This window comes from Phyllobates terribilis, unplaced genomic scaffold, assembly GCF_046119375.1.
Source record: "Phyllobates terribilis strain yellow unplaced genomic scaffold, ASM4611937v1 Scaffold_7__3_contigs__length_470593459, whole genome shotgun sequence".
In the NCBI taxonomy this organism is placed as follows: domain Eukaryota; kingdom Metazoa; phylum Chordata; class Amphibia; order Anura; family Dendrobatidae; genus Phyllobates; species Phyllobates terribilis.
In genome coordinates, this window is record NW_027362767.1 from 118,163,397 (window position 1) to 118,451,754 (window position 288,358).

A 288,358-nucleotide genomic window follows, 5' to 3' on the forward strand; every position below is an offset into this window, starting at 1 on the left:
GCAAGTTACGGCCTAAAGGTGAAACCCTCCAAGTGTCACCTCCTGAAGCCAAAGGTGCAGTACCTGGGACACGTGGTGAGTGCTGACGGAGTGGCTCCCGACCCTGATAAGATCACCGCAATTAAGGAATGGCCAAGCCCCTCCAGCGTAAAGGAAGTGAGGCAGTTCCTCGGGTTGGTAGGCTACTACCGAAGGTTCATTCCCGGTTTCACCAAAAAGGCAGCTCCTATGCAGGACCTCCTGATAGGCCAGTCCAGGAAGGCCAAGAACCAGAAGCCACCCTTCAGATGGGAGAAGCTGGAAGAAGAGTCCTTCCGCCAGCTGAAGATGGTCCTCACGGGGGATGAAATCCTGGCGTACCCTAATTATAGCCAGCCCTTTATCCTCTACACCGACGCCAGTAACATCGGGCTAGGAGCCGTACTGTCCCAGATCCAGCAGGGGAAGGAACGGGTAATTGCTTACGCCAGCCGAAAACTGCGACCCACCGAAAGAAACCCTGAGAATTACAGCTCATTTAAGCTAGAGTTCCTGGCAGTGGTGTAGGCAGTCACCGAACGCTTTAAGCACTACCTCGCTGCTTCCCGGTTCACCGTGTACACGGATAACAACCCGTTGACACACCTGGACACTGCAAGACTCGGTGCCCTAGAGCAGAGATGGATGGCCCGCTTGTCCAACTATGAGTTTACAATCAAATACCGGGCAGGACGCTCCAATACCAACGCGGACGCCCTGTCCAGGATGCCGAACCTACCGGATGTAGGGGAAGATTCAGAGGAACTGGAAGAAGTTGAACTCCCCGTGTTCCACCGTCATGGGACTATCCAGTATTCCCACCGTGTAAGGAGTAAACAATCTGCTACGTTCAACCCATTACCTCATTACAACTGGGCGGAGACGCAAGACAGTGACCCTGCCGTCCGACTGGTAAAGGAGATGCTGACTCGGCTAGATGCACGCCTTGACCCAGACGCTCCGGAGGAAGTCAAGCAAATGTGGGCTGAGAAGAGTCGACTGTTCCTTTACAAGGGGAAGTTGTGCCGCAGAATGGTTGACTCCCGGACGCATGAACTAATCTGGCAAGTAGTGGTGCCAAGAAGAGACGCAGCTATGGTGATGGAGGCATACCACGACGGAGCTGGGCACTTCGGATGGAAGAAGCTGGAGTTCCTGTTGCGCGGGCGGTTCCATTGGGTAGGCATGAGAGGAACCATCGAGAGTTGGTGCAGAGACTGTGGCCCATGCAACCTAAGAAGGAGGGACCGTGCCAGCCAGAAGACTCCCCTGCAGTCCATCATTACCAGACAGCCGTTGGAACTGGTAGCCTTGGATCATGTAAAACTGACCCCAAGCAGAAGTGGCTACGTCTACGCGTTAACCATCGTGGATCACTACTCCCGGTTCTTGGTTGTCGTCCCCGTCAAGGACTTAACGGCTCAAACAGAAGCTAGAGCCTTCCAGCAGCACTTCTGCCGTCCGCACGGATACCCGGAGCAGGTGCTGACGGACCAGGGGCCTGCCTTTGAAGCGGAAGTCTTCCAGGAGTTCTGCACCCTGTATGGCTGCCGGAAGATAAGAACAACACCCTATCACCCGCAAACTAATGGACTTTGTGAGAAAATGAACCAGGTGGTGATAGATCTTCTGAAAACATTGCCCCTGGAAGAACGTAGTCTGTGGCCTGAAAAGCTGCCCGACCTGGTGGACCTATACAACCACATCCCTGTAGGTTCCACCAACTGTACCCCGGCTTACCTAATGAGGGCAAGACCTGGTAAGCTTCCTGTTGATCTGGAGATGGGAGTCCTGACACCCGAGGACACTTCACCAGAAGCAGACTGGGACACAGAGAGGCAGCAGCAGTACCGGAAAGTACAGGAGAGCGTGGAGCGAAGTCTCTGTCAAGCTAGGGAAAGACAAGAGAAAACTTACAACCAGTATGCTCCCGCTGTTCCCCTGGTGCCCGGAGAGCAGGTCTTGAAGAGGAAAAGACGGCTCCACAAGTTGGACGACCAGTGGGAGAAGGACCCGTACACCGTACTGCCCTCAAGCCACGACAACCCAAAGATCTGTACAATCGGTAAAGACGGAGGGGAAACCACAGCCATTGTATCCCGGGATCACCTGAAGAAGTGTCCCGAACAGCTACGGAACCCTGAAGAGGAACAAGAAGACCCTCGACCCGTAGAGGAAAGGGAAGATATGGTTAGTACTGTGCTCGGAGACTTCCCTCGGTCTTGGACTCAAGTCAATGGTGCTGTTGTGGTACCCGTCCTCACGTTCCTCCAACCAGCATCCCAAGTGCCTACGGAGACACAGGTAGAGCTGGAAGAACAGCCGGTCCAGGAGGCAGAAGACCCCACACAAGCAGACCAGGAGAATTAACCCTCTGCTTATAGTGAGCATGCCATACCCCTAGTGAGCCAAAGAGTCCGTAGAGGCTGCCCAGTTTACCCTTGACAGCTCTTATACCCTGTAGCTCAGGACCAGTCAGCCAGCTCCGTAGGTCCACTAGGGTCACTAGAGGCCAGTTGCCCATACGGTGGAGGATCTAAATGTTCAAGCTATTTTATTAATGTTTACCTGTTTATTGTTGCTTGTGTATAATTATGTGTTTCTAGTTATTTGTAGGAGTCTTTGGTGGATTTACCGGGAATCCTTTTTGCATATAGTTGGAGCGTAACCCAGGACGGACTAAAAGACTGATAAGGACTCGGGGCAGGACAGACCCCTACCTGGTTACGTCTCCCTGTTTTGGTGAAATGGACACCTTTGTTTTCTTCAAAGACTACACTCGGTTGCGGACATGCCGTGACCATCCTAATGTGCTTTTCTTTATTGTACTGTTTCTGTTTTTACTTGTTATGTTTTACAAAAGTATGTTTAGTCCCGGAGTACTAAATTTCACTAGGGGGGAATGTGGCACCCCAGGGGTCTGGTTTCCACAGTAATAGCAATATTATGTCTGAGAGCAGGTGGGAGGTCTCTTGGTCAGGATTCCTATGCATGCCACACCTCCTGCCCAGTCCTGGGAGGGGAAGAACTTCCCCTATATAAAACTGGGGCTGAGGCAGGGTTAGTTAGTTAAGAAGAGGAGCAGCTATAGGAAAGAAAGATCAGGAGCTCAGTGGGAGCAGTGCTACAAGGAATCAGGGGCTGGCAGCTGTAGAGCTCGCCCTGATTGAAGAATTATCACCGGACCCGGAGTCCGAGGCTGTGGGGACTAATCCTTACCCAGCAGCAGAAACCGACCGGCAGGGGATTTCAGGTCCTCTGGCCAAGAAACCCGAAGGCACGGTCACACGCGTGGGACCAGCACCGCCGTCGTGGAGCGGAAGCCACTAGAAGGCCCCGAGTCACCGGCCATACGGGTGAGCACCACACGGTACACTCAGGGACGTGGGCTACTTTTACCCGCCTCTAGCAAGGTAGCCAGAAGAGTACAATTAGTTGGGGAGGCCTACAACTCCGCCTGGCCAGGGGAAATCCCATCTGCTCAAAGACTGACCAGGCCCCGATCGCTAGCCAGTACTCCGGGAGGGTCTATCTTTATCACCAGTAAAGACCCTGAACTACACCGCATCGTCTCTGAGTGGTTCCTGCTACCCCCATCATCCACGTCGGCTGCCCTGAGGCCATACCCCTCCCGTTGGGGGTTATACCATCCACGCTGCACAATCCTACCACCGGCCTCAGCGGTCTGCCCTGCAGCGGCAGCTCCATAGCTGCATTCAACGGGTGGCGTAGTCGTCCAACATCTACTGCTAATATACTGCCACTCAGTTTGACTCCCTGGGCACGGACCGGGTCACCGCCACGAGACTACTACCCCCAACAGGCCCGGCTCCGGGTAGTCCCCGCGTGCGCAACGCTACACCAAGTAGGCCCAGGGGTGCGTCATTCCCCTGCTGTGCGGACGGCAATTTCTCCTGCTCTGTCCACATCCACTGTACTACTGATTTAAAACCTCCTCCAAATACACCTCTGGCTCCTCTGTTTTCAGTATTATCCCTGAGCTCCAACACCGCCAGTTGGCGCTCGGAAGTGCCGTCTGCACAGTCAACACTTGCTGCCGTGTTATTGGGGGTTCAGTAACGTCAGCTGTTCCCCTGCTGTGCGGACGGCAATTTCTCCTGCTCTGTCCACATTCTCACTACTACAGATTTTAAAGATGCTCCAATTACACCTCTGGCTCCTCTGTTTTCAGTATTATCCCTGAGCTCCAACACCGCCAGTTGGCGCTTGGAAGTGCCGTCTGCACAGTCAACACTTGCTGCCATGTTATTGGGGTTCAGTAACGTCAGCTGTTCCCCTGCTGTGCGGACGGCAATTTCTCCTGCTCTGTCCACATCCACTGTACTACTGATTTAAAACCTCCTCCAAATACACCTCTGGCTCCTCTGTTTTTAGTATTTACCCTGGGCTCCAATACCGCTAGTTGCTGCAAAGAAGTGCCGTCTGCACAGTCAACACTTGCTGCCGTGTTATTGGGGTTCAGTAACGTCAGCTGTTCCCCTGCTGTGCGGATGGCAATTTCTCCTGCTCTGTCCACATTCTCACTACTACAGATTTTAAAGTTGCTCCAATTACACCTCTGGCTCCTCTGTTTTCAGTATTATCCCTGAGCTCCAACACCGCCAGTTGGCGCTTGGAAGTGCTGTCTGCACAGTCAACACTTGCTGCCGTGTTATTGGGGTTCAGTGTAGCGCCGGCGTCCCTGCCCTCTGCTAGGCAGGGACGCTGTTCCCCTCACCTCTCTGCTCCGTGCCCGGCGTCCTCCTCCCGCTCTGCTGGCAGCGCGCGCTCCTTCCCGGCCACTGTGCTTAGGGCGCGCGCGCTCTCCCTCCCTCTTAAAGGGGCCGCGCGCGCCGTCCTAAGGAGTCCCCGGCCAATGGCCGGAGGACTTCACCATATATAAGGCACCTCCTCCAAAATGGAGGTGCCCGAGCAATGTTGTTGCACTGTTCACTACTCTGCTTCAGCCCTCAGGTCCCGTTGCCAGTTACCTGCCAGATACCTGCCAGATTCCTGCCAGCTTGCTGTCTTATTCCTGCCTGATATTCTGCTACCTGCCTGCTAGCCTGGGGTCCGACGGTCTGCCTTACAACTCCTGTCAGTCTGTCTAAGGACCAGCTTGCCCGCTCACCTGGGAGCGCACATCAACTACCTGCCTGCTTGCCTGAGGTCCGACGGTCTGCCTTCCAACTCTTGTCAGTCTGTCTATGGACCAGCTTGCCCGCTCACCTGGGAGCGCACATCTGCTACCTGCCTGCTAGCCTACCTGGAGGCTCCGCCGTCACGTGCTGTGACCACCTGCCTGTCCAGTGACTCCTGCCCGCTCACCTGGGAGCGCTCATCTGCTGCCTGTCTGCTAGCCTACCTGGAGGCTCTGCCGTCACGTGCTGTGACCACCCGCCTGTCCAGAGACTTCTGCTCGCTCACCTGGGAGCGCTCATCTGCCGCCTGTCTGTTGGTCTTCCTGGAGGCTCCGCCGTCACATGCTGTGACCACCCGTTTATTCAGAGACTCTCGCCTGCTCACCTGGGAGCTCACGTCTACCATCAGCCGCCACAGGTCGTACCAACCCTTTACCCAGAGACTGCCCCGGTCACTTGCCGTGACCATCTGCCCGTTCACCCAGAGACTGCCCCGGTCACTTGCCGTGACCATCTGCCCGTTCATCCAGAGACTGCCCCGGTCACTTGCCGTGACCTCCTGCCCGTTCTTCTAGAGACTGTCCCGGTCACCTGCTGTGACTGCCTGCCTGGTCGCCACCCGCTCCCTTACAAGGACCGCCCCCTTGTATAGTAGCTCAGAGGTTCCGCCTCCCAGACCCGTTACAGTTTGCTCGGGCCACGGAACCCGGTGGCACCCAAGCTCCCTCTCTCTCGGACCTGTGTCATGAACTGTCCTGTCAGAGGTCCCAACAGGAGTCCATCCTGGGTCACCTGCGGAATGTCAATTCTCGCCTGGACACTCTGACTGCTCCGCCAGCAACCTCCGCCAGTGCCATGACTCGCAATCCGGCAGCTCCGCTGCCCACTAATACCATGGTATCATACCCCGGACCCCGGCTTTCTGCACCTCCTCGCTTCGGGGGCGGCTCCGCCCAGGCTCGGGGCTTCATAAATCAGTGCACCCTGCACTTTGAACTCCTGTCCCACCAGTTTAACTCTGACCGGGCCAAAATTGCCTTCATCATGTCCCATCTCACCAGGGAGGCCCTGGCCTGGCTAAATCCTCTATGGGAGAGAGGAGACCCCCTGGTGTCCGACTTGCCTGCCTTTCTCACGGCTTTCCGGAAAGTCTTCGACGAACCCGGACGGAAGACCTCATCCGCATCATCACTGCTACGCCTCCGTCAGGGAAGTCTCACCGTGGGCCAATATGCCATACGGTTCCGTACCCTTGCCTCGGAGCTGGCCTGGGATAACGACGCTCTGGTATCCGTCTTCTGGGAGGGTCTGTCCGGCCGTATTAAAGATGAACTTGCCGGTCGGGACATTCCTACCACTCTCGATGACCTAATAACTCTTGCCACCCAGATTGACCTACGGTTCCAGGAGCGTGCCAAAGAGGTCACCCGTGAGAGGAGGTTTCCACGTCTAGCTCCTACTTTTCAGAAACCCGTCACTCCCTCCGTCTCTCCCCAGGTACACTCTCCTGAGCCTATGCAGGTCGACCAGACCAAGATGGTCAAAACCCGTCAGGACTTACGCCGTGCCGAGGGGAGCTGCTTCTACTGTGGCAGTAAGGAGCACCGGATCCGTGCCTGCCCGGAGAGGTCGGGAAACGCCTGTGTCTAGGTTCGCTCAGAGAGGTCGACCTAGACAAGAATAAATCCTCTCCATCTCTGCTGCTGTCAGTCTCAATCGTCTGCGGGGAGAACCGTTATTTCGAACTAGCCCAACTTGACTCTGGAGCAGCCGGGAATCTTATTTCACAGTCCCTGGTAGAGAAATACCGCATCCCCACCAAACCTCTGGCTGTACCCTTGTCTGTTGCTGCCGTGGATGGGGGTCTCTTACCACGCCCCATCCAACTCATCACCGAATCCATTACTCTGCAGGTGGGAATGCTGCATTCTGAGAGTATCTCCTTTCATGTTCTGCCTGGACTCTCTCACGCCCTCTTGCTAGGTCTACCTTGGCTCCAGAGACATGCACCCGTGCTTGACTGGCAGACCGGAGAAGTCCTTCGCTGGGGACAGGACTGCCATAAGACCTGTCTGGTTCCCGTCCATCCCGTCCGTCCTTCTCCTACCCCAGCTAATCTACCTGGACTTCCGATTCCTTATTGGTCTTATGCTGATGTCTTTAATAAAAAGGAGGCAGAGACACTACCCCCTCATAGACCATACGACTGCCCTATCGACCTGTTACCCGGTACTACTCCTCCCCGTGGGCGTATTTATCCATTATCCGCTGCTGAGACCCGGTCGATGTCCGAATATATTGAGGAGAATCTGGCCAGGGGATTCATCCGGAAATCTACCTCCCCGGCGGGAGCAGGCTTCTTTTTCGTCAAAAAGAAGGACGGCTCTCTCCGTCCCTGTATAGACTATAGAGGCCTTAACCAGATCACGGTGAAGAATAAGTACCCCCTTCCGCTCATTTCGGAGTTATTTGATCGTCTAAGGGGGGCTAGAATCTTCACCAAACTGGACCTCCGTGGGGCGTACAACCTGGTTCGTATCAGTCAGGGGGATGAATAGAAGACGGCATTCAACACCCGGGACGGCCAGTATGAATATCTGGTAATGCCCTTTGGTCTCTGTAACGCTCCTGCCGTCTTTCAAGAGTTGATCAATGACATCTTCCGGGACCTTCTCTACTCCTGCGTAGTGGTGTACCTGGACGACATCTTGGTCTTCTCTCCGGATCTCCAGACTCACTGGAGGGACGTTCGTCAGGTCCTGCTCAGGCTCAGGCAGAATCACCTCTTCGCTAAATACGAGAAGTGCCACTTTGAGCAGACCTCGCTTCCGTTTTTGGGCTACATTATTTCTCAGACCGGCCTACGAATGGATCCAGAGAAACTGTCTGCCATCGAGAAATGGCCTCGACCGGAGGGGTTGAAGGCCATTCAGCGGTTCCTGGGCTTCGCCAACTACTACCGCCTCTTCATACCACACTTCTCTTCCCGGACTGCCCCAATTTCCGCGCTCACCCATAAGGGTACTAATCCCAAAGAGTGGCCGCCCGAAGCAGAGGAGGCCTTTCTTTCCTTAAAACAGGCCTTCTCTTCCGCCCCGGTGCTGCATCGCCCGGACGGCAACAACCAGTTCTTCCTGGAAGTTGACGCCTCCTCCTCTGGAGCCGGAGCGGTACTTACTCAAAAATCATCTTCCGGGAGGATGGTAACTTGCGGCTTCTTCTCGAAACTCTTCTCCTCCTCAGAGCGCAATTATTCCATAGGAGACCGAGAGTTATTGGCCATCAAACTGGCATTGGAGGAGTGGCGTTACCTGCTCGAGGGGGCTCTTCACCCGGTAATAATTTACACTGACCACAAGAACTTGGCTTACCTCCAGCATGCCCAGAGACTTAACCCGCGCCAAGCCCGGTGGTCCTTGTTTTTTGCTCGCTTTGATTTTGTTCTTCATTTTCGCCCGGCTGACAAAAACGTCAAGGCGGACGCCTTGTCTCGATCCTTTCTGGTGTCTGATCTCGAGGAAGATCCGAAACACATCATCGATCCCGCCAAAGTAATGCAGGTGGCTCCCGTGAGTCTAAATCGTGTCCCTCCGGGAAAGACGTTCGTATCAGTACCTGATCGGGAGAAGATCCTTCACTGGGGTCACTCGTCTAAACTGGCTGGCCACGCTGGTCAGAAAAAGACCCTCCAGCTTATTACCCGGCACTACTGGTGGCCTACCCTGCACAAGGACGTAATAGACTTTGTTTCTGCCTGTGTGTCCTGCGCCCGCAACAAGGTTCCGAGACATCTGCCAGCCGGTCGCCTCCTTCCGCTTTCTGTACCTGCTGCCCCCTGGCAGCATATAGCAATGGACTTTATAACTAACCTCCCAGTCTCTGCCGGTTGTACGGTCATTTGGGTGGTCGCTGACCGCTTCTCCAAGATGGCTCATTTCGTTCCCCTGCCAGGCCTCCCGTCTGCACCCGAGCTAGCTAAAGACTTTATTCGTCACATCTTTCGTCTTCATGGCCTGCCCCTCCACATCGTGTCGGATCGTGGGGTACAGTTCACCTCACGCTTCTGGAGAGCCACTTGTAAACTGCTAGACGTCACCCTGGACTTCTCTTCCGCTTACCACCCACAGTCCAATGGTCAAGTGGAGCGGATCAATCAGAACCTGACCAGTTACCTCCGGCACTTCGTTAATGCTCATCATTCAGACTGGGTGGATCTTCTACCATGGGCCGAGTTCTCTTATAACAATCACGAGAGCGAATCCTCCTCCAAATCCCCGTTTTTTGTAGTCTTCGGTCAGCATCCTCGGATTCCTTTTCCTGTCTCCACCTCTGTGGACAACCCGGCTGCGGAATCTCTCGTTAGCAAATTTTCCTCCATTTGGGAGAGTACCCGATCCGCACTCCTTCAGTCGTCCGAACGGATGAAAAGACACGCTGACAAAAAACGCCTGGATCCTCCACAATTTCGTCCTGGAGATAAAGTCTGGCTCTCATCTAAATATGTCCGACTCAAGATACCTTCTTACAAGTTAGGGCCTCGGTTCATCGGCCCTCTGGAGGTCATCAGTCAGATCAACCCGGTGGCCTATAAGTTAAAACTCCCGGCCAACTTACGGATCCCTAACTTCTTCCATGTATCTCTCCTCAAACCTGTGGTACTTAACTCTTTTTCCAAGTCTACAGGTACGCCTCCTGCTCCGGTTTCTGCTGAGGACGAGTTTGAGGTAGAGAACATTCTTGCCACCAAAAGGGTAAGAGGAAAGACCTTTTTTCTAGTAGATTGGAAGGGGTTTGGTCCTGAGGAGAGAACGTGGGAGCCCCGGGAGAACATCCATGCCCCTCTTATCCTTGCTAAATTTCTGTCTGGCCTAAAAAAGGGGGGGCCTAAAGGGGGGGGGTACTGTAGCGCCGGCGTCCCTGCCCTCTGCTAGGCAGGGACGCTGTTCCCCTCACCTCTCTGCTCCGTGCCCGGCGTCCTCCTCCCGCTCTGCTGGCAGCGCGCGCTCCTTCCCGGCCACTGTGCTTAGGGCGCGCGTGCGCTCTCCCTCCCTCTTAAAGGGGCCGCGCGCGCCGTCCTAAGAAGTCCCCGGCCAATGGCCGGAGGACTTCACCATATATAAGGCACCTCCTCCAAAATGGAGGTGCCCGAGCAATGTTGTTGCACTGTTCACTACTCTGCTTCAGCCCTCAGGTCCCGTTGCCAGTTACCTGCCAGATACCTGCCAGATTCCTGCCAGCTTGCTGTCTTATTCCTGCGTGATATTCTGCTACCTGCCTGCTAGCCTGAGGTCCGACGGTCTGCCTTACAACTCCTGTCAGTCTGTCTAAGGACCAGCTTGCCCGCTCACCTGGGAGCGCACATCAACTACCTGCCTGCTTGCCTGAGGTCCGACGGTCTGCCTTCCAACTCTTGTCAGTCTGTCTATGGACCAGCTTGCCCGCTCACCTGGGAGCGCACATCTGCTACCTGCCTGCTAGCCTACCTGGAGGCTCCGCCGTCACGTGCTGTGACCACCTGCCTGTCCAGTGACTCCTGCCCGCTCACCTGGGAGCGCTCATCTGCTGCCTGTCTGCTAGCCTACCTGGAGGCTCTGCCGTCACGTGCTGTGACCACCCGCCTGTCCAGAGACTTCTGCCCGCTCACCTGGGAGCGCTCATCTGCCGCCTGTCTGTTGGTCTTCCTGGAGGCTCCGCCGTCACATGCTGTGACCACCCGTTTATCCAGAGACTCTCGCCTGCTCACCTGGGAGCTCACGTCTACCATCAGCCGCCACAGGTCGTACCAACCCTTTACCCAGAGACTGCCCCGGTCACTTGCCGTGACCATCTGCCCGTTCACCCAGAGACTGCCCCGGTCACTTGCCGTGACCATCTGCCCGTTCATCCAGAGACTGCCCCGGTCACTTGCCGTGACCTCCTGCCCGTTCTTCTAGAGACTGTCCCGGTCACCTGCTGTGACTGCCTGCCTGGTCGCCACCCGCTCCCTTACAAGGACCGCCCCCTTGTATAGTAGCTCAGAGGTTCCGCCTCCCAGACCCGTTACATTCAGTAACGTCAGCTGTTCCCCAGCTGTGTGTCCAGCAAATTCTCCTGCTTTGTCCACATCCACTGTACTACTGATTTAAAACCTCCTCCAAATACACCTCTGGCTCCTCTGTTTTTAGTATTTACCCTGGGTTCCAGCACCGCCAGCTGGTTCTCGGTTGTTCCATTTGCTCTTGTACCTTCTACTACCCATCCGGGTTCCAGTACAGTCAGCTGGTTCTCGGCAGTGACTTTGGCACGGGTACTCCCTCCTGCCCAGCCTGGTTCCAGCACGCCAGCTGTTTCCGGGTAGTGTCAACGTCACTTTGCCTCCAATGCGTTGTCCTGTCGTGTTGCGGTCGGGTTAGCCGACTCTATCGTGCCTGCAGTTTAGGTGACTCCTATGTGGGCTGCGGGATCTGGCAATGAAGGCTGGTTCCATAGTGCCAATAGGACAAGCACCCCCTCTAGGACTGTGGGTTTTGGTAACTGCGGCCGGCTCGCGGCCTTGAACTTTTTTTTACATGGGTACCTTCTGCTACCCATCCGGGTTCCAGTACCGTCAGCTGGTTCTCGGCAGTGCCTTTGGATTAGGTGCCTCCTTCTCGGTATCCAAGTTCCACCAACGTCTGCTGGTCCTTGGTAGTGCTTTCTGGCACAGGTACCTCCTGCTTAGTAACCGAGTTCCAGTACCGTCAGCTGGTCTTCGGCAGTTCCATTGGCTCTTGTACCTTCTGCTACCCATCCGGGTTCTAGTACCGTCAGCTGGTCCTCGGTAGTTCCATTTGCTCTTGTACCTTCTACTACCCATCCGGGTTCCAGTACCGTCAGCTGGTTCTCGGCAGTGACTTTGGCATGGGTACTCCCTCCTGCCCAGCCTGGTTCCAGCACGCCAGCTGTTTCCGGGTAGTGTCAACGTCACTTTGCCTCCAATGCGTTGTCCTGTCGTGTTGCGGTCGGGTTAGCCGACTCTATGGTGCCTGCAGTTTAGATGACTCCTATGTGGGCTGCGGGATCTGGCAATGAAGGCTGGTTCCATAGTGCCAATAGGACAAGCACCCCCTGTAGGACTGTGGGTTTTGGTAACTGCGGCCGGCTCGCGGCCTTGAACTTTTTTTTACATGGGTACCTTCTGCTACCCATCCGGGTTCCAGTACCGTCAGCTGGTTCTCGGCAGTGCCTTTGGATTAGGTACCTCCTTCTCGGTATCCAAGTTCCACCAACGTCTGCTGGTCCTTGGTAGTGCTTTCTGGCACAGGTACCTCCTGCTTAGTAACCGAGTTCCAGTACCGTCAGCTGGTCTTCGGCAGTTCCATTGGCTCTTGTACCTTCTGCTACCCATCCGGGTTCCAGTACCGTCAGCTGGTCCTCGGTAGTTCCTCAGCTTTCTTGTACCTTCTGCTACATTTCCAAGTTCAAGCTTTTTGAAATGGTTCTTGGTAATCACTCTAGATCTCCCTGACGAGGACCCTGAAGACGAGGACCCTGAAGACCAACCCTAAGAAGACGAGGACCCCGAAGACGATGACCCTGAAGACGAGGACCCTGAAGACCACCCCGAAGAAGACGAGGACCCTGAAGACCACCCCGAAGAAGACGAGGACCCCGAAGACGAGGACCCAGAAGACCAACCCGAAGAAGACGAGGACCCCGAAGACGAGGACCCCCGAAGACGACGACCCTGAAGACCACCCCGAAGAAGACCAAGAAGATGACCCTGAAGAAGTTGACCAAGAGGACAAAGAAGAGAAGACAAGCACCAAGATACAGAAGAACAAGAGACAGAAAACCAAGAAGCAGAAATACAAGAAGCTGCAGAACAAAAAGCGGAAGAACATTAAGCATAAGACTAAAAATCAGAGCAAAAGATAATATCTAAATTATAAGCAGAAGATGACTAAGCAGTGTATGGGGGTGAGTCCGTTCCTCCTCGTGGTGCCCCTGGAAAAGACCTGCTGCTGCAGGCCAAACTGAACGCGGACAAATCCTGTTGTAAATCTTTTGTGACGGGCAGAACGAAAGGTGTAATGTCCAACCTTTTATAGATAACAACTACTGGAATGCCTGCCACAAATAAGAATATGATGAAGAAGAAGAAGATGAAGAAGATGAAGAAGTAGAATATGAAGAATGTAAAAAAAAAGAATAATACGAAGAAGGTGAAGAAGAAGAAGATGAAAAAGATGCTGTGGATGATGAAGGAGAAAGTGTGGGAGAAGTAAAAAAGAAGGTGAAGAGCATGGAAGTAGTGAAACACAAATATCTGACAAAATATAAAAATACTTAACATAGTCAATATTTCCGTAACTCAGAACGTCTTAAAAAAAAATATTAATTCCTGCTATTCCATTTGATTGGGCTAAATCCCCCAATACATTCTACATTATTCTTAGTTGTTTTCCTTCATGTAGAATTAACCTACAAGGAAAGAAAGGGTTTATTTTTATTCCGATATTTCTGTCCCATTGACTTGCATTGGTTTCCGGTATCGGAATCGGCGATATCCGATACTTTTTCGGTATCGGTCCGATACAATCCAATCCGATATTTCCCGATATCGGAAGGTATCGCTCAACACTAGTCACACTATATAAATCCATGCCTTTTGGAAAGCGCTTGTCAACCCGCATGCGGAAATGCTTCACATCCGCATGTCCCTGGCAGGAAAACGCATGTACAATCCGCATGTAAAATCCGCATGTACAATCCGCATGCATTTTTTTCTGCCAGGGAGATGCAGAAACGCTCAAAAAAAATCCGGAGCATTTCTGCATCGTGGGCACATAGCCTAACAGAAATAAACACTTGAAATAGATCACTCTGTAATTACTCTATATAATATGAGTTTCACTTTTTGCATTGAAGAACTAAAATAAATTAACTTTTTGATGATATTCTAATTTAGTGAGATGCACCTGTAGCTCATGTCATGTAACACAACCAAGTAAAATAAGAGAAGAATATAACAACGTCCTCACCCAACTGATGCTCATTCATGCAGGGGGAAGTGATATCAATCCTGGTAAGGATCCATCTGAGAGATAAGGGATACAGTCTGGCTCTGTAAATCCCTCCTGTGTCTGTCTAATACTGCAGAGTGTTGCCTGTCTTGTCAGCAATGTTAATCTCTTAGTTATGAAACATTCACAGTTAGTAAACAACAGTTTGTGAGTAATGTATCCTATATATTTAATATATTTAATGTTGAACAATGTGCATTGAATATAGTACACAACATGCGTACTGCTGCAATTGATATCCCCAGTCTTTGATGGCTATTTGTACATTATTAATTTCCCTAGCTTATTTCCATGAAGCGCACTTACTAAATTCCACATTTATAAAATCCCACCTATGTGAACCAAGTTCTATTTTTAATAGATTTTTTTTTTTCATTTTCTTGTGATAACATATTAGATAAAGTAGGAGAATTTCTTGTAATTCACAAAAAATATCCAGCATAATAACAAATATAAAACTTCACATTTTAAGATCTTATCGATGGAACTGCGTATAAAATAAATGAAAAAAAGAAATAAAATAGCAAAAAAAAAAAAATCATAGAAAAGAAAATCATAAGTAAATTAAAAAAAAAAAACACTGCTTGTGTAAATCGCTGTTTGTAGCCCGACCACCATCTAAATAATATGTCCAATATCTAAAAGTAATTTCTATGGAAAGGGTAACACAATTTAAACTGTTTCTAACATTTCTTTGTGGTTGTAGAGACAAAATATAATTGACACGTATTTCCTAAAATAAAAAAAGAATGCAAATATAGCAAAAAAATGAATATTTGAACAAGAAAAAATTATAGAGCCATTAAAAAAGCATGCGTGATAAAACTTGACATTGTCCTGGTTAGGAAGGGTAATGGCCAGGTCATGCACTAATTAAGCACCATTAGCTATTATTAATAAACATTTAGAGCAGTTTGTCACCCCAATAATATTACCGAATATTACCACTAAAGGAAATATATTGTATAGGCTAAAAAGGAAGTAAGGATAACTGGTGGGTTGTATTTTCTTTTATCTTCACGGTTACTCTTTAACTGAAGCAAGTGAAACCTGAGTGCACCTGACCTTTACTCTTCTCCAAAGACTTTACATTTCTTCTCCCTGCATGGATCTCAGGTAAGACATTAACATGCTGAATATATCAAGGATCACTTGTTTAATAGAACAGGGCGTTGCACAGATCAGTGAAATGAGCGGATCTTAAGCGGTTGAAGTCAATGGGGAAAAGCATAAGGACACAACAATGGGTCAGCGCCACATAAGGCAAGTCATTCTTAGTAATTCAAATGGTGCCAATTGTCAGAGCTCTCTGCAGCAAGAGAGTTATTAGAATTTCTCTGAAAGCTGCCACCTCAGATAAACCTCGCTTATACTTGGGGGTATTTTATATGTTCAGAAGCCCTCACAAAAAATCTAGAGCAAGCTCCTAGTTCATTTCTTTAGGTTATTTTGTAGCTTTTTTCAATTGCATATAAAGGTGTGACCAGCCTTTCATTGAGCTGGAAATTCTATTCATTTAGTTCCCCATGGCTCTGTGTTTGATAGCCGGGCTCAGTCTTTCTCAGCCCTTATCCACATGCATGTCACTAGACAAACTGTAAGGTTTTAAATATTAGAGTTAGGACTGTCCCCAATAGGGTCATCGTGACGTGGTGGGATGGCTTTTGCATTATTTTGATCAAAATTATGTTAACCAAGTACCCTATAATATTTTCATGCACTATTGCTGTTTATTCATTTTTTTTGTAGGGTATTTGCTTATTATGTTTCTGTTTTTGGTTTTTTGAGATGGTTTTTTATTGCATCTTTTACTTAAAAAAAAAATATAAAAACGTGAGCTGCATTTTTTTACTATTATGTTTTCTTACATCAAACTATCTGTAATTATATATATATATATATATATATATATATATATACACATATACAAACCAGAGAAACCTGACCAGCACCTCCAAGTGTGAACTGGTGCCAGTTGCCATAACTATAAAATATATCAAAAGAATGCAGCAGCACTCCATATGACCAAGATACGTCTTGATGGGCACATATGAATTGGCCAATTTATGCGCTAAAAACCTTCATTTTTTGTAAGTACTTGTTGCTAAGCAAAACAGTTTAGATCTAATATTTTCATTATTTTCATTGTTAAGACTTATCTTGGCTATATGGAGTGCTGCTGCATTCTTTTGATATATTTTATAGTTACGGCAGCTGGCACCAGTTCACACTAGGAGGTGCTGGTCAGGTTTCTCTGGTTTGTATTACTATAAGGGGGTGTAACTGCCTCTTGCCTGATTCTGCACTCCTCCCATTAACCAGCAGGTGTTGTATAAACAGCTCTGCTTGCCCTTTAAATGTAGATGTTTTTAGCCCAGAAGAAGACATGTTTGTCTGTTTAGTTGTAGGCTTATAGCCCAAAAGTGGCATGTTAAGCAGAGTAGTTACCCATCAGGGTGAGGTTACCTTGCCATGGTTGATGGGCACACATGAATTGGCCAATCTATGCGCTAAAAACCTTCATTGTTTGTAAGTACTTGTTGCTAAGCAAAACAGTTTAGATCTAATATTTTCATTTTTTTCCATTGTTAAGACATATCTTGGCAATATGGAGTGCTGCTGCATTCTTTTGATATATCTATCTATCTATATTATTGCGTGCATGGAGTATGAAGGCCAGTGTTAAAAGAATTCACAAGGTCTTGAGGAAATTGATAAAAGGGGCAAGGATAAATTGAGAAGAAATTAGATAGACCTGCATACAAACATATATTTTAAGGCATGCTTAAAACTGCGAATTTTGCTGATTTTTTGTAGCAGCACATTCTGGTGTGAAACCCGAGAAGTCTTGGAGACAGGAGTGGGTTGTTCAGATTATAGATGATGTTAGTCTTAGGTTATTAGTAAAATAGAGAGTATGGCTAGGATTTTAGAGATGAGAAAGAACTTTAGGGCAGTGCAGCACTATGGGGAGGACAAGTAGAGTTGGTAGTCAGAAATAAGGAGATGTTCAGTGGTGCAGCAGTGTTTAACCCCTTAATAACATCTGACGTACTAATACGCGTCTGTGCCCTGGGACTTAAGAGCCAGACCCGTATTAGTACGTCATCGCGATCGCGCGCGCACACAGGCTGTGCGGGCGCGATCGCCGGCGGGTGTCAGCTGATTGTCACAGCTGACACCAGGTACTATGTGCAGGGAGCGGTCCTGCACCGCTCCCAGCACATTAACCCCTGCGATGCTGCGATCGAAGTCGATCGCGGCATTGCGGGGGCAAGGGGAGGTGATCGGCGATACTCACCTCCTCTTCCGCCTTCCAGCGCAGTCTGCAAAGGCTTCCCGGGTGTTGCCATGACGACCCGATGTCGTCATGACAAGATCCGGGTCACCAGAGAGCAGGAAGATTGCTTGGACATGCGCAGTGCATCTCCAAGCAATCTTCACACTGTGCACTTCTGACAGCCTTCATGGCATAGGGATGGTGCTCCATTCCTGTGCCATGCAGGTGATCAGAAAAAAAAAAGTGAAAGTCCCAGAGTGGGACAAAGTAATAAAGTGTATAAACTGTGTGAAAGTGGAAAAAAAAAAAAAAAAATGTGCAAAAATATTATAAAAAAAAAAAAAAAATAATACACCAAAAATAAAAATATAATGTACCCATCAATAAATATTATTATAAAAAAAATAAAAAAAAAAACAATAAAAGTACACATATTTGGTATCTCCGCATCCGGAACAACCTGACCTATAAAACTGTCCCACTAGTTAACCCCTTCAGTGAACACGGTAAAAAAAAAAAGAAAAAAACTAAGCAAAAAAACAATGCTTTATCACCATACCGCCAAACAAAAAGTGGAATAACACGCGATCAAAAAGACGCATATAAATAAAAATGATACCGCTGAAAACGTCATCTCGTCCCGCAAAAAACAAGCCACCATACAGCTCCATCAGCCGAAAAATAAAAAAGTTATAGCTCTCAGAATAAAGCGATACTAAAAAATATTTTTTTCTATAAAATAGCTTTTATTGTGTATAAGCGCCAAAACATAGAAAAATTATACAAATGTGGTACCGCTGTAAACGTACTGACCCGAAGAATAAAGCTACCTCATCAATTTTACCACACGCGGAACAGAATAAAAAAAAAAAAAAAAACAATTCCTGAATTGTTGGTTTTTGTTTATTCTGCCTCCCAAAAATCGGAATAGAAAGCGATCAAAAAATGTCATGTGCCTGAAAATGGCACCAATAACAACGTCAAGTCATCCCGCAAAAAACGAGCCGTCACATGACTGTCTGCCAAAATCTGGAAAAATTATAGCTCTCAAAATATGGCGATGCAAAAACTAGATTTTACAAAAAATGCGTCTTTTAGTGTGTGACAGCTGTCAGTCATAAAAACCCCATATGATTCTGGCATTGCTGCAATCACACCGACCCGAAGAATAAAGTCGTCTAATCACTTATACCGCACAAGGAACGGCGTCAAAAATAAACTCTTGGGTTAGGATTGGGCTAGGGTTAGGGCTGGGTTTGGGGCTAGGGTTGTGCTGGGGCTAGGGTTGTGCTGGGGCTAGGGTTGTGCTGGGGCTAGGGTTGTGCTAGGGCTAGGGTTGTGCTATGGTTAGGGTTGTGCTAGGGTTAGGGCTGGGGTTGGGATTTTTTTCAAAAGTACGAAAAAAAGATGACGCTATGGCGACTAGTGTTGAGAGCAAGTGCTCGCTACTTGAGTTTGCATCGGGTGCTCTGGTATGCATTGAGTATCGTGGGTATTTGAGTGACATGTTCGAGTCTCTGCCCCATATGTTTCGCGGCCAAAAAACTTTACGGGGATTGCCTGCCATGCACGAGCGATCCCCGCATGTTTTTTTTTGGGTGTCTAATAACCGTGAAACATGCGGAGCAGGGACTCGAGCATGTCACTCGAGCACACGCTGTACATGGTGCATACCTGAGTAACCGATGCAAACTCAAGTAGCGAGCACTTGCGCTCAAGAATAATGACAACTTATTCAATATGATGACCTAATGTAAACAAATTCTGTGCCGTACGTCTGGGTTCAAAATGTTCACTATACACCTTAATAAAATCCTTGAGGGGTATAGTTTCCAAAATGGGGACACTTGTGGGGGAGCTCCACTGTTTAGGCACATCACGGGCTCTCCAAACGCGACATGGTGTCCGCTAACAAATTGAATGGAAAATCATCTCAAATTGTTAGCGGACGCCATGTTGCGTTTGGAGAGCCCCTGTGTGCCCAAACATTGGAGCTCCCACACAAGTGACCCCATTTTGGAAACTAGACCCCCCAAGGCACCTATCTAGATGCATAGTGAGCACTTGGAATCCCCAGGTGCTTCACAAATTGATTCATAAAAATGAAAAAGTGGTTTTTTTTTTCACTTTTTCATTATTACGAATCAATTTGTGAAGCACCTGGGGGTTCCAAGTGCTCACTATGCATCTAGAAAGGTGCCTTGAGGGGTCTAGTTTCCAAAATGGGGTCACTTGTGGGGGAGCTCCAAAGTTTGGGCACAGAGGGGCTCTCCAAACTCAATGTGGTGTCCGCTAACAATTTGAGCCGATTTTCCATTCAATTTGTTAGCGGATACCATGTTGCATTTAGAGAGTCCCTGTGTGCCCAAACATTGGAGCTCCCCCACAAGTGACCCCATTTTGGAAACTAAATCCCCCAAGGCACCTATCTAGATGCATAGTGAGCAGTTGGAACCCCCAGGTGCTTCACAAATTGATTCGTAACAATGAAAAAGTGTTTTTTTTTTCACTTTTTCATTTTTACGAATCAATTTGTGAAGCACCTGGGGGTTGCAACTGCTCACTATGCATCTAGATAGGTGACTTGGGGGGTCTAGTTTCCAAAATGGGGTCACTTGTGGGGGAGCTCCAATGTTTGGGCACACAGGGGCTCTCTAAACGCAACATGGTGTCCGCTAATTATTCAAGCAAATTTTACAATCAAAAAGTCAAATGGCGCTCCTTCCCTTCCGAGCCCTACAGTGCGCCCAAACAGTGTTTTTTCCCCAAATATTGGGTATCTGCATGCCCAGGGGAAATTGCACAACAAACTTTGTGGTCCATTTGTTCTTGTTACCCCTGTGAAAATAAAAAAAATTGGGTCTAAAGTAACATTTTTGTGAAAAAAGTTAAATGTTCATTTTTTTCTTCCACATTCAAAAAATTCCTATGAAGCACCTGAAGGGTTAATAAAGTTCTTGAATGTGGTTTTGAGCACCTTGAGGGGTGCAGTTTTTAGAATGGTGTCACTTTTGGGTATTTTCTGTCATAAAGACCTCTCAAAGTGACTTCAAATGTGATGTGGTCCCTAACAAAATGGTTTTGTAAATTTTGTTGGAAAAAATGAGAAATCGCTGGTCAACTTTTAACCCTTATAGCTCCCTAACAAAAAAAAATTTTGTTTACAAAATTGTGCTGATGTAAAGTAGACATGTGGGAAATGTTATTTATTAACTCTTTTGTGTGACATATCGCTCTGATTTCAGGGCTTAAAAATTCAAATTTTGAAAATTGCTAAATTTTCAAAATTTTCGCCAAATTTCCGTTTTTTTCACAAATAAACGCAAGTGATATCGAAGAAATTTTTCCACAATCATGAAGTACAATATGTCACGAAAAAACAATCTCAGAATCAGGGGGAACCGTTGAAGCGTTCCAGAGTAATTACCTCATAAACTGACAGTGGTCAGAATTGTAAAAATTGGCCCGGTCATTAACGTGTAAACCGCCCGCGGGGCTTAAGGGGTTAAAGCAGTGTTCCATCAACTCCAGTCCTCAAGGCCCACCAACAGATCATGTTTTCAGGATTTCCTTAGTATTACACAGGTGGTGGAATTATTGCCTGTGCAGGTACTAAAATTATCACCTGGATACTAAGGAAATCCTGAAAAATTACCTGTTGGTGGCTCTTGAAGCCTGGAGTTGGGGAACACTGGTTTAAAGCATGGCTAAGGTGGTAGACAGATGAGGAGGAGATCGAAACTGGAAAAAAATGAACTGGAGTACAAGTTGGTATGCATGCAAAATAGAAGCATGTTCTCACTAGCCATCAATCAGACAAAACCCAAGACAGAAACAAAATAAACAAATGCTGTAAGTAAATAAGTAAAAGCAATAGTGCATATAAATAACATTGGGTACTTAGTAGTGTTGAGCGAGCACTAAAATGCTCGGGTGCTCGAAGCTCGGGCCGAACTCGTCGTGATACTCGGGTGCTCGACCTGAGCAACGAGCCCAATGTTAGTCTATGGGAGACCCGAGCATTTTTGCGGCGGCACCCCCAGCAGTCTTTTAAAAGCCTAACAAGTGCCCAAAACGATAGTGACAGTGCTCAAATGACATGGGGACAGCATGGGGATGCGTTTTTGCACTTTTGTATTGCTTTCAACTGTGACAAATGCATTCACCGGAAAATGTCATTTTGACAATTTACAACCTTATCTGGCCATATGCTGTGTGACACATGCATACAGTGCTGAAAAGACATGGGGACAGCATGGGGAAGACCCCTGGATGCATCTCTGACTCCCAGGTCACTGTCTAAAAGTGTGCCCATCAGAAGTGATCCTTGCCACATCAGAAGATGCAGACTTGCAACTATCCCCGTGCAAGTCCTTGTCCCAGGGCAGTGTTCAATTGTACCTCCCCCATTCCTTGCAATGCAAGCGCAAATATGCAGCCAACCACCCACCCATCCACAGGCTGCAATACCATACTGCTAGCTTGCACTTGAAATGGGGCCTTTTAGTTTTAAGGAGGCCGAAGCTGGCAACTACCTCATGGCTGCTTCGGAAGCGAGCTATCCATATTCAGTCCCCAGCCGCCCAGCGGCCGGGTGTCCACGCTCGGTCCCCAGCCGCCTGGGGGCTGCCGGGTGTCCATAAACGGTCCCCAGCCGCCCCGATTTCTCCGCGGAACATCCCCACTGACTTTTCTTAGCCCGGCCTACTTTAGGGCAGCATTGGATGAGCCCACCAGAGAACCAGACTCCTCCGGTGGTGCTTCTCCATAAGGGCAGTTGAGAGTGCCGAAGTGAGGAGCATGATGATGATGATAGAAGTTAGCATCTGCTTTGTTTTGTTGGAATGCAAGCGTAAGTGTGCAACCTGCCACCCACCCACCCCCAGGCTGCAATACCATACTTGTAGCTTGCTTGCACTTGAAATTGGGCCTTTTAGGCATGTGGAGGCAGACGCCGGCCACCATGTCACGGCTGCGTTGGCGGCCCTTTTATCCATACCCAGTCCCCAGCCACCCGGCGGCTGGGTGTCCACGCTCGGTCCCCAGCCGCCAGGGGGCGGCCGGGTGTCCACACACGGTCCCCAACCGCCCCGATTTCTCCACGGAACATCCCCACAGACTTTTCTTAGCCCGGCCTACTTTAGGGCAGCATTGGATGAGCCCACAAGAGAACCAGACTCCTCCGGTGGTGCTTCTCCATCAGGGCAGTTGAGAGTGCCAAGGTGAGAAGCATAATGTTGATGATAGAAGTTAGCATCTGCTTTGTTTTGTTGGAATGCAAGCGTAAGTGTGCAACCTGCCACCCACCCACCCCCAGGCTGCAATACCATACTGGTAGCCTGCTTGCACTTGAAATTGGGCCTTTTAGGCATGTGGAGGCAGACGCCGGCCACCATGTCACGGCTGCGTTGGCGGCTCTTTTATCCACACTCAGTCCCCAGCCACCCGGTGGCCGGGTGTCCACGCTCGGTCCCCATCTGCCAGTGGGCAGCCGGGTGTCCACACTCTGTCCCCAGCCGCCCCGTGGCCGGGTGTCCACACATGGTCCCCATCCGCCTGGGGGCGGCGGGGTGTCCATAAACGGTCCCCAGCCGTCCCGATTTCTCCACGGAACATCCCCACAGACATTTCTTAGCCCGGCCTACTTTAGGGCAGCATTGTACAAGCCCACCAGAGAACCAGACTCCTCCGGTGGGCCCTGGCTTCTCCATCAGGTGAGTTGAGAGTGCCAAGGTGAGGAGCATGATGATGATAGAAGTTAGCATCTGCTTTGTTTTCTTGGAATGCAAGCCCATGTATGTAGTAGCGGATAGGCCTTAGGTGGTCAGCGTTTTGGCGCATATCCTACCTCTACGAGGATTGCTGGATGTTTTCCTGCTACTATCCCAGTTCTATGACTCCTGTTAAAACAAAGCTTCAGGTCATAAATGATGGATGAGGTGGTGGCAAATGAGAAAGAGCAGGAAGAACAGGGACCATTCACATCAATATCAGGCCAGTCAACCACACATGTCTAGTAGGATATGTTTCTGTAACAAAAGGAGCGGTTCGGCTACACAGTTATAGGGCATACAGTGAGTGCAATGCCTACCAAAAATTTTGAGGCACTCCAATGCCCCTTGGAAATGACATGGAGGTCAGAGGGCCTTAACTAAACCGTTTTTTCCATTTATAGCAACTGGGTCTCCTGTATACAGTTGGCCTAAGCAGTGAATGTAAGTCTTTCCAAAAATTATGAGGAACTGCAATGCCCCTTGAAACAGACGAGGATTACAGCGTACTAAAAACCTTCTACCCATTATTGGGGAGTGGGTCTCCATTAGTTTTCGCCTTTGCATTGAAAAGCAAAAGCTGACTAAAATTAGGAGGAAATGAAATGCCTGTTGGAAGAGTCGTGGTGGTTAGAGGTAATTAAAAACAACATTTCAATGCCCCTCGGAAGAGACGTGGAGGTCACAGTAGGTTAACAAGATGGTTTTAATGCTCCTTGGAAGAGACATGGAGTTTGCAGTAGCTTAGCAAGACGGTTTTAATGCCCCTCGGAAGAGACGTGGAGGTCGCAGTAGCATAACAAGATGCTTTTAATGCCCTTGGAAAAGTGGTGGAGGTCGCAGTAGCTTAACAAGACTTTTTTAATGTCCCTCAGAAGAGACGTGGAGGTCAGAGCGGTATAACAAGACGGTTTAAATGCCCCTTGGAAGAGACGTGGAGGTCCCAGTAGCTTAACAAGATGCTTTTAATGCCCCTCAGAAGAGACGTGGAGGTCGCAGTAGCTTAACAAGACGGTTTTAATGCCCCTTACAAGAGCCATACAGTACAGCATATTACAAACATTATTCCCATTATTGGGAAGTGGGTCTCCCATAGTCTTTGCTTATGCCTTCCAAGCAAAAGGTGCCAAAAATTAGGACGTAGGAACTTGCAATACCCTTACAAGAGCCATGCAGTACAGCATATTACAAACATTATTCCCATTATTGGAAATTGGGTCTCCCATAGTCTTTGCTTATGCTTTCCAAGCAAAAGCTGCCAAAAATTAGGATGGAGGAATTTGCAATGCCCCTTACAAGAGCCATGCAGTACAGCATATTACAAACATTTTTCCCATGATTGAGGAGTGGGTCTCCCATAGTATTTGCTTATGCTTTCCAAGCAAAAGCTGCCAAAAATTATGAGGAAATGCAATGCCCGTTCAAAGAGTCGTGGAGGTCCCAGTAGCTTAACAAGACCGTTTTAATGCCCCTCAGAAGAGACATTGAGGTCAGAGTGGTATAACAAGACGCATTTAATGCCCCTTGGAAAAGTGGTGGAGGTCAGAGTGGTATAACAACACGCTTTTAATGCCCCTCAGAAGAGACGTGGAGGTCAGAGTGGTATAACAACACGCTTTTAATGCCCGTTGGAAGAGACGTGGAGGTCAGAGTGGTATAACAACATGCTTTTAATGCCCCTTGGATGAGACGTGGAGGTCAGAGTGGTATAACGACACGCTTTTAATGCCCCTCAGAAGAGACGTGGAGGTCAGATTGGTATAACAACACGCTTTTAATGCCACTTGGAAGAGACGTGGAGGTCAGAGTGGTATACTAAGACACTTTAAATGCCCCTCAGAAGAGACGTCAGAGTGGTATAACAACACGCTTTTTATGCCCCTCAGAAGAGACGCGGAGGTCAAAGTGGTATAACAACATGCTTTTAATGCCCCTTGGAAGAGACGTGGAGGTCAGAGTGGTATAACAAGACGCTTTTAATGCCAGCTCAGAAGAGACGTGGAGGTCAGAGTGGTATAACAACACTCTTTTAATGACCCTCAGAAGAGACGTGGAGGTCAGAGTGGTATTACAACACGCTTTTAATGCCCCTCAGAAGAGACGTGGAGGTCAGAGTGGTATAACAACACGCTTTTAATGCCCATCGGAAGAGACGTGGAGGTCAGAGTGGTATAGCAACACGCTTTTAATGCCCCTTGGAAGAGACGTGGAGTTCCCAGTAGCTTAACAAGATGCTTTTAATGCCCCTCGGAAAAATGGTGGAGGTCCCAGTAGCTTAACAAGACCCTTTTAATGCCCCTCAGAAGAGATGTGGAGGTCAGAGTGGTATAACAAGACGCTTTTAATGCCCCTCAGAAGAGACTTGGAGGTCAGAGTGGTATAACAACACGCTTTTATTGCTCCTTACAAGAGACGTGGAGGTCAGAGTGGTATAACAACACGCTTTTAATGCCCCTTGGAAGAGACGTGGAGGTCCCAGTAGCTTAACAAGACGCTTTTAATGCCCCTCGAAAAAGTGGTGGTGGTCCCAGTAGCTTAACAAGATGCTTTTAATGCCCCTCGGAAAAGTGGTGGAGGTCACAGTAGCTTAACAAGATGCTTTTAATGCCCCTTACAAGAGCCATACAGTATAGCATCTTAAAAACATTATTCCCATTATTGGGGAGTGTGTCTCCCATAGTCTTTGCTTATGCCTTCCAAGCAAAAGCTGCCAAAAATTAGGATGGAGGAACTTGCAATGCTCCTTACAAGAGCCATACAGTACAGCATCTAAAAATATTATTCCCATTATTGGGGAGTGGGTCTCCCACAGTCTTTGCTTATGCCTTCCAAGCAAAAGATGACAAAAATAAGGACAGAGGAACTTTCAATAATGGCAACACGGACCACGGTCACCCTCGTGGTATAGTGAGGATAAGGAGAGGAACATAAAACAGCCGAAATGAGGAAGCATATACCCATGTGTGGGTGTGAAGCGGTGCATGTGAACACACCTCCCAAAAAAACACAGTGGATTTGACTTTATGTTACTCTGCTGTCATTTGGTGGTGATGAGAATTCTGGCCCAATCCAGCCCTTGTTCATTTGGATAAGGGTCAGCTTGTCAGCATTGTCAGTTGACAGGCTAGTGCGTTTATCAGTTATAATTCCCCCAGCGGCACTAAAACACGCTCCGATAGCACGCTAGCGGCAGGGCAGGCCAGGACCTTCAAGGCGTACAGAGCGAGGTCATTCCAAGTGTCTAGCTTGGATACCCAATAATTAAAAGGTACAGAGGAATCACAGAGGATGCTTGTACGGTGGGCAAGGTACTCCCTCACCATCTTTTGAAACTTTACACTCCTTGTGAGAGTACCCCGCACCTCAGGGCCTGTAAGCTGGGCGGGTCTCAGAAAACTGTCCCAGAACATTGACAGTGTTCCCCTGCCTCTCCTGGATTGGAGTTGCCTCTTTCTCGCTTGAACGCCTTGGTTGGTCAACGAACTGTGACCTCTGCCGCTAGCGTGTTCAGATGGGAGTTTTTTTAACAGTTCTGCAGCAAGCGCCTTCTAGTACTGCCACATTTTTGTAGACCTCTCCACATCAGGAATAAGAGAGTGAAAGTTCTCCTTGTAGCGGGGGTCTAAAAGTGTCACCAACCAGTAATGACTGTCACCCAACATTTTGACAAAGCGAGGGTCACGGTTAAGGCAACATAACATAAAGTCAGCCATGCATGCCAGACTGGTAACGGGCAAGACTTCCGTGTCCTCACCAAGATGACAACTGACCATGCTCTCCTCCTCCTCCTCCTCCTCCTCCCCCCTGTCCTCAGGCCACCCTCGCTGAACCGACGGTATGACAGTTGTACAGGTACTACCGTCCACAGCGCATGACACAAGCTCCTGTTCTTCTTCTTCCTCCTCCTCCTCCTCTCCCTCCTTGTCCCCCAATGCACGTTGGGATGAGATGAGGCTGGGCTGTGTGTAATCGACCGCTACGGCTTTTTGATCCATCTCATCATATTCTGGCCGCAATGCCTCCTCTTTAATTCTCTGCAGAGAGCGTTGCAAAAGACTGACAAGTGGAATGCTGACGCTAATGATGGCATCATCGCCACTCACCATCTTGGTGGACTCCTCAAAGTTTGTCAAGATGGTACAGATGTCAGACATCCAGGTCCACTCCTGAGGTCTTATGTGTGGAGTCTGACCTGAATATTGATGGCCTTGTTGCAGCTGGTACTCAACAACTGCTCTCTTCTGCTCACAAATCCTTTGCAACATGTGGAAGGTAGAGTTCCAACGTGTGGGGACATCACACACCAGTCGGTGTGACGGAAGCTGCAAACGCTGCTGCAACACAGCAAGGGCGGCGGAAGCTGTAGCCGACTTGCGAAAATGAGCTGACAGGCGGCGTACTTTCACGAGCAGATCTGGCAACTCGGGGTACGATTTAAGAAACCGCTGAACCACGAGGTTAAGCACATGAGCCAGGCATGGTACGTGTGTGATCTCGCCTCGCCTCAGAGTCGCCACCAGGTTACGGCCATTGTCACACACGACCATGCCTGGATGTAGGTTCAGCGGTCTCAGCCACAGATCTGCCTGCTCTTTCACAGCTGTCCACAACTCACAAGCAGTGTGAGGTTTCTCACCTAAGCTTATGAGTTTCAGCACAGCCTGTTGCCGCTTGGCTGAGGCAGTACTGCAGTGCTTCCAGCTTGTAACTGATGTGTTGATATCTGAGATGGAGGCTGAACATGAGGAGGAGGAGGATAATGCGCAGGAGCTGTACACTGTATTGGCAACTCTGACTGACATAGGGCCCGCAATCCTCAGTGTGGGGAGGATGTGTTCCGTACCAAGGTCCGACTGGGTCCCGGCTTCCACTATGTTTACCCAGTGTGCCGTCAGGGAGATGTACCATCCCTGGGCACGAGCACTTGTCCACGTGTCCATTGTCAGGTGGACTCTCCCAGCAACTGCGTTGTTGAGGGCACGGCAGATGTTTTGGGACACGTGCTTGTGTAGTGCGAGGATGGCACACCGGGCAAAATAGTGTCGGCTGGGGACCGAGTACCGAGGGACGGCCACCGCCATAAGGTTGCGGAAGGATCTCGTCTCCACCAGCCTAAAAGGCAGCATTTCCAACGCAAGCAGTCGTGAAATGTGCGAATTTAGGACTGTGGCCTGTGGGGCGTTAGCTGCGAATTTCCGCTTTCGTTCAAAGGTCTGGGATATGGACAATTGAACGCTGCGGTGGGACGTGAACTTGGACGTTGATGCTGTTTCTTGAGAAACTGCCATAACAAGTGAAGACTGAGAGGAGAGGGCATCTTTGCATGCAGTATGGACAGGGGATTGCCTTGCACACACAACAGGGGGTTCTATTGCACGCACAACAACGGAAGAAGGAGTGATGACACCCGGTGACACTGGTCGTGGACCCTGCGGTTCGCCCCACAAAGTCGGGTGCTTTGCTGCCATGTGCCTGATCATGCTGGTGGTGGTCAGGTTGGTAGTTTTGTCACCCCTGCTGATGCTGGCATGGTAGGTGGTACAAATGGCCTTTTTGGGGTTATCAGCAGAGTCTTTAAAAAAATTTCAGACTCTGGAAGACCTACCGCTTGTACTGGCAACGTCCCTCGAGTTGGTGTTACGGGGAACGGTTGCCCACCTTCTGTCTTCGGCCACCACACTGCTTCTTCCTGCCTGTTGGGGTAATCTGCCTCCCTCCCCCTGTGCTGCTGGCCTCACTCTGCATGGCCTCCTGCCACGTTGGGTCAGTTACTAGATCATCCACCACCTCTTCCTCTTCCACTTGTGCACCACGATCCTCCTCACTTCCTGGCAATTGTGTCTCGTCATCGTCCACCTCTTGTGACAAATTGCCAGCGTCGACTTCCTGTGGCCGTGGCTGTTCAAATATTTGGGCATCGCTAAATGGGATATCCTCTTCCACCACTTAAAGCGGAGCAGGTGAGGGGCACAAATCTGGAAATGGACCAGTGAACAGCTCTTCAGATTGTCCAAGTGTGGGATTAGTTGCTGTCTGACGACACTCGGCATGGTGGTAGGAAGGAGCATCACGGTGAGGAGGAGTATGCGGTCGAGACCAACGGCTAGAAAGAGTCGACCGACCGTGTGGAAGACAGGCCAGAGGTGGTGGTGCCCAGTTAACTGGAAGTATTATCTGCTATCCAATTAATAACCTGTTCACACTGATCAGTTCGCAATACTGGTCTTGTTTTGTGCTTCCCTAGTAATTCGGTCAAGAAGTGGGAGCGATAATATGTGGCTGTTGGTTGTGGCACATTTTCACCTTGGCCACGGCCCCGTCCTCTGCACGCACCATCACCAGAACGTCCACTTCCACGTCCCTTGCCACTCGCCTTGCCCATTGTAAAGGAAGTAAAATAGCTTACACTCGCACCATCAATGGAAAAAGGGAAATAAAAAGTAGATTAGAACCGTGGAAGAGGAAAACCACAGTTCTATTTCTCTGGCCTACACCCGACTTTTAAACAATCAGAACAATCAGGGAGAAACTATTACTATTACTTTTCTTTACGGAAAAAATACCAAAACCTGAATAATAGAGATTTTTTACCGTGGAATAGCAAAACCACAGTTATAATTTACTGGTGTATGTATACCAGACTTTTTTAAATATATATATATATATATATATATATATATATTTGCAGCTGAACAGTGAGCGACACACTCAAACTGTTTTTTTTTAGGTAAAAATGGCCCAAAAGTGGATAATACAGAGGTTTGAAACGTGGAACTGCAAAACCACACATCTGTTTCTCTGTCCTATACCACACTATTTTAAACAGATATATTTGTGTCTGAACTGTCACAGGCACACTTTTTTTTTTGGGGGGGGGGGGGGGCACCAAAAGTTTAATAAGACGGGTATTTGTACAGTGTGAAGGAGGAAAAAAAAAAAAGAGGATTTGGATGAAAAAAAAGGATTTTTCCTGGCCCCCCGGGACCTGGAGCTAAGTCCAGAAATTTCAGCAACAGGAGCACACAGGACTGTAATGCAGCATTTGCTGTTATAACCACTGCATCTCCTATACAGCCTGCCTGTCTGCCTGATATTTGGGATGGATATTAATCCTGAGAAGGACTGTTTGTTTGATCTGGCAGCCTTTACAGACCCTACACTAACTATTTTGCAGTATAAATCTCTCCCTAGCTCAGCAGCGCATTTCCTACACTAGCTGATCCGGAGCGACTGTGTCTAAGATGGCGGCGCCCAGTTTTAAATACTTGGGGTGACGCTGTGCGGCCAGCCAATCAATGTAATGCTCACAACCAACATGGCTGCGGCATTACAGTGACTGGCTGGCAATCCCTGTGACTCGCCCCCTGGGCCGTGGGGCACTCGGATCCGGGCAATAGGGGGAACGATGGGAGTAGTAGTGGCAACCCGGTTCCGTGGCTCAGGGTGGTCAGGCCAGTGGTAGTCCGTTATGTGTTATTAATTATGTCCGACTACGCCACCCGTGGATTTGCAGTTATTAGGAACCGCCGCTGCATGCAGACCGCTGGGGCTGATGAGGTGTGCAGCTATGGTAGTGTGACTCCCCACGGGAAGAGTGCGGCCCCAGGGCAGTATAGTGGATGGTGGGAGTGATGGTAGTGAGAGTTCCAGTGCTGGTAGTGCTGGAGGAGCAAGGAGCACACAGACAACAGGTTGCAGTCCAGGGTCTTTACTAAACAGGTAAACTGACCCACAAACAGTCCCGGCTAGGAGGGGACCTGGATGTCTGAGAGCAACGGGGAAATTGACCCTGGTCAGGGTGAGGGTGTAGGCCTACCGTGCTTTCTGCGCTCCTTCTGGCTATCTCCTCCTGATAGGGTAACAGCCCACGTTTCCGAGCTTTCCGTGTATTCTCGCCTGTATGGCCTGCGACGTGGGTTCCTTTCTGCTCCCAGCCTTGTACGGCTTTACTGGTCCCTTCGGTTGTGACAGGGCCTCCAGGATTCTTAGGCCAAGGAATGTACAGTCCCTTGCGGACTGGTTCTCTGCTGGGGGATGTGGAATCCTTCCAGCCTCAGACACCAAAGTCTGGTAAAGTTAAATCTTTTCTCTGCCAAGACAGGCTCTCTTCGCCTCTTGTCTCTGGCTTGTGGCTCTCCTACTGCCACACTTCCTCTTAGGTGCAATACAACTGTCCCTCTCTGCTCTGGGACCTGAATCCTCAGTTAGGTCGTCCAGTTCTCTCTAACCCTGCCCTCAGTACCAGCTTTTATAAGGGCAGCCAGCTCCCCCTACTGGCCTGAGACAGGAGGCATTGCATGCTAATGTTCCCCTGACTAGAGAACCTCCACCTTGCTCTCAGACACAGCTTTAATTACACTTGTGGCATCCAGGTCAGGGTGACACATTCCCCCCCTTGTGAAATTTAGTACTCCGGGACTAAACAATAAACAAAGACAATATGCATAACAATAAAACATTAACAGACAGACGACGCACAAATTGAGTTCTTTAGGTCACAGTGTGGTCTGTGACCGGGTGTCCATATCACCAAAACAACGGGGAGCCTTAACCAGGTGGGGGTCTGTCCTACCCCAAGTCCCTTACAGTCTTAGTTCATTCCTGGGTTAGGCTCTGAACGCAGTCCATACAAGGTCCCGGTTATAAAAAGTCCATAACCTTTGAGCCCTTACGGTAGCTGCAAGAAACTGAAACACACTATTAATAAACATGCAGGTAACTTGGCAAACATTTCAAGACTTGGTCAACAGGGTTATTTACAATCTTAGTACACTCTATATTCTCCAGCGAGCGGGTATCTGTCCCTTTGTGCTCCTGGCTGACCTACGTAGACCACTGTCTGGTGGTGGACCAACCTGGCTTTCCCCACTAGCGTTAGGGGTACAGCTACCATCTGGGTGTACAGGTAAGGCAGGCAGCTGTCTGCGGGTCCTTTGGCTTACCGCAGTCATGGCAGGCTCACTGTCAGCAGAGGGTTGACTCTCCTGGGTTGCAGGTACAGGCTCTTCTGCCTCTGGAACCGCTTGCTCCTCTTCACCTTCCGGCTCTGGTGTTGGTTGTTGCTTTGCCGGTTGCAGGAAATGCAGGACGGGTACCACTATAGCATCATTTATGCGAGTCCAGGACTGAGGGAACTCTCCAAGAACGGTGCTGATCATTTCTTCCTTGTCCTCTGCGGGTTCAAGGTCACTCTGATCCTCTTCTGCACTACGGAGTTGCTCTGGGCACCTTTTGAGGTGGTCTCTGGAGACGACACTAGTGGTTTCTCCTCCGTTCTTGGTGATTACGCACACCTTTGGGTTGTCGTGGTCAGACTGCAGTAAGGTGTAGGGTTCCCTTTCCCACTGGTCGTCCAACTTATGTAGCCTTCTTTTTCGCTTTAGGACTTGCTCACCAGGTTCTAGGGGACCAGCAGGGGCGTGTTGATTGAAGAGTCTTTCTTGCTTCTCTCTCACCTGGGCCAGGCTCTTCTCCACACTCTCCTGTACCTTCTTGTACTGCAGTTGCCTTTCCGTATCCCAGTCTGCATCCGGGGAGGTGTCCTCAGGTATTAGGACTCCCATCTCCAGGTCTACGGGCAGCTTACCTGGTCTAGCTCGCATCAGGTAAGCCGGGGTGCAGTTTGTAGCATTCACCGGGATATTGTTGTATAGGTCTATCAGGTCCGGCAGTTTTTCTGGCCACAGGCTGCGTTCCTCCAGGGGCAACGTCTTCAGGAGATCAATGACTATATTGTTCATCTTCTCACACATCCCGTTGGTTTGTGGATGGTAAGGCGTTGTCCGAATTTTCTTACAGCCATAGAGGTTGCAGAACTCTTGGAAGATTTCAGCCTCGAACGCTGCACCCTGGTCTGTCAGGACCTGTTCCGGATACCCGTGTGGACGGCAGAAGTATTGCTGGAAGGCTCTGGCCGCTGTTTGGGCTGTCAAGTCCTTTACCGGGACCACCACTAGAAAACGGGAATAGTGGTCCACGATTGTCAGGGCATAGATGTATCCTGACCGGCTGGGAGCCAATTTGACATGGTCCAGAGCTACCAGCTCAAGAGGCTGCGTGGTGACGATGGGCCTCAAGGATGTCTTCTGGCTGGCACGGTCCTTCCTCCTCAGGTGACAAGGGCCACAGCCTCTGCACCATTTTTCTACAGCTCCTCTCATGCCGACCCAAAAGAACCTTCCTCTTAGTAGGAACTCCAGTTTCTTCAAACCGAAGTGTCCCGCTCTGTCATGGTAAGCCCCCAGGACCATAGCTGCATCCCGCCTTGGGACCACGACTTGCCAGGTCAGCTCGTGCGTCCGGTGGTTGACAATCCTTCTGCACAACTTGCCTTCGTAGAGGAACAGCTTGCTCTTCTCCTTCCATAGCTGCTTGGCTTCCTCTGGGGCATCTGGATCTAAGCGGGCGTTTTCCCGGGTCAGCAGATCTTTCACCAGGAGGACTGCAGGGTCACTATCTTGGGTCTCGGCCCAGCTGTGGTGAGGTAGGGGATTCATCATCACAGTTGTTAGATCCTCCTCCTTCACGCGGTGAGAGTGTTGAGCGGCTCCATACCGGTGAAACGCGGGGAGTTCTACCTCCTCCAGCTCTTCTGGGTCTTCGTCACCTTCAGGTAAGTGAGGCATCCTTGATAGGGCGTCCGCGTTGGCGTTGGTTTTGCCTGCCCGGTACTTGATCACGAAGTCATAGTTGGAGAGACGGGCCAACCACCGCTGTTCCAGGGCACCCAGTCTTGCATTGTCCAGGTGTGTCAACGGGTTGTTGTCCGTGTACACGGTGAACTTTGCGGAGGCCAGGTAATGCTTGAAGCGTTTCGTCACGGCCCACACCACCGCCAGGAATTCTAGCTTGAAGGAGCTGTAATTCTCCGGGTTCCTCTCGGTGGGCCTCAGCTTCCGACTGGCGTATGCGATCACCCGTTCTCTGCCCTGTTGGTTTTGGGACAGTACAGCTCCCAGTCCCACATTACTGGCATCTGTGTGGAGACTGAAAGGCTGGCCGTAATCAGGGTAGGCCAGGATCTCATCCCCCGTGAGGGCCATCTTTAGCTGGCGGAAGGACTCCTCTTCCGGTTTATCCCACTTGAAGGGTGGCTTTTGACTCCTGGACTTAGACTGTCCAATCAGGAGGTCCTGCATAGGAGCTGCCATCTTAGTGAACCCGGGGATGAACCTTCGGTAGTAGCCTACCAATCCGAGAAACTGTCTCACCTCTTTGATGTTCAAGGGGCTTGGCCAGCTCTTGATTGCCGTGACCTTGTCAGGGTCGGGGGCCACTCCTTCTGCGCTTACCACGTGCCCTAGGTACTGGACCTTTGGTTTCAGCAGGTGACACTTCGATGGTTTTACCTTCAGGCCATAGCCTGCCAGGGCTTCGAACACCTCGGCCAGGTGCTTTAGGTGGTCCTCGTAGGTCTTCGAATAGACGATCACGTCATCCAGGTAAAGGAGGACCGTCTCGAAGTTTCGGTGCCCTAGACAGCATTGTATCAGCCGCTGGAAGGTCGCTGGTGCGTTGCAGAGCCCGAAAGGCATACAGTTGAACTCACTCAGTCCCATCGGGGTGGTGAAGGCGGTCTTCTCCTTGTCAGCCTCTGCCACAGGAACCTGCCAGTACCCGCTAGTAAGGTCCAAAGTAGAAAAGAAGTTAGCTGATTTTAGTGCGGCTAAAGACTCTTCTATTCTAGGCAGCGGATATGCGTCTTTGTGGGTGATACGGTTGATTTGTCTATAGTCCACGCACATTCTCATGGTGCCGTCTTTCTTTTTCACCAGAACCAAGGGGGCTGCCCAGGGGCTACAGCTATCTCTAATGACCCCAGCTTATTTCATTTCCCGCAGCATACCCTTGGCGTTCTGATAATGTGCAGGGGTACAGGTCTGTGCCTCTCTTTTATTGGTGGGTGGCTCCCTGTGGGGATGTGGTGTTCTATCCCTTTTACTCTGCCGAAGTGTAGTGGGTGCTTACTAAAGACTCTCTCGTACTCCTGTACCACCCGGTAGACTCCTTGTTTTTGGTGCAGGGGAGTGGAGTCAGCACCCACGTGGAGTTTCTGGCACCAGTCCTCCTTTTGTTTCTGGGAGCCATTACCCTCCGCCTGAGGAGATGGAGGCAAGGGTTCCACGGCCCTGATATCTTGGTGTTCGACAACAAACAGTTTGGCGAGTGTAGCGTACCTGGGTAAGTGTACTTCCCTCTCCCCAATGTTGAGGATGCTGACGGGCACCCTCCCATGACGGACATCAACCACCCCCCGGGCTGTCAAAATGGTGGGCCTGCTGTCTGAGTACACGGGTTCTACCATGGCTTGGTAGTCTCTACCTCTCAACCAGATTGCAGTTCGACACCAGATCATCATTTCACTTTTGGGAGGCATGGAAATGGGGAATGGATCACTGAGTCTTACGCTACCGATCTCACCACCAGACAGTGCTACCTGCTGCCGTCTCATCAGGGCTTTTATCTCCTTGTTGAGGACTCTCTGTTGGCTGAAACTAGCATTCACCGCCACCTGTTGTAGAATTACAATTACCTCTGAAAGACAATTTTCAATTATGTTAGTACCCACAATTATTTTAGGGTGACTTTCATGATGGTCAATGTCCACAATAATCACTCCCTGTGCCGGCAGTTCAACTTTACCAATTTTAATGGTCACCTCCTTGAACCCCATCTGCGGCACGGGTAAGCCATTACTGGCGATGATGCTCAAGTTACTGTCTGGATACCGTGTGATATCAGCATCAGTCCAATACTGCTTAAAAAGTACATAAGGGATTGTGGTTACTTGCGACCCAGTATCCAGCAAGGCGCTCATGGGGATACCGTCCAGCACCACGGGTAAAACCGGGCGCCCCCCAACGTACTTATCACGCCAATTATAAGGGCCTGGTGATCTTATGCCTGGGGGTCGGCCCTCTGCCCCAGGTTGGACCCGTTTAAATTACAGTACCTGGAAATGTGTCCGGGCTGGTTGCATCGATGGCAAATGGGCTGTCCATCCTCTGCATAGCGGTCTGTGGGCCTCCCTCGGAACGACGGGATCCTCCTCTGTCGACGCCACGGGACATTCTCCGGACTTGAAGCCAGCCCGATGGGTCTTGACGGGTCCACTTGCAACGCCTGGACGGTCCTGGTCAATGCCGCGACGCTCCTGGTTAGCTCCTGGACTTGGTAGTGCAGGCCTTTCGAGGGGGCTTGGTTCAGGGCCTGTGCATCAGCCTCCACGGAGTCCATAGAGGAGGGCGCCGCCTCCTGGTGGTAGGTGAGAGCAGGGCGCCGGGGTTTTATAGCGCCACTGGTTGCAGATTCACGGAGCACCCTTATGGCCCTGTCCTTAAATTTGGCAAAGGTCAGGTCGGGGTTCTGAAAGAACATGAGGCGCAGTTGGGCCCTGTGGGCGCTAGACAGCAGACCCTTTATGAATTGCTCTGTTAGCAGCTTATTGGTTTCCTGCACACTGCCAGGGTCAGTTTGTTGAATAGCCCTCAAGGCTTCCTGCAGATTTAGGGCATAGTCTCTGATGCTGTCCTGTGCCCGCTGCTTACATCCATAGAACCTCATTTTAATCTCAGCGGAGGTATGTGTCTCAAAGGTACCCCGCAGCCGGGCCAGAATACCCTTCACAGTCCTTTTATCCTCAGTGGGCCATGATTTTACCTCCCTTTGGGCGGCGCCAGTTAACTGCCCTGTCAATATGCTGACCTTCTGCTCCTCTGTCAGGGGGTAAACCTGGAACAAACTGTATAGCCTTTCCTTAAAGTCAGTAAGGGCATGGGGCTCCCCTGAGTACTTGGGCAGCCAGGCCGCTCCAGGGATGTAGGGCAAGGAAAAGGGCATCACCGCTGCTGCAGCTGCGTTGGTGGTAGTGGGCGCCTCTGTGTCCGACATCTTCCTCCCCCTAGTTAAGCGTGGCCTACCTTCCGACGATCCTCTTCTGTAGGCCGCGGCTCCGCTGCTGCTGCTATGGACGAGGACCTGGCGTCGCGTCCTGATGACGTCAGCGTCGCTCTCTCTCCCTTCCAGGACCTTGCGCAGCGTCGGTGCGTGGGGCGGAGCTTCGGATCTTGCGCGGTTTTGACGTCCACGCCCCTCTTCTTCCCGCACGGCATCCTGAAGATGGCGTCCGATGGCGGGAAGCAGCCGCGGATGGCGGGAAGACGGCAGAAGACGGCGGGAAACGGTCCAAGATGGCGTCCGATGGCGGGAATCGGCTCCGGATGGCGGGAAACGACTCCGGACGGCGGGAAACGGTCCAAGATGGCGTCTGATGGCGGGAATCTGCTCCGGATGGCGGGAAACTTCGCCACAGGTAAGTTTACAAAAGTCTTTTTCAGGCACGCAGTACCCGGTGGTTGCGGTCACGAAATCCTGCCGACTATGCCAAAGCTGACTCGCCCCCTGGGCCGTGGGGCACTCGGATCCGGGCAATAGGGGGAACGATGGGAGTAGTAGTGGCAACCCAGTTCGTGGCTAAGGGTGGTCAGGCCAGTGGTAATCCGTTATGTGTTATTAATTATGTCCGACTACGCCACCCGTGGATTTGCGGTTATTAGGAACCGCCGCTGCATGCAGACCGCTGGGGCTGATGAGTTGTGCAGCTATGGTAGTGTGACTCCCCACGGGAAGAGTGCGGCCCCAGGGCAGTATAGTGGATGATGGGAGTGATGGTAGTGAGAGTTCCAGTGCCGGTAGTGCTGGAGGAGCAAGGAGCACACAGACAACAGGTTGCAGTCCAGGGTCTTTACTAAACAGGTAAACTGACCCACAAACAGTCCCGGCTAGGAGGGGACCTGGATGTCTGAGAGCAACGGGGAAATTGACCCTGGTCAGGGTGAGGGTGTAGGCCTACCGTGCTTTCTGCGCTCCTTCTGGCTATCTCCTCCTGATAGGGTAACAGCCCACGTTTCCGAGCTTTCCGTGTATTCTCGCCTGTATGGCCTGCGACGTGGGTTCCTTTCTGCTCCCAGCCTTGTACGGCTTTACTGGTCCCTTCGGTTGTGGCAGGGCCTCCAGGCTTCTTAGGCCAAGGAATGTACAGTCCCTTGCGGACTGGTTCTCTGCTGGGGGATGTGGAATCCTTCCAGCCTCAGACACCAAAGTCTGGTAAAGTTAAATCTTTTCTCTGCCAAGACAGGCTCTCTTCGCCTCTTGTCTCTGGCTTGTGGCTCTCCTACTGCCACACTTCCTCTTAGGTGCAATACAACTGTCCCTCTCTGCTCTGGGACCTGAATCCTCAGATAGGTCATCCAGTTCTCTCTAACCCTGCCCTCAGTACCAGCTTTTATAGGGGCAGCCAGCTCCCCCTACTGGCCTGAGACAGGAGGCATTGCATGCTAATGTTCCCCTGACTAGAGAACCTCCCCCTTGCTCTCAGACACAGCTTTAATTACACTTGTGGCATCCAGGTCAGGGTGACGCACCTGCATGTTCATTGACTCTGTAAAGAGCGCCAAACATGTAAGGCGGAGACCCGAGTTCCCACCCGAGTAACCCGGAAATGCTCGGTGCTCGCCGAACATCCCGAGTAGCGTGATGCTCGGGCGAGTACCGAGTAGTTTCAAGCATGTTCGCTCAACACTAGTGGTAGACAAATATGAGGAGATGTGGGATGGAGCAGCACTGTGCAAAGCACGGGTAGGGTAGTAGAAAGAGATAAGGAGATATTGGTCAAGGCAGCACTGTGGAGATGATGAGTAAGATTATAGATAGGTGAAGAGGAGATGTAGAGCAGTACAGAACTATGGAGAGTACAGGTAGAGTGGTATACACAGATGATAAGGAGTGTTGGCCAGTGGAGCACTGTGGAGAGGATGAATTGGATGGTAAAAAGATGAGAGGGGACATGTCTACAGCATTGTGTTGAGCAACATTGTGGAGAGGACAGGTAGGAAGATAGACAGATGTTAGAGGGACATGTGTGATGGTGCAGCATTGTGGAGAGGTAGGATGGTAGACAGAGATGAGGAACAGATGTAGGGCAGAGCAGCAAAGTGGAGAGGACAGGTAGTGTGGTAGATGGATGAAAAGATGTAGGGTGGTGCATCACTGTATAGATAAGGGATAGGGTGATAGACAAAGGTGAGGAGAAAATTTAGGATGGGGCCGTCCTATAGACAGAACAGGTAGTGTGGTAGACAAAGATGAGTAATAGATGTAAGGCGGTGCATCACTGGAGAGCATGGATAGGGTGATTGACAGATGAGAAGATGTTGGGTTGTGGAAATGACTCGCCCCCTGAGCCGTGGGGCACTCGGATCCGGGCAATAAGGGAACGATGGGGGTAGTAGTGGCTGCCCGGTCCGTGGCTCAGGGTGGTCAGGCCAGTGGTAGCCTGCTACGTGCTGTTAACAATGTCCGACTATGCCACCCGTGGATTTGCGGTCATTAGGAACCGCCGCTGCAAGGCAGACCGCTGGGGCTGATGATGTATGCAGCTGGGATGGTGTGACTCCCCACGGGAAGAGTGCGGCCCCAGGGCAGTGTAGTGGATGGTGGGAGTGATGGTAGTGAGAGTCCCAGTGCTGATAGTGCTGGAGGAGCAAGGAGCACACAGACAACAGCTTGCAGTCCAGGGTCTTTACTAGAACAGGTAAACTGACCCACAAACAGTCCCGGCTAGGAGGGGACCTGGATGTCTGAGAGCAATGGGGAAATTGGCCCTGGTCAGGGTGAGGGTGTAGGCCTACCGTGCTTTCTGCGCTCCTTCTGGCTATCTCCTCCTTATAGGGTAACAGCGCATGCTTCCGAGCTCTCCGTGTACTCTCGCCTGTATGGCCTGCAACATGGGTTCCTTTCTGCTCCCGGCCTGGTACGGCTTTTCTGGTCCCTTCTGTTGTGGCAGGGCCTCCAGGCTTCTTAGGCCAAGGAATATACAGTCCCCTGCGGACTGGTTATCTGCTGGGGGATGTGGAATCCTCCCAGCCTCAGACACCAAAGTCTGGTAAATTAAGTCCGTTATCTGCCAAGACAGGCTCTCTTCGCCTCTTGTCTCTGGCTTGTGGCTCTCCTCCTGCCACACTTCCTCTTAGGTGCAATACAACTTTCTGTCCCTGCTCTGCTACGGGACACGTCTCAGTGCTGAGACAGGTCATCCAGTTCTCTCTAACCCTGCCCCCAGTTCCAGCTTTTATAGGGGCAGCCAGCTCCCCCTACTGGCCTGAGACAGGAGGCATTGCATGCTAATGTTCCCCTGACTAGAGAACCTCCCCCTTGCTCTCAGACACAGCTTTATTACACTTGTGGCATCCAGGCCAGGGTGACACAGAAAGGTTGGGTAGGGTGATAGAGATGATGAGATGTAGGTTGGAGAAGCACTGTGGATAAAATTAGTAATGTGATAGAGAGGGATGAAGAGGAGATATAGTGCAGTAAAGTACTATGGTGATGAGATGATCGGTAGAGTGGTAGACAGAAAACAGGAGGAGATGTAGGGTAGTGCAGCACTGTGGAGAGGATGTGCTGAATGGTATACAGAGGTAAGGAGGACATGTAGGTTGTTACAGAAATGTGGAGAGGACCGGTATGATGGTAGAGACATGAGTTTGGAGGTTTAGGGTGGTGCATCACTATGGAGAGAATGGAAAGAATGATAGACAGAGATGAGGACAAGAGGTAGAACTATAGAAATGAGGGATAGGTTGGTAGACAGACATGAGGAGGAGATGTAGAGCGGTGTAGCACTATGGAGAGGATGGTTAGGGTGGTACACAGACATATGGAGGAGATGTAGGACAGTACAGTACTGTGGAGAGGATGGTTAGGGTGGTAGACAGAGGTGAGAAGATGATGTAGGTGACGCGCCCCCTGGGCCTGTGCTGTGCAGGGGAATACCCGGAGCCGGATCGCTGAGATGCTGGGGGTTGTAGTCTCCGTGTGGCGGTGACCCGGTCCGTGCCCAGGGTGGTCAAACCAGTGGCAGTCTATTTGTATGATAATAAGTGTCCGACTACGCCACCCGTGGATTGCGGTCAGTGGGGACCGCCGCTGCGCTGCAGACCGCTGAGGCTGATGTTGTTTGCGCAGCTGAGTATGGGATGACTCCCCACGGGAGAAGTATTGCCTCAGGGCAGCTAATGTGGAAGATGATGGGAGTGATGGTGTGAGGGTCCCAGTGCTAATGGTGCTGGAGCGGCAAGGAATCACAGAGACGTGAGGTGCAGTTCAGGGTCTTTACTGATGGTACAAGGCAGACCCTCCCGGGAGTACTGGCTAGTATAAGGGGCCTGGTCAGTCTGCGAGCAAGCAGGAGTTCCCCTGGCCAGGTGGAGTTGTAGGCCTCCCCGTTAATCTGCACTCTTCCTGGCTACCTTGCTGTCAGCGGTTACAAGTAGCCCACGTCCCTGAGTATACCGTGTGGTGCTCACCCGTATGGCTGGTGACTTGGGGCCTTCTGTTAGCCTCCGCTCCTGGATGGCGGCGCTGGTCCCTTCTTTGTGACTGAGCCTCCGGGCTTCTATGGCCAGAGGACCTGGAATCCCCTGCCGGCTGGTTTCTGCTGCTGGGTGTATATCAGTCCCCACAGCCTTGGACTCCTGTGTCCGGCTTTAGTATCTTCGTCCAGGGCGAACTCTGCTCAGCTCCAGCCCCTGGACTTCAGCTACTGCTCCTCCAGAGCTCCTGATCTTGCTTTCCCTGTGTCTGGAACTGAACTCCAGGCTCTGACTGCTCTGCTTGTTCTGCAGGCTCTGTCTGCTCTAATCCCGCCCCAGACCCAGTTTAAAAGGGCAGATTCCTCCCCTCCCAGGTCTGGGCGGACCGTGTTGCATGTTTAGGGATCCTGACCAGAGAAACCTCCCACTTGCTCTCAGACATAATATCTCTATTACTGTGGCAACCAGACCCCTGGGGTGTCACATTCCCCCCTAGTAAATTTTAGTACTCCGGGACTAAACACATTTTTAAAGAAACATAAATACAAGGTATAACAGTAACAAGACAACATATTTACAAGAAGCTTTAGTCTGTAGAGGTCACGGCGTTTCCGTGACCGGGTGTCCATATCAACCAAGGTAAAGTTTATGAAACAAAGGGGGTGTCCATGTCACCCAACAAGGCGAAGTCTTGGCACAGAATAGGGGACCTGTCCAAAGTAAACCCCTTGCGTTGTCCTTGGGCGTGGCTGCAAGGGTAGACTAACTACTTTGGGCCGCAAGGAGGCCACGCCAGACAGGTTTTCTCTTCCGCGGCCGTCTTCACAAGAGGCACCAAGGTGCAACTATCTACAAAACTGTTCCGGTTATCCAGTGTCCATAACCTGTTAGTCCAAATAAATCTGCAGGGTAACTGAGAAACATAATTAGTAACAGGCAACAAACATAAACCATAAACATTTTTCAATAAACAGTCAACTTTACAGTGCACTGGTTTAGATTCTCCAGCGAGCGGGCATCTGACCTCTAGTGACTCTAGTGGACCTACGGAGCTCACTAACTGGTTCTGCACTACAGGGTGTAGGAGGTGTTATGGGCAAGCTGGGCAGCTTTCTGCGCACTCTTTGGCTCACTAGGGGCACGGCAGGCTCACTACTAGCAGAGGGTTGATCCTCCTGTACTGCTGGTGTGGACTCTTCTGCCTCTTGGGCCGGCTGCTCTTCCAGCTCTACCAGTTCCTCTGTAGGCACTTGCGGGGCTGGCTGGAGAAAGGTGAGGACGGGTACCACGACAGCACCGTTTACTTGTGTCCAAAACCGGGGGAAGTCTCCGAGTACGGTACTGATCATTTCTTCCCTTTCCTCTGCGGGTTGAGGGTTTTCTTGATCTTCTTCAGGGCTTTGCAGCTGCTCGGGACACTTCTTCAGGTGGTCTCTGGAGACAATGGCTGTGGTTTCTCCTCCATCCTTACTGATTACGCATATTTTTGGGTTCTCATGGCTTGATGGCAGTACGGTGTACGGGTCCTTCTCCCACTGGTCGTCCAACTTGTGGAGCCGCCTCTTCCTCTTCAAGACCTGCTCTCCAGGTACCAGGGGAACAGCGGGAGCATACTGGTTATAAGCCTTCTCTTGCCTTTCTCTAGCTTGAGACAGACTTCGCTCGACGCTCTCCTGTATTTTCCGATACTGCTGCTGCCGTTCTGTATCCCAGTCTGCCTCTGGCGAGGTGTCCTCAGGCGTCAGGACTCCCATATCCAGGTCAATAGGCAGCTTACCAGGTCTTGCTCTCATTAGGTAAGCCGGAGTACAGTTGGTGGAACCTACAGGGATGTGGTTATACAGGTCCACCAGATCGGGCAGTTTCTCAGGCCACAGACTGCGTTCTTCCAGGGGCAATGTTTTTAGCAGGTCTATCACCACCTTGTTCATCTTCTCGCAGAGTCCATTGGTTTGAGGGTGATAGGGCGTTGTTCTTATCTTCTTGCAGCCATACAGGTTGCAGAACTCCTGGAAGACCTCCGCTTCGAAGGCTGGTCCTTGGTCTGTCAACACTTGGTCCGGGTACCCGTGTGGACGGCAGAAGTGCTGCTGGAAGGTTCTAGCTGCTGTTTGAGCCGTTAAGTCCTTGACCGGGACCACCACCAGGAACCGGGAGTAATGATCTACGATTGTGAGGGCGTAGACATACCCAGATCTGCTTGGAGCCAGTTTCACATGGTCCAGGGCTACCAGTTCCAGTGGCTGTCTGGTGATGATGGGCTGCAAGGGAGTCTTCTGGCTGGCACGGTCCTTTCTTCTCAGGTGGCACGGGCCACAGTCTCTGCACCACCTCTCGATGGCTCCTCTCATGCCTACCCAGTAGAACCGTTCACGCAACAAGAACTCCAGCTTCTTCCATCCGAAATGCCCTGCTCCGTTGTGGTACGCCTCCAGAACCATAGCCGCGTCTCGTCTTGGGACCACTATCTGCCAGGTCAACTCATGAGTTCGAGAGTTAACCATTCTCCGGCACAGCTTCTCCCTGTAGAGGAACAGCTTACTTTTCTCCTTCCACAGTTGCTTGGTCTCCTCCGGAGCGTCTGGGTCAAGACAGGCATCGGCTTGGGTCAGCATTTCCTTCACCAAATGGACTGCGGGATCACTGTCTTGCGTCTCCGCCCAGTTGTAGTGGGGCAAGGGATTGAACGTCACGGAGCGCCTGTCCTTCACACGGTGGGAATACAGGGTAATCCCATGACGGTCGAACGCAGGGAGCTCAACTTCTTCCAGATCTTCTGGATCTTCCCCTACGTCCGGTAAGTTCGGCATTCTAGACAGGGCATCCGCGTTGGCATTTGATCGTCCTGCCCGGTATTTGATGGTGAATTCAAAGTTGGACAGGCGGGCCATCCATCTCTGTTCCAGGGCACCGAGCCTTGCAGTGTCCAGGTGTGTCAACGGGTTGTTATCCGTGTACACGGTGAATTTGGAGGAGGCAAGGTAATGCTTGAAACGTTCGGTCACTGCCCACACTACTGCCAGGAACTCCAGCTTGAATGAGCTATAATTCTCAGCGTTCCTCTCCGTGGGCCGTAGTTTTCGGCTGGCGTATGCGATTACCCGTTCTTTCCCTTGCTGGATCTGGGACAGTACGGCTCCTAGCCCGATGTTGCTTGCGTCCGTGTGGAGGATAAAGGGCTGGCTGTAGTCTGGATATGCCAGGATTTCATCCCCCGTGAGGGCCATCTTCAGCTGGCAAAAGGACTCCTCTTCCAGCTTTTCCCACCTGAAGGGCGGCTTCTGGTTTTTGGCTTTCCGAGATTGACCTATCAGGAGGTCCTGCATAGTGGGCTGCCATTTTGGTGAAACCGGGAATGAATCTTCAGTAGTAGCCTACCAACCCGAGGAACTGCCGCACTTCCTTTATGCTGGAGGGTCTTGGCCAGTCCTTAATTACGGTGATCTTATCAGGGTCGGGAGACACTCCGTCAGCACTCACCACGTGTCCCAGGTACTGCACCTTTGGTTTCAGGAGGTGACACTTGGAGGGTTTCACCTTTAGGCCGTAGTTTGCCAGAGCTTCAAACACTTCTGCCAGGTGTTTCAGGTGGTCCTCGTAGGTCTTGGAATAGACGATGACATCGTCCAGGTATAACAGGACCGTCTCGAAGTTCCGGTGTCCCAGACAGCATTCCATCAACCGTTGGAAGGTTCCTGGTGCGTTGCAGAGCCCGAACGGCATACAGTTAAATTCGCTGAGACCCATCGGGGTGGTGAATGCGGTCTTCTCCCGGTCCGCCTCTGCTACAGGAACCTGCCAGTACCCGCTAGTGAGATCCAAAGTAGAGAAGAAGTTAGCAGATTTTAATGCAGCTAAGGACTCTTCTATCCTTGGTAACGGGTACGCATCTTTGTGTGTGATACGGTTGACCTTCCTGTAGTCTACACACATTCTCATGGTGTTGTCTTTCTTTTTCACTAAGACTAGTGGAGCTGCCCAGGGGCTACAGCTGTCCCTGATTACCCCAGCCTCCTTCATGTCTCTAAGCATCCCCTTGGCATGTTGGTAGTGTGCCGGGGGTACGGGTCGGTATCTCTCCTTTATGGGAGGATGGTCTCCCGTGGGGATGTGGTGTTCTACCCCCTTTACTCACCCGAAGTCTAGCGGGTGTTTACTAAACACTCTCTCGTACTCTCGAACCACCCGATAGACTCCCTGTTTCTGGTGTGAGGGAGTGGAGTCAGTACCCAAATGCAGTTGCTGACACCAGTCCTCCATTGGTTTCTTAGAGCCATTACCTTCCTCTGGTTGAGATGGAGGCAAGGGTTCCACGGCCTGTACAGAATTCTGGTTTATGGTGAACAATTTGGCTAGCGTGGCATACCGGGGCAGGTGTACTTCTCTCTCCCCGATATTTATGATGCGAACGGGCACCCTCCCATGGCGTACATCGACCACCCCTCGTGCTGTCAAAATGGTGGGCCTACTGTCTGAGTAGACGGGTTCTACCATTGCTTGGTAGTCTCTACCTCTTAGACCAATAGCTGCCCGGCACCAAATCATCATCTCACTTTTTGGGGGCATGGCAATAGGGAACGGGTCACACATTCTCACGCTACCTATCTCACCACCAGATAGTTCCACCTGTTGCCGCTTCATCAGTGCCCGGATCTCTTTTTGGAGCACACGCTGCTGGCCGGAACTGGCGTTCTTGGCAACCTGCTGTAAAATGAGAATCACCTCTGCAAGACAATTTTCAATCACATTAGTTCCTAAGGTTATTCTAGGGTGACTCTCATGACGGTCTATGTCCACTATAATCAGTCCTTGTGCCGACAGTTCGACTTTACCGATCTTAATGGTCACCTCTTTGAATCCCACCTGCGGCACGGGCTGACCATTGCTGGCGATGATACTCAGGTCGTCATCTGGGTAGCGGGTTATGTCCAAGTCATTCCAGTACTGTTTAAAGAGCACGTACGGGATGGTGGTCACCTGTGACCCAGTGTCTAGTAGGGCACTCATAGGAATGCCATCCAGTACCACAGGCAAGATTGGACATCCCCCTACGTATTTATCACGCCAGTTTGATGGGCCTGATGGTCTTATGCCTGGGGGTTGGCCCTCTACCCCAGGTTGTGCCCGTTTAAATGATAGTACCTTGCCACATGTCCGGGTTGATTGCAGCGGCGGCAGATGGGTCGTCCGTCCTCGTTGTATCTGTCGCTGGGTCTTCCTCTGGCCGGTGGGGTCCTCCTCAGTCGGCGCCACGGGACGTCCTCCGGTCCGGAGGCCAGCTGGATCTTTCCTGGAGAAGAGACCTGTAAAGACTGCACAGTTCTGGTTAGCGCGGCAACGCTCTTAGTCAGCTCTTGGACCTGATGGTGCAGGTCTGTAGCCGGGTCACTGTTTAAAGCCTGCGCATCAGCTCCCACAGGCCCTGCAGACAAGGGCGCCGTCTCCTGGTGGTAAGTGATGGCAGGGCGCCTGTGGGTCACAGCGCCACCTGGTGCCGGTTCTCGGAGCACCCGGATGGCTCTGTCCTTGAACTGTGCAAAGTCCAGGTCTGTGTCCTGTAAGGCCATTGCCCGCAACTGGGTTCGATGGGCATTGCACAGTAGACCCTCAATAAATTGTTCAGTCAACAGCTTATCTTCATTTCCCACGCTGTCAGGGTCTGCCTGCTTAATGGCTCTCAGGGCCTCTTGTAGGTTTAGAGCATAGTCTCTTATACTCTCATGTGCCCGTTGTTTGCACCCATAAAATCTTAGTTTTATTTCGACTGAGGTGCGGGTGTCAAATGTGTCTTTCAGCCGGGTTAGTATGTCTCTGACAGTCCTCTTCCTCCCAGGTGGCCAGGACTTTACCTCCCTTTGGGCTGCCCCGATTAATTGGGCCACCAGGATGCTCACTTTTTGCTCTTCTGTGAGGGGGTACACCTGGAAGAGGCTATCCAGTCTTTCTCTAAAGTCATTTAGAGTATGTGACTCCCCTGAGTACTGGGGTAGCCAGGTTGCCCCCGGGATATAGGGCATGGTGAATGGCTTGACTGCCGCAGCGGTTGCGCTGGCGGTGGCTGTGGCAGTGGAGCTCTCCTCGGTATCCGGCATCCTCCTCCCCCCTAGTGGACCGTGGCCTACCTTGTGATGCTCTTCTTCCGTAGGCCGCGGCTCCGCAGTCGATCGTCGGGGTTGAGGACCTGGCGTCGCGCTCCGATGACGTCAGCGTCGCTCTTCCTCCTTTCCAGGACCTTGCGCAGCGTCAGAGCGTGGGGCGGAGCGTGGGGCGGAGCTTCGGATCTCGCGCGCTTTCGGCGTCCACGCCCCTCTTCTTCCCGTCCGGCGTCCCGAAGATGGCGTCCGAAGGCGGGAAGCAGCTGCGGATGGTGGGAAGAAGGCAGAAGATGGCAGGAAACGGTCCAAGATGGCGTCTGATGGCGGGAATCGGCTCCGGATGGCGGGAAACGACTCCGGACGGCGGGAAACTTCACCACAGGTAAGTATAAAAGTCTCTTTTTCAGGCACGCAGTACCCGGTGGTTGCGGGCACGAAATCCTGCCGACTACGCCAAAGTTGACGCGCCCCCTGGGCCTTTGCTGTGCAGAGGAATACCCAGAGCCGGATCGCTGAGATGCTGGGGGTTGTAGTCTCCGTGTGGCGGTGACCCGGTCCGTGCCCAGGGTGGTCAAACCAGTGGCAGTCTATTTGTATGGTAATAAGTGTCCGACTACGCCACCCGTGGATTGCGGTCAGTGGGGACCGCTGCTGCGCTGCAGACCGCTGAGGCTGATGTTGTTTGCGCAGCTGAGTATGGGATGACTCCCCACGGGAGAAGTATTGCCTCAGGGCAGCTAATGTGGAAGATGATGGGAGTGATGGTCTGAGGGTCCCAGTGCTAATGGTGCTGGAGCGGCAAGGAATCACAGAGACGTGAGGTGCAGTTCAGGGTCTTTACTGATGGTACAAGGCAGACCCTCCCGGGAGTACTGGCTAGTATAAGGGGCCTGGTCAGTCTGCGAGCAAGCAGGAGTTCCCCTGGCCAGGTGGAGTTGTAGGCCTCCCCGTTAATCTGCACTCTTCCTGGCTACCTTGCTGTCAGCGGTTACAAGTAGCCCACGTCCCTGAGTATACCGTGTGGTGCTCACCCGTATGGCTGGTGACTTGGGGCCTTCTGTTAGCCTCCGCTCCTGGATGGCGGCGCTGGTCCCTTCTTTGTGACTGAGCCTCCGGGCTTCTATGGCCAGAGGACCTGGAATCCCCTGCCGGCTGGTTTCTGCTGCTGGGTGTATATCAGTCCCCACAGCCTCGGACTCCTGTGTCCGGCTTTAGTATCTTCGTCCAGGGCGAACTCTGCCCAACTCCAGCCCCTGGACTTCAGCTACTGCTCCTCCAGAGCTCCTGATCTTGCTTTCCCTGTGTCTGGAACTGAACTCCAGGCTCTGACTGCTCTGCTTGTTCTGCAGGCTCTGTCTGCTCTAATCCCGCCCCAGACCCAATTTAAAAGGGCAGATTCCTCCCCTCCCAGGTCTGGGCGGACCGTGTTGCATGTTTAGGGATCCTGACCAGAGAAACCTCCCACTTGCTCTCAGACATAATATCTCTATTACTGTGGCAACCAGACCCCTGGGGTGTCACATAGGCAGCGCAGAACTGTGAAGAGCACAGGTAGCTGATGCTGATGTGTATGGAGGCACCAATTTCTCCCTTAACAGATGATTATTGATGTTAGAGAAGAATAAGGCAGTTAGATTTCAATGCCGATTTTTTTTTTTCACGGGAGATAAGCTACAGCTGGAGCTGTTTTGAAGCAGCTTTTTTGTCTCTAGCCATTGAAGACACATGACTGCTTGGCTGAGCTGAGTACTCATGTGTATGGGTGGATCAGGAGAGATAGTTGTCTTCGAAAGAACATTTGTACCATAGTAATCTCATGCATTTTTAGTAATGATTCTATGAGAGTTATAGGTGTTGAACAAGAATTTGTAAATGAGGAACTCTTTGGACAGATGTGATTTTCTCCATAGGGACATCTGTAGCACCTTCAAAGAAAACATGCTTGAAGCATGTGTCAAGGTTTCTGCCATCTGTGTCGTGAGGTTAATAGTGTAGAAGGTGCTACTTTGCTCATGGCACTTTAGAGAGTATCATTATAATGTCAGATTTGGACAGGAAAAGGAAGTGATTGAGGATTGTGATTGACTCCATTTGTTCCTAGAAGTTTCTCAGTGTTCTCAGATTTAGTAGTGCGTTGATATACAGTACATGCACTATGTAGGCATGTCTTGAAAAGTGCAATAATTTTGATATATGTGATTTGTGGGCAAAAATAGAGAGTTAATAAATTAAGAAATTTAGCAGACTAATTTGCATAAGATACAGAGAATTACAGTTCTTAGATATATTGCAGTTAAGATGATGGCTTTATTGATATGTAATCATAAGACATTCACATTTTCCCACCATTAATAAAGTGACAAAAGTGAATGTTTTCGTATATAAACATTTTGATGGCGTATTGTGCAGTAGTGTACCACAGCTGTTCCCATCAATCTGCACACTACTCCACCAAGACATGTATGAGAACCAGATGGACCAGAGCATTGATATTGGCCACCTTCTTGATATGTGGAATGTTTTAACCCCTTCATAAGCCTGCCCCATACCCAGCAGATCATGACTGTGTGTTACAGCCTGGACCTGCCTCTAATAATCGCGGATGGAGCGGGGCTCCAAAAAATTTTTTGCAGACTTCTGATGATTTTTAATAAAAAAAACTGGACATGTTTGGTATAGCTGTAATCACATTGATGATCAGAATCAGATTGCAAAAACATTTAGGCTATGTGCGCACGTTCAGGATTTAAATGCAGAAAATTCCTTAAGGTTTCTGCATCTCTTGGCAGGAAAAATGCTGCAGAAAAAAACGTGTGTTTTGCTGTGATTTTGACGCATTTTTGCACATCAATTAATGCTTTTTGGAGCTAAATAAAGATATTTGAAAAAAGAAATGTGGGACATCGCTTTAACCCTTGGATTACCGTCAGACTTGGGGTGAGTAGATTGGTTAATTGAAGTGATTAACGAATGTGTCTGCTGTATTTCAAATTTAAAATGTTTTACTCTGTGTGTGTGTTTAACTCTTTACTTTAATTAGGTTTAGTAATGAAAGGGTCAGATTGACACCTTGTCATCACTAAACAAAAGGGCTAGGTGTTAGCTAATCCAATAAACCCAATCTCATTAGCATTCCCATTAGCAGACATTTCTGGGGCAGCTAAGAGTTGAGGAAGGTGCCATTAGGCAAACATGTTCCCTGGCTATTAATAACAGCTCACAGATGTTTTGTTAGCTCCTATGTCCCCACGATCAGCAACCAGCAGTGCTTTGGATGCAGCGTATTTTCGCTGCATCCAATTGCTGTGTTCTAATGCCGCACTTTTGTTGTCAAAACATGCGGATCCACTGCATATAATGACATTTCAATCGGTCAAAATCTGCAGCGGAGACTAGTGTCTCCGCTACATAAATTGACATGCTGTGGGAGAGTTTGGGTATGTGCCCATGATCAGGAGCCGCTGCAAGTTTAAAGATTCGTGTTTATGCAGCGTCAAACCCGCAGCATCCAGATGTTACAGCATAGTGGATGGTATTTCTAGAAATTCCATGTCCACTCTGCATACATTTGAGGCTGCGGATTACCCGCGGACACTGACATGCAGCGTGTCTTTCAGGACCGCAGCATGTCAAATTCTCTTGCGGAGTCACTAGTCTCCGCAACAGAAATTTGACCACTAGAATGTATTGAATGCGGTAAATCCGCATGGTTCAGTGGATCCATGTGGATTTACCTGCATTCAATAGAACGTAGCATTTGGGACGGAGCAAAAATATGCTGCGTCCAAGGCACTGCTACGTCCGGATCATGGGCACACAGCCTAAAGTTAAAAAAAATGCCGTGGGCTCCAGCGTCATTTTCATAAACATTAGAGGAAAAGCTGACAGCTGGGAGCTGATATTAGTAGCCAGGGAAGGGGCCATTAGCCAAAAATGTTCTCTGGCTATTAATAACAGCCCACAGCTGTTTGCTTAGCTTTTACTGGCTACATTATACGGCGGACCCCAGAAAAAAATTGACGTAGGGTTCCCCATAAAATCTAACAAGAAAAGGCTAAAAAGACAGCTGTGGGCTGATATTAATAGCCAGGAAAGGGGCCATGGATATTAGCCCCCTCCGTGACTAATAATATCAGCCCTCAGCTGCCCCAGAAATGGCACATCCATAAGATGCACCAAATCTGGCACTTAGCCTCCGCTCTTCCCAGTGTCGTGCAGCGGTGGTGAGTGGGGTAATAAGGTTGGGGTTCATGTCAGCCTTGTATTGGCAGCTGACCTGAAGCCCAGGTTAGTAATGGAGAGGTGTCTATGAGACACCCCCATTACTAGCCTTGTAGTAATGTTTTTGACACTTTTTCAATAAAGACACGGCCAGAATAAAGTCTTTTATTGAAATAAAATTAACTAACGCAGAATCCCCGAATCCCTCGTCTCCTGTGAAACCAACCATATCTCTCACTTGCCTGCTGTCATGACGTAATCCCAGTGTCCCACGGCGATCCGGGTCACTTCTACAGCAGTCACATCAATCACTGATGTGACTGCTGTAGAAGACAACACTATACACTGACAGGAGTGTAATCACTCCTGTCAGTGTACATTGCTGTGCTGCTGGGGCTGAGTTCACCGGAGTTCATCAACTGATCAGCCCCGGTGAGCTTATTTACTGCATCAGTGTTGCATGGGAACATTCCCACGCAGCACCGGTTCCATACAGTGAGGTCCTGTAGCTCTCACCTGATGAACTCTGGTGAACTCAGTTCCAGGAGCGCAGTGATGTACACTGCCGGATGATCGGGTCACCGGGGGACATCGGGAGGACGCTGGACAAATGAGAATGAAAGGTGTTTTTTATTTTAATGTAGATTTTTACTTTTTTTTATTTTTAAACACCCAGCATAGACGCCGGCTGAGGAGACTTGTCCCCTCTGCCGCGCCTGCTCCCGCTGTTATTAGCGAGGTGGCGGTCAGATGATGGGAGGAGTAGTCTTCCCTGGCCCGGGTACCATTCTTTGTACGTTTTTGTGGCGTATTTGACTCATTGACTTAAGTCAGTCAAATATGCAGCAAACATCCGCAGCAAATCCGCAAATATATTTATGCCTGCTGGTTTGCTGTGGTTCTTTTGAAAACACAGCAAAGGGCCGAAAACACTGCAGAAACGCTAAAAAGAATGTACATGCTGCGGATTTAAACCCAATGACAATCCTGTCAGGAAAATTGCTGATAATGTGCACAGCACATCAGGATTGCCATTGCATTAGCTGGCACACGGATTACCTAGTATTTTTGGTGCATTTCAGCATGGAAAAATGCAGTGAAAACACATTAAAAAACACACAGTGTGCACAGAGCCTCACTACAACATGTGCACTGTAAAAAATAATTCACAAAAACAATGTCAGAATTGCTTTTTGTTCACAATTTCTCCCCACTAGGTATTGTTTTCTCCATTTTCCAGTACACTATGTGGTAAAATTGATGATGTCATTCCACAGTACAACTCATTTCACAAAAAACAAGCCCTCATATGTCTATGTGGACAGATAAGAGTTATGGCTCTGGGAAGAGGGGGAGAAAAAACAAAAATGCAAAAACGGAAATTGGTTCTGTCGTGAAGGGTTTAAGACTTATTAATAAAGCTGTCATCTTCTCTGCAGTATTAAGTGCTGTTATTCTCTGTAGACCATGATTCGGATCTAGATCTTACCCTGTGCACCACTAAGTGTCAAGAGTGACAAACATATTCTCACTATTGTTCATTTCATGTGAAGGATTAGTAACTTGTGAAAGGCCTAAACAGGCAGATGAGGAACTTGAGTCATAAATGAGGGATGTCAGAAATGCTAGCTGGATGTGAGGTCCACCTCTAGAACCTGCAGCCATATCTAGATTAGGAGTTGCCTCATGAGTGAATGAACTGGATGGAGAGGTATCGGAATGGAGAGGTGGAGTCGTTCACTCCACTTCTATGAAAGTTAGTGAAACAGGTGGGTTATCAAAGGCTGTCCAAAGTGTCTGGACCAAATCAGATGGGGTCCAGACATTCCCATTCTAGAGATAGCTGCATTTCTTCGAGGTGGGTTTAAAAAAGTTATAAAATCTGACAAAGTCACCACTAATATAATTGAATTAAAAATGGTTGAAAAAAATAATCAATTCCAGTAATCGTCTTTCAGATTTTAATTTATGTAATACAGGGAAAAAAGCCTATGCTGCAGGGATTGTGTATAGGTGACAGCACATTGTGCTGTATTAAAAGGGTTGTCCACTACCTGGACAACCCCGTCTTGATCAAAATGTTTTGACCCAATAAAATAAAAAAAGCCTATATTCACCTCCTGGGATGGCACCTTTCCCATGGTGTCAGAACTCGCGGTCCCAGGGCTCCCATGCGGTTGTTGTGACACGTGACCCTGGTGCCCAATCAGCGCTGGTGTCACTGTCTCCGCCTTTGGACAAATTGAACATGAAGAGTTAGGCTGTGTGCCCACGTAGCGTTTTTCAAGCTTATATGCTGCGGAATTTCCGCAGCGTAAACGCTTGAGAAACGCTAGGTAATCCGCCCCCCATGGTCCCCAAGGGGATTCCGCAAGTTCTATGCCCATGCTGCGGATTTTTCTGCAGCGTTTTTGATGCGTACAAAAATCCGCAGCATGTCATTTAATTTTGCATTTCCGCAAGCGGAATTGCCTTATTGCAATGCAATAAAAAACTCAAGGCAATTACGCATGTGGAAAACGCGCGATAAACGCACGATAAACGTGTGCGGAATTCCGCATGAGTTTTTCCGGGAGAGGGCTTGCAGAAATGAAGCAGAAATTTTTTGCTTCATTTCTGCAACGTGGGCACATAGCCTTAGTCCAGGCTGCAGCTGATCTCTGACTTCCTTTTCTTGATCAATTTGACAGGAGGCAGGGCCCGTGACGCCAGCGCTGATTGTGTGCCGGAGTCATGTGTCAGAACAACCGCACAGGAGCCCTGGGGAGAGGGAGTGCGACGCCGTGGGAATGGCGCCGGCACGGGAGGGGAATATAGGCTTTATTATTTTATGGGGGCCAAGCGAGTGGTATGACAAGAAGTTGTCCAAGTAGTGGACAACTTCTTTAACGGTTAAAACTTGTTGATATGTGTGTAGTTCCTCTGTAGACTGTACTGTATGATCTTTCTTTATTAGTAGTGTATGTTCTTTTCATTCAGTCCTCTATGTGGGTGATGTAGATAAGGTCCTAACAGTTCTTCTCCCACAATGTACTGATAATTCTGCTGAAAGCTGAAATCTGCAACAATTTTATCAGGCCAAAATGTAGAAAGAAAAAAAAACTACTAGTTTAAGTAATTAAATAAAAATATATATTTTTTCCTTCTTGATGTTAAAAAGGTTTTTTTTTCATCTTGCAGAAGGTGTTACTGTCTTACGAGGCTCAGGAATGAGTATTCTAACTCCCAGTGATGGTAAGGATTCATCCACTTCTTTCTTACAAGTGTGCTACAGTATTTGGTGAAATCCTTCAATATGCAGTACAGACCAAAAGTTTGGACACTCCTTCTCATTTTAAGATTTTTTCTGTATTTTCCTGGCTATGAAAATTGTATGTTCACACTGAAGGCATCAAAACTATGAATTAACACATGTGGAATTATATACTTCACAAAAAATTGTGAAACAACTGAAAATATGTCTTATATTCTAGGTTCTTCAAAGTAGCCACCTTTTGCTTTGATGACTGCTTTGCACACTCTTGGCATTCTCTTGATGCGCTTCAAGAGGTAGTCAACGTAAATGGTCTTCCATCAATCTTGAAGGAGATCCCAGACATGCTTAGCACTTGTTGGCCCTTTTGCCTTCACTCTGTGGTCCAGCTCATCCCACCCATCTCGATTGGGTTCAGGTCTGGTGACTGTGGAGGCCAGGTCATCTGGCGTAGCACTCCATCACTCTCCTTCTTGGTCAAATAGCCTTTACACAGCCTGGAGGTGTGTTTGGGGTCATTGTCCTGTTGAAAAATAAATGATGGTCCAACTAAACGCAAACCGGATGGAATAGCATGCCGCTGCAAGATGCTGTGGTAGCCATGCTGGTTCAGTATGCCTTCAATTCTGAATAAATCCCCAACAGTCTTACCAGCAAAGCACCCCCACACCATCACTTCTCCTCCTCCATGCTTCACAGTGGGAACCAGGCATGTAGATTCCACCTGTTCACCTTTTCTGCATCGCACAAAGACATGGTGGTTGGAACCAAAGATCTCAAATTTGGACTCATCAGACCAAAGCACAGATTTCCACTGGTCCTTCCTTGTGTTCTTTAGCCCAAACAAGTCTCTTTTGCTTGTTGCCTGTCCTTAGCAGTGGTTTCCTAGCAGCTATTTTACCATGAAGGCCTGCTGCACAAAGTCTCCTCTTAACAGTTGTTGTAGAGATGTGCCTGCTGCTAGAACTCTGTGTGGCATTGACCTGGTCTCTAATCTGAGCTGCTGTTAACCTGCGATTTCTGAGGCTGGTGACTCGGATAAACTTATCCTCAGAAGCAGAGGTGACTCTTGGTCTTCCTTTCCTGTTTTTCATGTGAGCCAGTTTCTTTGTAGCGCTTGATGGTTTTTGCAACTGCACTTGGCGACACTTTCAAAGTTTGCCCAATTTTTCACACTGACTGACCTTCATTTCTTAAAGTAATGATGGCCACTCGTTTTTCTTTACTTAGCTGCTTTTTTCTTGCCATAATACAAATTCTAACAGTCTATTCAATAGGACTATCAGCTGTGTATCCACCAGACTTCTGCACAACACAACTGATGGTCCCAACCCCATTTATAAGGCAAGAAATCCCACTTATTAAACCTGACAGGGCACACGTGTGAAGTGAAAACCATTTCCGGTGACTACCTCTTGAAGCTCATCAAGAGAATGTCAAGAGTGTGCAAAGCAGTCATCAAAGCAAAAGGTGGCTACTTTGAAGAACCTAGAATATAAGACATATTTTCAGTTGTTTCACACTTTTTTGTTAAGTATTGTAAGGCGGCAGTGTTCACACCGTGCAGTAACTGAGGCAGTGACCCAAGCAAGTCCAACATAAACAGCTTTTATTCAGCAACTCACGGGTAAACAGAAATTCCTCTGGTTCGCAGCCGGGTTAACATGAGTCCATAAACAACGGTTGCCGGGGACAACGGCGGTGCCGGGCCGCTCAGAGCCTGACAGGTGCAGAGGCTTCCCAGGCGTGGGTTCAGCCACCCTCTATTCTGCTGAGCTTTCCTGCTATGGTCCTAGCAGGTTCCAACATGCAACAACACTAATCCTTAGTGCAGGGATTTTTAAAGGACCTGTGGCAAGAGCCACTGGAAAACCCGGGTCGGAGGGAGGAGGCCGCCCCACTGCCTCCTGTGACCTCCTCCAAGAAATGAAGGCCCTGCCGGGTTTTACTTAATCTGCCTTAGCCAGGTAGTCTGACCAGGTGATTGATCGCCTTCATTCCAGCATTGCAGCCGCAGGTGTGTCTGTGACTGCAATGCACTCCAATGGATTTAATAGGTCTCTGTAAACATTCTGGGGGATATATAACGTCCCTCATATAAGATCCCGGTCACTGCCTCACAGTATATAATTCCACATGTGTTAATTCATAGTTTTGATGCCTTTAGTGTGAATGTACAATTTTCAAAGTCATGAAAATACAGAAAAATCTTTAAATGAGAAGGTGTGTCCAAACTTTTGGTCTGTACTGTATATAGAATGTACTCGGATTTCATTGTCCTGACATAAAAATAACCTGTGTCTGCCACAATTGAGTTATTCATCTCTTTTACAGCTTTAGTCATCAGGTACAGGAGGGCGGAGAGGTTTTAAGGCACAGTGTAAAAAACAGTCATAATCTGTTATGTGCAGTATGGTCCCACATTGTCCATCTAGAAGTGCACCGTTCCCCAGCCAGATGATATCCTGATTGCTGAAGGTTGTCCTCTGGGTTGTTTGACTGTTAGGATTAGGACCAGTGGCAGCATTGAGCTGCTGGCCTGAATTGTGTGCCTTCATTGATGTTATATGAGGCAGCTTTACCTATGTAGTTTTGGAAGCACAATGGCTCTGCAGCTGATCAGGATCAGGAGCTGACAGTATGCACCAGTGATCCTGGCCAGATTCAGTACAATGCTTACATTCACTATTGGAAAGAAACTATAAAAACCGTGCATGTTTTGCCAGCAACTCTACGCAGCCGTATTGGCGAGACTTTGGCAGTCAACTATAAACAATAAAAAGTTTATAGTAGTAACTTACAGAAGTGCTTCTTTTTACAAGTGTTTCCCAACGATGAAGATAGAAATAACCTTTTAATTATCCCCAGGTTGTTAACTGGGTAAGGCTTTATCTGTGAAAAATGAAGAATTCTGAGTGGTAAAAACATCATTGTGGCTTTACTGACTTCCCACACTGCCGCTATGCTTTATTCCTTTTTGCATCACTGAGCATGCCCAGTAAGTGAAAATCAGCTGTCATCAGCCTCCTGGCATCCAGCACAAGCGCAGTGCACAAATGAAGACGTCCGACCCCTTTTTGTAATCCTTTCTATAGTACTGGCTTGATGACTTTGATACTGCTTCTGATGCCTCCCATTTTAAACAAATAAGACAATATTGGTCTTGAAATAGCCCCATTGTTTTTTACTGGTACAGGTGAGTGTGCTCTCCAGCACATTTTTATCAAACGTATTAACATTATCACTCTGCGTGGGCTCACCTGGTAAGATGAACTCCCTAAGCAGTAGGTCAGGGTGAGCAGCACGGACCAGAGGCCATAATACAGCAGAGCAGAACAAATGGAAGGTAAATAAAACAGCACAGAACAGTACACCTGAAAATGCAAGACAGTAAATGGATTAGCAGAGCTGGAAGTATTAGATGCAGATCCAATAGAGCCAAAGGTGAGAGTAGAACTACAGAACCTTATTGCAGATGCGCAGATAGCATACTCAACTCTGCTTTTCCTGTCTGCTATCAGACACCTTGGTCCAGAAGTGTGGATAGCACAAAGGAACATCATAGATACGAAGGCAATTAGGCATCTGTCAGGAGTGTGGATAGCACAAAGGAACATCATAGATACAAAGGCAATTGGGCATCTGTCAGGAGTGTGGATATCACAAAGGAATATCATAGATACGAAGGCAATTAGGCATCTGTCAGGAGTGTGGATAGCACACAGGATAAGTAGAGTTGAGTAAGATTCAGCACCTGGCTATAGCAGAGCCAAATGAGAAGTATGGTTTGACTACTGGAAAGTCCATGGCAACAGCAGGCACTACTACATGAACACTCAGGTTGTGCGCAGCCATTGGAATCAACCTTAATACCTTAAAAGGTTTTTGTTAACATCAGAGGTGCATTATGGGTTACATTAGTAACCTAGCATGGACTAGTACAGAGGGAGCAGATTGTCGGGGAAGGAAGATGCACAGTACGGCATTGGAGCCAGGGCAGGTGAGTAACACAAAGCTGATTTTTACTTTCCAGGAAAAAAAACAAACAACAAAACAAACAAAAAAGACAAACTGACACTAAAGAAGACCTGCGATCGTTTAAACGTTATGACCTTCTGGACCCAGACCACCCAGGGGTCACATCAGGACGTGACACACAGCTATTGGTCCAGATCCTTCTGTCAGTACACTATTCCCATTGATGTTTTCATCGACAGATTACTTGTCACCGATGTAAATATATTTTAAGAATATTGATATTTTTAAGTATGGAGGCTTATTAAAGTGGTGTCTACATTAATTTAATGTCAAGGGTAGTCTAGTTTCACAAGGCTATGAGACATTAAAGGGTTTGTCCACTATAGTCCCATGGTTCAAATCAACATAAAATTAAAAAATAGATTCTTACTTCCCAGGTGGATGCTGTTCCTCCAATCTCAATACTATGCCATCTACTGGTCACCTGATATTATTATTATTATTATTATTTATTTTTAGAGCACCATTCATTCCATGGTGCTGTACATGAGGAGGGGTTACATACAAAATAAAGATATAAATTACAATTAACAAACTAACAATGACAGACTGGTACAGACGAGGAGAAGGCCCTGTCCTTGTGGACTTATAGTCTACAGGACATAAACAATATCTCATGACATTGATTGGCTACGTCCTTCTCAGTTCTGTCTGTGTGGAGAAATAATGTTCTGTGTATTTAGGTTGTACTTTAAGGGTCAGCATTCTTTTCACTAATTGACTCCTGTGCTCACAGCCCCCATTGTCACCACACCTAACTTTCCTTATTGCCTACATGGTTTTAAAACATTTTTGCATTGCTGTGGGCCTACCCAAGATATTTCTGAACAGTACTATGATTATCATATCTTCTTTAAGAAGGAAAATTACATATCACAAAATTTATATTTATGGTACATTTAGGACCCGGAAAAAAATGAAATATATATTCTGGTGTCATAGCCTCAATGTCAATTACTTTGGAGCACTCTTATATGGCTTTCATGAGTTTACAGACAGTGGTGTGCAGATAGTTGCATTCTTTGGGATTTACACCTTGACATATAAATGATGTTTGCAATTAGCAAATGGAGACTTGGAGAAGTTCTGAGGTAGATCATCCTCAGAGTCTTTGATATTATTACCTGATACATACGGGCCTAATAGTTGCAACACTCAACATGAATAAGTCCACATGGGACTTGCAGGTTTCAGCATCAAAATTGCATGGATATTTTCCACAGCCTTCATATTTTGCAATGCTATGCTTTATATTTCTCATTTGCAGCAAAGGTCTATTTACACTGCATTTTTTTTTACAGAAAGTGTCACTGAAATTTTTTATGGTAATGTTCTCACTGAGGTTTTTGGGAAACTGTAAAAGAAGTAGCATGTTCATTCTTCAAGACACCGTGTGCCGCATAGTTCTATGTGATAAAAGGGGAAAGGAGGGTGCACTACAAATTGAGACAATAAATAATACAGGGTGCTAAATCATGTAGAGAAGAGAAGAATGTAAGAAGGAGAAAAAGCACTACATAGAGATGTGCACACCTGATATATATAATACATGCAAAAAAGGTTATTCGACAACAAGGGACAAAGATAAAAACCCATTGAAGACCAATTAATGGTCAGTACTCAACTAATCTAATAACTGTATATATATGTTTGCTGTATCACTTAATAACCTACATTCCCTGATGAAGCCGTCTGCGTCACGGCGATACGTGTGGGGTTTCTCTCTAGGTAGCAGTTAACGACATATGTATACTCAGGGATCTCTATGTAATGCTTTTTCTCCTTACTAGTTTTATGTGGACATGATGTTTTTTTCAGGCAGATTCCACATGCAATCTGTCTAAACAGCATCCCACAAAATGAACATGTTCAATTTTTGCCTGGGAAAACTCTGAGAGTTGCGCCTTCGTCTAAATTACGCCGTGTACACATAGCCTTGCTGTTCACATGAGGTGAGGTTTGAATTTTATTTCCTGAAGAGGTTTTGAACATCACCTGGTGAAAAAAAAATGCATGTCACCTGTTACACCCCTGTCCCAGGTATTCCAGGCATTACTTTCTTCCCTTGGGTCCGCTGCCCTCTGTTTTGTTCCACATCAGGGTTTTGCAAGATGCCCAGCATGGATCAATGACATCATCCCCCTAGACCTATTTAAGGCCCATTAAAACACTCTTGTGTCTTGGGATTGAGACTTTAGATCTTTGGTTTGCTCCACCATCTGTGCTTTTTATGTTTGTGCTTGCATCGAACCCTGCTGGGTTCCACGTCATCCATCCTGCTGCTCCTGAGATTTCTGTGGTTGTCAAGTTCTCGCTTCCTACGTGCCTTCCTGCTTGCTGCATCAACGCCTGGGTTCTGTGTGCCCACCTGGACCCAAGGCTTAGAGGATCCATCTGACCTTGTGTGCCTAACATCACCTCTTCGAAGTGGATCATGAAGCAATCTACTCCAAACTAAGCACTGGGTAATTAATAGGCTGCAAAAAAAAAACACGTCAGGAAATTCAGGAAAAAAAAAAATCTTCCAAAAGTCCTTCAGGAAAAGAAAAATATTTAGATTTGAGAGTCCTCAGAGGTTGATACCTTTTAATGGCTAACTGAGAAGATGGTAACAAATTGCAAGCTTTTGAGACTACTCAGGTCTCTTCATCAGGCATAGTATACCACAAAATCTGAAGTCACATATTCATACACAATAAGACACACAAGAAAAAAAAAAATAAAAAAATGCAATAGGTAAGACAGGTGATGAAAAGCAGAGTTATTATGGAAGAGATAAACAGTTCTGGCTATAAATATTTTAGCAGTTAATAGATAAGGAGTGTGAAGGTTTTATTGTCCTGTCTAAAGGTAAATCGGTTAATTTTTTTGTGATGGATTTGTTTGCAGAAAATCATTTGTAAAATATAGTACTAACGTTGTCGGTGAAATCCTAAGGTTTTGTTCACAAAGTTTTTTTTTTTCAAATGTTCATTGATGTTTTTTTTGCAGTGGAAACTGATTCAGTAAATGCTTCTTCTCTAAGAAGTTTTTGGAGAATATTTTCTTTTCCTGATATAGGGAAAATATATATTCTTGTACCGTGTTAGCCAGTAGATAGAAAAATATTTAGATTTGAGAGTCCTTAGTGGTTGATACCTTTTAATGGCTAACTGAAAAGATGGTAACAAATTGCAAGCTTTCGAGACTACTCAGGTCTCTTCATCAGGCATAGTATACCATAAAATCCGAAGAGTCACATATTTATACACAATAAGACACACAAGAAAAAAAAAATTAATAGGTAAGACAGGTGATGAAAAGCAGAGTTATTATGGAAGAGATAAACAGTTCTGGCTATAAATATTTTAGCAGTTAATAGATAAGAAGTGTGAAAATTTTATTGTCCTATGACCAGGTCCAGTGTTGTGATGGCCTCACAATTCTGAGGGGCACATTCCTTAGTTGATGTAGAATGACATAAATCCATGCGACACATTCATTCCTGCTCTGAAAGTGTTAAAGGTCATCATCAGTTTATATTCTAAGATTCTTCTTTCTCTTTGTCTCTATCTCAGATGGATAGAGACAAACACCTTGATGGCCTCAGAAAGACCTTTTTGAAACAGGGCTACCATCCAAGAACAATTGAGAACCAGATTACAAGAACCACCAGAATATCAAGGAATCATCTCCTACATTAGAAAACCAAACAATAAAACAACCGAGTGCCTCTAGTAGTCACCTACAATCCAAATCTGGAGGTGCTATGAAGAGCTGCATGGAAACTACAACCCTTACTACAAAAAGATGCCCAATTACAATCCATATTTCCAGACCCCCCACTTCTGTGTTTCAGGCAGCCCCCAAATCTAAGAAGCATCATTGTCAGAAGCTCCCTGTCATCTCCACCAGCTACAGGTACCTTTCCTTGCAATCAGAAAAAATGTAAAACCTGTCCATTTATAATGACCACAGACAAGATAAAGATTCCCAATTCACATCAGGACTATAAGATCCCAGGTACGTTCAGCTGTATCACATCTAATGTAGTGTACTTAATTCTATGTACCAAATGTCCAGCTGGGGGTCTTTATGTAGGGGAGACAGGGCAAAAACTTAGAACAAGGATGAATCATCATTGCCACACAATAAAAGAAAATATAATAGATCTGCCTGTAGCCAAGCATTTTTGTTCCCCTGATCACAGCATAAAAGATATGAAATTACTGGTATTAAAAGGTAACTTTAAATCTCAAAGAGAAAGAAGAACCTCAGAATATAAACTGATGATGACCTTTAACACTTTCAGAGCAGGAATGAATGTGTCACATGGATTTATGTCATTCTACATCAACTAAGGAATGTGCCCCTCAGAATTGTGAGGCCATCACAACACTGGACCTGGTCACAGGACAATAAAATTTTCACACTTCTTATCTATTAACTGCTAAAATATTTATAGCCAGAACTGTTTATCTCTTCCATAATAACTCTGCTTTTCATCACCTGTCTTACCTATTAATTTTTTTTTTCTTGTGTGTCTTATTGTGTATAAATATGTGACTCTTCGGATTTTATGGTATACTATGCCTGATGAAGAGACCTGAGTAGTCTCGAAAGCTTGCAATTTGTTACCATCTTTTCAGTTAGCCATTAAAAGGTATCAACCACTAAGGACTCTCAAATCTAAATATTTTTCTATCTACTGGCTAACACGGTACAAGAATATATATTTTCCCTATATCAGGAAAAGAAAATATTCTCCAAAAACTTCTTAGAGAAGAAGCATTTACTGAATCAGTTTCCACTGCAAAAAAAACATCTATGAACATTTGAAAAAAAAAAACTTTGTGAACAAAACCTTAGGATTTCACCGACAACGTTAGTACTATATTTTACAAATGATTTTCTGCAAACAAATCCATCACAAAAAAATTAACCGATTTACCTTTAGACATACCGAAGCCTTGCAGTAAATTAAACAAGCCATCGCATGATCAAGTTCCCTAGTGAAGCGAAAGAAAGTTTTAAAAAATATATATTAAAATCTTTAAAGAGTGAGGGAGAGTTTTTTCCCTAGAAGATTGAGTCTTTCAATGGGGTTCGAGTTCTGGTGGAAGTTCGAGTATTGGTCTCGTACCCGAACTGAACTTTCTCAAAAGTTTAGGTCGACTGCCAGAACCTGAATTTCCAGCAGTCCGCACATCCCTATTAAAAAAGTGATCAACATGTGATCCATACCCCATATTAGTACCAATAAAAAACATTAATTTTATACCAATTTATATCAACTGTATCATCGGAGATACCTTCATAGTGGTCTGTTTGGATGATTCCTAACTCTCTTCTTATGATTTCCCCTTCCACCACTTTCAGATAATGGCTCTTCTCCAGTGTCTACTACACTGTGTGCAGAATTATTAGGGAAATGAGTATTTTGATCACATGATACTTTTTATTCATGTTGTCCTACTCCAAGCTGCATAGGCTTGAGAGCCAACTATCAATTAAGTAAATCTGGTGATGTACATCTCTGTAATGAGGAGGGGTGTTGACTAATGACATCAACAACCTATATAAGGTGTGCTTAATTATTAGGCAACTTCCTTTCCTTTGGCAAAATGGGTCAGAAGAGAGATTTGACGGGCTCTGAAAAGTCCAAAATTGTGAGATGTCTTGCAGAGGGATGCAGCAGTCTTGAAATTTCCAAACTTTTTAAGAGTGATCACCGAATAATCAAGTGTTTCATGGCAAATAGCCAACAGGGTCGCAAGAAGCGTGTTTGCCAAAAAAGCCGCAAAATAACTGCCCATGAATTGAGGAAAATCAAGCGTGACGCTGCCAAGATGCCATTCGCCACCAGTTTTGCCATATTTCAGAACTGCAATGTTACTGGAGTATCAAAATGGTGTATGATACTCAGGGACATGGCCAAGGTAAGGAAGGCTGAAAAACGACCACCTTTGAATAAGAAACATAAAATAAAACGTCAAGAATGGGCCAAGAAGTATCTTAAGACTGATTTTTCAAAGGTTTTATGGGCTGATGAAATGAGAGTGACTCTTGATGGGCCAGATGTATGGGCCAGAGGCTGGATCAGTAAAGGGTAGAGAGCTCCACTCCGACTCAGGCGCCAGCAAGGTGGAGGTGGGGTACTCGTATGGGCTGGTATCATCAAAGATGAACTTGTGGGACCTTTTCGGGTTGAGGATGGAGTGAAGCTCAACTCCCAGACCTACTGCCAGTTTCTGGAAGACATCTTCTTCAAGCAGTGTTACAGGAAGAAGTCGGTATTGTTCAAGAAAAACATGATTTTCATTCAGGACAATGCTCCATCACATGCATCCAACTACTCCACAGCGTGGCTGGCCAGTAAAGGTCTAAAAGAAGAAAAAACAATGACATGGCCCCCTTGTTCATCTGATCTGAACCCCAAAGAGAACTTGTGATCCATCATAAAATGTGAGATCTACAGGGAGGGAAAACAGTACACCTCTCGGAACAGTGTCTGGGAGGCTGTGGTTGCTGCAGCACGCAATATTGATCGAAAACAGATCAAGCAACTGACAGAATCTATGGATGGAATGCTGTTGAGTATCATCATAAAGAAAGGTGGCTATATTGATCACTAACTTTTTTGTTTTTTGTTTTTGCATGTCAGAAATGTTTATTTCTAAATTTTGTGCACTGATATTGGTTTACCTGGTGAAAATAAACAAGTGAGATGGGATTATATTTGTTTTTTATTAAGTTGCCTAATAATTCTGCACAGTAATAGTTACCTGCACAAAAAGATATCCTCCTAAGATAGCCAAATCTAAAAAAAACCCACTCCAACTTCCAAAAATATTAAGCTTGGATATTTATGAGTCTTTTGCATTTATTGAGAACAAAGTTGTGGATCAATAATAAAAATAATCCTCTAAAATACAACTTGCCTAATAATTCAGCACACAGTGTAGAAAACAGGTTCAATGAAATGTAGAATGATTTTTTTTTGTAAGTTACTGATGTGACCCTTTCTGGTTTACGTCATCATTTTTCTGCAAAGGGGTTAAAGGCTGTACAACGATTCCGAAGGATTTCCAAATATTGTACACAATGTATGCACAATTTTACTTTGCATTTGACAGCAATTATTGCTTTCACATGAAGAATAAGACTATTTCTGGCCATTGCTTTCTATATTTTTAGCAGTTTTCCATCTATATGCTCTACAAACTAGAAGCCTTAGCAGTTTCTCTTTCTACGTCTATCTCTCCAGCTCCATTCTTTCCTCTTTACATGGACTTCTATACCCAGCAGTTGTAATCTGGTGTATTTTTAATATAACTTAATAAATACTGTTTTAAGGTTTTATATGTTGACTTTGTCAAATACTCCCCTTTTTTTATATCTACTATGTTTGAATTTAGTAGACAGATTTTGAGGGCAAATGACCAACACTGGAGAGAAGTGAGTGCTACCTGGGGAAAGTTACATTTTTCTTGAATAGGATATAATATATGACTAGTAGTGTTAAGTGAGCATGCTCGATACTGCTTGTAACGGGTCTGGGAGGCGGAACCTCTGAGCTACTATACAAGGGGGCAGCCCTTGTAAGGGAGCGGGTGGCAGTCTCTGGATGAACGGACAGGGAGATACGGCAAGTGATCAGGGCTGTCTCTGGGTAAAGGGTAGGTACGACCTGTGATGGCAGAGCCTCCGGGTAGGCTAGCAGGCAGATGGTAGATGTGTGCTCCCAGGTGAGCAAGCGAGAGTCTCTGGAATAACAGGTGGTCACGGCACGTGACGGCGGAACCTCCGGGCTGGCAAGCAGGCAGGTAACGGAGAAGCGCTCCCAGGTGAGCGGGCAAGAGTCTCTGAAGTAGCTGATGGTCACAGCACGTGACAACGGAGCCTCCGGGCTGGCAAGCAGGCAGGTAACGGAGAAGCGCTCCCAGGTGAGCGGACAAGAGTCTGAAGTAGCTGATGGTCACAGCACGTGACAACGGAGCCTCCGGGCAGGCAAGCAGGCAGGTAACGGAGAAGCGCTCCCAGGTGAGCGGGCAAGCTGGTCCATAGACAGACTGACCGGAGTTGTAAGGCAGACCGTCGGACCTCAGGAAAGTAGGCAGGTAGCTGATGTGCGCTCCCAGGTGAGCGGGCAGGCTGGTCCTTTAGACAGACTGACAGGAGTAGTAAGGCAGACCGTCGGACCTCAGACTGGCAGACAGGTAACAAGTATTCAGGCAGGAATCAGGCAGGAATCAGGCAGGAATCAGGCAGGTAACTGGCAGGAAACTGGCAGGTAACTGGCAGGAAACTGGCAACGTGACCTGAGGGCTGAAGCACAGGTGAGACACAGGTGCAAACAACATTGCTCGGGCACCTCCATTTTGGAGGAGGTGCCTTATGTATGATGAAGTCCTCCGGCCATTGGCCGGGGACTCCTTAGGACGGCGCGCGCGGCCCCTTTAAGAGGAGGGGAGCGCGCGCGCGCGCGCCCTAAGCACAGGGGCCGGGAAGGAGCGCGCGCTGAGAGCAGAGCGGGAGGAGGACGCCGGGAAGGAGCGCGCGCTGACAGCAGAGCGGGAGAGGGACGCCGGGCACGGGGCAGAGCGGTGAGGGGAGCAGTGTCCCTGCCTAGCAGAGGGCAGGGACGCCGGCACTACAGTACCCCCCCCTTTAGGCCCCCCCTTTTTTAGGCCAGACAGAAATTTAGCTAGGATGAGAGGGGCATGGATGTTCTCCCGGGGCTCCCACGTTCTCTCCTCAGGACCAAACCCCTTCCAATCTACCAGAAAAAAGGTCTTTCCTCTTACCCTTTTGGTGGCAAGAATGTTCTCTACCTCAAACTCGTCCTCAGCAGAAACCGGAGCAGGAGGCGTACCTGTAGACTTGGAAAAAGAGTTAAGTACCACAGGTTTGAGGAGAGATACATGGAAGGAGTTAGGGATCCGTAAGTTGGCCGGGAGTTTCAATTTATAGGCCACCGGGTTGATCTGACTGATGACCTCCAGTGGGCCGATGAACCGAGGCCCTAACTTATAGGAAGGGATCTTGAGCCGGACATATTTGGACGAGAGCCAGACTTTATCCCCAGGACGGAATTGAGGAGGGTCCAGACGTTTTTTGTCAGCGTGTCTTTTCATACGCTCGGAAGACTGAAGGAGTGCGGATCGGGTACTCTCCCAAATGGAGGAAAATTTGCTAACGAGAGATTCCGCAGCCGGGTTGTCCACCGAGGTGGAGACAGGAAAAGGAATCCGAGGATGCTGACCAAAGACTACAAAAAACGGGGATTTGGAGGAGGATTCGCTCTCGTGATTATTGTAAGAGAACTCGGCCCATGGTAGGAGATCCACCCAGTCAGAATGGTGGGCATTAACGAAGTGCCGGAGGTAACTGGTCAGGTTCTGATTGATCCGCTCCACTTGACCATTGGACTGTGGGTGGTAAGCGGAAGAGAAGTCCAGGGAGACGTCTAGTAGTTTACAAGTGGCTCTCCAGAAGCGTGAGGTGAACTGTACCCCACGATCCGACACGATGTGGAGGGGCAGGCCATGAAAACGGAAGATGTGACGAATAAAGTCTCTAGCTAGCTCGGGTGCAGACGGGAGGCCTGGCAGGGGAACGAAATGAGCCATCTTGGAGAAGCGGTCAGCGACCACCCAAATGACCGTACAACCGGCAGAGAGTGGGAGGTCAGTTATGAAGTCCATTGCAATATGCTGCCAGGGGGCAGCAGGTACTGGGAGCGGAAGGAGGCGACCGGCTGGCAGATCTCTCGGAACCTTGTTGCGGGCGCAGGACACACAGGCAGAAACAAAGTCTATTACATCCTTGTGCAGGGTAGGCCACCAGTAGTGCCGGGAAATAAGCTGGAGGGTCTTCTTCTGACCAGCGTGGCCAGCCAGTTTAGACGAGTGACCCCAGTGAAGGATCTTCTCCCGATCAGGTACTGATACGAACGTCTTTCCGGGAGGAAGACGATTTAGACTCACGGGAGCCACCTGCATTACTCTGGCGGGATCGATGATGTGTTTCGGATCTTCCTCGAGATCAGATACCAGAAAGGATCGAGACAAGGCGTCCGCCTTGACGTTTTTGTCAGCCGGGCGAAAATGAAGGACAAAATCAAAACGAGCAAAAAACAAGGACCACCGGGCTTGGCGCGGGTTAAGTCTCTGGGCATGCTGGAGATAAGCCAAGTTCTTGTGGTCAGTGTAAATTATTACCGGGTGAAGAGCCCCCTCAAGCAGGTAACGCCACTCCTCCAATGCCAGTTTGATGGCCAATAACTCTCGATCTCCTATGGAATAATTGCGCTCTGAGGAGGAGAAGAGTTTAGAGAAGAAGCCGCAAGTTACCATCCTCCCGGAAGAAGATTTTTGAGTAAGTACCGCTCCAGCTCCAGAGGAGGAGGCGTCCACTTCCAGGAAGAACTGCTTGTTGCCGTCCGGGCGATGCAGCACCGGGGCGGAAGAGAAGGCCTGTTTTAAGGAAAGAAAGGCTTCTTCTGCTTCGGGCGGCCACTCTTTGGGATTAGTACCCTTACGGGTGAGCGCGGAAATTGGGGCAGTCCGGGAAGAGAAGTGTGGTATGAAGAGGCGGTAGTAGTTGGCGAAGCCCAGGAACCGCTGAATGGCCTTCAGCCCCTCCGGTCGAGGCCATTTCTCGATGGCAGACAGTTTCTCTGGATCCATTCGTAGGCCGGTCTGAGAAATAATGTAGCCCAAAAACGGAAGCGAGGTCTGCTCAAAGAGGCACTTCTCGTATTTAGCGAAGAGGTGATTCTGCCTGAGCCTGAGCAGGACCTGACGAACGTCCCTCCGGTGAGTCTGGAGATCCGGAGAGAAGACCAAGATGTCGTCCAGGTACACCACTACGCAGGAGTAGAGAAGGTCCCGGAAGATGTCATTGACCAACTCTTGAAAAACGGCAGGAGCGTTACAGAGACCAAAGGGCATTACCAGGTATTCATAGTGGCCGTCCCGGGTGTTGAATGCCGTCTTCCATTCATCCCCTTGACGGATACGAACCAGGTTGTACGCCCCACGGAGGTCTAGTTTGGTGAAGATTCTAGCCCCCCTCAGACGATCAAATAATTCTGGAATGAGCGGAAGGGGGTACTTATTCTTCACCGTGATCTGGTTTAGGCCTCTATAGTCTATACAGGGACGGAGAGAGCCGTCCTTCTTTTTAACGAAAAAGAAGCCTGCTCCCGCCGGGGAGGTAGATTTCCGGATGAATCCCCTGGCCAGATTCTCCTCAATATATTCGGACATCGACCGGGTCTCAGCAGCGGATAAAGGATAAATACGCCCACGGGGAGGAGTAGTACCGGGTAACAGGTCGATGGGACAGTCGTATGGTCTATGAGGGGGTAATGTCTCTGCCTCCTTTTTATTAAAGACATCAGCATAAGACCAATAAGGAATTGGAAGTCCAGGTAGATTAGCTGGGGTAGGAGAGGGACGGACGGGATGGACGGGAACCAGGCAGGTCTTATGACAGTCTTGTCCCCAGCGAAGGACTTCTCCGGTTTGCCAGTCAAGCACGGGTGCATGTCTCTGGAGCCAAGGCAGACCTAGCAAGAGGGCGTGAGAGAGTCCAGGCAGAACATGAAAGGAGATACTCTCAGAATGCAGCATTCCCACCTGCAGAGTAATGGATTCGGTGATGAGTTGGATGGGGCGTGGTAAGAGCCCCCCATCCACGGCAGCCACAGACAAGGGTACAGCCAGAGGTTTGGTGGGGATGCGGTATTTCTCTACCAGGGACTGTGAAATAAGATTCCCGGCTGCTCCAGAGTCCAGTTGGGCTAGTTCGAAATAACGGTTCTCCCCGTAGACGATTGAAACTGACAACAGCAGGGATGGAGAGGATTTATTCTTGTCTAGGTGGACCTCTCTGAGCGAACCTAGACACAGGCGTTTCCCGACCTTTCCGGGCAGGCACGGATCTGGTGCTCCTTACTGCCACAGTAGAAGCAGGTCCCCTCGGCACGGCGTAAGTCCTGACGGGTCTTGACCATCTTGGTCTGGTCGACCTGCATAGGCTCAGGAGGGTGTACCTGGTTAGAGACAGAAGGAGTGACGGGTTTCTGAAAAGTAGGAGCTAGACGTGGTAACCTCCTCTCACGGGTGACCTCTCTGGCACGCTCCTGGAACCGTAGGTCAATCCGGGTGGCAAGAGTTATTAAGTCATCGAGAGTGGTAGGAGTGTCCCGACCGGCAAGTTCATCTTTAATACGGCCGGACAGACCCTCCCAGAAGACGGAAACCAGAGCGTCGTTATCCTAGGTCAGCTCCGAGGCAAGGGTACGGAACCGTATGGCATATTGGCCCACGGTGAGACTCCCCTGACGGAGGCGTAGCAACGATGATGCAGATGAGGTCTTCCGTCCGGGTTCGTCGAAGACTTTCCGGAAAGCCGTGAGAAAAGCAGGCAAGTTGGACACCAGGGGGTCTCCTCTCTCCCATAGAGGATTTAGCCAGGCCAGGGCCTCCCCGGTGAGATGGGACATGATGAAGGCAATTTTGGCCCGGTCGGAGTTAAACTGGTAGGACAAAAGTTCAAAATGCAGGGTGCACTGATTTAAGAAGCCCCGAGCCTGTACGGAGTCGCCTCCGAAGCGAGGAGGTGCAGAAAGCCGGGGTCCGGGGTAGGATACCATGGTATTAGTGGGCAGCGGAGCTGCCGGATTGCAAGATATGGCACTGGCGGAGGTTGTTGGTGGATCAGACAGAGTGTTCAGGCGAGTATTAACATTCCGCAGGTGACCCAGGATGGACTCCTGTTGGGTCCTCTGACGGGACAGTTCAAGACAGAGGTCCGAGAGCGAGGGAGCTTGGGTGCCACCGGGTTCCATGGCCCGAGCAAACTGTAACGGGTCTGGGAGGCGGAACCTCTGAGCTACTATACAAGGGGGCAGCCCTTGTAAGGGAGCGGGTGGCAGTCTCTGGATGAACGGACAGGGAGATACGGCAAGTGATCAGGGCTGTCTCTGGGTAAAGGGTAGGTACGACCTGTGATGGCAGAGCCTCCGGGTAGGCTAGCAGGCAGATGGTAGATGTGTGCTCCCAGGTGAGCAAGCGAGAGTCTCTGGAATAACAGGTGGTCACGGCACGTGACGGCGGAACCTCCGGGCTGGCAAGCAGGCAGGTAACGGAGAAGCGCTCCCAGGTGAGCGGGCAAGAGTCTCTGAAGTAGCTGATGGTCACAGCACGTGACAACGGAGCCTCCGGGCTGGCAAGCAGGCAGGTAACGGAGAAGCGCTCCCAGGTGAGCGGACAAGAGTCTGAAGTAGCTGATGGTCACAGCACGTGACAACGGAGCCTCCGGGCAGGCAAGCAGGCAGGTAACGGAGAAGCGCTCCCAGGTGAGCGGGCAAGCTGGTCCATAGACAGACTGACCGGAGTTGTAAGGCAGACCGTCGGACCTCAGGAAAGTAGGCAGGTAGCTGATGTGCGCTCCCAGGTGAGCGGGCAGGCTGGTCCTTTAGACAGACTGACAGGAGTAGTAAGGCAGACCGTCGGACCTCAGACTGGCAGACAGGTAACAAGTATTCAGGCAGGAATCAGGCAGGAATCAGGCAGGAATCAGGCAGGTAACTGGCAGGAAACTGGCAGGTAACTGGCAGGAAACTGGCAACGGGACCTGAGGGCTGAAGCACAGGTGAGACACAGGTGCAAACAACATTGCTCGGGCACCTCCATTTTGGAGGAGGTGCCTTATGTATGATGAAGTCCTCCGGCCATTGGCCGGGGACTCCTTAGGACGGCGCGCGCGGCCCCTTTAAGAGGAGGGGAGCGCGCGCGCGCGCGCCCTAAGCACAGGGGCCGGGAAGGAGCGCGCGCTGAGAGCAGAGCGGGAGGAGGACGCCGGGAAGGAGCGCGCGCTGACAGCAGAGCGGGAGAGGGACGCCGGGCACGGGGCAGAGCGGTGAGGGGAGCAGCGTCCCTGCCTAGCAGAGGGCAGGGACGCCGGCACTACACTGCTCGGTACTCGCTCGAGCATCTCACTACTCGGGATGTTCGGAGAGCACCGAGCATTTCCGGGTTAGTCGGGCAGGAGCTCGGGTCTCTGTCCTCCACGTTTGGCGCTCTTTACAGAGCCAATAAACCAAAAAGGATTGCCAGCCAGTCACTGTAATGCTGCAGCCATGTTGTTTGTGGGCATTACAGTGATTGGCTGGCCGCACAGCGTCACCTCGAGTATTTAAAACCGCGCGCCGCCATCTTGGACACAGTCGACCTGGATCAGACAGTGTAGGGTCAGTGCTGCTGAGTTAGGGAGAGATATATAGTGTGAATTAGGTAGTGTAGGGTCTCTAAAGCCTGCTAAATCAAACAAACAGTCCTTCTCAGGACTAATATCCGTCCCAGATATCAGGCAGGCAGGCTGTATAGGAGTTGCAGTGGTTATACCAACAAACACTGCATTACAGTCCTGTGTGCTCCTGCTGGTCAAATTGCTAGACTTATCCCCCAGTCTCAGGGGCCAGGAAAAATCCTTTTTGTTTTTCATCTAAATCCTGTATTTGTTTTCCTCAGTCAGACTGTACAAATACTCGTCTTATTAACCTTTTGTTATTCCCCCCTCCCCCCCAAAAAAAATTGAGTGTGTCTGCGACTGTTCAGACACCAATATATCTGTTTAAAAGAGTCTGGTGTAGGCCAGATAACTAGAACTTTGGTCTTGCAGTTCCACAGTTCAAATCTCTGTATTATCCAGCTTTTTGTCATTTCTCAATAAAAAAAAAACAGTAATAGTGTCTCCCTGACTGTTCAGACACAAATATATCTGTTTAAAAGATTCTGGAGTAGTCCAGAGAAATAGAACTGTGGTTTTCCTCTTCCACGGTTCTAATCTCCTTTTTATTACCCTTTTTCCATTGATAGTGCGAGTGTAAGCTATTTTACTTCATTTACAATGGGCAAGGCGCGTGGCAAGGGGCGTGGAACTGGACGTTCTGGTGATGGTGCGTGTAGAGGATGAGGCCGTGGCCAAGGTGAAAATGTGCCACAACCAACAGCCACATCTTCTCGCTCCCACTTCTTGACCGAATTACTAAGGAAGCACATAACAACAAGACCAGCATTGCGAACTGATCAGTGTGAACAGGTTATTAATTGGATAGCAGATAATACTTCCAGTTACCTGGGCACCACCACCCAGTCTCGACCGCAAACTCCTCCTCACCCTGATGCTCCTTCCTCCCACCATGCCGAGTGTCGTCAAACAGCAACTGATCCCACAGTTGGACACTCTGAAGAGCTGTTCACTGGTCCATTTCCATATTTGTGCCCCTTGCCTGCTCCGCTTGAAGTGGTGGAAGAAGAGATCCCATGTAGTGATGCTCAAATATTTGAAAAGCCACGGCCACAGGAAGTCGACGCTGACAATTTGTCACAAGAGGTGGACGATGATGAGACACAATTGCCAGGAAGTGAGGATGAGGATCGTGGTGCGCAAGTGGAAGAGGAGGAGGTGGTGGATGATCTAGTAACTGACCCAACGTGGCAGGAGGACACGCAGAATGAGGCCAGCAGCACACAGGGGGGGGGAGGCAGAGTACCCCAACAGGCAGGAAGAAGCAGTGTGGTGGCTGCACACAGAAGGCAGGCAACAGCAACTGGTAACACAAACACGAGGGACGTTGCCAGTACAACCTGTAGGTCTTCCAGAGTCAGGAATTTTTTTAAAGACTCTTCTGATTACCCCAAAAAGGCCATTTGTACCACCTGCCATGCCAGCATCAGCAGGGGTGACAAAACTACCAGCCTGACCACCAACAGCATGATCTGGCACATGTCAGCAAAGCACCCGACTTTGTGGGGCGAACCGCAGGGTCCACGACCAGTGTCAGCGGGTGTCACCACTGCTTCTACCGCTGTTGTGCGTGTAAGAGAACCCCCTGTTGTGCGGGCAAGGCAATCCCCTGTCCATACTGCATGCAAAGATGCCCCCTCCTCTCAGTCTTCACTAATTATGGCAGTTTCTCAAGAAACAGCATCAACGTCCACGTCCACATCCCACCGCAGCGTTCAATTGTCCATATCCCAGAGCTTTGAATGAAAGCGCAAATTCGCAGCCAACGCCCTACAGGCCACAGTCCTAAATTTGCACATTTCACGAGTGCTTGCGTTGGAAATGCTGCCATTTAGGCTGGTGGAGACGGAATCCTTCCGCAACCTTATGGCGGTGGCCGTCGCTCTGTACTCGGTCCCCAGTCGACACTGTTTTGCCCAGTGTGCCATCCCCGCACTACACAAGCACGTGTCCCAAAAATCTGCCGTGCGCTCAACAACGCAGTTACTGGGAGAGTCCACCTGACAACGGACACGTGGACAAGTGCTTGTAGCCAGGGACGGTACATCTCTCTGACGGCACACTGGGCAAACATAGTGGAAGCCGGGACCCAGTCGGACCTTGGGACGGAACACATCCTCCCCACACCGAGGATTGCGGGCCCTATGTCAGTCAGAGTTGTCCCCACAGTGTACTGCTCCTGCGCATCATCCTCCTCCTCCTCCTCATGTTCAGTTTCCATCTAAGATATCACCACATCAGTTACAAGCTGGAAGCACTGCAGTACTGCCTCAGCCAAGCGGCAACAGGCTGTGCTGAAACTCATAAGCTTAGGTGATAAACCTCACACTGCTTGTGAGTTGTGGACAGCTGTGAAAGAGCAGGCAGATCTGTGGCTGAGACCGCTGAACCTACATCCAGGCATGGTCGTGTGTGACAATGGCCGTAACCTGGTGGCGGCTCTGAGGCGAGGCGAGATCACACACGTACCATGCCTGGCTCATGTGCTTTACCTCGTGGTTCAGCAGTTTCTTAAATCGTACCCCGAGTTACCAGATCTGCTCGTCAAAGTACGCCGCCTGTCAACTCATTTTCAGAAGTCGGCTATAGCTTCCGCCGCCCTTGCTCTGTTGCAGCAGTGTTTGCAGCTTCCGGTACACCGACTGGTGTGTGATGTCCCTACACGTTGGAACTCTACCCTCCACATGTTGCAAATGATTTGTGAGCAGAAGAGAGCAGTTGTGGAGTACCAGCTTCAACAAGGCCGTCGATATTCAGGTCAGACTCTACACATAAGACGTCAGGAGTGGACCTGGATGTCTGACATATGTACCATCCTGACAAACTTTGAGGAGTTCACCAAGATGGTGAGTGGCGATGACGCCATCATTAGCGTCAGCATCCCACTTGTCTGTCTTTTGCAACGCTCTCTGCAGAGAATTAAAGAGGAGGCATTGCAGCCAGAGTATGATGAGATGGATCAAGAAGCCGTAGCGGGCGATTACACACAGCCCAGCCTCATCTCATCCCAACGTGCATTGGGGGACAAGGAGCGAGAGGAGGAGGAGGAAGAATATGAGCTAGTATCATGCGCTGTAGAAGGTAGTACCTGTACAACTGTCACACCATCGGTTCAGCGTGGATGGCCTGAGGACAGAGGGGAGGAGGAGGAGGAGGAGAGCATGGTCAGTTGTCATCTTGGTGAGGACACGGAAGTCTTGCTCGTTACCAGTCTGGCACGCATGGCTGACTTTGTTATCCTGCCTTACCCGTGACCCTCGCATTGTCAAAATGTTGGGTGATAGTCATTACTGGTTGGTGACACTTTTAGACCCCCGCTACAAGGAGAACTTTCACTCTCTTATTCCTGAGGTGGAGAGGTCTACAAAAATGTGGCAGTACCAGAAGTCCCTTGCTGCAGATCTGTTAAAAAAATTCCCATCTGAACACACTAGCGGCAGAGGTCACAGTTCGTTGACCAACCAAGGCGTACAGGAGAGAGAGACGCAACTGCAATCCAGCAGAGGCAGGGGAACACTGTCAACATTCTGGGACAGTTATCTGAGACCTGCCCAGCTTACAGGCCCTGAGGCGCGGGGTACTCTCACAATGAGTGGAAAGTTTCAAAAGATGGTGAGGGAGTACCTTGCCGACCGTACCAGCGTCCTCCGTGATTCCTCTGTGCCTTTTAATTATTGGGTATCCAAGCTGGACACTTGGAATGAACTCGCTCTGTACGCCTTGGAGTTCCTGGCCTGCCCTGCCGCTAGCGTACTATCGAAGCGTGCTTTTAGTGCCGCTGGGGGAATTGTAACTGATAGCCAGTACTCCCGGGAGGGTCTACCTTATAATCATCAGTAAAGACCCTGAACTGCACTGCAAAGACTCTGAGTCGTTCCTGCTGCGCTCGTGCACCATCACCCCCATCATCCACACTCACTGCCCTGAGGCTATACTCCTCCCGAGGGGAGTTATCCCAGCAGTGACCTGGTGGTCATAAATAGTGTTGAGCGATACCTTCCGATATCGGGAAATATCGGATCGGATTGGATCGGACCGATACCGAAAAAGTATCGGATATCGCCGATTCCGATACCGGAAACCAATGCAAGTCAATGGGACATAAATATCGGAATTAAAATAAACCCTTTCTTTCCTTGTAGGTTATTTCTACATGAAGGAAAACAACTAAGAATAATGTAGAATGTATTGGGGGAGGTGGGGGAGACAATAAAGGCATAGAGGTTTAGCCCAGTCAAATGGAATAGCAGGAATTAATATTTTTTTATTATGTTCTGAGTTACGGAAATATTAACTATGTTAAGTATTTTTATATTTTGTCAGATATTTATGTTTCACTACTTCCATGCTCTTCACCTTCTTTTTTACTTCTCCCACACTTTCTCCTTCATCATCCTCAGCATCTTTTTCATCCACTTCTTCTTCACCTTCTTCTTCTTCACCTTCTTCGTATTATTCTTTTTTTTACATTCTTCATATTCTACTTCTTCATCTTCTTCATATTCTTCTTCTTCATCATATTCTTATTTGTGACAGGCATTCCTGTAGTTGTTATCTATAAAAGGTTGGACATTACACCTTTCGTTCTGCCCGTCACAAAAGATTTACAACAGGATTTGTCCGCGTTCAGTTTGGCCTGCAGCAGCAGGTCTTTTCCAGGGGCACCACGAGGAGGAACGGACTCACCCCCATACACTGCTTAGTCATCTTCTGCTTATAATTTAGATATTATCTTTTGCTCTGATTTTTAGTCTTATGCTTAATGTTCTTCCGCTTTTTGTTCTGCAGCTTCTTGTATTTCTGCTTCTTGGTTTTCTGTCTCTTGTTTTTCTGTATCTTGGTGCTTGTCTTCTCTTCTTTGTCTTCTTGGTCAACTTCTTCAGGGTCATCTTCTTGGTCTTCTTCGGGGTGGTCTTCAGGGTCGTCGTCTTCGGGGGTCCTCGTCTTCGGGGTCCTCGTCTTCTTCGGGTTGGTCTTCTGGGTCCTCGTCTTCGGGGTCCTCGTCTTCTTCGGGGTGGTCTTCAGGGTCCTCGTCTTCTTCGGGGTGGTCTTCAGGGTCCTCGTCTTCTTCGGGGTGGTCTTCAGGGTCCTCGTCTTCAGGGTCATTGTCTTCGGGGTCCTCGTCTTCTTAGGGTTGGTCTTCAGGGTCCTCGTCTTCAGGGTCCTCGTCAGGGAGATCCAGAGTGATTACCAAGAACCATTTCAAAAAGCTTGAACTTGGAAATGTAGCAGAAGGTACAAGAAAGCTGAGGAACTACCGAGGACCAGCTGACGGTACTGGAACCCGGATGGATAGCAGAAGGTACAAGAGCCAATGGAACTACCGAGGACCAGCTGATGTTACTGGAACTCGGTTACTAAGCAGGAGGTACCTGTGCCAGAAAGCACTACCAAGGACCAGCAGACGTTGGTGGAACTTGGATACCGAGAAGGAGGCACCTAATCCAAAGGCACTGCCGAGAACCAGCTGACGGTACTGGAACCCGGATGGGTAGCAGAAGGTACAAGAGCCAATGGAACTACCGAGGACCAGCTGATGTTACTGGAACCCGGATGGGTAGCAGAAGGTACAAGAGCCAATGGAACTACCGAGGACCAGCTGATGTTACTGGAACTCGGTTACTAAGCAGGAGGTACCTGTGCCAGAAAGCACTACCAAGGACCAGCAGACGTTGGTGGAACTTGGATACCGAGAAGGAGGCACCTAATCCAAAGGCACTGCCGAGAACCAGCTGACGGTACTGGAACCCGGATGGGTAGCAGAAGGTACCCATGTAAAAAAAAAGTTCAAGGCCGCGAGCCGGCCGCAGTTACCAAAACCCACAGTCCTACAGAGGGTGCTTGTCCTATTGGCACTATGGAACCAGCCTTCATTGCCAGATCCCGCAGCCCACATAGGAGTCACCTAAACTGCAGGCACCATAGAGTCGGCTAACCCGACCGCAACACGACAGGACAACGCATTGGAGGCAAAGTGACGTTGACACTACCCGGAAACAGCTGGCGTGCTGGAACCAGGCTGGGCAGGAGGGAGTACCCGTGCCAAAGACACTGCCGAGAACCAGCTGACGGTACTGGAACCCGGATGGGTAGCAGAAGATACAAGAGCAAATGGAACTACCGAGGACCAGCTGACGGTACTGGAACCCGGATGGGTAGCAGAAGGTACAAGAGCCAATGGAACTACCGAGGACCAGCTGATGTTACTGGAACTCGGTTACTAAGCAGGAGGTACCTGTGCCAGAAAGCACTACCAAGGACCAGCAGACGTTGGTGGAACTTGGATACCGAGAAGGAGGCACCTAATCCAAAGGCACTGCCGAGAACCAGCTGACGGTACTGGAACCCGGATGGGTAGCAGAAGGTACCCATGTAAAAAAAAAGTTCAAGGCCGCGAGCCGGCCGCAGTTACCAAAACCCACAGTCCTACAGAGGGTGCTTGTCCTATTGGCACTATGGAACCAGCCTTCATTGCCAGATCCCGCAGCCCACATAGGAGTCACCTAAACTGCAGGCACCATAGAGTCGGCTAACCCGACCGCAACACGACAGGACAACGCATTGGAGGCAAAGTGACGTTGACACTACCCGGAAACAGCTGGCGTGCTGGAACCAGGCTGGGCAGGAGGGAGTACCCGTGCCAAAGACACTGCCGAGAACCAGCTGACGGTACTGGAACCCGGATGGGTAGCAGAAGATACAAGAGCAAATGGAACTACCGAGGACCAGCTGACGGTACTGGAACCCGGATGGGTAGCAGAAGGTACAAGAGCCAATGGAACTACCGAGGACCAGCTGATGTTACTGGAACTCGGTTACTAAGCAGGAGGTACCTGTGCCAGAAAGCACTACCAAGGACCAGCAGACGTTGGTGGAACTTGGATACCGAGAAGGAGGCACCTAATCCAAAGGCACTGCCGAGAACCAGCTGACGGTACTGGAACCCGGATGGGTAGCAGAAGGTACCCATGTAAAAAAAAAGTTCAAGGCCGCGAGCCGGCCGCAGTTACCAAAACCCACAGTCCTACAGAGGGTGCTTGTCCTATTGGCACTATGGAACCAGCCTTCATTGCCAGATCCCGCAGCCCACATAGGAGTCACCTAAACTGCAGGCACCATAGAGTCGGCTAACCCGACCGCAACACGACAGGACAACGCATTGGAGGCAAAGTGACGTTGACACTACCCGGAAACAGCTGGCGTGCTGGAACCAGGCTGGGCAGGAGGGAGTACCCGTGCCAAAGACACTGCCGAGAACCAGCTGACGGTACTGGAACCCGGATGGGTAGCAGAAGATACAAGAGCAAATGGAACTACCGAGGACCAGCTGACGGTACTGGAACCCGGATGGGTAGCAGAAGGTACAAGAGCCAATGGAACTACCGAGGACCAGCTGATGTTACTGGAACTCGGTTACTAAGCAGGAGGTACCTGTGCCAGAAAGCACTACCAAGGACCAGCAGACGTTGGTGGAACTTGGATACCGAGAAGGAGGCACCTAATCCAAAGGCACTGCCGAGAACCAGCTGACGGTACTGGAACCCGGATGGGTAGCAGAAGGTACCCATGTAAAAAAAAAGTTCAAGGCCGCGAGCCGGCCGCAGTTACCAAAACCCACAGTCCTACAGAGGGTGCTTGTCCTATTGGCACTATGGAACCAGCCTTCATTGCCAGATCCCGCAGCCCACATAGGAGTCACCTAAACTGCAGGCACCATAGAGTCGGCTAACCCGACCGCAACACGACAGGACAACGCATTGGAGGCAAAGTGACGTTGACACTACCCGGAAACAGCTGGCGTGCTGGAACCAGGCTGGGCAGGAGGGAGTACCCGTGCCAAAGACACTGCCGAGAACCAGCTGACGGTACTGGAACCCGGATGGGTAGCAGAAGGTACAAGAGCCAATGGAACTGCCGAGAACCAGCTGGCGGTGCTGGAGCCCAGGGTAAATACTAAAAACAGAAGAGCCAGAGGTGTATTTGGAGGAGGTTTTAAATCCGTACTACAGTGGATGTGGACAAAGCAGGAGAATTTGCCGGACACACAGCTGGGGATCAGCTGACGTTACTGAATCCCAATAACACTGGAGCAAGCGTTGACTGTGCAGACGGCACTTCTGAGCAGCAACTAGCGGTATTGGAGCCCAGGGTAAATACTAAAAACGGAGGAGCCAGAGGTGTAATTGGAGCAAGTTTTAAATAAGTAGCACAGTGAATATGGACAGAGCAGGAAAAATTGCCGTGAACACAGCAGGGGAACAGCTGACGTTACTGAACCCCAATAACACCGCAGCAAGTGTTGACTGTGCAGACGGCACTTCCGAGCGCCAACTGGCGGTGCTGGAGCCCAGGGATAAGAATGAAAACAGAGGAGCCAGAGGTGTAATTCGAGCAACTTTAAAATGTGTAGTACAGTGGATGTGGACAAAGCAGGAGAAATTGCCGTCCGCACAGCAGGAGAACAGCTGACGTTACTGAACCCCAATAACACGGCAGCAAGTGTTGACTGTGCAGACGGCACTTCCGAGCGCCAACTGGCGGTGCTGGAGCCCAGGGATAAGAATGAAAACAGAGGAGCCAGAGGTGTAATTCGAGCAACTTTAAAATGTGTAGTACAGTGGATTTGGACAAAGCAGGAGAAATTGCCGTCCGCACAGCAGGAGAACAGCTGACGTTACTGAACCCCAATAACACGGCAGCAAGTGTTGACTGTGCAGACGGCACTTCCGTGCGCCAACTGGCGGTGTTGGAGCTCAGGGATAATACTGAAAACAGAGGAGCCAGAGGTGTAATTGGAGCAACTTTAAAATCTGTAGTAGTGAGAATGTGGACAGAGCAGGAGAAATTGCCGTCCGCACAGCAGGGGAACAGCTGACGTTACTGAACCCCAATAACATGGTAGCAAGTGCTGACTGTGCAGACAGCACTTCCGAGCGCCAACTGGCGGTGCTGGAGCCCAGGGATAAGAATGAAAACAGAGGAGCCAGAGGAGTAATTGGAGCAACTTTAAAATGTGTAGTACAGTGGATGTGGACAAATCAGGAGAAATTGCCGTCCGCACAGCAGGAGAACAGCTGACGTTACTGAACCCCAATAACACGGCAGCAAGTGTTGACTGTGCAGACGGCACTTCCGAGCGCCAACCGGCGGTGCTGGAGCCCAGGGATAAGAATGAAAACAGAGGAGCCAGAGGTGTAATTGGAGCAACTTTAAAATCTGTAGTAGTGAGAATGTGGACAGAGCAGGAGAAATTGCCGTCCGCACAGCAGGGGAACAGCTGACGTTACTGAACCCCAATAACATGGTAGCAAGTGTTGACTGTGCAGACAGCACTTCCGAGCGCCAACTGGCGGTGCTGGAGCCCAGGGATAAGAATGAAAACAGAGGAGCCAGAGGTGTAATTGGAGCAACTTTAAAATCTGTAGTAGTGAGAATGTGGACAGAGCAGGAGAAATTGCCGTCCGCACAGCAGGGGAACAGCTGACGTTACTGAACCCCAATAACATGGTAGCAAGTGTTGACTGTGCAGACAGCACTTCCGAGCGCCAACTGGCGGTGCTGGAGCCCAGGGATAAGAATGAAAACAGAGGAGCCAGAGGTGTAATTGGAGCAACTTTAAAATCTGTAGTAGTGAGAATGTGGACAGAGCAGGAGAAATTGCCGTCCGCACAGCAGGGGAACAGCTGACGTTACTGAACCCCAATAACACGGCAGCAAGTGTTGACTGTGCAGACGGCACTTCCGAGCGCCAACTGGCGGTGCTGGAGCCCAGGGATAAGAATGAAAACAGAGGAGCCAGAGGTGTAATTCGAGCAACTTTAAAATGTGTAGTACAGTGGATTTGGACAAAGCAGGAGAAATTGCCGTCCGCACAGCAGGAGAACAGCTGACGTTACTGAACCCCAATAACACGGCAGCAAGTGTTGACTGTGCAGACGGCACTTCCGTGCGCCAACTGGCGGTGTTGGAGCTCAGGGATAATACTGAAAACAGAGGAGCCAGAGGTGTAATTGGAGCAACTTTAAAATCTGTAGTAGTGAGAATGTGGACAGAGCAGGAGAAATTGCCGTCCGCACAGCAGGGGAACAGCTGACGTTACTGAAACCCAATAACATGGTAGCAAGTGTTGACTGTGCAGACAGCACTTCCGAGCGCCAACTGGCGGTGCTGGAGCCCAGGGATAAGAATGAAAACAGAGGAGCCAGAGGAGTAATTGGAGCAACTTTAAAATGTGTAGTACAGTGGATGTGGACAAATCAGGAGAAATTGCCGTCCGCACAGCAGGAGAACAGCTGACGTTACTGAACCCCAATAACACGGCAGCAAGTGTTGACTGTGCAGACGGCACTTCCGAGCGCCAACTGGCGGTGCTGGAGCCCAGGGATAAGAATGAAAACAGAGGAGCCAGAGGTGTAATTGGAGCAACTTTAAAATCTGTAGTAGTGAGAATGTGGACAGAGCAGGAGAAATTGCCGTCCGCACAGCAGGGGAACAGCTGACGTTACTGAACCCCAATAACATGGTAGCAAGTGTTGACTGTGCAGACAGCACTTCCGAGCGCCAACTGGCGGTGCTGGAGCCCAGTGATAAGAATGAAAACAGAGGAGCCAGAGGTGTAATTAGAGCAACTTTAAAATCTGTAGTAGTGAGAATGTGGACAGAGCAGGAGAAATTGCCGTCCGCACAGCAGGGGAACAGCTGACGTTACTGAACCCCAATAACACGGCAGCAAGTGTTGACTGTGCAGACGGCACTTCCGAGCGCCAACTGGCGGTGCTGGAGCCCAGGGATAAGAATGAAAACAGAGGAGCCAGAGGTGTAATTCGAGCAACTTTAAAATGTGTAGTACAGTGGATTTGGACAAAGCAGGAGAAATTGCCGTCCGCACAGCAGGAGAACAGCTGACGTTACTGAACCCCAATAACACGGCAGCAAGTGTTGACTGTGCAGACGGCACTTCCGTGCGCCAACTGGCGGTGTTGGAGCTCAGGGATAATACTGAAAACAGAGGAGCCAGAGGTGTAATTGGAGCAACTTTAAAATCTGTAGTAGTGAGAATGTGGACAGAGCAGGAGAAATTGCCGTCCGCACAGCAGGGGAACAGCTGACGTTACTGAACCCCAATAACATGGTAGCAAGTGTTGACTGTGCAGACAGCACTTCCGAGCGCCAACTGGCGGTGCTGGAGCCCAGGGATAAGAATGAAAACAGAGGAGCCAGAGGAGTAATTGGAGCAACTTTAAAATGTGTAGTACAGTGGATGTGGACAAATCAGGAGAAATTGCCGTCCGCACAGCAGGAGAACAGCTGACGTTACTGAACCCCAATAACACGGCAGCAAGTGTTGACTGTGCAGACGGCACTTCCGTGCGCCAACTGGCGGTGTTGGAGCTCAGGGATAATACTGAAAACAGAGGAGCCAGAGGTGTAATTGGAGCAACTTTAAAATCTGTAGTAGTGAGAATGTGGACAGAGCAGGAGAAATTGCCGTCCGCACAGCAGGGGAACAGCTGACGTTACTGAACCCCAATAACATGGTAGCAAGTGTTGACTGTGCAGACAGCACTTCCGAGCGCCAACTGGCGGTGCTGGAGCCCAGGGATAAGAATGAAAACAGAGGAGCCAGAGGAGTAATTGGAGCAACTTTAAAATGTGTAGTACAGTGGATGTGGACAAATCAGGAGAAATTGCCGTCCGCACAGCAGGAGAACAGCTGACGTTACTGAACCCCAATAACACGGCAGCAAGTGTTGACTGTGCAGACGGCACTTCCGAGCGCCAACTGGCGGTGTTGGAGCTCAGGGATTACAGTTCAGGTGGTAGAAACATGAACAGAACAGGAGACCTGGATACTGTTGCCAACCAATTATTTATTCTGGAAGAGGACTGGCAAATTCATGAGAGATCCAGGCCTTGTTCATTTTGAGAAAAGTAAGCCGGTCAACGTTATCGGAGGATAGTCGCATGCGACGGTCTGTTAGTACACCACCTGCGGCACTAAAGACGCGTTCCGATAATACACTAGCAGCAGGGCAAGCTAGCACCTCCAGTGCATACTGACTAAGCTCTGGCCATGTATCCAGCTTACAGACCCAAAACTTGAAGGGAGAAGAGCCGTCTGGGAGTACACTAAGAGGGCAAGACATGTAGTCTGTCACCATCTGACGGAAACGTTGCCTCCTGCTGACTGGAGCTGTCTGTGATGGTGTAGACATTTGTGGCGGCGGGGACACAAAACTTTGCCACATTTCGGCCATACTGGTCTTGCCTTGTGCTGAGGCGCTGCTTCTGCTCCCTCTTTGTGCAGAGCTTCCTCCACTGCCTCGACGCACTGAGCTGCTTTGTAAAGCACTAGCAGCACTGCTCTCGGTTGGAATGGAGAACATGATGGAATGCACCAGTGCGTCTTGGTACTCCCGCATTTTACGCTCCCGGTTCAATGGTGTTATGAGGCTTTGTAAGTTGTCCCGGTAGCGAGGATCTAGGAGGGTGGACACCCAATAATCAGCCGTGTTGAGAATGTGGGCGATGCGGCGGTCGTTTCTGAGGCACTGCAGCATGAAATCAACCATGTGCTGCAGACTGCCAACTGGCCAAGAAACGCTGTCCCCTGCTTGAGGCGTGATCTCTGCCTGCTCTGCATCACCCCACCCTCGCTCTAGATACTGACTACTAGAGCATTGTGTACCTCCCTCCTCTGGACAGATGTCTTCCTCATCCATTGACTCCTCCTCATCCTCCTCACAAAGTGTCCCCTGCCTAGGCCTTTGTGAGGAACCACATTGCGCAGACTGTAGAGAAGCAGATGGCATTTGTGACTCCTCATCCTCCACCTCTTCCAAAACCTCGTCCCTTAGTGCTTGCAGTGTTTTTTCAAGCAGGCAGATAAGGGGGATAGTCATGCTGACTAGTGCATCATCTGCACTCGCCATCCGCGTGGAATAATCGAAGGCACGCAAAACGTGGCAAATGTCCTTCATAGAGGCCCACTCAGTGGTGGTGAAGTGTGAACGGCGCGCACTGCGACTTGTTTGCGCCTGCTGCAGCTGGTACTCCATTACTGCTGCCTGCTGCTCACACAACCTCTCCAACATATGTAACGTTGAATTCCACCTGGTGGGTAGGTCACATATGATGCGATGTTCCGGAAGACATAATCGGCGCTGCAGAGCTGCAATGCGTGATCTTGCATTGCTGGAACGCCGCAAGTGAGCGCACTCTATGCGGACCTTGTGAAGCAGTGCATCAAGATCCGGATAGTCCCTCAAAAAACTCTGCACGACCAAGTTGAGCACATGTGCCAGACATGGGATGTGAGTGAGGTTGCCTAGGCCCAGAGCTGCCACCAGATTTCGGCCATTGTCACACACTACCATGCCTGGCTGGAGATTCGCTGGCACAAACCACACGTCACTCTGCTGTTTGATGGCATTCCAGAGCTCCTGCGCTGTGTGGCTTCGATTCCCCAAAGAAATTAATTTTAATACGGCCTGTTGACGTTTGGCCACGGCTGTGCTCATATCGGTCATCATAACAGGTAACCGTTCACGGGTCGATGTGGAGGTAGACCGTGACGGCTCCTGCAGCGCTGATTCAGAGGAACTGGAGTATGAGGAGGAGTCAATGTGTACAGACTGGATTCCTGCAATCCTTGGAGTTGGCAGAACACGTACAGCGCCACTCTCAAGATCTGTACCCGGCTCCACAACATTTACCCAATGGGCAGTGAGGGAAAGGTATCGTCCCTGTCCATGCTTACTGGTCCACGCATCAGTGGTCAGGTGGACCTTGCTACTGACGGCGTTTTGTAGCGCATGTTTAATTTTTCCCTCCACATGATGTTGCAGGGCAGGGACGGCTTGCCTGCTGAAATAAAAGCGGCTGGGCACGTTGTATTGTGGGACTGCCAATGCCATAAAGTTACGGAATGTGTCAGTCTCCACCAGCCTGAATGATAGCATTTCAAGGGCCAGTAGTTTAGCAATGCCAGCATTCAGAGCCTGTGCTCGGGGGTGGTTTGCCGAGTATGGGCGCCTTTTCTCCCATGCCTGTGCTAACGATGGCTGTAGACTGGCCTGGGAGTGTGAGGATGACTGGGAAAGTGGTGCTGTGGGTGGAATTACACTGTGTCTCTGTACAACAGTGCCAGAGATTCTTCCATGGCGATCCTGTGAGGAAGCCGAACCAGCTGTGTGTGAGCTGGAGGAAGAGGCTACAACACGAGCTGAAGAGGTGGTAGGTGGCGCTGTAGGTTGGCCTAGGTCTTCAGTGTGTTTGTGTAACTCCACCACGTGCTTGGTCCGCACATGTTTCCACATATTTGTGGTATTGAGGTTGCTGACACTTTTCCCTCTTTTCACCTTCTGATTACACAGCTTGCATTTGACAAAGCAAATGTCATCTGCAACTGTGTCAAAAAAGGACCAGGCACTGCAAGTCTTGGGAGCGCCCGCTTTGGATTTTGGAAGAGCCATGCTCCTAATGGGTGCCGAAGTGGAGGCTACAGGCAACCAAGTCTGCCCCCTCCCTCTCCCTCCTTTTTGGGCCGTTCGGGGAATCTCTTCCTCAGAGCTGCTCCCACCACCTTCCTGTCCCTCACGCCATGATGGGTCAAGGACCTCATCATCTACACCACCCTCTTCAAACAACTGCTTCTCCTGGGTAGTCTCGACAGCACAGTACGCACCAGAAAGTGGCACCTGAGTCTCATCATCAGATGCGTACTGAGGTGTGCTGCTGACCATAGGCACTGGCCCACCCGCCTCTTCAGATTCAGAGAGACAAAACGGTTGCGCATCACTGCATACTACCTCTTCTTCAAATTCTCGAATTCTGCTTGGCTGGCCCCCTCTTTCCAAGCCAAGAGATTCAGAGAACAGAAGTAGAGATGGCTCCTGTCCAGGGCTCTCTGACTGCCTGGGCAATTTGGCAGGTGGTGAAGAGACAGATGGGTGCTCTTCAGTGCTCAGGACCTGAGAGGATCTGGAACTAATTGAAGTCGATGCGTTAGCTGCCATCCATCCGACAACGGCTTCAATTTGGTCCTCGCGCAGCAGTGGGGTACGGCTAGCTCCTACAAAGCTGCGCATAAAGGACTGTTCCCTGGTAAAACTGGGGGATGCTGAGTCACTGGTGCCCGCAGCAGGCACAGAATCCCCACGTCCTCTCCCTGCAGGCACAGAATCCTCACATCCTCTCCCTGCAGAAACTCCACGCCCACGCCCACGACCACGACCACATGCCTTACTCCCTGCCTTCTTCATCTTGGTAGACTGATAAAGATAGGCAGAAAAGTACTAAGGGCTTAGTGTGCTTATTCCTGAACAGCTGCTAACAGGTATAAGAAACACTAATTTTATAAAGTGTGGACTAGACTTTAATATGAGCTAATGTGGCCTACACAACTGTAAAGTGGAGTGTTTGGTGAACTTTATTTAGGTTTTTTTTGTCACAAAAAGACACTGGATGTGCCTAAAGATGTAATAACGATAGTATCACAAACTTTTTGTAGCTATTACAATGTAGGAAGGTAACCTACAATGCAATAGATGAGGCTGCAAAAAATAGGCTAATACTAATCTGGCTGGGGCTGCAGGGCCCAATGCTGCAGAAAGGCTCCTCTATCTACTCCTATATAGTGTGTTTGGAATCAATTTAGCTGAATATGGATGGAACCACCACACTAATAGGAGATATCAGGAAAAATTATGAATTGGCAATAAAGGACAATGTATGAGGCAGTGACACACACTGAGTGCACTACAACCAGACGGGGTTGAAGCACACACTACAGGGTGAGCTGCACTCACACACCAGACCTTGCAGACAGCGGTGAACAGTACAGATGCAGAGCACTGTGCACTAGTGCTGCAAGACGGAAAAAAAATTCTCTATCTACTCCTATATAGTGTGTTTGGAACCAATTTAGCTGAATACAGATGGAACCACCACACTAATAGGAGATATCAGGAAAAATTATGAATTGGCAATAAAGGACAATGTATGAGGCAGTGACACACACTGAGTGCACTACAACCAGACGGGGTTGAAGCACACACTACAGGGTGAGCTGCACTCACACACCAGACCTTGCAGACAGCGGTGAACAGTACAGATGCAGAGCACTGTGCACTAGTGCTGCAAGACGGAAAAAAATTTCTCTATCTACTCCTATATAGTGTGTTTGGAACCAATTTAGCTGAATACAGATGGAACCACCACACTAATAGGAGATATCAGGAAAAATTATGAATTGGCAATAAAGGACAATGTATGAGGCAGTGACACACACTGAGTGCACTACAACCAGACGGGGTTGAAGCACACACTACAGGGTGAGCTGCACTCACACACCAGACCTTGCAGACAGCGGTGAACAGTACAGATGCAGAGCACTGTGCACTAGTGCTGCAAGACGGAAAAAAATTTCTCTATCTACTCCTATATAGTGTGTTTGGAACCAATTTAGCTGAATACAGATGGAACCACCACACTAATAGGAGATATCAGGAAAAATTATGAATTGGCAAAAAAGGACAATGTATGAGGCAGTGACACACACTGAGTGCACTACAACCAGACTTGGCTGAAGCACACACTACAGGGTGAGCTGCACTCACACACACAGACCTTGCAGATAGCGGTGAACAGCACAGGGAACTGTGCACTAGCACTGCAAGGCACAGTGATTTAGAAAGTAGCTTGGGTAAAGCAGTATAGAGCAAATAGGTAGCTAAAACTGTCCCTCAGAACAACAGCGTCCTATCCCTAACTGAATTCACAGCAGAGTGAGCTCAAAATGGCGGCGGTGGCTTTTATAGTGCATCATGACATCATTTCAGCAGCCAATCACAGCCATGCCATTAGTTAAGATGCCTACATGCCTAACAGGATGTGCCCACACTTCTTAGGATCCTCATTGGCTGAATAAAATGAAAATGTCTCATTGCATTATGGGAACTTCCGATTCCGGTATACGATATTGCAATAGTATCGGAATTAAGTATCGGAATTCCGATACCGCGAATATCGGCCGATACCCGATATTTCAGTATCGGAATGCTCAACACTAGTCATAAATGCTTCCTGGGGCGATCCCCATGCTGTCCCCATGTCATTTGAGCACTGTCACTATCGTTTTGGGCACTTGTTAGGCTTTTAATAGACTGCCCTGGGTGCCACCGCAAAAATGCTCGAGTCTCCCATAGACTAACATTGGGCTCGTTGCTCGGGTCGAGCACCCGAGTATCACGGCGAGCTCGGCCCGAGCATTTTAGTGCTCGTTCATCACTATTGGTGATGAGAAGTCTAGCCCAATCCAGCCCTTGTTCATTTTGATAAGGGTCAGCTTGTCAGCATTGTCAGTTGACAGGCGAGTGCGCTTATCAGTTATAATTCCCCCAGCGGCACTAAAAACACGCTCCGATAACACGCTAGCGGCAGGGCAGGCCAGGACCTCCATGGCGTACAGAGCGAGTTCATTCCAAGTGTCCAGCTTGGATACTCAATAATTAAAAGGCACAGAGGAATCACGGAGGACTCTGGTACGATCAGCAAGGTACTCCCTCACCATCTTTTGAAACTTTCCACTCCTTGTGAGAGTACCCCGCGCCTCAGGGCCTGTAAGCTGGGCGGGTGTCAGGAAACTGTCCCAGAACGTTGACAGTGTTCCCCTGCCTCTGCTGGATTGGAGTTGCATCTCTCTCGCCTGTACGCCTTGGTTGGGCAACGAATTGTGACCTCTGCTGCTAGCGTGTTCAGATGGGAATTTTTTTAAGAGTTCTGCAGCAAGGGCCTTCTGGTACTGCCCCATTTTTGTAGACCTCTCCACCTCAGGAATAAGAGAGTGAAAGTTCTCCTTGTAGCTAGTGGGGGTCTACAAGTGTCACCAACCAGTAATGACTGTCACCCAACATTTTGACAACGCGAGGGTCACGGTTAAGAAAGCGTAACATAAAGTCAGCCATGCGTGCCAGACTGGTAACGGGCAAGATTTCTGTGTCCTCACCAAGATGATGACTGACCATGCTCTCCTCCTCCTCCTCTTCCTCCTCCCCCCTGTCCACAGGCCACCCACGCTGAACCGACGGTATGACACTTGTACAGGTACTACCGTCTACAACGCATGATAGCAGCTCCTGTTCTTCCTCCTCCTCCTCCTCCTCCTCCTCTCCCTCATTGTCCCCCAATGCACGTTGGGATGAGATGAGGCTGGGCTGTGTGTAATCGCCCGCTACGGCTTCTTGATCCATCTCATCATACTCTGGCTGCAATGCATCCTCTTTAATTCTCTGCAGAGAGCGTTGCAAAAGACAGACAAGTGGGATGCTGACACTAATGATGGCGTCATCGCCATTCACCATCTTGGTGGACTCCTCAAAGTTTGTCAGGATGGTACATATGTCAGACATCCAGGTCCACTCCTGAGGTCTTATGTGTGGAGTCTGACCTGAATATCGACGGCCTTGTTGCAGCTGGTACTCCACAACTGCTCTCTTCTGCTCACAAATCCTTTGCAACATGTGGAGGGTAGAGTTCCAATGTGTGGGGACATCACATATCAGTTGGTGTGCCGGAAGCTGCAAACGCTGCTGCAACACAGCAAGGGCGGCGGAAGCTGTAGCCGACTTGCGAAAATGAGCTGACAGGCGGCGTACTTTCACGAGCAGATCTGGCAACTCGGGGTACGATTTAAGAAACCGCTGAACCACGAGGTTAAGCACATGAGCCAGGCATGGTACGTGTGTGATCTCACCTCGCCTCAGAGCCGCCACCAGGTTACGGCAATTGTCACACACGACCATGCCGGGATGTAGGTTCAGCGGTCTCAGCCACAGATCGGCCTGCTCTTTCACAGCTGTCCACAACTCACAAGCAGTGTGAGGTTTATCACCTAAGCTTATGAGTTTCAGCACAGCCTGTTGCCGCTTGGCGGAGGCAGTACTGCAATGTTTCCAGCTTGTTACTGATGTGGTGATATCTGAGATGGAGGCTGAACATGAGGAGGAGGAGGAGGAGGAGGATGCGCTGGAGCTGTACACTGTGGGGACAACTCTGACTGACATAGGGCCCGCAATCCTCGGTGTGGGGAGGATGTGCTCCGTCCCAAGGTCCGACTGGGTCCCGGCTTCCACTATGTTTACCCAGTGTGCCGTCAGAGAGATGTACCGTCCCTGGCTACAAGCACTTGTCCACGTTGTAGCGTCGGCGTCCCTGCCTTCTGCTAGGCAGGGACGCTGTTCCCCTCACCTCTCCACTCCGTGCCCGGCGTCTTCCTCCCGCTCTGCTGGCAGCGCGTGCTGCTTCCCGGCCACGGTGCTTAGGGCGCGCGCGCGCTCCCCCTCTCTTAAAGGGGCTGCGCGCGCCGTCCTAAAGAGTCCCCGGCCAATGGCCGGAGGACTTCACCATATATAAGGCGCCTCCTCCAAAATGGAGGTGCCCGAGCAATGTTGTAGCACAGTTCATCACTCTGCTTCAGCCCTCAGGTCCCGTTTCCAGTTACCTGCCAGTTACCTGCCAGTTACCTGCCAGTTTCCTGTCTGATACCTGCCTGACTCGTGTCTACCTGCTACTATTCCTGCGGTCCGACAGTCTGCCTACCAGCCCTGTCAGTCTGTCTATGGATCCGTCTGCCCGCTCACCTGGGAGTGCACATCTGCTACCTGCCTGCTAGCCTACCTGGAGGCTCCGCCGTCACGTGCTGTGACCACCTGCCTGTCCAGAGACTCTTGTCCGCTCACCTGGGAGCGCTCACCTGCTACCTGTCTGCTAGCCTACCTGGAGGCTCCGCCATCACGTGCTGTGACCACCTGCCTGTCCAGAGACTCTTGCCCGCTCACCTGGGAGCGCTCACCTGCTACCTGCCTGCTAGCGTACCTGGAGGCTCTGCCGTCACGTGCTGTGACCACCTGCCTGTCCAGAGACTCTTGCTCGCTCACCTGGGAGCGTCCACCTGCTACCAGCCTGCTAGCCTACCTGGAGGCTCTGCCTTCACTTGCCGTGACCACCCGCCTGTCAAGAGACTGTCCCGGTCACTTGCCGTGACCACCTGCCCGTTTACCCAGAGACTGTCCCGGTCACTTGGCGTGACCACCTGCCCGTTTACCCAGAGACTGTCCCGGTCACTTGCCGTGACCTCCTGCCCGTTTACCCAGAGACTGTCCCTGTCACTTGCTGTGACTACCTGCCCGTCTTCCCTGGGCGCCACCCGCTTCCTTACAAGGACCGCCCCCTTGTATAGTTGCTCAGAGGTTCCGCCTCCCAGACCCGTTACACACGTGTCCGTTGTCAGGTGGACTCTCCCAGTAACTGCGTTGTTGAGGGCATGGCAGATGCTTTGTGTAGTGCGGGGGTGGCACACCGGGCAAAATAGTGTCGGCTGGGGACCGAGTACCGAGGGACGGCCACCGCCATAAGATTGCGGAAGGATTCCGTCTCCACCAGCCTAAAAGGCAGCATTTCCAATGCAAGCAGTCGTGAAATGTGCAAATTTAGGACTGTGGCCTGTGGGGCGTTAGCTGCGAATTTCCGCTTTCGTTCAAAGGTCTGGGATATGGACAATTGAACGCTGCGGTGGGACGTGGACGTGGACGTTGATGCTGTTTCTTGAGAAACTGCCATAACAAGTGAAGACTGAGAGGAGGGGGCATCTTTACATGCAGTATGGACAGGGGATTGCCTTGCACGCACAACAGTGGAAGAAGCAGTGGTGACACCCGCTGACACTGGTCGTGGACCCTGGGTTTTGCCCCACAAAGTCGGGTGCTTTGCTGCCATGTGCCTGATCATGCTGGTGGTGGTCAGGCTGGTAGTTTTGTCACCCCTGCTGATGCTGGCATGGCAGGTGGAACATATGGCCTTTTTGGGGTTATCAGCAGAGTCTTTAAAAAAATTCCAGACTCTGGAAGACCTACCGCTTGTACTGGCAACGTCCCTCGTGTTGGTGTTACGGGGAACGGTTGCCTGCCTTCTGTCTGCGGCCACCACACTGCTTCTTCCTGCCTGTTGGGGTACTCTGCCTCCCTCCCCCTGTGTGCTGCTGGCCTCACTCTGCATGTCCTCCTTCCACGTTGGGTCAGTTACTAGATCATCCACCACCTCCTCCTCTTCCACTTACGCACCACGATCCTCCTCCTCACTTCCTGGCAATTGTGTCTCGTCATCGCCCACCTTTTGTGACAGATTGCCAACGTCGACTTCCTGTGGCCGAGGCGGTTCAAATATTTGGGCATCGCAACATGGGATCTCCTCTTCCACCACTTCAAACGTATCAGGCGAGGGGCCCAAATATGGAAATGGACCAGTGAACAGCTCTTCAGAGTGTCCAAGTGTGGGATCACTTGCTGTCTGACGACACTCGGCATGGTGGGAGGAAGGAGCATCAGGGTGAGGAGGAGTATGCGGTCGACACTCACGTCTACTAAGAGTTGACCGTGTGGAAGACAGACCAGAGGTGGTGGCGCCCAGGTAACTGGAAGTATTATCTGCTATCCAATTAATAACCTGTTCACACTGATCAGTTCTCAATACTGGTGTTGTTCTGTGCTTCCCTAGTAATTCGGTCAAGAAGTGGGAGCGAGAAGATGTGGCTGTTGGTTGTGGCACATTTTCACCTTGGCCACGGCCCCGTCCTCTGCACGAACCATCACCAGAACGTCCACTTCCACGTCCCTTGCCACGCGCCTTGCCCATTGTAAATGAAGTAAAATAGCTTACACTTGCACTATCAATGGAAAAAGGGTAATAAAGAGTAGATTAGAACCGTGGAAGAGGAAAACCACAGTTATTGTTTACTGGGGTATACCACACTTTTTTAAATAGAGATATTTGTGGCTGAACAGTGAGTGACACACTGAAACTGCTTTTTTTTTAGATACCAAAGGCCCAAAACTGGATAGTACAGTAATTAGACCCGTGGAACTGCGAAACCACACTGGGATGTCGGGCCTACACAAGACTATTTTCAACAGATATATTTTTGTGTCACAACAGTCAGGAGACACTACTGTTTTTCTTTACGGGAAAAAACTACCAAAAGCTGAATAATAGAGATTTTTTACCGTGGGATGGCAAAACCACAGTTATTGTTTACTGGGGTATACCACACTTTTTTAAATAGAGATATTTGCGGCTGAACAGTGAGCGACACACTCAAACTGGTTCAAGAGGTTTGAAACATGGAAGTGCAAAACAACATCTGTTTCTCTAGCCTACACCAGACTATTTTCAACAGTTATACTTGTGTCTGAAAAATCAGAGACACGCTTTTTTTTTGGGGGGGGGGGTGGTCACACCAAAAGGTTTATAAGACGGGTATTTTTTACAGTGTGAAGGAGGAAAAAAAAAGGAGGATTTAGATGAAAAAAAAGGATTTTTCCTGGCCCCCGACACCTGGTGCTAAGTCCAGCAATTTCAGCAACAGGAGCACACAGGACTGTAATGCAGCGTTTGATGGTATAACCACTGTGTCTCCTATACAGCCTGCCTGCCTGGTATCTGGGATGGATATTAGTCCTGAAAAGGACTGTTTGTTTGTTCTGGCAGCCTTTACAGACCCTACACTAACTATTTCGCAGTTTATATCTCTCCATAAATCAGCAGCGCTGTCCCTACACTGTCTAATCCGGAGCGACTGTGTCCAAGATGACGGCACCCCGTTTTAAATACTCGAGGTGACGCTGTGCGGCCAGCCAATCACTGTAATGCCCACAACCAACATGGCTGTAGCATTGCAGTGACTGGCTGGCAATCCCTGCATGTTCATTGGCTCTGTAAAGAGCGCCAAATGTGCAGGGTGGAGACCCGAGCTCCCGCCCGAGTAACCCGGAAATGCTCGGTGCTCGCAGAACATCCCGAGTAGCGTGATGCTCGGGCGAGTACCGAGCAGTGTCGAGCATGTTCGCTCAACACTAATCACCACCAAATGAAAGCAGAGTAACATAAAGTCAAATCCACTGTGTTATTTCGGGAGGTGTATTCCCATGCACCACTTCACACCCACACATGGGTATACGCTCCCTCATTTCGGCTGTATTTTGCTCTTCTCCTTATCCTCAGCTTCCACCACCACTATACCACCAGGGTGACCGTGGTCCGTGTTGCCAGCATTGCAAGTTCCTCCGTCCTAATTTTTGACAGCTTTTGCTTGGAAGGCAAAGGCAAAGACTATGGGAGACCCACTCCCCAATAATGGGAATAATGTTTTTAATATGCTGTACTGCATGGCTCTTTTAAGGGGCATGAAAACGGTCTTGTTAAACCACTCTGAACTCCACAGCTCTTCCAAGGGGCATTAAAACCGTCTTGTTAATCTACTGTGACGTCCACCACTCTTCCAAGGGGCATAAAAACCATCTTGTTAAACCACTCTGAACTCCACAGCTCTTCCAAGGGGCATTAAAACTGTCTTGTTAAGCTTCTGTGACCTCCACCACTCTTCCAAGGGACATTGATGTTGTCTTTTTATTCCACTGCAACCTCCACCACTCTTCCAAGGGGCATCAAAACTGTCTTGTTAAGCTACTGTGACCTCCACCACTCTTCCAAGGGGTATTAAAACCGTCTTGTTAAGCTTCTGTAACCTCCACCACTCTTCCAAGGGACATTGATGTTGTCTTTTTATTCCACTGCGACCTCCACCACTCTTCCAAGGGGCATTAAAACTGTCTTGTTAAGCTACTGTAACCTCCTCCACTCCTCCAAGGGACATTAAAACCATCTTGCTAAACCACTCTGAACTCCACAGCTCTTCCAAGGGGCATTAAAACCATCTTGTTAAGCTACTGTAACCTCCACCACTCTTCCAAGGGGCATTAAAACTGTCTTGTTAAACGACTCTGAACTCCACAGCTCTTCCAAGGGGCATTAAAATTGTCTTGTTAAGCTACTGTGACCTCCACCACTTTTCCAAGGGGCATTAAAACCATCTTGTTAAACCACTCTGAACTCCACAGCTCTTCCAAGGGGTATTAAAACCATCTTCTTAAGATAATGTGACCTCTACCACTCTTCCAAGGTGCATTCATATTGTATTTTTACTTCACTGCGACCTCCACCACTCTTCCAAGGCGTATTAAAACTATCTTGTTAAGCTACTGTGACCTCTACCACTCTTCCAAGGGGCATTAAAACCGTTTTGTTAAGCTACTGTGACCTCCTTGTTGTAGCATTGGCGTCTCTGCCCCCTGCCAGGCAGAGATGCCGTCCCTCTCACCCCCCCGCTCGGCGTCCTCCTGCACTCCTCTTCCTGCTGCTGCTGGCGTGCACAGCTTCCTGAGCACTGTGCTTAGGGCGCGCGTGCTGCCTCTCTCTTAAAGCGGCCGCGCGTGCCGTCCTTAGGAGTCCCCGGCCAATAGCCGAGGGTCCTCCCATATATAAGGCACCTCCTCCAAAATGGAGGTGCTCGAGCAATAGTTGTTGCACAGTATACTTACCTCTGCTTCAGCCCTCAGGTCCAGTCGCCAGCCTGACTACTGTTCGAGTCCGCCAGCCTGACTACTCTCCATCCCGACAGTCTGTCTTCTGTTCAACCCGCCAGTCTGTCTATGGGCAAGCACGCCTGCTTACCAGAAAGCACCTGCTAGTTACCTGCCTGCTACCTGCTGTGCCTGCTAGCCCGCTCACCTGGGAGCACTCGCCTGTTACCTGCTTGTTACCTGCTAGCCTGCCTGGAGGCTCAGCCGTCACTTGCCGTGACCACCTGATAGCCTGCCTGGAGGCCCCTGCTGTCACTTGCCGTGACCACCTGTCTGCTAACCTAGAGACTTCAGCCTGCTCTGCCGTCACGTGCCGTGACCACCTGTCAGCTAACCCAGAGACTTCTGCCTGCTTTTTGTGCCCATCCGCTATACCGGTCAGTCCCAGTCATCTGACCCGTGGGAGTCATCTGCTCTCTTACAAGGTTGTCCCCAGAGTAGCAACTGGTCCCTCTGCTTGGTCCTTCCCTGGTCACGGAGTCATTAGCCGCTGTATGATCAGGGTCGGTCTGAATTGATACTTAGTTACGCCCTCTGGGTCCCTCCTTGCACCGCGGCACAGAGGTTCCACCCCCCGGACCCGTAACACTCGTCTCTTCCAAGGGGCATTAAAACCGTTTTGTTAAGCTACTGTGACCTCCACGTCTCTGCCAGGGGGCATTAAAACCGTCTTGTTAAGCTATTGTAATCTCCACCACTCTTCCAAGGAGCATGAAAACTGTCCTGTTAAGCTACTGTGACCTCCAACATTCTTCCAAGGGGCATTAAAACTGTCTTGTTAAGCTACTATGACCTCCACCACTCTTCCAAGGGGCATTAAAATCATCTTTTTAAACCACTCTGAACTCCACCACTCTTCCCAGGGGCATTAAAACCGTCTTGTTAAACCACTCTGAACTCCACGTCTCTTCCAAGGGGCATTAAAATCATCTTGTTAAGCTACTGTGACCTCCACGTCCCTTCCAAGGGTCATTGATATTGTCTTTTTATTCCATTGGGACTTCCACCACTCTTCCAAGGGGCATTGATATTGTCTTTTTATTCCACTGCGACGTCCACCACTCTTCCAAGGGGCATTGATATTGTCTTTTTATTCCACTGCAACCTCCACCACTCTTCCAAGGAGCATTAAAACCGTCTTGTTCGGCTACTGTGACCTCCACAACTCTTCCAAGGGGCATTAAAACCATCTTGTTAAGCTACTGTGACCTCCACCACTCTTCCAATGGGCATTAAAACTGTCTTGTTAAGCTACTGTGACATCCACCACTCTTCCAAGGGGCATTAAAACTGTCTTATTAAGCTACTGTGACCTCCACGTCTCTTCCAAGGGGTAATAAACCGTTTTGTTAAGCTACTGTGACCTCCACCACTCTTCCAAGGGGCATTAAAACCATCTTATTAAGCTACTGTGACCTCCACCACTCTTCCAAGGGGCATTAAAACCATCTTGTTAAACCACTCTGAACTCCACGTCTCTTCCATGGGGCATTCAAATCGTCTTGATAAGCTACTATGACACACACATCTCTTCCAAGAGTCATTGATATTGTCTTTTTATTCCACTGGGACCTCCACCACTCTCCAATGGGCATTGATATTGTATTTTTATTCCACTGCGACCTCCACCAGTCTTCCAAGGGGCATTGATATTGTCTTTTTATTCCACTGCGACCTCCACCACTCTTCCAAGGAGCATTAAAACCATCTTGTTAAGCTACTGTGACCTCCACCACTCTTCCAAGGGGCATTAAAACTGTCTTGTTAAGCTACTGTGACCTGCACGTCTCTTCCAAGGGGCATTTAAACCATCTTGTTAAGCTACTGTGACCTACACCACTCTTCCAAGGGACATTAGTATTGTCTTTTTATTCCACTGCGACATCCACCACTCTTCCAAGGCTCATTGAAGCTGTCTTGTTAAGCTACTGTGACCTCCACCACTCTTCCAAGGGGCATTAAAACCGTCTTGTTAAACCACTATGAACTCCACAGCTCCTCCAAGGGGCATTAAAACCGTCTTGTTAAGCTACTGTGACCTCCATCACTCTTCCAAGGGGCATTGATATTGTCTTTTTATTCCACTGAGACCTCCCCCACTCTTCCAAATGGCATTAAAACTGTTTGTTAAGCTACTGTGACCTCCACCACTCTTCCAAGTGGCATTAAAACCGTCTTGTTAAGCTACTGTGACTTCCACCACTCTTCCAAGGGGCATTAAAATCGTCTTGCTAAGCTACTGTGACCTCCACCACTGTTCCAAGGGGCATTAAAACCATCTTGTTAAGCTACTGTGACCTCCTCCACTCTTCCAAGGGGCATGAAAACTGTTTGTTAAGCTACTGTGACCTCCACCACTCTTCCAAGGGGCATTAAAACCATCTTGATAAGCTACTGTGACCTCCACCACTCTTCCAAGGGGCATTAAAACCGTCTTGTAAAGGTACTGTGACTTTCACCACTCTTCCAAGGGACATTAAAACCGTCTTGTTAAGCTTCTGTGACCTCCACGTCTCCTCCAAGGGGCATTAAAACTCTCGTTAAACCACTCTGACCTCCACGTCTCTTCCAAGGGGCATTAAAAGCGTCTTGTTAAACCACTCTGAGCTCCACAGCTCTTCCAAGGGGCATTGAAATTTGTTTTTAATTAACTCTAACCTCCACGACTCTTGCATTTCCTCCTCATTTTTGTCAGCTTTTGATATTCAATGCATAGGCGAACACTAAGGGAAACCCACTCCCCAATAATGGGTAGAAGGTTTTTAGTACGCTGTAATCCACGTCTGTTTCAAGGGGCATTGCAGTTCCTCATAATTTTTGGAAAGCCTTCCATTCACTGCTTAGGCCAACAGTGCACAGGAGACCCAGTTGCTATAAATGGAAAAAACGGTTTAGTTAATGCCCTCTGACCTCCATGTCACTTCCAAGGGGCATTGGAGTGCCTCGAAATTTTTGGTAGGCATTGCACTCACTGTATGCCCTATAACTGTGTAGCCGAACCGCTAATTTTGGTATAGAAACATATCCTACAAGACATGTGTGGTTGACTGGCCTGATATTGATGTGAATGGTCCCTGTTCCTCCTGCTCTTTCTTCTTTGCCACCACCTCATCCATCATTTATCACCTGAAGCTTTGTTTTAACGGGAGTCATAGAACTGGGATAGTAGCAGGAAAACATCCAGCAATCCTCGGAGGAGGTAGGATATGCACCAAAACGCTGACCACCTCAGGCCTAGCCGCTGTTTGAGGGGCTTGTTTTTCACAGGGCGAGTTGTAGTTTCGAATTAAACCATTTACTTTTCCATGTAATGTACTGAAAAGAGGGAAAAAAATTTAAAGGGGGTGAAATGATGAAAAAAGCAACCATTCCTCCATGTTTTTTGGTGGCTTAGTTTCTACTGTATTCATTGCATTGTAAAAAGTCTCATGGGTACTATTATGATGATACCAAACGTAAAAGTTTTTCTAAATCTTTTTTTATATTTGTAAAGAAAAAATAATTGGTTTGTTTTGACAATTTATGAGTAGTGATGAGCGAGTATGTTTTGTTGACCCTTTCGCCGAGTATACTCGGGCGAGCACTGAGTAGTTACAGCTGCTCGGTGTTATGTTTGAATCATGATTTGCAACTGTTTGACAGCTTTCATACATGTGAGGAATGTCTATTTCTTACACATTCCTCACATGTAATAAAGCTGTCAAACAGTTGCAAATCATGCACACGGGAGTGATTTAAACATATCACCGAGCAGCTGTAACTACTCAGTGCTCGCCCGAGCATTCTCGTCGAAAGGGTTAACAAAACATACTCGCTCATCACTATTTATGAGACATGTTATTTTTACTTTTTATGGTTTGGGCTGAGCTCCTAAGTTTGCTTCATACATACACACCCAATTTCCACTGTACATGTATGATGGATGATAAGAACATTACAAGCATGTATGTGATAGATTAGGGTTCTACCTCTAGATCCTCAAGAGCACAGGAGAGACTATGGCGAATATTTTTAGTTTTCTTTCTAATTCGCCATTATATTATTTATATACAGAAAATGACTGTATGTTTCATAATCTTTCTTCATTCCCTAGATGATGAGACCCGACAGTTTTACCGGCAGCTTTGTGAGTATGAACATTACACCCTGCGGATGATACACGAATATTTCCTGAGTGATCTACTCCACATTGTGGAGAAATCGAACATAAATGTTCTCTTTGATCAACTATATTCCCGAAATATCTCTGATGTTGAGGTGAGAACTAATTTTAAAGTGAATCTGTAAGTGGCGTATTGTTTAAATCAGGTTTTTGCTTACATGTGGGGTTTTTTTTCTCATTTTCGGCAATATTTTTTTTTCTACCACCATCTTTATTAAAAAAAACGAAATTAGAAATCTTGCAATTTAAACATTAGTCCCGAGGCAATTTTAGTCTCTTCCTGCCCTTTCATGAAGAATTTTCAAGAGTCTCATTATCATCAGAGGCAGAATTACAGTGACAAGTACACTTCTATACACAGCCGATAAAGGATTCACCAATCACGATATCTGATGTCCCAGCTCACCTCTTTGTCCTGTACAATGACTAATAGCACCTCTGTATACAGTAGATAACATAGGATCCACCATTCATTACAGGTGATATCACAGCTCACCTCCTCCTGCTCCTGTACAATGACTGATAACACCTACATTAGATATTGCAGCATCCTCAGTTCATTACAGGTGATGTCACAGCTCACCTACTCCCCGTCCTGTACAATGGCTGATAACACTTCTATATACAGTAAATAACACAGAATCCGCCATTCACAATAGATGATGTCATAGCTCACCTCCTCCTGCTGTACAATGACTGATAACATCTCTATATACATATTGAAAAAGGAGGAAACATGAGTATACAAGCATAAAAGACATTATTTTATTCAATGAAAATTACATAACAAAGTTTACAAAATATTACATCACAAAGAGGAGGTATAAAGTGCTAGGTGTCGGGCATAGTAAGGACACATGGGCGATGGGCCAGAACATTTAGATATATAGATCTCCGTATGGATATTAAAGGTGGGTGTGGGAAGTTATATCGTGGGAATCGCCATTAATAAGCTGCTTTAGGCTGAAAAAGCCCTAGTGGGCTAAAATATACAGGCATTCCCACATCACCGCCATATTGTCACAGTGGTCTGAGGGCTCTAGAATTTGAATCTCCTGGTGAGTGTTACTTATGATCTTACCAGGAAAAAGTGATATATGATATGTCGGGTGGGAATGCCTGTTAATGCCTGTCTATGTTTATTTTTAATATAGATTGCCAAAAGAATAAAAAAATTTTTTACATATATACAGAATATATTTGACACCACAAAAACCTGATTTAACTAAGTCATTTCTAATGATAGCTTCTCTTTCATTTCTGTGTTGTCTACTAATGTGACATTGTGTAGTATATTTTATGTTAAACCAATAGTTGATATGGTTGATATATGAACATAGCAGTAACCCCACCCTTCATAAGAGAATGTTATACAGAAGCACGCTCATTCTGTGAACCTGTTCAACTTCTACACATTGTAATATAATACAGAAAGTACTAACTGCAACTAATCTGCTAGATGGGTGTTTATCAGCACGGTTATTGACTGACTTCAAATAACAACCAGTAAAATAGTGATTGTAGCTCTAGACTAAGTTAGGATCAGTACAGGATAAGTAATATAAAGTAAAGTATATACATGATGACGTCACCAGCAGGATGTAACTCAGGACCAGTACAGGATCAGTAATGTAATGTATGTACACAGTGACTGCACCAGCAGAATAGTGAGTGCAGCTCTGGAGTATAATACAGGATGTAACTCAGGGTCAGTACAGGATCAGTAATGTAATGTATGTACACAGTGACTGCACAAGCAGAAGAGTGAGTGCAGCTCTGGAGTATAATACAGGATGTAACTCAGGATCAGTACAGGATCAGTAATGTGATGTATGTACACAGGGACTACACCAGCAGAATAGTGAGTGCAGCTCTGGGGTATAATACAGAATGTAACTCAGGATCAGTAATGTAATGTATGTGCACAGCGACTGCACCAGCAGAATAGTGAGTGCAGCTCTGGGGTATAATACAGAATGTAACTCAGTCAGGATCAGTAATGTAATGTATGCACATATGCACCAGCAGAATAGTGAGTGCAGCTCTGGAGTACAATACAGGATGTAACTCAGGATTAGTGTTGAGTGAGCACTAAAATGCTCGGGTGCTCAAAGCTCGGGCCGAGCTCACCGTGATACTCGGGTGCTCGACCCGAGCAACGAGCCCAATGTTAGTCTATGGGAGACCCGAGCATTTTTGCGGCGGCACCCCCGGCAGTCTGTAGAAAGCCTAAAAAGTGCCCAAAACGATAGTGACAGTGTTCAAAAGACATGGGGACAGAATGGGGATCGCCCCAGGAAGCATTTCTGACCCCCAGGTCACTGCTGTCAACAACGTGGTCAGAGGTATTAAGACACTTTTACTGGATCACAATAAAACGTTCAAAAACGAAACTGAAATGGTTTTCCTGTGAAATATGTTAAGGAACTTCCTTTCCAGGGTAAAGACTTGTGTAAAAGGTAAAATAAATAACCCCCCAAAAAATACTCCTCCACACCTTGGGCTATGTTCACAAGTAGCATTTTTTATGCGTTTTTGCACTTTTGTATTGCTTTCAACCATGACAAATTCATTCACCGTGAAATGTAATTTTAACATCTTACAATCTTATCTGGCCATGTGCTGTGTGACACATGCATACAGTGCTGAAAAGACATGGGAACAGCATGGGGAAGACCCCTGGAAGCATCTCTGACACCCAGGTCACTGGCTAAAAGTGTGCCCATCAGAAGTGATCCTTGCCGCCTCAGAAGATGCAGACTTAAAACTATCCCCGTGCAAGTCCTTGTCCCAGGGCAGTGTTCAATTGTACCTCCCCCATTCCTTGCAATGCAAGCACAAGTATGCAGCTTGCCACCCAACCACCCACAGGCTGCAATACCATACAGCTAGCTTGCACTTGAAATGCGGCCTTTTAGTTTGGAGGAGGCCGAAGCTGGCCACTACCTCATGTCTGCTTTGGCAGCGAGGTATCCATACTCAGTCCCCAGCCGCCCGGCGGCCGGGTGTCCACGCTCGGTCCCAGCCGCCAGGGGGCGGCCGGGTGTCCAGACTTGGTCCCCAGCCGCCCCGCGGCTAGGTGTCCACACACGGTCCCCAGCCGCCCCTATTTCTCCTTGGAACTTCCCCCCACACTTTTCTTAGCCCGGCATGCTCTAGGGCAGCATTAGACGAGCCCACCAGAGAATCAGACTCCTCTGATGGGCCTTGGCTTCTCCATCCGGGGAGTTGAGAGTGCCAAGGAGAGGAGCATGATGATGATGATAGAAGTTAGCATCTGCTTTGTTTTCTTGGAATGCAAGCGTAAGTGTGCAACCTGCCACCCACCCACCCGCAGGCTGCAATACCATACTGCTAGCTTGCTTGCACTTGAAATTGCGCCTTTTAGGCATGTGGAGGCAGACGCCGGCCATCATGTCATGGTTGCGTCGGCAGCCTGGTATCCATACTCAGTCCCCAGCCGCCCGGCGGCCAGGTGTCCACGCTCAGTACCCAGCCGCCAGTGGGTGACCGGGTGTCCATACTCGGTCCTCAGCCGCCCCGAGGCAGGGTGTCCATAAACGGTGCCCAGCCACCCCTATTTCTCCTTGGAACTTCCCCCCACACTTTTCTTAGCCCGGCCTGCTTTAGGCAGAATTGGACGAGCCCACCAGAGAACCAGACTCCTCCAGTGGGCCCTGGCTTCTCCATCAGGGGAGTTGAGAGTGCCAAGGTGAGGAGCATAATGATGATGATAGAAGTTAGCATCTGCTTTGTTTTCTTGGAATGCAAGCACATGTATGTAGTAGCGGCTAGGCCTGAGGTGGTCAGCGTTATGGCGCATATCCTACCTCCTCCGAGGATTGCTGGATGTTTTCCTGCTACTATCCCAGTTCTATGACTCCCGTTAAAACAAAGCTTCAGGTGATGAATTATGGATGAGGTGGTGGCAAAGGAGAAAGAGCAGAAGGAACAGGGACCATTTACATCAATATCAGGCCAGTCAACCACACATGTCTGGTAGGATATGTTTCTGTACCTAAAGGAGAGATTCGGCTACAGAGTTATAGGGCATGCAGTGAGTGCAATGCCTACCAAAAATTTCGAGGCACTTCAATGCCCCTTGGAAGTGACATGGAGGTCAGAGGGCCTTAATTAAACCGTTTTTTCAATTTATAGCAACAGGGTATCCTTTGCACTATTGGCCTAAGCAATGAATGGAAGGCTTTCCAAAAATTATGAGGAACTGCAATGCCCCTTGAAACAGACGTGGATTACAGCATAATAAAAACCTTCTACCCATTATTGGGGAGTGGATCTCCCTTAGTGTTCGTCTATGCATTGAAAAGGAAAAGCTGACTAAAATTAAGAGGAAATGCAATGCCCGTTGGAAGAATGGTGGAGTTTGCAGTGGAATAAAAAGACAATATCAATGCCCCTTGAAAAAGTGGTGGAGGTTGCAGTAACTTAACAAGATGGTTTTGATGCCCCTGGGAAAAGTGGTGGAGGTCGCAGTAGCTTAACAAGACGGTTTTAATGCCCCTTGGAAGAGACGTGGAGGTCGCAGTGGAATAAAAAGACAATATCAATGCCCCCTGGAAAAGTGGTGGAGGTCTCAGTAGCTTAGCAAGACTGTTTTAATGCCCCTTGGAAGAGATGTGGAGGTCGTAGTAGCTTAACAAGACGGTTTTGATGCCCCTTGGCAGATAAATGGAGGTCGCAGTGGAATAAAAAGACATTATCAATTCTCCTGGGAAAAGTGGTGGAGGTCGCAGTAGCTTAACAAGATGGTTTTAATGCCCCTTGGAAGAGACGTGGAGGTTGCAGTAGCTTATCAAGACGGTTTTAATGCCCCTTGGAAGAATGGTGGAGGTTGCAGTAGCTTAACAAGATGGTTTTAATGCCCCTTGGAACAACGGTGGAGGTCGCAGTAGCTTAACAAGATGGTTTTAATGCCCCTTGGAACAATGGTGGAGGTCGCAGTAGCTTAACAAGATGGTTTTAATGCCCCTGGGAAAAGTGGTGGAAGTCGCAGTGGAATAAAAAGACAATATCAATGCCCCTGGAAAAAGTGTTGGAGGTCGCAGTAGCTTAGCAAGACGGTTTTCATGCCCCTTACAAGAGCCATACAGTACAGGATATTAAAACATTATTCCCATTATTGGGGAGTGGGTCTCCCATAGTCTTTGCCTATGCCTTCCAAGCAAAAGCTGCCAAAAATTAGGACGGAGGAACTTTCAATGCTGTCAACACGGACCACATTCACCCTGGTGGTATAGTGGTGGTGGAGGCTGAGGATAAGGAGAAGAGCAAAATACAGCCGAAATGAGGAAGCGTATAACCTAAAAACACGCTCCAATAACACGCTAGCGGCAGGGCATGCCAGGACCTCCAAGGCGTACAGAGCGAGTTCATTCCAAGTGTCCAGCTTGGATACCCAATAATTAAAAGGCACAGAAGAATCACGGAGGACGCTGGTACGGTCGGCAGAGTACTCCCTCACCATCTTTTGAAACTTTCCATTCCTTGTGAGAGTATCCCACGCCTCAGGGCCTGTAAGCTGAGCGGGTCTCAGAAAACTGTCCCAGAATGTTGACAGTGTTCCCCTGCCTCTGCTGGATTGGAGTTGCGTCTTTCTCGCCTGTACGCCTTGGTTGGTCACCGAACTGTGACCTCTGCCGCTAGCGTGTTCAGATGGGAATTTTTTTTACAGTTCTGCAGCAAGTGCCTTCTGGTACTGCCCCATTTTTGTAGACCTCTCCACCTCAGGAATAAGAGAGTGAAAATTCTACTTGTAGCAGGGGTCTAAAAGTGTCACCAACTAGTAATGACTGTCAACCAACATTTTGACAACGCGAGGGTCACGGTTAAGGCAGCGTAACATAAAGTCAGCCATGCGTGCCAGACTGGTAATGGGCAAGACTTCCGTGTCCTCACCAAGATGACGACTGACCATGCTCCCCTCCTCCTCCTCCTCCTCCCCCCTGTCCTCAGGCCACCCACGCTGAACCGACTGTATGACAGTTGCACAGGTACTACCGTCTAGAGCGCATGATACCAGTTCCTGTTTTTCCTCCTCCTCCTCTCTCTCATTGTCCCCCAATGCACGCTGGGATGAGATGAGGCTGGGCTGTGTGTAATCGCCCATTACGGGTTCTTGATCCATCTCATCATACTCTGGCTGCAATGCCTCCTCTTTAATTCTCTGCAGAGAGCGTTGCAAAAGACAGACATGTGGGATGCTGACGCTAATGATGGCGTCATCGCCACTCACCATCTTGGTGGACTCCTCAAAGTTTGTCAGGATGGTACATATGTCAGACATCCAGGTCCACTCCTGAGGTCTTATGTGTGGAGTCTGACATGAATAACGACGGCCTTGTTGCAGCTGGTACTCCACAACTGCTCTCTTCTGCTCACAAATCCTTTGCAACATGTGGAGGGTAGAGTTCCAATGTGTGGGGACATCACACATCAGTCGGTGTGCCGGAAGCTGCAAACGCTGCTGCAACACAGCAAGGGCGGCGGAAGCTGTAGCCGACTTCCAAAAATGAGCTGACAGCCGGCGAAAATTGACGAGCAGATCTGGCAACTCGGGGTAAGATTTAAGAAACCGCTGAACCACGAGGTTAAGCACATGAGCCAAGCATGGTACGTGTGTGATCTCGCCTCGCCTCAGAGCCGCCACAAGGTTACGGCCATTGTCACACACGACCATGCCTGGATGTAGGTGCAGCAGTGTCAGCCACAGATCTGCCTGCTCTTTCACAGCTGTCCACAACTCACAAGCAGCGTGAAGTTTATCACCTAAGCTTATGAGTTTCAGCACAGCCTGTTGCCGCCTGGCTGAGGCAGGACTGCAGTGCTTCCAGCTTGTAACTTATGTGATGATATCTGAGATGGAGGCTGAACATGAGAAGGAGGAGGAGGAGGATGCGCAGGAGCTGTACACTGTGGGGCGACTCTGACTGACATAGGGCCCGCAATCCTCGGTGTGGGGAGGATGTGTTCTGTCCCAAGGTCCGACTGGGTCCCAGCTTCCACTATGTTTACCCAGTGTGCCGTCAGGGAGATGTATCATCCCTGGCCACAAGCACTTGTCCACGTCTCCGTTGTCAGGTGGACTCTCCCAGTAACTGCATTGTTGAAGGCCCGGCAGATGTTTTGGGACACGTGCTTGTGTAGTGCGAGGATGGCACACCGGTCAGAATAGTGTCAGCTGGGGACCGAGTACCGAGGGACGGCTACCGCCATAAGGTTGCAGAAGGATTCTGTCTCCATCAGCCTAAAAGGCAGCATTTCCAATGCAAGCAGTCGTGAAATGTGCGAATTTAGGACTGTGGCCTGTGGGGCGTTGGCTGCGAATTTGTCAACGCGAATTTAGCACAAAAAAAACCTGTAATAGTGTCTCCCTGACTGGTTAGACACCAATATATCTGTTTAAAAGATTCTGGTGTCGTCCACAGAAATAGAACTGTGGTTTTCCTCTTCCGCGGTTCTAATCTCCTTTTCAATACCCTTTTTCCATTGATAGTGCGAGTGTAAGCTATTTTACTTAATTTACAATGGGCAAGGCGCGTGGCAAGGGACGTGGAACTGGACGTTCTGGTGATGGTGTGTGTAGAGGACCGGTCCGTGGCCAAGGTGAAAATGTGCCACAACTAACAGCCACATCTTCTCGCTCCCACTTCTTGACCGAATTACTAGGGAACCACACTACAACACCAGTGTTGCGAACTGATCAGTGTGAACAGGTTATTAATTGGATAGAAGATAATACTTCCAGTTACCTGGGCACCACCACCTCCTGGCTGTCTTCCACACGGTGAAGTTTTAGTAGCCGTGAGTCTCGACCGCATACTCCTCCTCACCCTGATGCTCCTTCCTCCCACCATGCCGAGTGTCGTCAAACAGCAACTGATTCCACAGTTGGACACTCTGAAGAGCTGTTCACTGGTCCATTTCCATATTTGTGCCCCTCGCCTGCTACGCTTGAAGTGGTGGAAGAGGAGATCCCATGTAGCGATGCCAAAATATTTGAACAGCCACGGCCACAGGAAGTCGACACTGGCACTTTGTCACAAGAGGTGGACGATGACGAGACACAATTGCTACGAAGTGAGGAGGAGGATCGTGGTGCGCAAGTGGAAGAGGAGGAGGTGGTGGATGATCTAGTAACTGACCCAACGTGGTAGGAGGTCACGCAGAGCGAGGCCAGCAGCACTAAGGGGGAGGGAGGCAGAGTACCCCAACAGGCAGGAAGAAGCAGTGTGGTGGCCGCACACAGAAGGTGGGCAACATTTCCCCGTAACACCAACACGATGGACATTGCCAGTACAACCGGTAGATATTTCAGAGTCTGGAATTTTTTTAAAGACTCTGCTGATAACCCCAAAAAGGCCATTTGTACCACCTGCCATGCCAACATCAGCAGGGGTGACAAAACTACCAGCCTGACCACCACCAGCATGATCTGGCACATGTCATCAAAGCACCCGACTTTGTGGGCGAACACCTGGGTCCACGACCAGTGTCAGCGGGTGTCACCACTGCTTCTTCCGCTGTTGTGTGTGTAGTAGGACCCCCTGTTGTGCATGCAAGGCAATCCCCTGTCCATACTGCATGCAAAGATGCCCCCTCCTCTCAGGCTTCACTTGTTATGGCAGTTTCTCAAGAAACATCATCAACATCTACGTCCCACCGGAGGTTACAATTGTCCATATCCCAGAGCTTTGAACGAAAGCACAAATTCACAGCCAACGCCCCACAGGCCACAGTCCTGAATTCGCACATTTCACGACTGCTTGCGTTGGAAATGCTGCCTTTTAGGCTGGTGAGACGGAATCCTTCTGCAATCATATGGCGGGGGCCGTCCCTCGGTACTCGGTCCCCGGTCCCCAGCCGACACTATTTTTCCCGGTGTGCCAACCCCGCACTACACAAGCTTGTGTCCCAAAACATCTGCCGTGCCCTCAACAATGCAGTTACTGGGAGAGTCCACCTGACAACGGACACGTGGACAAGTGCTTGTGGCCAGGGATGGTACATCTCCCTGACGGCACCCTGGGTAAACATAGTGGAAGCCGGGACCTGGTCGGACCTTGGGATATTATACATCCTCCTCACACCGAGGATTGCGGGCCCTATGTCAGTCAGAGTTGCCCCACAGTGTACAGCTCCTGCGCATCATCCTCCTCCTACTCCTCATGTTCATGCTCCATCTCAGATATCACCACATCAGTTACAAGCTGGAAGCACTGCAGTACTGCCTCAGCCAAGCGGCAACAGGCTGTGCTGAAACTCATAAGCTTAGGTGATAAACCTCACACTGCTTGTGAGTTGTGGACAGCTGTGAAAGAGCAGGCAGATCTGTGGCTGAGACCGCTGAACCTACATCCAAGCATGGTCGTGTGTGACAATGGCCGTAACCTGGTGGCGGCTCTGAGGCGAGGCGAGATCACACACTTACCAGGTCTTGCTCAAGTGCTTAACCTCGTGGTTCAGCGGTTTCTTAAATCGTACCCTGAGTTGCCAGATCTGCTCGTGAAAGTACGCCGTCTGACAGCTCATTTTCGGAAGTCGGCTACAGCTTCCGCCGCCCTTGCTGTGTTGCAGCAGCGTTTGCAGCTTCTGGCACACCGACTGGTGTGTGATGTCCCCACACATTGTAACTCTACCCTCCACATGTTACAAAGGATTTGTGAGCTGAAGAGAGAAGTTGTGGAGTACCAGCTGTAACAAGGCCGTCGATATTCAGGTCAGACTCCACACATAAGACCTCAGGAGTGGACCTGGATGTCTGACATATGTACCATCCTGACAAACTTTGAGGAGTCCACCAAGATGGTGAGTGGTGATGACGCCATCATTAGCATCAGCATCCCACTTGTCTGTCTTTTGCAACATTCTCTACAGAGAATTAAAGAGGAGGCATTGCAGCCAGAGTATGATGAGATGGCTCAAGAACCCGTAATGGGTGATTACACACAGCCCAGCCTCATCCCATCCCAACGTGCATTGGGGGACAATGAGGGAGAGGAGGAGGAGGAAGAACAGAAGCTGAGATCATGCGCTGTAGACAGTAGTACCTGTACACCTGTCATACAGTCTGTTTAGCGTGGGTGGCCTGAGGACAGGGTGGAGGAGGAGGAGGAGGAGAGCATGGTCAGTCGTCATCTTGGTGAGGACACGGAACTCTTGCCCATTACCAGTCTGGCACGCATGGCTGACTTTATTTTACACTGCCTTAACCGTGACCCTCGCGTTGCCAAATGTTCGGTGACAGTCATTACTGGTTGGTGACACTTTTAGACCCCTGCTACAAGGAGAACTTTCACTCTCTCATTCCGGAGGTGGAGAGGTCTACAAAAATGGGGCAGTACAAGAAGACCCTTGCTGCAGAACTGTTAAAAAAATTCCCATCTGAACACGGTAGCGGGAGAGGTCACAGTTCGTTGACCAACCAAGGCGTACAGGCGAGAGAGACGCAACTTCAATCCAGCAGAGGCAGGGGAACACTGTTAATGTTCTGGGAAATTTTTATGAGACCCGCCCAGCTTACAGGCCCTGAGTCGCGGGGTACTCTCTCAAGGAATGGAAACTTTCAAAAGATGGTGAGTGAGTACCTTGCCGACTGTACCAGCATCCTCCGTGATTCTTCTGTGCCTTTTAATTATTGGGTATCCAAGCTGGACAATTGGAATGAACTCTCTCTGTACGCCTTGGAGGTCCTGAGCTGCCCTGCCGCTAGCATGTTATCGGAGCATGTTTTTAGTGCCGCTGGGGGAATTATAACTGATAAGCGCACTCGCCTGTCAACTGACAATGCTGACAAGCTGACCCTTATCAAAATGAATAAGGGCTGGATTGGGCCAGACTTCTCATCACCACCAAATGACAGCAGAGTAACATAAAGTCACATCAACTGTGTTATTTCGGGAGGTGTATTCCCATGCACCGCTTCACACCCACACATGGGTTTACGCTTCCTCAATTCGGCTTTTTTTTGCTCCTCTCTTTATCCTCAGCCTCCACCACCACTATACCACCAGGGTGACTGTGGTCCGTGTTGCCAGCATTGCAAGATCCTCCATCCTAATTTTTGGCAGCTTTTGCTTGGAAGACATAGGCAAAGACTATGGGAGACCCTCTCCCCAATAATGGGAATAATGTTTTTATTATGCTGTACTGCATGGCTCTTGTAAGGGGCATTAAAACCATCTTGTTAAACCACTCTGACCTCCAAGTCTCTTGCACGAGGCATTTAAACTGTCTTGTTAAGCTACTGCAACCTCCACGTCTCTTCCAAGGTGTATTAAAACCGTCTTGTTAAGCTAATGCGACCTCCACCACTTTTCCAAGGGGCACTAAAACCGTCTTGTTAAGCTACTGCGACCTCCACCACTTTTCCAAGGGGCATTAAAGCTGTCTTGTTAAGCTACTGCGACCTACACCACTTTTCCAATGGGCATTAAAACCATCTTGTTAAGCTAATGCGACATCCACCACTTTTCCAAGCGGCATTAAAACAGTCTTGTTAAGCTACTGTGACCTCCACCACTTTTCCCAGGGGCATTGATATTGTCTTTTTATTCCACTGCGACCTCTACCACTTTTCCAAGGGGCATTAAAACCGTTTTGTTAAGGTACTGCAACCTCCACTTCTCTTCCAAGCGGCATTAAAACCGTCTTGTTAAGCTAATACGACCTCCACCACTTTTCCAAGGGGCATTAAAACCATCTTGTTAATCTACTGCAACCTCCACCACTTTTCCAAGGGGCATTAAAGCTGTCTTGTTAAGCTACTGCAACCTCCACCACTTTTCCAAGGTGCATTAAAGCTGTCTTGTTAAGCTACTGTGACCTCCACCACTATTCCAAGGGGCATTAAAACCATCTTGTTAAGCTACTGCGACCTCCACGTCTCTTCCAAGGAGCATTAAAACCATCATGTTAAGCTAATGCGACCTCCACCACTTTTACAGGGGGCATTAAAACTGTCTGGTTAAGTTACTGCAGCCTCCACCATTTTTCCCAGGGGCATTGATATTGTCTTTCTATTCCTCTGCGACCTCCACGTCTCTTCCAAGGGGCATTAAAACCATCTTGTTAAGCTACTGCGACCTCCACCACTTTTTCAAGATGCATTGATATTGTCTATTTATTCCACTGCGAACTCCACCATTCTTACAACGGGCATTGCATTTCCTCCTAATTTTAGTCAGCTTTTGCATTTCAATGCATAGGCGAACTCTAAGGGAGACCCACTCCCCAATAATGGGTAGAAGGTTTTTAGTATGCTGTAATCCATGTCTGTTTCAAGGGGCATTACATTTCCTCATAAGTTTTTGGAAACCCTTCCATTCACTGCTTAGGCCAACAGTGCACAGGAGACCCAGTTGCTATAAATGGAAAAAATGTTTTAGTTAAGGCACTCTGACCTTCATGTCACTTCCAATGGGCATTGGAGTGCCTCGAAATTTTTGGTAGGCATTGCACTCACTGCATGCCCTATAAATCTGTAGCCGAATCTCTACTTTTGGTACAAAAACATGTCCTACTAGACATGTTTGGTTGACTGGCCTGATATTGATGTGAATAGTCCCTGTTCCTCCTGCTCTTTCTCCTTTGCTACCACCTTATCCATCATTCATCACCAGATGCTTTGTTTTAACGGGAGTCATAGAATTGGGATAGTAGCAGGAAAACATCCAGCAATCCTCGGAGGAGGTAGGATATGCGCCAAAACCCTGACCACCTCAGGCCTAGCCGCTATTACATACATGTGCTTGCATTCCAAGAAAACAAAGCAGATGCTAATTTCTATCATCATGCTCCTCACCTTGGCACTCTTAACTCCTCTGATGGAGAAGCCAGCTCCCACTGGAGGAGTTTGGTTCTCTGGTGGGCTCATTCAAAGCTGCCCTAAAGCAGGCCGGGCTAAGAAAAGTGTGGGGGGATGTTCCTAGGAGAAATGGGGGTGGCTGGGGACCGTTTATGGACACCCGGCCGCCCCCTGGTGGCTGATGACCGAGCGTGGACACCCGGTCGCCGGGAGGCTGGGGACTGAGTATGGATACCTCGCTGCCGAAGCAGCCATGAGGCAGTGGCCAGCTTTGGCCTCCTCCAAACTAAAAGGCCCCATTTCAAGTGCAAGCAAGCTAGCAGTATGGTATTGCAGTCTTGGGGTGGGTATGTGGCAGGTTGCACACTTACGCTTGCATTCCAAGAAAACAAAGCAGATGCTAACTTCTATCATCATCATCATGATCCTCACCTTGGCACTCTCAACTCCCCTGATGGAGAAGCCAGGGCCCACCGGAGGAGTCTGGTTCTCTGGTGGGCTCGTCCAATGCTGCCTTAAAGCAGGTCGGACTAAGAAAAGTGTGGGGGGATGTTCCAAGGAGAAATAGGGGCGGCTGGGGACCGTTTATGGACACCCGGCCACCCCCAGGCGGCTGTGGATCGTGTGTGGGCACCCGGCTGCGGGGCAGCTGGGGACCGAGTATGGATACCCGGCCGCCCCCTGGTGGCTGGGGACCGAGTGTGGACACCCGGCCACTGGGAGGCTGGGGACTGAGTATGGATACCTCGCTGCCGAAGCAACCATGAGATAATGGCCAGCTTCGGCCTCCTCCAAGCTAAAAGGCCCCATTTCAAGTGCAAGCAAGCTAGCAGTATGGTATTGCAGCCTTGGATTTGGTGGGTGGCAGGCTGCATACTTGCGCTTGCATTGCAAAGAATGGAGGAGGTACAATTGAACACTGCCCTGGGACAAGAACTTGCACGGGGATAGTTGCAAGTCTGCATCTTCTGATGCGACAAGGATCACTTCTGATGGGCACACTTTTAGGCAGTGACCTGGGTGTCAGAGATGCTTCCAGGGGTCTTCCCCATGCTGTTCCCATGTCTTTTCAGCACTGTAGGCATGTGTCACACAGCACATGACAGATAAGATTGTAAAATGTTAAAATGACATTTCCCGGTGAATGCATTTGTCACGGTTGAAAGCAATACAAAAGTGCAAAAACGCATAAAAAATGCTACTTGTGAACATAGCCCAAGGTGTGGAGGAGTATTTTTTTTTTGGTTATTTATTTTACCTTATACACAAGTTTTTACCCTGGAAAGGAAGTTCCTTAACATATTTCACAGGAAAGCAGTTTCAGTTTAGTTTTTGAACGTGTTATTGTGAGCCCGTAAAAGTGTCTTAATACCTCTTATCACGTTGTTGACAGCAGTGACCTGGGGGTCAGAAATGTTTCCTGGGGCGATCCCCATGCTGTCCCCATGTCATTTGAGCACTGTCACTATCGTTTTGGGCACTTTTTAGGCTTTCTACAGACTGCCGGGGGTGCCGCCGCAAAAATGCTCGGGTCTCCCATAGACTAACATTGGGCTCGTTGCTCTGGTCGAGCACCCGAGTATCACAGCGAGCTCGGCCCGAGCTTCGAGCACCCAAGCATTTTAGTGCTCGCTCAACACTATTAAAGTGTAATTGTCGTTTTAATTTTTTTTTTATAAATTAATAGTACACATGAAAAAAAGCAACATTTTAATGATTCTTATTAGAGAATGTTGTTTCTTTCTCCTGAGTTGATCAGTAATTTTCAAAATTTAATATGCAAATTGCCTCTTCAGAGAGAAAGAGGACTTGAACTCTGTAGCGCCACCTATTGGTAGCAGCGATTCTACAAGTCACAATTGACCCTTTAACAAGTCTTGCAATATGACTTAGGATAAAAGCCAAATCAGAATCTCAATTTGCAGAAATGGTGTTTCAGGCTGCTGCCCCTCGTGAATAAAGTCTGTATTTAGTGAAGACTAGTGTTGAGCGATACCTTCCGATATCGGGAAATATCGGATCGGATTGGATCGGACCGATACCGAAAAAGTATCGGATATCGCCGATTCCGATACCGGAAACCAATGCAAGTCAATGGGACATAAATATCAGAATTAAAATAAACCCTTTCTTTCCTTGTAGGTTATTTCTACATGAAGGAAAACAACTAAGAATAATGTAGAATGTATTGGGGGAGGTGGGGGAGACAATAAAGGCATAGAGGTTTAGCCCAGTCAAATGGAATAGCAGGAATTAATATTTTTTTATTATGTTCTGAGTTACGGAAATATTAACTATGTTAAGTATTTTTATATTTTGTCAGATATTTATGTTTCACTACTTCCATGCTCTTCACCTTCTTTTTTACTTCTCCCACACTTTCTCCTTCATCATCCTCAGCATCTTTTTCATCCACTTCTTCTTCACCTTCTTCTTCTTCACCTTCTTCGTATTATTCTTTTTTTTACATTCTTCATATTCTACTTCTTCATCTTCTTCATATTCTTCTTCTTCATCATATTCTTATTTGTGACAGGCATTCCTGTAGTTGTTATCTATAAAAGGTTGGACATTACACCTTTCGTTCTGCCCATCACAAAAGATTTACAACAGGATTTGTCCGCGTTCAGTTTGGCCTGCAGCAGCAGGTCTTTTCCAGGGGCACCACGAGGAGGAACGGACTCACCCCCATACACTGCTTAGTCATCTTCTGCTTATAATTTAGATATTATCTTTTGCTCTGATTTTTAGTCTTATGCTTAATGTTCTTCCGCTTTTTGTTCTGCAGCTTCTTGTATTTCTGCTTCTTGGTTTTCTGTCTCTTGTTTTTCTGTATCTTGGTGCTTGTCTTCTCTTCTTTGTCTTCTTGGTCAACTTCTTCAGGGTCATCTTCTTGGTCTTCTTCGGGGTGGTCTTCAGGGTCGTCGTCTTCGGGGGTCCTCGTCTTCGGGGTCCTCGTCTTCTTCGGGTTGGTCTTCTGGGTCCTCGTCTTCGGGGTCCTCGTCTTCTTCGGGGTGGTCTTCAGGGTCCTCGTCTTCTTCGGGGTGGTCTTCAGGGTCCTCGTCTTCTTCGGGGTGGTCTTCAGGGTCCTCGTCTTCAGGGTCATTGTCTTCGGGGTCCTCGTCTTCTTAGGGTTGGTCTTCAGGGTCCTCGTCTTCAGGGTCCTCGTCAGGGAGATCCAGAGTGATTACCAAGAACCATTTCAAAAAGCTTGAACTTGGAAATGTAGCAGAAGGTACAAGAAAGCTGAGGAACTACCGAGGACCAGCTGACGGTACTGGAACCCGGATGGATAGCAGAAGGTACAAGAGCCAATGGAACTACCGAGGACCAGCTGATGTTACTGGAACTCGGTTACTAAGCAGGAGGTACCTGTGCCAGAAAGCACTACCAAGGACCAGCAGACGTTGGTGGAACTTGGATACCGAGAAGGAGGCACCTAATCCAAAGGCACTGCCGAGAACCAGCTGACGGTACTGGAACCCGGATGGGTAGCAGAAGATACAAGAGCAAATGGAACTACCGAGGACCAGCTGACGGTACTGGAACCCGGATGGGTAGCAGAAGATACAAGAGCAAATGGAACTACCGAGGACCAGCTGACGGTACTGGAACCCGGATGGGTAGCAGAAGGTACAAGAGCCAATGGAACTACCGAGGACCAGCTGATGTTACTGGAACTCGGTTACTAAGCAGGAGGTACCTGTGCCAGAAAGCACTACCAAGGACCAGCAGACGTTGGTGGAACTTGGATACCGAGAAGGAGGCACCTAATCCAAAGGCACTGCCGAGAACCAGCTGACGGTACTGGAACCCGGATGGGTAGCAGAAGGTACCCATGTAAAAAAAAAGTTCAAGGCCGCGAGCCGGCCGCAGTTACCAAAACCCACAGTCCTACAGAGGGTGCTTGTCCTATTGGCACTATGGAACCAGCCTTCATTGCCAGATCCCGCAGCCCACATAGGAGTCACCTAAACTGCAGGCACCATAGAGTCGGCTAACCCGACCGCAACACGACAGGACAACGCATTGGAGGCAAAGTGATGTTGACACTACCCGGAAACAGCTGGCGTGCTGGAACCAGGCTGGGCAGGAGGGAGTACCCGTGCCAAAGACACTGCCGAGAACCAGCTGACGGTACTGGAACCCGGATGGGTAGCAGAAGGTACAAGAGCCAATGGAACTGCCGAGAACCAGCTGGCGGTGCTGGAGCCCAGGGTAAATACTAAAAACAGAAGAGCCAGAGGTGTATTTGGAGGAGGTTTTAAATCCGTACTACAGTGGATGTGGACAAAGCAGGAGAATTTGCCGGACACACAGCTGGGGATCAGCTGACGTTACTGAATCCCAATAACACTGGAGCAAGCGTTGACTGTGCAGACGGCACTTCTGAGCAGCAACTAGCGGTATTGGAGCCCAGGGTAAATACTAAAAACGGAGGAGCCAGAGGTGTAATTGGAGCAAGTTTTAAATAAGTAGCACAGTGAATATGGACAGAGCAGGAGAAATTGCCGTGAACACAGCAGGGGAACAGCTGACGTTACCGAACCCCAATAACACCGCAGCAAGTGTTGACTGTGCAGACGGCACTTCCGAGCGCCAACTGGCGGTGCTGGAGCCCAGGGATAAGAATGAAAACAGAGGAGCCAGAGGTGTAATTGGAGCAACTTTAAAATCTGTAGTAGTGAGAATGTGGACAGAGCAGGAGAAATTGCCGTCCGCACAGCAGGGGAACAGCTGACGTTACTGAACCCCAATAACATGGTAGCAAGTGTTGACTGTGCAGACAGCACTTCCGAGCGCCAACTGGCGGTGCTGGAGCCCAGGGATAAGAATGAAAACAGAGGAGCCAGAGGTGTAATTCGAGCAACTTTAAAATCTGTAGTAGTGAGAATGTGGACAGAGCAGGAGAAATTGCCGTCCGCACAGCAGGGGAACAGCTGACGTTACTGAACCCCAATAACACGGCAGCAAGTGTTGACTGTGCAGACGGCACTTCCGAGCGCCAACTGGCGGTGCTGGAGCCCAGGGATAAGAATGAAAACAGAGGAGCCAGAGGTGTAATTCGAGCAACTTTAAAATGTGTAGTACAGTGGATTTGGACAAAGCAGGAGAAATTGCCGTCCGCACAGCAGGAGAACAGCTGACGTTACTGAACCCCAATAACATGGTAGCAAGTGTTGACTGTGCAGACAGCACTTCCGAGCGCCAACTGGCGGTGCTGGAGCCCAGGGATAAGAATGAAAACAGAGGAGCCAGAGGTGTAATTCGAGCAACTTTAAAATCTGTAGTAGTGAGAATGTGGACAGAGCAGGAGAAATTGCCGTCCGCACAGCAGGGGAACAGCTGACGTTACTGAACCCCAATAACACGGCAGCAAGTGTTGACTGTGCAGACAGCACTTCCGAGCGCCAACTGGCGGTGTTGGAGCCCAGGGTAAATACTAAAAACGGAGGAGCCAGAGGTGTAATTGGAGCAAGTTTTAAATAAGTAGCACAGTGAATATGGACAGAGCAGGAGAAATTGCCGTGAACACAGCAGGGGAACAGCTGACGTTACTGAACCCCAATAACATGGTAGCAAGTGTTGACTGTGCAGACGGCACTTCCGAGCGCCAACTGGCGGTGCTGGAGCCCAGGGATAAGAATGAAAACAGAGGAGCCAGAGGTGTAATTCGAGCAACTTTAAAATGTGTAGTACAGTGGATTTGGACAAAGCAGGAGAAATTGCCGTCCGCACAGCAGGAGAACAGCTGACGTTACTGAACCCCAATAACATGGTAGCAAGTGTTGACTGTGCAGACAGCACTTCCGAGCGCCAACTGGCGGTGCTGGAGCCCAGGGATAAGAATGAAAACAGAGGAGCCAGAGGTGTAATTCGAGCAACTTTAAAATCTGTAGTAGTGAGAATGTGGACAGAGCAGGAGAAATTGCCGTCCGCACAGCAGGGGAACAGCTGACGTTACTGAACCCCAATAACACGGCAGCAAGTGTTGACTGTGCAGACGGCACTTCCGAGCGCCAACTGGCGGTGCTGGAGCCCAGGGATAAGAATGAAAACAGAGGAGCCAGAGGTGTAATTCGAGCAACTTTAAAATGTGTAGTACAGTGGATTTGGACAAAGCAGGAGAAATTGCCGTCCGCACAGCAGGAGAACAGCTGACGTTACTGAACCCCAATAACACGGCAGCAAGTGTTGACTGTGCAGACGGCACTTCCGTGCGCCAACTGGCGGTGTTGGAGCTCAGGGATAATACTGAAAACAGAGGAGCCAGAGGTGTAATTGGAGCAACTTTAAAATCTGTAGTAGTGAGAATGTGGACAGAGCAGGAGAAATTGCCGTCCGCACAGCAGGGGAACAGCTGACGTTACTCAACCCCAATAACATGGTAGCAAGTGTTGACTGTGCAGACAGCACTTCCGAGCGCCAACTGGCGGTGCTGGAGCCCAGGGATAAGAATGAAAACAGAGGAGCCAGAGGAGTAATTGGAGCAACTTTAAAATGTGTAGTACAGTGGATGTGGACAAATCAGGAGAAATTGCCGTCCGCACAGCAGGAGAACAGCTGACGTTACTGAACCCCAATAACACGGCAGCAAGTGTTGACTGTGCAGACGGCACTTCCGAGCGCCAACTGGCGGTGTTGGAGCTCAGGGATTACAGTTCAGGTGGTAGAAACATGAACAGAACAGGAGACCTGGATACTGTTGCCAACCAATTATTTATTCTGGAAGAGGACTGGCAAATTCATGAGAGATCCAGGCCTTGTTCATTTTGAGAAAAGTAAGCCGGTCAACGTTATCGGAGGATAGTCGCATGCGACGGTCTGTTAGTACACCACCTGCGGCACTAAAGACGCGTTCCGATAATACACTAGCAGCAGGGCAAGCTAGCACCTCCAGTGCATACTGACTAAGCTCTGGCCATGTATCCAGCTTACAGACCCAAAACTTGAAGGGAGAAGAGCCGTCTGGGAGTACACTAAGAGGGCAAGACATGTAGTCTGTCACCATCTGACGGAAACGTTGCCTCCTGCTGACTGGAGCTGTCTGTGATGGTGTAGACATTTGTGGCGGCGGGGACACAAAACTTTGCCACATTTCGGCCATACTGGTCTTGCCTTGTGCTGAGGCGCTGCTTCTGCTCCCTCTTTGTGCAGAGCTTCCTCCACTGCCTCGACGCACTGAGCTGCTTTGTAAAGCACTAGCAGCACTGCTCTCGGTTGGAATGGAGAACATGATGGAATGCACCAGTGCGTCTTGGTACTCCCGCATTTTACGCTCCCGGTTCAATGGTGTTATGAGGCTTTGTAAGTTGTCCCGGTAGCGAGGATCTAGGAGGGTGGACACCCAATAATCAGCCGTGTTGAGAATGTGGGCGATGCGGCGGTCGTTTCTGAGGCACTGCAGCATGAAATCAACCATGTGCTGCAGACTGCCAACTGGCCAAGAAACGCTGTCCCCTGCTTGAGGCGTGATCTCTGCCTGCTCTGCATCACCCCACCCTCGCTCTAGATACTGACTACTAGAGCATTGTGTACCTCCCTCCTCTGGACAGATGTCTTCCTCATCCATTGACTCCTCCTCATCCTCCTCACAAAGTGTCCCCTGCCTAGGCCTTTGTGAGGAACCACATTGCGCAGACTATAGAGAAGCAGATGGCATTTGTGACTCCTCATCCTCCACCTCTTCCAAAACCTCGTCCCTTAGTGCTTGCAGTGTTTTTTCAAGCAGGCAGATAAGGGGGATAGTCATGCTGACTAGTGCATCATCTGCACTCGCCATCCGCGTGGAATAATCGAAGGCACGCAAAACGTGGCAAATGTCCTTCATAGAGGCCCACTCAGTGGTGGTGAAGTGTGAACGGCGCGCACTGCGACTTGTTTGCGCCTGCTGCAGCTGGTACTCCATTACTGCTGCCTGCTGCTCACACAACCTCTCCAACATATGTAACGTTGAATTCCACCTGGTGGGTAGGTCACATATGATGCGATGTTCCGGAAGACATAATCGGCGCTGCAGAGCTGCAATGCGTGATCTTGCATTGCTGGAACGCCGCAAGTGAGCGCACTCTATGCGGACCTTGTGAAGCAGTGCATCAAGATCCGGATAGTCCCTCAAAAAACTCTGCACGACCAAGTTGAGCACATGTGCCAGACATGGGATGTGAGTGAGGTTGCCTAGGCCCAGAGCTGCCACCAGATTTCGGCCATTGTCACACACTACCATGCCTGGCTGGAGATTCGCTGGCACAAACCACACGTCACTCTGCTGCTTGATGGCATTCCAGAGCTCCTGCGCTGTGTGGCTTCGATTCCCCAAAGAAATTAATTTTAATACGGCCTGTTGACGTTTGGCCACGGCTGTGCTCATATCGGTCATCATAACAGGTAACCGTTCACGGGTCGATGTGGAGGTAGACCGTGACGGCTCCTGCAGCGCTGATTCAGAGGAACTGGAGTATGAGGAGGAGTCAATGTGTACAGACTGGATTCCTGCAATCCTTGGAGTTGGCAGAACACGTACAGCGCCACTCTCAAGATCTGTACCCGGCTCCACAACATTTACCCAATGGGCAGTGAGGGAAAGGTATCGTCCCTGTCCATGCTTACTGGTCCACGCATCAGTGGTCAGGTGGACCTTGCTACTGACGGCGTTTTGTAGCGCATGTTTAATTTTTCCCTCCACATGATGTTGCAGGGCAGGGACGGCTTGCCTGCTGAAATAAAAGCGGCTGGGCACGTTGTATTGTGGGACTGCCAATGCCATAAAGTTACGGAATGTGTCAGTCTCCACCAGCCTGAATGATAGCATTTCAAGGGCCAGTAGTTTAGCAATGCCAGCATTCAGAGCCTGTGCTCGGGGGTGGTTTGCCGAGTATGGGCGCCTTTTCTCCCATGCCTGTGCTAACGATGGCTGTAGACTGGCCTGGGAGTGTGAGGATGACTGGGAAAGTGGTGCTGTGGGTGGAATTACACTGTGTCTCTGTACAACAGTGCCAGAGATTCTTCCATGGCGATCCTGTGAGGAAGCCGAACCAGCTGTGTGTGAGCTGGAGGAAGAGGCTACAACACGAGCTGAAGAGGTGGTAGGTGGCGCTGTAGGTTGGCCTAGGTCTTCAGTGTGTTTGTGTAACTCCACCACGTGCTTGGTCCGCACATGTTTCCACATATTTGTGGTATTGAGGTTGCTGACACTTTTCCCTCTTTTCACCTTCTGATTACACAGCTTGCATTTGACAAAGCAAATGTCATCTGCAACTGTGTCAAAAAAGGACCAGGCACTGCAAGTCTTGGGAGCGCCCGCTTTGGATTTTGGAAGAGCCATGCTCCTAATGGGTGCCGAAGTGGAGGCTACAGGCAACCAAGTCTGCCCCCTCCCTCTCCCTCCTTTTTGGGCCGTTCAGGGAATCTCTTCCTCAGAGCTGCTCCCACCACCTTCCTGTCCCTCACGCCATGATGGGTCAAGGACCTCATCATCTACACCACCCTCTTCAAACAACTGCTTCTCCTGGGTAGTCTCGACAGCACAGTACGCACCAGAAAGTGGCACCTGAGTCTCATCATCAGATGCGTACTGAGGTGTGCTGCTGACCATAGGCACTGGCCCACCCGCCTCTTCAGATTCAGAGAGACAAAACGGTTGCGCATCACTGCATACTACCTCTTCTTCAAATTCTCGAATTCTGCTTGGCTGGCCCCCTCTTTCCAAGCCAAGAGATTCAGAGAACAGAAGTAGAGATGGCTCCTGTCCAGGGCTCTCTGACTGCCTGGGCAATTTGGCAGGTGGTGAAGAGACAGATGGGTGCTCTTCAGTGCTCAGGACCTGAGAGGATCTGGAACTAATTGAAGTCGATGCGTTAGCTGCCATCCATCCGACAACGGCTTCAATTTGGTCCTCGCGCAGCAGTGGGGTACGGCTAGCTCCTACAAAGCTGCGCATAAAGGACTGTTCCCTGGTAAAACTGGGGGATGCTGAGTCACTGGTGCCCGCAGCAGGCACAGAATCCCCACGTCCTCTCCCTGCAGGCACAGAATCCTCACGTCCTCTCCCTGCAGAAACTCCACGCCCACGCCCACGACCACGACCACATGCCTTACTCCCTGCCTTCTTCATCTTGGTAGACTGATAAAGATAGGCAGAAAAGTACTAAGGGCTTAGTGTGCTTATTCCTGAACAGCTGCTAACAGGTATAAGAAACACTAATTTTATAAAGTGTGGACTAGACTTTAATATGAGCTAATGTGGCCTACACAACTGTAAAGTGGAGTGTTTGGTGAACTTTATTTAGGTTTTTTTTGTCACAAAAAGACACTGGATGTGCCTAAAGATGTAATAACGATAGTATCACAAACTTTTTGTAGCTATTACAATGTAGGAAGGTAACCTACAATGCAATAGATGAGGCTGCAAAAAATAGGCTAATACTAATCTGGCTGGGGCTGCAGGGCCCAATGCTGCAGAAAGGCTCCTCTATCTACTCCTATATAGTGTGTTTGGAATCAATTTAGCTGAATATGGATGGAACCACCACACTAATAGGAGATATCAGGAAAAATTATGAATTGGCAATAAAGGACAATGTATGAGGCAGTGACACACACTGAGTGCACTACAACCAGACGGGGTTGAAGCACACACTACAGGGTGAGCTGCACTCACACACCAGACCTTGCAGACAGCGGTGAACAGTACAGATGCAGAGCACTGTGCACTAGTGCTGCAAGACGGAAAAAAAATTCTCTATCTACTCCTATATAGTGTGTTTGGAACCAATTTAGCTGAATACAGATGGAACCACCACACTAATAGGAGATATCAGGAAAAATTATGAATTGGCAATAAAGGACAATGTATGAGGCAGTGACACACACTGAGTGCACTACAACCAGACGGGGTTGAAGCACACACTACAGGGTGAGCTGCACTCACACACCAGACCTTGCAGACAGCGGTGAACAGTACAGATGCAGAGCACTGTGCACTAGTGCTGCAAGACGGAAAAAAAATTCTCTATCTACTCCTATATAGTGTGTTTGGAACCAATTTAGCTGAATACAGATGGAACCACCACACTAATAGGAGATATCAGGAAAAATTATGAATTGGCAATAAAGGACAATGTATGAGGCAGTGACACACACTGAGTGCACTACAACCAGACGGGGTTGAAGCACACACTACAGGGTGAGCTGCACTCACACACCAGACCTTGCAGACAGCGGTGAACAGTACAGATGCAGAGCACTGTGCACTAGTGCTGCAAGACGGAAAAAAATTTCTCTATCTACTCCTATATAGTGTGTTTGGAACCAATTTAGCTGAATACAGATGGAACCACCACACTAATAGGAGATATCAGGAAAAATTATGAATTGGCAAAAAAGGACAATGTATGAGGCAGTGACACACACTGAGTGCACTACAACCAGACTTGGCTGAAGCACACACTACAGGGTGAGCTGCACTCACACACACAGACCTTGCAGATAGCGGTGAACAGCACAGGGAACTGTGCACTAGCACTGCAAGGCACAGTGATTTAGAAAGTAGCTTGGGTAAAGCAGTATAGAGCAAATAGGTAGCTAAAACTGTCCCTCAGAACAACAGCGTCCTATCCCTAACTGAATTCACAGCAGAGTGAGCTCAAAATGGCGGCGGTGGCTTTTATAGTGCATCATGACATCATTTCAGCAGCCAATCACAGCCATGCCATTAGTTAAGATGCCTACATGCCTAACAGGATGTGCCCACACTTCTTAGGATCCTCATTGGCTGAATAAAATGAAAATGTCTCATTGCATTATGGGAACTTCCGATTCCGGTATACGATATTGCAATAGTATCGGAATTAAGTATCGGAATTCCGATACCGCGAATATCGGCCGATACCCGATATTTCAGTATCGGAATGCTCAACACTAGTGAAGACAGATTGTTACATTACTGAGATAGGAGATGGCAGCTGCTACTGATAAGATTCCTTGTAAAGGGGAGGAGGTGAAGAGGATGGAGCCAGTGGCAGAGCCCCTCCCCCTCTTGTCTACCTAGAATCTTATCAGAAATAAACATCATCTCCTATCTCCGTAATGAGAAAATCTGTCTTCACTAAACACAGATTTTACTCATAAATTGAGAAATTAATGATCAGTCCTGGCAGAGAAAGAAGCAGATTTCTTTGAAAAGATATAATACAAAGTGTATTACTTTTACTATTGATTTATGAAATAAAAATTAAAATGATGGTTACTGTTTATATATCTCGTATTTGTGTCATTGGTGTGCATATTTCTTTATCCTCCGTAAAATGATATTCCAAAATTGAACAGCCTTCACGTTGACTAGGTTCGTAAAATTAACCGCTAGGGTCATATTGTGGGGAGTTCTCTAAAAACTGCAATGTTAGAATTGGGTTATAAATTAAATTATGGACAAATGAAATAAAAAAATTGAAAATGGGGACAAATTGAAGAAAAAATGAGTGAAATTGCAGATACTATCCTCTATGTAATAAGAGTTTTGTACTTCCTATGTTCTAGAAATACCAGAGTCTAGAAAATGATAGAAAGACCTTGGCCCGGACTTTACTACAGGATATTCATCACAGAGGAAGAGAATCGGTGATAGGATTGTGGGTCAGTCTTTTTGTTTTACGGAAACGTGATGATTCTCTTGGCCTACAGGCTGTCCTGGAGGAACTCTGTCAGACAGGTAACATTGTGCTTGAGAGGGCAAATAAATATTACTTTTCTTTTAGGTCTTCTTTTCTCAAAAAGTTTTCAGCATTTTGAAATCCTAATTTAAAAAGAAGCATTAAATTTAAATAATTTTTTAGCATTTTTAAAAATTCAGATTTATATGACAGTCCAGTCATTTGTGAAAATGCAGTTGATATTATAAAAATTATTTCTAACAAATGTATCATTTTTTTTTTAATAAGCATAGTGGCAAATAATAATTTTGGATAGAAGTATTGTTATGTGCATATCTTCTGATTTTTTGAGTCAAGACTTAAGTGAAATTATATCTGTATACTGTGAAATATATAGGGACACAAGGTCTAAAGGGGTTCATGCACGCTAACCCCTTTACCCCAGAGGGTGGCTTGCACGTTAATGACCAGGCCAATTTTTACAATTCTGACCACTGTCACTTTATGAGGTAATAACTCTGGAACACTTCAACAGATCCCACTGATTCTGAGATTGCTTTTTCGTGACATATTGTACTTCATGATAGTGGTAAAATTTCTTCGATACAAAAAATCGAAAATTTGGCGAAAATTTTGAAAATTTCGCAATTTTAAAACTTTGAATTTTCATGCCCTTAAATCAGAGAGATATGTCAAACAAGATAGTTAATAAATAACATTTCCCACATGGCTACTTTACATCAGCACAATTTTGGAACAAAATTTTTTTTTGTTAGGAAGTTATAAGGGTTAAAAGTTGACCAGCGATTTCTAATTTTTCCAACAAAATTTACAAAACCATTTTTTTAGGGATCACATCACATTTGAAGTGACTTTGAGGGGCCTTTATGACAGAAAATACCCAAAAATGAAACCATTCTAACAACTTCACCCCTCAAGGTGCTCAAAACCACATTCAAGAGGTTTATTAACCCTTCAGGTGCTTCACAGGAATTTTTGGAATGTGGAAGAAAAAAAAAGAACATTTAATTTTTTTTTACAAAAATGTTCATTTTTTTTTAGTTTTGCAAGAGTAACAGGAAAAAATGGACCAACAAAATTTGTTGTGCAATTTCTCCTGAGCACACCAATACCCCATATGTGAGGACAAACCACTGTTTGGGCGCACGGCAGGGTTCCGAAGGGAAGGAGCGCCATTTGACTTTCTGAATGTAAAATTTGCTTGAATAATTAGCGTATGCCATGTTGCGTTTGAAGAGCCCCTGATGTGCCTAACCAGTGGAAATCCCCCACAAGTCACACCATTTTGGAAACTAGGCCCCTCAGGGAACTCTAGATGTGTGGTGAGTAGTGATGAGCGAGCATATTCGCAAGTACTCGTTACTCGTCCGAGCATCTCAGTACTCGAGATGCTCGGAGCTCGCCGACTACTTGTGAGATGCTCGGGCGAATGCTCGGGTCCTGCTGTTAGACATTTCTAGACATAGGCCCAGGTCTCAGGGGCCAGGAAAAATTTTTTTTTGAATCTTAATCCTCATTATTTACTTAGAAAGCTATCCAGAAAACACCTTTTTTTCTGCACCATTTGCATGTTGGCACTGCAGAATACAGCCAGTTCCTTTCCATATTACAGTGCTAAAAATCCAGCTATTTAAAACTGTGGTTTGTCCAACACACGGATCACATATACGTTTTCTGTGAATTCTACCATTTATGGTCTCCATTAAAAAAAATTTATAGTGTGTCAGTGAGTCTTTTGACAGCGGTTTGCTGTTCAAACTAGTTACCTACAGGTCATGTATTTAAAACTGTGGTTTGTCCGTGACATGGATCACATATACATTTTCTGAAAATTCTGCCATTTCTGGCCTCCATGAAAAATTTGTTTCAGTGTGTCAGCAAAATTTTTGACACCGCTTTGCTGTTCAAAATAGTTACCTACAGGCAAGGTATTTAAAACTGTGGTTTCTCCGTCACACAGATCACATATAACTTCGCTCCAAATTCAGCCATTTGTAGTGAGCGTGCAAGATATTGTCGTCCATTAAAAATGTGCAAGGCGCGTGGCAAAGGACGGGGAGCTGGACGTTATGGTGAATGCCGAGGCCGAGGCTGTAGGCAAGCTGAAATTGTGTCACAACAAACACCCACATCTTCTCGCCCAACCTTCCTGTCCCAATTCCTAGGGGACCGCAGCACACCACTATTGAACCCATAGCAGTGTCAAAAGGTTGTTGATTGGATAGCGGATAATGCTTCCAGTCTCTTTGCCACCACCACCCTGTCTTACACAGGGTCAAGTCTCAGTAGCTGTGAGTCTGGACTGCATATTCCTCACCCTGATCCTCCTTCCTCCCACCATGCCGAGTGCCCGGAGACAACTGATCCCACACTTCGACACGCCGAAGAGCTGTTCACTTTTCCATTTATAGATTCAGGCATCTCACCTAGTCCACTTGAATTGGGGCAAGAGGAGATCGCATGTAGTGATGCCCAAATATTTGAGCAGCCATGGTCACACGAAGGTGACAGTGGGAAAGTGTCACAAGAGGTAGACGATGATGAGACACAATTGCCAGAAAGTCAGGAGGAGAACCAGGGTGCGGAAGTGGAAGACGAGGTGGTGGATGATATAGTAACTGACCTAACCTGGCAGGAGGACATGCAGAGTGAGGACAGCAGCACACAGGGGGAGGGAGGCAGTGCATCCCAACAGGCAGGAAGAATCAGTGTGGTGGCCGCAGAAAGAAGGCAGGCAACTGTTCCCCGTAACTCCAACATGAAGGAAGTTGCCCGTACAACTGTTAGGTCTTTCCCAGTCTGGTTGTTTTTTAAAGACTCTGACGATAAACCCAAAAAGGCCATTTGCCCCACCTGCCAGGCCATCATCAGCAGGGGTGGCAAAAAGACCAGCCTGATCACCACCAGCATGATCAGGCACATGGCAGCAAAACACCCGACTAAGTGAGCTGAACCCCAGGGTTCAGGAACAGTGTCTAAGGGTGACACCATTTCTTCTTCCACTGTTGTGCGTGCAAGCCAACCCCCTGTCCATAGTGCATGCGAAGATGCCTCCTGCCCTGCACCTGTCGTTGAACACTCTCAACTAGCACCATCAACAAGCACGTCCTTGTCCCAGCGCAACGTTCAGTTGTCCATACCCCAGTCCTTCGAACACAAATGCAAATATGCAGCCAATGCCCCACAGGCCACATTACTAAATCCCCACATTTCGAGACTGCTTGCGCTCAAAATTTTGCCTTTTAGGCTCATGGAGATGGAAACATTCTGCAACGTGATGGCAGCAGCTGTCCCTTGGTACTCGGTCCCCAGCCGCCACTATTTCTTCCTGTGTGCTGTCCCCGCATTACACAAGCACGCGTCTGCTGGTGGCATCACTGCTTCTTCCGGTGTTGTCCAAGCAAGCCAATCTTCTGTCCATGGTGAAAGCGAAGATGCTTTCTGCCCTGCACCTGTCATTGCACACTCAAGTAGCAGTGTCAGGAATCACGTCCACGTCCTTGTCCCAGCACAGAGTTCAGTTGTCCATACCCCATCCTTTGGAATGCAAGCGAAAATGCGCAGCCAATGCCCCACAGGTCACATGATTAAATTCCCACATTTCACGACTACTTGCGATCGAAATGTTGACTTTTAGGCTCATGGAGACGGCACACTGGGTTAACATAGTGGAAGCTGGGACCCAGTCGGACTTTGTGACAGAACACGTCCTACCGACTCCAAGGATTGCAGGCCCTAGGTCAATCAGGATTGCCCCACAGTCTACAGCTCCTTCACCTCATCCTCCTCAGCCTCCTCCTCCTCTTCAGCCTCCATCTGTGAAATGACCACATCAGTCACAAGCTGGAAGCACTGCAGCACTGGCTCAGTCAAGCGGCAACAGGCTGTGCTGAAGCGAATATGCTTACGTGACAAACTGCACAATGCTGTAGAGTTGTGGACAGCTCTGAAAGAGCAGATAGATCTGTGGCTTACACTGCTGAACCTACAGCCAGGCATGGTCGTGTGTGATAATGGCCAGAACCTGGTGGCGACTCTGAGGCGAGGCGAGCTCACACACGTACCATGCCTGGCACATATGCTTAACCTCGTGGTTCAGGGGTTTCTAAAATCCTACCCGGAGCTGCCGGATCTGCTTGTTAAAGTGCGCCACCTGTGTGCCTATTTTAGAAGGTCACCTACTGCTTCCGCCTCCCTTGCTGTGTTTCAGCAGCATTTGAGCTACCGACTCACAGACTGGTGTGTGATGTCCCCACGCGTTGGAGCTCTACACTGCAGATGTTGGGCAGAATTTGTGAGCAGAAGAGGGAAGTTGTTGAGTACCAGCATCAACAAGGCCATCGGTATTCAGTTCAGACTCCACACATAAGACGTCAGGAGTGGACATGGATGTCAGACATATGTACCATCCTCCAAAACTTTGAGGATTCCACCAAGATGTTGAGCGGCGATCACCATCCCGCTTTTCTGTTTTCTGAAATGCTCTCTGCTCACAATCAAAGATGATGCATTTCAGGCGAAGCACAATGAGATGGAGCAAGGAACCATACTGGGTGATTGCACACAGCCCAGCCTCATCTCATCCCAATGTTAATTGGGTGACAATGGGAAAGAGGAGGAGGAAGAGGAGGAAGAGATAGTTTCATGCGCTATAGACGGTACTACCTGAACAGCTGTCATACTGTCTGTTCAGCGTGGATGGCCTGAGGACAGAGAGGAGGAGGAAGAGAGCATGGTCAGTCGTCCTCTTGGTGAGGACACGGAAGTCTTGCCTATTAGCAGTCTGGCACTGGCTGAGTTTATGTTACGCTGCCTTTCTCATGACCCTCGCATTCTCAAACTTTTGGGTGACAGTCATTACTGGTTGGTGACACTTCTAGACCCAGGGTACAAGGAGAACTTTCTGTCTGTTATTCCTGAGGCGGACAGGTCTACAAAAATGGGGCAGTACCAGAAGACCCTTGATGCCGAACTATTAAAAAAATCCCATCTGAAAACACTGGTGGCAGAAGTCACAGTTCTTTGGACAACCAAGGAGTAGAGGTGAGAGAGACACAAATGTAATCCAGCAGAGGCAGGGGAACACTGTCAAAGTTCTGGGACAGTTTTCCCAGACCCGCCCATCACACAGACCCTGAGGTGTGGGGTGCTCTCACAAGGAGTGTAAAGTTTCAAAAAAATGGTGAGGGAGTACCTTGCCAACCCTACCAATGTCCTCCTTGATTCCTCTGTGCCTTATAATTATTGGATATCCAAGCTGGACACGTGGAATGAATTGGCTCTCTACGCCTTGGAGATCCTGCCCTGCCCTGCCACCAGCGTTTTATCAGAGCGGGTTTCTAGTGCCGCCGGTGGACTTATAACCGATAGGCGCATCCGACTGTCAACTGAAAATGCTGACAGACTGACTCTTATAAAAATGAACAAGGGCTGAATTGGGCCAGACTTCTCAATACCACCGAATGATAGCAGCAGTACATAAACTCCAATCCAGTGTCTTTTTTTGAGAGGTGTATTCACATGCACCTCTTCACACCGACACATGGGTATACGCTTCCAGATTTTGGCAACATATCACCAGGGTGACCGTGGTCCATGATGCAACATCCACATAATTTTTTTTAAAAGTGCGTTTATGATGCCCGTAAAAAAAAAAATTTACACAGTATGTTTATATATACCCCCCAGGGGTAAATGTTTGTCAGCCCATACACTTAGTGCATGGGCATTATGTAGCATGGGCGTCTCTGCCTCCTGCCGGGCAGAGATGCCGTTCCCCTCACCGTTCCCCTCACCGCCACGGTCCCGGTCCGGCGTCTTCCTGCTCCCCTCATGTAGCTGCTGTGGCGCGCACTGGGCGCAGCTTCCTGAGTAGGCACTTAGTTATGCCCCTCTTTTCCCTCCTAGCACTGAAGCACAGAGGTACCACCACCCGGACCCGTAACACATTACAAGTATAGGAGACCCACTTCTTTCTTATGGGAACATTTTTTATGAGGCCCTCCTCCTCGTCTTTTCCAAAAGGCATTGGAGTGCCTCCAAATTTTTGGCAGCCCTTGCATTCACTGCATAGGCCAAAACTATGGGAGACCCACTTCATAATACTGGGAACATTTTTGCATGAGGCCGTCCTCTAAGTCTCTTCAAAGGGGCATTGGGGTGCGTCCAAATTTTGGGTAGCCCTGCCACTCACTGCATACGCAATAATAGTATAGAAGACCCACTTTTTAGTAACTAGTGAAGGCTGACTGCTGGCCCTTTAAGAATAGTAAATCCACCTGGTGCCCCTATAAAAATAGGTTTTGTGACTTTCAGAGTCCCTCCTTCATAAATGAAACAGGATGTATCTGATGATGTGTCACACACCACATGGCCAGATAAGGTTGTAAAATGTTAAAATGACATTTCCCGGCGAATGCATTTGTCAAGGTTGAAAGCAATACAAAAGTGCAAAAACGCATCAAAAACGATAAGTGTGAACGTAGCCCAAGGTGTGGCGGAGCATTTTTGTTTTTGGTTATTTATTTTGCATTATATACAAGTAATTACCCTGGAAAGGATGTTCTTTAACATATTTCCCAGGAAAATCCATTTTGGTTTCGTTTTTGTATGTTTTATTGTGAGTCCATAAAAGTGGCGAAATACTCTGACAATGTTGTTGACAGCAGTGACCTGGGAGTCAGAAATGCTTTCAGGGGTCTTCCCCATGCTGTTTCCATGTCATTTGAGCACTGTTCCCATCGATTTTAGCAATTTTTAGGCCCTCTGTAGACCGCTAGGGGGGTCGCCAGAAAAATGCTAGCGTTTCCCATAGACTTACATTGGACTCTTTGCTTGGGTCGAGCACCCGAGTATTCCAATTTGTTTGACCTGAGCATCGAGCACCCGAGCATTTTAGTACTCGCTCATCACTAGTCTTGAGCGCAAGTGCTCGCTACTTGAGTTTGCATCGGGTACTCGGGTATACACCAAGTATTATGGGTGCTCGAGTGACAAACTCGAGTCCCCACCCCACGTATTTCACTGTTATTAGACACCCAAAAAAACCATGCGGGGATCGCTCGTGCATGGCAGGCTATCCCCGCATGTTTTTTTTGGCCGCGAAGCATATGGGGCGGAAACTCGAGCATGTCACTTGAGCACCAGCGAAACTCGGTGCATACCTGAGCACCCGATGCAAACTAGTTGCCATATCGTCATCATTTTTTCTTTTATTTACTTTTGAAATAATACTAAACCCTAGCACAATCCTTACTTTAGCACAACCATAAACCTAACTCTAGCACAACCCTAACCCTAGCATACTCCTAACCCTAGCACACTCCTAACTCTAGCACAACCTTAACTCTAGCACAACCCTAACTCTAGCACAACCCTAACCCTAGAGTTTATCTTTTATGCCTTTCCTCGTGCAGTATAAGTGGTTAGACGACTTTATTCTTTATGTCGGTGCGATTACAGCAATATTCATATCGGGTTTTTATGATTGACAGCTGTCACACACAAAAAAAACTTTTTTTTTTGCAAAGACTAGTTTTTGCATTGCCATATTTTGAGAGCTATAATTTTTCCATATTTCGGCCGACAGAGTCATGTGACAACTTGTTTTTTGCTGGACAAGTTGATGTTTTTATTGGTACCATTTTCAGACACATTTTTTTATAGTTTTCTTTTCCGATTTTTGGGAGGCAGAATAAACAAAAATCAGCAATTCAGGAACTGTTTTTTTGGGCTTTTTTTTATACCTTTCTGAGTGTGGTAAAATTGTAAGGTAGATTTATTCTTCCGGTCAGTACGTTTACAGCGGTACCACATTTATATAGTTTCTTTTGTGTTTTGGCGCTTTTACAGAATAAAAACTATTTTATAGAAAAAATAATTGTTTTTGCATCACTTTATTCTGAGAGCTATAACTTTTTTATTTTACCGCTGACGGAGCTGTATAGTGGCTTACTTTTTGTGGGACAAGATGACGTTTTCAGTGGTACCATTTTTATTTATATTCGTCTTTTTGATCGCGTTTTATTCCATTTTTTGTTTGGCAGTATGATGATAAAACATTGTTTTTTGCTTCGTTTTTTATTTATTTTTTTTACCGTGTTCACTCAAGGGGAAAACTAGTGGGACAGTTTTATAAGTCAGGTCATTCTGGACCCGGTGATACCAAATATGTTTTCTTTTATTGTTTTTGGTTTTTTTTCACAATAATATTTATTTATGGGTACACTATATTTTTATCCTTTTGGATTTTTTTTATTTTTACAATGTTTTTTTTTTTCACTTTCTGACACTTTTTTTTTACTTGTACACTGTGCCCCACTATAAGACTTTCACTTTTTTCAGTCTGTTCACTTACAGTATATAGCATAGGAATGCAGCACCATCCCTGTGCTATGCAGCCTGTCAGCGCTGCATGCAGAAGTTGCTTTGGTCGCGCACTGCGCATGACCAAAGTAACTTCTTGCCTTCTGGTGACCCGGATGTCATCATGACGACATTGGCTCACCATTACAACATCCGGGACCCGACACAGACAGCGCGGGACACCAGAGAGGAGGTAAGTATCGGTGCTTACCTCCTCTTGCTCCTGGAATGATGCAATTGACTTTGATCGCAGCATTTCAGGGGTTAATATGCCAGGAGCTGTGCTTGACCGCTCCTGGCTATAGCACCGGGTGTCAGCTGTAACAATCAGCTGACACCCGGCGACGATCGCCCTGCACCACTTGTGTGCGGGCACGATTGTAGCTACCATAATAGTATGTAACTGGTCCATAAGGCCCAGGGTGCAGCTACTTACTATTACTGACCTCATTGTAAAGGGGTTAAAGTTGATGAAATTGGACGCCTTAACCCATAACAAACAGGTCAGGTTTATCAGGTAAAATTTAACAAACCATCATTTCAGCCACTTAACAGCATTATGACCATCATTGTCTAGAACAAAGTTGGTCGAGTTTAAAATTTGTGCACATGAGATGAATTATATTTTATTATCACGTAAAAATTGTTCATTATTCTGACATCTCAATGAGCTTGCAGTTCATCTTGCTTTGACCAAGATAGATATGAGTGGTATTTCAGAGTGTACGGTAAGTTCAGGAGGCAGATACAGTACTATGCAAGCATTTTAGGCAGGTGGGGACAAAATGCTGCAAAGTATGGTTTGAAAAAAATAAAAATGTTAATGGTTTATTTTTACCAAGTAGCAAATTGCAAAATGAATGAACAAAAAATAAATCTCAATCAAACATCAATTCTTCTAGGTACACCTGCACACATTTTTTGAAGGAAATCAGCAGGGACGTTGTTCCAAACATCTTGGATAGCTAACCACAGATCTTCTGAAGATATAGGTTTGTGCAAATCCTTCTTTCTTTTCATGCAATCCTAGACAGATTGGATGATGTTGAGGTCAGGGCTATGTGGGGCCATATCATCACTTCCCGGACTCCTTGTTCTTCTTTACACCGAAGATAGTTTTTAATGACATTTTCTGTATGTTTGCGGTCATTGTTCTATTGCAGAATAAATTTGGAGCAAATCAGATGAGTCCCTGATGGTATTGCATCATGTATAAGTAGCTGCCTGTATTTTTGAGAGTTGAGGTCACCATTAAACTTGATCAAATTCCCAACACCATTTGCTGAAATGCAGCCACAAATTTGGAAGGCGCTGCCACAATCTTCACTGTTGATTGCAGACACTTAATATTGTACCACTCTCTAGCCCTTTAGTTAAGAAAATGGCTTCTGCTTCAACCAAATACTTTACATTGTGACTTATCAGCCCAGAATACCTTCTGCCATTATTTTCCACCCTAATACCTATTTTTCATGCATAGCAGAGTCACTTGGACTTATTTCCAAGTCAAAGTTGTGGCTTTTTGGACACTATACCCCCATGAATACCACTTTGGGACAGAATTAGCAAACAGTAGATGGGTATAGCCGGATCCAGCTGGTTACTGCCAGTTCTGAGTTAATGACACTGCAAGACATCTTCCAATTTTGAAGGTAAGTAAGCATGATGTGTCTTTCATCTGCAGCACTAAGTTTTCTTGGACAACCACTGCATCTGCTGTCCTCAATATTTCCAATTTCTTGGTATCCTCAATGCTTAAAAATACAGGTAGATACAGTTGTGCTCAAAAGTTTACATACCCAGGCAGAATTTTTCCTTTCTTGGCCTTGTTTCAGAGAATATGAATGATAACAAAAAAACTTTTTCTCCACTCATAGTTATTGATTGGGTGAAGCTATTTATTGTCAAACTACTGTGTTTTCTGTTTTTAAATCTCAATGACAACCAAAAACATCCATATGACCCTGATTATAAACTCACATACCTTGGTAACATGCACTGAATTTGACACAAATGGGTTTGAATGGCTACTAAAGGTAACATCCTCACCTGTGACCTTTTTGCTTGTAATCACTGTGTGTGCATAAAAGCTGAGTAAGTTTCTGGGATGCAGACAGACTCTTGCATCTTTCATCCAGCCACTGATGTTTCTGGATTGTGAGTCATGGGTAAAGCAAAAGAATTGTCAAAAGATCTACAGGAAAATGTAGTTGAACTGTATAACACAGGAAAGGGATACAAAAAGATATTCAAGGAATTGATAATGCCAGTCGGCAGAGTTCAAACTGTGATTAACAAATGGAAAATCAGGGGCTCTGTAAAAACCAAACCACAGTCAGGTATACCAAGAAAGGTTTTGGCCACAACTGCCAAGAAAATTGTTCAGGATGCAAAGAAAAACCCACAAATAACGTCAGCTGAAATTCAGTACTCTGTGAAAATTAGCGGTGTGGCTGTTTCAAGATGCACAATAAGGAGGCACTTGAAGAAAAATGGGCTGCATGGTCGAGTCACCAGAAGAAAGCCATTACTGCACAAATGCCACAAAGTGTCTCGTCTACAATACTCCAAACAGCACAGAGACAAGCCTCAAAACTTCTGGAACAAGGTAATTTAGAGTGATGAGACCAAAATTGAACTTTTTGGCCACAACCATAAATGTTACATTTGGAGAGAGGTCAACAAGGCCTATGATGAAAGGAACACCATTCCTACAGTAAAGCACGGAAGTGGATAGCTGATGTTTTGGGGATGTGTGAGCTACAAAGGCACAGGAAACTTGGTAAAAGTTGAAGGAAAGATGAAAGATGAATGCAGTACATTATCAGCAAATACTGGAGGCAAATTTGCACTCCTCAGCCCAGAAGCTGCGCATGGGACGTACTTGGATGTTCCAACATGACAACGATCCAAAACACAAGGCCAAGTCGATCTGTCATTGGCTACAGCAGAAAAACATAAAGGTTCTGGAGTGGCCATCTCAGTCTCCTGACCTCAATACCATTGAGCCACTCTGGGGAGTTCTCAAGCGCGCAATTCATGCTAGACAACCCAGGAATTTACAGGAGCTGGAGGCTTTTTTCCAAGAGGAATGGGCAGCTTTAGGCTATGTGCCCGCGATGCAGAAATGCTGCATATTTTTTCCGCTTCTCCCTGGCAGGAAAAACGCATGCGGATTTTACATGCATTTTTCCATGCAACCGGCATGGATTTATATAGTGTGACCAAGTAATAGTTAAAAAAAAATAAGTTAGTTAAAATAAAAAATAAAGATTATACATACCTTCCGATGGCCCCAGATATTTTCTCCGCTCCATCTGGTCTGTTGTATGGGTCACGGTGGTGTGAAGGACTTGTGATGACGTCATTGAGTCATGTGACAGGTCACGCGACCGCCGACGTCTCCTGACTAAATAACGTCATGGCAGGTCCTCACACCACCGCAACCCATACTACAGACCAGATGGAGCGAAGAAAATACCAGGGGCCATCGGAAGGTAAGTATAATCTTTATTTTTTATTTTAAATTCTTTTTTTTACAGGTACTGTGGTACCCGGGTCTGGAGGAGAGTCTCCTCTTCTCCAGACCCGGGTACCATCAGCACATAGAATCGCTTAATATCCGTGTGTGCAAATGTGCTGACACGGATATTAAGCATTTCAATGCAAGTCAATGGCGCCAATTATGCTGCGTGTCCGCAAAATTAATGGACATGCTGCGGATTTTTCCGCAATGATAATCCGCAGGGGAAATTTCCGCAGCATGTGCACAACACCTGCGGATTATAATAGGGGGCCATGGAGCACGCATTACCAAGCATTTTTTAAGCGTTTTCGCTGTGAAAATTCTGCGGCAAAAATGCTTGAAAAATGCATAGTGGGCACGCAGCCTTACTATCTGAGAAAATAAAGAACCTTATCCACAACTACCACAAAGGACTTCAAGCTGTCATTGATGTTAGAGGGGGCAATACACAGTAGAAAGAACTGGGGTATGTGAACTTTTGATTAGGGTCATTTGGATGTTTTTGGTTGTCATTAAGATTTAAAAAGAGAAAACCTAGTAGTTTGACAATAAATGGCTTCACCCAACCAATAACCGTGAGTGGAGAAAAAGTTTTTTTGTCATCATTCATATTCTCTGAAACAAGAAAGGAAAAATTCTGCCAGGGTATGTAAACTTTTGAGCACAACTGTATTTAACCCATCTTGCAATACTAACAAGGCATCTGATTGGCTAAAAATGTATTCTGCAGCCAGACAACAACCCCAAACATACAGCCAATATCTTTAAGAACAATCTTCAGCGGAAAGGACAAGAATTCCTGGCAGTGATTATATGGCCCCCACAGAGCCCTGATCTCAACATCATTAAGTCTGTATGAGATTACCTGAAGAGAAAGAAGGATATGCACAAGTAGCATCCACAGAAGATATGTGGTTAGTTCTCCAAGATGTATAGAAAAATCTCCCTATTGATATCCTTCAAAAACTGTGTGCAAGAAGAATTCATACTTTGATGCTGTTTCGAAGGAAAGGGCGGTCACACCAAATATATTGATTTAAATTTAATTGATATATTGATTGATTTTGTATATTCAATGATTCTTATTTTGCAGCATTTTTTCCACACCTACCTAAAATTTTGTACAGTGCTATAGATTGCAAAGATTATTTTGTTCTTTTGTTTTAAGATTGTTGAAATGACAGGAACCATTTGAGGAAATGTAAATTGTAATGAAGGGTTCAGTGAGGGAGCAACACATGATCATGAAATTAGCTTTGCCACTTTATTCATAAATGATATGTTCTTTGGAGTTTGCCATAAACTCTATAACCTTGTAGTCATGTATTTTTTTCTTGTACCACTGGAGTGAATATGAAGTAGCAGGCTCCCAGCTTCTAATATTCCTCGGGTAAAGCTACTCTAGATGGGATCATTCCACTAAGGAGCAGACCCAGCATGGGCTTGGCTCCCAAGTCTTCTTACCTTTTTACTTCTGGGATATGTAGTTCATAAGCTCGCAATACTGTCTACAGCATAATAAGCAGTCCGTCTGCAATAGTAGATGAAAACCATTACTTTTCATCGCAAACCGCTGTCATGAGTAACTGAATTGTTCTACTATATGAGGAAAATTTGTGAAAGCCATACATTCTTTTTCTAGAGTATTAAAACGATTCTATCAATAGCTTGTCTAAAGCCTGATTAAGGGGATTTTCTGTTTGAAAAATAAATGATCAATGGAAAGATATGTGACAAAATGACAAAAGACACAGTATCTACATATTAAATTCCATATCGTTCTAGTACAGCTGCTTTAATATTCCCATTAGTCTCTGCTTACTAGCTTTTCCCAGTACAGGGGCATATCTATGGGGAAGGGGGGGGTGGGAGCATTTGCCCTGGGCGCACCTGGCAGGGGAAGCTGTCTGGCTGCCTGATGCAGCAGGCTGAGGGGTCTCCCCGACATTTTGCATTTTGCCACCTCCTCCCAGTGGGAGTCAGCTGTTCTCTGAGCCAGCTGTCAAGCTGACAGTCAGCTCAGAGAAGGTGCAGTATGCCAGCTCCCAGTGGTCTATTGTATTTGTGTCTTTCAGACACAAGTACAATTCAAGCACTGACCAGTGGCGTACCGCCAATGGCGACAGGTCACGCCACTGCTATGGGGCCTATGAGCCGGGGGGTCCTGGTGTCAGTACCCGCACCGGTCCCCCCTCCACCTGTCAGAAACCTGTGCCCGCACCAGCATCCTCACAGAATAATGGGGTTGAAGCGTCTGCTGACACTCCCTCCTGCTCTGACGCTAGAGAGGGGGGCTTCAGCCATCAGCGCGAGCAATGACAGTTGAGAAGGGAGCGTCAGCAGATGCTTCCACCCTCATCATTCTGCCTCCTAAACTGAGATGTCAGAGCAGTGGGTGCCATGACTTCATTACAGTGTGCCCTGAGATGTCCGATGCTTCACACCGCACGAAGAGGAGACTACAGCATCAGGTGGAACAAGGAGAGGTGAGTACTGTATTTAATTTTTTAAATCAGTAACTGGTGGCCATAATGCAGTATGGGGGAGCATTATATTGTGTGGAGGACCATGGGGAGTGCATTATACTGTATGGAGAACCATGGGAGTGCATTATATTGTATGGAGGGTCATGGGGAGTGGATTATATTGTATGGATGAACATGGGGAGTGCATTATAATGTGTGGAGGACTATGGGGAGTGCATTATATTGTATGAATGACCATGGGGGTGCATTATACTGTATGGAGGACCATGGGGAGTGCATCATATTGTATGAAGGACCATGGGGGTGCATTATATTGTATGAAGGACCATGGGGGTGCATTATATTGTATGGAGGACCATGGGGGTGCATTATACTGTATGGAGGATCATGGGAGATGTAATATATTGTATGAAGGACCATGGGGGTGCATTATATTGTATGGAGGGCCATGGGGATTGCATTATATTGTATGGAGGACCATGGGAAGTGGATTATATTGTATGGAGGATCACAGGGAGTGCATTATATTGTATGGAGGACCATGGGGGGTGCATTATACTGTATGGAGGACCATGGGGAGTACATTACATTGTATGGAGGACCATGTGGAAGTGGATTATAATGTATGGAGGACCTTGAGAGGTGCATTATATTGTATGGATTATCATGGAGAGTGCATTATATTGTATTAAGGACCATAGGGTGCATTATACTGTATGGAGGACCATGGAGGGTACATTATATTCTATGAAGGACCATGGGGGTGAATTATATTGTATGAAGAACCATGGCTATTAATTATACTGTATGGCGGACCATGGAGGGTGCATCATATTCTATGGAGGACCATGGGGGTGAATAATATTGTATGGAAGACAATGGGCGGTGCATTATATTGTATGGAGGACTATGGGGGTGCATTATATTGTGTGGAGGACCATGGGGGTGCATTATATTGTATGGAGGACAATGGGCGGTGCATTATACTATATGGAGGACCATGGAGGGTGCATTATATTCTATGGAGGACCATGGGGGCGAATCATATTGTATGGAGGACCATGGGGGTGCATTATACTGTATGGAGGAACATTGAGGGTGCATTATATTCTATGGAGGACTATGGACGGTGCATTATATTGTATGGAGGACCATGGGGGTGTATTATATTGTATGGAGGATAATGAGGAGTGCATTATATTGTATGGGGGACCATGTGGGGTAAATTATATTGTATGAAGGACCACAGGCAGTGCATTATATTGTATGGAGGACCATTGAAGGGTGCATTATATTGTATGGAGGACCATGGGTGGTGCATTATATTGTATGATAGGACCATGGGGGTGCATTATATTCTATGGAGGACCATGGGGGTGCATTATATTGTGTGGAGGACCAAGTGGGAGTGCATTAGATTGTATGCTGGACCATGAAGGGTGCATTATACTATATGGATGCCCATGGGGGATGCATTATATTGTATGTGTAACGGGTCTGGGAGGTGGAACCTCTGAGCAACTATACAAGGGGGCGGTCCTTGTAAGGAAGCGGGTGGCTCCCAGGGAAGACGGGCAGGTAGTCACGGCAAGTGACAGGGACAGTCTCTGGGTAGAAGGGCAGGTAGTCACGGCAAGTGACAGGGACAGTCTCTGGGTAGAAGGGCAGGTAGTCACGGCAAGTGACAGGGACAGTCTCTGGGTAGAAGGACAGCAGGCAGGTGGCTGGTGAGCGCTCCCAGGTGAGCGGGCGAGAGTCTCTGGACAGGCAGGTGGTCACGGCAAGTGACGGCAGAACCTCCAGGTAGACTAGCAGACAGGTAGCAGGTGGATGCTCCCAGGTGAGCGGGCAAGAGTCTTTGGACAGGCAGGCGGTCACGGCAAGTTACGGCAGAGCCTCCAGGTAGGCTAGCAGGCAGGTAGCAGGTGAGCGCTCCCAGGTGAGCGGGCAGGCTGGTCCATAGACAGACTGACAGGTGTTGGAAGGCAGACCGTCAGACCGCAGGCTTGCAAGCAGGTAAGCAGATATCAGGCAGGTATCAAGCAGGAATCTGGAAGGTGACTGGCAGGTAACAGGCAGGAATCTGGCAGGTGACTGGCAGGTAACTGGTAATGGGACCTGAGGGCTGAAGCAGAGTGAAGGCTTTGCAACAACATTGCTCGGGCACCTCCATTTTGGAGGAGGTGCCTTATATATGGTGAAGTCCTCCGGCCATTGGCCGGGGACTCCTTAGGACGGCGCGCACGGCCCCTTTAAGAGAGGGGGAGCGCGCGCGCGCCCTAAGCACCGTGGCCGGGAAGCAGCGTGCGCTGCCAGCAGAGCGGGAGGAAGATGCTGGGCACGGAGCGGAGAGGTGAGGGGAACAGCGTCCCTGCCTAGCAGGAGGCAGGGACGCCGACGCTACAGTATGGAGGATCATGGGGAGTGGATTATATTGTATGGAGGACCAGGGGGAGTAAATTTAATTGTATGGAAGACCATGGAAGGTGCATTACATTGTATGGAGGACCATGGGTGGTGCATTATGCTGTATGGAGGACCATGGGGGTACATTATACTGTATGGAGGACAATGGGTGGGCATTATTTTATATTTTGAGATGGTTGTATACACAATTTGGGGACCGAGGGGGGAGTGTATGTGGACACAGTATGGGGAGCAAGGGGGCGGGATGGGTGCAGACACAGTATGGGGATCAAGGGGGATGGGTGTGGACACTGTATGTACGGGGAACAAGAAGGGTAGAAATTTGAGGATAGTACAGGGAGCTAGAGGTAAATTTGAGGACACAATTTGGGGAACAAGGGGGTGGGATGGGTAAGGACACAGTATGGAAAGCGAGGGGGATGAGTGTGAACACAGTATGGGGAGGGAGGGGGGATGGGTACAGACATAGTATGGGAAGCAAGGGAGGCTGGGTGCGGAAACGGTATGATGAGCGTGGAATGTGTCAGGAGACTATTGAGGGACATAGTGTGAAGAGACAATATGAGATGATAAAAAATGGGAGGGAGCACAGAACAGAGACTGGGTAATGTAGGCAGGCAGTATGGAGAGGGGGCTGCATGGAGAGACAGTGTGAGACCACAGAAAGAAGGGAAGAGTATGTCAAGGAGGGGGAGTGGGATGAGGGAGCACAATATAGACACTGGGCAGTAGAGGGGAAAACAGTGTGAGAGGACAGTGTGAAGATGGGGCCCAGTATGGAAAGGAGAGAGCAATTTGGAGGGCATGTACCATTAGAGGGACAGCGTGTCGGTCACATTTTGTGCAGGGAACACAATGAGGAGAAAGTAATTATTCAGGGGCACAGCATAGAGCAGATATTTTTATTCAGGAGCATTATAATAACACTGCTATTTTTCAGGGTATCATGTGGGGATGTGCTGCACAAGACCTGAGAAGATGGAGGTCTGCAGAGGCAAGCTGTGGCTGTGAAAAGTCAACATGGCATCTGGACAAGATGAAGAAAAAATAGACAGACTTCAATCAGAGAAAACACCATCTATAAGGTACCTGAATGTAAGTATTTATTTGTGATACTGACTAATTCTCACCAGTACTGTGGTTTCTGTATGGTCTGCATTCTGATGATGACTGATAGGAACAACTCCCAGTATCACCTTGCCATTGTTAAGGACGTATTGGAAGCTGTAGGTTCATGTCATAAAAATGTAAATGGCTTGTCTGGCCATTACAATTGATGTACCATGTACTGATGATGGTTCTGGTGCTGAATTCATCTACTTATGGTGGTCCTGGGGATGTACCATATTTTTCGGACTATAAGACGCGCTTTTTTCCTCCAAAATTTTGGAGGAAAATGGGGGGTGCGTCTTATAGTCCGAATGTTGGGGGGGGTGTATATATATGTTGGGTGTGGGGGGGAGCAGTAGCGGTGGAGGAGCGGGGCACAGGAGGCAGCAGCCGCCCGCTGCAGCCTACACTGTCCCTGCTGCTAAAGAAAATGAATATTCAGTGCTCCTTAATAGCCGCACACAGTGTAGCCGCGCTGCGGCTCCTGCTGCTGCCGGAATCGCTTGTGCCTGCTGTTAAAGGGCATGAATATTCAACCTCTCTCCACGCCCATGGGTGTGGGGAGGGGGTGAACATTCATGCCCTTTAATAAGCGAGCACACGAGATAGCTGGCAGCAGCAGCGCGGCTACGCTGTGCGCCGGCTATGAAGGAGAGTGAAGTCACTTCTCCCCGCGCACACAGTCCCGGCGTGGGGAGCAGTGACTTCTGGCAGCTGATCTCTTCTTGTGAGCCGCGCATGGCAGTGATGCCATGCGCGACTCACATGGAGAGATCAGTACAGGCAGACAGGACGCATCGCTGGAGGAGAGAAGAAAGGTGAGTAGGAGTGTTTATTTTTCATTTATGTGCAGCATGATGGGGGTTAGGGGGACCATGCATACCAGGATAGGGATTAGGGGGACCATGCATACCAGGATAGGGATTAGGGGTGCCATGCATATCAGGACAGGGATTAGGGGTGCCATGTATACCCTGACAGGGATGAGGGGTACCATGCATACCAGGACAGGGATGAGGGGTGCCATGCATACCAGGACAGGGATGAGGGGTGCCATGCATACCAAGACAGGGATGAGGGGTGCCATGCATACCAGGACAGGGATGAGGGGTGCCATGCATAACAGGACAGGGATGATTGGTGCCATGCATATAAGGATAGGGATGAGGGGTTCCATACATACCAGGATGGGGATTGCTGTGCCATGCTTACCGGGATTGGGGATTAGGGGTGCCATGCATACCAGGATGGGGATTAGGGGTGCCATGCATACCAGGACAGGGATGAGGGGTGCCATGCGTACAAGGATAGGGATGAGGGGTGCCATGCATACCAGGATAAGGATGAGGGGTGCCATGCATACCAGGATAGAGGGGTGCCATGCATACCAGGACAGGGATGAGGGGTGCCACGCATACCAGGACAGGGATGAGGGGTGCCATGCATACCAGGACAGGGATGAGCGGTGCCATGCATATCAGGATAGGGATGAGGGGTGTGATGCATACCAGGACAAGGATGAGGGGTGCCATGCATACCAGGATGGAGGGGTTCCATGCATACCAGGATGGAGAAATGCCAAGCATACCAGGATGGGGATGGGGACCACGTATAAATGGAAGGGGGGGCATATATACCAGGATGGGGGATATTGTCAGAATTGGGGGACATTACCCCTATACCAGTGTCCGCAGAAGACCCCCTCCCCCTTAAAAGTGCATCATGACCAGATTTTTTGCTTAAATTTTTTTTTTTATATTCCTCCTCTAAAACCTAGGTGCGTCTTATGGTCCGGTGTGTCTTATAGTCCGAAAAATACAGTATTCATATACTGATGGTGGTCCTGGTGGTTTATTCATGTACTGATGGTGGTTTTGGTGATTTATTCCTTTACTGATGGTGATCCTGGTGATGTATTCCTGTACTGATGGTGACTCTTTTAATGTATTCCTGTACTGATGAGGGTTTTGATGCTATGTTTGTGTACTGATGGGGGTTATTTAGATTTCTGTACTTCTGATGGTTCTGGTGATGTATTTCTGTACTGTTAAGGGTTGTGATGCTGTGCCCTTGTGCTGTTATTGGTTCTGATCCTGTACACATGTAATAATCCATAACTTGAAAGATTACATGACAATGTTAATAAATTATTTTATTTATGTTAGAAGCATTAAAGGGGTTGTCCAAGTTTGTGATGAGTATGCAGTCATTCTATGCAACAGACTAAAATTCAATATTTTTATTCCATTTGTCTGTTCTAAATGGTACTAACAAAAAGAAAGGATAAACGTCCTCGTGGGCGGAGCCTAAGTAACCACTTGCAGACATTGACTTTTTCCTTTAAAAATAATATAAATATAAAATTACTTATCAGAAAGTTTTGATATGGCTTCAACTTTTTCCTATAGAAAATGTAAGCAAATTTATAAACCTCACACAACTTATTGTGTAAGAAAAAGTAATGATACCATGACACACATAATCAGAAAGTAACAGATCTTTTATCTCACTTTAGGGGATACACTTGTGGAACAAACCCTGCTGGATGAAAATGGACACCCTCTTACCCCTGAACTGAAAAGTATGTACTGTATACTCAAATGTTTTAAGGAGATCGTGAATTTAAGCACATTTTTTACATATGTGATTTCAGTTTCATTCCTTAGATTTGAAGAGAAATAATGTGTTGTTGTTTTTAAATAATGCAACTGTTTAATCTTTATGTGTAAAAACTCATCAGGTAGTAACTTTTCCATTTACATCTAGTTCCCAGTCAATGTGTTTTATTGTTTATCTCTCCCATTACCGACCTGACTTGTATACCCATTCTGTCTGACCTCTCCACTCCTAACCTTTGCTTTGTATTCTGAACCTGTACTGCCTGTCCCAACCTTGGACTGTCTGACTATGTCTGCCTGTGCCCTCTTTACCACGTATCCCTGCCTTGACCCGTTGGTCAGCTGTAGCAGGTCCGGGCACTGCCCTGGAGTGGCACCTGGTGGCTACCCTATGGCCCAAGCCTATCGGAACCATCAGAGGCTCTATTGCAGACCAGGTAAGCACTTAGTCACACCCCTCCAGGGTAAGCCAGGCCAGTGTCACACATACATAGTAAGAAAAATCCAGATATGACATGATATACCTGATCTGACATTTTTCAACCGTTGTTTTTTTCCAGAAAATGTAATATTACACTGAAACTAATGTTTTATTATATTAATGAATATATTAAAATGTTTATTACTGAAACTAGAGAAATTAATTGTTTTGTTTCAGCTTTTAATCTTTGACCTTTGTTATCTGATTATCTTTTTAGACATCCAGAATTGTCACAAGAAACATTTACATAAAATAACTGAGAAACTTATAGAAAACAATCCTCCAAGATGTAACCAGGGAGAGAAACGTTTTCCATTCTGTACACGTTATGTGAATCTCATCATTGTCTCCACTGAACACTTCAGGGAACGCACTGAAAATGAACTTCTAGAGACTGGGGTAAAACATGAACAATATTTAAAGAAAATCCAAAATAAACTGCAACGTATTTCCCTCAACAAGATATTTCGCTGGTGCCACAGATCTAGACTTGTGCCTCATATGGTAATGGTGAGTGGAGGGCCAGGTGTAGGGAAGACCACAATGATGCAGAAGTTTGTCTATGACTGGGTGAGGAGCAAGCTCTACCAAAGATTCTCTTTTGTGTTTTTCTTCAAATTCCGGGATCTCAACCGACTGGATAAGGTTAGTCTGGAGACCCTGATTCTTCATCAGTATCCATATCTGGAGCAGCAGCTTGGAGATATCTTACAAGATTCAGAGAAACTTCTATTTATATTTGATGGTTTAGATGAATGCCTCTATGAAATGGATTTCACATCCCAACACTTGTGCTCTAATCCTAAACAGCCCAAACATTGTGGTCAAATTGTCGTTAGTTTGGTGAGAAAGTCTCTTCTTAAGGGTTGTTCTGTTCTAATGACCAGTCGCCCAACCAGACTGACATTTACTGATTGTAATGTTTTTCAGCGTATTGTGGAAATCAGTGGATTTTTTCCAGAAGAACGATGGATGTACTTTGAAACTTTTTTCCACAACCATGAACTGGCAGAAAAGGTTTTTAATTTCATGAAGCAGAATGACACATTGTACACGTTCTGTTACATCCCATCCTACTGCTGGATCATCTGTACAGTATTATCCCAGAGCTTCCAACCCACAAGTAGTGATCAGTTGATGTCATTATTACCCAAAACTGTGACACAACTCTTTACGATATTTGTCGCCAACATCCTGTCCAATCACAGCCTGGACAAAAATAACTCTCAGAATATTCTGCGGTCCATTGGATGGATGGCAGAATATGGAGTAATGAACCACAGGATCATTTTTGATGAACGAGATCTGGATTCTTTCCATGTGGACAAAAAGTCAAAATTTTTGTCAAGTTTTCTGTTGGAATCAGATGAACCAGTGACCTATTCCTTCTTACATCTCACAGTTCAGGAATTCTTCTCTGCTTTGGTGCATTATATTGATTATTCTCCTGAGAGGCTACAAAAATCATTAAATGAAGCCAAATGCTATTCTGATGGACGTGGTGAAATTTTCCTCCGGTTCCTGTGTGGTCTTTCTGACAGCTCCACAAGGTCAGTATTGACTGGATACCTGGACACACAAGCAGCTCAGGCTTCCAGAGATGTTATCACTTGGGTGAAGAATTTCATTCCAGATGAAAAGAGGCTGGAGGAAAGTGGAGACAAGAAGCGAAGTCTTCTCAGAACATTCTTCTATCTGTTTGAAACCCGGAATAAGGCTCTAGTGCGAGAATCATTAAAGTCATACAAAAGTTTTATTTTCTCTGAAGTTTACATGTCATCACTAGACTGCACAGTGTTAGCATTTATTCTGGAGATCTGCATGAATGTAGAAAAACTCAGTCTATCTGAATGTTCATTGGACGATGAAGAATTAGAAAGACTTGCACCATCATTACATAACCTGCAGTATCTGAGGTAAAATTCTAATCCTATTACATCTGCATGAGAAAAATCTCATAAACGTATTGCATTTATTCATATTCCTGTCAGTACAGATTCTACTGAAGAAATCCGTTAGGTCACAAGATCCACCCAGCTCTATTAATTTGAACTACTTGGGAAGTTATAGGGTTAAATATTTAGGGTAATTTTTAGGGGCGAGGAGTTCCAAAAGTCCCAGACCTTGAAGAACTTCCGTGAATGACCCCTATTCTGGGTGAATGTATTTTTATAATATTTTCTTTCAGTTCCCATAATCAGGGCTGTGTAGTCGGTAAGCCAAACCTCCGACTGCTCAATTTCTATGACACTGACTCCACGACTCTGACTCCTCAATTTCCATGACACCGACTCCACGACTCCGACTCCATCATACATGGCTCATGTTTAGGCGATAAATTTACCGTAGCACAGATTCATCTCAGCTAAAAGTCTAGACCCTTAGATCAGGAATAGGACAGACATTTATAGGACATTTCATAACTTTCCCAAATTCTTATGAAAAAATATTCCCCACACACTGCATTGAACTACTGTACCCAATTTATTATATATTTTAGGAGTCGGAGTTGGTCCATCTTATACCGACTTCGACTCCACCAAAAATGGGCACTGACTCCATGACTCCGACTCCGATTCCACAGCCCTGACCATAATACTAACCCCTTAGGGACAAGGTCAGATTTTTTCAAATCTGACATGTCACTTTATGTGGAAATAACTCAGGAATGTTTCAACACATCCTAGTGATGTCGAGACTGATTTTACGTGACACATCAATATGAAGAAACAAGATTAAAATCTACTCACCTGAGCTGGTTGTGTGATGTAGGTACAACATTATGAATCACTTTAAACAGGTGGAAATCCTTTCAACTGCATCCTGCTCATAGAAGGACCATGGAATAAGAGCTTTCCTAGCCCAAAGAAAAAAGAAAGAGATCCAAAGGTGCTTCCGTTGGTGGGGAGTATTCCAATCCACAATTAAGGCCATGGTCCCATTATCAGTATTTGGTCAGTATTTTTTCTCAGGAGTGGGAGCCAAAACCAGGAGTGGGTGATAAATGCAGAATTGGTGACTTGTTCCTATTATACCTTTTCTCTGATTGTTCCTCACCTGGTTTTGGCTCCAACTCCTGAGAAAAAAAACTGACCGAATACTGACCAAATACTGATAGTGGAACCGTAGCTTTAGTGTAAATATTGCACAATTTTTTGTTTTTGTCTTTTAAAATAAAGCTTATGAAATAACAACTTCTAAAAAGGTCAAATATTAAATCAAAACAATTGACATATAAACCTAATTTAAGCATGCTGCGAAATACGTTGGCGCTATATAAATAAAAATTATTATTATTATTATTATTAACCATTAGATAATGTTCGGATAACATATTTCCTTTAAAGCAAATTTCCCAAAAAATACCTTTATCACCTATCCACATAATGTATGATCGCTGCTGTAGCCCCCACTTATCAATGACAACCCTGTGTTTGGTCATTAAGGTTGGGATTCGGATGGAGCCGCATGGAAATAGTTAAGTGTTGTACTTGGCTATCTCTGTAATACAATGCTTCTGTAATTTATAACCATAATTCAGAACCCAGTTGTGCATTTTTATGTGATGATGAATGGAAAATTAATAAAATAGTAACATGGAAAAAAGGAAAAAATATAACATTACGCTATGTGAGGTCATCATATGAAGACAGGCGATAAATGGAAGACAAATGAGATACAGACTGAGAGCTACAATAGGTAGTGGAGGAAGGAGTGTGTCACGATTCCACCCCTCAGTGTGTCTGAAGCTGTCAGTACTTTTATTAACAGCTTGGTTGTCCAATCTGAGACTGGGAGCTGCTGGCAGACTCCAGATTTTCATTGTCCCAGCTGATTGCCCGGCTACTTAGCGGGGCTGTTAGCCCCATACCTCTGCCAGACGTAGCTTCAGCTTAGTGTGGTTGGTTTTCTCTGTGCTTAGTGTTTTGTTGTCTGAACTTGGACCTCATCCTGACCCTTCATCTGTTTAACCCTTTTCTTCTGATCCGCTTTCCTCCTGGTACTTTGACCTTGAACCGTTACCTTACTACAACTTTGTCTCTTCCCTCTGTTTATAGCATACCCTACTGGCTTTTGAACTCGGGCTCCTTGACTATCCCAATTCATGGCTTGTCTGTGAGATGTGACTCAGCGTCAGTCACAGAGCGTTTTATCCGCATTCACAATTTGCAGATTTTATACGAATGTTCAGAGGACGCATCACCCACATCTCATCTTCTTATGCTTACAGTCTGGCTGATAATAATCTACAACACACATCCTGCATCCAGTTGGCATCTCTTATAAGGAAAAGCCAGTCGCTGAAAATACTTGACCTGTCTGGTAACAGTCTATCTGGTCCTCACTTCAGAGACCTGATGGAGGCTTTGTCCAGTTCAGACTGCAGGATAGAGGAATTATGGTGAGTATAAGAATTGTGATAGAATAGGAAATGTGTAACCTGCATTACAGAAATTATACATGTCAGGAGTTATATCGATGGAAGACTTATGCGTCAAATATCACAGATCAATGGACACAGTTAAACATCTCACAATGGTAATCCCAAATATATTATGTACTAGCCTAATAATTTCTGTAGCAAATTTATCAATTCGATATTTGTTTGTAATGCAATATCTTAGAACTTTTTTTTTTTTTTTAATAAATGTGCCCTGTACAGTGAACTAGGACAATTAATTCTTCTTCTTGTGCTCAAAGCACAGGAGTTATGCCTAATATCTTAGCCTTGGGTGATTGATTTGAATTACGTTACTCTAAGTTGAGTGAGAAACAAAAAGGGGCGCAATAGTGCTGTTACCCAATGATAACCATAAAAAATTAAAGAAAATTATGATCACCATAGTGAGTTGTGAAATGCTCAACTCATGAAAATAGTATTGAAGGGCTGCAGGCAGCACGAATATCCATAAGATATTGATGATATTCTGTGCAAGGATGAAGATGGTGCTGGTAAAATCCACGCTCCTCCGTAAAGACAAGTTTGTCAAGGGGAAATTGTACAAACTTTTTTATTGACATAAAGCTACAGTACTATGCGCTTCGTGGACGTCCCGTCCATTTCCTCAGGTATATTACTAATGCTGGACCATAGATCGACCCCATACTGTATCCAGGAGTCATGTATCCCTCCATGTCAACGTGTCAAAGTGCAGCCCCGACACGTGTTTCACTAGATGCTGCTTCTGGGGGCATGTTTATTACCACATTTAATCAACAGCACAAAATAATCAGAGACATTTTGCAGAGAAATTGGCGCATTCTACAGAATGATCATGTATTAAATCAGGTATTACCTAAAAATCCCTCTCTAATATTTAGGAGGGCACCTACACTAAGAAACATCCTAGCTCCAAGCTAATTGCGCAGACGGGATATATTTACGGATACAGATCAAAGTAAAAAGAGAAATACACAGTTATTCTAAGTTTGCAGATGACAGCAATAACATGGAGGCAGAAAGGTTTGGTCAGCTATATTTTGCTTGTCAATCTGTCATTTCAAAATTTCCAATAACATTAAGTACATTGTGTCATAAAACAATACTGGAATTCCTTGGATGAGTTAAAGCATTCCAAAGTTATTACCACAAAAAGTGATACGTGTGACATTTAAAAAATGTCCCTCTGTAAGTAAGGCCAAAATAAAACTACGGAATGTATACTAATGCTTTGTAGACGTGTCAGCCGCATCTTATCTTTTTATTTCTACAGTTTGGCTGGTAATAGTCTACCAGACACTTCCTGCATCCATTTGGCATCTGTAATAAGTAATAACCAGAACCTGAAGATTCTTGTCCTCTCTGATAATGATTTGCCTGGTCTGCATTTCAGAGACTTAACGGTTGCTCTGTCCAGTCCAGACTGCAGGATAGAGGAATTACAGTAAGTATAAAATGTGTACAGGATGGAGACGTGTGGAAGGAGACTTGTGGGTATAAGATATATGTACAGGAAGGAGACGTGTGAGTATAAGATATGTTTACAGGAAGGAAAAGTGTGGGTATAAGATATATGTACAGGAAGGAGACGTGTGGGTATAAGATATGTGTACAGGAAGGAGATGTGTCATATAAAAGATATGTACAAGATGGAGACGTGTGATATAAGAGATATGTACAGGTCAGAGACATGTGGGTATAAGACATGTGTACAGGAAGGAGACTTTTGGGTATAAGATGTGTACAGGATGGAGTCATGTGGGTATAAGAGATATGTACAAGAAGGAGACGTGTGGGTATAAGATGTGTACAGGATGGAGACGTGTGGGTATAAGAGATATGTACAGGAAGGAGACGTGTGGGTATAAGATATGTGTACAGGATGGAGATGTGCGGGTATAAGATATGTGTACAGAAAGGTGATGTGTGGATATAAGAGATATGTACAGGAAGGAAACGTGTGGGTACAAGATATGTGTACAGGATGGAGACGTGTGGGTATAAGAGATATGTACAGGAAGGAGACATGTGGGTATAAGATGTGTACAGGATGGAGACGTATGGGTATAAGAGATATGTACAGGAAGGAGACGTGTGGGTATTAGATATGTACAGGATGGAGTCGTGTGGGTATAAGAGATATGTACAGGAAGGAGACGTGTGGGTATAAGATTTGTACAGGAAGGAGACGTGTGGGTATAAGAGATATGTACAGGAAGGAGACGTGTGGGTATAAGATATGTGTACAGGATGGAGATGTGTGGGTATAAGATATGTGTACAGAAATGTGATGTGTGGATATAAGAGATATGTACAGGAAGGAGACGTGTGGGTATAAGATATGTGTACAGGAAGGAAACGTGTGGGTACAAGATATGTGTACAGGATGGAGACATGTGGGTTTAAGATATGTGTACAGGATGGAGACATGTGGGTATAAGAGATGTATACAGGAAGGTGATGTGTGGGTATAAGATATGTGTACAGGATGGAGATGTGTGGGTATAAGATATGTGTACAGAAATGTGATGTGTGGATATAAGAGATATGTACAGGAAGGAGACGTGTGGGTATAAGATATGTGTACAGGAAGGAAACGTGTGGGTACAAGATATGTGTACAGGATGGAGACATGTGGGTTTAAGATATGTGTACAGGATGGAGACGTGTGGGTATAAGAGATGTATACAGGAAGGTGATGTGTGGGTATAAGATATGTGTACAGGATGGAGATGTGTGGGTATAAGATATGTGTACAGAAATGTGATGTGTGGATATAAGAGATATGTACAGGAAGGAGACGTGTGGGTATAAGATATGTGTACAGGAAGGAAACGTGTGGGTACAAGATATGTGTACAGGATGGAGACGTGTGGGTTTAAGATATGTGTACAGGATGGAGACGTGTGGGTATAAGAGATGTATACAGGAAGGTGATGTGTGGGTATAAGATGTGTGTATGTGGCACCCCAGGAATCCGGTTGCCACAATGGCATTGCCTCCTTCACAAGGGGTGATGCCATGCCTGGAAGCAAGGAGGGGTCCCCTAATCAGGTTTACCAGCATACAACACTTTCCTGGCTCCAGACCAGAAAGGGAAGCTCCTCCCCTTTACACTGGAATCTGGAGATGGGGTTAGTAAGAGAGAGTTGAGAGGAGTTGGAGACAGGAGAGCGACGAGGAAGGACCTGGGGAAGGGAGCTGTGTACAAGCTGATCCTAGAGGAGAGAAGCGCAAAGGAACCGGACACCGGAGTCCGTGGTTGTGGGGCACTGAAGGCCCAGCAGCAGAATTCAGAGGGCAGGAGATTACAGGTCTCCTGGCCCCACTAGATGCCCGGCGGCATAGCAGCACCATAGGGCCCAGCACCTCCACGTGGGAGCGACACTTGAGGAAGGCCCGAGCTGCCTGCCATACGGGTGAGGAAAAATATGTTTTACTCAGGGACGAGGGCCGCAGCATAGCTTCAAGCAGCAGGGCCAAAGAGATTAGTGCAGAGGGAAGGCCTACAACTTCACCTGGCGCGGTGGATCCTCATCTTGCTCCGAGGCCGCCCGGACCTCTACTTCCAGCTAGAACCCGTGCCCCAGTCTGTTTAACAAACCGCAAGTAAAGATAAGAGGAAGCCGCCATTAAGCTGCGGGCTGGTCATTATCTGCGCCATCACCTGCATTACATCGCACCAACAACATCTACCTCATAAAATCACCATCTACTGCCCTGGAGCTAACTCTTCCTGTGGAGAGCTGAACCAACACTGCTGTATCACCATTAGCTCCAATGGATCTGCACCGCAGCGGCAGCCCCATATAGCCGCATACCACAGGTGGCGTCACGAACATTATCTCTATAAAAACTTTATTCCCCTTTTCTTTTCCCTTTAATTGACCACCCTGGGTCACGGACTGGGTCACTGCCACCGTGACATCCCCCAGCATCGAACGGCCCAGCAACCGATTACCCCAAGGCCCAGAGGGTACGTCATGTACTGGATGAAGACATATGTGTATAATAGATATGTACAGGAGGGAGAGGTGCGGGTAGAAGAAAAATTTACAGGATGGAGAGGTGCTAGTATAAGAAATGTGTGCAGGATCGAAACATGCTGGTATAAGACGTGTACAGGATGAAATCGTTTTTTTGAATTAGTTAAAAAGGTTGTTTAATTAGTTATTGCATTTACTAAAGAGCTGATTTGTAAGGTAAATATTCTCAAAGTAAAACAGCAATTCATGAGATACCCAAAAGAAGGGAGCTTAGGCAAATATCATATAGCAATTGGTATCCTTGTCATCCACCCCGCACAAGAGGCGACTTCTAGTGATGAAATTTATGGACATTTTCTCTTCACATTCACAATCTACAGATTTTATCTTAACACGTCACCAACATCTTATCTTCTTATTGTTACAGTTTAGCTCATAATTATCTGCCAGACACTTCCTGCATACATTTGGCATCTCTAGTAAGGAATAACCGCTCCCTGAAGATACTTGACTTGTATGATAATGATCTATTTGGTCCTCACTTCAGTGAATTGATGGATGCTCTGTCCAGTCCAAATTGCAGAATAGAGGAGTTACGGTGAGTATAAGAAATGTGTACAGGACAGAGACATGTGAGTATAAGAGACATGTACAGAACTGAGACGTTTGAATATAAGAGACATGTACAGGAAGAAGACGTGTGAGTATAAGAGACGTGTACAGGACAGAGATGTATGGGTATAAGATATGTGTACAGAATGGAGAAATTAGTTTTAAATTACACCATTTAATTTACTACTTAATATACTTAAAAGCATGGGCTGACATTCACTGATGACTCAGACATGGGTGAGATAGTCTCAGATCGGTCACACAAAATGGCAATTGTCCACAGCAACCACTGATACTTACGGTTCTCTGCACACGACCTGTGAAATCTCTTCTCAAATAGTTTGTGGCTTGTCTCTCTTCAGCTCCAACACAACCCACTCTTCATAGCTCCCAAAGCTGACTTCCTCTACTGAACACATGGCCTGGTTCTAGTCCTAGGTAGACAGGTTCACCTAATTAGTACCTCTAGGTCTAGGACTTAATCCTGACTTAGCTGGCTTTCCTTTATAGAGTGGGTGCAGAAAGTATTCAGACCCCTTTAAATTTTTCACTCTTGGTTTCATTGCAGCCATTTGGTAAATTCTAAAAAGTTCATTTTTTTCACATTAATGTATACTCTGCACCCCATCTTGACCGAAAAAAACCGAAAAGTAGAAATTTTTGCAAATTTGTTAAAAAAGAAAAGCTGAAATATCACATGGTCATAAGTATTCAGACCCTTTGCTCAGTATTGAGCTAGTACAGCCATGAGTCTTCTTGGGAATGATACAAGTCTTTCACACCTGGATTTGAGGATTCTCTGCCATTCTTCCTTGCAGACCCTCTCCAGTTCCGTTAGGTTGGATAGTGAATGTTGGCGTTGGTGGACAGCCATTTTCAGGTCTCTCCAGAGAAGCTCAATTGGGTTTAGGTCAGGGCTCTGGCTGGGCCAGTCGAGAATGGTTACAGAGTTGTTCTGAAGCCACTCCTTTGTTATTTTAGCTGTGTGCTTAGAGTCATTGTCTTGTTGGAAGGTGAACCTTCGGCCAAGTCTGAGGTCCAGAGCACTCTGGAAGAGGTTTTCATCCAGGATATCTCTGTACTTGGCTGCATTCATGTTTCCTTCAATTGCAACCAGTCGTCCTGTCCCTGCAGCTGAAAAACACCCCCATAACATGATGCTGCCACCACCATGTTTCACTGTTGGGATTATATTGGGCAGGTGATGAGTAGTGCCTAGTTTTCTCCACACACACAGCTTAGAATTATCACCAAAAAGTTCTATCTTCGTTTCATCAGACCAGAGAATCTTATTTCTCATAGTCTGGGAGACCTTCATGTGTTTTTGAGCAAACTCTATGCGGGTTTTCATATGTCTTGCACTGAGGAGAGGCTTCCGTTGGGCCACTCTGCCATAAAGGCCCGACTGGTGGAGGGCTGCAGTGATAGTTCATGTAGGTAGTTCATTTTAAAGCCATTAAAATAGTATCCCCTCCCCTTTTCCTCTTCTCTATATAACAAAAAATGCATTTGGCATCACCATGTCTAGAAAAGTCCAAATATTAAAAATACACAGTAACATTATTAATCCCATTCAGTGAATGCTGTAAAATTAAAATAAAAATACCACATTTTCATTTTTTTGGCACATTACTGCCCTCACCCACCCCCTCCAAAAAATGGAGTAAAATGATGTTAAAATATTGTACTTCAAAATAACAGAACAAATCAATTTTTTATGTTTTTAAAATATTTTTTTATATACAGTGGGTACCGAAAGTATTCAGACCCCTTTAAATTTTTCACTCTTTGTTTCATTGCAGCCATTTGGTAAATTCTAAAAAGTTCATTTTTCTCTCATTAATGTACACTCTGCACCCCATCTTGACTGAAAATAAAACAGAAATGTAGAAATTTTTGCAAATTTATTAAAAAGAAAAACTGAAATATCACTTGGTCATAAGTATTCAGACCCTTTGCTCAGACACTCAAATTTAAGTCACATGCTGTCCATTTCCTTTTGATCCTCCTTGAAATGGTTCTACTCCTTCAATGGAGTCTAGCTGTGTTTAATTAAACTAATGGGACTTGATTTGGAAAGGCACACACCTGTCTATATAAGACCTCACAGCTCACAGTGCATGTCAGACCAAGTGAGAATCATGAGCTCAAAGGAACTGCCCAAGGAGCTCAGAGACAGAATTGTGGCAAGGCACAGATCTGGCCAAGGTTACAAAAGAATTTCTGCAGTACTCAAGGTTCCTAAGAGCACAGTGGCCTCCTTAATCCTTAAATGGAATAAGTTTGGGACCACCAGAAGTCTTCCTGCTGCTGCTGCCGGCTATTTCCTGTACCCGCTCATTAAAGGGCATGAATACTCACCCCCTCCCCACGCCCATGGGCGTGGAGAGAGGTTGAATATTCATGCCCTTTAACAGTGGGCAAAGGAGATAGCCGGCAGCAGCCGCAGCGCGGCTACACTGTATACCGCTATTAAGGAGCATGAATATTGGGGAGCAGTGAATATTCATTTTCTTTAGCAGCGGGGACAGTGTAGGCTGCAGAGGGCGGCTGCTGCCTCCTGTGCCCTGCTCCTCCACCGATACCGCTCCCCCCACACCACACAAAAATATACACCCCCCCGTCTTATAGTCCGAAAAATACGGTAATCATAAGGTATAAAGAGTTGTACTTTGCATTATATACCTAATGTGAGACTAGTGTTGTGACACAGACTATAATGTGTATTGATATGTGAATTATACATGGTGAGAAATATAGATTAACAAAAGTGCATTTGGCTTGATATTAGGGAACAGTATGAAAAAGCCACAATAGACTTCATAGTGAATTAAAGTGCTAGGTGCAAAAAAATCATAATATATAGTTTTGAAACATGTGTATTTAACATGATAGAACAGATAAAGAAGATACAGTACCAATGGACTCCATATACCTGCTGAAGAGATCTTCATCAGACCCCCAGTCTAAAAAAGACACATCTCTTGGGGTAAGTATAAATATGGAGATATTGCACAGATGTCCATAGATAAAAAACTCCCTACCAAGGCCTTCAGGCCGTTAACAAAATATCTCAAAAAGTCCAAGGGTCCATGGTAGTTATATAAAAACTTATAGACTTAGTTCACGATCTCCTTGAAGTGCAAGTGCTCATCCATCATACAGCGCCAACCGCAACCATCTAGCGGAAGTCGTCCATCTGTAGAAAGAGAGAACGTCCCACAGGTAAGTAGTTAATGTAGACGTCTCTTCCCCTTGAAGGTCCAAAGTAGCTGAGTTTCCCATCAATGGCGCGGATGTTATATGACAAATTGAGAGGAAATTTATAGCCACACATAAAATACGCATATGAATTAAAAGACAATAAAAAACACGATAGTATTAAAACACTTCCACTCCCACCCTTGAAACCACAGCTAGCCTTGTTCTAAAGACAGATTACAAGAAGGCACTGAAACCAAAATTTTCATTGACACCAATAGGTGCCACTGTTTTGAGCCTAAAGATTCATTTGCTCTCAGTCTGAGCTAACATTCTCCCAAGATTCCCACCCTTTGGCCCATAGAAACTTGGTCTATGGCTTTGACTTTAAGTAGATTGGCATCACTTTGATGATATAAATAGAAATGTTTAGGTAAGGTCTTAAGTTGAGTCACGTCTTTGGTCATTCTACTTTTTTCAATATCCCTCACATGCTCTCGAGTTCTTATTCTTAATTCCCTCGTAGTTAGTCCGATGTATATTTTTTTGCAAGGGCACTCAGCAAAGTAAATTACCCCTTTAGAAGAGCATGTGAGGTGATGTCTTATCACATAGGTCCTTGTGTTGGCCGAGTTTCTGAAGTCCTTAGCCTTTACCATGTTGGTACATGCTTTACAATGATTGCAGGGGTAGAATCCAGTTGTGCTAAGCCAGGTATTTGTATTTTGATGTCTCCCTTCATAATGGCTGCGGACAAGAAGATCTTTCACATTTTTGGATCTATGCGCTGTAATAGAGGGATGTTCTGGCAGACATTTTCTAAGAACAGGGTCAACTCGGAGAACACTCCAGTGTTTCTGTATAATTTTCCTTAGACCTGTCCACTGGTCATTAAAAGTTGTTATCAACCGAATTGGATTTCTATTGTCATTGGAGTGGCTTAATTTAGTATTATACAGGACATCATTGCGAGATGTCCATTTCGCCCTGAAGTATCCTCCCTGAATCTGATGGCGGTCATATCCCCTTTCTTTGAAACGCCCTTTTAAATCCTCCTCCTGCCTCTCAAAGGATAAATCATCTGAGCAAATGTGCCTCAATCTTAAAAATTTCCCTACTGGGATACCTTTGACAGTTGATGCTGGATGTGAAGAGCTCGCATGTAGTAAGGAATTTGTTGACATGGGTTTCCTAAAGACATCCATGTGCAAGTCACCATTAGGCAATGTGGTAATGTTGATATCCAGAAAGTCCAGAGCTCTTCCTACTCTATAAGAGAGTCTGACGATCTTGGTGGTAAACAACTCTTCATTTTTTGAGTTAGAATGTAATTTCCTTAATATCATCTTGCAGGCAAATAGATGGACATCTTTTATGGCTACAAATGGATCTAAAGATCGAGAGGGTGAGAATGATAAGCTTTTCTCCAGAACCTGTAATTGAATATTGGTCAAAATATGTGTTTGGAAAGATTAATTGGGAGGGGAAGTGTTTTTATGCTATCGTGTTTTTTATTGTCTTTTAATTCATATTTTTTTCATGCTAGAGTGCGTATTTTATGTGTGGCTATAACTTTTCTCTCGATATGTCATATACCATCCGCGCCATTGATGGGAAACTCAGCTACTTTGGAACTTTCACGGGCTAGAGACCTCTACATTAACTACTTACCTGTGGGACGTTCTCTCTTTCTACACATGGACGACGTCCGCTAGATGGTTGCGGTTGGCGCTGTATGATGGATGAGCACTTGCACTTCAAGGAGATCGTGAACTAAGTCTATAAGTTTTTATATAACTACCATGGACCCTTGGACTTTTTGAGATATTTTGTTAACGGCCTGAAGGCCTTGGTAGGGAGTTTTTTATCTATGGACATCTGTGCAATATCTCCATATTTATACTTACCCCAAGAGATGTGTCTTTTTTAGACTGGGGGTCTAATGAAGATCTCTTCAGGAGGTATATGGAGTCCATTGGTACTGTATCTTCTTTATCTGTCCTATCATGTTAAATACACATGTTTAAAAACTATATATTATGATTTTTTTGCACCTAGCACTTTAATTCACTATGAAGTCTATTGTGGCTTTTTAATACTGTTCCCTATTATCAAGCAAAATGCACTTTTGTTAATCTATATTTCTCACCATGTATAATTCACATATCAATACACATTATAGTCTGTGTCACAACACTAGTCTCACATTAGGTATACAATGCAATATACAACTCTTTATACCTTATGATTATAAACAGTATATTTTTATGTTTACACTTTATTATCAATATTCATTCACTAGCTTAGACACGTAATTATATTGTCACATCCCTTTAACTGCACCATATTTGCACATGATTCTATCTTACATATGTAGCACCCTGAGGATTCGGCTGCTACAGGAGTATTGCACCTCAACCCAGAGGTGTGATATTCCACTCCCGGGTAAGGAAGGAGTGTGGAACTGAGCTCAGATAGACTGCATGCACTACATACATCCCATTCCAGAGGAGCAGGCCGACGGCACTCCCACTTAGAAATGTGCAGGTGCGACCGAGCCTGTTCCTGGCTGGAGTGGGAGGGGGGGAGGAACATCCCATGTAGTGTAGGGGCAGATAGGGGGAGCAGTCTGGGTAGTGATAGGAGCTCATTGGGTGCTGGTCACCTGAGCTCACACATAGAGGGATATATAAGGAGGGCACCAACTAGGATCAGGGTCAGACGCAGAGAGTAAGTCAGATGCAGAGAACAAGCCTGCAGAAAGAGAGAGAAAAGAAACAACAGCCCTGGAGAGAGAGTGGAGTGAAGAAAGACCCAGAGGGGACCAAGAAGGGACCCAAGAACCCAAATAAGAACACCGGGTGAGGAGTCAGCAAGAGGGTACCGGAACCCAAGCTGGTGGGGGCAAAGACATTCCCCAGCCAGAGACCGGAGACCGTGGGCAGAGTCTGTCACGGTCACCCACTACATTCACCCTGAAGGCACACCACATGGAGGGTCAGGGAACCTGAGGCCAAAGGTTGCCCAACAGAAGGCCCGAGGGAGCTGGATTTAGGTGAATCACTGGTGGGGACGGCTGAAGAAAGGACAGAGGGAGAGCTCAGGGCCACGCTCCGGACTTGTTTGGGGGTTGGCCGGATCCAGGACCTGGTGGACGCAGCACGGCTCGGGAGGTCACTTGGAGCTAGAGTGACCAGGAACATCTGCAGTAAGTAAAGACCCTTAACTGCACTACCCGAGTCTGTCATCATTACCGGCTGCACCGCACCACCACAACCCCCATCCTCTGCGCCTGTCCCCTCTGAGGCTATACCCCTCCCGTTGGGGGTTATCCCACCAAGCTGCGCATCCACCATCAGCCTCAGCGGACCCTGCTGCAGCGGCGGCCACAGTGACCGCATCACAACGGGTGGCGTAGTCGACACAACGAACTTTAATAACATCAGTAAAGACTGCCACATAACTCTGAGCTTGACGCCCTGGGCACGGGACCGGGTCACAGCCGCTCGGAGACTACAACCCCCCCATCTGATCCGGTGCCGGGTATTCCCCTCAAAAAGGAATATGTCCCAGGGGGCGCGTCAACTTTGGCGTAGTCGGCAGGATTACGTGCCCGCAACACCTGGGTACTGCGTGCCTGAAGAAAAGTGCAAGTTTACCTCAGAAAGAAGACTCCTGCCGGTTCCGGAGGGTCCACGCCATCGGACTCCATCACCAGTCGTTTCCCGCCGATTGTCCGCCATTTCCAGCTTGTTCCCGCCATCTGCAGAGTTTCCCGCCACTGGGCGACGCTTCCCGCCAAAACCGCAGATTTCCCGCCTTGGAAGAGCAGCGGACGCCATTATGGGCGTGCCAAAGGAGGGCAGGAGGCCGCCTCCCATCGTGGGCCGGGACAGAAAATGGCGCCAAAAGTGGAAACCGCCCCCACCAACAGAGACTGTGATGCTGGAGGTGTCTGTCAGCGTGAAAGAACTCCCCCTGGAGCTGACAGTCACCGAGTTGCCCCGGGACCGCCCTCTAAGTGGGAGGAGACGAAAGAGAAGAACAAAGATGGGTGTCGCTTGGAGCAGTCTAGAACGAGCGCACCCGGAGGCAAGGTGTCCAGAGCGAGAGCACCCGGAGTCGAGAAGAGGAAGAGTAGACCCGGGAATGGAGCGGCAGCAGAGCAGCACCGGCCCGCTGGCCAGGAGCCTGCAAAAGGAAGAAGGAGGAGAGCAGAGCAGCACCGACCCGATGGTCAGGAGCCTGCTAGAGTCAACAACCCCGCTAGGCTTAGCGGAGATCCTGGCGCAGCTTCCCCGAGATCGGGAGTGCGCGCGGAGTGCCCTGGAGGGCCTCGCGGGAAGGATGGCCCGAGTGCAGAGGGAGATCCTGGCGGAGTGGGGCCGGGAGATGGCCCAGCAAGCTGGAATCCGTCCACGGAACCCGCTCCCTTGGAAGAAGACACCGACTACCTCTGCGGATGACGCGGGAGGACCCAAGGCCGGAGACGGCGCAGAAGAGGGAGCGAGACGTATGGCAGCAGGTAAGGGGGACGCCTATACCCCATACCGGAAGACCACCCACCTGCCCCAGCTCCCCGTCGCAGAGCCCGAAAGTCCCCCTGCCGTACCCGAGACCGCCATGACACCGCCACCGACTAGGCCCCGACCGGAAGCCGCCGACGCGACCCCAGTGACGTCACGCGTCGTGACCCGGAGCGTGGCGCAGGAAGAAGAGCCTCCGGCCTGGTCACAGGGCCTAGCGTTTCCGGGCGCCGCATCCAAAGCAGAGCCATCTACCTCCGCGGAGCCTCCGGCCTGGTCGCAAGGCCAGGTAACCCAGGGCGCCGCCGTCCTAACGGTGCCCTTCACCTTCCAGGTGCCCCAGGCCTGGCCGCAAGGCCTGGGCAACCCGGGCGCCATCACCACCGCGCCCGCGCCCGCAATACCAAGGGTGCCACACCTGGGGGAGGACCTCTTCGGCCAGCTCACATGGCCGGACGGGCGGCCCTTCATCTGGCCCGAAGGGTACCCTGAGCTAGAGCGGCAGCAAAGACTAGGGCCCTTGTGTGAGCCCCTGATCCCGGCTCCAAAGCCCGTGACTCGGGTCTCGCCTCCACTCGAGGAAGCCCAGTTCGTGTGGGACCCCACGGGAGAAGATTTGATGGGGTTCACCGGAGAGACTCGGGCAGCTGCAGCAGAGCGTACCGAGTGTTGCCGTCAACAGCTGGCAGAGTTCAAGAGAGAGCGGGAGGAGAGGCGGGCCAGAGAGCAATGGGCCCGGACCCGCAGCGCGGAGCAAAAGAGTCGGACCAGAAGGGACCCCTATGCAGCAGGTCGTCCCCGTACCATCGGGACGGTAATAAAGTTTAATGCGCAGCATGGGTGGGGCTTCATAAAGGACCGGAACACCATGGGTGACGTCTTCGTTACCCGACGGGATGTCGAGTCTCACCTGCCAGAGGGTCACAAAGGCCGTGACCTCTACGTCGGTGACGAGGTAACGTTCACCCGGCACAAGTGTGCCAAGGGACCTTACGCCCTCCACGTGCATCGCCTGACAGAGGAGGAGCTGCGGTGTAGGGAGGAAGAGCCAGAAGACCCGGACGGGTTCAAGGCTAGGAGGTACTACGATTAAGAACAGTAGTAAAGAAAAACTGTATATAGTTACCCGTCGGGGTACACAAGTAACCGTGGCTGCTTTAAAGTTTAGTCCCCGTTGGGACCAGTGAACAGTTTAACCCGTGTGTCCCTTACCCAAACCAGGCTGAGGACTGTGAGCAGCCATCCCTTTCCCTTACCTGGCCGGGGACTGAGAACGGCCAAATTCCCCTGTACATAGTTGCGCTTGCTAAGGCGCCCCCTACTGGTTTTATGAGAAACTGCTTATCAAAAGACTGTCGCACTTTACCTGGTCACGAGTTGCACGGTGACCAGAGGAGGAAGAAAGAAAGAGACGACGAGAATGTTATAATGATGTCTATATGAAAAAGTTTATATATATATAATATTTTATATGTTTTATATGTTTATAAAAATTTGTATGTTTTGGTGTTTTTGTCTTTGCAGCCCGAGGACGTGCTGTGATTTACCAGGGGGGAATGTAGCACCCTGAGGATTCGGCTGCTACAGGAGTATTGCACCTCAACCCAGAGGTGTGATATTCCACTCCCGGGTAAGGAAGGAGTGTGGAACTGAGCTCAGATAGACTGCATGCACTACATACATCCCATTCCAGAGGAGCAGGCCGACGGCACTCCCACTTAGAAATGTGCAGGTGCGACCGAGCCTGTTCCTGGCTGGAGTGGGAGGGGGGAGGAACATCCCATGTAGTGTAGGGGCAGATAGGGGGAGCAGTCTGGGTAGTGATAGGAGCTCATTGGGTGCTGGTCACCTGAGCTCACACATAGAGGGATATATAAGGAGGGCACCAACTAGGATCAGGGTCAGACGCAGAGAGTAAGTCAGATGCAGAGAACAAGCCTGCAGAAAGAGAGAGAAAAGAAACAACAGCCCTGTAGAGAGAGTGGAGTGAAGAAAGACCCAGAGGGGACCAAGAAGGGACCCAAGAACCCAAATAAGAACACCGGGTGAGGAGTCAGCAAGAGGGTACCGGAACCCAAGCTGGTGGGGGCAAAGACATTCCCCAGCCAGAGACCGGAGACCGTGGGCAGAGTCTGTCACGGTCACCCACTACATTCACCCTGAAGGCACACCACATGGAGGGTCAGGGAACCTGAGGCCAAAGGTTGCCCAACAGAAGGCCCGAGGGAGCTGGATTTAGGTGAATCACTGGTGGGGACGGCTGAAGAAAGGACAGAGGGAGAGCTCAGGGCCACGCTCCGGACTTGTTTGGGGGTTGGCCGGATCCAGGACCTGGTGGACGCAGCATGGCTCGGGAGGTCACTTGGAGCTAGAGTGACCAGGAACATCTGCAGTAAGTAAAGACCCTTAACTGCACTACCCGAGTCTGTCATCATTACCGGCTGCACCGCACCACCACAACCCCCATCCTCTGCGCCTGTCCCCTCTGAGGCTATACCCCTCCCGTTGGGGGTTATCCCACCAAGCTGCGCATCCACCATCAGCCTCAGCAGACCCTGCTGCAGCGGCGGCCACAGTGACCGCATCACAACGGGTGGCGTAGTCGACACAACGAACTTTAATAACATCAGTAAAGACTGCCACATAACTCTGAGCTTGACGCCCTGGGCACGGGACCGGGTCACAGCCGCTCGGAGACTACAACCCCCCCATCTGATCCGGTGCCGGGTATTCCCCTCAAAAAGGAATATGTCCCAGGGGGTGCGTCACATACAACACCACATACTCATTCAGCGCATTGCATATACCTTTAATTCATCTGTCAGTGCGCATGCTCCCTTTGTCTGCACTCCTGACTTTGGGGAATCCGTCCATAGCGAAAGCGTACATGCAGCGCGTCTCATGTTGTCATCTGACTGATATTAATTTGGGGCTGATGTGCAGACCACATGGAGATGTAAGTAAATGATTTACGTTCGCCATAATGCCAAAAATATGTCTCCCATAACTATAGCACCTACATTTGTCACCCAATATTCACAAAAGGACTTCGGTGCTAGAGCATATGATCTCATTGGAGTGTGTTGCTTTTGAATATAGGAAGACTTATCTCCACAGACACTAAAAGTGTCAACTTACTGCCTTTTGTATAGACTTTGTGTCTGTTCTCCATCAGATAACCCACTTCAATTGGCTATTCACAGCAGGGTGTCATTGCTGAACAGGGGCCTTACATAGTGTTAGAGTACTAGCTCTTGTTTCCTTTCCAACTTATGATGAAGTCATATTTCAATCCTCAATATGAAGGTGACACATCCCCTCTCAAGAGATGGTTTTAGAGATTGGTCTTATTTTACCATTACATTGCTCTGTCTGGATTCATCTCAACTGCTGAGTCTGCTTCATGAATGCAGACCATGGCGCAGATGTATGTATATGGGCGAAGGGGTTAATTTTTAATTGTGATCCTATTCAATTTTCTGGAATTAATAAAATACCCCTGATTCACCACTTCAAGTGCCTTGGCCTCAAGTGGAATACCACTTTAAAAGTGTTGTGGAAATAGAGGTAAGTGAAGAATAGATGAGCCAAAGACTGACCACTACATTAGATAGTTGATGAAGGAGAGTTCTCTCCACATTTATAATCTACAGATTTTATACTAACGCTCCATGGACTTATCACGCACATTTCCTCTTCTTATTTCTACAGATTGGGTAATAATGATCTACCAGACACTTCCTGCATCCAATTGGCATCTGGAATAAAGAATAACCAGTCCCTGAAAAAACTTGACCTGTCTGATAACCGTCTGTATGGTCCTCACTTTAGTGACATGATGGCGGCTCTGTCCAGTCCAGACTGCAGGATAGAGGAATTACAGTGAGTATAAGTGTACAGGAGGAGGCTCGTGGGAACAGGTTATAAATTAGTTCTCTTCTATTTTATGCTGTGACATCTCTTCTAAAGTCTGACTGTCTTGTCTCTAAAATCACTTTTCTCTGTTTCTAAACATCAGTCTCCTCACATCAAGGGAAGGCCACATTCATTTATAGCATTGCTGTAATAATAACATGTTGGGTTACTGATGAGTAATCTACAAAAGCACTAGTGCACGCGATCATCATCTCCCTTCACTTCAAGACGACTGCAACCTCCTGCTCTGTGGCCTCCCTTCTAACACTCTCGCATTTTTCCAATCTATCCTAAACTGTGTTGCCCAACTAATCCACCTGTCCCCTCGCTATTCCTTGGCCTCTTCTCTCTGTCAATCCCTTCACTGGCTCCCCATTACCCAGAGACTCCAGTTCAAAACCCTAACTTTGGAATGCAAAGCCATCCACAACCTGTCTCCTCCATACATCTGTGACCTAGTCTCCTGGTACTTACCTGCACGCAACCTCCGATCCTCACAAGATGTCCTTCTCTACTCCAGTCTTCTCTCCTCTTTCCACAATCGCATACAATATTTCTCCCGTGCATCCCCCCCTTCTCTGGAACTCTGTACCCCACCATTTCTGACTCTCGCCTACTGTTGAAACCTTTAAAAGAAAGCAGGAGACCCACCTTATGCTACACGCGTACAACCTGCAGTAACCCTCAATCCACCATACCGCTGCAAGATCAGCTCTATCCTCACCTACTGTATCCTCTCCCATGCCTTGTAGATTGAGCCCACACGGGCAGGGTCCTCTCCTCTCCTCTCCTGAACCAGTTGCTGCCACATTTTTGTTCAAGAGTATTATAATTGTTTTTGAAATGTATACCCCTTTTACACATGTAAAGTGCCATGGAATAAATGACCATAAAGTAGTAATAATAATGTGATCCAGACTCACATCTACTGAGACTTGACCATGTGAAACACAGGTTGGTGGTGGTGGCAAACTGATTGGAAACTTTATCTGCTATCCAACCAACAACCTTTTCACACTGCTCTGGCTTCAATAGTGGTGTTCCGCGGCCCCCTAGAAATTGGGACAGGAAAGTAGTTCGACATGACGTGGGTGTTTGTTGTGCCCCCTTAGCAGGCACAGTTTCATCTTGCGCACTGCCTCTGCGTGCACTATCACCATCACCATAACGTCCACTTCTTCGTCCCTTGACACACACCTTACCCATTTTAAATGGAGTTTAAGATTTGTCACGTTGCCAAAAATGTCTGTATTATTACCGCAGTAATATACGATCACGTCTGATGAGATGACCACAGTTTTAGGCAGTGCTCTGGGAGTCAGAGATGCTTCCAGGGGTCTTCCCTATGGTGTTCCCATGTCATACACCACATGGCCAGATAAGGTTGTAAAATGTTAAAATGACATTTCCCAGAGAATGCATTTGTCTTGGTTGAAAGTAATGCAAAAGTGCAAAAACGCATCAAAAACGCTACGTGTGAACATAGCCCAAGGTGTGGAGGAGCATTTTTGTTTTTGTATATTTATTTTGCCTTATATACAAGTCATTACCCTGGAAAGGATGTTCCGTAACATATTGCCCAGGAAAATCCATTTTGGTTTCGTTTTTGCATGTTTTATTGTGAGTCCGTAAAAGTGGCGTATTACTTCTGACAAGATTGTTGACAGCAGTGATCTGGGAGTCAGAAATGCTTCCAGGGGTCTTCCCCATGCTGTTCCCATGTAATTTGAGAACTGTTCCCATCGATTTTGGCAATTTTTAGGCCCTCTGCAGACCGCCAGGGGGAGCCGCCTGAAAAATGCTCGAGTTTCCCATAGACTTACATTGTGCTCTTTATTCAGACCGAGCACTTGAGCATTCCAATTTGCTCAACTCGAGCAACAAGTACTCGAGCATTTTAGTGCTTTCCAGGGTAATGACTTGTATATAAGGCAAAATAAAAATGCATAAACAAAAATGTTCCTCCACACCTTGGGCTATGTTCACACATAGCGATTCTGATGCGTTTTTGCACTTTTGCATTGCTTTCAACCAAGACAAATGCATTCACTGGGAAATGTCTTTTTAACATTTTACAACCTTATCTGGCCATGTGGTGTGTGACACATCATCAGACACATCCTGTTCCATTTATGAAGGAGGGACTCTGAAAGTCACAAAGCCTATTTTTATAGGGTCATCAGGCGGCCCATAGAACTCTTAAAGGGCCAGCAGTCGGCCCTCGCTATTGTTAGAGAACCATCAGCCGGCTATGCTTTGTTGTTCCCATTATTAACGAGTGGGTCTCCTATATTCTTATTGCGTATGCAGTGACTGCAAGGGCTGACAAAAATTTTAAGGCACTCCAATGCTCCTTGCAAGAGATGTAGAGGTCAGAGAGCATCCTAAAAGCAATGTTCTCATTATTAGGAAGTGGGTCTCCCATACTGTTTGCCTCTGCAGTGAAGCAACGGCTGCCAAAAATTTGGAGGCACTCCAATGCCCCTTTCAAGAAACATAGAGGTCACAGAGCCTCCTAAAAACAATGTTCCCATTATTAGGAAGTGAGTCTCCCATAGTGTTTGCCTACGGCTGCCAAAAATTTGAAGGAACTCCAATGCCCCTTGCAAGAGACGTAGAGGTCGGAGAGCCTCCTAAAAACAATATTCCCATTATTATGAAATGGGTCGCCTATAGTGTTTGCTTATGCAGTGAATGCAAAAGCTGCCAAAAATTCGGAGGAACTCCAATGCCCCTTGCAAGAGACGTAGAGGTCGGGGAGCCTCTTAAAAGCAATGTTCCCATTATTAGGAAGTGGGTCTCCCATAGTGTTTGCCTATGCAGTGAAGCAACGGCTGCAAAAAATTTGGAGGAACTCCAATGCCCCTTGGAAGAAATGTAAAGGTCGGAGAGCCTCTTAAAAACAATGTTCCCATTATTAGGAAGTGGTTCTCCCACAGTGTTTGCCTATGCAGTGAATGCAAAAGCTGCCAAAAATTTGGAGGCACTCCAATGCCCCTTGCAAGACATGTAGAGGAAGTGATATGGTAGATATGGGGATGAATGATATGGTGATGGAGGATGAGGAGAAGGAGGAGGACAAGAGCAAATAGACAAAATCAGGAAGTGTATACCCATGTGTAGGTGTGAAGAGGTGCATGGGAATAGACCTCCCAAAAAGAGACACTGGAATTGAGTTTATGTTACGCTGCTATCATTCCGTGGTGTTGAGAAGTCTGGCCCCATCCAGCCCTTGTTCATTTTTATAAGAGTCAGCCTGTCTGCATTTTCAGTTGACAGGCACATGCGCTTATCAGTTATAATTCCACCAGCGGCACTAAAAACCCGCTCTGACAAAATGATAGCAGCAGGGCAGGCCAGGACCTCCAAAGCATAGAGAGTCAGTTGATTCCATGTGTCCAGCTTGGATACCCAACAATTATAAGGCACAGAGGAATAACGGAGGCCGTTGGTATGGCCGGAAAGGTACTTCCTCACCATCTTCCCAAACTTTGCACTCCATGTGAGAGTACCCTGTGCCTCAGGGCCTGTAAGATTGGAGGGTCTGAGAAAACTGTCCCAGAACTTTGACAGTGTTCCCCTGCCTCTGCTGGATTGGAGTTGTGTCTCTCTCGCCTGTACTCCTTGGTTGTCCAATGAACTGTCACCTCTGCCGCCAGCGTTTTCAGATGGGAATTTTTGTAATAATTCCGCCTTCTGGTACTGCCCCATTTTAGTAGACCAGTCTACCTCGGGAACAAGAGATAGAAAGTTCTCCTTGTAGCGTGGGTCTAGAAGTGTCACCAACCAGTAATGACTGTCACCCAAAATTTGGAGAACGCGAGGGTCACGGGAAAGGCAGAATAACATAAACTCAGCTGTTATGATCTGCAACATGATCTAAGGAAAGATAAGGGAAAACTGTCCCTACAGTAAAACTAAGCTGAATCGCTACGATGTAGCGGGCTGCCTGTTCCTAGCGAACAGACCTGCCTTAGTCCTCGGCTAGTCTGAACGAAGACCTATAGCATAAGAGGAGGGGTGCCTAAAAGAACTAAGGACTGGGACAAAAATGGGAGACCTCCTAAACAGAGAAGTTGTTGCAGAACACGAAAAGACAAACAGACAAAAAAGTACTAGAGGTCCCAGAAAAAGGCACAGAAGCACCTGGCTAGAGAAACAGTCAAACAGTGAAGTCCAGCACAGCCAAAAGGGCGGAGCTGTAATATAAAGGCAGATGGTCACGTGACTGCAAAACACAAGATGGAAAAAACAAATAGGAGAGTTCTAACATCAGCCATGCGTGCCAGACTGCTAACAGGCAAGACTTCCGTGTCCTCACCAAGAGGACAACTGACCATGCTCTCCTCCTCCTCCTCCTCCTCCTCCTCCCTGTCATCAGAGCATCCACGCTGAACAGTTGGTATGACAGTTGTGCAGGTAGTACCGTCTATAGTGCATGAAACTTGTTACTCCTCCTCTTCTTCCTCATTGTCGCCCAATCCACGTTGGGATGAGATGAGGATGGGCTGTGTGCAATTGACTCGCCCCCTGGGCCTTGGGTCACTCGGATCCGGGCAGTAGGGAAACATTGGGGGTAGTAGTGGCAACCCGGTTCCGTGGCGCAGGGTGGTCAGACCAATGGTAGTCTGCTATGCACTATTGATAATGTCCGACTACGCCACCCGTGGATTGCGGTTATTAGGAACCGCCGCTGCATGCAGACCGCTGGGGCTGATGATGTGTGCAGCTGGGATAGTGTGACTCCCCACGGGAAGAGTGCGGCCCCAGGGCAGTATAATGGATGGTGGGAGTGATGGTGGTGAGAGTCCCAGTACCGGTAGTGCTGGAGGCGCGAAGGAGCACACAGACAACAGGTTGCAGTCCAGGGTCTTTACTAAAGCAGGTAAACTGACCCATAAACAGTCCCGGCTAGTAGGGGACCTGGATGTCTGAGAGCAATAGGGAAATTAGCCCTGGTCAGGGTGAGGGTGTAGGCCTACCGTGCTTTCTGCGCTCGTTCTGGCTATCTCCTCCTTATTAGAGATGAGCGTTGTTCTACTCGAACTGTTCGCCAATCTCAAATTCGAGCTGTTTTGGGCGGTGTTCGAGCCGTTCGGCGAACACGAACGATTTGAGAAAAATTCGGCTGTTCGAGGTTATGTTCGATAACTGTTCGTGCACCAAAATCATAACTGGATTTTTTCTCAGTAATGATGAAAATTAATGTTAATACGCAGTTTGAGAGTACAGCGGGGTGGGGGGAGGGGCAGGGGATGGATCTCTGCAGGAATAATGAAGAACTCCATTTTTTTTTTCTTTCCCGCATTTACAGTGGGGAGGTGCAATCTGTCAGCCTATCAGCAGCGCACACACGGAGCGAAGTGCTTTTTTTCACACAAGCAAGGGCATGTGTCATTGGCAGTGTATGTCACATGTCCTTGCCCTATAAGACCCAGCCATTTTCCCTGTCGCCACCATTTTCTCACTGCTGCAGCTGCGTGTTAGACGGCACCTCTGTTGCTGTGTGCGCTATACCTTGTTAATTTCAAGCCAATTTTCGCACAAATCTACAGATAGCTTGGGAGTAGGGAATAGTTGTGATTGCAGTCCTTTTAAGGACTAGGTTACAGCATTTCCTACGACTTTTATCAGGCAGGTCTGTGCTCTTAAATAGATAGATTGTGGGAGTAAAGACTAATTGTAATTGGAGTCCTTTTCAGGACTAGGTTACATCAGTTCCTATCAGTTTTTGCCAGGCAGGTCTGTGCCAGTGCTGTGCAAGTTTTTTTCACAGCATTTGGCTGAATCTAGCAAAGCTAATCCTTTTTGGCCTATTGCAGAGTGTGTTAGTCAGTGGAGTAGCCTATCTGTGTTGCAAGATATACCACCTGTGTATAGAATACCAATTTTTTTACTGCACCTAGTGAAGTAAAATCTTTTGGGCATAGCATCATTCTATTAGTCCATCTATACTGACCTCCATCAGGTTGCAAATTGAATATATTTTTTTTCTGCATCTAGCTCTGAAAAAATATTTGGCCTTCTAGCAGTGTGTGAGACTTGTTCTATTAGTCCATCTATACTGACCTCCATCACGCTGCAAATTCAAAATAATTATTTGTCTGCATCTAGCTCTGAAAAAATATTTGGCCTTCTAGCAGTGTGTGGGACTTTCTCTATTAGTCCATCTATACTGACCTCCATCAGGTTGCAAATTAAAAATAATTTTTATCTGCATCTACCTCTGAAAAAATATTTGGGCTTCTAGCTGTGTGTGGGACTTGTTCTATTAGTCCATCTATACTGACCTCCATCAGGTTGCAAACTGAATATAATTTTTTTCTGCATCTAGCTCTGAAAAAATATTTGGCCTTCTAGCAGTGTGTGGGACTTTCTCTATTAGTCCATCTATACTGACCTCCATCAGGTTGCAAATTAAAAATAATTTTTATCTGCATCTAGCTCTGAAAAAATATTTGGCCTTCTAGCAGTGTGTGGGACTTTCTCTATTAGTCCATCTATACTGACCTCCATCAGGTTGAAAATTCAAAATAATTTTTTGTCTGCATCTAGCTCTGAAAAAATATTTGGCCTTCTAGCAGTGTGTGGGACTTTCTCTATTAGTCCATCTATACTGACCTCCATCAGGTTGCAAATTCAAAATAATTTTTTGTCTGCATCTAGCTCTGAAAAAATATTTGGCCTTCTAGCAGTGTGTGGGACTTTCTCTATTAGTCCATCTATACTGACCTCCATCAGGCGTCAAATTAAAAATAATTTTTATCTGCATCTACCTCTGAAAAAATATTTGGCCTTCTAGCTGTGTGTGGGACTTGTTCTATTAGTCCATCTATACTGACCTCCATCAGGTTGCAAATTAAAAATATTTTTTTGTCTGCATCTAGCTCTGAAAAAATATTTGGCCTTCTAGCAGTGTGTGGGACTTGGTCTATTAGTCCATCTACACTGACCTCCATCAGGTTGCAAATTAAAAATCATTTTTATCTGCATCTAGCTCTGAAAAAATATTTGGGCTTCTAGCAGTGTGTGGGACTTGGTCTATTAGTCCATCTATACTGATCTCCATCAGGTTGCAAATTAAAAATAATTTTTATCTGCATCTAGCTCTGAAAAAGTATTTGGGCTTCTAGCAGTGTGTGGGACTTGGTCTATTAGTCCATCTATACTGACCTCCATCAGGTTGCAAATTGAATATTATTTTTTTCTGCATCTAGCTCTGAAAAAATATTTGGGCTTCTAGCAGTGTGTGGGACTTGTTCTATTAGTCCATCTATACTAATCTACACCAGGTTGCAAATTCAATATAATTTTATTCTGCATCTACCTCTGAAAAAATATTTGGGCTTCTAGCAGTGTGTGGGACTTGGTCTATTTGTCCATCTATACTGATCTCCATCAGGTTGCAAATTAAAAATAATTTTTATCTGCATCTAGCTCTGAAAAAATATTTGGGCTTCTAGCAGTGAGTGGGACTTGTTCTATTAGTCCATCTATACTGACCTCCATCAGGTTGCAAATTGAATATAATTTTTTTCTGCATCTAGCTCTGAAAAAATATTTGGGCTTCTAGCAGTGTGTGGGACTTGGTCTATTAGTTCATCTATACTGACCTCCATCAGGTTGCAAATTAAAAATAATTTTTATCTCCATCTAGCTCTGAAAAAATATTTGGGCTTCTAGCAGTGTGTGGGACTCATTGTATTAGGCCATCTATACCAAGCTCCACCAGCTTTGAAATTAATAATAATTTTTAGCTGCATCTAGCCCTGAAAATAATTTTTCCCAATAGTGGTAGCAATAGAAATATGGGGCGCGCGCCTGGCTAACAAAAATATACGCTTCATAACACAAAACACCTGCCTAGCGCACTGCATTAATAAGATGGCATCATCGTCTCTCCCAGTGCTAGGCCTACTACGCAGGCTAGCATTCCTGTGCCTAAAACACAATGTATGGGTCCGCGCTAGCCACTATGCTGAGGGGTATAAAGCTGCTGCTAACGCTTTATAACAATTCAATTGGCAGATTTTCACAGAGCTCTTCCACAACGCCCACCCATCGGGCAACAGTTGCCCACCCTCCCTATGGGATCTAGTGGCGAATAGTTGATGCCATTAATCAGAGCGTCAGTTGCCCCGTCAACGTGGCAAGCATACGGTAAGGCATGGGAAGAGTGGACACGACTAGTAGCAGGCAGACGGGTTGACCAATGTGAACAAGCCAGATCACAAGTCACCATAGAATTTCTCCACCAGCTAATGATGAGGGGCATATCAGGGGCGTCAGCGCAGCGGTGTCTGACCGGAGTAGCATTTCACTTCCAACTACTGAATTGGGGAGATGTGACAAAGATTCATCATCAGACAATCCATAAAAGGGTGGAAAAGGAGTCAGCCAAGTCAGGAATGTAGACGTCCCGTCCCGTGTCACTAAAACTGATTTCTCACATCTTATCCCTAACACCATTAACATGACACTCACAATTTGAAGCAACACTAATGTCTACTGCATTTGTGAACGCCTTCTTCGGGGCGCTATGTATAAGCGAATTAGTCCCTCAATCCAAAATTACCACCAGTGGAGGCTTATTACACCAGGACATAGTCATAGCCAATAATGCAATACGTCTACGCATACACCAATCGAAAACGGTTCCAGCGGGCAGAGGTACTTGGGTACTTCTACAACCCACAAACGGTACACTGAGTCGGGTAACAATAGTAGAAACATATCTAACCATCAGATCACAAAGTAATTTCTTCCTATCACACATTGATGGAACGCCATTATCAAGATACCTGTTCCAAGCTATATTTAATAAATGCATAACATCGGCAGGGAACCACCCCAAAGATTACGGGACAAACTCATTCCGCATAGGTGTGGCCACGGAAGCAGCAAGAGCAGGACTGTCAGAAACGGAAGTTCAGAGGATAGGGAGATGGCGATCCACGTGTTTGGCGAGATACATAAGACCGGACTTGTTATCCTAACGTGGTTTGTTTTTTTTACAGGTGACGCTAAGCCAACAGTGTGAGTGATAGGCCACTCGTATATATATTGGGCACAAAAAAGGGCGAAAGTCCGCCCAGGCGGGAGGAAATAAGAGTTTCATAACACATATTTCAACTGGAGAGGTATTAGAGGCCTGCTATGGCCACAGGTACTAATGGAGGTAATCAAGGTAGGGAGAGAGGCAAGAGGTCTGGTCATCTTAGTTATACAGGCCGGGGGAAACAACCTAGGTCATCACAAGAGCGCATAACTAATGGCAATAATGAAACTAGACACTGAGCGCTTCAGAGAATTTTTCACAAAATTAGCTATAGTATGGTCAGAGATTGTGCCGATAGCGGTATGGCAAGGTGCGCGAGACATCACGGCCATCGAATGGACAAGGCGGGTAATAAATATTCGGATCGCAAAATTTAGAAGAGACAGAGGCGGTGTAGTGATACGACACCGACAACTGGAAGGAGATAAAGCAGGCCTCATACGGCCCGACGGTGTCCACTTAATAGATATTGGACTGGACATATTCCTGTCAGGACTCCAGGACGGAGTGGAACAAGCGTTAAGAGTGATGGGTGGGGGTCAGAGTCCTTCATACGAGTACGCTGGATCCTCCGTGGCCTGGAAATAGAAAGGACATGTTGGAGAGTTACACTTGTTGGCCAACTTGCCGGAGTGGGGACCCAGGGCATGCTGCAACAAGCTGAATTATTTTAGAAATAAAATGCCTTTCTAATGGAATGAGTATAAAGAGTTAATAAAGCTGTGACCGATCCTCACCCATCCAGTTGTAAGAGTTACATTATTGTATTGTCCATGAAAGGGGGGCGGTAGGGGGGCTGAGCGTCTGGGTTTGGTTGGGGGTCCCCACAGTCTGCCTAGGCTAGATTCATTTAAAAATTCTTATTAGATACACAGGCGGTGCAGCTTGCTTCGCAGCTGGGCTACTATGCCCAAAGTATTGCCTAGGCTAGATGCAGTTAAAAATTCTACGCTGACTAGCAGACACTGAAGATTTGGAGCAGACCTCTGAGTAAACAGCTCTTCAGACTCAACCATCTGTGTTACCCCAAGCCATAGTGTATGTAGTTTCTTACAGTTAAAAAGGGGGGGGGGTGCGACCCAACCCACCTGGAATTGACGATGCCAACGTCACGTAAGACACAGCAAGGGGACTCCCAAAATTGTGGCACAGACACCACTTAACCCTAGAACGCATACCTGTGGCCTTGCAGGCCCGCACAGTTAATTGTTTTCTATTTCTGCAAGATTACTTTAGTTAGAATTTTGAAACTCTAGGTATTCTTCATGTATATAGTTGTTTGTCATTTGAGTTTGAGTTATTCCATGTTATTTGCACACGGGCCTAAAGGGCCCCAGGTATGTGAAAGTGTAGATTTTTATGGTCATGCGTTCTAGGGTTAAGTGGCATCAATTGCCCCACTGTTGCTTAAAACGGTTGGTGAGGTGATTTTACCAAATCCCCAAGCTTTTATTCTCCCAAGGATGACACAGGGGTAGAAATGTCCTTGCGAATCCATGATTTGTTCATCTTTATGAACGTGAGTCTGTCTACATTCTCAGTGGACAGCCGCGTGCGCTTATCTGTCAGCACACCACCAGCAGCGCTGAACACACGTTCAGAGAGAACGCTGGCTGCATGGCATGACAAAATCTCCAAGGCGTGAGTGGCGAGCTCCGGCGATTTTTCCAGATTGGAATACCAAAATGAGCAAGGGTCCAGTGACACAGTCATGGCTTCGATGTTCACTTGGAGATTCTCCTGTACCATCCTCTCTAGGCATTGACTATGTGTCAGACTTCTTGTCTCCTGTGGTCTTGCAAAGGATGGTCTAAAAAAGTGGTGAAACGATTCCACAAAATTGCTGTTACCAGCAGATACTGTGTTACTGTTATTGTTTGAGTGATGAAGACTCGACAGTCCCACCGTTGGCAAGTTAGAACTGTGAGATTCACTACGTGCACCACTGGTGTTTTGTGGAAAAGCACATGTAAGATTCTGCAACAGCGTCTGCAGATACTCCTGCATTCGTCAATACCTTTTTATGGCAGGAATTATTTCGGCAAATATACTTTTGTACCGGGGATCTAAGAGTGTGGCAACCCAGTAGTCGGGATTACTTCGAATTCTGACAATCCGGGGGTCATGTTGCAGGTAGTGCAGCAAGAAGGCACTCATGTGTCTTGCGCATCCAGAAGTACTAAGTCCTTGTTGTGTTGGTAGCGAGGTAAGAATCATGCCTCCTTCCTCTGCCCTCTCCCTCCAACCTCGCACAACAGAAATGTGATCAAGGTCTCCCTCATCTGATGAGTCTTCCATGCCCATCGCCAGTTCGTCCTCCACTTCTTCCTCGGCTCCTGCACCTTCCTCAACAGTTTGGCTGCTACCATGCGCCCTGGTTAATCCCTCTCCCCCACCCTCCCATGCCTGCCGCCTTGGTGCTGCCAACCGTCTGGACCTTGGAGATGTTATCCCTTCCGCATATGACTCCTCCTCTACTTCCTCCACCTCCTCTTGTCCCACCACCTGACTCTGAATTCTGTTTAATGTGTGCTCCAGCATGTAAATCACCGGAATAGTCATGCTGATAATGGCATCGTCGTCAGCACTAAACATCTTCGTCGCCATTTCAAAACTGTGCAGAAGGGTGTGTGGCGCCCCTGAGGGTTCAGTCGCCACAGAGTTACTGCATCTCACCCAGAGGTGTGGTATCTCACCCTCAGGTAAGGAAGGCGTATGGCTCGGGACCCTGACTCCTGCATCCAACACATACCCACAGTGGGGGTAGGGCGAGATTGCTCCTAAGGGAGAGCACAGTCCCAGGTCCCTAGCTGGTTTGAGGGTCCTATGTAGTGGGTGCTTAGGGGAGCAGCTTAGGGGAGCACATGACAAGGAGAGTATAAATAGGAAGCCATCTTAGAAAGAGCAAGCCAGACAGAGGAGGAAAAGTGACAGGAGCAGAGACTAGGCATGAGCTCTGCTCCGGAGGCGGGCCTAGCCTGGGAGGCCCAGGACTGAAGGAGAGAAGAGAGGAGTGGGAGCTGGAAGGCTCCAGGAACCGAAGGGACCCTACGGCTACGGGCCGTGCAGAAGGCCACCCGTACTCCCGCTGCTACCAGGAGGTAGAGGGGTCAGGCCAGATAAGGGGAACCGGTCCCTCAACTAGCGGAGAAACAGCAAGGCTCAACTAGAAACCGGAGGCTGCTGCATTTCATGTACTGCAGGCCAAAGTCCACACCAGTCTCACTAAGAAGGTAGCCACATAGGACCCAGGGGACGGAACACACGTCACCCGCCAAGACCCGAGGATACCGGATAGAAGTGTCACTGGGTGTGAGGTGCAGGGAGAAGGCCAGAGAAAGGACACACAGAAGGGGGTCCTGCTAAGTACTCCGGAGCTATCTGGGGGTGGACTGAGCCCCTCACTCAGTATGCACAGCACGACGGGGGAGATTGCTCTGGTACCTGTACTCTGGACTACAACAACTGTGAGTAATATCTTGAGACAGCATCACACGGACTCTGTGTTCATTACTGACTCCCTGCACTACAACCACCATCATCCACCCACACTGCCCTGAAGCTACACTCTTCCTGTGGTGAGTAATAATACCGTTGCTGCAAAACCACCAGCTTCAGAGGACTGTTCCGCAGCGGCGGCCCCTTTGGCCGCACTCCACAGGTGGCGTAGTCAGACATTATAAAATCCATATATACAAATTACCCTTGGATTGACCGCCCTGGGTCATGGACTGGGTCACCGCCACAGTGACTACAACCCCCAGCGTCTACCGGCCCGGCTCAGGGTACCCCATGGCCCAGGGGGCGCGTCAACTTCATAGGTCCCTGATCTGAGACCACTCCTGCAGTGTGATTTGCCCCACCTCTGGATCTCGTTGGCCCAGGCTATACGTCAGAACGTATTGCACCAGGGCTTGTCGGTGCTGCCACAGTCGCTGCAACATGTGCAGAGTTGAATTCCACCGTGTCGGCACATCGCATTTCAGCCGTTGAACTGGCAGGCCCAACGACTTCTGTAGAGATGTAAGTCGTTGAACTGCGGGATGCGAACGGCGGAAGTGAGCACACAGCGACCGTGCCCTCTGCAGAAGGCCATCTAGTCCGGGATAGTGGGCTAAAATTTGTTGGACAGGTTCAACACGTGAGCCATACAAGGCACGTGTGTGACATTGCCCCGGCGAAGTGCCGCACCCAGGTTTGCAGCATTGTCGCACATGGCCTTCCCTGGTTGCAGGTCCAGTGGAGACAACCTTTCATGAAACTGGGTCTCCAGTAGTGTTGAGCCACCCCCGTAGTGTTCGAGTTCGGTTCGGTTCGTCGAACACCCGTGTGTTCGCCGAACTGTTCGTCGAACACCTTCGAACACCGTTAAAACCAATGGCAGGCAAACAAAAACACATAGAAACACATAGAAAACACCTTCAAAGGTGTCCAGAAGCTGACAAACTGCTCAGAAGACATAACTAACACATGGAAAAGTGACAAGTACATATAGTCATGCGAAAATAAAAGAGGTGGAGGAGTAAAAGGAGGGGGAGACACAGATATAGGCATGTCATGCCCTTCTAAAATCCAAAAAGTGAGAAGCCGACACGGCCAGTCCGCTCCTGCCCGTGCCACCTCCGTGTCGCCGGGTTTGTGCCAGAGCCGCGGTGAACCCTGACGGCCAGCCCCCCTCTCCCAATACTGGTGCCTGTCCGCTGGTGGGTCGAGCGAGCCCCCCTGTGGTGGAGGCAGCTCTAAGCTTTTTAATTTAAATTGTCTCTCTAATTTGAATGAATACACTTTAAATCCATTTACAAGGATCTATTGGAGGGCAAGACTCATGCCAGCAGCCGCGGTAATTCCAGCTCCAGTAGCGTCCACTAAAGCTGCTGCAGTTAAAAAGCTTTTATAAGGATCGAGCTCGGCTGTCCACCGCAAGGCATCCTACTGCCAGTCCCAGCCCCTATGCCTTGGGGTGCCTCCTGATGCTCTTCACTAAGTATCCCATGGTCCCGAAGCATTTCCTTTGAAAAAATTAAGTGTCTAAACTACAGGTGGTGCAGCTTGCTTAACAGCCGGGATAATCCGCTGACTAGCAGACACTGCTACTAGGCACAAAGTATTTCCTGGGCTAGATGCAGTTAAAAATTTGTAATTAGATACTCTCGTTGGATGCTGAGAAAGCATTCCATAGAATCTCCTGGCACGCCATATATGATTCTCTTAAAAAGCTTGGGGTAGGGGTCTAGGGGACCCTTTTATAGCCAAAATCACGGCCCTGTATCGCAATACGTCACCTAGGCTGAAGATAAATGGAACTGTAGCACCCTGAGGGCTCGGTTGCTACAGACGTATTGCACCTCACCCAGAGGTGTGATATCTCACTCTCAGGTAAGGATGGAGTGTGGATCAGGACCCGACACCTGCATGCATTACACCACATTGCCGTGGGGCAGGGCGACCAATATGCCCCTGAGATGGGCACGACAGTCCCTGTCCCTGGCTGGAGTGGGGGGAGGGAACACTGAGGAAGGGGAACCCTGTAGTGCAGGAGCAGGGAGGAAGCAGTTCCTGGGTGCATTGAGAAGGGAGTATAAAAGGTGGGCACCATCTTAGTTCAGTGCAGAGAAGTCTGAGCAGAAGTGGCAGGGAGCAGGGGCTCTGCATGAGCTCTGCTCCGGAGGCGGGCCTAGTAACAGAGGCCCAGGCCTGGAAGAGGGAGAAGGAAGGAAGAGGAGCGGAGAAGGCTCCAGGAACGAGGAATGAAGGGATCCCAGGGCTGCGGACGGGCGAGTCGCCACCGCACGCCCGAATCCACCTGCGTGGAGGGGTCAGGCCAAAGGGGGAGACCGGTCCCCGAACTAGTGGAGGCAGGAAACGACCCTCAGCTAGAAACCGGAGGCTCTGACATTTTATGTGGCGCAGCCCCTCGCTACACCCGCTAGGAAGGCACCACATAGGGTCAGGGAAACTGGCGCCAAGTTTACCAAGCGGAGGCCCAAGGCAGCCGGACAGAAGTGTTGGTAAGAAAGGCCAGACAAAGGACACACAAAGGGGGTCCTGTGAAGTGCTCCAAAGTTATCTGGGAGTTGTCTGAGCCCCTCACCTGGTGAGCACAGTACGACGTGGGCAGCCGTTACCTGCAGACATGGTCTGGATAATAAGAACTGTGAGTAAAGGCCCTGAACTGCATCACTGACTCCGTGTCGTTACTGCTGCTGCCCTGCACCATCACCCCCATCCTCCGCATACACTGCCCTGAGGCTATACTCCTCCCGTGGGGAGTTATGCTACGCTCTGCTGCACCCACAACACCAGCCTCAGCGGTCTGCCTTGTAGCGGCGGTTCACTCTGACCGCAATCCACGGGTGGCGTAGTCGGACATTTAAACATCAAAACCACATTAATAGTTCCGCCACTGGTTTGACCGCCCTGAGCCACGGAACCGGGTCGCTGCCACGAAGACTACAACCACCAGCATCCACCAAAAAGGGTCCGGCTCCGGGTGTCCCAAGGCCCAGGGGGTGCGTCAGAACATTTTCATCACCTTTCACAATCACCAATGGGACAAGGCAGTGATGTCCTCTGTCCCCTCTCTTATACATCCTAGTGACGGAGCACCTGCTCTCATCAATTCGCCATAACCCCAATATTAGGTGGATTGAGGTGGGAGGCACCGAGTACAAGTGCTCTCTATTTGCTGATGATGTCCTAGTATATATCACTCAATCACATATATCCATCCATGCTGTTATGGCTGAAATAGATCACTTTGTTACATGGTCAAATTTTAAAATCAATGCAGCGAAGTCTGAGGCCCTCGATGTCTCCCTCCCCAAATCCATATAGGATTCCATCCAGTCCAACTTTCCCTTTGCCTGGCCCTCACAGGGTATCAAATACTTAGGAATTCCTATTCATAGAGACCTCTCCCATCTATGTTATCTTAATTTTGGGCCCTTTATTGAACAACTCCATACAGACCACGGTTGGCAAGTTAGAACTGTAAGATTCACTACGTGAACCACTGGTGTTTTGTGGAAAAGCACATGTACACTGCGTTCCAAATTATTATGCAAAAAGTGTTTAGGAGTGATAAGGGAAGAATTTGTTTGTTTGTCAGTTAAACTCATTGATGGTGATGTGTGTCAGGGCTCTTTATATCACTGTAAGCAATTGCAGACACCTGTGCTAATTAGTTTGGCAGGTGTGTCCAATGAAAGGCAAGACTACTTAAGAAGGCTCTCTCACATTATTAAGCAGCCTACATTTTCTGCCAAAATGGGAAAGAAAAAGGATGTGTCGGCTGCTGAGAAGCAACAAATTGTGGAGTGTTTAGGTCAAGGCATGACTACAATCAACATTGTGCGATGATCAGGATGAAGTGTCTTGGCAATCAAGAAGTATGTAGCTGATTCACAGTACACACGTGTGCGTGCTGATAAGGGCAAATTGAGGACTCTTTCCTACAGGCAATTACGTCAGGTTGAAAGAGCAGCGGCAAAAAAGCCTTGTCATAGCAGCAGACAAGTTTTTGAAGCTGCTTGTGCCTCCAACGTCCCCCGAACAACAAGATGCAGGGTCCTTCAGAGGTTTGCAGCTGTGCATGCGCCATCCTGTCGACCTCCTCTATCCACTTCACACAAGCAGAAACGGCTCCAGTGGGCCAAACATTACATGAAGACTGATTTCAAAACAGTTTTGTTCACGGATGAGTGCCGTGCAGCGCTCGATGGTCCAGATGGATGGAGTGGAGGATGGCTGGTTGATGGACACCCCACGCAAACACGGCTACAGCGCCAACAAGGAGGAGGTGGAGTAATGTTTTGGGCTGGAATCATGGGGAGAGAGATTGTCGGCCCCTTTAGGATCCCTGAAGGCGCTAAAGATGAACTCCATAATGTATGTGGATTTTCTCAAACAGCACTTCCTGCCATGGTTCAAGAAGAAGAACCGTGTATTTCACAGCAAGATCATTTTTCTGCATGATAATGCACCATCTCATGCTGCACATAAAACATCTGCATCTCTGGCTGATATGGGCATAAAAGGGGACAAACTTATGGTGTGACCCCCATGCTCCCCTGACCTCTACCCCATTCAGAACCTTTGGAGCATCATTAAAAGGAGTGTCTATGATGGCGGGAGGCAGTTCACATCTAAGCAACAGCTCTGGGAGGGTATTCTGTCCTCATGCAAAACAATTGAAGCAGAAACCATCCAAAACCTGACAAATTCAATGGACGAGAGAGTTCAGAAGCTCCTTTCGAACAAGGGGTCCTATGTGAAAATGTAACATCACCTAGAATAAAGTTTTGAGTTGAAAACTGTTTGATTTCAGTTTCTAACAACCTGCTAATGCTTATAATTTCAAAAATGACCATTTTTTTGGTCTTTATTAAAATGAAAAGGTTGATCGAAAAGTTTGGGGGATCTAAGAGTGTGGCAACCCAGTAGTCATGATTACTTCGAATTCTGACAATATGAGGGTCATGCTGCAGGTAGTGCAGCAAGAAGGCACTTATGTGTCTTGCGCATCTCGGAGCCCCAAAATTATTTTCCGGGCTAGATGCAGCTAAAAATTATTTTAAATTTTAAATCTGGTGAAGCTTTAGTATAGATGGCCTAATAGGATCAGTGCTGCACACTGCTACAAAGCCCAAATTATTTTCCAGTCAAGATACAGATAAACATGATTAGTAATTTGAAAGCTTAAAACGGTTGGTAGGGTGATTTTAACCAATCATCAAGCTTTTACTCTCCCCAGGATGACACAGGGGTAGAAAAGTCGTTTCAGATCCATGATTTGTTCATCTTTATGAACGTGAGTCTGTCTACATTATCAGTGGAGAGCCGCGTGCGCTTATCTGTCAGCACACCACCAGCAGCGCTGAACACACGTTCAGACAGAACGCTGGCTGCGGGGCATGACAAGATCTCCAAGGCGTAAGTGGCTAGCTCCGGCCATTTATCCAGATTGGAAGCCCAAAAAGAGCAAGGGTCCAGTGACACAGTCGTGGCTTCAATGTTTACTTGGAGATACTCCTGTACCATCGTCTCTAGGCGTTGACTATGTGTCAGACTTCTTGTCTCCTGTGGCCTTGCAAAGGATGGGCTAAAAAAGTGGTGAAATGATTCCGCAAAATTGATGTTACCAGCAGATACTGTGGTTCTGTTACGGTTTGAGTGCTGAACACTTGACGGTCCCACGGTTGGCAAGTTGGAACTGTGAGATTCACTACGTGCACCACTGGTATTTTGTGGAAAAGCACATGTAAGATTCTGCAACCATCTCTGCTGATACTCCTGCATGCGTGCATCCCTTTCTATGGCAGGAATAATTTCGGCAAATTTACTTTTGTACCGGGGATCTAACAGTGTGGCAACCCAGTAGTCAGGATTATTTCTAATTCTCACAATTCGAGGGTCATGTTGCAGGTAGTGCAGCAAGAAGGCACTCATGTGTGTTGCGCATCCAGGAGCACCAAGTCCCTGTTGTGTTGGTGGCGAGGTAACAATCATGCTTCCTTCCTCTGTCCTCTCCCCCCAACCTCGCACAACAGAAATGTGATCAAGGTCTCCCTCATCTGATGAGTCTTCCATCAGTTCGTCCTCCACTTCTTCCTGGGCTCCTGCACCTTCCTCACTAGTTTGGCTGCTACCATGCGCCCTGGTAAAACCATCTCCCCCACCCTCACATGCCTGCCGCCTTGGTGCTGCCGACCGTCTGGACCTTGCAGATGTTAGCCCTTCCGCATACAACTCCTCCTCCTCTACTTCCTCCACCTCCTCTTGTGCCACCACCTGACTCCGAATTCTGTTTAACATGTGCTCCAGCATGTAAATCACCGGAATAGTCATGCTGATAATGGCATCGTCAGCACTAAACATCTTCGTCGCCATTTCAAAACTGTGCAGAAGGGTGCATAGGTCCCTGATCTGAGACCACTCCTCCAGCGTGATTTGCCCCACCTCTGAATCTCGTTGGCCCAGGCTATACGTCAGAACGTATTGCACCAGGGCTTGTCGGTGCTGCCACAGTCGCTGCAACATGTGCAGAGTTGAATTCCACCGGGTAGGCACATCGCATTTTAGCCGGTGAAGTGGCAGGCCCAACGACTTCTGTAGAGATGTAAGTCGCTGAGCTGCGGGATGCGAACGGCGGAAGTGAGCACACAGCGACCGTGCCCTCTGCAGAAGGCCATCTAGTCTGGGATAGTGGGCTAAAAATTGCTGGACAACCAGGTTCAACACGTGAGCCATACAAGGCACGTGTGTGACATTGCCCCGGCGAAGGGCCGCACCCAGGTTTGCAGCATTGTCGCACACGGCCTTCCCTGGTTTCAGGTCCAGTGGAGACAACCATTCATGAAATTGGTTCTCCAGAGCTGACCACAACTCCTCAGCTGTGTGACTCACATTTCCCAGACATTTCAATGTAAAAACCGCCTGATGACGTTGAGCCCTACTGCCAGCATAGTAAGGAGGTGTGCAGGATCCCTTCTGCGCAGTTAGAAAGCTTGTGGCATGACCAGACAGGCTTTGGGTGCAGGTGGAAGACCGAGAGGAGGTTGAGGAGGCAGAAGCAGTGGAGGAACTTTGACATAAAGAGGATTGACGCACAACTCGTGGGGACGGCAAGACTTGGACAGCAGCCCCTTGTCCTGCTGTCACCATAGTTACCCAGTGCCCAGTCAGCGACATGTAACGCCCCTGTCCATGCCTACTCGTCCAAGTGTCTGTGGTGAAATGCACCCTGTCACACACAGAGTTTCTCAAAGAAGCGGTGATGTTGTGTGCGACATGCTGGTGGAGCGCAGGCACACCTTTCTTTGAGAAGTAGTGCCGACTGGGCATCTGGTACTGGGGCACTGCGACGGACATAAGGTCTCAAAAATCCTCTGTGTCCACCAGGCGGAAAGGCAGCATTTCTGTAGCCAAGAGCTTGCAGATGGTGAAATTCAACCTCTTAGCTTTCTCATGGCTAGGAGGAAATGGTCTTTTACTTGTCCACATCTGAGGGACCGAGGGCTGGCTATTGTGCTTAGACGGGGTTGATAAGGGTGTCCCCGGCAAACTGCCGGTCTGTGAGGAAGATGCAGGCGGACATGTTAGGTTGCCTTGATCCAAAGGTGGTGCTATCGATGTCGGACAGCGCTCAACACCAGCTGGTGTTCCCACCTCCAAAGAAAATGATGACCTGCCAATCACGCTGGCTGTTGCGGGTAAAGAGGTGGCAGGTCTGCGCCCCAAAACAGGTGTGACTGCTGTCCCCCCAGTCACAGAGGATGAAGAGGCCGCGGATGCACAAGATATGGCAGACGGTGGTTGGCCCGGCCGGCTAGGCCGCATTGTAGCACACTGAGCTTCCCACTGCAACTTATGCTTCATGTCCATGTGCCGGTTCATGCATGAAGTACTCAAACTATGTATTTTTTGGCCTCTACTTAGCTTTTGCTGACAAATGTTACAGATAACACGAGTTGGGTCATCTTTATCGATCTGAAAAAATGCCCAGGCTATGCAAGGCTTAGCACCCATGCGACCTGAAGAGCCACCACGACTTGTGGTGAGAGGCAGAGTTGTGTTTGAGGATGCAGTTGTTGACGTGCTTCCAGTACTACGTCTCTGTCCAGGAAGGCGCAACCTGACCTCGTCGTCACTAGCATCTTCCTCCACCTCCTCTGCTGACCTCATCTCTTGGCTGACTGTGGGTTGACAGTAAGTGGGATCTCCAACCTCATCATCATCACCCTGTGTGTTATCACACCCGTCGTCCTCAGAGCCAACCTGTTCCTGCCCTGACAAAAAACTAAAGTTGTCGCTCCAATCAGGTATTTGAGTCTTATCATCGTCTTCCTCATTGTCTCCACCAACAGGAGTTACAGTTTGGGAATGAGGGTCTACATTATGGTCAGAACCTTCTGCGTCTGGTCCTGGATCCGACTCATAAAGATTCTGGGCATCAGTGCAGATCATTTCCTCGTCTGGATTCACAGAAGCGCTGGAGTCGACCTCTGATTCCCAGGCTATAGTATGAGTAAACAGCTCTGCAGACTCAACCATCTGTTCTACCTCATACTCAGACGGGCAGCTGGAGATTTGGGAGCTGTGAGGAAGCAAGTGCGATTTGGGTGACACTTTTGAGGACTGGAGTATTTGTGATGTTGAAGTTGATGTGGAGGAGAGCCCACTTAAAGGAGCACTTGATATCCGTTGAAGCACCTGCTGTTTTTGTGCCTCATCTGGAATTTGTAGCGATTGGCGTGGCCGTAAGAAAGGGATCTTATCACATTGTCCGCTAAAAGAAGTAGACATTTTAGTTTGGCTGGAAGATGGTCTTTCTTCTGCAGATGTTACTGTTGCTTTAACACCTACCCCACGGACACAACCTTTTTTCCCCTTCCCAACACGCCTATTCCCCTTTCCACCAGCAGCAGGCCTTTTTCCACTCATTTTGGTGGTTAACTAATTCACAACTCTGGAGTTGTTTGCACAAAAAAACAATGGATGGTAACCGAGCAGAGCTGAGTGGCCAAACTGTGGTATTAGGCCAAAACTATTGGCTGGGTTAGATGCAGAAAAAAATTATATTCAATTTGCAACCTGATGGAGGTCAGTATAGATGGACTAATACAACAAGTCCCACACACAGCTAGAAGCCCAATATTTTTTCAGAGGTAGATGCAGAAAAAAATATATTCAGTTTGCAACCTGATGGAGGTCAGTATAGATGGACTAATACAACAAGTCCCACACACAGCTAGAAGCCCAATATTTTTTCAGAGGTAGATGCAGAAAAAAATATATTCAGTTTGCAACCTGATGGAGGTCAGTATAGGTGGACTAATAGAACAAGTCCCACACACTGCTAGAAGGCCAAATATTTTTTCAGAGCTAGATGCAGAAAAAAATTATATTCAGTTTGCAACCTGATGGAGGTCAGTATAGATGGATTAATAGAACAAGACCCACACACAACTAGAAGCCCAATTTTTTTTAGAGGTAGATGCAGAAAAAAATATATTCAGTTTGCAACCTGATGGAGGTCAGTATAGATAGACTAATACAACAAGTCCCACACACAGCTAGAAGCCCAATATTTTTTCAGAGCTAGATGCAGAAAAAAATTATATTCAGTTTGCAACCTGATGGAGGTCAGTATAGATGGATTAATAGAACAAGACCCACACACAGCTAGAAGCCCAATATTTTTTCAGAGCTAGATGCAGAAAAAAATTATATTCAGTTTGCAGTATATTTCAGTTCTTGGCAGCCTGCTGTAAAATGAGAATTATCTCTGCAAGACAATTTTCAATCACGTTAGTTCCCAAGGTTATTTTAGGGTGACTCTCATGACGGTCAATGTTCACAATAATCAGTCCTTGTGCCGCTAGTTCGACTTTACCGATCTTAATGGTCACCTCTTTGAACCCCACCTGCGGCACGGGCTGACCATTGCTGGCGATGATACTCAGGTCGTCATCTGGGTAGCGGGTTATGTCCGAGTCATTCCAGTACCGCTTGTCGGCACAACGGGACGTCCTCCGGTCCGGATGCCAGCTGGATCTATCCTGGAGGAGAGACCTGTAACGACTGAACATGTCTGGTTAGCGCGGCTACGCTTTTAGTCAGCTCTTGGACCTGATAGTGCAGGTCTGTAGCCGGGTTGTTGTCCAAAGCCTGCGCACCAGCTCCTACAGACTGTGTAGACAAGGGCGCCGCCTCCTGATGATAGGTAATAGCAGGGCGCCGGTGGGTTACAGCGCTACCCGATGCCGGTTCTCGGAGCACCGGATGGCCCTGTCTTTGAACTTTGCAAAGTCTAGCCCAGGGTTCTGCAAGGCCATTGCATGTAACTGGGTTCGGTGGGTGTTGGACAGCAGACCCTCAATGAATTGCTCAGTTAACAGTTCATCTGCATTCCTCACACTGTCAGGGTCTGCCTGTTTAATGGCTCCCTGGGCCTCTTGAAAACTCAAAGCATAGTCTCTTATACTGTCTTGGGCCCGCTGCTTGCACCCATAAAATCTCATTTTGATCTCGGCTGAGGTGCGGTTGTCAAAAGTGTCCTTCAGACGGGCCAAGATCTCCTTTACGGTCTCCTTGTCCCGGACTGACCAGGACTTTACTTCACGCTGGGCTGCGCCGGTTAGCTGGCCTATCAGTATGCTCACTTTCTGGCCCTCCGTCAGGGGGTATACCTTAAATAGGCTGTACAGTCTCTCTTTAAAGTCGCTTAGGGTATGCGACTCCCCAGAGTACTGGGGCAGCCAGGCCGCTCCGGGGATGTAAGGCATTGTAAATGGCATTACTGCGGCAGCGGCCGCGCTGGTGGTAGAGGGTCCCTCCGTGTCCGTCATCTTCCTCCCCCCTAGTTAAGTGTGGCCTACCTTCTGTCGATCCTCTTCCGTAGGCCGCGGCTCCGCTGTCGATCATCAGGGTGGAGGACCTTGCATACCGTCCTGGTGACGTCAGCGTCGCTCTCTCTCCTTCCAGGACCTTGCGCAGCGTCGGGGTGTAGGGCGGGGCTTCAGCTCTCACGCGCTTTCGGCATCCACGCCCCTCTTCTTCCCGTGCGGCGTCCCGAAGATGGCGTCCGATGGCGGGAAAACGACTGTGGATGGCGGGAAAACAGCTGCGAATGGCGGGAAACTTCTGAAGATGGTGGGAGTCAACTGAAGATGGCGGGAAACAGCTCCGGATGGCGGGAAAACTCTTTTTCAGGTAAGTGCAAAGTCTTTTTCAGGCACACAATACCCGTTTGTGGCGGGTTGGTTTGAATCCTGCTGACTACGCCAAAGTTGACGCGCCCCCTGGGCCATGTGTGCACGTGTGTGGGTTACCCGGAGCCGGGTCTCTGGGGGTTGTAGTCTCCGTGGCGGTGACCCGGTCCCGTGGCTCAGGGTGGTCAAACCAGTGGCAGTCTTTGATAGGGTTTTTGTGGTTTAATGTTCGACTACGCCACCCGTGGATTGCGGTCAGGGTGTACCGCCGCTGTGAGGCAGACCGCTGAGGCTGGTGTGGTCTGTGCAGCAAAGATGGGATAACTCCCCACGGGAAGAGTATAGCCTCAGGGCAGGGAATGTGGATGATGGGAGTGATGGTGCACAGGCGCAGCAGGCCTTCTGACAGCCTCCGCTCCTCGATGGCGGTGCTGGTCCCTTGCTTGTGACTGAGCCTCCGGGCTTCTATGGCCAGAGGACCTGGAATCCCCTGCCGGCTGGTTTCTGCTGCTGGACTTAAAGATCCTTGCAGCCTCGGACTACGGTGTCCGGTTCTTAGATTCTTCTGCCAGGACGAATTCCACTTAGCTCAAGTCCCTGGTCTTCAGCTCCTGCTCCTACAGAGCTCCTAGCTGTTACTTTCCCTGTGTCTGGAACAAACATCAGGCTCTGAGTGAACTAACCCCGTCCCAGATCCAGTTTATATAGGGCAGGTTCCTCCCGTATCTGGTCTGGGACAGGAGGTGTTGCATGTTTAAGGGCTCCTGACCAGGAAACCTCCCACTTGCTCTCAGACGTAATATTTCTATTACTGTGGTAACCAGACCCCTCGGGTGCCACATACATAATTCCACATGTGTTAGTTCATATTTTTGATGCCTTCAGTGTGAATGTACAATTTTCATAGTCATGAAAATACAGAAAAATCTTTAAATGAGAAGGTGTGCCCAAACTTTTGGTCTGTACTGTATATGTGATATGTGTGACAGAAAACCACAGTACTATTGCATGGTGAGGAAATAATTTCATTTTTATTACTAAAATGTTTTTATAACCCAGATTTTTCATTTTCACCAGGGGAAATAGGTATAAATGGCCCCATAATTAGTTAAACAATTTCTTTTGAATGTTGCAATACCCAATATACTGTACAGTACTGTTTAGTCACAAGGCAGGGCTTGGAAGGGGAGGAGCACTATTTGTTTTTTGCAATGCAGATTTTCCCCTAGAATAGTTTATGTACTCTATTTGCAGAGCACCTAAGTGCCAGAATAGAAGAAATCCCCCTCAAATGACCCCATATTGGATTTTACACCCCTCTAGGAATTCATTTGTGGGTGAAGTGACAATTTTGACTCCCTGTGTAATTTCCAGAAACAAACATGCAGTGGAAATGGCAGAAAGAAAATACAAAAATGCAATTTTTGTGCCCCATACATTGTGCCCAGCTAATGCTTCTGGAGCAACATACCTATAATTTAAGTGGGTTTTTGCAGAGCCTTTGTGCTACCAGTAAAGGGGACACCCCCTATATTCCAGCTAATAGATGATGGACATGAGTAAAGGCATGAGTAAAGGCTTGTTTTTGTGGGTTGAGTTGAAGCTTTTTTGGTAGCATTTTGGCTACAGAACATTTTGGATCAGATCACATTTATCCTGTGTTCTATGCTGTGCACTTATATCGGAATTTCCATCTCAACCTCTGAAATGTGTTATTCAGATGAAACTTCTGACAGATCCAGTCACTATAATGAGGCAGCAGAGTTACTCCAAACTCAGTTTGGCCTTTGTTTAGTGGTGTCAGTCTTTTCAGAGGTGCTCAAAACTGTGGTCGACTGCTTTTTAATGCACGTCTAAAATGACACGTAACAAGATGAACACCACTAGATCACAGACCAGATGAGAGTTCCAAGTGGCTCTATCTACCTAATTACAGTGAATTTTCTCTCTGGGTTTTTGCCTGAATCACTTAAACCCCAGTGTAAGGCTATGTGCCCACGATGCAGAAATGCTCCGGATTTTTCCTGAGCGTTTCTGCATCTCCCTGGCAGAAAAAACACATGCGGATTGTACATGCGTTTTTCCTGCCAGGGACAAGTGAAGCGTTCTTCACATGCATTTCCGCATGCGGGTTGACAAGCGCTTTACAAGCAATTTTAGCATCACTTGGAAAGTGCTTCACAACTTGGTAACAATATATAAATCCATGTAAACGGCATGTATTTATATAGTGTGACTGAAAGAATGGTAAAAATAAAATAAAAATAAATATATACTTACCTTCTGATGGCCCCCGGAGTCCTTGTCTCTGCTTGCCGGCAGCTCGCGGTAGATTTAAGGACCTGCCGACGTCAGTGGTCGCGTGACCCGTCACATGACTAAATGACGTCAGCGCAGATCCTTTAGTCTACCGCGAGCTGACGGCAAGCAGAGACAAGGACTCCGGGGGCCATCAGAAGGTAAGTATATATTTATTTTTTATTTTATTCTTTTTTTTTACAGGTACTATGGTACCCGGGTCCAGAGGAGAGTCTCCTCTTCTCCAGACCCGGGTACCATCCGCACATTGAAACGCATGGATTCTGCATGTACAGATGCAGTGATGCGGATTCCATGCGTTCCAATGCAAGTCAATGGCGGCGAAAACGCAGCGTTTCCGCAAAATAATTGGTAGTGCTGCGTATTTTTCCGCAATGATAATCCGCAGCGGAAATTTACGATTTATTATTGGGGAACATGGCAGACCTTCTATCAAGCGTTTTTTAAGCATTTCTGCAGCGGAATTGCCGCTGCGGAAACGCTTACAAAACGCATAGTGGGCACACAGCCTAAGCGCTCAGTGTAGAGCGAAGGATACATGTGAGCGGAGCCTTACTGCGATCTTTGAGAGGCACAATTAACAAATCAACAGCAGTTCAATAATTTGTTTTATTTATTTCTTTTTTATGGCCTTCAACCTCAATTATTAGTGATAAGATGTCTGCATTCTTTGGATCACTTTGATTACAGCAATACCAGGGCACTATCATTTTTCTGCTTTTCTGCCGACAGTCATGTACTGACTTGTTTTTTGGGACATACCATTACTGTATTTGAACATTTGCTATTCCAATTGCCAGATACCAGATTTATATACATTTTTTTCATTAAATTGTTTTATGATTTTTTAACTCTGAAGCGGTAGAGATTTGCAGAATAAAGAAGAAAGAAACATGAAGAATTTGCTATTTTTTAAATTAATCAGAAATACCTAAGTAACAAACGGAAAATAGTGTCAATAAAAAGTTTAGCTTGATGTTCAGTCAAAAGAAGAAAATAAAAAAAGACCCTAATATATTTAAACCCTAAAATTAAGCTTTTTTTCTTATATTATAAAATCATAAATACTGGCTAATTCTGATTTATTTTAGCATTGGAGGCAATGGTCCTGAAGAAGAAGAAGAGGAAGAATTAAGAAGGATGAGAAGACATAAACCAAATATGAAGATATATTACTAGACAAAGGAGAAACTGAGAAGAGAGGATTATGGAGTAAATGGTCAATTTTCTTAGCAAAAGGGCAGAAGGTTACATACAGACTGTGAATAACTACTGTAATATCATAAAAGCTGTGTTACATCAGAGGAATTGCTGACAGTATGAACTCTTTTAAGAGGGTTGAAAATTGTTCAACCGCCCTATTACAAATTTTGAGGACTGTGGGAACTTCAACCTCACTTGTACATGTTTAAGTGTCCCAGCATTAACATAGACGTCTGTGGTTTGCTATAGACCTTGTTGCTGTGTTCCCCAAACCGGCAGGAAGCAGTGCCCCAATCCTCTTCCGGGGACTACCCAGTCATTTTCAGTAGACAGAGAAATGTGTGCAATCCTCCATGTCAGACATGTGAGAGTCTGAACCTGGAAAGCAGGGGACAGAGGCACAAAGGGAGTGCTAGTAGTCTGACCACTCAATGTATGATGGGAGAAGACAATCCAGCAAACGAACCACATCTGCAGACCAGCCTGGTTACCAGGAGATGTCCACCACCACCTGGCTTATCTAAGGGAATGAGTCTATAATCCTGTGTCCAGGGAATCCAGACCCTGCAGACTCAAGCTGGATCCTTGTGTGACCCCACATCTGCTACATCAAGGAGTGAGTAGTAGCTACTGTTTCACTGTTGAGTAAATAAGAGAATTGTTGCTGAAGGGATTTTGTTTTGGTTGTGATATTAAAGTGCACCAACAGTTCCTGTACATGCGCCAACATCCGTGGCAACTGAGCCCCATCATTGGACTATGTTTACATTCCTGCAGCCATTTGTTGTTTAAGTAATATTAGTTAGGAGTGTTCCTGTTGTAATTTAACGGAGAAGCGTCATCCCCATCATTCAGGTTTACTGCAAAGCTACATCTTGTATCTGTACTTGTAGATTGTGTAATACTATTTGTTTCGCTGTTACTTCCTATTCCCCCTACAATATTCACCATTTATCCTCCTCTATAAATAAACCTATTCGAATCTCATCTCTTGTGAGTGTTATACGGTGCATGGAGAGGGGTTTCCCGAGTCAACCTCTGGCAGAAAAAGAGAATCCTCCTGCATCCCACTACAGCTCCTAGCAAGATTTGAAGATCCGTGTGGAGGCACTGCACCATATTTAGGTGAGAACTACCGGACACCCTGCCCATGGAGGCGGCTAAAAGGGGTGTTACGAATATAATAATAAAAATAATATTAATGTTTATAAATTAAACCTACTGTACCATTACACAATGGTAATAATTTCAAATAGTAATAGTACATCAGAGTTATTTCCTGAGTATAGGATCTGTGGAGCTGTATATTTGTGTCATTCTATCCCCATAGTTTAGTCCTTAAAGGGAATCTGTCAGCAGGTGTTTGCTATCTCATCTGAGAGCAGCATGATGTTGTCATGGGTGTGTCAGAAGTGACAGACAGTCGCCCTGCAGTTATTTGCAGAAGATCTCTATGTTTGGCATTCCAGACATCTTCTTAGAGGCTGGCTCTAGGACCCAGCGGCTACATTCCTCTGGCTAATTAGCACCCTGGACTGGGTGTATAAATACCTTCTGTGCAAGAGAGGGAGGTGCCGGCGATATTCATTATTCCTTGTGAAGGCTTAGCAAGAGCAGTTCTACTTCCTCTCTGGAGCTTGAGGAAATGTGCACATTTGTCTGGAGTCGTCTAAAGCTAAGCAATTTCCACCTGTTTGTCCTCCTTTGTTGTCTTTAGTGTTCAGTGGGGATCGACTAGTGTTCATCTACTCCCTTCCCTAGCCTTAGCCAAACGCCAGGGAAAGACAGGGCGAGAAACGCGTGCGGCAATTGGGGAAGAGCCAATATAGGGACATTAGGGGTGATAGGGTGATATTCTATCAGCCGGGAGGTGTCCACATCCTCCTTTCCCTAGAGTCTGGGCTTCCTTTCCTCTTCACTTTGTGTTGCACTAAGTCTTTCCCACACTTTGCGTGACAAATGTAGAGAAAGAGACCCTGAATCCAACGATGACACAGAGGTTTTAGATTTAGCATGTATCAGAGCTGAGAGCTAACCCCGCCCTCACTGCAGCTAACCCCACCATACCAGGCTCTGTATGTACAGTACAGACCAAAAGTTTGGATACACCTTCTCATTTAAAGGTTTTTCTGTGTTTTCATGACAATGAAAATTGTACATCCACACTGAAGGCATCAAAACTATGAATTAACACATGTGGAATTATATACTTAACAAAAAAGTGTGAAACAACTGAAAATATATCTTATATTCTAGATTCTTCAAAGTAGCCACCTTTTGATTTGATGACTGCTTTGTACACTCTTGGCATTCACTTGATGAGCTTCAAGAGGTAGTCACCGGAAATGGTTTTCACTTCACAGGTGTGCCCTGTCAGGTTTAATAAGTGGGATTTCTTGCCTTACAAATGGGGTTGAGACCATCAGTTGTGTTGTGCAGAAGTCTGGCGGATACACAGCTGATAGTCCTACTGAATAGACTGTTAGAATTTGTATTATGGCAAGAAAATAGCAGCTAAGTAAAGAAAAACAAGTGGCCATCATTACTTTAAGAAATGAAGGTCAGTCAGTGTGAAAAATTGGGAAAACTTTGAAAGTGTCCCCAAGTGCAGTTCCAAAAGCCATCAAGTTTATCCGAGGCACCAGACTCAGAAATCGCAGGTTAACAGCAGCTCAGATTAGAGACCAGGTCAATGCCACACATAGTTCTAGCAGCAGACACATCTCTTCAACAACTGTAAAGAGGAGACTTTGTGCAGCAGGCCTTCATGGTAAAATAGGTGCTAGGAAACAACTGCTAAGGACAGGCAACCAGCAGAAGAGACTTGTTTGGGCTAAAGAACACAAGGAAAGGACATTAGACCAGTGGAAATCTGTGCTTTGATCTGATGAGTCCAAAATTTGAGATCTTTGGTTCCAACCACTGTGTCATTGTGCGACGCAGAAAAGGTGAACAGATGGACTCTACATGCCTGGTTCCCACCGTGAAGCATGGAGGAGTTGTCATGGTGTGGGGGTGTTTTGCTGCTGACACTGTTGGGGATTTATTCAAAATTAAAGGCATACTGAACCAGCATGGCTACCACAGCATCTTGCAGCGGCATGCTATTCCATCCGGTTTGCGTTTAGTTGGACCATCATTTATTTTTCAACAGGACAATGACCCCAAACACACCTCCAGGCTGTGTAAGTGCTATTTGACCAAGAAGGAGAGTGATGGGGTACTATGACAGATGATCTGGCCTCCACAGTCACCAGACCTGAACCCAATCGAGATGGTTTGGGGTGAGCTGGACCGCAGAGTAAAGGCAAAAGGGCCAACAAGTGCCAAGCATCTCTGGGAACTCCTTCAAGATTGTTGGAAGACCATTTCCGGTGACTACCTCTTGAAGCGCATCAAGAGAATGCCAAGAGTGTGCAAAGCAGTCGTCAAAGCAAAAGGTGGCTACTTTGAAGAACCTAGAATATAAGACATATTTTCAGTTGTTTCACACTTTTTTGTTAAGTATATAATTCCACATGTGTTAATTCATAGTTTTGATGCCTTCAGTGTGAATGTACAATTTTCATAGTCATGAAAATACAGAAAAATCTTTAAATGAGGTGTGACCAAACTTTTGGTCTGTACTATACATAGATATAGGCAGTGAGCTGCTTATCACAGAAGAAGGCAGAGTTGCGACCAATCAGGTAGTGACAGTTAGTTAGCTGTTACTGGTCGTAACCATGGATACCTAAGTGACTGCAATGCCCTGCACATGGGGTAAGCAACATAGGAAATCAGAAGAATTATACTACATTTGTAATCTGAGGTATTTTCTAATATTATTATAATTACACCTACTACATATTGGGATAGGATCTTGGAGATGAAAATACCCCTTTAACCCCTTTACACCCAAGGCTGTTTGAACCTTAATGACCAGGCAAATTTTTGCAATACTGACCAGTGTCACTTATCTCACTAATTCTGAGAATGTTTTTTCGTGACATATTGTACTTCATGATAGTGGTAAAATTTATTCAGTATTACTTGCATTTTTTGTGAATAAAAATGGAAATTTGGACAAAATTTTGAAAATTAAGCAGTTTTCAAAATTTGAATTCTTATGCCCTTAAATCAGAGAGATCTGTCACACAAAATAGTTAATAAATAACATTTCCCACATGCCTACTTTACATTAGCACAATTTTTAAAACAACCTATTTTCTTTTAATAAGGAAGTTATAAGGGTTAAAAGTTGACCAGCAATTTCTCATTTTTCCGACAAAATTTACAAAACCATTTTGTTTAGGGACCTTATATTTGAAGAGACTTTGGGGTGTCTATATGGTAGAAAATACCCAAAAGTGACACCATTCTATTAACTGCACCTCTCAAGGTGCTCAAAACCACATTCCAGAAGTTTATTAACCATTCAGTTGCTACACACAAATTTTTGAAAATGAACATTTAACTTTTTTGGCAAGAATTTTACTTTAGACCCATATTTTTTTATTGTCATAAGGGTACCAGGAAAAAAATTGACCCCTAAATTTTTTGGGTCAATTTTTCCTGAGCATTCTGATACCCCATATGTTGGGGAAAACCACTGTTTGGGCAAAAGGCAGGGATCGGAAGGGAACGAACGCCATTTGACTTTTTGAATGCAAAATTTTGCTGGAATAATTAGTGGATGCCATATCGCGTTTGGAGAGCCCCTGATGTGTGTAAACAGTATAAAGCCCCTAAAATTTACACCATTTTGGAAACTAGACCCCTCAGAAAGCGTCTCTAGATGAGTGGTGATCAACTTGAACCCCCCCCCCAAGTGCATGACAGAAGTTTTTAACTTTGAGCCATGAAAATAAAAATTTCACATTTTCCACAAAAATGTTTTTTTGAGCCCCAAATTTTGCATTTTCATAAGGGTAACATGAGAAATTTCACAATAAAATTTTATGAGCAATTTCTCCTGAGTACGCCGATACCCAATATGTCGAGAAAAGCTACTGTTTGGGTGCAAAGCAGGGTTCGGAAGGGAAGGAGCGGCATTTCACTTTTTGAATGCAAAATTTGCTGGAATAATTAGCGAATGCCATGTTGCATTTCGAGAGCCCCTGATGTGCCTACACAGTGGAAACCCCTCACAATTTACAACATTTTGAAAATTAGATCCCTCAGTGAAACTATCTAGATGTGTGGTGAGCCCCTTGAATCCCCTGATGCTTGACAGAAGTTTATAACATTGAGCCATGAAAATAAAAATTTCATGCTTTTTGCCCAAAAATGTTCTTTTAGGCTGTGTTCCCACTACACATTTTTTAAGCGTTTCCGCAGCAGCAATTCCGCTGCAGAAACGCTTAAAAAACGCTTGGTAGAATGTCTGCCATGTTTCCCAATGATAATCCACATGTGCTGTGCACATGCTGCGGAAATTTCCGCTGCGGATTATCATTGCGGAAAAATCCGCAGCACTACCAATTATTTTGCGGAAGCACGGCGTTTTTGCCGCCATTGACTTGCATTGGAACGCATGTCATCCGCATCGCTGGATCTGAACATGCGGATTCCATGCATTTCAATGTGCGAATAGTACCCTGGTGCGGAGGAGAGTCTCCTCTTCTCCAAATAGAACCGGTTTAAAAAAAAGAATAAAATAAAAAATAAATATTGTACTTGCCTTCTGATGTCCGGTGTCCTTGTCTCGGCTTGCCTGCAGCTCGCGGTAGACTAGAAGGACCTGCGGTGTCTTCATTTAGTCATCTGACGGGTCACGCGACTGCTGACGTCGGCAGGTCCTTTAATATAGTTTTTAAGGTTGAAGGAAGACTAAGTCCATCTAGTTCAACCCCTAGCCTAACATGTTGATCCAGAGGAAGGCAAAAAAAAAACATGTGGCAAACACTAAGCTCCACATTGGGGAAAAAAATTCCTTCCCGACTCCATACGACAATCAGACTAGTTCCCTGGATCAACGCCCTATCAAGGAATCTAGTATATATAACCTGTAATATTATACTTTTCAAGAAAGGCATCCATGCCCTTCTTAAATTTTAATAGTGAATCACTCATTACAACATCATGCGATAGAGAGTTCCATAGTCTCACTGCTCTTACAGTAAATAATCCGCATCTGTGATTATGATTAAACCTTCTTTCCTCCAGACGTAGAAGATGCCCCCTTGTCCCCGTTTCTGGCCTCAGAGTAAAAAGATCAGTAGACAGGTTTTTTGTACTGTCCCCTCATATACTTGTACATAGTAATAAGATCCCCCTAAGCCTTCATTTTTCCACAGTAAATAACCCTAAGTGTAATAATCTGTCTTGGTATTGCAGACGCCCCAGTCATCTAATAACCTTGGCCTCTCTAGTTCAGCTATGTCTTTCTTACACACCGGAGACCAGAGCTGTACACCGTATTCTAAGTGTGGTCGCACTAGTGACTTGTATAGAGGTAAAATTATGTTCTCCTCATGAGCATCTATGTCTATTTTAATGCATCCCATTATTGTATTTGCCTTTGCAGCAGCAGCCTGACACTGGCCATTAATCGTGAGCTTGTCATCCACCAATACACCCAGGTTTTTTTCAGTTACAGTTTTGCCCAGTGTTTTACAATTAAGCATATAATTATACATTTTATTTCCTCAGCCCAAGTGCATTACCTTACATTTATCCCCATTAAAGCTCATTTGCCATTTAACAGCCCAAGCTTCTAGTTTACATAGATCCTCCTGTAATATAAAATTGTCCTCCTCTGTATTGATTACCCTGCAGAGTTTAGTGTCATCTGCAAATATTGAAATATTACTCTGTATGCCCTTTACAAGGTCATTAATAAATATGTTAAAAAGAAGGGGGCCCAATACTGACCCCTGTGGTACCCCACTGTTAACTGAGACCCAGTCTGAGTGTTTTCCATTAATAACCACCCTTTGTTTCCTATCACTGAGCCTATTCTTAACCCACATACATATATTTTCCCCTATCCCCATTGTTGTCATTTTATGTATTAACCTTTTGTGTGGAACCGTATCAAAAGCTTTGGAAAAGTCCATATACACAACATCCACTGCATTTCCTTGGTCCAGTCCAGAACTTGCCTCCTCAAAAAAACTGATCAGATTAGTTTGACAGGAATGGTCCCTCGTAAACCCATGTTGATATTGGGTCATGAGGTTATTCTTCTTCAGATACTCTAGTATAGAATCTCTTAGGAAACCCTCCAGGATTTTACCCACAGTAGAGGTTAAGCTTACTGGCCTATAATTTCCAAGTTCAGTTTTTGTTCCCTTTTTGAATATTGCCACCACATTTGCTATACGCCAGTCCTGTGGTACAGACCCTGTTATTATGGAATCTTTAAAGATTAAAAATAATGGTCTATCTGTGACGTTACTTAATTCCTGCAGTACTTGCGGGTGTATCCCATCCGGGCCCGGGGATTTGTCAACTTTAGTGATTTTTAGACGCCGCCGTACTTCCTGCTGGGTTAAGCAAGTGACATTTAATGGAGAATTTTTGTTATCACTAATCATGTTTTCTGTCATGCGATTTTCTCGTGTAAAAGCGGTTGAAAAAAAATCATTTCGCATAATGGCTTTTTCCTCATCCTCATCCACCATTTCACCCAGACTATTTTTAAGTGGGCCAACACTATCATTTTTTAGTTTTTTGCTATTTATGTACAGTACAGACCAAAAGTTTGGACACACCTTCTCATTTAAAGGTTTTTCGGTATTTTCATGACTATGAAAATTGTACATTCACACTGAAGGCATCAAAACTGTGAATTAACACATGTGGAATTATATAATTAACAAAAAAGTGTGAAACAACTGAAAATAGGTCTTATATTCTAGGTTCTTCAAAGTAGCCACCTTTTGCTTTGACGACTGCTTTGCACACTCTTGGCAATCTCTTGATGAGCTTCAAGAGGTAGTCACCGGAAATGGTTTTCACTTCATAGGTGTGCCCTGTCCGGTTTAATGAGTGGGATTTCTTGCCTTATAAATGGGGTTGGGACCATCAGTTGTGTTGTGCACAAGTCTGGTGGATACACAGCTGATAGTCCTATTGAATAGTCTGTTAGAATTTATATTATGGCAAGAAAAAAGCAGCTAAGTAAAGAAAAACGAGTGGCCATCATTACTTTAAGAAATGAAGGTCAGTCAGTCCAAAAAATTGGGAAAACTTTGAAAGTGTCTCCAAGTGCAGTTGCAAAAACCATCAAGCGCTACAAAGAAACTGGCTCACATGAGGACCGCCCCAGGAAAGGAAGTCCAAGAGCCACCTCTGCTTCTGAGGATAAGTTTATCCGAGTCACCAGCCTCAGAAATCGCAGGTTAACAGCAGCTCAGATTAGAGACCAGGTCAATGCCACACAGAGTTCTAGCAGCAGACACTTCTCTACAACAACTGTTAAGAGGAGACTTTGTGCAGCAGGCCTTCATGGTAAAATAGCTGCTAGGAAACAACTGCTAAGGACAGGCAACAAGCAGAAGAGACTTGTTTGGGCTAAAGAACACAAGGAATGGACATTAGACCAGTGGAAATCTGTGCTTTGGTCTGATGAGTCCAAATTTGATATCTTTGGTTCCAACCACCGTGTCTTTGTGCGACGCAGAAAAGGTGAACGGATGGACTCTACATGCCTGGTTCCCACCGTGAAGCATGGAGGAGGAGGTGTGATGGTGTGGGGGTGCTTTGCTGCTGACACTGTTGGGGATTTATTCAAAATGAAGGCATACTGAACCAGCATGGCTACCACAGCATCTTGCAGCAGCATGCTATTCCATCCGGTTTGCTTTTAGTTGTACCATCATTTATTTTTCAACAGGACAATGACTCCAAACACACCTCCAGGCTGTGTAAGGGCTATTTGACCAAGAGGGAGAGTGATGGGGTGCTACGCCAGATGACCTGGCCTCCACAGTCACCAGACCTGAACCCAATCGAGATGGTTTGGGGTGAGCTGGACCACATATTGAAGGCAAAATGGCCAACAAGTGCTAAGCATCTCTGGGAATTCCTTCAAGATTGTTGGAAGACTATTTCCAGTGACTACCTCTTGAAGCTCATCAAGAGAATGCCAAGAGTGTGCAAAGCAGCCATCAAAGCAAAAGGTGGCTACTTTGAAGAACCTAGAATATAAGACATATTTTCAGTTGTTTCACACTTTTTTGTTAAGTATATAATTCCACATGTGTTAATTCATAGTTTTGATGCCTTAAGTGTGATTGTACAATTTTCAAAATCAAGAAAATACAGAAAAATCTTTACATGAAAAGGTGTGTTCAAACTTTTGGTCTGTACTGTAGTTAAATAATATTTTGGGATTATTTTTACTTTCTCTGGCAATGATTCTCTGTGCCTCAATCTTTGCTGCCTTGATTTGTTTTTTACAGAATTTATTTCATTTTCTATATTTATTTAATGTCTCATCACTACCTTCTTGCTTTAGTTCTCTAAATGCTTTCTTTTTGTCACTTATTGCGCCCCTTACAGCTCTATTTAGCCATAGTGGTTTCCTTCTTTTTCTAGCATGTTTATTCCCATAGGGTATATATTGTGCACAGGTCCTATTCAGGATGCCAATAAATGTCTCCCATTTGCTTTGTGTAGCTTTATGTCTCAGGATATCGTCCCAGTTTATTGCACTAAGATTATCTCTCTACTGTTGGAAATTTGCCTTTCTGAAGTTTAGTCTCCTCGTAACCCCTCTACTACACATCTTATTAAAGGTTACATGAAAACTTATTATTTTGTGATCACTATTACCCAAGTGACCCCCAACTCGTATATTTGATATGCGGTCTGGCCTGTTGGTTAATATTAGGTCTAGCAGTGCCCCCCTTCTTGTTGGGTCCTGAACCAGTTGTGAAAGGTAATTGTCTCTCATAGTTGTCAAAAACCTATTACCTTTGCTTGAACTACAGGTTTCTGTCCCCCAATGTATTTCAGGGTAGTTGAAGTCCCCCATAATAATGACATCTCCTTGAGTCGCTGCTTCATCTATTTGCTTTATGAGGATATTCTCCGCTGCTTCCATTATTTTTGTAGACTTATAACAAACCCCTATCAGTAATTTATTATTTTATTCCCCCTCCCCTTATCTCCACTCACAGGGACTGTACAGTACATTTCCATTAGATTCACATATATCCTCCCACAAGATGGTTTTTAAGGATGATTTTACATATAAACACCCCTCCCCCTCGCTTGTTTGTACGGTCATTTCTGAACAGACTATAGCCCTGTAAATTAACTGCCCAGTCATGGCTCTCGTCCAGCCACGTCTCAGATATCCCAACCATGTCATAATTATTTTCCAACAAAATTAATTCTTATTCCTCCATTTTGTTGGTGAGGCTTCTGGCCTTCTAATCTACTGCTAGTTGCCGGCAAGACGAGACAAGGACATCGGGGGCCATCAGAAGGTAAGTATAATATTTATTTTTTACCATTCTTTCGGTCACACTATATAAATCCATGCCGTTTGCATGGATTTATGTAGTGTGACCAATTTGTGAAGCACTTTCCAAGTGATGCTAAAATCGCTTGGAAAGCGCTTGTCAACCCGCATGCAGAAATGCATGTGAAGAACGCTTCACTTGTCCCTGGCAGGAAAAACGCTTGTAAAATCCGCATGCATTTTTTCTGCCAGGGAGATGCAGAAACGCTCAGGAAAAATCCAGAGCATTTCTGCATCGTGGGCACGTAGCCTTAGCAACAATTTTTTGTTTTCACAAGGGTAACAGGAGAACTATGACATGAGGAACTAGATGCAAATCTCATGTCTTTGGAAAAACCACTCATTAAAGAAATCTAAGTTTGATGGGACCGCACCACACTGCAATCTTATTTGGAGAAACAGATGATTCCTAGAGGTATCAGAATCAAAAAAGTTACAACTACTTTGTTTAATGAGAAATTAATTTCGAAGTGGCATAATATTCTGAATGAATGCTCGTTTGAACTCATGGAATTAATCATTTCATATGAAGAAAAAAAAACTTTGTCCTCAATTAAGACAGACTAATTGAAAATAAAGTCTACTATTAAGGCTATGTGCACACGATGCAGAAATGAAGCAGAAAATTTCTGCATCATTTTTGCATCTCCCTGGCAGAAAAAACGCATGCAGATTGTGCATGCGTTTTTCCTGCGGAATGCATGCGGATTCACATGCGTTTCCACATGCGTTTCCGCATGTGGATTGACAAGCGCTTTCCAGGCGATTTTAGCATCACCTGGAAAGTGCTTGACAACTAGGTCACACTATATAAATCCATGCAACTGGCATGGATTTATATAGTGTGACCCGAGAGAGTGGTAAAAATAAAAAATAAATGTATACTTTACCTTCCGATGGCCCGCGCTGGCTTGTTTCGCTCGGTCCCGGCTGCCGGCAACTTTAAATTGAAAGACCTGCCGACGTCAGTGTCACGTGACCCGTCACATGACTATGACATCAGTGCAGGTCCTTCAACTCACTGCAAAGTGCCGGGAACCAAGCAGGAGCGGTGCGCGGGCTGATAGAAGGTAAGTATACATTTATTTTTTTATTTTATTCTTTTTTACAGATTTTTTAATGGTACCTGGGTGTGGAGGAGACTCTCCTCTCATCTACACCCGGGTACCATCCGCACATTAGAACACATGGATTACGCATCTACATATACAGTGATGAGAAATCCATGCGGTCTAATGCAAGTCAATGGTGGCGAAAACGCCCCGTTTCCGCAAAATTAATGGACATGCTGCCGGTTTTTGAGCGCAGCATAAACGCTGCGGAAAAATCCACAGCATGGGCACAGCACATGCGGATTATCATTGGGGACCATTGCTGCCCTTCTACCATGCGTTTTTAATGCGTTTCCGCAGCTGCACAAATGCTGCGGAAACGCATTAAAAACGCATCGTGTGCACACAGCCTAACTTCTGCTCTGCCACCAAATCTTTTGAAGATTGGAAAAGCTCCATGAAAAAAAAAAATCTCTCCTCTAGAGGAAAAAATTATTACAACAAAGAAATATAAATTTGAAAGAGATACTTCAGACTATGCAAATAATGAAGTTTATTTATGGAAGTAGAACAAATACCAACATTCACAGAAACCTATTTTAAAATCAAATGGGTATAAAAAAAACACATGCCCAAATACAGGCACTTTAACAAAAGGGTCAGTTTCACCAACACTGATTCTTCATTTGAAACATCTGTGGCTACCACATCAGAGGATTTCTCAGATTTGTCAGAGAATAACCTATTTAGCGCTACTAGGCACAATACCATTTACAATAAAGGCAGCACTCTGAACTCTACTACTAGTGTGAATATGCCTTCAAAAACTTCAAAAGGAGGAGGAGGGCAGGCAGGAAGCACAAGAGACATATTGTTTCCTCTACAGCGTTACAGGAAAACGACAGCAAATCAGTCTAGCTATATTTTGAATGAAGCACAGATTGCAGTTTTGTCAAAGGGTCTTAACTAGTGTTGAGCGAGCACTAAAATGCTCGGGTGCTCGAAGCTCGGGCCGAGCTCACTGTGATACTTGGGTGCTCGACCCGAGCAACGAGCCCAATGTTAGTCTATGGGAGACCCGAGCATTTTTGCGGCGGCTCCCCCGGCAGTCTGTAGAAAGCCTAAAAAGTGCCCAAAACGATAGTGACAGTGCTCAAATGACATGGGGACAGCATGGGGATCGCCCCTGGAAGCATTTCTGACCCCCAGGTCACAGCTGTCAACAACGTGGTCAGAGGTATTAAGCCACTTTTACAGGCTCACAATAAAACGTTCAAAAACGAAAGTGAAAGTGCTTTCCTGTGAAATATGTTAACCCCTTAACGACCATGGGTCTTTATGCTTTTGTGTTTTCCTTTTTTGCTACCCTTCTTCCCAGAGCCAGAACTTTTTTAATTTTCGTTCAATATGGCCATGTGAGGGCTTTTTTTTTGCCGGACGAGTTGTACTTTTAAACACCATCACTGGTTTTACCATATCGTGTGCTGGAAAATGGGAAAAAAATTCCAAGGTCAGTGAAACTGCGAAAAAATGCAATTCCACAGTTGTTTTTTGGGTCCTTTTTTACCACGTTCACAGATTGCTAAAACTGACCTGCCATCATTATTTTCCAGGTCGTTACCAGTTCATAGACACCAAACATGTATAGGTTCTTTTTTATTTAAGTGGTGAAAAAAAAATACAAAGCTTGCTAAAAAAAACAAAAAAAATGACGCCATTTTCCGAGACCCTTAGCTTCTTCATTTTTCAGGATCTGGGGCCAGGTGAGGGCTTATTTTTTGCGTGCCGGGCTGACGTTTTTATTGATATCATTTTGGGGTAGATCCGATGTTTTGATTGCCCGTTATTGCATTTTATTGCAAAGTTGTAGCGACCAAAAAAACTTAATTCTGGCGTTTAAAATTTTTTTCTCGTTACGCCGTTTACTGATTGTATTAATTCTTCTTTTATATTGATAGATCGGGCGATTCTGAACGCGGCGATACCAAATATGTGTATGTGTTTTTTTTTTATATATATATATTTTATTTTGAATGGGGTGAAAGGGGGGTGACTTAAACTTTTATATATTTTTTATTTTTTTTATTTTTTTAAAAACTTTTTTTTTACACTTTCTGCTTGCTTCTATAGTCTCCAGAGGAGACTAGAAGCAGCAGTTGTCTGATTGCTTCTACTGCATACAAGCGATGAGCAGATCGCTTGTATGGAGGAGAAATGCTCACTTGCTATGAGCGCTGACCACTAGGTGGCACTCAGAGCAATTGAGACATGACAACCACAGGCGTCTGCTGCAGACCCTGAGTTGTCATGCCCACCCATTGGTGACCCGCGATCACGTGACGGGGTCACTGATGGGCGGGGCTTAGGACTCCCGGAAGCGCGAGTTAAATGCCACTGTCAGAGATTTAACATGTTAACAGCCGCGGGTGGATTGCGATTCCAATAATCAGCTGACATGTGCTCGCTTCAGTGCGGGCTCACCGCCGGAGCCCCCGCTGAACCGTCCTTCCCGACCTGGTGCTTACTATTACTGACCAGGTCGGAAAGAGGTTAAGGAACATCCTTTCCAGGGTAAAGACTTGTGTATAAGGTAAAATAAATAACCAAAAACAAAAATACTCCTCCACACCTTGGGCTATGTTCACAAGTAGCATTTTTTATGCGTTTTTGCACGTTTGTATTGCTTTCAACCGTGACAAATGCATTCACCGGGAAATGTCATTTTAACATTTTACAACCTTATCTGGCCATGTGCTGTGTGACACATGCATACAGTGCTAAAAAGACATGGGAACAGCATGGGGAAGACCCCTGGAAGCATCTCTGACACCCAGGTCACTGCCTAAAAGTGTGCCCATCAGAAGTGATCCTTGCCGCATCAGAAGATGCAGACTTGCAACTATCCCCGTGCAAGTCCTTGTCCCAGGGCAGTGTTCAATTGTACCTCCCCCATAACTTGCAATACAAGCGCAAGTATGCAGCCTGCCACCCACCCACCCCCAGGCTGCAATACCATACTGCTAGCTTGCTTGCACTTGAAATTGGGCCTTTTAGGCATGTGGAGGTGGAATCTCATGGCTGCGTCGGTAGCCTGGTATTCATACTCAGTCCCCAGCCGCCCGGCGGCCGGGTGTCCACGCTTGGTCCCCAGCCGCCAGGGGGCGGCCGGGTGCCCACACACAGTCCCCAGCCACGTGGGCGTGGCCGGGTGTCCATAAACGGTCCCCAGCCGCCCCTATTTGTCCCAGTGCGCCTTATACACAAGCGCGCATACCAAAACATTACCTTTGCCCTCCCCAGTGCATTTAGTGGGAAGGACAGCCTAACCACAAACACGTGGACAAGTGAATGTGGCCAGGAATGGTCCATCTCACTGACGCCTTCACACTGGGTTAATATTGTGGAAGCCGGGACACAGTTGGACACTGGGATGCAACACGTCCTCCAGACATAGAGGATTGCGGGTCCTGGGTCAATCAGGCTTCAACACAAAGTTCAGAAGGTAGACAGCAGCAGAGGTCGGCCTCCTACACAAGGAGTAAATTATTCATGATCATGAGGCCATCCACCTCCTTAGCTTTCTGTTCCTTGGAATGCAAGCGCATGTATGTAGTAGCAGCTAGGCCTGAGGTGGTCAGCGTTTTGGCGCATATTCTACCTCCTTCGAGGATTGCTGTATGTTTTCCTGCTACTATCCCAGTTCTATGACTCCCGTTAAAACAAAGCTTCAGGTGATGAATGATGGATGAGGTGGTGGCAAAGGAGAAAGAGCAGGAGGAACAGGGACCATTCACATCAATATCAGGCCAGCCAACAACACGTGTCTTGTAGGATATGTTTCTGTACCAAAAGGAGCGGTTCAGCTACACAGTTATAAGGCATACAGTGAATGCAATGCCTACCAAAAATTTCGAGGCACTCCAATGCCCCTTGGAAGTGACATGGAGGTCAGAGGGCCTTAACTAAACCGTTTTTTCCATTTATAGCAACTGGGTCTCCTGTACACTGTTGGCCTAAGCAGGGAATGAAAGGCTTTCCAAAAATTATTAGGCACTGCAATGCCCCTTGAAACAGACGTGGATTACAGCGTATTAAAAACCTTCTACCCATTATTGGGGAGTGGGTCTCACTTAGTTTTCGCCTATGCACTGAAAAGCAAAAGCTGACAAAAATTAGGAGGAAATGCAATGCCCGTTGCAAGAGTCGTGGAGGTTAGAGGTAATTAAAAACAACATGTCAATGCCCCTTGGAAGAGCTGTGGAGTTCAGAGTGGTTTAACAAGACGGTTTTAATGCCCCTTAGAAGAGACGTGGAGTTCAGAGTGGTTTAACAAGACAGTTTTAATGCCCCTTGGAAGGGATGTGGAGGTCACAGTAGCTTAACAAGATGGTTTTAATGCCCCTTGGAAGAGACGTGGAGTTCAGAGTGGTTTAACAAGACAGTTTTAATGCACCTTGGAAGAGTGGTGGAGGTTACAGTGGAATAAAAAGACAATATCACTGCCCCGTGGAAGAGACGCGGAGGTCATAGTAGCTTAACAAGACGGTTTTAATGCCCCTTGGAAGAGTGGTGGAGGTCGCAGTGGAATAAAAAGACAATATCAATGCCCCTTGGAGGAGTGGTGGAGGTTACGATGGAATAAAAAGACAATATCAACGCCCTGTGGAAGAGACGTGGAGGTCACAGTAGCTTAACAAGACACTTTTAATGCCCCTTGGAAGAGTGGTGGAGGTCGCAGTGGAATAAAAAAACAATATTAATGACCCTTGGAAGAGACGTGGAGGTCACAGTTGCTTAACAAGACGATTTTAATGCCCCTTACAAGAGCCATGCAGTACAGCATATTAAAAACATTATTCCCATTGTTGGGGAGTGGGTCTCCCATAGTCTTTGCCTATGCCTTCCAAGCAAAAGCTGCCAAAAATTAGGAAGGGGGAACTTACAATGTCCCTTACAAGAGCCATGCAGTGCAGCATATTAAAAACATTATTCCCATTATTGGGGAGTGGGTCTCCCATAGTCTTTGCCTATGCCTTCCAAGCAAAAGCTGCCAAAAATTAGGACAGAGGAACTTGCAATGCTGGCAACATGGACCACGGTCACCCTGGTTGTATACTGGTCGTGGAGGCTGAGGAAAAGGAGAAGAGCAAAAAGCAGCCGAAATGAGGAAGCGTATACCCATGTGTGGGTGTGAAGCGATGCATGGGAATACACCTCCCAAAATAACACAGTGGATTTGACTTTATGTTACTCTGCTGTCATTTGGTGGTGATGAGTAGTGTTGAGCCACCCCCGTAGTGTTCGAGTTCGGTTCGTCGAACACCCGTGTGTTCGTTGAACTGTTCGTCGAACACCTTCGAACACCGTTAAAACCAATGGCAGGCAAACAAAAACACATAGAAACACATAGAAAACACCTTCAAAGGTGTCCAAAAGCTGACAAACTGCTCAGAAGACACAACTAACACATGGAAAAGTGACAAGTACATATAGTCATGCGAAAAGAAAAGAGGTGGAGGAGTAAAAGGAGGGGGAGACACAGATATAGGCATGTCATGCCCTTCTAAAATCCAAAAAGTGAGAAGCCGACACGTTCAGTCCGCTCCTGCCCGTGCCACCTCCGTGTCGCCGGGTTTGTGCCAGAGCCGCGGTGAACCCTGACGGCCAGCCCCCCTCTCCCAATACTGGTGCCTGTCCACTGGTGGGTCGAGCGAGCCCCCCTGTGGTGGAGGCAGCTCTAAGCTTTTTAATTTAAATTGTCTCTCTAATTTGAATGAATACACTTTAAATCCATTTACAAGGATCTATTGGAGGGCAAGTCTCATGCCAGCAGCCGCGTAATTCCAGCTCCAGTAGCGTCCACTAAAGCTGCTGCAGTTAAAAAGCTTTTATAAGGATCGAGCTCGGCTGTCCACCGCAAGGCATCCTACTGCCAGTCCCAGCCCCTATGCCTTGGGGTGCCTCCTGATCCTATTCACTGAGTATCCCGTGGTCCCGAAGCATTTCCTTTGAAAAAATTAAGTGTCCAAACTACAGGTGGTGTAGCTTGCTTAACAGCCGGGATAATCCGCTGACTAGCAGACACTGCTACTAGGCACAAAGTATTTCCTGGGCTAGATGCAGTTAAAAAATTGTAATTAGATACTCTCGTTGGATGCTGAGAAAGCATTCCATAGAGTCTTCTGGCACGCCATATATGATTCTCTTAAAAAGCTTGAGGTAGGGGTCTAGGGGATCCTTTTATAGACAAAATCACGGCCCTGTATCACAATACGTCACCTAGGCTGAAGATAAATGGAACTGTAGCACCCTGAGGGCTCGGTTGCTACAGAGGTATTGCACCTCACCCAGACGTGTGATATCTCACTCTCAGGTAAGGATGGAGTGTGGATCAGGACCCGACACCTGCATGCATTACACCACATTGCCGTGGGGCAGGGCGACCAATATGCCTCTGAGATGGGCACGACAGTCCCTGTCCCTGGCTGGAGTGGGGGGAGGGAACACTGAGGAAGGGGAACCCTGTAGTGCAGGAGCAGGGAGGAAGCAGTTCCTGGGTGCATTGAGAAGGGAGTATAAAAGGTGGGCACCATCTTAGTTCAGTGCAGAGAAGTCTGAGCAGAAGTGGCAGGGAGCAGGGGCTCTGCATGAGCTCTGCTCCGGAGGCGGGCCTAGTAACAGAGGCCCAGGCCTGGAAGAGGGAGAAGGAAGGAAGAGGAGCGGAGAATGCTCCAGGAACGAAGAATGAAGGGATCCCAGGGGTGCGGATGGGCGAGTCGCTACCGCACGCCCGAATCCACCTGCGTGGAGGGGTCAGGCCAAAGGGGGAGACCGGTCCCCGAAACTAGTGGAGGCAGGAAACGACCCTCAGCTAGAAACCGGAGGCTGTGACATTTTATGTGGCGCAGCCCCTCGCTACACCCGCTAGGAAGGCACCACATAGGGTCAGTGAAACTGGCGCCAAGTTTACCAAGAGGAGGCCCGAGGCAGCCGGACAGAAGGGTTGGTAAGAAAGGCCAGACAAAGGACACACAAAGGGGGTCCTGTGAAGCGCTCCAAAGTTATCTGGGAGTTGTCTGAGCCCCTCACCTGGTGAGCACAGTACGACGTGGGCAGCCGTTACCTGCAGACGTGGTCTGGATAATAAGAACTGTGAGTAAAGGCCCTGGACTGCATCACTGACTCCGTGTCGTTACTGCTGCTGCCCTGCACCATCACCCCCATCCTCCGCATACACTGCCCTGAGGCTATACTCCTCCCGTGGGGAGTTATGCTACGCTCTGCTGCACCCACAACACCAGCCTCAGCGGTCTGCCCTGCAGCGGCGGTTCACTCTGACCGCAATCCACGGGTGGCGTAGTCGGACATTTAAACATCAAAACTACATAAATAGTTCCGCCACTGGTTTGACCACCCTGACTCACGGAACCGGGTCGCCGCCACGAAGACTACAACCACCAGCATCCACCAAAAAGGGTCCGGCTCCCCGTGTCCCAAGGCCCAGGGGGTGCATCAGAACATTTTCATCACCTTTCACAATCACCAATGGGACAAGGCAGGGATGTCCTCTGTCCCCTCTCTTATACATCCTAGTGACGGAGCACCTGCTCTCATCAATTCGCCATAACACCAATATTAGGTGGATTGAAGTGGGAGGCACCGAGTACAAGTGCTCTCTATTTGCTGATGATGTCCTAGTATATATCACTCAATCACATATATCCATCCATGCTGTTATGGCTGAAATAGATCACTTTGTTACATGGTCAAATTTTAAAATCAATGCAGCGAAGTCTGAGGCCCTCGATGTCTCCCTCCCCAAATCCATATAGGATTCCATCCAGTCCAACTTTCCCTTTGCCTGGCCCTCACAGGGTATCAAATACTTAGGAATTCCTATTCATAGAGACCTCTCCCATCTATGTTATCTTAATTTTGGGCCCTTTATTGAACAACTCCATACAGACCACGGTTGGCAAGTTAGAACTGTAAGATTCACTACGTGAACCACTGGTGTTTTGTGGAAAAGCACATGTACACTGTGTTCCAAATTATTATGCAAAAAGTGTTTAGGAGTGATAAGGGAAGAATTTGTTTGTTTGTCAGTTAAACTCATTGATGGTGATGTGTGTCAGGGCTCTTTATATCACTGTAAGCAATTGCAGACACCTGTGCTAATTAGTTTGGCAGGTGTGTCCAATGAAAGGCAAGACTACTTAAGAAGGCTGTCTCACATTATTAAGCAGCCTACATTTTCTGCCAAAATGGGAAAGAAAAAGGATGTGTCGGCTGCTGAGAAGCAACAAATTGTGGAGTGTTTAGGTCAAGGCATGACTACAATCAACATTGTGCGATGATCAGGATGAAGTGTCTTGGCAATCAAGAAGTATGTAGCTGATTCACAGTACACACGTGTGCGTTCTGATAAGGGCAAATTGAGGACTCTTTCCTACAGGCAATTACATCAGGTTAAAAGAGCAGCGGCAAAAAAGCCTTGTCATAGCAGCAGACAAGTTTTTGAAGTTGCTGGTGCCTCCAACGTCCCCCGAACAACAAGATGCAGGGTCCTTCAGAGGTTTGCAGCTGTGCATACGCCATCCTGTCGACCTCCTCTATCCACTTCACACAAGCAGAAATGGCTCCAGTGGGCCAAACATTACATGAAGACTGATTTCAAAACTGTTTTGTTCACGGATGAGTGCCGTGCAGCGCTTGATGGTCCAGATGGATGGAGTGGAGGATGGCTGGTTGATGGACACCCCACGCAAACACGGCTACAGCGCCAACAAGGAGGAGGTGGAGCAATGTTTTGGGCTGGAATCATGGGGAGAGAGATTGTCGGCCCCTTTAGGATCCCTGAAGGCGCTAAAGATGAACTCCATAATGTATGTGGATTTTCTCAAACAGCACTTCCTGCCATGGTTCAAGAAGAAGAACCGTGTATTTCACAGCAAGATCATTTTTTTGCATGATAATGCACCATCTCATGCTGCACATAAAACATCTGCATCTCTGGCTGATATGGGCAAAAACGGGGACAAACTTATGGTGTGACCCCCATGCTCCCCTGACCTCTACCCCATTCAGAACCTCTGGAGCATCATTAAAAGGAGTGTCTATGATGGCGGGAGGCAGTTCACATCTAAGCAACAGCTCTGGGAGGGTATTCTGTCCTCATGCAAAACAATTGAAGCAGAAACCATCCAAAACCTGACAAATTCAATGGACGAGAGAGTTCAGAAGCTCCTTTCGAACAAGGGGTCCTATGTGAAAATGTAACATCACCTAGAATAAAGTTTTGAGTTGAAAACTGTTTGATTTCAGTTTCTAATAACCTGCTAATGCTTATAATTTCAAAAATGACCATTTTTTTGGTCTTTATTAAAATGAAAAGGTTGATCGAAAAGTTTGGGGGATCTAAGAGTGTGGCAACCCAGTAGTCATGATTACTTCGAATTCTGACAATATGAGGGTCATGCTGCAGGTAGTGCTGCAAGAAGGCACTTATGTGTCTTGCGCATCTCGGAGCCCCAAAATTATTTTCCGGGCTAGATGCAGCTAAAAATTATTATTAATTTTAAATCTGGTGGAGCTTAGTATAGATGGCCTAATAGGATCAGAGCTGCACACTGCTACAAAGCCCAAATTATTTTCCAGTCAAGATACAGATAAACATGATTAGTAATTTTAAATCTGGTGGAGCTTATTATAGATGGCCTAATAGAATCAGTGCTGCACACTGCTACAAAGCCCAAATTATTTTCCAGCCAAGATACAGATAAACATGATTAGTAATTTGAAAGCTTAAAACGGTTGGTAGGGTGATTTTAACCAATCATCAAGCTTTTACTCTCCCCAGGATGACACAAGGGTAGAAAAGTCATTTCGGATCCATGATTTGTTCATCTTTATGAACGTGAGTCTGTGTACATTATCAGTGGAGAGCCGCGTGCGCTTATCTGTCAGCACACCACCAGCAGCGCTGAACACACGTTCAGACAGAACGCTGGCTGCGGGGCATGACAAGATCTCCAAGGCGTAAGTGGCTAGCTCCGGCCATTTATCCAGATTGGAAGCCCAAAAAGAGCAAGGGTCCAGTGACACAGTCATGGCTTCAATGTTTACTTGGAGATACTCCTGTACTATCGTCTCTAGGCGTTGACTATGTGTCAGACTTCTTGTCTCCTGTGGCCTTGCAAAGGATGGGCTAAAAAAGTGGTGAAATGATTCCGCAAAATTGATGTTACCAGCAGATACTGTGGTTCTGTTACGGTTTGAGTGCTGAACACTTGACGGTCCCACGGTTGGCAAGTTGGAACTGTGAGATTAACTACGTGCACCACTGGTATTTTGTGGAAAAGCACATGTAAGATTCTGCAACAGTCTCTGCTGATACTCCTGCATGCGTGCATCCCTTTCTATGGCAGGAATAATTTCTGCAAATTTACTTTTGTACCGGGGATCTAACAGTGTGGCAACCCAGTAGTCAGGATTATTTCTAATTCTCACAATTCGAGGGTCATGTTGCAGGTAGTGCAGCAAGAAGGCACTCATGTGTGTTTCCATCCAGGAGCACCAAGTCCCTGTTGTGTTGGTGGCGAGGTAACAATCATGCTTCCTTCCTCTGTCCTCTCCCCCCAACCTCGCACAACAGAAATGTGATCAAGGTCTCCCTCATCTGATGAGTCTTCCATCAGTTCGTCCTCCACTTCTTCCTGGGCTCCTGCACCTTCCTCACTAGTTTGGCTGCTACCATGTAGCAGATGTAAGTCGCTGAGCTGCGGGATGCGAACGGCGGAAGTGAGCACACAGCGACCGTGCCCTCTGCAGAAGGCCATCTAGTCTGGGATAGTGGGCTAAAAATTGCTGGACAACCAGGTTCAACACGTGAGCCATACAAGGCACGTGTGTGACATTGCCCCGGCGAAGGGCCGCACCCAGGTTTGCAGCATTGTCGCACATGGCCTTCCCTGGTTTCAGGTCCAGTGGAGACAACCATTCATGAAATTGGTTCTCCAGAGCTGACCACAACTCCTCAGCTGTGTGACTCACATTTCCCAGACATTTCAAAGTAAAAACCACCTGATGACGTTGAGCCCTACTGCCAGCATAGTAAGGAGGTGTGCAGGATCCCTTCTGCGCAGTTAGAAAGCTTGTGGCACGACCAGACAGGCTTTGGGTGCAGGTGGAAGACCGAGAGGAGGTTGAGGAGGCAGAAGCAGTGGAGGAACTTTGACATAAAGAGGATTGACGCACAACTCGTGGGGACGGCAAGACTTGGACAGCAGCCCCTTGTCCTGCTGTCACCATAGTTACCCAGTGCCCAGTCAGCGACATGTAACGCCCCTGTCCATGCCTACTCTTCCAAGTGTCTGTGGTGAAATGAACCCTGTCACACATAGAGTTTCTCAAAGAAGCGGTGATGTTGTGTGCGACATGCTGGTGGAGCGCAGGCACACCTTTCTTTGAGAAGTAGTGCCGACTGGGCATCTGGTACTGGGGCACTGCGACGGACATATGGTCTCGAAAATCCTCTGTGTCCACCAGGCGGAAAGGCAGCATTTCTGTAGCCAAGAGCTTGCAGATGGTGAAATTCAACCTCTTAGCTTTCTCATGGCTAGGAGGAAATGGTCTTTTACTTGTCCACATCTGAGGGACCAAGGGCTGGCTATTGTGCTTAGACGGGGTTGATAAGGGTGTCCCCGGCAAACTGCCGGTCTGTGAGGAAGATGCAGCTGGACATGTTAGGTTGCCTTGATCCAAAGATGGTGCTATCGATGTCGGACAGCGCTCAACCCCAGCTGGTGTTACCACCTCCAAAGAAAATGATGACCTGCCAATCACGCTGGCTGTTGCGGGTAAAGAGGTGGCAGGTCTGCGCCCCAAAACAGGTGTGACTGCTGTTCCCCCAGTCACAGAGGATGAAGAGGCCGCGGATGCACAAGATATGGCAGACGGTGGTTGGACCGGCCGGCTAGGCCACATTGTAGCACACTGAGCTTCCCACTGCAACTTATGCTTCATGTCCATGTGCCGGTTCATGCATGAAGTACTCAAACTATGTATTTTTTGGCCTCTACTTAGCTTTTGCTGACAAATGTTACAGATAACACGAGTTGGGTCATCTTTATCGATCTGAAAAAATGCCCAGGCTATGCAAGGCTTAGCACCCATGCGACCTGAAGAGCCACCACGACTTGTGGTGAGAGGCAGAGTTGTGTTTGAGGATGCAGTTGTTGACGTGCTTCCAGTACTACGTCTCTGTCCAGGAAGGCGCAACCTGACCTCGTCGTCACTAGCATCTTCCTCCACCTCCTCTGCTGACCTCATCTCTTGGCTGACTGTGGGTTGACAGTAAGTGGGATCTCCAACCTCATCATCATCACCCTGTGCGTTATCACACCCGTCGTCCTCAGAGCCAACCTGTTCCTGCCCTGACAAAAAACTAAAGTTGTCGCTCCAATCAGGTATTTGAGTCTCATCATCGTCTTCCTCATTGTCTCCACCAACAGGAGTTACAGTTTGGGAATGAGGGTCTACATTATGGTCAGAACCTTCTGCGTCTGGTCCTGGATCCGACTCATAAAGATTCTGGGCATCAGTGCAGATCATTTCCACGTCTGGATTCACAGAAGCGCTGGAGTCGACCTCTGATTCCCAGGCTATAGTATGAGTAAACAGCTCTGCAGACTAAACCATCTGTTCTACCTCATACTCAGACGGGCAGCTGGAGATTTGGGAGCTGTGAGGAAGCAAGTGCGATTGGGGTGACACCTTTGAGGACTGGAGTATTTGTGATGTTGAAGTTGATGTGGAGGAGAGCCCACTTAAAGGAGCACTTGATATCCATTGAAGCACCTGCAGTTTTTGTGCCTCATCTGGAATTTGTAGCGATTGGCGTGGCCGTAAGAAAGGGATCTTATCACATTGTCCGCTAAAAGAAGTAGACATTTTAGTTTGGCTGGAAGATGGTCTTTCTTCTGCAGATGTTACTGTTGCTTTAACACCTACCCCACGGACACAACCTTTTTTCCCCTTCCCAACACGCCTATTCCCCTTTCCACCAGCAGCAGGCCTTTTTCCACTCATTTTGGTGGTTAACTAATTCACAACTCTGGAGTTGTTTGCACAAAAAAACAATGGATGGGAACCGAGCAGAGCTGAGTGGCCAAACTGTGGTATTAGGCCAAAACTATTGGCTGGGTTAGATGCAGAAAAAAATTATATGCAATTTGCAACCTGATGGAGGTCAGTATAGATGGACTAATAGAACAAGTCCCACACACAGCTAGAAGCTCAAATATTTTTTCAGAGGTAGATGCAGAAAAAAATTGTATTCAGTTTGCAACCTGATGGAGGTCAGTATAGATGGACCAATAGAACAAGTCCTACACACAGCTAGAAGCCCAAATATTTTTTCAGAGGTAGATGCAGAAAAAAATTATATTCAGTTTGCAACCTGATGGAGGTCAGTATAGATGGACTAATAGAACAAGTCCCACACACAGCTAGAAGCCCAAATATTTTTCAGAGGTAGATGCATAAAAAAAATATATTCAGTTTGCAACCTGATGGAGGTCAGTATAGATGGACTAATAGAGAAAGTCCCAAACACTGCTAGAAGGCCAAATATTTTTTCAGAGCTAGATGCAGACAAAAAATTATTTTTAATTTGCAAGCTGATGGAGGTCAGTATAGGTGGACTAATAGAACAAGTCCTGCACACTGCTAGAAGGCCAAATATCTTTTCAGAGCTAGATGCAGATAAAAATTATTTTTAATTTGCAACCTGATGGATGTCAGTATAGATGGACTAATAGAGAAAGTCCCACACACTGCAGGAAGGCCCAATATTTTTTCAGAGCAAGATGCAGAACAAAATTATATTCAGTTTTCAACCTGATGGAGGTCAGTATAGATGGACTAATAGAACAAGTCCCACACACAGCTAGAAGCCCAAATATTTTTTCAGAGGTAGATGCAGAAAAAAATTATATTCAGTTTGCAACCTGATGGAGGTCAGTATAGATGGACTAATAGAACAAGTCCCACACACAGCTAGAAGCCCAAATATTTTTTCAGAGGTAGATGCAGAAAAAAAATATATTCAGTTTGCAACCTGATGGAGGTCACTATAGATGGACTAATAGAGAAAGTCCCACACACTGCTAGAAGGCCAAATATTTTTTCAGAGCTAGATGCAGACAAAAAATTATTTTGAATTTGCAACCTGATGGAGGTCAGTATAGGTGGACTAATAGAACAAGTCCCACACACTGCTAGAAGGCCAAATATTTTTTCAGAGCTAGATGCTGAAAAAAATTATATTCAATTTGCAACCTGATGGAGGTCAGTATAGATGGACTAATAGAACAAGTCCCACACACAGCTAGAAGCCCAAATATTTTTTCAGAGGTAGATGAAGAAAAAATATATATTCAGTTTGCAACCTGATGGAGGTCTGTATAGATGGACTAATAGAACAAGTCCCACAAACTGCTAGAAGGCCAAATATTTTTTCAGAGCTAGATGCAGACAAAAAATTATTTTTAATTTGCAACCTGATGGAGGTCAGTATAGATGGACTAATAGAGAAAGTCCCACACACTGCTAGAAGGCCAAATATTTTTTCAGAGCTAGATGCAGACAAAAAAATATTTTTAATTTGCAACCTGATGGAGGTCAGTATAGATGGACAAATAGAGAAAGTCCCACACACTGCTAGAAGGCCAAATATTTTTTCAGAGCTAGATGCAGACAGAAAATTATTTTTAATTTGCAACCTGATGGAGGTCAGTATAGATGGACTAATAAAGAAAGTCCCACACACTGCTAGAAGGCCAAATATTTTTTCAGAGCTAGATGCAGATAAAAATTATTTTTAATTTGCAACCTGATGGATGTCAGTATAGATGGACTAATAGAGAATGTCCCACACACTGCTAGAAGGCCAAATATTTTTTCAGAGCTAGATGCAGAAAAAAATTATATTCAGTTTGCAACCTGATGGAGGTCAGTATAGATGGACTAATAGAACAAGTCCCACACACAGCTAGAAGCCCAAATATTTTTTCAGAGGTAGATGCAGATAAAAATTATTTTTAATTTGCAACCTGATGGAGGTCAGTATAGATGGACTAATAGAGAAAGTCCCACACACTGCTAGAAGGCCAAATATTTTTTCAGAGCTAGATGCAGAAAAAAATTTTATTCAGTTTGCAACCTGATGGAGGTCAGTATAGATGGACTAATAGAACAAGTCCCACACACTGCTAGAAGCCCAAATATTTTTTCAGAGCTAGATGCAGAAAAAAATTATATTCAATTTGCAACTTGATGGAGGTCAGTATAGATAGACTAATAGAATGATGCTATGCCCAAAAGATTTTACTTCACTAGGTGCAGTAAAAAAATTGGTATTCTATACACAGGTGGTGTATCTTGCAACACAGATAGGCTACTCCACTGACTAACACACTCTGCAATAGGCCAAAAAGGATTAGCTTTGCTAGATTCAGCCAAATGCTGTGAAAAAAACTTGCACAGCACTGGCACAGACCTGCCTGGCAAAAACTGATAGGAACTGATGTAACCTAGTCCTGAAAAGGACTGCAATTACAATTAGTCTTTACTCCCACAATCTATCTATTTAAGAGCACAGACCTGCCTGATAAAAGTCGTAGGAAATGCTGTAACCTAGTCCTTAAAATGACTGCAATCACAACTATTCCCTACTCCCAAGCTATCTGTAGATTTGTGCGAAAATTGGCTTGAAATTAACAAGGTATAGCGCACACAGCAACAGCGGTGCCGTCTAACACGCAGCTGCAGCAGTGAGAAAATGGTGGCGACAGGGAAAATGGCTGGGTCTTATAGGGCAAGGACATGTGACATACACTGCCAATGACACATGCCCTTGCTTGTGTGAAAAAAAGCACTTCGCTCCGTGTGTGCGCTGCTGATAGGCTGACAGATTGCACCTCCCCACTGTAAATGCGGGAAAGAGAAAAAAAAATGGAGTTCTTCATTATTCCTGCAGAGATCCATCCCCTGCCCCTCCCCCCACCCCGCTGTACACTCAAACTGCGTATTAACATTAATTTTCATCATTACTGAGAAAAAATCCAGTTATGATTTTGGTGCACGAACAGTTATCGAACATAACCTCGAACAGCCGAATTTTTCTAAAATCGTTCGTGTTCGCCGAACGGCTCGAACACCGCCCAAATCAGCTCGAATTTGAGATTGGCGAACAGTTCGAGTAGAACAACGCTCATCTCTAGTGATGAGAAGTCTGGCCCAATCCAGCCCTTGTTCATTTTGATAAGGGTCAGCTTGTCAGCATTGTCAGTTGACAGGCGAGTGCGCTTATCAGTTATAATTCCCCCAGCGGCACTAAAAACACGCTCCGATAACACGCTAGCGGCAGGGCAGGCCAGGACCTCCAAGGCGTACAGAGCGAGTTCATTCCAAGTGTCCAGCTTGGATACCCAATAATTAAAAGGCACAGAGGAATCACGGAGGACGCTGGTACTCCCTCACCATCTTTTGAAACTTTCCACTCCTTGTGAGAGTACCCTGCGCCTCAGGGCCTGTAAGCTGGGCAGGTCTCAGAAAACTGTCCTAGAACATTGACAGTGTTCCCCTGCCTCTGCTGGATTGGAGTTACGTCTCTCTCGCCTGTATGCCTTAGTTGGGCAGCGAACTGTGACCTCTGCCGCTACCGTGTTCAGATGGGAATTTTTTTAATAGTTCTGTAGCAAGGGCCTTCTGGTACTGCCCCATTTTTGTAGACCTCTCCAACTCAGGAATAAGAGAGTGAAAGTTCTCCTTGTAGAGGGGGTCTAAAAGTGTCATCAACCAGTAATGACTGTCACCCAACATTTTGACAATGCGAGGGTCACGGTTAAGGCAGCGTAACATAAAGTCAGCCATGGGTGCCAGACTGGTAACGGGCAAGAGTTCCATGTCCTCACCAAGATGACGACTGATAGTGTTGAGCGATCACTAAAATGCTCGGGTGCTCGAAGCTCGAGCCGTACTTACCGTGATACTCGGGTACTCGACCCGAGCAACGAGCCCAATGTTAGTCTATGAGAGACCCGAGCATTTTTGCGGCAGCACCCCCGGCAGTCTGTAGAAAGCCTAAAAAGTGTCCAAAACGATAGTGACAGTGCTCAAAAGACATGGGGGAAACATGGGGATCGCCCCTGGAAGCATTTCTGACCCCCAGGTCACTGATGTCAACAACGTGGTCAGAGGTATTAAGCCACTTTTGCGGGCTCACAATAAAACGTTCAAAAACTAAACTGAATCGGTTTTCCTGTGAAATATGTTAAGGAATTTCCGTTCCAGGGTAAAAACTTGTGTATAAGGTAAAATAAATAACCAAAAACAAAAATACTCCTCCACACCTTGGGCTATGTTCACAAGTAGCATTTTTCATGCATTTTTGCACTTTTGTATTGCTTTCAACCGTGACAAATGCGTTCACCGGGAAATGTCATTTTAACATTTTACAACCTTATCTGGCCATGTGCTGTGTGACACATGCATACAGTGCTGAAAAGACAAGGGGTCAGCATGGGGAAGACCCCTGGAAGCATCACTGTACCCTAGGTCACTGTCTAAAAGTGTGCCCATCAGAAGTGATCCTTGTCGCATCAGAAGATGCAGACTTGCAACTATCCCCATGCAAGTCCTTGTCCCAGGGCAGTGTTCAATTGTGCCTCCCCCATAACTTTCAATGCAAGCGAAAATATGCAGCCAACCACCCACCCACCCGCAGGCTGCAATACCATACTGCTAGCTTTCACTTGAAATGAGGCCTTTTAGTTTGGAGGAGGCCGAAGCTGGCCACTACCTCATGGGTGCTTCGGCAGCGAGGTATCCATACTCTGTCCCCAGCCGCCCGGCGGCCGGGTGTCCACGCTCGGTCCCCAGCCGCCAGGTGGCGGCCAGGTGTCCATACTCGGTCCCCAGCCGCCCTGATTTCTCCTGTCACCTTCCCCCACACTTTTCTTAGCCTGGCCTGCTTTAGGGCAGCATTGGACGAGCCCACCATAGAACCAGACTCCTCCGGTGGGCCCTGGCTTCTCCATCAGGGGAGTTGAGAGTGCCTAGGTGAGGAGCATGATGATGATGATAGAAGTTAGCATCTGCTTTGTTTTCTTGGAATGCAAGCGCATGTATGTAGTAGCGGCTAGGCCTGAGGTGGTCCGCGTTATTGCCCATATCCTACCTCCTCCAAGGATTGCTGGATGTTTTCCTGCTACTATCCCAGTTCTATGACTCCCGTTAAAACAAAGCTTTAGGTGATAAATGATGGATGAGGTGGTGGCAAAGGAGAAGGAGCAGGAGGAACAGGGACCATTCACATCAATATCAGGCCAGTCAACCAGATATGTCTTGTAGGATATGTTTCTGTAACAAAAGGAGCAGTTCGGCTACACAGTAATAGGGCATACAGTGAGTGTAATGCCTACCAAAAATTTCGAGCCACTCCAATGCCCCTTGGAAATGACATGGAGGTCAGAGGGCGTTAACTAAACGTTTTTTTCGATTTATAGCAACTGGGTCTCCCGTGCACTGTTGGCCTAAGCAGTGAATGGAAGGCTTTCCAAAAATTATGAGGAACTGCAATGCTCCTTACAAGAGCCATGTGTGGCACCCCAGGGGTCTGGTCACCACAGTAATAGAGATATTATGTCGGAGAGCAAGTGGGAGGTTTCCTGGTCAGGATCCCTTAAACATGCAACATCCTCCTGCCCCAGTCCTGGGAGGGGAGAATTCTGCCCTTATAAACTGGATCTGGGGCGGGGTTGAGTGAGTCAGAGAACAGTCAGAGTCAGAGTGAGAGCAAGGGAAAGAAACAGCAAGTAGCTCTGTAGGAGCTAGGAGCTAAAGACCAGGGGCTGGAAGCTGAGCAGAGCTCGCCCTGGCAGAAGACAATAGGAACCGGACACAGGAGTCCGAAGCTGTGAGGACTTATATATCCAGCAGCAGAAACCAGCCGGCAGGGGATTTCAGGTCCTCTGGCCATAGAAGCCCGGAGGCTCAGTCACAAGCAAGAGATCAGCACCGCCGTCGTGGAGCAGAGGCTAACAGAAGGCCCCAAGTCACCAGCCATATGGGTGAGCACTACACGGTACACTCAGGGACGTGGGCTACTTCTACCCGCTTACAGCAAGGTAGCCAGGAATAGTGCAGACAGACGGGGAGGCCTACAACTCCACCTGGCCAGGGGAACTCCTGCTTGCTCACAGACTGACCAGGCCTCTTATGCTAGCCAGTACTCCCGGGAGGGTCTACCTTATAATCATCAGTAAAGACCCTGAACTGCACTGCAAAGACTCTGAGTCGTTCCTGCTGCGCTCGTGCACCATCACCCCCATCATCCACACTCACTGCCCTGAGGCTATACTCCTCCCGAGGTGAGTTATCCCATTCTATGCTGCGCACACAACACCAGCCTCAGCGGTCTGCCTCGTAGCGGTTGTACTCCCTGACCGCAATCCACGGGTGGCGCAGTCGGACAATTAACCTCAAAACCTAAGAAAGACTGCCACTGGTTTGACCAGCCTGAGCCACGGGACCGGGTCACCGCCACGGAGACTACAGACCCCAGAGACCCGGCACCGGGTATCCCACACACGTGTACACACGGCCCAGGGGGCGCGTCACATGCAGTACAGCATATTACAAACATAAGTCCCATTATTGGGGAGTGGGTCTCCCACAGTATTTGCTTATGCTTTCCCAGCAAAAGCTGCCAAAAATTAGGACGGAGCAACTTGCAATGCCCCTTACAAGAGCAATGCAGTACAGCATATTACAAACATAAGTCCCATTATTGGGGAGTGGGTCTCCCATAGTATTTGCTTATGCCTTGCAAGCAAAAGCTGCCAAAAATTAGGATGGAGCAATTTGCAATGCCCCTTACAAGAGCCATGCAGTACGCATATTACAAACATAAGTCCCATTATTGGGGCGTGGGTGTCCCATAGTATTTGCTTATGCCTTGCAAGCAAAAGCTGCCAAAAATTAGGACGGAGCAACTTGCAATGCCCCTTACAAGAGCCATGCAGTACAGCATATTACAAACAAAAGTCCCATTATTGGGGAGTGGGTGTCCCATGGTATTTGCTTATGCTTTCCCAGAAAAAGCTGCCAAAAATTAGGACGGAGGAACTTGCAATGCTGGCACCCTGGTGGTATAGTGGTGGTGGAGGCTGAGGATAAGGAGAAGAAGATTAAACAGTCGAAACAAGGAAGCGTATACCCATGTGTGGGTGTGAAGCGGTGCATGTGAATACACCTCCCGAAATAACACAGTGGATTTGACTTTATGTTACTCTGCTGTCATTTGGTGGTGATGAGAAGTCTGGCCCAATCCAGCCCTTGTTCATTTTGATAAGGGTCAGCTTGTCAGCATTGTCAGTTGACAGGCGAGTGCGCTTATCAGTTATAATTCCCCCAGCGGCACTAAAAACACGCTCCGATAACACGCTAGCGGCAGGGCAGGCCAGGACCTCCAAGGCGTACAGAGCGAGTTCATTCCAAGTGTCCAGCTTGGATACCCAATAATTAAAAGGCACAGAGGAATCACTGAGGACGCTGGTACGATCGGCATGGTACTCCCTCACCATCTTTTGAAACTTTCCACTCCTTGTGAGAGTACCCCGCGCCTCAGGGCCTGTAAGCTGGGCTGGTGTCAGAAAACTGTCCCAGAACGTTGACAGTGTTCCCCTGCCTCTGCTGGATTGGAGTTGCATCTCTCTCGCCTGTACGCCTTGGTTGGGCAACGAACTGTGACCTCTGCCGCTAGCGTGTTCATATGGGAATTTTTTTAAGAGTTCTGCAGCAAGGGCCTTCTGGTATTGCCCCATTTTTGTAGACCTCTCCACCTCAGGAATAAGAGAGTGAAAGTTCTCCTTGTAGAGGGTGTCTACAAGTGTCACCAACCAGTAATGACTTTCACCCAACATTTTGACAACGCGAGGGTCACGGTTAAGGCAGCGTAACAGAAAGTCAGCCACGCGTGCCAGACTGGTAACGGGCAAGATTTCCGTGTCCTCACCAAGATGACGACTGACCATGCTCTCCTCCTCCTCTTCCTCCTCCCCCCTGTCCTCAGGCCACCCACGCTGAACCGACGGTATGACACTTGTACAGGTACTACCGTCAACAACGCATTATAGCAGCTCCTGTTCTTCCTCCTCCTCCTCCTCCTCTCCCTCATTGTCCCCCAATGCATGTTGGGATGAGATGAGGCTGGGCTGTGTGTAATCGCCCGCTACGGCTTCTTGATCCATCTCATCGTACTCTGGCTGCAATGCCTCCTCTTTAATTCTCTGCAGAGAGCGTTGCAAAAGACAGACAAGTGGGATGCTGACACTAATGATGGCGTCATCGCCACTCACCATCTTGGTGGCCTCCTCAAAGTTTGTCAGGATGGTACATATGTCAGACATCCAGGTCCACTCCTGAGGTCTTATGTGTGGAGTCTGACCTGAATATCGACGGCCTTGTTGTAGCAGGTACTCCACAACTGCTCTCTTCTGCTCACAAATCCTTTGCAACATGTGGAGGGTAGAGATCCAACGTGTGGGGACTAGTGTTGAGCCACCCCCGTAGTGTTCGAGTTCGGTTCGGTTCGTCGAACACCCGTGTGTTCGCCGAACTGTTCGTCGAACTGTTCGTCGAACACCTTCGAACACCGTTAAAACCAATGGCAGGCAAACAAAAACACATAGAAACACATAGAAAACACCTTCAAAGGTGTCCAAAAGCTGACAAACTGCTCAGAAGACACAACTAACACATGGAAAAGTGACAAGTACATATAGTCATGCGAAAAGAAAAGAGGTGGAGGAGTAAAAGGAGGGGGAGACACAAATATAGGCATTTCATGCCCTTCTAAAATCCAAAAAGTGAGAAGCCGACACGTTCAGTCCGCTCCTGCCCGTGCCACCTCCGTGTCGCCGGGTTTGTGCCAGAGCCGCGGTGAACCCTGACGGCCAGCCCCCCTCTCCCAATAGTGGTGCCTGTCCGCTGGTGGGTCGAGCGAGCCCCCCTGTGGTGGAGGCAGCTCTAAGCTTTTTAATTTAAATTGTCTCTCTAATTTGAATGAATACACTTTAAATCCATTTACAAGGATCTATTAGAGGGCAAGTCTCATGCCAGCAGCCGCGTAATTCCAGCTCCAGTAGCGTCCACTAAAGCTGCTGCAGTTAAAAAGCTTTTATAAGGATCGAGCTCGGCTGTCCACCGCAAGGCATCCTACTGCCAGTCCCAGCCCCTATGCCTTGGGGTGCCTCCTGATGCTCTTCACTGAGTATCCCGTGGTCCCAAAGCATTTCCTTTGAAAAAATTAAGTGTCCAAACTACAGGTGGTGTGGCTTGCTTAACAGCCGGGATAATCCGCTGACTAGCAGACACTGCTACTAGGCACAAAGTATTTCCTGGGCTAGATGCAGTTAAAAATTTGTAATTAGATACTCTCGTTGGATGCTGAGAAAGCATTCCATAGAGTCTCCTGGCACGCCATATATGATTCTCTTAAAAAGCTTGGGGTAGGGGTCTAGGGGACCCCTTTATAGCTAAAATCACGGCCCTGTATCACAATACGTCACCTAGGCTGAAGATAAATGGAACTGTAGCACCCTGACGGCTCGGTTGCTACAGAGGTATTGCACCTCACCCAGAGGTGTGATATCTCACTCTCAGGTAAGGATGGAGTGTGGATCAGGACCCGACACCTGCATGCATTACACCACATTGCCGTGGGGCAGGGCGACCAATATGCCCCTGAGATAGGCACGACAGTCCCTGTCCCTGGCTGGAGTGGGGGGAGGGAACACTGAGGAAGGGGAACCCTGTAGTGCAGGAGCAGGGAGGAAGCAGTTCCTGGGTGCATTGAGAAGGGAGTATAAAAGGTGGGCACCATCTTAGTTCAGTGCAGAGAAGTCTGAGCAGAAGTGGCAGGGAGCAGGGGCTCTGCATGAGCTCTGCTCCGGAGGCGGGCCTAGTAACAGAGGCCCAACCCTGGAAGAGGGAGAAGGAAGGAAGAGGAGCGGAGAAGGCTCCAGGAACGAGGAATGAAGGGATCCCAGGGGTGCGGACGGGCGAGTCGCCACCGCACGCCCGAATCCACCTGCGTGGAGGGGTCAGGCCAAAGGGGGAGACCGGTCCCCGAAACTAGTGGAGGCAGGAAACGACCCTCAGCTAGAAACCGGAGGCTCTGACATTTTATGTGGCGCAGCCCCTCGCTACACCCGCTAGGAAGGCACCACATAGGGTCAGGGAAACTGGCGCCAAGTTTACCAAGAGGAGGCCCGAGGCAGCCGGACAGAAGGGTTGGTAAGAAAGGCCAGACAAAGGACACACAAAGGGGGTCCTGTGAAGCGCTCCAAAGTTATCGGGGAGTTGTCTGAGCCCCTCACCTGGTGAGCACAGTACGACGTGGGCAGCCGTTACCTGCAGACGTGGTCTGGATAATAAGAACTGTGAGTAAAGGCCCTGGACTGCATCACTGACTCCGTGTCGTTACTGCTGCTGCCCTGCACCATCACCCCCATCCTCCGCATACACTGCCCTGAGGCTATACTCCTCCCGTGGGGAGTTATGCTACGCTCTGCTGCACCAACAACACCAGCCTCAGCGGTCTGCCCTGCAGCGGCGGTTCACTCTGACCGCAATCCACGGGTGGCGTAGTCGGACATTTAAACATCAAAACCACATAAATAGTTCCGCCACTGGTTTGACCACCCTGAGCCACGGAACCGGGTCGCCGCCACGAAGACTACAACCACCAGCATCCACCAAAAAGGGTCCGGCTCCGGGTGTCCCAAGGCCCAGGGGGTGCATCAGAACATTTTCATCACCTTTCACAATCACCAATGGGACAAGGCAGGGATGTCCTCTGTCCCCTCTCTTATACATCCTGGTGACGGAGCACCTGCTCTCATCAATTCGCCATAACCCCAATATTAGGTGGATTGAGGTGGGAGGCACCGAGTACAAGTGCTCTCTATTTGCTGATGATGTCCTAGTATATATCACTCAATCACATATATCCATCCATGCTGTTATGGCTGAAATAGATCACTTTGTTACATGGTCAAATTTTAAAATCAATGCAGCGAAGTCTGAGGCCCTCGATGTCTCCCTCCCCAAATCCATATAGGATTCCATCCAGTCCAACTTTCCCTTTGCCTGGCCCTCACAGGGTATCAAATACTTAGGAATTCCTATTCATAGAGACCTCTCCCATCTATGTTATCTTAATTTTGGGCCCTTTATTGAACAACTCCATACAGACCACGGTTGGCAAGTTAGAACTGTAAGATTCACTACGTGAACCACTGGTGTTTTGTGGAAAAGCACATGTACACTGTGTTCCAAATTATTATGCAAAAAGTGTTTAGGAGTGATAAGGGAAGAATTTGTTTGTTTGTCAGTTAAACTCATTGATGGTGATGTGTGTCAGGGCTCTTTATATCACTGTAAGCAATTGCAGACACCTGTGCTAATTAGTTTGGCAGGTGTGTCCAATGAAAGGCAAGACTACTTAAGAAGGCTGTCTCACATTATTAAGCAGCCTACATTTTCTGCCAAAATGGGAAAGAAAAAGGATGTGTCGGCTGCTGAGAAGCAACAAATTGTGGAGTGTTTAGGTCAAGGCATGACTACAATCAACATTGTGCGATGATCAGGATGAAGTGTCTTGGCAATCAAGAAGTATGTAGCTGATTCACAGTACACACGTGTGCGTGCTGATAAGGGCAAATTGAGGACTCTTTCCTACAGGCAATTACGTCAGGTTAAAAGAGCAGCGGCAAAAAAGCCTTGTCATAGCAGCAGACAAGTTTTTGAAGCTGCTGGTGCCTCCAACGTCCCCCGAAAAACAAGATGCAGGGTCCTTCAGAGGTTTGCAGCTGTGCATACGCCATCCTGTCGACCTCCTCTATCCACTTCACACAAGCAGAAACGGCTCCAGTGGGCTAAACATTACATGAAGACTGATTTCAAAACTGTTTTGTTCACGGATGAGTGCCGTGCAGCGCTCGATGGTCCAGATGGATGGAGTGGAGGATGGCTGGTTGATGGACACCCCACGCAAACACGGCTACAGCGCCAACAAGGAGGAGGTGGAGTAATGTTTTGGGCTGGAATCATGGGGAGAGAGATTGTCGGCCCCTTTAGGATCCCTGAAGGCGCTAAAGATGAACTCCATAATGTATGTGGATTTTCTCAAACAGCACTTCCTGCCATGGTTCAAGAAGAAGAACCGTGTATTTCACAGCAAGATCATTTTTTTGCATGATAATGCACCATCTCATGCTGCACATAAAACATCTGCATCTCTGGCTGATATGGGCATAAAAGGGGACAAACTTATGGTGTGACCCCCATGCTCCCCTGACCTCTACCCCATTCAGAACCTCTGGAGCATCATCAAAAGGAGTGTCTATGATGGCGGGAGGCAGTTCACATCTAAGCAACACCTCTGGGAGGGTATTCTGTCCTCATGCAAAACAATTGAAGCAGAAACCATCCAAAACCTGACAAATTCAATGGACGAGAGAGTTCAGAAGCTCCTTTCGAACAAGGGGTCCTATGTGAAAATGTAACATCACCTAGAATAAAGTTTTGAGTTGAAAACTGTTTGATTTCAGTTTCTAATAACCAGCTAATGCTTATAATTTCAAAAATGACCATTTTTTTGGTCTTTATTAAAATGAAAAGGTTGATCGAAAAGTTTGGGGGATCTAAGAGTGTGGCAACCCAGTAGTCATGATTACTTCGAATTCTGACAATATGAGGGTCATAGAACATGAATTTGTACAGGAAAATATCATCCACACAAATAAAGAGAGAGTATTGAGGGTAATATAAAACCATTAATCTTTATTCAAAAATTAAAAAATAAATAAATACCCGTACTTCAAACAAACAGGGGTACAACCCCCTTAACGCTCCATCCAAAATAGCCAATCATATATAGATATAGACAATTATACTTTATACCCAGGCAAAAAGTAATGCAAATATATATATATATTTTTTATATTTTTTTATAATTATTTTATATATTTTGCTAACTATACATAAGCATGTATAAACAAATAACAAGAAGTGGGTTATGGATGTCCCTAAAAAGAGTTAGACAGAACAGTACTCCATAAGGACAAACCAATGATCCTCACTTCCAAAAAGAATCTTTTTATTATAGTAAATTTACCTGGAACAGGAGTGCTAGGGATGAGCACGTGAGGGCAAACCTGAACGCTCCGACGCGCATTTCGTTACCTTCTTCAAGGAGCGCAGGTAGTGCAGCAAGAAGGCACTTATGTGTCTTGCGCATCTTGGAGCCCCAAAATTATTTTCCGGGCTAGATGCAGCTAAAAATTATTATTAATTTTAAATCTGGTGGAGCTTAGTATAGATGGCCTAATAGGATCAGTGCTGCACACTGCTACATTGCCCAAATTATTTTCCAGCCAAGATAGAGATAAACATGATTAGTAATTTTAAATCTGGTGGAGCTTATTATAGATGGCCTAATAGAATCAGTGCTGCACACTGCTACAAAGCCCAAATTATTTTCCAGCCAAGATACAGATAAACATGATTAGTAATTTGAAAGCTTAAAACGGTTGGTAGGGTGATTTTAACCAATCATCAAGCTTTTACTCTCCCCAGGATGACACAGGGGTAGAAAAGTCATTTCGGATCCATGATTTGTTCATCTTTATGAACGTGAGTCTGTCTACATTATCAGTGGAGAGCCGCGTGCGCTTATCTGTCAGCACACCACCAGCAGCGCTGAACACACGTTCAGACAGAACGCTGGCTGCGGGGCATGACAAGATCTCCAAGGCGTAAGTGGCTAGCTCCGGTCATTTATCCAGATTGGAAGCCCAAAAAGAGCAAGGGTCCAGTGACACAGTCATGGCTTCAATGTTTACTTGGAGATACTCCTGTACCATCGTCTCTAGGCGTTGACTATGTGTCAGACTTCTTGTCTCCTGTGGCCTTGCAAAGGATGGGCTAAAAAGTGGTGAAATGATTCCGCAAAATTGATGTTACCAGCAGATACTGTGGTTCTGTTACGGTTTGAGTGCTGAACACTTGACGGTCCCACGGTTGGCAAGTTGGAACTGTGAGATTCACTACGTGCACTACTGGTGTTTTGTGGAAAAGCACATGTAAGATTCTGCAACAGTCTCTGCTGATACTCCTGCATGCGTGCATCCCTTTCTATGGCAGGAATAATTTCGGCAAATTTACTTTTGTACCGGGGATCTAACAGTGTGGCAACCCAGTAGTCAGGATTATTTCTAATTCTCACAATTCGAGGGTCATGTTGCAGGTAGTGCAGCAAGAAGGCACTCATGTGTGTTGCGCATCCAGGAGCACCAAGTCCCTGTTGTGTTGGTGGCGAGGTAACAATCATGCTTCCTTCCTCTGTCCTCTCCCCCCAACCTCGCACAACAGAAATGTGATCAAGGTCTCCCTCATCTGATGAGTCTTCCATCAGTTCGTCCTCCACTTCTTCCTGGGCTCCTGCACCTTCCTCATTAGTTTGGCTGCTACCATGCGCCCTGGTAAAACCATCTCACCCACCCTCACATGCCTGCCGCCTTGGTGCTGCCGAGCGTCTGGACCTTGCAGATGTTAGCCCTTCCGCATACAACTCCTCCTCCTCTACTTCCTCCACCTCCTCTTGTGCCACCACCTGACTCCGAATTCTGTTTAACATGTGCTCCAGCATGTAAATCACCGGAATAGTCATGCTGATAATGGCATCGTCAGCACTAAACATCTTCGTCGCCAATTCAAAACTGTGCAGAAGGGTGCATAGGTCCCTGATCTGAGACCACTCCTCCAGCGTGATTTGCCCCACCTCTGGATCTCGTTGGCCCAGGCTATACGTCAGAACGTATTGCACCAGGGCTTGTCGGTGCTGCCACAGTCGCTGCAACATGGGCAGAGTTGAATTCCACCGGGTAGGCACATCGCATTTTAGCCGGTGAAGTGGCAGGCCCAACGACTTCTGTAGAGATGTAAGTCGCTGAGCTGCGGGATGCGAACGGCGGAAGTGAGCACACAGCGACCGTGCCCTCTGCAGAAGGCCATCTAGTCTGGGATAGTGGGCTAAAAATTGCTGGACAACCAGGTTCAACACGTGAGCCATACAAGGCACGTGTGTGACATTGCCCCGGCGAAGGGCCGCACCCAGGTTTGCAGCATTGTCGCACACGGCCTTCCCTGGTTTCAGGTCCAGTGGAGACAACCATTCATGAAATTGGTTCTCCAGAGCTGACCACAACTCCTCAGCTGTGTGACTCACATTTCCCAGACATTTCAAAGTAAAAACCGCCTGATGACGTTGAGCCCTACTGCCAGCATAGTAAGGAGGTGTGCAGGATCCCTTCTGCGCAGTTAGAAAGCTTGTGGCATGACCAGACAGGCTTTGGGTGCAGGTGGAAGACCGAGAGGAGGTTGAGGAGGCAGAAGCAGTGGAGGAACTTAGACATAAAGAGGATTGACGCACAACTCGTGGGGACGGCAAGACTTGGACAGCAGCCCCTTGTCCTGCTGTCACCATAGTTACCCAGTGCCCAGTCAGCGACATGTAACGCCCCTGTCCATGCCTACTCGTCCAAGTGTCTGTGGTGAAATGCACCCTGTCACACACAGAGTTTCTCAAAGAAGCGGTGATGTTGTGTGCGACATGCTGGTGGAGCGCAGGCACACCTTTCTTTGAGAAGTAGTGCCGACTGGGCATCTGGTACTGGGGCACTGCGACAGACATAAGGTCTCGAAAATCCTCTGTGTCCAACAGGCGGAAAGTCAGCATTTCTGTAGCCAAGAGCTTGCAGATGGTGAAATTCAACCTCTTAGCTTTCTCATGGCTAGGAGGAAATGGTCTTTTACTCGTCCACATCTGAGGGACCGAGGGCTGGCTATTGTGCTTAGACGGGGTTGATAAGGGTGTCCCCGGCAAACTGCTGGTCTGTGAGGAAGATGCAGGCGGACATGTTAGGTTGCCTTGATCCAAAGGTGGTGCTATCGATGTCGGACAGCGCTCAACACCAGCTGGTGTTACCACCTCCAAACAAAATGATGACCTGCCAATCACGCTGGCTGTTGCGGGTAAAGAGGTGGCAGGTCTGCGCCCCAAAACAGGTGTGACTGCTGTTCCCCCAATCACAGAGGATGAAGAGGCCGCGGATGCACAAGATATGGCAGACGGTGGTTGGCCCGGCCGGCTAGGCCGCATTGTAGCACACTGAGCTTCCCACTGCAACTTATGCTTCATGTCCATGTGCCGGTTCATGCATGAAGTACTCAAACTATGTATTTTTTGGCCTCTACTTAGCTTTTGCTGACAAATGTTACAGATAACACGAGTTGGGTCATCTTTATCGATCTGAAAAAATGCCCAGGCTATGCAAGGCTTAGCACCCATGCGACCTGAAGAGCCACCACGACTTGTGGTGAGAGGCAGAGTTGTGTTTGAGGATGCAGTTGTTGACGTGCTTCCAGTACTACGTCTCTGTCCAGGAAGGCGGAACCTGACCTCGTCGTCATTAGCATCTTCCTCCACCTCCTCTGCTGACCTCATCTCTTGGCTGACTGTGGGTTGACAGTAAGTGGGATCTCCAACCTCATCATCATCACCCTGTGCGTTATCACACCCATCGTCCTCAGAGCCAACCTGTTCCTGCCCTGACAAAAAACTAAAGTTGTCGCTCCAATCAGGTATTTGAGTCTCATCATCGTCTTCCTCATTGTCTCCACCAACAGGAGTTACAGTTTGGGAATGAGGGTCTACATTATGGTCAGAACCTTCTGCGTCTCGTCCTGGATCCGACTCATAAAGATTCTGGGCATCAGTGCAGATCATTTCCTCGTCTGGATTCACAGAAGCGCTGGAGTCAACCTCTGATTCCCAGGCTATAGTATGAGTAAACAGCTCTGCAGACTCAACCATCTGTTCTACCTCATACTCAGATGGGCAGCTGGAGATTTGGGAGCTGTGATGAAGCAAGTGCGATTGGGGTGACACCTTTGAGGACTGGAGTATTTGTGATGTTGAAGTTGATGTGGAGGAGAGCCCACTTAAAGGAGCACTTGATATCCGTTGAAGCACCTGCTGTTTTTGTGCCTCATCTGGAATTTGTAGCGATTGGCGTGGCCGTAAGAAAGGGATCTTATCACATTGTCCGCTAAAAGAAGTAGACATTTTAGTTTGGCTGGAAGATGGTCTTTCTTCTGCAGATGTTACTGTTGCTTTAACACCTACCCCACGGACACAACCTTTTTTCCCCTTCCCAACACGCCTATTCCCCTTTCCACCAGCAGCAGGCCTTTTTCCACTCATTTTGGTGGTTAACTAATTCACAACTCTGGAGTTGTTTGCACAAAAAAACAATGGATGGGAACCGAGCAGAGCTGAGTGGCCAAACTGTGGTATTAGGCCAAAACTATTGGCTGGGTTAGATGGAGAAAAAAATTATATTCGATTTGCAACCTGATGGAGGTCAGTATAGATGGACTAATAGAGAAAGTCCCACACACTGCTAGAAGGCCAAATATTTTTTCAGAGTTAGATGCAGAAAAAAATTATATTCAGTTTGCAACCTGATGGAGGTCAGTAGAGATGGACGAATAGAACAAGTCCCACACACAGCTAGAAGCCCAAATATTTTTTCAGAGGTAGATGCAGATAAAAATTATTTTTAATTTGCAACCTGATGGAGGTCAGTATAGATGGACTAATAGAGAAAGTCCCACACACTGCTAGAAGGCCAAATATTTTTTCAGAGCTAGATGCAGATAAAAATTATTTTTAATTTGCAACCTGATGGAGGTCAGTATAGATGGACTAATAGAGAAAGTCCCACACACTACTAGAAGGCCAAATATTTTTTCAGAGCTAGATGCAGAAAAAAATTATATTTAGTTTGCAACCTGATGGAGGTCAGTATAGATGGACTAATAGAACAAGTCCCACACACAGCTAGAAGCCCAAATATTTTTTCAGAGGTAGATGCAGATAAAAATTATTTTTAATTTGCAACCTGATGGAGGTCAGTATAGATGGACTAATAGAGAAAGTCCCACACACTGCTAGAAGGCCAAATATTTTTTCAGAGCTAGATGCAGATAAAAATTATTTTTAATTTGCAACCTGATGGAGGTCAGTATAGATGGACTAATAGAGAAAGTCCCACACACTACTAGAAGGCCAAATATTTTTTCAGAGCTAGATGCAGAAAAGAATTATATTCAGTTTGCAACCTGATGGAGGTCAGTATAGATGGACTAATAGAACAAGTCCCACACACAGCTAGAAGCCCAAATATTTTTTCAGAGGTAGATGCAGATAAAAATTATTTTTAATTTGCAACCTGATGGAGGTCAGTATAGATGGACTAATAGAGAAAGTCCCACACACTGCTAGAAGGCCAAATATTTTTTCAGAGCTAGATGCAGATAAAAATTATTTTTAATTTGCAACCTGATGGAGTTCAGTATAGATGGACTAATAGAGAAAGTCCCACACACTGCTAGAAGGCCAACTATTTTTTCAGAGCTAGATGCAGAAAAAAATTATATTCAGTTTGCAACCTGATGGAGGTCTGTATAGATGGATTAATAGAACAAGTCCCACACACAGCTAGAAGCCCAATATTTTTTCAGAGGTAGATGCAGAAAAAAAATATATTCAGTTTGCAACCTGATGGAGGTCTGTATAGATGGATTAATAGAACAAGTCCCACACACAGCTAGAAGCCCAATATTTTTTCAGAGGTAGATGCAGAAAAAAAATATATTCAGTTTGCAACCTGATGGAGGTCAGTATAGATGGACTAATAGAGAAAGTCCCACACACTGCTAGAAGGCCAAATATTTTTTCAGAGCTAGATGCAGAAAAAAATTTATTCAGTTTGCAACCTGATGGAGGTCAGTATAGATGGACTAATAGAACAAGTCCCACACACAGCTAGAAGCCCAAATATTTTTTCAGAGGTAGATGCAGATAAAAATTATTTTTAATTTGCAACCTGATGGAGGTCAGTATAGATGGACTAATAGAGAAAGTCCCACACACTGCTAGAAGGCCAAATATTTTTTCAGAGCTAGATGCAGAAAAAAATTATATTCAGTTTGCAACCTGATGGAGGTCAGTATAGATGGACTAATAGAACAAGTCCCACACACTGCTAGAAGCCCAAATATTTTTTCAGAGCTAGATGCAGAAAAAAATTATATTCAATTTGCAACCTGATGGAGGTCAGCATAGATGGACTAATAGAATGATGCTATGCCCAAAAGATTTTACTTCACTAGGTGCAGTAAAAAAATTGGTATTCTATACACAGGTGGTATATCTTGCAACACAGATAGGCTACTCCACTGACTAACACACTCTGCAATAGGCCAAAAAGGATTAGCTTTGCTAGATTCAGCCAAATGCTGTGAAAAAAACTTGCACAGCACTGGCACAGACCTGCCTGGCAAAAACTGATAGGAACTGATGTAACCTAGTCCTGAAAAGGACTGCAATTACAATTAGTCTTTACTCCCACAATCTATCTATTTAAGAGCACAGACCTGCCTGATAAAAGTCGTAGGAAATGCTGTAACCTAGTCCTTAAAAGGACTGCAATCACAACTATTCCCTACTCCCAAGCTATCTGTAGATTTGTGCGAAAATTGGCTTGAAATTAACAAGGTATAGCGCACACAGCAACAGCGGTGCCGTCTAACACGCAGCTGCAGCAGTGAGAAAATGGTGGCGACGGGGAAAATGGCTTGGTCTTATAGGGCAAGGACATGCGACATACACTGCCAATGACACATGCCCTTGCTTGTGTGAAAAACAGCAGTTTGCTCCGTGTGTGCGCTGCTGATGGGCTGACAGACTGCACCTCCCCACTGCAAATGCGGGAAAGAGAAAAAAAAATGGAGATCTACATTATTCCTGCAGAGATCCATCCCCTGCCCCTCCCCCCACCCCGCTGTACACTCAAACTGCGTATTAACATTAATTTTCATCATTACTGAGAAAAAATCCAGTTATGATTTTGGTGCACGAACAGTTATCGAACATAACCTCGAACAGCCGAATTTTTCTCAAATTGTTCGTGTTCGTCGAACGGCTCGAACACCGCCCAAAACAGCTCGAATTTGAGATTGGCGAACAGTTCGAGTAGAACAACGCTCATCTCTAGTGGGGACATCACACACCAGTCAGTGTGCCGGAAGCTGCAAACGCTGCTGCAACACAGCAAGGGCGGCAGAAGCTGTAGCCGACTTGCGAAAATGAGCTGACAGGCGGCGTACTTTCACGAGCAGATCTGGCAACTCAGGGTACGATTTAAGAAACCCCTGAAACACGAGGTTAAGCACATGAGCCAGGCATGGTACGTGTGTGATCTCACCTCACCTCAGAGCCGCCACCAGGTTACGGCCATTGTCACACACGACCATGCCGGGATGTAGGTTCAGCGGTCTCAGCCACAGATCTGCCTGCTCTTTCACAGCTGTCCACAACTCACAAGCAGTGTGAGGTTTATCACCTAAGCTTATGAGCTTTAGCACAGCCTGTTGCCACTTTGCGGAGGCAGTACTGCAATGCTTCTAGCTTGTAACTGATGTGGTGATATCTGAGATGGAGGCTGAACATGAGGAGGAGGAGGAGGAGGAGGATGCGCAGGAGCTGTACACTGTGGGGGCAACTCTGACTGACATAGGGCCCGCAATCCTCGGTGTGGGGAGGATGTGTTCCGTCCCAAGGTCCGACTGGGTCCCGGCTTCCACTATGTTTACCCAGTGTGCCGTCAGAGAGATGTACCGTCCCTGGCCACAAGCACTTGTCCATGTGTCCGTTGTCAGGTGGACTCTCCCAGTAACTGCGTTGTTGAGGGCACGGCAGATGCTTTGGGACACGTGCTTGTGTAGTGCGGGGATGGCACACCGGGCAAAATAGTGTCGGCTGGGGACCGAGTACCGAGGGACGGCCACCGCCATAAGATTGTGGAAGGATTCCGTCTCCACCAGCCTAAAAGGCACCATTTCCAATGCAAGCAGTCGTGAAATGTGCGAATTTAGGACTGTGGCCTGTGGGGCGTTAGCTGCGAATTTCCGCTTTCGTTCAAAGGTCTGGGATATGGACAATTGAACGCTGCGGTGGAACGTGGACGTGGACGTTGATGCTGTTTCTTGAGAAACTGCCATAACAAGTGAAGACTGAGAGGAGGGGGCATCTTTACATGCAGTATGGACAGGGGATTGCCTTGCACACACAACAGGGGGTTCTATTGGATGCACAGCAGTGGAAGAAGCAGTGGTGACACCCGCTGACACTGGTCGTGGACCCTGGGTTTCGCCCCACAAAGTCGGGTGCTTTGCTGCCATGTGCCTGATCATGCTGGTGGTGGTCAGGCTGGTAGTTTTGTCACCCCTGCTGATGCTGGCATGGCAGGTGGAACATATGGCCTTTTTGGGGTTATCAGCAGAGTCTTTAAAAAAAATCCAGACTCTGGAAGACCTACCGCTTGTACTGGCAACGTCCCTCGTGTTGGTGTTATGGGGCACGGTTGCCTGCCTGTCTGCGGCCACCACACTGCTTCTTCCTGCCTGTTGGGGTACTCTGCCTCCCTCCCCCTGTGTGCTGCTGGCCTCACTCTGCATGTCCTCCTTCCACATTGGGTCAGTTATTAGATCATTCACCACCTCCTCCTCTTCCACTTGCGCACCACGATCCTCCTCCTCACTTCCTGGCAATTGTGTCTCCTCATCGTCCACCTCTTGTAACAGACTACCAACGTCGACTTCCTGTGGCCGTGGTTGTTCAAATATTTGGGCATCGCAACATGGGATCTCCTCTTCCACCACTTCAAGCGTATCAGGCGAGGAGCCCAAATATGGAAATGGACCAGTGAACAGCTCTTCAGAGTGTCCAAGTGTGGGATCACTTGCTGTCTGACGACACTCGGCATGGTGGGAGGAAGGAGCATCAGGGTGAGGAGGAGTATGCGGTCGAGACTCACGGCTACTAAGAGTTGACCGTGTGGAAGACAGACTGGAGGTGGTGGTGCCCAGGTAACTGGAAGTATTGTCTGCTATCCAATTAATAACCTGTTCACACTGATCATTTCTCAATACTGGTGTTGTTCTGTGCTTGTTCTGTGCTTCCCTAGTAATTCGGTCAAGAAGTGGGAGCGAGAAGATGTGGCTGTTGGTTGTGGCACATTTTCACCTTGGCCACGGCCCCGTCCTATGCACGAACCATCACCAGAACGTCCACTTCCACGTCCCTTGCCACGCGCCTTGCCCATTGTAAATGAAGTAAAATAGCTTACACTTGCACTATCAATGGAAAAAGGGTAATAAAGAGTAGATTAGAACCGTGGAAGAGGAAAACCACAGTTATTGTTTACTGGGGTATACCACACTTTTTTAAATAGAGATATTTGCGGCTGAACAGTGAGCGACACACTCAAACTGCTTTTTTTTTAGATACCAAAGGCCCAAAACTGGACAGTACAGCGATTTGACCCGTGGAACTGCGAAACCACACTGGGATGTCGGGCCTACACAAGACTATTTTCAACAGATATATTTTTGTGTCACAACAGTCAGGAGACACTACTGTTTTTCTTTACGGAAAAAACTACCAAAACCTGAATAATAGAGATTTTTTACCGTGGGATGGCAAAACCACAGTTATTGTTTACTGGGGTATACCACACTTTTTTAAATAGAGATATTTGCGGCTGAACAGTGAGCGACACACTCAAACTGTTTTTTTTAGATACAAATGGCCCAAAAGTGGATAATATAGAGGTTTGAACCGTGAAACTGCAAAGCCACACTTGTATTTCTCGGGCCTACACCAGACTATTTTCAACAAATATATTTGTGTCTGAACAATCAGGAGACACTATTTATTTTTTTTCGGCAAAAAATGCCAAAAGCAGGATAATAGAGATGTTTTACCGTGGAACAGCAAAACCACAGTTATAATTTACTGGTGTATACCAGACTTTTTTGAATATATATATATTTGTGGCTGAACAGTGAGCGACACACTCAAACTGTTTTTTTTAGATACAAATGGCCCAAAAGTGGATAATACAGAGGTTTGAACCGTGAAACTGCAAAGCCACACTTGTATTTCTCGGGCCTACACCAGACTATTTTCAACAAATATATTTGTGTCTGAACAATCAGGAGACACTATTTATTGTTTTACGGCAAAAAATGCCAAAAGCAGGATAATAGAGATGTTTTACCGTGGAACAGCAAAACCACAGTTATAATTTACTGGTGTATACCAGACTTTTTTGAATATATATATATTTGTGGCTGAACAGTGAGCGACACACTCAAACTGTTTTTTTTAGATACAAATGGCTCAAAAGTGGATAATACAGAGGTTTGTACCGTGGAACTGCAAAACCACACTTGTATTTCTCGGGCCTACACCAGACTATTTTCAACAGATATATTTGTGTCAGAAAAATCAGGGAGACACTATTATTTATTTTTTTTTACAGCAAAAAATGCAAAAAGCAGGATAATAGAGATTTTTTACCGTGGAACAGCAAAAGCACACTTCTGTCTCTCTGGCCTACACCAGACTATTTTCAACAGATATATTTGTGTCTGAAAAATCAGGGAGACACTATTATTATTTTTATACAGCAAAAAATGCCAAAAACAGGATAATAGAGATTTTTTACTGTGGAACAGCAAAACCACAGTTATAATTTACTGGTGTATACCAGACTTTTTTAAATATATATATTTGCGGCTGAACAGTGAGCGACACACTCAAACTGTTTTTTTTAGATACAAATGGCCTATAGAACTGCAAAACCACACTTCTATTTCTCTGGCCTACACCAGACTATTTTCAACAGATATATCTGTGTCTGAAAAATCAGAGGCACACTTTTTTTTTTTGGGGGGGGGGGACACCAAAAGGTTAATAAGATGGGTATTTGTACATTGTGAAGGAGGAAAAAAAAAAGAGGATTTAGATAAAAAAAAGGATTTTTCCTGGCCCCCGGGACCTGGAGCTAAGTCCAGCAATTTCAGCAACAGGAGCAGCACACAGGACTGTAATGCAGCGTTTGCTGGTATAACCACTGCGTCTCCTATACAGCCTGCCTGCCTGCCTGATATACCTGGGATGGATATTAGTCCTGAGAAGGACTGTTTGTTTGATCTGGCAGCCTTTACCGACCCTACACTAACTATTTTGCAGGATATATCTCTCCCTAAATCAGCAGCGCTGTCCCTACACTGTCTGATCCGGAGCGACTGTGTCCAAGATGGCGGCGCCCGGTTTTAAATACTCGAGGTGACGCTGTGCAGCCAGCCAATCACTGTAATGCCCACAAACAACATGGCTGCGGCATTACAGTGACTGGCTGGCAATCCCTGCATGTTCATTGGCTCTGTAAAGAGCGCCAAACATACAGGGCGGAGACCCGAGCTCCTGCCCGAGTAACCCGGAAATGCTCGGTGCTCGCCGAACATCCCGAGTAGCGTGATGCTCGGGCGAGTACCGAGCAGTGTATAGCATGTTCGCTCAACACTAGTCTTAACTTTTCCCTCTCACCAATGAATTCAGTGTGTATCAGACTCTTATGGATGTTAATCATTTTGCCAGATTACTTACCTTGAAGCGTCATTTTAAACAAGATGAGGAAGCGACACGTGTGCCTGATGATCCTACTCCCATTGTTCTTACTAACCATATAACCAAAATTGGCAGTTGATGTCACGACAGGTGTGAGAAAGACTTAGTGCAACACAAAGGGAAAAGGGAAAGGGAGCCCAGACTCTAGGGAAAGGGGGAAGGGGAGACCTCCTAGTCTGGTCTAGCGTCACCCTGTCTCAACTATCGTCCCTATATTGGCTGTTCACCAATCGCCGCATGCGTACCTCGCCCTGACTTTCCCTGGCATATGGCTAAGGCTATGGATGAGAAGAGATGAGCACTAGTCGATCTCCACTAAACTCTATAGACAACAAGGGTAGACAAACAAGGGGGTATTGCTTAGCTGAACAAATCAGGAATCAGAGGAAGAGGGTATGGATCATGGATGGTAATTTGATTGAATTCCTGGAAATCTAAACAGGGACGTAGACCGCCATCTTTTTTCTTCACAAAGAAGAACCCTGCCACCACCGGCGAAGATTAAGGTCTAATATGTCCCTTCTCCAGACTTTCCGCAATGAAATTATGGCTTGTGTCAAAGGCCCAGAAAGATTAAACAGTCTAGACTTCTGTAGTTTAGCTCCGGGAGTCAGGTTAATAGGACAGTTATGAGCACTATGAGGAGGCAAATCTTGACACCCCCTTTCAGAAAAAACGTCCTCAAAACTAGACAGAAAAGTAGGTACGGTAATATTTCCGTAGAGACAGTAACATGGGAAATATCTAAACAGTTCTCATGACAGTAATCTCCCCATTCAATAATCTCCCTGGTTTGCCAATCCACCAACGGATTATGTTTAACAAGCCAAGGGATACCCAAGACAATCGGTGTGGGAAGATTGTCCAGGACACAGCAATGGATTATTTCACAGTGAACTGACCTCACCCTCAGTTTCACAATATGTACAATCTGAGTAAATGCTTTCTGTGCAAGTGGCACCGAGTCGATGGCGAAAATGGATATAGGTTTATCTAAAGTACAGCAAGCAAGACCATGAGTTTTCACAAACTCAGCATCCACCATGCTGACTCCGGCTCCACTGTTAACAAACACAGAAATTTTCTCGGTTTAGGTCTCTAGCACCACCTCTGCTGTCAGGACAAAGCGGAAACTGCAGTTTGGCCACAAATGCACTCCCTGTTTGTCTAACTCCAGACTACCAAGAATTAATTGAGTCTCCTTTTGTTTAGGAATTGAAGGACAGGTCCCAACAAAATGTCCCTTTTTCTCACAAAAAAATACACCTTTATTCTTGCAAATCTCCGGGGAGATGTATGATGCAGAGACACCGCCCGACTGCATGGGTTTCTCCACCTCCCCCAGTACTGATTCACCCCCAGACCGCTCCCCTGGCAGAGGTATACAATAGTGTTGAGCCACCCCCGTAGTGTTCGGGTTCGGTTCGGTTCGTCGAACACCGGGATGTTCGAGGAACTGTTCGTCGAACTGTTCGTCGAACACCTTAGAACACCGTCGAACACCGTTAAAACCAATGGCAGGCAAACAAAAACACATAGAAAACACGTTCAAAGGTGTCCAAAAGCTGACAAACTGCTCAGAAGACGCTTTCTTTAAAAAAGCCGGCCGGAAATTCAGCAGCGGCATACACCGGTACCCGACAATTTAGACAAGAAGGAATAGAGCCTCACACATAGATTAGATAGATAGAAACATGTCAGTCACATATATATGAAGTACAGTGACAGTGTTGCTTACTGTACTTGTCATTTAGTGTAAAGGATTTATTAAAAAATATAATAGTGTTTTCATGCACTGTCTCTTTAAAAAAGCCGGCCGGCAATTCAGCATCTGTACCCGACAATTTATAACAGACAGAATAGAGCTTCACACATAGATTAGATAGATAGAAACATGTCAGTCACATATATATGAAGTACAGTGACAATGTTGCTTACTGTACTTGTCATTTAGTGTAAAGGATTTATTAAAAAAAATAATAGTGTTTTCATGCACCGTCTCTTTAAAAAAGCCGGCCGGCAATTCAGCATCTGTACCCGACAATTTATAACAGACAGAATAGAGCTTCACACATAGATTAGATAGATAGAAACAGGTCAGTCACATATATATGAAGTACAGTGATAGTGTTGGTTACTGTACTTGTCATTTAGCATTAAAATAAAGGATTTATTATTAAAAAAAATTGGCGTGGGGTTCCCCTTAATTTTAGTCTCTAGCGGAGGTTAAGCAGACAGCTGGGGCAGATGTTTGAAGCCTGCGAAGGGGGTAATACCCACGGAGCTTCCCAGGCTACTAATATGAGCCCCCAGCTGAATACATAGCCTTTACTAGCTATTAAAATGGGGGACCCCCCCAAAAAAAATGACGTGGGGTCCCCCCTAATTTAATAGCTAGCAAAGGCTAGGCAGACAGCTGGGGGCTGATATTAATAGCCCAGGAAGGGAGCCATGAATATTGGCCCCCTCCCAGGCTAGAAACACCAGCCGTCAGCCGCCCCAGAAATGGCGCATTCATAGGATGCGCCAATTCTGGCACTTAGCCTCGCTCTTCCACGCTGCCCTGTAGCGGTGGCAGGGGGTAATAGGGCTGGGGTTGATGTCAGCTTATAATGCCAGCTGACATCAAGCCCAGGTTAGTAATGGTGAGGCGTCTATAAGACACCCCCATTACTAACCCCATAGTCAAAGTTAAAAGAAAACACAAACACCCAGAATAAAGTCCTTTAATTGAAATAAAGACACAATCCTTTATTGTTCTAAATTAAACCATACTTACCATCACGCCCATTCCAGCTGAAGCCAACGATCTCCTGCAATAAAAGAAAAATAATAAAGCAACATCATCCTTACCTTTCCATGGTTCCCACGACAGCTTCAGCTCTGCTACATCGAGATGACAGGCTGGACCGCAGCAGAACGCCGCCATCCAGCCTGTCATCCCGCAGACACTGAGAAGCGCAGGCATGCTTGCGCTCTGCAGTGTCTGGCTGTGACGGCATAAAGATGAGACGAGTTCATGTCCAATGAACTCGGCGCACCTCATGCACGTCACTGACAGCGTGGGAAAATTCTCACGCTGAAGCGCTGAGTGCAGGAGAATTCTCCCACGCTGTCAGTGACGTGCATAAGGTGAGCTCATGTCCAATGAACTCAGCTCACCTTCTGCACGTCACTGACAGCGTGGGAGAATTCTCCTGCACTCAGCGCTTCAGCGTGAGAATTCTCCCACGCTGAAGCGCTGAGTGCAGGAGAATTTTCCCACGCTGTCAGTGACGTGCATAAGGTGAGCTCATGTCCAATGAACTCAGCTCACCTCCTGCACGTCACTGACAGCGTGGGAGAATTCTCCTGCACTCAGCGCTTCAGTGTGAGAATTCTCCTACGCTGAAGCGCTGAGTGCAGGAGAATTTTCCCACGCTGTCAGTGACGTGCATGAGGTGAGCCGAGTTCATTGGACATTAACTCGGCTCATCTGGATGCCCTCACAGAGAGACACTGTGGAGCGCAAGCAAGCCTGCGCTTTTCAGTGTCTGCGGGATGACAGGCTGGATGGCAGCGTTCTGCTGCGGTCCAGCCTGTCATCTCGATGTAGCAGAGCTGAAGCTGTCATGGGAACCATGGAAAGGTAAGGATGATGTTGCTTTATTATTTTTCTTTTATTTCAGGAGATCGTTGGCTTCAGCTGGAATGGGCGTGACGGTAAGTATGGTTTAATTTAGAACAATAAAGAATTGTGTGTTTATTTCAATTAAAGGACTTTTTTCTGGGTGTTGTGTTTTTTTTAAATACTTTACTAGAAATTCATGGTGGTCATGTCTAATATTGGCGTGACCCCATGAATTTTGGGCTTAGGGCCAGCTGATAATGCCAAGCTGGCCCTAACCCCTTTATTACCCAGTGAGCCACCGCATCAGGGCCCTGGATGAGTTGGGTACAGCGCCAGAAGATGGCGCTTCTATGAACGCGCCATTTTCCGGGGTGGCTGCGGACTGCAATTTGCAGCGGGGGTGGCCCAGAAAGCTTGGGCCTCCCTGCGCTGCGGATTCCAGCCCCCAGCTGCCTAGTTGTACCTGGCTGGACACAAAAACAGGGCGAAGCCCCACATCAATTTTCTTTAAATTATTTCATGAAATAATTAAGAAAAAAAGGGCTTCCCTATATTGTTGTGTCCGGCCAGGTACAAATAGGCAGCTGGTGGTTGGGGGCAGCCCGTTCCTGCCTGCTGCACCTGACTGGACACAAATATAGTGCGAAGCCCCACGTCAATTTTTTTTTAATTATTTCATGAATTTCCTGAAATAATTTAAAAAAATTGACGTGGGGCTTCGCACTATATTTGTGTCCAGCCAGGTACAGCAGGCAGGAACGGGCTGCCCCCAACCACCAGCTGCCTATTTGTACCTGGCCGGACACAACAATATAGGGAAGGCCTTTTTTTCTTAATTATTTCATGAATTTCATGAAATAATTTAAAAAAATTGAAGTGGGGCTTCGCACTACATTTGTGTCCAGCCAGGTACAGCAGGCAGGAACGGGCTGCCCCCAACCACCAGCTGACTATTTGTACCTGGCCGGACACAACAATATAGGGAAGGCCTTTTTTTCTTAATTATTTCATGAATTTCATGAAATAATAAAAAAAAAAATACGTGGGGCTTCGCCCTATTTTTGTGTCCAGCCAGGTACAACTAGGCAGCTGGGGGCTGGAATCTGCAGCGCAGGGAGGCCCAAGCTTTCTGGCCCCCCCCCCCCCGCTGCAAATTGCAGTCTGCAGCCACCCCGGAAAATGGCGCGTTCATAGAAGCGCCATCTTCTGGCGCTGTACCCAACTCATCCAGGGCCCTGGTGCGGTGGCTCACTGGGTAATAAAGGGGTTAGGGCCAGCTTGATATTATCAGCTGGCCCCAAGCCCAAAATTCATGGGGTCACGCCAGTATTAGACATGACCGCCATGAATTTCTAGTAAAGTATTTAAAAAAAACACAACACCCAGAATAAAGTCCTTTAATTGAAATAAACACACAATTCTTTATTGTTCTAAATTAAACTATACTTACCATCACGCCCATTCCAGCTGAAGCCAACGATCTCCTGCAATAAAAGAAAAATAATAAACCAACCTCATCCTTACCTTTCCATGGTTCCCACGACAGCTTCAGCTCTGCTACATCGAGATGACAGCATGGACCGCAGCAGAACGCTGCCATCCAGCCTGTCATCCCGCAGACACTGAGAAGCGTAGGCTTGCTTGCGCTCCTCAGTGTCTCGCTGTGACGGCATCCAGATGAGCCGAGGTCATGTCCAATGAACTCGGCTCACCTCATGCACGTCACTGACAGCGTGGGAAAATTCTCACGCTGAAGTGCTGAGTGCAGGAGAATTCTCCCACGCTGTCAGTGACGTGCATGAGGTGAGCTCATGTCCAATGAACTCAGCTCACCTCATGCACCTCACTGACAGCGTGGGAAAATTCTCCTGCACTCAGCGCTTCAGCGTGAGAATTCTCCCACGCTGTAAGTGACGTGCATGAGGTGAGCCGAGTTCATTGGACATGACCTCGGCTCATCTTTATGCCGTCACAGAGAGACAATGTGGAGCGCAAGCAAGCCTGCTCTTCTCAGTGTCTGCGGGATGACAGGCTGGATGGCGGCGTTCTGCTGCGGTCCAGCCTGTCATCTCGATGTAGCAGAGCTGAAGCTGTCGTGGGAACCATGGAAAGGTAAGGATGAGGTTGCTTTATTATTTTATTTTTATTACAGGAGATCGTTGGCTTCAGCTGGAATGGGCGTGATGGTAAGTATGGTTTAATTTAGAACAATAAAGAATTGTGTCTTTATTTCAATTAAAGGACTTTATTCTGGGTGTTTGTGTTTTTTTTAACTTTGACTATGGGGTTAGTAATGGGGGTGTCTTATAGACGCCTCTCCATTACTAACCTGGGCTTGATGTCAGCTGGCATTATAAGCTGACATCAACCCCAGCCCTATTACCCCCTGCCACCGCACCAGGGCAGCGTGGAAGAGCGAGGCTAAGTGCCAGAATTGGCGCATCCTATGAATGCGCCATTTCTGGGGCGGCTGACGGCTGGTGTTTCTAGCCTGGGAGGGGGCCAATATTCATGGCTCCCTTCCTGGGCTATTAATATCAGCCCCCAGCTGTCTGCCTAGCCTTTGCTAGCTATTAAATTAGGGGGGACCCCACGTCATTTTTTTGGGGGGGTCCCCCATTTTAATAGCTAGTAAAGGCTATGTATTCAGCTGGGGGCTGATATTAGTAGCCTGGGAAGCTCCGTGGGTATTACCCCCTTCCCAGGCTTCAAACATCTGCCCCAGCCGTCTGCTTAACCTCCGCTAGAGCCTAAAATTAAGGGGAACCCCACGCCAATTTTTTTAATAATAAATCCTTTATTTTAATACTAAATGACAAGTACAGTAACCAACACTATCACTGTACTTCATATATATGTGACTGACATGTTTCTATCTATCTAATCTATGTGTGAAGCTCTATTCTGTCTGTTATAAATTGTCGGGTACAGATGCTGAATTGCCGGCCGGCTTTCTTAAAGAGACGGTGCATGAAAACACTATTATTTTTTTTGATAAATCCTTTACGCTAAATGACAAGTAAAGTAAGCAGCACTTTCACTGTACTTCGTATATATGTGGCTGACATGTTTATATCTATCTAATCTATGTGTGAAGCTCTATTCTTTCGGTTCTAAATTGTCGGGTACCGGTGTATGCCGCTGCTGAATTGCCGGCTTTTCATGTTTCACTGTTGGCACTGTTCCCATCGATTTGGGCAATCACTGTAATGCCACAACCACCATGGCTGTGGCATTACAGTGAGTGGCAGACAATCCCTGCATGATTGTTGCTCTAAATAGCGCCAGACATGCAGGACAAGCTTTTGGTGCACGAACAGTTATCGAACATAACCTCGAACAGCCGAATTTTTTGCAAATCGTTCGGGTTCGTCGAACAACTCGAACACCGCCCAAAACAGCTCGAATTTGAGATTGGCGAACAGTTCTAGTCGAACACCGCTCATCTCTAGTACACAACTCTGACAAGAAGGCCCCAGAGAAGGTAGTTTCACCCGTCTATCCTGAAGGCGTCTATCAAGACGTATGGCCAAAGACATGGCAGCCTCCAAGGACTGAGGGGTTTCATATACTGCCAAAGCATCTTTTAACCTTTCAGTAAGCCTTTCACAAAATTGACTTTTAAGGGCCTAGTCATTCCATTTGGAATCCGTTGCCCATCTAAGGAATTCCGAACTGTACATTTCCACTGATCGATTGCCCTACTGAAAGCGACGTAGCCTAGACTCAGCCAAGGCGACTCGGTCAGGGTCATCATAGATGAGGGCCAGGGCACCGGAAAACCACTCCACAGACTGGAGACAAACTGAGTCCTGTGGTAATGAAAATGACGGAGGATCTCCCTGCAATAGAGAGATCACAATACCAACCCGTTGCTCCTCATTACCGGAGGAGTAAGGGCAAAGTCTAAAATACAGTTTGCATGCCTCCTTAAATACAAAAAACTTGTCCCTACCTCCTGAAAACCTGTCTGGGAGGGCAAGCTTGGGTTCAGGCTGGGCAGACCTACCTGCAGAGACCCCCATATTGGCGACCTGTAGCCGCTGATGCTGCTGCTGTACCTCACAGCGGAGGTCACCCGCACAGCCTGTGCAGCAGCTCTGAAAGCTCTGCAACTGAACCCATTCCAAGGGAGAAAGGAAAAAAAAGGTCCATGCCCAAAAACACACAGAAAAAAAAGTCAGTTTTTTTTTTTTTCCTTTTCAAAACATGCTTGGCCGGCAATAATGTCGCGCCAGGTGTGGGAAAGACTTAGTGCAACACAAAGGTAAAAGGAGCCCAGGCTCTAGTGAAAGAGGGAAGGGGAAACCTACTAGTTTGATCTAGTGTCACCCTGTCTCAACTACCGTCCCTACATTGGCTCTTCACCAATCACAGCACACGTGCCTCGCCCTGACTTTTCCTGGTGATGGCTAAGGCTAGAAACAGGAGGAGATGAGCACTAGTCTATCTCCACTAAACTCTATAGACAACAAGGGTAGACAAACAGGGGGGGATTGCTTAGCTTTAGACAAATGTGCACATGGCCTCAAGCTCCAGAGAGGACAAAGTACTGCTCTTGCTAAAGCCTCACAAGTAGTAATGAATATCGCCATCACCTCCATCTCAGACACACCAGGTATTTACACACCCAGGCCAGAGAGCTAATTAGACAGAGGTAGGTAGCCGCTGGGTCCTAGAGACAGCCAGCCTCTAAGAAGATGTCTGTAATGACAAACGTAGAGATCTCCTGCAACCAACTGCAGGGCGACTGTCTGTCACCTCTGACACACCCGTGACAGTTGAAGAGCAACTTTCTATTTTGCATTTAAAATTATTAGCTAGTGAATTCAATACTGAGACCATCAATTTAAACCATACTTTTTCTACAAAAAATCTGTATTTCTACCCTATTCAATTTCACCCTCCTATTATGGATATGTTTCAGGAAATGATTGAAAAGAATTTACATTCCCTAAAAGAACATCTGGCTACGAAAAATACAACTTAAAATATTACGTTAAGAGAAAAGAAAGCCTTGAAAGAATTAAAATAAAATTAAAGATCTTCTCATTCGACCGGCAGACAAAGGAGGGGTAGTGGTTCTCCTCAATGCTGGTGTATATGAAAAGTTAAATGAAGACATGTTATCTGACTTTCAGTTTCACCATAAACTGAGTTTGGATCCGACAGACAAGGTCAAAATAAAATTAAATATGCTGTTGAATGAAGGAGTGATTGTTATGATCTGCAACATGTACTAAGGAAAGATAGGGGAAAGCCGACCCTAGAGTAAGACTAAGCTGAATCCCTATGATGTAGTGGGCTGCCTGTTCCTAGCGAACAGACCCGCCTTATTCCTCGGCTAGGCTGAACGAAGACCTATAGCATTAAGGGAGGGGTCCCTAAAAGAACTAAGGACTGGGACAAAACTGGGACACCTCCTAAACAGAGAAGTAGTTGCAGAACACAAAAAGACAAACTGACAAAAAGGTACTAGAGGTCCCAGAAGGACCAAGTGAACTGACAGAGAAAGGCACCAAGGCACCTGGCTAGAGAAACAGTCAAACACTGAAGTCCAGCACAGTCAAAAGGGCGGAGCTGGAATATAAAGGCAAATAGTGATGTTACCGCAAAACACAAGATGGAAAAAACAAACGGGAGGGTTCTAACAGTACCCCCACTTTTATGAGGATCCTCCGGATCCTCCAGGCCCAGGCCTATCTGGAAACCTCTTGTGGAAAGCTTTAACAAGCCTAGGAGCAGAGACATCATCCATCCTTACCCAGGAGCTGTCTTCGGGACAGAAACCCTTCCAGGAGACGAGATACTGTAATCTCCCTCTATGCCATCTAAAATTCAAGATACGAGAAATTTCATATTTGCCGTCTTCCACCACAGGAGGAACTGTAACAGTGGCGTCCCTATCAGATACATCAGCCTTTTTCAACAAGGAAACATGAAACACAGGATTAATCTTCCAGGAAGTAGGGACATCCAACCTAACAGCAGATGGGTTAACAACCTGAAGCACTTTAAATGGACCCACAAACTTAGGACCCAGTTTTTTAGAGGGAATCCTCAGCCGCAGGTTCTTCGAGGACAACCAAACCATGTCACCCACAGTAAACAAAACTTCCTTACATTTCCTGTCAAAATACTTCTTGGACTTCTTGTTAGCCTCTTGAAGGTTGCAACGTACATTAGTCCAAACTCTCTCCAAATCACCGGAAAAATTCTCCTCCTCCGGCACCGCCGACCCCAATTTGGAGAACGAACAAAAAGACGGATGTCTCCCAGTACAACAAAAAAAAGAGAACACCCAGCAGAGGAGGATGTATGATAGTTAAGAGCAAATTCTGCGAGAGGCAGAAACTCAGACCACACCTCTTGATTGTCCGCCACAAAACAACGCAAAAACTGTTCAACATCCTGGTTCTTTCTTTCAGTCTGTCCATTAGACTCAGGATGATAACCAGATGAAAATGACAAATGGACTCCCAACCTGTCACAAAAAGCACGCCAAAAGCGAGCCACAAACTGAGGTCCTCTATCAGAAACCATATCCGTAGGAACGCCATGGAGCTTGACAATCTCCTTAACAAATGCCTTAGCGAGTGTCTTGGCGCAGGGCAACTTAATGAATGGAACCAAATGACACATCTTACTAAAACGGTCCACGACCACCCAGATGACAGTAAAACCCTCGGACACTGGAAGATCAGTAATAAAATCCATTGTGAGATGCGTCCAAGGTGCACTAGGAACCTCGAGAGTAGTGTTGAGCCACCCCCGTAGTGTTCGAGTTCGGTTCGGTTCGTCGAACACCCGTGTGTTCGTCGAACTGTTCGTCGAACACCTTCGAACACCATTAAAACCAATGGCAGGCAAACAAAAACACATAGAAACACATAGAAAACACCTTCAAAGGTGTCCAAAAGCTGACAAACTGCTCAGAAGACACAACTAACACATGGAAAAGTGACAAGTACATATAGTCATGCGAAAAGAAAAGAGGTGGAGGAGTAAAAGGAAGGGGAGACACAGATATAGGCATGTCATGCCCTTCTAAAATCCAAAAAGTGAGAAGCCGAGACGGCCAGTCCGCTCCTGCCCGTGCCACCTCCGTGTCGCCGGGTTTGTGCCAGAGCCGCGGTGAACCCTGACGGCCAGCTCCCCTCTCCCAATACTGGTGCCTGTCCGCTGGTGGGTCGAGCGAGCCCCCCTGTGGTGGAGGCAGCTCTAAGCTTTTTAATTTAAATTGTCCCTCTAATTTGAATGAATACACTTTAAATCCATTTACAAGGATCTATTGGAGGGCAAGTTTCATGCCAGCAGCCGCGTAATTCCAGCTCCAGTAGCGTCCACTAAAGCTGCTGCAGTTAAAAAGCTTTTATAAGGATTGAGCTCGGCTGTCCACCGCAAGGCATCCTAGTGCCAGTCCCAGCCCCTATGCCTTGGGGTGCCTCCTGATGCTCTTCACTGAGTATCCCGTGGTCCCGAAGCATTTCCTTTGAAAAAATTAAGTGTCCAAACTACAGGTGGTGTAGCTTGCTTAACAGCCGGGATAATCCGCTGACTAGCAGACACTGCTACTAGGCACAAAGTATTTCCTGGGCTAGATGCAGTTAAAAATTTGTAAGTAGATACTCTCGTTGGATGCTGAGAAAGCATTCCATAGAGTCTCCTGGCACGCCATATATGATTCTCTTAAAAAGCTTGGGGTAGGGGTCTAGGGGACCCTTTTATAGCCAAAATCACGGCCCTGTATCACAATACGTCACCTAGGCTGAAGATAAATGGAACTGTAGCACCGAGGGCTCGGTTGCTACAGACGTATTGCACCTCACCCAGAGGTGTGATATCTCACTCTCAGATAAGGATGGAGTGTGGATCAGGACCCGACACCTGCATGCATTACACCACATTGCCGTGGGGCAGGGCGACCAATATGCCCCTGAGATGGGCACGACAGTCCCTGTCCCTGGCTGGAGTGGGGGGAGGGAACACTGAGGAAGGGGAACCCTGCAGTGCAGGAGCAGGGAGGAAGCAGTTCCTGGGTGCATTGAGAAGGGAGTATAAAAGGTGGGCACCATCTTAGTTCAGTGCAGAGAAGTCTGAGCAGAAGTGGCAGGGAGCAGGGGCTCTGCATGAGCTCTGCTCCGGAGGCGGGCCTAGTAACAGAGGCCCAGGCCTGCAAGAGGGAGAAGGAAGGAAGAGGAGCGGAGAAGGCTCCAGGAACGAGGAATGAAGGGATCCCAGGGGTGCGGACGGGCGAGTCGCCACCGCACGCCCGAATCCACCTGCGTGGAGGGGTCAGGCCAAAGGGGGAGACCGGTCCCCGAACTAGTGGAGGCAGGAAACGACCCTCAGCTAGAAACCGGAGGCTCTGACATTTTATGTGGCGCAGCCCCTTGCTCCACCCGCTAGGAAGGCACCACATAGGGTCAGGGAAACTGGCGCCAAGTTTACCAAGAGGAGGCCCGAGGCAGCCGGACAGAAGTGTTGGTAAGAAAGGCCAGACAAAGGACACACAAAGGGGGTCCTGTGAAGCGCTCCAAAGTTATCTGGGAGTTGTCTGAGCCCCTCACCTGGTGAGCACAGTACGACGTGGGCAGCCGTTACCTGCAGACGTGGTCTGGATAATAAGAACTGTGAGTAAAGGCCCTGAACTGCATCACTGACTCCGTGTCGTTACTGCTGCTGCCCTGCACCATCACCCCCATCCTCCGCATACACTGCCCTGAGGCTATACTCCTCCCGTGGGGAGTTATGCTACGCTCTGCTGCACCCACAACACCAGCCTTAGCGGTCTGCCCTGTAGCGGCGGTTCACTCTGACCGCAATCCACGGGTGGCGTAGTCGGACATTTAAACATCAAAACCACATAAATAGTTCCGCCACTGGTTTGACCGCCCTGAGCCACGGAACCTGATCGCCGCCACAAAGACTACAACCACCAGCATCCACCAAAAAGGGTCCGGCTCTGGGTGTCCCAAGGCCCAGGGGGTGCGTCAGAACATTTTCATCACCTTTCACAATCACCAATGGGACAAGGCAGGGATGTCCTCTGTCCCCTCTCTTATACATCCTAGTGACGGAGCACCTGCTCTCATCAATTCGCCATAACCCCAATATTAGGTGGATTGAGGTGGGAGGCACCGAGTACAAGTGCTCTCTATTTGCTGATGATGTCCTAGTATATATCACTCAATCACATATATCCATCCCTGCTGTTATGGCTGAAATAGATCACTTTGTTACATGGTAAAATTTTAAAATCAATGCAGCGAAGTCTGAGGCCCTCGATGTCTCCCTCCCTAAATCCATATAGGATTCCATCCAGTCCAACTTTCCCTTTGCCTGGCCCTCACAGGGTATCAAATACTTAGGAATTCCTATTCATAGAGACCTCTCCCATCTATGTTATCTTAATTTTGGGCCCTTTATTGAACACTTCCATACAGACCACGGTTGGCAAGTTAGAACTGTAAGATTCACTACGTGAACCACTGGTGTTTTGTGGAAAAGCACATGTACACCGCGTTCCAAATTATTATGCAAAAAGTGTTTAGGAGTGATAAGGGAAGAATTTGTTTGTTTGTCAGTTAAACTCATTGATGGTGATGTGTGTCAGGGCTCTTTATATCACTGTAAGCAATTGCAGACACCTGTGCTAATTAGTTTGGCAGGTGTGTCCAATGAAAGGCAAGACTACTTAAGAAGGCTCTCTCACATTATTAAGCAGCCTACATTTTCTGCCAAAATGGGAAAGAAAAAGGATGTGTCGGCTGCTGAGAAGCAACAAATTGTGGAGTGTTTAGGTCAAGGCATGACTACAATCAACATTGTGCGATGATCAGGATGAAGTGTCTTGGCAATCAAGAAGTATGTAGCTGATTCACAGTACACACGTGTGCGTGCTGATAAGGGCAAATTGAGGACTCTTTCCTACAGGCAATTACGTCAGGTTGAAAGAGCAGCGGCAAAAAAGCCTTGTCATAGCAGCAGACAAGTTTTTGAAGCTGCTTGTGCCTCCAACGTCCCCCGAACAACAAGATGCAGGGTCCTTCAGAGGTTTGCAGCTGTGCATACGCCATCCTGTCGACCTCCTCTATCCACTTCACACAAGCAGAAACGGCTCCAGTGGGCCAAACATTACATGAAGACTGATTTCAAAACTGTTTTGTTCACGGATGAGTGCCGTGCAGCGCTCGATGGTCCAGATGAATGGAGTGGAGGATGGCTGGTTGATGGACACCCCACGCAAACACGGCTACAGCGCCAACAAGGAGGAGGTGGAGTAATGTTTTGGGCTGGAATCATGGGGAGAGAGATTGTCGGCCCCTTTAGGATCCCTGAAGGCGCTAAAGATGAACTCCATAATGTATGTGGATTTTCTCAAACAGCACTTCCTGCCATGGTTCAAGAAGAAGAACCGTGTATTTCACAGCAAGATCATTTTTCTGCATGATAATGCACCATCTCATGCTGCACATAAAACATCTGCATCTCTGGCTGATATGGGCATAAAAGGGGACAAACTTATGGTGTGACCCCCATGCTCCCCTGACCTCTACCCCATTCAGAACCTTTGGAGCATCATTAAAAGGAGTGTCTATGATGGCGGGAGGCAGTTCACATCTAAGCAACAGCTCTGGGAGGGTATTCTGTCCTCATGCAAAACAATTGAAGCAGAAACCATCCAAAACCTGACAAATTCAATGGACGAGAGAGTTCAGAAGCTCCTTTCGAACAAGGGGTCCTATGTGAAAATGTAACATCACCTAGAATAAAGTTTTGAGTTGAAAACTGTTTGATTTCAGTTTCTAACAACCTGCTAATGCTTATAATTTCAAAAATGACCATTTTTTTGGTCTTTATTAAAATGAAAAGGTTGATCGAAAAGTTTGGGGGATCTAAGAGTGTGGCAACCCAGTAGTCATGATTACTTCGAATTCTGACAATATGAGGGTCATGCTGCACGTAGTGCAGCAAGAAGGCACTTATGTGTCTTGCGCATCTCGGAGCCCCAAAATTATTTTCCGGGCTAGATGCAGCTAAAAATTATTTTTAATTTTAAATCTGGTGAAGCTTATTATAGATGGCCTAATAGGATCAGTGCTGCACACTGCTACAAAGCCCAAATTATTTTCCAGTCAAGATACAGATAAACATGATTAGTAATTTGAAAGCTTAAAACGGTTGGTAGGGTGATTTTAACCAATCATCAAGCTTTTACTCTCCTCAGGATGACACAGGGGTAGAAAAGTCGTTTCGAATCCATGATTTGTTCATCTTTATGAACGTGAGTCTGTCTACATTATCAGTGGAGAGCCGCGTGCGCTTATCTGTCAGCACACCACCAGCAGCGCTGAACACACGTTCAGACAGAACGCTGGCTGTGGGGCATGACAAGATCTCCAAGGCGTAAGTGGCTAGCTCCGGCCATTTATCCAGATTGGAAGCCCAAAAAGAGCAAGGGTCCAGTGACACAGTCGTGGCTTCAATGTTTACTTGGAGATACTCCTGTACCATCGTCTCTAGGCGTTGACTATGTGTCAGACTTCTTGTCTCCTGTGGCCTTGCAAAGGATGGGCTAAAAAAGTGGTGAAATGATTCCGCAAAATTGATGTTACCAGCAGATACTGTGGTTCTGTTACGGTTTGAGTGCTGAACACTTGACAGTCCCACGGTTGGCAAGTTGGAACTGTGAGATTCACTACGTGCACCACTGGTATTTTGTGGAAAAGCACATGTAAGATTCTGCAACAGTCTCTGCTGATACTCCTGCATGCGTGCATCCCTTTCTATGGCAGGAATAATTTCTGCAAATTTACTTTTGTACCGGGGAACTAACAGTGTGGCAACCCAGTAGTCAGGATTATTTCTAATTCTCACAATTCGAGGGTCATGTTGAAGGTAGTGCAGCAAGAAGGCACTCATGTGTGTTGCGCATCCAGGAGCACCAAGTCCCTGTTGTGTTGGTGGCGAGGTAACAATCATGCTTCCTTCCTCTGTCCTCTCCCCCCAACCTCGCACAACAGAAATGTGATCAAGGTCTCCCTCATCTGATGAGTCTTCCATCAGTTCGTCCTCCACTTCTTCCTGGGCTCCTGCACCTTCCTCACTAGTTTGGCTGCTACCATGCACCCTGGTAAAATCATCTCCCCCACCCTCACATGCCTGCCGCCTTGGTGCTGCCGACCGTCTGGACCTTGCAGATGTTAGCCCTTCCGCATACAACTCCTCCTCCTCTACTTCCTCCACCTCCTCTTGTGCCACCACCTGACTCCGAATTCTGTTTAACATGTGCTCCAGCATGTAAATCACCGGAATAGTCATGCTGATAATGGCATCGTCAGCACTAAACATCTTCGTCGCCATTTCAAAACTGTGCAGAAGGGTGCATAGGTCCCTGATCTGAGACCACTCCTCCAGCGTGATTTGCCCCACCTCTGAATCTCGTTGGCCCAGGCTATACGTCAGAACGTATTGCACCAGGGCTTGTCGGTGCTGCCACAGTCGCTGCAACATGTGCAGAGTTGAATTCCACCGGGTAGGCACATCGCATTTTAGCCGGTGAAGTGGCAGGCCCAACGACTTCTGTAGAGATGTAAGTCGCTGAGCTGCGGGATGCGAACGGCGGAAGTGAGCACACATCGACCGTGCCCTCTGCAGAAGGCCATCTAGTCTGGGATAGTGGGCTAAAAATTGCTGGACAACCAGGTTCAACACGTGAGCCATACAAGGCACGTGTGTGACATTGCCCCGGCGAAGGGCCGCACCCAGGTTTGCAGCATTGTCGCACACGGCCTTCCCTGGTTTCAGGTCCAGTGGAGACAACCATTCATGAAATTGGTTCTCCAGAGCTGACCACAACTCCTCAGCTGTGTGACTCACATTTCCCAGACATTTCAATGTAAAAACCGCCTGATGACGTTGAGCCCTACTGCCAGCATAGTAAGGAGGTGTGCAGGATCCCTTCTGCGCAGTTAGAAAGCTTGTGGCATGACCAGACAGGCTTTGGGTGCAGGTGGAAGACCGAGAGGAGGTTGAGGAGGCAGAAGCAGTGGAGGAACTTTGACATAAAGAGGATTGACGCACAACTCGTGGGGACGGCAAGACTTGGACAGCAGCCCCTTGTCCTGCTGTCACCATAGTTACCCAGTGCCCAGTCAGCGACATGTAACGCCCCTGTCCATGCCTACTCGTCCAAGTGTCTGTGGTGAAATGCACCCTGTCACACACAGAGTTTCTCAAAGAAGCGGTGATGTTGTGTGCGACATGCTGGTGGAGCGCAGGCACACCTTTCTTTGAGAAGTAGTGCCGACTGGGCATCTGGTACTGGGGCACTGCGACGGACATAAGGTCTCGAAAATCCTCTGTGTCCACCAGGCGGAAAGGCAGCATTTCTGTAGCCAAGAGCTTGCAGATGGTGAAATTCAACCTCTTAGCTTTCTCATGGCTAGGAGGAAATGGTCTTTTACTTGTCCACATCTGAGGGACCGAGGGCTGGCTATTGTGCTTAGACGGGGTTGATAAGGGTGTCCCCGGCAAACTGCCGGTCTGTGAGGAAGATGCAGGCGGACATGTTAGGTTGCCTTGATCCAAAGGTGGTGCTATCGATGTCGGACAGCGCTCAAGACCAGCTGGTGTTACCACCTCCAAAGAAAATGATGACCTGCAAATCACGCTGGCTGTTGCGGGTAAAGAGGTGGCAGGTCTGCGCCCCAAAACAGGTGTGACTGCTGTCCCCCCAGTCACAGAGGATGAAGAGGCCGCGGATGCACAAGATATGGCAGACGGTGGTTGGCCCGGCCGGCTAGGCCGCATTGTAGCACACTGAGCTTCCCACTGCAACTTATGCTTCATGTCCATGTGCCGGTTCATGCATGAAGTACTCAAACTATGTATTTTTTGGCCTCTACTTAGCTTTTGCTGACAAATGTTACAGATAACACGAGTTGGGTCATCTTTATCGATCTGAAAAAATGGCCAGGCTATGCAAGGCTTAGCACCCATGCGACCTGAAGAGCCACCATGACTTGTGGTGAGAGGCAGAGTTGTGTTTGAGGATGCAGTTGTTGACGTGCTTCCAGCACTACGTCTCTGTCCAGGAAGGCGCAACCTGACCTCGTCGTCACTAGCATCTTCCTCCACCTCCTCTGCTGACCTCATCTCTTGGCTGACTGTGGGTTGACAGTAAGTGGGATCTCCGACCTCATCATTATCACCCTGTGCGTTATCACACCCGTCGTCCTCAGAGCCAACCTGTTCCTGCCCTGACAAAAAACTAAAGTTGTCGCTCCAATCAGGTATTTGAGTCTTATCATCGTCTTCCTCATTGTCTCCACCAACAGGAGTTACAGTTTGGGAATGAGGGTCTACATTATGGTCAGAACCTTCTGCGTCTGGTCCTGGATCCGACTCATAAAGATTCTGGGCATCAGTGCAGATCATTTCCTCGTCTGGATTCACAGAAGCGCTGGAGTCGACCTCTGATTCCCAGGCTATAGTATGAGTAAACAGCTCTGCAGACTCAACCATCTGTTCTACCTCATACTCAGACGGGCAGCTGGAGATTTGGGAGCTGTGAGGAAGCAAGTGCGATTTGGGTGACACCTTTGAGGACTGGAGTATTTGTGATGTTGAAGTTGATGTGGAGGAGAGCCCACTTAAAGGAGCACTTGATATCCGTTGAAGCACCTGCTGTTTTTGTGCCTCATCTGGAATTTGTAGCGATTGGCGTGGCCGTAAGAAAGGGATCTTATCACATTGTCCGCTAAAAGAAGTAGACATTTTAGTTTGGCTGGAAGATGGTCTTTCTTCTGCACCTACCCCACGGACACAACCTTTTTTCCCCTTCCCAACACGCCTATTCCCCTTTCCACCAGCAGCAGGCCTTTTTCCACTCATTTTGGTGGTTAACTAATTCACAACTCTGGAGTTGTTTGCACAAAAAAACAATGGATGGTAACCGAGCAGAGCTGAGTGGCCAAACTGTGGTATTAGGCCAAAACTATTGGCTGGGTTAGATGCAGAAAAAAATTATTTTTAATTTGCAACCTGATGGAGGTCAGTATAGATGGACTAATAGACCAAGTCCCACACACCGCTAGAAGCCCAAATATTTTTTCAGAGCTAGATGCAGAAAATTTTTTTATTCAATTTGCAACCTGATGGAGGTCAGTATAGATGGACTAATAGACCAAGTCCCACACACTGCTAGAAGCCCAAATATTTTTTCAGAGCTAGATGCAGAAAAAAATTATTTTTAATTTGCAACCTGATGGAGGTCAGTATAGATGGACTAATAGACCAAGTCCCACACACCGCTAGAAGCCCAAATATTTTTTCAGAGCTAGATGCAGAAAAAAATTATATTCAATTTGCAACCTGCTGGAGGTCAGTATAGAAGGACTAATAGAACAAGTCCCACACACTGCTAGAAGCCCAAATATTTTTTCAGAGCTAAATGAAGAAAAAAATTATTTTTAATTTGCAACCTGATGGAGGTCAGTATAGATGGACTAATAGAACAAGTCCCACACGCTGCTAGAAGCCCAAATATTTTTTCAGAGATAAATGAAGAAAAAAATTATTTTTAATTTGCAACCTGATGGAGGTCAGTATAGATGGACTAATAGACCAAGTCCCACTCACTGCTAGAAGCCCAAATATTTTTTCAGAGCTAGATGCAGAAAAAAATTATTTTTAATTTGCAACCTGATGGAGGTCAGTATAGATGGACTAATAGACCAAGTCCCACACACCGCTAGAAGCCCAAATATTTTTTCAGAGCTAGATGCAGAAAATTTTTTTATTCAATTTGCAACCTGATGGAGGTCAGTATAGATGGACTAATAGACCAAGTCCCACACACTGCTAGAAGCCCAAATATTTTTTCAGAGCTAGATGCAGAAAAAAATTATTTTTAATTTGCAACCTGATGGAGGTCAGTATAGATGGACTAATAGACCAAGTCCCACACACTGCTAGAAGCCCAAATATTTTTTCAGAGCTAGATGCAGAAAAAAATTATTTTTAATTTGCAACCTGATGGAGGTCAGTATAGATGGACTAATAGACAAGTCCCACACGCTGCTAGAAGCCCAAATATTTTTTCAGAGATAAATGAAGAAAAAAATTATTTTTAATTTGCAACCTGATGGAGGTCAGTATAGATGGACTAATAGACCAAGTCCCACACACTGCTAGAAGCCCAAATATTTTTTCAGAGCTAGATGCAGAAAAAAATTATTTTTAATTTGCAACCTGATGGAGGTCAGTATAGATGGACTAATAGAATGATGCTATGCCCAAAAGATTTTACTTCACTAGGTGCAGTAAAAAAATTGGTATTCTATACACAGGTGGTATATCTTGCAACACAGATAGGCTACTCCACTGACTAACACACTCTGCAATAGGCCAAAAAGGATTAGCTTTGCTAGATTCAGCCAAATGCTGTGAAAAAAACTTGCACAGCACTGGCACAGACCTGCCTGGCAAAACCTGATAGGAACTGATGTAACCTAGTCCTGAAAAGGACTCCAATTACAATTAGTCTTTACTCCCACAATCTATCTATTTAAGAGCACAGACCTGCTTGATAAAAGTCGTAGGAAATGCTGTAACCTAGTCCTTAAAAGGACTGCAATCACAACTATTCCCTACTCCCAAGCTATCTGTATATTTGTGCGAAAATTGGCTTGAAATTAACAAGGTATAGCGCACACAGCAACAGCGGTGCCGTCTAACACGCAGCTGCAGCAGTGAGAAAATGGTGGCGACGGGGAAAATGGCTTGGTCTTATAGGGCAAGGACATGTGACATACACTGCCAATCACACATGCCCTTGCTTGTGTGAAAAAAAGCACTTCGCTCCGTGTGTGCGCTGCTGATAGGCTGACAGATTGCACCTCCCCACTGCAAATGCGGGAAAGAGAAAAAAAAATGGAGATCTTCATTGTTCCTGCAGAGATCCATCCCCTGCCCCTCCCCCCGCCCCGCTGTACACTCAAACTGCGTATTAACATTAATTTTCATCATTACTGAGAAAAAATCCAGTTATGATTTTGGTGCACGAACAGTTATCGAACATAACCTCGAACAGCCGAATTTTTCTCAAATTGTTCGTGTTCGCCGACCGGCTCGAACACCGCCCAAAACAGCTCGAATTTGAGATTGGCGAACAGTTCGAGTAGAACAACGCTCATCTCTACTCGAGAGGGCAAAGCAACCCCGCAGCAGGAGTATTTGAAGCCTTTGACCTAGCACACACAGTACACTGATGCACCCACTTGATGACTTCCCTCTGCCATCCCGGCCACTAAAAACTGCGACTGATAAGTCTCTTAGTCTCTGAAATTCCTGGATGACCTGCCAACTGAGACTCATGACACTCCACAGACAAATCTCTCCTAAAGGCTCTAGGCACGAACAACCTCCCATGGGGAGTGTTAGATGGAGCATCATCTTGAGCTTTCAGAATCCCATTCTCCAAAACGGAGTCCAATGCTGCCACCACAACTCCTTTCTGTAAAATGCTCTCCTCCTCCTCAGCACCGACCGTAGGAGAGAAGCTGCGAGATAAAGCATTGGCTTTAACATTCTTAGTACCAGGGATATAGGTAACAGAAAAATGAAAACGAGAAAAAAAAAGTGCCCACCTAGCTTGCCAGGCATTCAAGCGCTTGGCGGCATCCAGATAAAACCTGAATAGGAAATCTAGCGCCTTCCAAAAAATGACACCAATGTTCAAACGCGAGTTTAATAGCCAGCAACTCCCGATTTCCAACATCATAATTCAGCTCGGTTTCCAAAAATTTTTTCGAAAAGAAGGCACAAGGATGTACTCCACCCTTGTTCTCCTGAGACAAAACTGCTCCGACCCCCACCGATGAAGCATCGACCTCGACCAAAAAAGGCTTGGTCTCATCAGGCTGCATAAGGATAGGGGCAGAACTGAACCACTCTTTGAGATACTCAAACGCTTCAATGGCCTCAGTAGTCCACTGGGCCGTATTCGCACCTTTCCTGGTGAGATTGGTTAGAGGTTTAACAATTACAGAAAAATTCTTAATGAATTTCCTGTAATAACTGGCAAAACCCAAAAATCTCTGTATAGATTTCAAACCAATAAGCCTAGGCCATTCCTGCACAGCCTGAACCTTCACAGGGTCCATCTCAAAGCCCTCGCTGGAGACAATGTAGCCCAAAAAACTAATTTTCTGCACAGCGAACTCACATTTCTCCAGCTTAGCAAAGAGTGAATTATCACTCAATAACTGCAAAACTTCACGTACAGTCTGCCAATGGGACTCTAGATCTGGTGAATAAATCAAAATGTCATCCAAATACACAACCACATTCTTACCAATCAAAGGTCTCAGGATGTCATTAATAAGGTTCTGAAAAAATGCAGGTGCATTGGTAAGACCAAAAGGCATCACCAGATTCTCAAAATGACCTACTGGAGTGTTAAAAGCAGTTTTCCATTCATCACTCTCCTTCACTCGCAAAAAATTGTATGCCCCCCGGAGATCAATTTTAGAGAACCACTTGGCCCCCACTAATTGGTTAAACAAGTCAGGAATTAACGGCAATGGGTAGGAATTGAGTACGGTAATCTTATTAATTTCACGAAAATCCAGACATGGATGTAAACCCCCGTCCTTTTTTTTAGCAAAGAAAAATCCAACTGCCACAGGCGACTTAGAAGGACTAATGTGACCAACAGTCAGGCTAGTCTGCATGTATTCCTCCAAGGCCTTTCTTTCAGGGATAGTCAGATTAAACGAGCGACTCTTGGGAAGAGTGGCTCCAGGAACAAACTCAATGGTGCAATCATAATCCATATGAGGAGGTAAAACTTGCGACTCCTCCTCCGAAAAAACCCTCCAAAAATTTTGAATAGGTACAGGTAAATCCCCTTTTATCATAGCACTTGGGACTCCAAGACACATTAGTAGACCAGGATTGTGCAGTTTTAACCAAGGCAGTCCTAGAACAACCGAAGAGGGTAAATTATCTAAAACCACCAAGTCCAAAATTTCTTGGTGAACTTCATTGATAGCGAGGGGAAATGCAGCAACCTTGTGAGTAATACATTTCAAGGGAGTGTTATCAATTACAATCACAGAAATAGGTGATGACAAGGGTTTGGATTTCAATTTAACGTTTTCCAAAAACCCTTTATCAATCACATTAAGTGTTGAACCACAATCCACAAATACCTGAAATTCAATCAAATCTCCCTGCAAAGTAGTACTCTCAGAAAGAAATTCTCCTGCAGAGCGTAAACAAGCTATATGGGCGTAACTGACCTTTTTTTTTCCTTTACTTAAACGACTCTCACAATACTTAATCAAATGGTCAGCTTTACCACAATAAAGACACAATCCCTTGGCGAACCTCCAGTCTCTTTCCTGAGAGCAGAGTGACATCGCCCCAACCTCTACCGGTTCTCTGCCGTCTGAGCAGATTTTCTGGGGACTAGGAACTGACATTACAGGAGTCTTTACCTCATTCATCCTGCACCTCAGCCTCCTGTCTACAAGAACAGTTAATTGCATGGCATACTGCAGAGTCTCAGGTGCAGGGAATGCAATTAGCAGATCCTTAACCCTTTCACTCAGACCAGCAAGAAATAAACATTTCAGCGCAGGATCATTCCATTTAACTTCTGAGGCCCATCTCCTGAAGTGTGTGCAATAATTTTCAACATCACCTGACCCCTGATTCAAACACCTGAGTTCTTTCAAATGCAAGAGAAACATTCTGGCACCATGCTGTTTTTTCAGAAGATCAATCACCAGGGCATAATTCAGACTGTGAGCTTCAAGACATAAACGGTGGTGCACATTCAGGAAATATTTCAATCACAAGCAAGAATAGAAGGAAAGACAGCACTCACCCAGTCTTCTTTAAAACGTTCCTTTATTTTTGTGTGCGGAGCATTTCAGCGTGCAGCATTGGACTGAGACCCCGAAGGGCATGCGGGGGAGAGGAAAAAAGGGACAACGGCCGTTTCGCTGCCTTCCGGCGCTTCAACGGGTCCAAAGTAAGTGACACACCTGTTCACTTCCTTTTAAACCAATACAAACACATGTGTGAATAAATTAAAACATAATGATATGCATAAAAACATTTTCCATCATTAAGCTGAAAAAACATTATAAGATGAAGCAAACAAGTAAATAAGCGGTATCATAAGAAAACTGACAGATCTACCTTCTCATTCAACCCTAATGGGCCCTGGGCTTCAGAATTTAATATCCATCTAGCCTCATGTTGCAATAGTATTTTTTTGCGATCTCCTCCTTCCCTTGGCAGTCTAACATGTTCTAACCCTGCAAAACGTAACACAGTCGGGTCGGCATTATGACATTCAGAGATATGTTGAATTAATCTGGGGGAACCTTTCTTTAATACTATAGAATTATAGTGTTCCCTGAACCGAATAAATAAAGGTCTAATAGTTTTGTCAATATAATAAAACTGGCAGGGACAGGTAATTATGTAAACTACATAATTCATTCTACAAGAAATAAAATCCTTGACTGTGTGTGTTAAAGGTCCTATTCTAAAAGATTTATCGATTCTATGAAATTTACAAAAGGAGCAATGCCCACACTTAAAGTTCCCCTTTGGAGTACCATTTTCTAACCAGTTAACAGAATCCTCTTGGAATCTGTTGTGCACCAGGATGTCTCCCAGATTGCAGCTCCGTCTATAGGAAACAATTGTTTTTTTGCTGGCTCTTTCAGTCAGATCTTTATCACTCTCCAGAAGGTGCCAATTATTGTTAATGGCTTTTTTAATTATATCTGACATCGGACCAAATTTGAAAGTTAGAATGAATTTTTGATCTTCTTTTTTGTCCTTTTAATAATTCTTTTTGAGTTTTTTTATCGGCTTTAACGCGAGCTGAATTTACTTCTTGAATGGGATAACCTCTATCAAGAAATCTTTTTGACAGGTCATCTGATTGTTCTTCAAATTCAAAATTATTAATTTTTCGAAGTCTTAAAAATTGACTGTAAGGCAGTCCACGTTTTGCATGATATGGATGATAACTATTAAAATGTAATAACATATTAGTGGCAGTGTCTTTCCGAAATGAAATGTCACAATAGTACCTTCCTGAATGGATACATGTACGTCTAAAAAATTTAACTCATGACCTCCAAAAGTAGAGGTGAACCTCATATTTTCTAAATTCTCTGAATTAAGAAGAGTTACAAATTCTTCAAATTGCACTCTTGTCCCAGCCCATACCAAGAAAATGTCATCGACATATCTGTGGTATGCCTTAATATATCTCAGATAAGGATTAACACCACTCAGAATAAATGTTTCTTCCAAGACAGCTAAAAATAAATTAGCGAAGGTACAAGTGACGGGCGTACCCATTGCAGTGCCTGTTGTTTGTGTATACCATTCATTCCCAAATTTGAAAGCATTGTGGGTGAGTATAAATGAAAGGCTGTTTTTTACAAAATCTATATAACTCATTTTGTTGCCAGCTTTTTCCAGGATTTTACCAATCGCCTGTACACCCGCATGCTGAGGAATGCACGTGTACAGGCTTTCAACGTCAAGGGATGCTAACGACAAATCGTCTTGCCATTCAATCTCCTGCAAGATGTTTAAAAAATCTCCTGTATCTTTTACATATGAGGGTATCTCTTTTAATAATGGTTTCAATAACCAATCTATATATTTTGATAGAGGTTCTGTGAGGGAGCCTATCCCCGAGATTATCGGGCGTCCCGGGGGCTTATGTGAATTTTTATGGACTTTAGGCAAATAGTACCAATGCGGTTTGCGTGGAAAGTCTGGTAATAATTTATCAGCCGCTTTTTTTGATAAAGTACCATTATTAATAGTCCTCCTCAATAATGAACGTAACTGCTCTTTATATTTGTGCGTAGGGTCCCCTGACAATTTTTTATAAGTATTTTCATCTGATAACTGTCTCAGAGCCTCCCTTAAATAATCAGATTTTTTTAGTAGAACTATATTTCCCTCTTTATCCGCTTTACGGAATATCACATAATTCCAGTTTCTTAATTCTTTTATAGCCTCTTTCTCTCTTATGGTTAAATTATCTACCATTTTTTTATAGATCAATGCTTGTACATCTGTAATAACTTTCTCTTGGAACAGATCAATCACATTGCCTGGATTCACTGGTGGGACAAAGGTGGATTTGATACCACCTGTGAATGGTGTGTATTGTGCAGATGCAGGGCTTTTATTATTTGTGGAAGGGGGATCGTTCAGACTAAAGGCCCCGTCACACTAAGCGACGCTACAGCGATCCCAACAACGATACGACCTGTCAGGGATCGTTGCTGCGTCGCTATGTGGTCGCTGGTGAGATGTCAAACAGTCAGATCTTCCCAACGACACAGCAACGATGCGGCGACCCGTAACGATCTGTATAACGATGCATGCCTATGTGTTTCTGTGTCTAAGTCGTCAACAAGGTCGTTGGTAAGGTGTCAAACACAGCGATGCATGCTACCCAGCGGGGCCTCAATGATCAAAGAAATGTCCAGACCATTCCGACACGACCAGCGATCTCACAGCAGTGGCCTGGTCGCTGCTGAGTGTCAAACGTAGCGAGATCGCTACTGAGGTCGCTGTTGCGTCACAAAACTTGTGACTCAGCATCGATCTCGCTAGCGATCTCGCTTAGTGTGATGGGGGCTTTAGTAGCAACTCTACTTCCTCTCGTGGTATGTGATCTTGAGCTAACGTACTAAATCCAAATTGATCTATAGTGATGGGAGTTTCACCTATAGCGGGGATTATTGTGCTCTGATCTTTATTTATAAACAATTTGTGCAAATGCATTTTTCGCGTGGATTTATAAAGATCTATTTTAAAGTCCGTTGAATCGAACTGTTCAGGGATACAAAAATGTAAACCCTTTTTTTAGTATGCTCAGATGATAAGAAGATAGTGTCCGGTCTGTTAAATTAATGATTTCATTGTTCACTATATTTCTGTCCGTTATTTCCTCCAGGAAACTTGCTTGCGTTTCGTGCCACCTACTGGCATGTTTCTTCCTCCTTTTCCAATGTTTCCCTCCTCTCCGGATCCGCTTGGAGGGGGATTGAAGTTTTTTGAACCAGATTCTGATTGCGCTGTATCCATACATTCCATCCGATGATTTTCCTCAATCCCACTTGAATGTGAGTCAGTAGTCCAACCATCATAATCCATTCTTCTCTTCTTCCTGAAATTGGCATTAAAAAATCTGCGTGTTCTGAACGTCTTCTTATTTGTATTTTGAAAATTTTTATTCCGTTTAAATACCATATTAATTTCATAGTCCTTTTTATCTCTGAGGAATTTTTCTTTTTCCCTCTGTGTTATGTCCTCTTGCAGGGGAACTAATTTCTTATCAAGTTTGGTCAGAAAGGTTTTCATTTGGTTTTCCATAAGTCTAGTAGTGTTGAGCCACCCCCGTAGTGTTCGAGTTCGGTTCGGTTCGTCGAACACCCGTGTGTTCGCCGAACTGTTCGTCGAACTGTTCATCGAACACCTTCGAACACCGTTAAAACCAATGGCAGGCAAACAAAAACACATAGAAACACATAGAAAACACCTTCAAAGGTGTCCAAAAGCTGACAAACTGCTCAGAAGACACAACTAACACATGGAAAAGTGACAAGTACATATAGTCATGCGAAAAGAAAAGAGGTGGAGGAGTAAAAGGAGGGGGAGACACAGATATAGGCATGTCATGCCCTTCTAAAATCCAAAAAGTGAGAAGCCGACACGGCCAGTCCGTTCCTGCCTGTGCCACCTCTGTGTCACCGGGTTTGTGCCAGAGCAGCGGTGGACCCTGACGGCCAGCCCCCCTATCCCAATACTGGTGCCTGTCCGCCGGTGGGTCGAGGCCCCCCACGGTGGGGGGGGGAGTAACATCTGCAGAAGAAAGACCATCTTCCAGCCAAACTAAGATGTCGACTTCTTTTCGTGGACAATGTGATACGATCCCATTCTTACGGACACGCCCATCGCTACAAATTCTAGATGAGGCACAAAAACAGCAGGTGCTTCAACGGATATCAAGTGCTCCTTCAAGTGGGCTCTCCATCACCTCAATTTCAACATCACAAATACTCCAGTCCTCAGAGGTGTCACCCCAATCGCACTTGCTTCCTCACAGCTCCCAAGTCTCCAGCTGCCCGTCTGAGTATGGGGTAACACAGATGGCTGAGTCTGCCCAGCTGTTTACTCATACTATAGCCTGGGAAACGGAGGTCTGCTCCAGAGCTTCTGTTAATCCAGATGAGGAAATGATCTGATCCGATGCCCAGAATCTTTATAAGTTGGATCCAGGACCAGATGAAGAAGGTTCTGAGCATAATGTAGACCCTTGTTCCCAAACTGTAACTCCTGTTGGTGGAGACAATGATGAAGACGATGATGAGACTCAAATACCTGATTGGAGCGACAACTTGACTTTTCGGTCAGGGCAGGAAGAGGTTGGCTCTGAGGGCGACGGGTGTGATAACACACAGGGTGATGATGACGAGGTTGGAGATCCCACTTACTATCAACCCACAGTCAGACAGTCGATGAGGTCAGCAGAGGAGGTGGAGGAGGATGTGACTAGCCCTGGGGATGGGGATGACTCAGTACCCGGGCATTTGCCTGGCCTTGGGGATGTCGCGGTGGTCGGCTCCCTGGCCCGTACCCTGGGGTCTCTCTTTAAAAGGGTGGATAATTGTTAATTTTATAAGAGTTCATGACGCCACCTGTGGTATCTGGTGACAAGCACCAGCGCTACAGCAGTCCACTGAGGCCGGTGATAAGGCAGCTCGATGGTATAGCTCCCCACAGGTGGAGCTAGGTCTCAGGGCAGCGTATGCAGGGGGAATGCAGGACAGGCGAGACCCAGCTGGGTCAGAGCAAGAACGGGAACGGACACGGTAGTCACTTCAGTACCTTTTACTGGTGGAAATTCAGGCACATCCCGGAGCACTGTAGCGTGAAGGGTGCATATCAGGATCCTCCCCAATGAGCGGGTGTAGGGCCTCCTGTTTCTTGCCTCTGCGTAGTAAGTTTCTGACCTGCCTGGAGCTAGGCCTAACTTTGTCTCTCTCCTGCGCTGGCTGACCTTGTGGTAGGGCCTTCTCTTGGAGTTCACGCTCCCAGTATGCGGGGCCTAAGCGTCTCCTGGCTCTGTTACATATCAGCACCTTAGCGATCCTGGGACTTGTAATTCTCCAGGGATTCCGGTTATGCCTTACTGGGTCATAGAGATACCGGTAAGCTCGGATCCTGTGTCCGGTAAATGCTTCGGGGTGAGCTGGTTAAGCTCCTCTGCCCCTTATGTACTAACTCGCCACTCGCCTTCGGCCTACTCGGGCCCTCACTAGGCTATACACACTAACGGCAGCTTGCCGCGCTTCACTGATCTTACGGCACCGGCACACCTTAAGCTCTATCTGGGCTCCCTGAATCTAGCAAGCAGAAGCCTTGTGCTCCACTGCTGAACTATTAACTGCGTTCTCTAGACTAGACTGAGCTCCACTGCAGACTGACCTCTCTTAGGCTTCTCTACTGCAGGAACTCTTCAGAGGAACTGAACTGCCTAGCTCCACCTTCCCTATTTATATCCCTAACGGGCTCCCTCTACTGGTCTGAGGTGGAAGGTGGAGATGTGTGAATGTTTATGGGGGCCTCTTGTGGAGGATTCCATCAATGCACTCTTGTAGGATCTGTGATACCAAGCGCAGCGGGGAATCACAGATGCTATTGACGACGAGGTTAGGTTGCGCCTTCCTGAACAGAGACGGAGTACTGGAAGCACGTCAACAACTGCATCCTCAACCACAACTCTGCCTCTGACCACAAGTCGTAGTGGCTCTTCAGGTCACATGGGCTCTAAGCCTTGCATAGCCTGGGCATTTATTCAGATCGATAAGGATGACCCAACTCATGTTATCTGTAATATTTGTCAGCAAAAGCTAAGTAGAGGCCAAAAAAAAAAATAGTTTGAGTACTTCATGCATGTACCGTCACATGGATATGAAGCATAAGTTGCAGTGGGAAGCTCACTATGCTACAATGCGGCCTAGCCGGCTGGGCCAACCACCGTCTGCCCCATCTTGTGCATCCGCAGCCTCTTCATCCTCTGTGACTGGGGGGACAGCAGTCACACATGTTTTTGGACGCAGACCTGCCACCTCTTTACCCGCAACAGCCAGTGTGATTGGCAGGTCATCAGTTCATTGGGAAGTGGAAACACCTGCTAGTGTTGAGCGCTCTCCGACATCGAGAGCACCACCTTTGGATCAAGGCAACCTAACATGTCCGCCTGCATCTTCCTCACAGACCGGCAGTTTCCGGGGACACCCTACTCAACAACGTCTAAGCACAACAGCCAGCCCTCGGTCCCTCAGATGTGGAAAAGTAAAAGACCATTTCCTCCTAGCCATGAGAAAGCTAAGAGGTTGAATTTCACCATCTGCAAGCTGTTGGCTACAGAAATGCTGCCTTTCCACCTGGAGGACACAGAGGATTTTCAAGACCTTATGTCCGTCACAGTGCCCCAGTACCAGATGCCCAGTCGGCACTACTTCTCAAACAAAGGTGTGCCTGCGCTCCACTAGCATGTCGCACACAACATCACCGCTTCTTTGAGAAACTCTGTGTGTGACAGGGTGCACTTCACCACAGACACTTGGACGAGAAGGCATGGACAGGAGCGTTACATGTCGCTGACTGGGCACTGGGTAACTATGGTGACAGCAGGACAAGGGGCTGCTGTCCAAGTCTTACCGTCCCCACGAGTTGTGTGTTAATCCTCTTTATCTCGAACTTCCTCCACTGCTTCTGCCTCCTCAACCTCCTCTCGGTCCTCCACCTGCACCCAAAGCCTGTCTGGTAATGCCACCTGCTTTCTAACTGCGCAGAAGGAATCCTGCACACCTCCTTACTATGCTGGCAGCAGGGCTCAACGCATCAGTGTTTACTTTGAAATGTCTGGGAAATGTGAGTCACACAGCTGAGGAGTTGTGGTCAGCTCTGGAGACCCAGTTTCATGAAAGGTTGTCTCCACTGGACCTGCAACCAGGGAAGGCCATGTGCGACAATGCTGCAAACCTGGGTGCGGCACTTCGCCGGGGCAATGTCACACACGTGCCTTGTATGGCTCACGTGTTGAACCTGGTTGTCCAGCAATTTTTAGCCCACTATCCTGGACTAGATGGCCTTCTGCAGAGTGCACGGTCGCTGTGTGCTCACTTCCGCCGTTCGCATCCCGCAGTTCAACGACTTACATCTCTACAGAAGTCGCTGGGCCTGTCAGTTCACCGGCTGAAATGCGATGTGCCGACACGGTGGAATTCAACTCTGCACATGTTGCAGCGACTGTGGCAGCACCGACAAGCCCTGGTGCAATACGTTCTGACGTATAGCCTGGGCCAACGAGATCCAGAGGTGGGGCAAATCACGCTGGAGGAGTGGTCTCAGATCAGGGACCTATGCACCCTTCTGCACAGTCTTGAAATGGCGACGAAGATGTTTAGTGCTGACGATGCCATTATCAGCATGACTATTACGGTGATTTACATGCTGGAGCACATGTTAAACAGAATTCGGAGTCAGGTGGTGGGACAAGAGGAGGTGGAGGAAGTAGAGGAGGAGTCATATGCGGAAGGGATAACATCTCCAAGGTCCAGACGGTTGGCAGCACCAAGGCGGCAGGCATGGGAGGGTGGGGGAGAGGGATTAACCAGGGCGCATGGTAGCAGCCAAACTGTTGAGGAAGGTGCAGGAGCCGAGGAAGAAGTGGAGGACGAACTGGCAATGGGCATGGAAGACTCATCAGATGAGGGAGACCTTGATCACATTTCTGTTGTGCGAGGTTGGAGGGAGAGGGCAGAGGAAGGAAGCATGATTCTTACCTCGCTACCAACACAACAAGGACTTGGTCCTTCTGGATGCGCAAGACACATGAGTGCCTTCTTGCTGCACTACCTGCAACATGACCCCCGGATTGTCAGAATTCGAAGTAATCCCGACTACTACGAATGCAGGAGTATCTGTTGCAGAATCTTACATGTGCTTTTCCACAAAACACCAGTGGTGCACGTAGTGAATCTCACAGTTCTAACTTGCCAATGGTGGGACTGTCGAGTCTTCATCACTCAAACAGTAACAATAACACAGTATCTGCTGGTAACAGCAATTTTGTGGAATCGTTTCACCACTTTTTTAGACCATCCTTTGCAAGGCCACAGGAGACAAGAAGTCTGACACATAGTCAATGCCTAGAGAGGATGGTACAGGAGAATCTCCAAGTGAACATCGAAGCCATGACTGTGTCACTGGACCCTTGCTCATTTTGGTATTCCAATCTTGAAAAATCGCCGGAGCTCGCCACTCACGCCTTGGAGATCTTGTCATGCCATGCAGCCAGCGTTCTCTCTGAACGTGTGTTCAGCGCTGCTGGTGGTGTGCTGACAGATAAGCGCACGCGGCTGTCCACTGAGAATGTAGACAGACTCACGTTCGTAAAGATGATCAAATCATGGATTCGCAAGGACATTTCTACCCCTGAGTCATCCTTGGGAGACTAAAAGCTTGGGGATTTGGTAAAATCACCTCACCAACCGTTTTAAGCAACAGTGGGGCAATTGATGCCACTTAACCCTAGAACGCATGACCATAAAAATCTACACTTTCACATACCTGGGGCCCTTTAGGCCCGTGTGCAAATAACATGGAATAACTCAAACTCAAATGACAAACAACTATATACATGAAGAATACCTAGAGTTTCAAAATTCTAACTAAAGCAATCTTGCAGAAAATAGAAAACAATTAACTGGGTGGGCCTGCAAGGCCACAGGTATGCGTTCTAGGGTTAAGTGGTGTCTTTGCCACAATTTTGGGAGTCCCCTTGCTGTGTCTTACGTGACGTTGGCATCGTCAATTCCAGGTGGGTTGGGTCGCACCCCCCCCTTTTAACTGTAAGAAACTACATACACTATGGCTTAGGGTAACACAGATGGTTGAGACTGAAGAGCTGTTTACTCAGAGGTCTGCTCCAAATCTTCAGTGTCTGCTAGTCAGCGTAGAATTTTTAACTGCATCTAGCCTAGGCAATACTTTGGGCGTAGTAGCCCAGCTGCGAAGCAAGCTGCACCGCCTGTGTATCTAATAAGAATTTTTAAATTAATCTAGCCTAGGCAGACTGTGGGGACCCCCAACCAAACCCAGATGCTCAGCCCCCCTACCGCCCCCCTTTCATGGACAACCCAATAATGTAACTCTTACAACTGGATGGGTGAGGATCGGTCACAGCTTTATTAACTCTTTATACTCATTCCATTAGAAAGGCATTTTATTTCTAAAATAATTCAGCTTGTTGCAGCATGCCCTGGGTCCCCACTCCGGCAAGTTGGCTAACAAGTGTAACTCTCCAACATGTCCTTTCTATTTCCAGGCCATGGAGGATCCAGCGTACTCGTATGCAGGACTCTGACCCCCACCCATCACTCTTACCGCTTGTTCCACTCCGTCCTGGAGTCCTGACAGGAATATGTCCAGTCCAATATCTATTAAGTGAACACCGTCGGGCCGTATGAGGCCTGCTTTATCTCCTTCCAGTTGTCGGTGTCGTATCACTACACCGCCTTTGTCTCTTCTAAATTTTGCCATCCGAATATTTATTACCCGCCTTGTCCATTCGATGGCCGTGATGTCTCGCGCACCTTGCCATACTGCTATCGGCACAATCTCTGACCATACTATAGCTAATTTTGTGAAAAATTCTCTGAAGCGCTCAGTGTCTAGTTTCATTATTGCCATTAGTTATGCGCTCTTGTGATGACCTAGGTTGTTTCCCCCGGCCTGTATAACTAAGATGACCGGACCTCTTGCCTCTCTCCCTAACTTGATTACCTCCATTAGTACCTGTGGCCATAGCAGGCCTCTAATACCTCTCCAGTTGAAATATGTGTTATGAAACTCTAATTTCCTCCCGCCTGGGCGAACTTTCGCCCTTTTTTGTGCCCAATATATATACGAGTGGCCTATCACTCACACTGTTGGCTTAGCGTCACCTGTAAAAGAAACAAACCACGTTACGATAACAAGTCCGGTCTTATGTATCTCGCCAAACACGTGGATCGCCATCTCCCTATCCTCTGAACTTCCGTTTCTGACAGTCCTGCTCTTGCTGCTTCCGTGGCCACACCTATGCGGAATAAGTGTGTCCCGTAATCTTTGGGGTGGTTCCCTGCCGATGTTATGCATTTATTAAATATAGCTTGGAACAGGTATCTTGATAATGGCGTTCCATCAATGTGTGATACGAAGAAATTACTTTGTGATCTGATGGTTAGATATGTTTTTACTATTGTTACCCGACTCAGTGTACCGTTTGTGGGTTGTAGAAGTACCCAAGTACCCCTGCCCGCTGGAACCGTTTTCGATTGGTGTATGCGTACACGTATTGCATTATTGGCTATGACTACTTCCTGGTGTAATAAGCGTCCACTGGTGGTAATTTTGGATTGAGGGACTAATTCGCTTATACATAGCGCCCCGAAGAAGGCGATCAAAAATGCAGTAGACATTAGTGTTACTTCAAATTGTGAGTGTCATGTTAATGGTGTTAGGGATAAGATGTGAGAAATCAGTTTTAGTGACACGGGACGGGACGTCTACATTCCTGACTTGGCTGACCCCTTTTCCACCCTTTTATGGATTGTCTGATGATGAATCTTTGTCACATCTCCCCAATTCAGTAGTTGGAAGTGAAATGCTACTCCGGTCAGACACCGCTGCGCTGACGCCCCTGATATGCCCCTCATCATTAGCTGGTGGAGAAATTCTATGGTGACTTGTGATCTGGCTTGTTCACATTGGTCAACCCGTCTGCCTGCTACTAGTCGTGGCCACTCTTCCCATGCCTTACCGTATGCTTGCCACGTTGACGGGGCAACTGACGCTCTGATTAATGGCATCAACTATTCGCCACTAGATCCCATAGGGAGGGTGGGCAATTGTTGCCCGATGGGTGGGCGTTGTGGAAGAGCTCTGTGAAAATCTGCCAATTGAATTGTTATAAAGCGTTAGCAGCAGCATAGTGGCTAGCGCGGACCCATACATTGTGTTTTAGGCACAGGAATACTAGCCTGCGTAGTAGGCCTAGCATTGGGAGAGACGATGATGCCATCTTATTAATGCAGTGCGCTAGGCTGGTGTTTTGTGTTATGAAGCGTATATTTTTGTTAGCCAGGCGCGCGCCCCATATTTCTATTGCTACCACTATTGGGAAAAATTATTTTCAGGGCTAGATGCAGCTAAAAATTATTATTAATTTCAAAGCTGGTGGAGCTTGGTATAGATGGCCTAATACAATGAGTCCCACACACTGCTAGAAGCCCAAATATTTTTTCAGAGGTAGATGCAGATAAAAATTATTTTTAATTTGCAACCTGATGGAGGTCAGTATAGATGGACTAATAGAGAAAGTCCCACACACTGCTAGAAGGCCAAATATTTTTTCAGAGCTAGATGCAGATAAAAATTATATTCAATTTGCAACCTGATGGAGGTCAGTATAGATGGACTAATAGAGAAAGTCCCACACACTGCTAGAAGGCCAAATATTTTTTCAGAGCTAGATGCAGATAAAAATTATATTCAATTTGCAACCTGATGGAGGTCAGTATAGATGGACTAATAGAACAAGTCCCACACACAGCTAGAAGCCCAAATATTTTTTCAGAGGTAGATGCAGAAAAAATTATTTTTAATTTGCAACCTGATGGAGGTCAGTATAGATGGACTAATAGAGAAAGTCCCACACACTGCTAGAAGGCCAAATATTTTTTCAGAGCTAGATGCAGATAAAAATTATTTTTAATTTGCAACCTGATGGAGGTCAGTATAGATGGACTAATACAACAAGTCCCACACACAGCTAGAAGCCCAATATTTTTTCAGAGGTAGATGCAGAAAAAAATATATTCAGTTTGCAACCTGATGGAGGTCTGTATAGATGGATTAATAGAACAAGTCCCACACACAGCTAGAAGCCCAATATTTTTTCAGAGGTAGATGCAGAAAAAAATATATTCAGTTTGCAACCTGATGGAGGTCAGTATAGATGGACTAATACAACCAGTCCCACACACAGCTAGAAGCCCAATATTTTTTCAGAGGTAGATGCAGAAAAAAATATATTCAGTTTGCAACCTGATGGAGGTCTGTATAGATGGTTTAATAGAACAAGTCCCACACACAGCTAGAAGCCCAAATATTTTTTCAGAGGTAGATGCAGATAAAAATTATATTCAATTTGCAACCTGATGGAGGTCAGTATAGATGGACTAATAGAATGATGCTATGCCCAAAAGATTTTACTTCACTAGGTGCAGTAAAAAAGTTGGTATTCTATACACAGGTGGTATATCTTGCAACACAGATAGGCTACTCCACTGACTAACACACTCTGCAATAGGCCAAAAAGGATTAGCTTTGCTAGATTCAGCCAAATGCTGTGAAAAAAACTTGCACAGCACTGGCACAGACCTGCCTGGCAAAAACTGATAGGAACTGATGTAACCTAGTCCTGAAAAGGACTCCAATTACAATTAGTCTTTACTCCCACAACCTATCTATTTAAGAGCACAGACCTGCCTGATAAAAGTCATAGGAAATGCTGTAACCTAGTCCTTAAAAGGACTGCAATCACAACTATTCCCTACTCCCAAGCTATCTGTAGAATTGTGCGAAAATTGGCTTGAAATTAACAAGGTATAGCGCACACAGCAACAGCGGTGCCGTCTAACACGCAGCTGCAGCAGTGAGAAAATGGTGGCGACGGGGAAAATGGCTTGGTCTTATAGGGCAAGGAAATGTGACATACACTGCCAATGACACATGCCCTTGCTTGTATGAAAAAAAGCACTTCGCTCCGTGTGTGCGCTGCTGATAGGCTGACAGATTGCACCTCCCCACTGTAAATGCGGGAAAGAGAAAAAAAAAATGGAGATCTTCATTGTTCCTGCAGAGATCCATCCCCTGCCCCTCCCCCCACCCCGCTGTACGCTCAAACTGCGTATTAACATTAATTTTCATCATTACTGAGAAAAAATCCAGTTATGATTTTGGTGCACGAACAGTTATCGAACATAACCTCGAACAACTGAATTTTTCTCAAATTGTTCGTGTTCGCCGAACGGCTCGAACACCGCCCAAAACAGCTCGAATTTGAGATTGGCGAGCAGTTCGAGTAGAACAACGCTCATCTCTAAAGTCTAGAAGCAAGTTCTGATTTAGCTTTATCTAAAAGTGTGGTGATATTAGTTAGTTCTTGCTCATTTCTGGCCAACACTAGTTTTAGCAATTCTAGGGAACAGTTCAGATGTGCCTTTTCCCATTCTCTCTGGAAGGTTTCATCTTCTTTAAACTGGGAAATCTCCTTATAGACTCGGAGTCCTCATAGAACTCCAAGTTCTGCCTCAGCAGATGAGATTCGATCAGGATCGTCATATAATAGCCCCATAGCAGAAAAAAAATCTTCAACAGACCTTAAACATGGATCATTAGGTTGGAGAGAAAAGGCCCACCCCTCTGGTTCATTGTGCAAAAGTGACATAATAAAACCAATGCGCTTTGATTCATTCCCAGAGGACCTTGGTTTCAAACGAAAATATAACAAACAAGCATTTTTAAAGGAAAAAAAATCTTGCTGTTTACCATAGAAAACATCAGGCAGTCCTACTTTTGGTTTGACAAAATGCGCTCCAGAACAGCTACTCATGTGTTGCTGAAGCTCGGCCACCTCCAGAGACAATCCCTGCAGGCTTTGAGCCAAATCCTGGACGGAAACGATACTGATCCCCGAATTTCTTTCCTTTTAGTTTTTTGGGCTGGACTTACTGTTATAATCTGCAACATGTACTAAGGAAAGATAGGGAAAGCTGACCCTACAGTAAGACTAAGCTGAATCCCTACGATGTAGCGGGCTGCCTGTTCCTAGCGAACAGACCCACCTTAGTCCTTGGCTAGTCTGAACAAAGACCTATAGCATTAAGGGAGGGGTCCCTAAAAGAACTAAGGACTAGGACAAAATGGGACACCTCCTAAACAGAGAAGTAGTTGCAGAACACAAAAAGACAAACTGACAAAAAGGTACTAGAGGTCCCAGAAGGACCAAGCGAACTGACAGAGAAAGGCACCGAAGCACCAGGCTAGAGAAACAGTCAAACACTGAAGTCCAGCACAGCCAAAAGGGCAGAGCTGGAATATAAAGGCAGATGGTCATGTGACCGCAAAACACAACATGGAAAAAACAAACAGGAGGGTTCTAACAGTGATAATGGCTGCCATTACGGAAAAGTTATATAAGGATTTGCTGGTCACACATCCCAATGTCCCGATTTTCCACTCCCTCCCTAAAGTTCACAAGGACCTGTTCCCCCCAACACTCTTCCCTATTGTGGCTGGTATTGGTAGTCTTAATGAAGAAATCAGTAGTTGGGTAGACTTAAATTTGCAGCCGTTAGCCAAGAGCTTACCAGGGTATATACATGATACAAAACATGTTATCTCCTCTTTGTATGGCACAATTTGGCCAGAAACATGTATCTGGCTAACTGTGTTGTAGTGAGACTATATCCCTGCATCCCCCATAACCTAGCATTATCAGTGCTATCACACCATCTACACTATTTTAGCAATTATATAGAGGAAATACAACAGTTTTTGGTTATGGCCACGAAGCATCTGTTACATCACAATTAATTTTCTTTTAACAATTCTTTCTACCTCCAGAAGCAAGGAGCTTTGATGGGGGTGGGCTTTTCTCCTTCCATAGCTAAACTATTTGTGCGCAGATGGGAGGAGCAGGTGATTTTTTTTTCTGAAGCCACCTCTTTCACCTCCCACTTGATGTGGTATGGTCGCTATATTGACGACCTCCTTCTGATATGGAATGGGACAGAGCTTCAGGCTAAGAAGTTTGTTGAGTACCTTAACATAAATGACATGAATTTCAATTTACGTTCAATGTCCAGAAGACATCTATTGACTTTTTGCACATTACCCTTACACATTCCCTAATTGTATCATTATCAACCATTTTAGATAAAAAGACTTCCACCAATTCTCTATTTTTAGCCACCTCATGCCATGAGAAAAAAAGCTATTAAAAATATTCCAATTGGAGAAATTATCAGAACTAAAAGAAATACAAGTGAGGAAGATAGTTTTTTATATGAATCTTTGGCCATTTAAAAAAGATTACAACATCAAAAATATCCTAATTGGATGATAAAAAGAGTGACCAACATAGTAGATGGTATTGGGAGACATGATATACTTAGAGAGAAAGAAAGGAACCAAAATACAGATACAAAAAAGATCACATTTGTCACTACATATAGTCCACAGTTCCCAGAGATTAAAAAGATAATTAATAAATTTATTCCCATGTTTTATCAAGATCCTAACCTTAAAGAAATTCTAGCTGAACCAATCGAATATGTACCAAAAAAATGCACCTACTCTATCTGACATTCTATCCCCAAGCCTGTAAATTAATGAAAATTTGTCATGCAAAAGAACATGGCTGCACATCAATGGCTTTTTCAAATGTGGACACAATATATGTACTTGCTGTAAATACGTCTCAAACACCTCTCAATTTTCATCAGCTGTTACAAAAAAAACTTAACCTTAACAATTTCATTAACTGTAATTCACAGTATGTTATATATCTAATTACCTGTAACATCTGTCATGTTCAATATGTGGGGTGTACTTGTGGTCCACTAGAAGTCCGGACAGACATAACAAATAAACTTACTACTAAGTGCTCTGCAGCCTCCAGGCATTTCACGGAGATGCACAATAGTGATACTACAGCTTTCAGCGTTATATGCTTTGATAGGGTTAGCCGACCTCAAAGAGGAAGAGATTGGCACAGAAAATTGCTAAACAGGGAGCCCTGGTGGATCTATTGCCTCAACACCAGAGTACCTCTAGGTATGAACATTAGACATGATATCATTTTATAAAACATGTTATAATGTTTATTTATTTGAGTGGTTATTTCTAGCTTTAGATCGGTTTCTGAGATTATAGTATGTTTTTTAAATGTTTTTATGTATGCATTACTGATTGGCCCTAACAGCCCATGTGGGCACACAGGAAATTACATAAATGTGATTTAATATCTGCAGCGAATTAGGAATCATAGAATCATAGAATCATAGAATGGTAGAGTTGGAAGGGACCTCCTGGGTCATCTGGTCCAACCCCCTGCTCAAAGCAGGATTCACTAAATCATCTCAGACAGATGTCTGTCCAGCCTCTGTTTGAAGAAGTCCATTGAAGGGGAACTCACCACCTCTCGTGGCAGCCTGTTCTACTCATTAATCACCCTAACTGTCAAAAAGTTTTTTCTAATCTGTGTCTCCTCCCATTTAGTTTCATCCCATTGCTTCTAGTCTTTCCTTGTGCAAATGAAGAATAAAGATGATCCTTCTACAATGTGACAGCTCTTGACATATTTGTAGACAGCTATAAAGTCTCCTCTCAGTCTTCTTTTTTGCAAGCTAAACATTCCCAAATCCTGCAACCGTTCCTCATAGGACATGGTTTGCAGACCAGTCACCATTCTGGTCGCTCTTCTCTGAACTTGTTCCAGTTTGTCTATGTCTTTTTTAAAATGTGGTGCCCAAAACTGTACACAGTATTCCAGATGAGGTCTGACCAAAGAGGAGTAAAGTGTGATAATGACTTCACGTGATCTAGACTGTATGCTTCTGTTAATACATCCCAGAATTGTATTTGCCTTTTTTGCTGCTGCATCACACTGTTGACTCATGTTCAGTCTATGATCTCTTAGTATACCTAAGTCTTTTTCATAAGTACTGTTGCTTAGCTCTATTCCTCCCATTCTGTATATGCTTTTTCATTTTTATTGCCCAGATGTAGTACTTTGCATTTTTCCCTGTTAAAAACCATTCTGTTGGTTGCAGCCCACTGCTCCAGTTTATTTAGGTCTTTTTGAATCCTCTCTCTCTCTTCTCTAGTATTAGCTATCCCTCCTAGCTTTGTGTCATCAGCAAATTTAATCAGTTTACCCTCAATTCCTTCATCTAAATCATTGATGAAGATGTTGAACAATACAGGTCCCAGGACAGAGCCCTGTGGTTCCCCACTTGAGACATTCATCCAGCTGGATGTGAAGCCATTTTCAACCACCCTTTGAGTCCGATCACTAAGCCAGTTATGAATCCACCTAACAGTTGCCTGGTCCATTGCATACTTGGTCATTTTTTCAATAAGGATAGTGTGAGATACTTTGTCAAATGCTTTGCTGAAGTCAAGATATACTATATCTACAGCATTTCCCTGATCCACCCATTCAGTGATTCTGTCATAGAAGGAAATTAAGTTAGTCTGACATGACTTGTTAGTTACAAACCCATGCTGACTCTGGTTAATCACTTCATTCTTATCCATGTACTTACATACATGTTGTTTAATAATTTTTTCAAAGATCTTTCCTGGTATAGAAGTCAGACTCACCGGCCTATAGTTCCCTGGGTCCACCTTCTTCCCCTTTTTGAAGATAGGAACAACATTTGCTCTTCTCCAGTCTTCTGGGACTTCTCCTGTTCTCCAAGAATTTTCAAAGATTATGGAGAGTGGTTCTAAAATTTCTTCTACGATCTCCTTCAGTACTCTGGGGTGTAATTCATCTGGACCTGGAGACTTGAACTCATTTATGTTAGCTAAATATTCCCTCACAATCTTTCTGTTTACAGATAACTTGGATTCTTCTATTCCTTTAAAAGGACAGTGAAGATCAGTTGATGTTACATTTTCTTTCTGAGAGAAAACAGATGCAAAATAGGAATTAAAAAGTTCGGCCTTCTCAACATCCTCTCTTACCATTTCTCCATTTTCATCCTGTAAAAATCCTATAGCATCTTTGACTTTTCTTTTACTTTTGACATACCCCCAAAATCGTTTTTTATTGCTTTTGACATCTCTTGCAAGCCTTAATTCATTGTCAGCTTTAGCTTACCTGATACGTGCCCTGCAGGATCTGCAGACTGCATTATAATCTTCTTTAGATATGCCTCCCTCTTTCCATTTAATAAACATTTCTTTCTTTCTTTTTAGCATGTGTTTAAGTTCTGTGTTCATCCATCCTGGTTTCCTTAAATGCTTCCCATTCTTCCTACTTTTCGGGATTGTTAACGATTGTGCTTTGAGAATCTCATTTTTAAAAATTTCCCATCCTTCCTGGACATTTTTGTCCTTAAGGACATCCAGCCATTGGATCCCTCCTATTCTCTTTCTGAGTCTCTTAAAATCTGCCTTTCTAAAATCTAACCTTGAAGTTTGAGTCTTCACATGTCTTCCTCCTCTAGTTATCCAAAATTCTATAATAGCATGATCGCTGCCTCCTAGGGTCCCAGCCACCTTTACCTCCTCAACCATTTCCTCCCTGTTTATAAGGATTAGATCCAAAGTAGCAGATCCCCTTGTTTTCTCCCCTACCTTTTGGAAGATAAAGTTGTCAGCAAGAGAGGATAAGAATTTGCGTGACCTGTTAGTTTTACTTGAGAGAGATTCCCAACAAATATCTGGATAGTTGAAATCTCCCATGACCACTACGTCATATTTTTTGGAGTACTTGGTCATTTGATACATAAAGAGTTCATCCATATCTTCAGCTTGCCCAGGTGGCCTGTAGTAAATGCCTACAATGGTGTCCTTTCCGTTGTTCTCTCCTTGTATTCTTACCCAAACAGTTTCCACAGAACTCCCAGTCTCTGAAGCTTCAATCTCTGTGCAGATATACGCTTT

The 288,358-nt window shown here is 47.0% G+C and overlaps 1 protein-coding gene across 7 annotated transcripts; it reads left to right on the forward strand.

Annotated features, from left to right (window-relative positions):
* The first annotated feature begins 15,253 nt into the window (after nt 1-15,253).
* Nucleotides 15,254-197,633, forward strand: LOC141153874 (NACHT, LRR and PYD domains-containing protein 3-like). Of its 7 annotated transcripts, none has more exons than XM_073639108.1 (12): nt 15,263-15,319; nt 50,510-50,657; nt 55,122-55,175; nt 102,100-102,263; nt 127,529-127,700; nt 148,091-148,156; nt 148,892-150,590; nt 152,906-153,076; nt 154,389-154,559; nt 157,529-157,699; nt 169,152-169,322; nt 196,535-197,633. In XM_073639108.1, the coding sequence occupies exons 3-12, from the start codon at nt 55,151-55,153 to the stop codon at nt 196,620-196,622; spliced, it is 2,898 nt and encodes a 965-aa protein (XP_073495209.1). In that variant the 5' UTR covers nt 15,263-15,319; nt 50,510-50,657; nt 55,122-55,150; the 3' UTR covers nt 196,623-197,633. The 7 variants fall into 7 exon arrangements, with proteins under 7 accessions (XP_073495210.1, XP_073495215.1, XP_073495209.1 ...); XM_073639111.1 differs by having other exon boundaries at nt 102,100-102,132; XM_073639109.1 differs by lacking the exon at nt 50,510-50,657 and having other exon boundaries at nt 15,254-15,319.
* Nucleotides 197,634-288,358: the final 90,725 nt, after the last annotated feature.

Bases quoted from the DNA above. Each gene is read 5' to 3' on its own strand.
- LOC141153874 (XM_073639109.1), top strand. From the start codon at position 55,151: ATGAGTATTCTAACTCCCAGTGATG. The intron at 102,264-127,528 runs GTGAGAACTAAT...CCTATGTTCTAG, and splicing joins GAAATATCTCTGATGTTGAG to AAATACCAGAGTCTAGAAAA. The intron at 150,591-152,905 runs GTAAAATTCTAA...TTATGCTTACAG, and splicing joins CATAACCTGCAGTATCTGAG to TCTGGCTGATAATAATCTAC.